At 39.2% G+C, this 210,197-nt stretch overlaps 8 protein-coding genes across 31 annotated transcripts; 3 read left to right on the forward strand and 5 right to left on the reverse strand.

Annotated features, from left to right (window-relative positions):
• Window positions 1-11,123: 11,123 nt before the first annotated feature.
• On the reverse strand, window positions 11,124-67,864 carry skia (v-ski avian sarcoma viral oncogene homolog a). Its single transcript, XM_079467942.1, has 8 exons — window positions 67,158-67,864; window positions 65,535-66,964; window positions 19,042-19,161; window positions 18,447-18,562; window positions 17,124-17,401; window positions 16,144-16,472; window positions 15,836-16,066; window positions 11,124-14,962 (listed from the first exon to the last, which is right to left on the reverse strand). The coding sequence occupies exons 2-8, from the start codon at window positions 66,444-66,446 to the stop codon at window positions 14,765-14,767; spliced, it is 2,184 nt and encodes a 727-aa protein (XP_079324068.1). The 5' UTR covers window positions 66,447-66,964; window positions 67,158-67,864; the 3' UTR covers window positions 11,124-14,764.
• Window positions 67,865-70,391: 2,527 nt separating this feature from the next.
• Window positions 70,392-80,886, forward strand: LOC306900755 (uncharacterized protein). Of its 2 annotated transcripts, none has more exons than XM_079468026.1 (4): window positions 70,392-70,673; window positions 71,474-71,621; window positions 73,347-74,188; window positions 78,391-80,886. In XM_079468026.1, the coding sequence occupies exons 1-4, from the start codon at window positions 70,543-70,545 to the stop codon at window positions 78,461-78,463; spliced, it is 1,194 nt and encodes a 397-aa protein (XP_079324152.1). In that variant the 5' UTR covers window positions 70,392-70,542; the 3' UTR covers window positions 78,464-80,886. The 2 variants fall into 2 exon arrangements, with proteins under 2 accessions (XP_079324152.1, XP_079324153.1); XM_079468027.1 differs by lacking the exon at window positions 78,391-80,886 and adding an exon at window positions 74,453-75,140 and having other exon boundaries at window positions 70,407-70,673.
• prkcz (protein kinase C, zeta) lies at window positions 79,753-149,186 on the reverse strand. 5 transcript variants are annotated; one of them, XM_079468018.1, is made up of 19 exons: window positions 148,561-149,164; window positions 140,779-140,900; window positions 140,546-140,635; window positions 140,347-140,397; window positions 111,499-111,584; window positions 105,328-105,459; window positions 103,958-104,054; window positions 103,511-103,569; window positions 102,365-102,553; window positions 98,764-98,775; window positions 98,367-98,464; window positions 98,140-98,226; window positions 95,754-95,889; window positions 95,576-95,663; window positions 95,366-95,485; window positions 94,014-94,093; window positions 92,651-92,740; window positions 88,110-88,225; window positions 79,753-81,797 (listed from the first exon to the last, which is right to left on the reverse strand). In XM_079468018.1, exons 1-19 carry the CDS (start codon window positions 148,629-148,631, stop codon window positions 81,710-81,712), a joined length of 1,812 nt encoding a protein of 603 aa, XP_079324144.1. In that variant the 5' UTR covers window positions 148,632-149,164; the 3' UTR covers window positions 79,753-81,709. The 5 variants fall into 5 exon arrangements, with proteins under 5 accessions (XP_079324144.1, XP_079324145.1, XP_079324147.1 ...); XM_079468019.1 differs by lacking the exon at window positions 98,764-98,775 and having other exon boundaries at window positions 148,561-149,186; XM_079468021.1 differs by lacking the exons at window positions 98,764-98,775; window positions 140,347-140,397; window positions 140,546-140,635; window positions 140,779-140,900; window positions 148,561-149,164 and adding an exon at window positions 137,340-137,742.
• On the forward strand, window positions 148,744-154,431 carry LOC306900754 (uncharacterized protein). Of its 5 annotated transcripts, none has more exons than XR_013787323.1 (9): window positions 149,471-149,645; window positions 150,648-150,683; window positions 150,768-151,085; window positions 151,182-151,493; window positions 152,248-152,562; window positions 152,727-152,876; window positions 152,961-153,036; window positions 153,522-153,851; window positions 153,930-154,431. XR_013787323.1 is itself a non-coding variant. In XM_079468023.1 (8 exons), exons 1-7 carry the CDS (start codon window positions 150,453-150,455, stop codon window positions 152,996-152,998), a joined length of 1,203 nt encoding a protein of 400 aa, XP_079324149.1. In that variant the 5' UTR covers window positions 148,744-150,452; the 3' UTR covers window positions 152,999-153,036; window positions 153,522-154,431. The 5 variants fall into 5 exon arrangements, 3 of the variants coding, with proteins under 3 accessions (XP_079324149.1, XP_079324151.1, XP_079324150.1); XR_013787324.1 differs by having other exon boundaries at window positions 149,557-150,486; XM_079468023.1 differs by having other exon boundaries at window positions 148,744-150,486; window positions 153,522-154,431.
• Window positions 154,013-156,959, reverse strand: LOC306900756 (uncharacterized protein). Of its 2 annotated transcripts, none has more exons than XM_079468029.1 (10): window positions 156,541-156,959; window positions 156,324-156,422; window positions 155,971-156,002; window positions 155,857-155,882; window positions 155,736-155,774; window positions 155,588-155,665; window positions 155,467-155,505; window positions 155,320-155,397; window positions 155,200-155,238; window positions 154,013-155,121 (listed from the first exon to the last, which is right to left on the reverse strand). In XM_079468029.1, exons 1-10 carry the CDS (start codon window positions 156,614-156,616, stop codon window positions 154,908-154,910), a joined length of 720 nt encoding a protein of 239 aa, XP_079324155.1. In that variant the 5' UTR covers window positions 156,617-156,959; the 3' UTR covers window positions 154,013-154,907. The 2 variants fall into 2 exon arrangements, with proteins under 2 accessions (XP_079324155.1, XP_079324154.1); XM_079468028.1 differs by having other exon boundaries at window positions 154,204-155,121; window positions 155,320-155,382; window positions 156,541-156,930.
• Window positions 156,960-158,978: 2,019 nt separating this feature from the next.
• Window positions 158,979-174,137, reverse strand: st6galnac5b (ST6 (alpha-N-acetyl-neuraminyl-2,3-beta-galactosyl-1,3)-N-acetylgalactosaminide alpha-2,6-sialyltransferase 5b). 7 transcript variants are annotated; one of them, XM_079467963.1, is made up of 7 exons: window positions 174,098-174,137; window positions 173,854-173,981; window positions 172,840-172,902; window positions 166,172-166,345; window positions 163,121-163,530; window positions 160,437-160,544; window positions 158,979-159,972 (listed from the first exon to the last, which is right to left on the reverse strand). In XM_079467963.1, exons 4-7 carry the CDS (start codon window positions 166,232-166,234, stop codon window positions 159,750-159,752), a joined length of 804 nt encoding a protein of 267 aa, XP_079324089.1. In that variant the 5' UTR covers window positions 166,235-166,345; window positions 172,840-172,902; window positions 173,854-173,981; window positions 174,098-174,137; the 3' UTR covers window positions 158,979-159,749. The 7 variants fall into 7 exon arrangements, with proteins under 7 accessions (XP_079324089.1, XP_079324091.1, XP_079324086.1 ...); XM_079467965.1 differs by lacking the exon at window positions 174,098-174,137 and adding an exon at window positions 173,042-173,148 and having other exon boundaries at window positions 159,221-159,972; window positions 173,854-173,974; XM_079467960.1 differs by lacking the exon at window positions 174,098-174,137 and adding an exon at window positions 170,530-170,654 and having other exon boundaries at window positions 159,221-159,972; window positions 173,854-173,968.
• slc44a5b (solute carrier family 44 member 5b) lies at window positions 171,382-194,408 on the forward strand. Of its 8 annotated transcripts, none has more exons than XM_079467953.1 (23): window positions 171,415-171,571; window positions 178,482-178,530; window positions 180,846-180,919; window positions 181,762-181,846; window positions 182,314-182,398; window positions 182,490-182,618; window positions 183,789-183,849; window positions 184,180-184,303; window positions 184,704-184,727; window positions 186,771-186,854; window positions 187,038-187,150; window positions 187,403-187,534; window positions 187,622-187,721; window positions 188,419-188,511; window positions 188,732-188,819; window positions 188,979-189,241; window positions 189,355-189,449; window positions 189,602-189,705; window positions 190,583-190,656; window positions 190,870-190,940; window positions 191,069-191,157; window positions 191,277-191,361; window positions 192,778-194,408. In XM_079467953.1, exons 1-23 carry the CDS (start codon window positions 171,538-171,540, stop codon window positions 192,918-192,920), a joined length of 2,199 nt encoding a protein of 732 aa, XP_079324079.1. In that variant the 5' UTR covers window positions 171,415-171,537; the 3' UTR covers window positions 192,921-194,408. The 8 variants fall into 8 exon arrangements, with proteins under 8 accessions (XP_079324082.1, XP_079324084.1, XP_079324079.1 ...); XM_079467952.1 differs by lacking the exon at window positions 171,415-171,571 and adding an exon at window positions 178,164-178,258; XM_079467955.1 differs by lacking the exons at window positions 171,415-171,571; window positions 192,778-194,408 and adding exons at window positions 178,164-178,258; window positions 191,658-192,664.
• Window positions 194,409-194,800: 392 nt separating this feature from the next.
• On the reverse strand, window positions 194,801-196,895 carry LOC306900830 (LIM/homeobox protein Lhx8; the record flags this gene model as incomplete). The annotated part of the gene is given in 9 exon segments (XM_079468143.1): window positions 194,801-194,871; window positions 195,019-195,202; window positions 195,413-195,508; window positions 195,592-195,667; window positions 195,669-195,677; window positions 195,954-196,181; window positions 196,265-196,386; window positions 196,552-196,692; window positions 196,830-196,895. Coding segments are annotated over 9 exon segments (993 nt in total).
• Window positions 196,896-210,197: the final 13,302 nt, after the last annotated feature.

The raw sequence follows: 210,197 nt of genomic DNA on the forward strand, positions 1-210,197 counted from the left end.
TTCACATTAATGTTGGATGAGTTTACGTCACTCCCGAGGTTTCATTTTGTGCCAATTCAACAGACACTGGACTGAAATGGTTACAGTCCATCTAAAAATTTGGGTAACACTTCAGTATAGGGATTTAATTCTCACTATTAACTAGTTGTTATAAGCAGGCCTATTATTTGCATATCGGCTGTTTATTAGTATTTATAAAGCACTTATTCTACATGACCATAATCTACATCCCTAATCCTACCCAACACCCAAACCTAACAACTACCTTAATAACTATTAATAAGCAACAAATTAAGAGTTTATTGGGGAAAACCTGTTGTTAATGGATTGTTAATAGCGAGAATTGCCCCCATACTGAAGTGTGACCAAAATTTGGAATGGTTTGGGATTTTTCCTGCGGCTGTATTCTCAATGTATGTGCTAAAACAGTCATGGTGCACAAAGCAATTTGCATAAGGAGAGGCAAGCTCAGGTTTTTACACTGTAAAAACTAGGTTACAACAGACGCAGGTAGAGCAATATTGCACACAATGGAGATTGTATATAGATCAATGTGGCAGAGCAATAGAAACCACATCAGTGCTGTTAATTGTACGTTTTGTCCAGGTCATTAGTAAATCAGATCATTTTTCAGAATCGTGGTTTAATTATTTGTATGATTTTATCGGGGGGCAGGGAAATTAAATGCCGCCATTGCACATATAGACAATATTTAGCTTTTTGCAAACACAATACATGCCTACCCCCACCCAAATACACACACTTCACGCCTGCAACAGAGACATTAATCACTAAGCTCTCACCCCAGGGTCCGCCTGACAATATAAATACACCCCACTGCATTAAAACTGCACAAAACCAAGATGAACCGGTACTGTGTGTGTACTTTGCTTCACATATTTTACAAGACTTCCATTGGGACATTTGAGGACGTCTTTAATTTAATTTTTTAAATGCTAAAAGTTCACGTAGGACGCGAAACCCTTCAATTTGCGCTGTGCTGGCCTGTGCAAAGTAGGCATAGTTTTCAAAACAGTGGGAGCCTTATACATTTTCTAAAGCAAAAGAGCTTTAGGCCTATATCAAAGTAGTGGAGGAGGCTAGAGAAGGGGGAACGCTGCCCGTGTCCATTTCACACGCATATTGCTTATACCTACAGCAAGCTACCTGACATATAACACACCTGACATGCCAACTTGAACTGACATGTCTCCATGACACAACGTTTCTCCCGATGTCCCTATTCAAGCGCAAATTTGTATTGTGTAGTTAAAAAAATATTACGACACACACAGTAGCTGTTCATCCATGTTGTTTTTTCCGCTTGGTTTCTATTGGCCGCGCGGGTAATCGTCATATTGAATTTACATGTTTTTTTTCTATCGCTTTTTCTCTCTTCGTTCTCGTCCTCTTTGTACGGTCTATTGTCTGATCTGTATAATATTGTAATTTTCAAAGATTTCTATTAATAAAAAATATATTTTGAATTTCGATTACTCTTATTTTCTGTTCTCTGCAATCTTGAACTTTGACCAAGGCGTGCACGCAAGCTTGGCCCGAGCCATTGAAATGCATGGGTTTAATAGCGCAGCGCATTCCACGTCCTATGTAAAAGCCGCATTAATTCGCAACCGCTGGCGACTGGATGGAGCGTGTCCAGTGACGCGACAATGTTGAGAAATCTTCAAATTAAAGAGCGAGTTTTGGAAGTGACAGCCAATAGGAAGATGGTAGAGCTGAAGTGATCCCTCTCCAGCTCATTTGGTAATGTAAAGATGGAGGAGAGACTGGTTTATTGTAAATAGCCTAACCAATGTGGGTCCTTTTCTTTTCAAAATTCATGTGCCCTCATAATCCTCAATTAAAATCTGAAATTGCAGTATGACTCTCATACAGCGAGAAATTGTCTACCTTTTGAATCAATGCCCACATGTTCATGTAGGAGTATGACATTGTTATCTATGTGCTTAACTTCCCATATTGAAACATCAAGTGTCCATTGAAAGAAGCAGAACAGCTCTCGTTGGTGATGGAGAGAATGTCTGTCTTTCCTTCTCTCTGTAAAGCAGTGGGACCTCCTCACAGCAGGAGACCTCCATAATTCTCTCTCATCCATTTTGCTTTCTGCCTGTCTGTCTCTCTCTGCCTCACTCTCACACGCATGAAGTCCCACAGGCACTTACAGTATATCCACTTGTGGGTGTAGTTGAATTTTGGGCATTTTGGAGTAGGTTTTAAAGTTCAAAGAGGTAGTTATTACCACGGTACTCCTCCACAGTACTACATGTCTGTGTGGGACGGACAGCCATGTCTTTAAAGACTCTGCATTGTGATTGGACGGTGTGTTCGATATGTCATCATTGTCACAGTTCTGGTTCCCACATCATCTTAGCATGACACAGGATAAATTGATCAAACATTGATTTAAGTGTGTGTTATTTTTTTGTAAATATGTGTATTTGTAAGAACACTAAAAAATTGCTAATAGATTGTCTGTGTTCACACATATCACCTCATCCAGGCGTGGATCAAATATGTCTCTCTGACATCTCGACGGCACAGAATGACTTAGTTTGAATTATTTATAAAGCGAGTCCTTCTAGACTGATTCATTCTTAAGATGGGATCAATTAATAGACATGTCTATTGATAAACAGACTTGGGGATAAACGACAATGCGTATTGGTCATCAATACTTGTCACTCATTGACTGTGAAGAAATGTATTAGCTTGTTAAAAACTCCCCATGATCCCGTACTTTATTGTGTTTTAAAACAGTCTATCATTCCTTACAAATCTGACATCATTTGACATACCTACCTGAAAGATAGGTAATAAAAATGCTTTATTGTGTTATAAATTCAGCAAATAGTTATTTTTCATTGCTGCAGTATAATACCCTGTAATCATAAGAAGTTATGGGTAACACTTTACATTAAGTTACCCTTTATGAAGCATTTATAAATGTATTAATGATTAATAAATAATTTATAAATGCAGTATAAAGCAGTTATAACTGCATGAGTAAAAAGGGGGATTCTAATGAAATACCTGCCAAATAGTGAGCAGGTATAAGAAAAACCAGTCCAGTCCAGTCTGACAGCTTATATTGCAAACATCATCAATATAATAATAAATCTTCTTTCGGGTCAAATAAATAAATACATTTCTTAGGCATTTATAGCATGCGACCTTAATGTAAAGTGTTACCAAGTTATCTTAACCTTTGTCCTTAGTTCTTGATAAACCTGTCAACCAAGTGTTCTGGAAACTGCATAAAGTCAATTAGTCAATTCCAGCCATCAGTAGCAGACAGTCAATGAGTCATCCAGCGGCACGCTGTCGGACATTTATCCTATTTATGAATCAATGCAGACGAATTTCCCAGAAAACTTGATAACAGATCTTATTTGTGTGTTTGAGAGACCCCGTCTATGTAACTGTGTGTGTTGTTTTTGTTGTACTGACAGTAATAAGGAACAAAACATGAGGCCTGAGTCAGTTTCTATGAAAGCAACCGAGGGCACAGACTGGCATTAGTAATGATTAGTGACACTCATCCACCCAGGAGCGGATCAGCAGGGCAGACGAGGAGAAAGAGAGAGAGACAGCCGGAGATACAGAGTGGACGACAGGCAGACAGCTATGCAATGTGTATATAACTTGTACTCAGGTTAATGATGCATCCTGTCAGTCTATTATCCAGTAGAAATCACACTTCCTGTCTGCAGATATACCTTACACGCACTGACCCGGGTGCCTGACTGGACGGTTATTTACAGGGTTACCGCGGATGTGACTTGTGACATTCTGTTTTTAGAAACTGGAAATAAACAAGATTGTGGAATAATGAATAGAAAGAACCTCATACTTTTGAGTGATTGACAGCTATGAGCAACCTGTCGGATTGTTTGTGGATGCCGCAGATGCCATCTGTGGTAATATATACAGAACACTTGTAGACCTAGATATATTATGATATGAATATAGTCTAGCGATATATATATATACACACTACTTTCCTTGTTGTTATGCTAATTAACACATTATGTGTCATTTTGTGTTAAATCAATAAAAGGTTGAGTTAAAAGTAACACAAAATATGTTGTCCGGGGAATAACACTTTTTCAAAAACACAGATTATGTTGATTTTAACAGAACTGTTTTAAGAGTATAGATAATTAGATATACAGCATGTGTTAAGTTTCATTTGTACCATACCGTTTCTTTATAAAAAAATGTGTGCATTTTATCGAAGTCCTTCCGAAGGTTGGCATGTCCAAATTTGCATGTTCACATTTTTTTCAGGAAAGGGAAGTAACTTTCTTTTAAATGAAAGAATGGAAAGAAATGCTTTTCTTAATTAGTTAATACGGTCTTGATAAAGTTGACCAGCATTTTTTTATACTTTTGAGATATTTGCAAAACCCAGTGACAAATAAAGCGTGACTAATAATAATGGTTTATGGCAATAAAAATGGAATCACAAAATAGAGATACAAGGATTCAGAAGGACAGCAGTGATTTGTATATAAACAAACCCCACACTGTTTTTCTATTTCTATTGTTTGCTATTTTCAGTTTTTATAGTATTAATGAAAAGAACTACTATTAAATGAAAATACAGTGTGATTGCATTTATAAGTCTTCGGGATTTTCCCAAAATAATATTTTGTCCCACATTAAATACCTTTAGTAACAAGTTACCAACCGAGAAAACAGATTGAGAAAACAAATGATGACAACTTTAGCACAGCTCACATTTTCTTCAATGAATGAAAAATCTCATTTTAATATCAACGTCGCAATCAAAATGTCAGTGGCTCATTAGATTAAATAAGTCTCGGAGAGGTTTGACATGAATGTATGGTTGGTGTATGTATACTGTATATGAGTGGATTACAGTTGTGTGCGTCGGCTGGGTGTTAATTGGTTATGGTTCTTTGCGTATTGGTGAGTGGGTTTAGCATTTGTGTTTGTGTGTTGGCAAGTGGGTGTAGGTCATGTGTGAGTGTGTGTGTGTGTGTGTGTGTGTGTGTGGGGGGGGGAGCAGGTTAGTGGGTTACAGTGTGTGTGTGTGTGTGTGTGTGTGTGTGTGTGTGTGGGTTGCTCTGTTAACATCCGCTCTCTTGGCAGGACTCCAGAACACTGGAGTCTGTGTGGTATTCTCTTCTGCTTTCTAAAATATCGATCACACCAACAGACATATAGAAATATAGACAGTTACCAAGATACAATTTTCTAACAAAAATACTGAAATCGCATGTCTGAATTGTAATATATTTTTACTATGCTAATGTATTTCTCCACTAACAAAAATGACAATGGTAATACCATGCTTTTTAAGTATACCTTGGAAGGCCATGTACAGTTAATGCAGTATCACACATCAGTATGGCAATTGTTGAATTCACAAGGCACACATTCTTTAGTGTCAGCTTTATTTTATTTTATAGGACTGGTAGATATTAGGTGTCAGTCCACAGGCTCATTAGTGGGTAACTCTGTCACTGTGTGTGAAGCAGGACATGGGGTTTCAGGCATCATGGAGAACCTCTTTTATTTCCTTAGTGTGTGTGAGAGAGAGCGAGACAAGCAGAGAAGAAACTCTTCGTTTGCGATACACACACACATTGCTCACTTTGATACATTTTTAATAAAGCTCTGCATTACATTCAGAGAACGAATTTTCCCTTCGATTCTTGTCCCCCCTAATTAATCATCGTGTTTTTTATACGTTGAGTGTCTCATCTATTTCTCTCTTTGTATCACCCGTTGAGAATTTGCAGCCCACATTTCTAACTCATAGAGCATGTGCATCCCACACATGGACGGGGAGAGAGAGAGAGAGAGAGAGAGAGAGAGAGAGAGAGAGAGAGAGAGAGAGAGAGAAAGAGAGAGTGAGCAGTGTGGTACGTCCCATGTGACGCATTGAACACCAGACAACAGGATCTTCCTTTTTAAAATCTAATTAAGAAACTTTTGTATCTAGGCTTGTGTGCATTGCTGATTAAAAACTATGCAAAAAAAGTGAAAACGGGCATGAATGTGGTTTGGCGATGCAATTTTTATTGTAATTGACATAATGTGTAATGCAGGTTGTGCAAGTCAGTATAAACTCTTAAATTCATTCAGAAATTCCTAAAAAAGCTTTTTTCTGCTAATCATACTATTTTGTACAATTCACTTCATACAAAGTCCTACGAAACAACTAATTTGTATCAATTCGTAAGATGTGAGTCACACAAAAATGTAAAATATAGAGGCAACGTCAGTCGTACTGAAATGTACTAATGAGATTATAAAATACAAATTCTTGTGAGATCATGCGTTTTTTGGTGCACTATTCCTTTAAATAAAGCTTTGTAAATCCTCCTCACACAAATACAGACATACAGACACACCACCCCATCTCAGTTCGTCTGACGCCCACGAGAACCCCCTCCTGCTGTGTCTTCCTCCTGTGAGCTCGGCTCTTGGTTTCTGAAGCCAGTGGGAGGCTCTTTCATCTCCATCTTACCAGCGGGCACTGCGGTGCCAGCCTGGCATAATCATCCTGGCTCTGACATTTTAGCATCTCTTTTAGCAGATCTGTTATTTCTTTCCACCTGATGTCTCACTGTCTAGCTCCATCTCCCCCGCTGGGTGAGAGCTGAATTATCAGCCTGTCTGTGCGGGGAAAACAAAAGAAACCTGCTCACTTTGTTGGACCACATATGTTTAAATGTGACCTGCATCTTCATCTTGCTCTCTGGTCTCGTTCAGCTGTGTTTGTTCTAGGTTGGCACTAAATTATGGTTAAATTATTCCTTTAAATAACAAACAATTTCAGGGACATTTTTGAAACATTTGGACTCACCTTCACTTTATATGTACATTTAGTAATTTAGCAGACACTTTATTCACAGCAACTTAAAAAGAGTTCATGGAGCAATAGGCGATATGTCATATAGGAGCAATAATACAATAGGTGCTAATACAAAGTTACTAGTTTCAACAAAAGCTAGACCACTACCTGTTGAGAGAAAGAGAGAGGGTTAGTGTACATAATTATTTTTTCATTTTTCTGTCAAGTATTCACAGAAGAGATGGGTTTTAAGTAGTATTTTAAGGTTGTGAGAGATGCGGTTAACAGGAGTTGTTAAGGAGAATGAGCAGGAAACCGATCTGATCCGGGCTTCAACCGGTAGCCAGCGGAGAAAGATGAATAATGCCTAATTATCTAATGTTGGGCATGATCACGTTATCTTTGCAATGTGATCATTGAAGGACAGTTGTTCATCAAATATGACTCCGATGTTCCTGGCTGTTTTGGAAGTGATTGTGATATTGCCAAGTTGGATGGTGAGATCGTGTTGCACCGTGGGGTGTGCCGGAAACACGAGTAGTTCTGTCTTGGCCAGGTTCAGCTGGAGGTGATACTCTTTCATCCAAGCTGAGATGTCTTCTAGGCAGGCTGTTATATGAGCTGCTACAGTGGCATCATCTGGGTGAAACGAGATGTAGATCTGGGTGTCATTAGCATAACAGTGATACGAGAAGCCGTGTGTGCGATTATGATGGGTCCTAAAGATGTCGTGTAGATGGAAAAAAGCAGTGGTCCAAGCACCGATCCCAGAGGGACCCCAGTGATCATGTGGTGAGCAGTGGTCACAAGCCCCTCCGTGAAACCCTGAAGGATCGGCCGGAGAGGTAGGATTTGAACCAGCAGAGAGGGGAGCCTGAGATTCCTAAAGATGACAGGGTTGCTAGTAGTATCTGGTGATTGACAGTATCAAACACTGCAGCTAGATAGGTCTAGAAGAATCAGGGCCGAGGATTTAGCTTCCGCCTCGGCTAGCCGCAGTGCTTCTGTGACCCTTACAGTGCAGTCTCAGTGGAGTGTTTTGTTTTGACAAAACCCACTGTAAGAAACATGGTACCTTATTTTATGCCCCTTTTTGATTGCTGTTTGTGTGTGATAAAATCCATCCATCGCTATTATAAACCAGCCTTCAAACCCTTTATCACTTAACCTTCTATCTTTATCGTGTGAAAGCTATAAGAAAGGCCACAGTATTGCAATATCTAATACACACAGACTCTCAGCTAACACATTCACACACTCACGACCACAGAGGACCTTTAAGGACTCTTAAACTGAGCTCAGAACAGCCGCACCCTGCATACTGTGGGATGCAACAGGAAAGAGAAATGAATGTTGAGGATTTAACCAACTGTGGGAAAGTTAGCTATGTTCTCTTAATTACTTTTTATTTTCTTCTGACTAAACATTTTTTTTGGATGGATTCTGTTATTTCTGTTATACTTAATATTCACATATTTGACTTATGTGTGTGATTTGTCAAAAGGTTGGAAAGTATTAGAATGAGACAAACCATCTTATACTTCAAAACAATTTTATAGTTCATGAAAAACCGTGGCTAAAACTTACAGATGTTAGTGCCATTGTTGTCCCACTTAAAATGATGTCACTTCTTGGAGCAGGTTATCATGAAGGAACTGGCTTTTGTTTGTTAAAAGCACATTGCAAATGGCTGACAGGATGGAGAATGATATTGAGGACACAAGGAAAAAAACTATAAATTGACTATAAACAGTTTTTCAAAGAAATAATTTTTGGTTAAAACATTATAAACATGAAAAACTTGCAGCATTATTTCTTAGGTACCAGCTTTCGTTAAATTTGTTTAGATCAGTATGTAGAGCATTATTTTAAAAACAAATGGATAATGTAGTAATTTTCTGTGGATGTTTATATTGTATGTACAAGTTGGGGCATAAACTATGGTGACATAAAGTGGCAACATTCAACTCTGTTTACCTCAATGTTGACTTTGTTATAAAAAGTTAAAACTGTAATACATTTCTGGGTCTATTCAATTCAAAATATATATGTACTGTATATATAATGGAAATATAAAAGTTTTCTGCACTTTAGGAAGGATTATTTTCAAATGCATATGTAACTGTCCTGCATCCTGACAGACCTCCATCTTGTCTCATACATCTCTCCCTGGTGACCAATCACATGCTTGAGGTCCTCAGAAACAGAAGCCGGAGTACCAGGGTAATCTCCATCCATGCATGGTGCTTGTGATGGAACCACTTGGATTTTTCCCTGTAATTTTCCAGCCGGCTAAATTATTAAAGAAGGTTGGCAAACAACGACGATAAAAACATTAGTCGAGATGCAGAGATGGCCAAGTTTAGAGCTGCTCCACCCGAACCACAAAATATGTATGTATAAACCAAATCTTTATTGATTTATTGGTATTACCACCAACAATACAATGTTCAATGGACTCAGAAATGGTGAATACTTGGCAGTGTAACATCTTTCGTGTAGAACAAGGCCACCATATATTTATGCATTTGGCTGATGGTTCATCCAAAGCAACTTAATTCAAGCTATGCGCTGTACACATTCCCAGGGAAACAATTTTGTGACTTAATCCTTGCTGTTGAGCTACAGGAACACAATAAAATCATCCATTAACTGTGGTCTGACTGCGTTATACAAAAAAATTAAACAGTTTGAAATTGTACACTGTTAAAACAAATAGTTAAATGGATGAAAATTCTTATATTATTCATTCACCCTTGTATCTCTCAAACCAGTATGACTTTCTTTCTTCTGCAGAACACAAAAGAAGATACTTTGAAGAATGTTGGGTAACAAAACAACATTGGACCCCATTAACTTCCATTGTAAGTACACTATCCTCTCTGAAAGAATCATATACAGGCTTTGAAGTGTTTTTCGGTGGGGTGAATTATCCCTTTAAAGCAATCGTTTTAGGGTGACACTGTCCCAGCGGGGTCTGGATCAACAGAAGATTGAACAATCCAACTCCACATCATTCCTCTGGGAGATTTAAAGAACTATGTTTCCCATGTACCATAATTCAGTTTGTCAGCCCAGACATCCAGTCACACACAGGGTCAACTGAAATCGACTGATGCTCGTCCCCTGAGGTTTTCTGATTCAATAACGGCATCACAGTTCAATGGCACACTATAACACTGTACTCCTCACAGCTGCTCTATAGCATTTGTCGTTCCAACAAGAAACATCTGTCTAGTCAAAACAGCATGCTGTTTGACTCCTCTTATTGTAAACAAAAAGGCCAGGGGTCTGATTACAGCTTAACAGAAACCGTATTAGCAAATATACATTAGCCGATTGAAATAAAACAATTGAAATATTTATATTGTGCAATACTGGTGTGGATTGAAAATAGATTGCCAACTTTAGCAGATAAAGTAAAAATCCAATTTGACAACTTTATATAGAATAAAAACTATGATAATATTTTACAAGACGTAAAGATCTCATCCCCCATTTACTGCCATGGTGGGGAAAATTAATACCATGGGAATCAAAGATCTGTTTGGTTACTGACATTCTTCCAAATATCTTGTAATACAGGTTTGGAAATGTATACAGGTTTGGAACGATCTGAGGTTGATTAAATGATGACAGAATGTTCATTTTGGAGTGAACTATTCCTTTAAAGGTAGATTTATCCTTGACTTATTGACCCTCCAGTGATCTGATTCATTACCTCTTGTGCATGGTTCTTTAAAGAGCTCGGGATATGCTACTATCAATAAAATCAAAACAAAAAAACTGAAAGAAAAGAGTACTCCAAATGGTTTTGTCTAAGCCACTTAAGAGTTTTTATTAGCAGCTAGGCCTTAACTGGAATTTGTAATCTGAAAAGAAACCTTACACTGTTAATGCACATGACATGCTATAAGGCATTCTGAAGAGTTTGTGAAACTCTAATCTTTGCTTTCATTAGGCAATAACTAATCCATTTATGCTTTTTTTGCATTAAAAACTGTTTAGCCTTATTAACGTAAAGGACATTATGTGTTTCATCGGTACACAATGTATCTTGAAACCGCGGCACTCATGCATTAAAATACTGCAACAAAGGCACCATCACATGCATACAAGCACACATTACCTAGATACATTATTTGCATATTGTTTTGTTTGTTTGCAATTGGAGCATTTATCGAGTTATTGTTCCCCGAACTCTCAGTAAGTCGCTTTGGACAAAAGCGTCTGCTAAATGTAAAGCACGATAGATGAAATGACAAAGCACGCAACATCTGGACAAACAACTTTATTTTTGATTATGGGTCTATACACTGTACATCCTGACATTGCAGTATATAAGCCGAACTACTTTCAATTCTAGTCTCATAGAGCTGTCTATCTTACATTATATAGTCCATGTGAAGAGGAACGAAAGTCTAAGAGGGAGAAATTGGCCAGATCAAACTGTATAAGCGGCATCAGTAGAAGAAAGCATACATTAATCTCTTACATAAAAATAATTTCAAGAGTTGCAAAGTTTGTAGTATATTGTTATAGCAGCAGTGAAGGGCTAAAAAGATATATATATATATTGGGATGGAAAAAATAACAGATTGTTAAAAGAATGATGTGGAAGTCTGATTCAACCAGAGTTTGTGTATTTGATGTTTAATCAACATAACTTTGATGACTGAAAAAGAAAGGCATTTACCATAAGGATTCTGTTGAACATTGATGTATTGTTCATTGTAAAAACAGGAGAATGTGGAATAAAGTACTACGTTTGTAATGGGAATATAACTTTTGAATTGTTTTAAAAACATAATTTTCGTTTTTAAAATTACAACGTAAAATTTAACAACTATTATGTAAGTTTCCTCATTCTGAAAAAGAAGCACAATATACATTTATGATACAATTTTGTAAAATAAAAAGAAACCAGCTATATACATTTGTGATTTTGTACTTTATCATCAGACTAGCTAATCCTGCTCATTTATCAATGATGCTATGTTGTTATTGCTGTATCGTAGCTTCTTTTGTTAGCAAAAATGGCTCTTTTAGAAAAAAATCTTTTTTGTATAATATCGGGAGCAAAGGAGCCTCTCGTGAACAATATCTCCCTTTTTCATAGAAAACTTTGAACAAAGTAAACTACACGTATCAATTCGTGTGTAAAAACAACTACAAAACAACCTCATCTGAAAGATTTTTTTACTTTTTTTGGTCTGTAAAAACGCACAGCTTCTCTGTTGTTTAAGACCCTGGGCTTTCTCTAGACCACTGTTTGCCAAAAAATGATAACAATATCATTTTAACAGCTCTTTTTTTATAACTATAGCAAAAGTAACCTTCTCTTAAATATATTTAGTTTATTCTTTAAAAACAGAGAAGAGTTTTATTGACATACGTTTAAAAGCTATCTTACTATAAGATTTTAATTCTTTCAGTGGCAATTGGAGCATTAAATTCTGCTATGCATTTATTTATTCATTTATATCTATAGAAGAAAACATCAAAGGAATACTGACAAACTGGCAAATAAGCTGCGGCTTGCCCTTAAGCAATGATAGTCAAGTTCATTCTGGCAAAATGGGGTGAACCCAGCGGTGCGAAAAAGCGCCCCATAGGGTTCGCCCCACGTGAGAGTGCAAATGGGCCGGCCTGCACGTAGCAGGCTTATGTAATAATTGTTCCTCCTCTGGAACCCCAAGGGCCCAAAAACAGGCACTTGAGGGTGTCCAGCATTGCATATGCACATAAGGTTTGTATTTAGCCCAAGAGTAATGCCGTTAAATGTGTACGTTTTGGATTTTTAAGAGCTCTTGAAGTGAAACTTATTGTTGAGAGGGTGTTGTTTTCCTTTGTGGTTAAAAAAGAGATTAAAATAGCTTTATGTTGCATAACACAATAAAAAATTACATATAGAGTTTTAATGCCCAATAATGAATATATGAATGGCAGACGTTTGTCTTTTTCTTTAAATTCCATGCATATGAAAGAAATTACATAAGCTTGCTATTGAAAGAAGGAACATAAAACGAGCAACAAAACATTCACATAATCTGAAAAAAAAACCGACTAAATGAAAGAGCCAAAACGTTACATACATTTTGATTGCATTGTACCCAATGTATATAAATCATGTATAAAATATATGTCTATCTCAGCTAATGTGTGAGCGCTTAAATTTTTTTTAAACCATCTAAACTTCGTTCATTCATCCATTCTCATCATGTTTGTACACAGTAATATGCTCTCTCTCACACCATGACACCCTTTAGCCAAGAGAAGCACCTGCATTGTTATTTAAACTCCCTTTACCAATGCTGATGTGTGTGTCTGACGCCCATACGTTCCGAACGGTTATAAATTTGATTCTGAACCGTTCAAAACACGCAGGAATCCAGAACAGTAACAATAACACTTTAGCAACGATTATACTCATATATCGATAACTATGATAAATGTTGAATTAAAGTCGGATCGGGTGGACGCTTCACATCCACGTTTCAGCAAGCAAGCAGGTAGAACCTTTATTCTTTTAAATTCTTGCGGTTTTATTTACAATAGTTTGTCTTAAACACATGATTACATTGCATTTATTAGAACTGCATATAATTAACAAAAACTTTTATTTTTATACTTAGGAATACTAAACTCTCTGAGATAAATGTGTGGGAGAGTGTGGGAGCGTAATGCGTTTAGACAGTTTTTTGTAATGACAAAGTGCGATTCATTATTGTAAAGTAAAAAAAAACAAAAGCGAAAAGGAAAACATTTTCATATTTACATATTATAATTTACTTAAAAAGAAAAATTTGTGGTTCTTGATCATATGACACCTCCAGCCCTAGAAGCCGAATCGTTTTTTGCTTTTATTTTCTTTCTAAAATGGCCGCCCACGGTTGTGAGCCGGGCCAAATCTCTGCACCTCTGCCCACGGAGAAGCACTGTACTGTATGTTCGTGTGAGCCGCAATGAGAACATAACCAAACCTTCACAAGTCTTACAGAACAGGTGCCACAAACCTCCACACAGACGCCAAACTCGAGTGCACTTAGGCGTCAACGCACACACTAGTCACATCAAACTTTTAAGTTTAGTCGTATGTGTGGTATGCACGTGGTGTACCTGTGCGGTCTCGTGTACAGCTCGTGGGGGAGCGTTTGTTTACCGTTTAATTGAAAGTGCTCGTGGGTTGATCGTAACACTCGAGTACAAATATCTCTCCCCATTCAACAGAGCTGAACTTCTCAACCTCAAGCTCTCCACAGCCCTTCAACACTCTCCTGCCCGGTATCTCTCTAGCATTGACAAGTGTGTGTGTGTGTGTGTGTGTGTGATTAACTATTTGTGTCCTTGTCTGACGATGGCTTCTTTTAACCAGCATGACATAAGAGAGATTCGTTCCTCTTTTTTGGAGCATGACAAAAGAGGGATCCATTTGAGGCTCTTGCAGACGAAGTCTCTGACATAGCTTATTACAAAGTGAATTTCATCGTACTTCCCCACAGAAATTAACACTATTTCGGGAGGGATAGCGAGTCTTTTTCTCCGACGTTGGGGCAGACAGCATGCTATAAAGGTCGTAAGAACTGCTGTGTAAAAACTGTCATCATCAATTTATCATAGAAAAGTCTTCATTTGAAAATGTGTTCAGTTTCAGGCACCGTTAGCTTTTGTGCTATTGGCTTTTTCCTTTTCCGAATCAACGTTTCCTTGTTATTTCTTGTTGGAAGTTTCAGTGCTCTCAAAGTCTAAATTCCCTCGACGGAAGTTCCAGGATAGCTCCGGTTTGCGTCAATTTTGCACTGGCGAGGAGCAGGTGGGGCAGGGTCACCCGCTCGCTAGTTAACATGATTGGGCGGTAGGTGCTGTCGATCAGGGCCGTGTTGATGCGGATTGGGTGGAGTCGCGAGTCAGAGACGATTAGTTTTTGGAGTCTTTGGCGAGGGGGGGTGCTGCCTCTGTGCCGTTCTTGCTGGGGCTTTTGGGCCAGAGTTGTTCTTGTAGCTCTTTGACCACTCTCTCCAGATGCTCCCGGGCCTCCCGCTCCTGCATCAGATCGGCTCTGAGCTGCTCTCGGTCTGCCTCGGCGTGCTGCAGCTTTACCTGCAGGTCCTCGATCTGAAAACATGAGGTTAACAAGGTGTGTAAGAGTCTATCCACATGTTTAGTGGTAGTGCATCTAACATTATCTAACATTAAAGCATGGCGGCCCCTTAATAATTGTTTTATCCTGTATGCTTTTGTTTTATTATATAGTGTATGTAGATATGTAGATATATGGATATATGTTTGATCTCCTAAATATCTTAAATGTATTTTTTGTAAAAACTTTTTCAGCTCTCTACCTTACATAACAAGCAGTCTGAAAGTCAGGAAGCTACAGTTTCATAGTAGCTTCCTTGACACACTCACAGACACTGCCAGACAAACATCTCAGTGCTGTTTCTCTCTTCTTGTTTAGTCTGAAGTACACGTCTCTGAAAGGAAGTAACCCAATTTCCTTCTGCGAAATGAAACGTATCTCACATCAGACTTGCAGGGACACACCCAGTCTGAGAGTTCAGCTGAATGTGTAAGGATGGGGTGTCTTGTTGCATGCATCTCAGCATTCAAACATAATACCTAATAAAGTACGCTTTATAATTCCTCAATTTGGTTATTCTTTTCTAGCCGGTTGCAAGAAACCTGTTCAGTTAAGAAAGCACTCAGGAATTATATGCTAATTCCAAACCTGTCTGACTTTTTTTGCAGAATACAAAATATTTTGAAGAACGTTGCTTACCAAACAACATTGGCCCCCATTGACTTCCACTGTATGGACGCTAAACCACATTTAACAAAATATCGTCTTTAGCGTTCCACAGAAGAAAGAGTCACATGCTAGTTTTAAATTACATGAGGGTGAATAAATGGTGAAAGCTTTTTGGTGAACCATGCCTAAACTAAACCTACAACCTTCCCAGCCCATCTAGAAAGTAGTCTTGAACTAACCTGTGCAGAATACTTGGCTCGCAGACGGCCAGCTTCACAGCCCTTGTCACACACTCGCATCTGTCTGGCCTGCTCCAGCTCTCTCTTCAGTCGTATTCGTGACTCGTTCGCCTCCCTCATCTTCCTCTCGCTCTCTGCACGCAGGCGCTCGATTTCCTTTCGCAGGTTTCTTTTGGCCTCGGTCGCCTCCCGTAGCTTCTCTTTCTTAGCGACGCGTAGAAACTCTAGCTCCTGTGGGGAAAACCAATGATCAGTTATTTATGCCACGCAATTAACATCTGTGGTTATGTTTGTGTGTGTGTTTGTACCTGTTGAAGGCTTCGTTTGGCCTGTAAGGCGGATCCTAGTTTCTCCTCCTGTTTCACCCTCATTTTCACGATCTCGTGCAGAAACTTTTCCTTTGACTCTTTTGAATCCAGACCGTGGTCTAACGCCTGCCTCAGCGTCTCGAGCTCAGACTCCAGGTTTGTCATTGCGTGTCCCTCTGCTGCCGATACCAGGGGGCCCTCAGGGGTCCCACCAGTTGGTGTCGGAACCGCTGGGATAGAGGTGCCGGGGCCGGAGGGAGAACTCAGGTCTTTAGCGGAACTCGAGGATGTGAAGGATGGAGATGAGAGAGATGAAAGTGATGATGTGACTGAAAAAAAACAAAGATTGAAAGTGGTTTAAATGTGTGAGGCCACATGCCTCATTGGTTCATAGTTCAATAGCAGTTGCATCAACATTTTCAGGCAAGTACAACAAAGAAAGTGCTTTAAATAAGCCATAAAGAATCGGGGACGACAGAAGTGTCATTGATTTTCTGACACATTCACATGAAAGCTTTTCGGGTTCTAATTCACCTCTCCAGAGCGCTCGCTCAAGGTTGACTGATAATGAACTGTGTGCACAATGAAGTGTGAAGGTATTTAAATCAACAACATAATCAGATGTTTCGGTTCCCTGATATGTAAATATTCAGAATTGTGACAAGGTTTAAACCCTTTCTACGGACAGAATCTGTGGTATTACAAATAAACAAATTGTGCTTGAACTAGAGGTAACATAATGAAAATCTACGAGATGCAAGGTTATTTTGGGGTAAAATTGCATATATTTATAAATCCACACAAGTTTACATAAAAATCTGTGTAAATCATTCTTTTAACAGTAGGACGAGGACTATAGAAGACTAATGGATTTCTTCATCTGCTGATGTAATTGCTACAAGCTTTACGTTGCTATGACAGGAATTAAGTTAATGATTTTGTCGTTAGTTTAATGTTTGTATGCAATGTGCTATACTCACATTCTTCACGGCTCTCCACTTCCACCTCCACGTCCGACTCTCTCTCCTCCTTAGAGGGTGGCATGGGCTTGCTGGCAGTGGCCGATGGGCAGGGTTGAGGGCTGGTTTGGGTCTCGTCCGTCAGCCTCCTCTTCCTGCTGCGGCTGGCACCTTCACTTTCCGCACCGTGAAGGTGCGAGGTGCTGGGGGCGGATGGAGACGCCTGCCCACCTTTCTGGAGGGGCGTCAGAGCTACGTTGGGGGCCACAGCGCTCTCCAGACTTTTGTAGTTGTAAAAGCTGTAGGAGGCACGGTGTGGTGAGTGAGCGGAACACGATATGGAATGATGACATTTCTTTTTCTGTGACAGTTCATGTATGATCCATAAACCAATAGATTTAAAGGAGCAGTTCGATTAAAAATCCAAACTCATTTTCTCGCCCTCATGTTATTCCAAAGTGGTAAATCTGTACATTGCTGGTTATATAAACCACGTTATATATGGTGCTTTTTACTGTTGTTTTGGAACTTAAGAAGTCCAGTCCCCATTCACTTTCATTTTAAAATCATTGCAAAAACAAGTGAGTAGAATATAAAGAATATATAACTATATGCAAGGTTGAAGATAAAAAAAGTGATGAAGTTTTGGAACAACATGAGTTGAGTAAATAATGACACAATTTTCATTGTCAAGTCAAATAAGCCTTCAGTTTTGGACTGCCTTACTACTGTGCTTGTGTAATGGTGTTAGCTAACATCCCTTGTCTTAAAGCATGGCGTTTTGGAAATTCCAAACCAAATGGCAGGTAGACATGGAAAAAAGCATCTCTTTAACGACAGTTTTGAGCAGAAATTTCACAGAAACCACAGATCGGAGCCTTGATGAGGTGACTCACTCGAACCCTCTCCAGTTATGATGGCATAGTTAAAACCACATATATCTAAGCAAGCAACAGCCTTGCATAATGCCTCTCTGTGCCGAAAACTCCAACCTTCTGCTGACTCGCCTAACCACAACCAAGCGTGACTAACAAGCTGGTTTTATGCACACATTCGCTTTCACACAAACATATACACACCCTTTCTTATGGTTTTTCTGCAATAGATCATTTGTACCTTACCTTTAGCAATTTGTAGCCGCTAAAGACAACATTTCTGAGATCTTACTGTGGTTTGGGTTATATGTTTTGGCTATGTTTATGGTTAGTTGGTCACTATTACAAAATAACCCCCCAGGAAGACCCTGATGGATACCCTGAAGATCTTTCTATTGTGATACTGAGCAGCTGTTTACCCAAACGTGGTATTTTGGATTGGTGTGAAATAATATTTTATGTTGTTTACCTATCGCGCAACATGTTTGCAGGTCTGCTGACTCCTTCCTTGTCATTAACGGAGATGTTCGGGGACCATGGCCTGAAAGCAGAGGGTCTCTGCCTGGGCTGGATGCCGTTGAGCCCCTGCAGAATGAGAGACAGTGAATAGATCTTTAAAGAAATAATACACGTATAAGCAGAGAATGCAATATGTGAGGCTTTCTGCACACAAAACATGTGAAACGTCTATATAATTTCATTGTATGAAATGTCTACAAAAAGTCGAATTGAACTGAGATAAAGACAAAGCCAGTTTGAATAATGGTACTGTGTCTTGTCTGAAATCGAAGCTGTGCTACCCTATTTCCAGGCGCTTTTCATTTTAGGAGCGAATTGATTTTTCAAAAGAACATCATCAGTTATTTTGGGTCAAGATCTTGTTTCACAAGAACCCGATTCTGCAGATAGAAAAAAGTTGCTTGGCTCCAAAAATCCTCATTGAAGAGGCCAAACGCCCAACTTTGCAAACAGCCTCGTGCATTGCTGATAAAAATATCAATATATAATCAAAGGAACTCTGTACGCTATAATCGCTTGTTTCATTTGAGAATACGCTTTGGTACCTTATTGGCTGATGCAGAGAGGGATCGTAGCCAATCGGGTTGCTTGTCTTTGTCTCCTGAGGGCGACTGTGCTGGTAAATCATCATGTTTGGTCTTCTTGGCAGGAATGGGATCAGACGCCTAGAGAGAGATGGGATGAAAGAGAGAAAAGGATGAGTATTACTTAGAATTGATAAAAGCATGAACTCACTGTTACACTTCATGTTTTTGTATTATACTTTAGCATAGGGTTCAGTACACATTGTGTCTCTTTGCTGTTTTACAGTCCTACGGCTCTTGATATATAGTACATTACAGTAATAGCAGGATCAATGAAAGCAGTCGGACAGATTAAATGAGTGTCGAGCCAGAGGGCGTCTATCACCTCAGACAGAGCCGTGAACCAGAGGAGACAGGTGCAAAGTGAATATGTCTGAGACTCAAACTGAATATTTGGCATAGTGAGTGATGTCGTGTATATGAGGAAGGCCTGCAACGGTACATGCATCCAAACCAAACAAATTGTACATGCAATGACATGAAAGATTCATATCTTGGCACGTGTGTAATCTAAATTACATGTTGAGTTACAGCGTTTGAGAATCTGAATAGAATTTGGGATTTTTTCTATTCAACCAATGGAAAGGTGGTTAATTAAAATAAAATGCAGGTGCCCTGACTGGCGCAGCAGGGGAGTCTGGGTAAAATGCTTCCAACTGAGTTGCACAGTTAGCCGATCATCAGATGAGAAATCTGGAACGTTCCATGCGACAGTCAGCTACTAAAGATTCAACATTTCTATTCCAGCCAATTCATATGTTTCTGCAGCTGAGAAAACAATTACTCTTAGGTCTCTGGGTGAAAAGAACATTCACGCAAAAGAACAGGCTGTGCATGAAATGGGCCCGCCGATGTTTGCATACATGAAAGATTGCATCACGTATGACCTCATAGACAGGCGATACGTTGGGCGTGGTGAAGTTTCAGCAACCAAGTGTGATTATCTGATCCCAAGTGCAGCCATTTGCCACGTGCCCAAATTTGTACATGAATCAGACGTTTGACATAATGAGGCCCTAATGTGCAGTGGAGGCGACTGTGGGGGTCAGCATCCCTTGTGCATCTCTTATTAAGCTCAGATGGAGAAAAATATTATTTTTGATTGCGTTTCTAGATCCGTCTGACATTTTCGTTGAGATTACAGTTCCCTATTTTTCCAAAGAACAGTTTTGTTTGTTGCGATTTTTTATGCTGTAACCATTACATGAAATGACTTTGTCACCCTGACCTGGATGAATTTCAGTTTCAAATGCAATTTCAAATTGACTTCAAGACCCCTCCGCCCATTTGCTTTCATTCGCAGTTCAAACTTTATGCTGTAAGCTTCAAACATTCTGCACATGCCCTCCTGTGCAGCATATACGTGCGATGGAAAGGATGCTAGAGACAGTCATCCGAAGCTCTCTAACACAAGCAGACAGGAAATCACACATCTAAATAAGACGCAGGACGCACGCGAGAGACGTCCTTAGATCTTTACTTAGAACTTAGAACCTAAAAAAATGCATACGAATACAGTCTCTATTTCTTTGGTCTTTCTGAGGTATAGACCTATATCTCACATCTTTTTCTCGTCATGCAATCTTTGGCATGGTTGGACAATGAATGTGGGGGTATTCAAGAAATGTACGAGACGACACACGCAACACTCACAAAAAAAGTGCACAGGACAGACAAGTTTCTGCAAAGCAATTTGGAACTGTAAGTGTCTAAGGAAGGGCGGGGCGGACTGTTGGCACACACACACACACACACTTAGGCTGCCTTGCACGTTGGTGTGAGAATGAAAGGTTTGTGTCGTGTTGCGTTAATTCGCTCTAGAGTTTTGTCGCTTGCTGAAAGGGACAATAAATGAAATGTGTTTCGAAGGGCTGAACACCCGCACGAACGCTTACTTCTTGCCACATTACACACAATTAACCTACTTAACAAGAGTTGCTAAATAGCCTTCTCTGTCTCTCCGACCTCTTAATGCCACCCCCTGTCTAGTCCTGTGTTTCCTGTGGCACAGATTCCAGGATTTCCCTCCTAAACAAGCAATCATGTTCCAAATCGCAAACACGATGACTGACAGAAACTTCCTGGTGTAACGCTAGCAATGTAAACATTGTCCTTAGGGTTCCAGGGTTGCAGACGTTTAAATAAAGCAGCTAGCTGCAAAAAGGCTATGTTTATTATAAAAATGTATAATGTTATGTATAATTATATTTATTTATCACAAATATATATAATACAATGTATATAATAAATGTATGCATAAGGAGAATTGACAAATGTGTAAATGTGTCCTATGCTGTGACATATATATGTCATACAAATTCAAATTTCTATATATAGTATATACAGTATATGTATTAAACTGTATATTTTCTATATATTTATGAAGTATCTTTAGTCTGTTTTATCGTCGTCATGTAACACAGGAACTTTTTTGCATCTATGCGACTTGCTGATTTGTCTCGTCCAAACCAAATTTCAAGTGAGAAATGTGTATTGAAAACACAGTTGTGTTGATTCTTCAACATATTCAAATCTAGTGCGCTCCTGTGTCTCAGTTGTTACAGCATTGTGTTAGAAATTCAAAGGTCATGGGGTTTGATCTCCGAGAAACACAAACATGCATTGCACACAGGTGAAACGTATACCTAGAATGCACTGTAAGCCACTTTGTATAAAGCGTCTGCCAAATGCATGAATGGAAATGAAGGGTGGGAAATGTGTTCCTAAAGAAAACATTTGCGTTGTTTCTTAAACATATTCAAATCGAGTTTTTGCAAACCTGGTGTCTGCCGTGCCGCGGCTGGTTCCTGTGGCGATACTTCTCCCGGCCTTTACAGACATGTTTGCTATTTAACCATGAGACAGGTTTAAGGACCTTGAGTACCCACACTAAGTTGAAGGCGAAAAGAGCAAACCAGTTTTTTGTTTGTGTGAGTCTCAAAATGTGTAAGCGATACTCCACCCTCTTTCTGACCTGAACATGGCCTCCCCCTTGAGCTAAGCTACAGGCCTCAGCCGGAAGGGAGGGACTTCCTGTAAAACTAGCAAAGCGCTGCTCTCTCTCTTTATCTCTCTCTATCTCTCCGTATGTCTCTTGCAGTCTTCAAATGGGCTATCATGTTTCTCACCAGGCAATGACCACAGAAACCTTCAGTCTGACAGGGCATGTATGAGTTTCCATACTACAGGTGTCAGACTGCACATGACTCACAATGTCACAACCGACATTAGTTCAGAGTGATTTTCACTAAATCAGCCATTTAACTTTCACTGTTTGGAAGCCTAGGCATGAATACTTTGTGCATTTTGAAGTACTGGCATAGAGATGTGCAAAATAAATTCATTTAATTAATTGGGGTTAATGCAGAATGCAAGGCTTTCGGGTTGTTTTTCATACGGATGGCCAAAATTGTCAATTTAAGGGTGCCATGCTTAAAAGGGGATTCAATTAAGTTGTCTTTTTAGAAATCCAGAGTGGAATTTTGGGAGGTGAAGGCGTAAAGTTGAAACTGTGAAATGAATGGTTCTCTCTCTCGCTCATGTGTCGAGGAGTGAGACGTGCACTCCGGGCGGGTACAGCTCATTAGGAATGTAGCGTCTGTACACCACCTCGCTAGACAAAACACCTCCCTAACTATGCCAACAAAGACGCACACACGCAATTACAGATGTTTAAGGCATTTTTCTCACTTTCCCAGACTATCAGATGTTCAGTCTTTCACATCGCGACTTTAGATTGCAATCACGCTTGGTTATCTCCAATCTGTTAACATGAAAAAGTATAACTTTATGTAACATGCTGAAATATATATACTGTGACGGCGACCTGTCCTTAGTGTTTGTATCACCTAAAAAAACAGTATGTCAACACATCGGAAATCAGAGCTATTTTTGGCCATCAGATTACAAACAGTCTATTGCTGTGCACACTTGGACAAAGGTCTCGGCGGAGGACCTAAGGTCTGTCATTACTGTCATTAGTCATTAGCGTCTGCGGTGTGTGTTGAGGTTGGGCTTCCAGGAAAGGTCTCGTGACATCAGACATAACAAAGCCGCACAACATTCACAGCACTCAAACGTACACCGCAATAAGGCAAAGCGATGGCGCTAAGTTAATACCCACTCCTACCAACGCAGACGCACGGTCCGGCACATGTACCCTCACGACCGCACATACAGGAAAACATCAAAAGTGAGACGTTCGGTGCAGCTGCATGCTTGCATATACAACGACGCACACACATAAACCTGGTGTTGTCTAAACTTGGTCACACCAAAAAGAAAGGATAGGGTTCCACTTCCTCTTCCAAATTTGCTTTGGCAACGGCTTGTGTGGGAACGGAGTAGATCCCGTTCCCCTCGGACACATAGGGCGCAAGTCCATAGTTCAGGAAAGATGGCACACGTCCTGCTTTTTCTACCATTGTCAACACGCAGCTCAGTGTAGTCAACGTTCCTGCAACGTTTCAATCTGCAGAACAAACGTTATTCAAAGTTTGAACCTGCCTGTGCAACCAATAAAAAGCGTTTTAGAAGTAAATGTCGGGGAAAAAATAAGAGAGGGAGGGAGATGTATATATAGATAAAGAATGACGGAGAGGGGGGAGAGAGAGAGCCCTCGGGCAAAAGGGAGGAAAGAGAGAAACCCAGAGAGAGAGATAAAACTATGACTCATTTACTCTCAAAGTTAAAAGCATCTAAGAGCAAGATAATCACATTTCAGTGTTTTTCGAAAGTTGTTGAAATCTCTTAGGCTGGACTCTAATGGACGCATATTGATCCTGGAGTATGTGTGTGTTCATAACTGTTGCTTTCTTTTACCATGTCTTACCTCATGTCTACCAATAGCCAGCATCTCTAATCTCTTGATCAAATCTGTTTTTGTCAATGGAGTGTAGGGACGCACGAGTTTAGAGATTAAATATTAGTTTGAAAGCAACACAAGAGAAATATTGTAATAACTGTTAAGCTATATTGTTCAGTTGTCTCCGTTGCTTTTAAAGAGTCACAATGATCACCAATTCAGAATTTTACATCCATCAAGTCATATGTGACAATTTTTGTTAATTTTATTTGAAACTATTAAGTTAAATGTCTGGATTATGTAAATATCGTCGTTATAATGACTTTTGGTTACCTTCCACACTAAACATCAGTATGGACATCACCCTTTTAACTTATATGCATACTGAAATTAAATAAGAGCATTGTTATTATGAATTATCATTATTATTATACGAATTATATATATTATATAAGCCAATCCTGTAGCTCAGTGGTTACAGGATGGCGCTAGCAACACCAAGGTCATGGATTCGATCCCAGGGGAATCCACATACTCAGATACAATGCATAGTACAATGCAATGTAAGTCGCTTTGGATAAAGGCGTCTACCAAATGCATAAATGTAAATGTAAGCTTTTCTTCAAGTGACACTGATCTTCTCTCAGCGCTCAGACGGCGATGGTTTTCTGGCTTTGCTAATGCCATTCGTTTCTAGCAGTTCAAATGCAGTGACAGTAAAGCGCCTCAGGAGAGAAGCCTCTTTCAGCCAGGACTCGTTTTTCCCTTCTGCCTTTTTTTCTAGTTTTAATGACTGCCTTTCAGCACTGTCAAAAGAGCCGCCACCACGAGCACTCTCATAAAAATATTCAGAGAGCCTCACTGAAAACTTCCAGCATTTATGACCTCATAAAGTCAACCGTGGTGAGATAGAAAAGTGTCCGAGAGATATTTCTCTCATTTTCACATGAAGGGGGGAATCGCAGAGAGATGAAATGACAGTCTGGGTGAGGGGCATGATCTGCCAGCCGGAGCTCATATAAATAAAGTATGTGTGTGTGTGTGTGTGTGTGTACGCATGTATGCGCTGTTTCCAGACAGATGGCCTGTAAGGGGGTCACGCACATATATTTTGGTACACAATCACTTGAGGGCAGTGGAACACTGTAAGGTATTTCAGGGGTCTCTTGTCTAACACACGTCTTTACATGTGACTATCTGAGAGAAGCGCCAAAACAAACACACAAAATAGGAAACATGCTCAAAGGCGTACATACAAATGTCCACACAAATATAGCAAAACCAGTCATTTGGTGCCTTGTGGAGACATAAGTGAAACAAAATTATGTTTATTTGGAAGTCCAAGAACTAGTTATGCTGGTTTGAATGTGTTGTTTGCACTCTCTTGCATTGTTACTTTATATTTATTTAATTATTTTGTCTTAAATTATTACATTGTCTGCTCTTCGAAAATCTGTCTTTTTTAGAGAGCTCTGAGACACAAAATCTTTTTTTAACTCTCATTTGTGATATGTCATTTCCTGTAAGCAGGAAGTCTAAAAAACACCACTTACAGTGACTGAGTGTCTCTCTGTCTGTTTGGTAATATTTCATTTTATCCCTTTTTGGAATTACTCCAAAATACTCGCACAAATTGAGAAATCAATGGGCCGTTTACTTCCAACTTGGGGGGTAAACAAAAAAATCAAATAAATGGCCCCATTCTTCCGGATTGTGGCCCGGAGAAACAATCGCGTTGTTAATAAAGACATTATTTCGGAAGGTTAGGTTAAAAATAGCGAAGACCTCCTGCATGCCGTATCCTCCCGGTATGCGTCGTCTAGTCGGAACACACTGGGACATGTTGGTCATTACCGGCTTAGAATCATGAAAGCATTCGGAAGTGTTGTGGAAACCTAGGACCGTTATGGAAAGTGGGAGACCGCTAGGGAACGGTGGAGACAATGCCTGGACCCTAACCCGAACCTGAGCGCCACACATACGGGATGCGGCACGGGGTGTGCGCAGGTTTTAATTAGCCCGGGCGCTCTTGTTCCACAGCGGCAGGAAGGAGAGACTGAAATAGAGAGCTACTATTAACAGCAGGCCTGATTATAGCAGCCATGAGCCGCCACACAACCAGCCCGCCCAGCAGTCTTTTGAACAGGGTCGGAAAAAGAAGAGCAGAAGAGTTTTCTGGTGGAAAGTACAGCTGTTAGAGAGAGAGAAGATGACCATTCCTCCTTAGCAGCTGCCATTTCCACTAAAATATTCTGTTCTTCACTTTCCATCGTTTCCCATAGCAACTGCAAAGCTGTATCTGAATAACAGAACAAAGACTTCTTTACTTCTCTATCTTCCTCCCTTCTTACTTGTTTCGCTGCTTTTAGTATAAAGCATAAAGATTCAGACGGGTCAAAGAAAGACCTTTAAAAGAATACGGTACACAAATTCTTTAGTCATTATTTAGTCACCCTTATGTTGTTTCCAAACCAAATGTACCAAAACTGGTTCATTAAAGTAGAAGCATTACATTCATTACACTCATTCCTTATTATGATTTAACTATGAACCCATGTTGTCGTAAAAGCATCGCAACCACTAATATACTAAATTCTTATTATAATAACTACAGTTTTACCATAATATTTGTAGTGAAACGTTGGTAATACCAATGATGACCGCTGTCAGAAAACATGGTTTCTACATTAGTCATGGTTTAAGGTTCTGTCTTCATTTATTCACCCTCAAGTTGTTCCAAATCTTTGTTCTGATGAACACAGAACGATGCTTAAAACCATACAGTTTCTGGCCACCATTGACTACCATAGTAGGAAAAAAAAAGATATTTTCAAGAATATAAGGGTGTCAATGGTGTCCGATGGTGTTTGGTTAAAAGCATTATTGCAAATATCTTTCTCTATGTTCATCAGAACAAAGAACAAATTACAGATTTGGAACAACGAGTGCGTAAATGATGTCAATATTGTTATTTTTAGGTGAACTGTCCCTTTAATGTTCATAATGCTTGTCATACAGAAACAGTTCTTAATAACGGTCGCCTGTCAAACTCCCAAAACACTATAAGATGAGTATGAATTTATATTATTTGTGAACTATTTTCCAAAACAACATGAGAGCTGTTAAATATAAACTGCTGTTATATGACAAGTACATTTTTACTTCGTGTGCTCTACAGAACAAATAGTAGCATGGGGATGAAAAATAATGACAGCGTCTGCCCGGGTGAACAGGGTGCCAGTGCTGGATTGAGGTCACATGGCGGTGTGAACGTGGGCCGCTGACCGGGAGGGGGCGGATGGCAATACCAGGTCAGGCTGATTTAGCATGTTATTGTCAGGTTCATTTACAGCATGGCTCCAGTCTCTGGCAAATTAATGGGAGACGGCCCCAGTCTAACACAATCACAGCTGACCCAGACACTGCTCCACTAATGTAACTGGCTCTGTCTCTCTCTCTCACATGTATCGTTGCATGCACACACACACATGCTTTTAGTGTCCATCTTTGTTAACATTTAGAACAACAGTGATACGACTGACTGGCAAAGCTAAATCCCAGTTAGCACCTTTCCAAAATTACAGTTTTAGTGGTTAGATGACTCCAAATGCCAAACTAACAGTCATGGCATGCTGTCCTCTGAAACAGACAGACAAATCCTCTGTAAAAGAGCCATGTAAAAGGGATTTCACAGCATGCCTTCGTATCATCAGGGTTTGCTGGTGACTGCTAGACAGCAGTCCACATACACAGCCTGTCCAGACAGAACGGATAAATAAAAGCTTCCCTATCTGAAAGGAAATAGATCATCATGGGAAATGGGGAAATGGATGTCCATAGACGTGAGGAAAAATGAAGGTCATTATTTCACAACGAAAAAAAAAAATTCCCTTGTTTTTTTAATGTTACGCAAGAAAAAACTGCATCTATTGTATAATCGGAAACACAAACTTTTGAAATTTGGACATGTACACATTTGGTATTAAGCCAATTGAGTGTTTAAAATTTTGCACTGCGTTGTTTTGGCATTCATGGAAATCGCAGTAAAATGTAAAACATCCCAGCAGAAAATGATCAGTGCAAAATTTCGTAAACATGTTCTATAAGCGCTCTTTTGTATAACACAATTTTGGCTGTATATAAATAATACAAATTTGGTTTCATGTTTTATTTTGTGAAGAGATTCAAATTTTAAATAATTTGTAAACTGTATATATAATATTATATAATAATAGATATTAAATGTATATTATATATAATATTATATTACATTTCGATTATACAAAGAATGCATTGCAAAAATGTATACGCAAAACGTAATTTAGTAAGAATATATAAGAAAATTATTTAATTATTGTATCTGAAAATCGTTCTAAAGATTTTTGCCAGCTGCCCTTCTGGCCCTCAGATACAGCACTTTTGCAAAGGTGTGTCTTTAGGTGTATTGGTGTGTGGAACAAATCATTAAGAATGTCTCTGCCCCGATCCAAATGAAGTCGTTAGCATTGATTCTATCTTTAAATTGACAGCTAGTAAGAAGAGCTGAAAGAAACCAGGCTGATCCAAACATACCCACCAGATGGTGGCTGCAAAGACTATGTGTGTCGCACCCAAGCGCTATATACGAGATTTCCTGGTGGCCCTACAGCCAAATCTCATCAGACACACATTGCATGTGTGTTGCTGGCTCGGCTCTTAATCCACGAGGAACGTTTTCCAGTGGTGACAGATGGGATTATAATCCACCCAAACAGACAGCCTTTTAAATGAGTATCCTAAAACCCTTACTAACACCCGTGGGACAGACGTCATAATGCAGACATTTGAAACTAGTTGGATGTTTCGTTTATTGGTAATCGAAAAAGGGGGAAGCGATCTTCTTTCTTATATAGAAATGTAATGTAGATGTAATGTATATTGGCTAGAAACACGGTATTCGTGCTGGCTGGCCTATGACTGCGATGAACCACTTTAGGGTCAGTTGTCAGGGAACCTTAACACCATATTCGCCAACAACGGTCATCTGAGCCATAGCAGCATTTCTGCTGACATCCACAGACAAACGCATACCGAAATACGCAGAGTGCCATAATATTAGCATCTCAAAGCAGGAGGTCTTACTTCTCCAAACAGAGGATTGAAAAGTGTGCCAGAAAGAGAGAAAGCGAGGGTGAAAGACTGGGAACGCTAGAAAGGGGGACATGGGAAAAAATGACTCTAATTTGCCCAAATGCCCGTCCTACTTCTGTCAAACAGCTTTAATTCCCGTCCTCTGCCAGTCAGCTAACTGCTGTCGCGTCATTCCGCACCCTTTTAGGGGCACGTTCTCGTACCGTTTTAATTGCCGGTACGAATGCGTCAGAGGGACGTCTGTGGCCTATGCCACATGAGCATTGCTTTTTTAAGGGTCCGGGTTGAGTTAAAAATAGTTCAAGTATTGTTAACCAGTGCAGGCCTTCTATATTCATTTAAACCAGTGGACCAATCAGAAAAAGCATACTAGTGTCTATGTGTTATTCATATAAAACCAGACAGAAACAGTTCAGCTGGAGAAATTCTTGTTCTGATGAAATGGAGTAATGGTGTTTTATGGATTCACTTTGTGCTGACAGTGTGACATGTAGCTGTTAACAGTGGTCAACACACACACACACACACACACACACACACACACACACACACATGGACGCTATAAGTGGACTGTGACTTTAACACACTCTGTCCTACACTGCTGAGTTCACACTTTGGCCCTCTTCAAACCGGCAATCAATTATCAGTCTAGCCGGAGCAAGGGCAGAACACACGAGACCTGGGTGGCTGTGTGTGAGTGAGTCTTGGCTGGTGTCCACTGCAGCTCGGGCAACTTTGCGAGTGTGTATATATGTGTGTGTGTGTCTGCACAAGTCATGGGGTTAAAGTCAAAACCAGCACCTGCTGCTCTTAAGCGCGCACATTAAGGCCTGCAACATGAGACAGGGCAGACTGCACAGGCTCATATGTGCAACACAAGACACACAGATTTGTTTTTCATGTTTCTAATAAATTAACTGGTGAGTTGCATTTAAAACTATGTAACTATTCAAATCTATAAGACTATATCCAACTATAAACCATAAGACATTGTATCACACAAGTTAGAACTAATGTCCCGCCATCGGCTTTTCCTGATTGGTCCATTGGTTTAAAACTGACAGTGATGTTCTCCATACGTAACCAAATAAAAATATATTTTTAGGATAACAAGTTTTCTTTCTGTTGAAGCTGTGTGACAAAATGTCTTGTTGGTCAGGCACCAACACGGCCGGATCCAAAACCTGTATAATAAAAACACAACATATGCTGGTCTTCTCAACAGGGATGGTGGAGCATATGCACCACTTTCCAATGCGACATCTCCGACAAGACCCTAAAAAAGGCCCAAAGATGTGAAAAGCCCAAATCCTCCATTTAAAGCACATGTACAACAATTGAAGAAATGGTCAGATAATGCAACGCTCTCGTGTTTAATGACTGTTCCGCAACAGGGCGTTTCACTGATGGCATCTCTTTAAAAACAGAGTGACCACAGAACTGATGGCATGACCGGGTGTTAACTGATTAACAGTAAAAACAGAAATAAAGTGGTAAAAGGAGAGGGGAAAGAACAACTGAGAGCTGTGAGATTGAGTGCAAAGGGCTGTAAAAAGGCAGGGCCTGTAAAAAAACCCATGGGTGAAGTTGGGGTCGAGTTATCTCTCTGTTTAGGTGGGTTCACTCGGAGGTGAGTGACCAGTCCTGAGTCGTAAACAGTCTGAAGTTTACAGCCATCATTCCGGTTGTTCTGCCTCCCCCTCCCGAATCAGGCTGAAGAAAACAAGGCCACTATAAACTCCATGCAGAGAGGGGGGCGAGCGCTCGCCAAAGCCAGGTCAGGGCAAAGCAGAGGGGGCATAGGGAGTTCAACTGCCCTGCACTCAGACTGCTTGGAGATCGTAAATGTCACGTTGTTTCCTCTTGGTTTCTCAAGATTATTTCAATCGAAACACTCGGAATGAAAAGAATATAGTTAAATATAAAATAAATACTTTTTTATGTTAACTATAAGCCATTTGTAGACTGGATTCACTCATAGCTCTGAACACTCCCGAACAGCATGCCAATGCATTAAAAGCGTCAAACCAATCAGTTGAGTTTGAGGCAGGACTGTTTGTTTTTTCAACCAATGGCAGATGGGGGAGTGTTCAGGAAACACTTTTTATTTATTTATTTACAATTCAGTTGGATGCTGCAGAGGCATACTTTAGCTTTAAATACTAAATAAATTGAACGAGCACTGGTTTAAAGAATTTTCTATCGGGAAAAAGAGAAAGAATAGTAGTTTAAGGAAAGAGATGTAAAGAAAAAAAAGAGCGTTAAGTGGTCCGGGGTCACGGAAGATCTTGATTCCATCTGGTCCATATCAAAACAAGCATGAAGGGTGAGGGATATAGAGTAATGTCCCTTTGTCTTTGATGAGTGGAGGTGTCAAAGAAATAACAGCAATGAAAAAAAAGAGGGGGGAGAGAGAGAGAAAAGAGCAAGAAAAGACAGGATGTTGTGGTTGGGAAAGAAAAAATAGGAAGGGAAAAAGCTTGGCACTTTCCTCGCTGGAGTTGGTCTTAATTAAAAAGGATTGGTTTTATGTGACTGCCGGAGGGGAAAGACAATTTACTGCAAACATGTTCAGACAGACTGAAAGAGAGAGTTAGAGAAAGAGAGAAAAAGGGAAAATATCTCGGTCTGGGTGGTTCTGTTTAATCTCACGTTTTTAGCTGGTTTTTGCAGACCCTGGATGAACATGTTTTCATGTAAGCAAATGTAAAGGCAGCCCACAAAACTGAAATCCAAAAGTTCACTTTTGCAGACGGAAGAAAATATATTATAACTTTAGGGATTTAGAAAAGCCACTAATGTTAAACTTATTCTTAGATGAGTCTGTAAGATTAAAGGTCCACTGTATGAAATTGAGTGGCATCTAGCGGTGAGGTTGAACCAACGGCTCACTCCACCCCTCCCTTTCGAAGCACTACGGTGGCTGAAACAGAACTAAGATGTTGTCACATTTTCGCTCTTTTGCCGAGCTTTCTGTAGACAGTTTGTCCGTTGTCCGTTCAGGTTAGAAACGACGTGATGAACTCCATGTAAGGGGACCCACGGTGTATGAAGATAGAAAAAGCTCATTCTAAGGTAATAAAAACATAACGCTTCATTATGCGAGGTCTTTATACACCTCTGAAGACATAGTTATGTATATTATATTGCAATTCTGTCAGTAGAAAAAATTACACACTGGACCTGTAAATAACCAAAAACGCACTAATATCACAATATAGTTGATCAATTTACCAAATGTATATATATATATATATATATATATATATACACACACACATATATATATATATAGTTCCTGAAAAACATGAATTTGCAAACAAGAAGTCTAGCATCGTTGCAAACTCAGCTACATTATGTAACCCTCAAGTTAAAAACAAAGACTCAAACCAGCCCACTCGCTCTATCCTCCTCGGGGTGTAAATCAGTCTGTCTTTAAATGCAAACCCACAACAAGCCGACAGTCACCATGACTAACAGAGACATCAGTGGATTATTATCACTCATGCGCATCATTTCGATTAAAGAAGCACCGTCTCACGTCAACTGCCCTTAATCATACCGGTTAAAACGCTGTCTAAGACAAACCCGAGCGGCGCAATAACACTCTATTGTGCCATAATTCTAGAAACACTCTCATGTTTCTTGCCAACCGTTCAGAGATCAGACAGGAAGATAGCTATTTCCTTTGTAAAAACAAGCTGTATGTATGTGTGTGTGTGTGTGTGTGTGTGTCAACAGCAATGGCAGAAAGTGCAATTCTGCTAAAGAATGTCTTAATGCAGGAAAGTCTGTCTGACACTATAACTGAACTGAAGCAGTGACCTTTTCTTAGCCCCGTCAGAAAACACTTTTAAGTTATTCATTCACCTCATACATCCTCCATTGATAAAACACCATTTCAAATTTACCATGGTTTAACTATAGTAACCATAGTTTACAAATGGTCATTTGTTCAAAAAGCAGGGGTACTAGCAAGGGATTTGGGGTTTTGGCGTTGTGTGAATAGTCCAGTCCACAGTTTATTGTCATTGGTCCAATTCTCCGCCCCATATATTATAAATATTATGAATTGAACAAAAAAAGTTCTGTGGCTGGTAGTGATTGTATTGTAAAGTGAGGCATATCCGTGTTCCTCATAAATTGAGAACTTGTGCGTTTAGATGTTATGTCATAGAGATTTTGCTGAACTCATAGCGATATGTTTCTCTAGAAACATTGAACAAAGAAACATCTAACAAAGATATCCATCTTGCCTCCAGACTAAACTATTTTAAACTTCCCACCACATACACACACACACACACACACGCACGCACTAGACTAAACTAGACTAAAGTAAAGCCAGAAATGGCAACGTTATCCGGGCTGTGATCTTAGTCCACTGACCGTAAACATAAGGGTCTAAATGCGCATAAGTGTATTTTGCAAGCAGTTCTCCCATGTGTCTGAGAAAATAAAATCCTGCCAAATCTAGTGCCACTGATGTTACTATAGCAATTCAAAACACACTGCAATCCAAATAGTTGAGTTTGTGTGTGTGTTTAAAGAGATTTGTGCCCTGTTTGCCGTAGCAGTCAGGGTTAGCAGTGCAGTAAAAGGGAGTGCCAGCTTCTGTGTGTGCATGCGTAGGTGTGAGAGCTTGTCTGGTGCACGCATGAGTGTGCATGTGTGTTTGTGTGCATACAAGCATGAATGTGTGTAAGCTTGTCTGGTGCACGCATGCATGCGTGTGAGCGCGTTTTGTTTGTGTGCACCTGCCTCTGAAGGTGGGCACATGTTGGCATTTCTCAGGGTCCCATGCAGGACCGCGCATACCTGAGCGCACCTGAGCCGACGATCTGATAGCGGACGTGCGAGTGCAGACACGAAGCTGAAAATTCCTTTCCCAAGTTCACAAACCCCGAGAGAAAAAAAGGGGACAGGCCTCTATGAGGCACTGAGGCGTCTCCGACTGTACATCTGTGTGTCTGCGTGTTTGTTTAATGTAAATCTGCCTTTCGACTGTCTTCAGCAGGCAGAACGAAAGCTTAGGCTCTGACTGAATGAGAAACAAAAACACAAAATCACCAACCCACCCACACGCACATTCATCCGAACCCACGGTGACATGCTCTCTCACCCTCCCCAAATCCCCCCTAAATTGAAAAACCTACACTAAAACTAATTTCCTACTCTAGGAGATGAGTGACTTGACACACACACCCGCACGTATACACACACTCGCCCTAAAGCACACAGTAATTATGAAAGTGCCTTGGGTTCTAGAACGTTGCTCTCTTTAAAAGTTGACCTTTGCCTCAGTTCAATCTGTCGAATAAAACGCAAAGCATCAATCATCCGTCTCTCAAAGCTCTATCGCTCCTTTTTTCTCTTTCCCTCGCTGCTAATGGGTCTCATCCCTCATTCATGACGACAGACAGGAGCGAGTTGTAACTCACCTCATAAAATAGACAGATAGCGCATCGAGAGAGCGGCAGTGGAGAGGGAAGAGAGGGAAAAAATAAGCTTTTCTATCTGTTTTCATTATTTTCTATTAGCATATTTTGGGGCCATGAAAAGAATGCGCGCGCGTTCGTGCCAAAGCGCGTTATTCATCACTCAGTACTGCAAGATACGCCGTCTGTCTCCACACCCTAAAAATTCTTGGATGTGAGGTTTTATTCCGACGTGCTTTTTCTTTCGCTCCCCTTCTCTCTCTGTTTCTTTCCTTCGTTCTTGTACGCTTCGGTGTCTGGCAGGGAGAGTGTTTTTCTCCATGGAAACCGACATAACAGTCTGTGTTAGCCAAACTCCAGCTCTGCAAACAGAACCAAATCGAATCTATCATCCATTCGTTCTGTTCCATGCTCTCTCCCTCTCTCTCTCTCTCCTTCAGCTCGGCCAGTTCTGAAGGATACAGTTTCAAACACAGACGTCATTCCCAAACTCCCGGGGATCGTTAATATTTGTAAGATGAGGTTGCGCAAAGACGAGAGCGCGTTCGAAATATAAGGAATATAAAGGATGAAATCATCGACGCCACGCGAGGGTGTAAATTCAGTTCAATCGTGTGGTTAACCTTCACGACTGCTAATACAATTTGGAGCTGGCATTCAACCAGAAAACTGGCTGTTCTGTTTCAAACTCCTTTAATGACAAAATCCCACAAAACCTGGATATTTGTCTCGGTTACATAAGCGTTTAACCCGCAGTTGGAAAAGATGACTAATGTTGAGAAGTAATGCGTTTCCAAAGGCTTTCCCAATGGAACATTATGAAACGCATTGTTCGTTAAGGAATCCATTTTTGAAGGACACAAATAAGGGAAAAAGCCCTCGTGTCAGCACTTTTGTCTTGAAACTTTCCCATACTTGCACCAGTCCACATGCATGAAGTATGTGTGCACACGTCTGCGTGCGTATTCTTTCATGCAGTATTCTTTTTAGCGGAGACATGCACACGAGTGTTTGTGGATAAGCAAGTATCCCAAGTTTATATCCTGGAAGGGGAAAGGTCATTCACCTGCACAGAGCTTAAAACACCAATACAGCCAATTGACCCATTGGTTTCTTTAAATGAACTGTCCACTTAAGATTGCTAACCACCATGAATAATGTTGCTTCCCCCCCACACATAATACTCTCTGTTTTGTCTGCGGTGATGTTAACAAGATTCCAGACCATTCAGGAACATTTTTAATGTTGAGCCAAATATAACGAAACAAATAAAGATGTTAGAAGCATCAGTATAGGACAAACCATCATATAAATTGCCTGCATTTCTCTCTCCTTAGTAATCTTTTTCTGATTCATAATTGCATATCCGAAAGACAAAATCACAACTTTGCACATGACAAAGAGGTTTACTGCAACAAATTCACGATCATGCATAAGGCATTCAAAAAAAGCTTTGCATAATTTTCCACATTGACTCAAGAGCGCGTTCCTTGGCTTGAGTCAGGCTTCCGCTTTTACATTTCCCCAGTCAGCCTGCGATGCAGTGTGTGCACAGTAAAAAAAAATAGCGGAAGACGGCAGCTGTCTCTCAGCGAAAAGAGAGAGATGCAGAGAAAGTTACGACAGAGCTGTGGGTGTGTTGATGAAGAGTAGGATGTACCAGCGTGAGTTGGCAAGACTTTGGATTTTCCACTAACAGGCCTCCCTCAAGGTTCCTCAGGCGCTTCCACACTCGGACTCTCTCTCGTACCCTCACTTTCTCTCTTCCTCTATGAGTGGGTCAGTGTTTGCGCTCTCTGAGCTGGGGAAGTGGGGCGGCTGGGAATGGGGCGTGTTTCCTGCTGTTCTCATCGCCTGTGTCTTGGCTCGCTGAGGCAAGAGTGTTTTCCACACCAGGAAAGAGACGGTGGAAAGGGAACAGAAGAGGTGGGGATGTTGAAGAAAAGAAAATAATAAACTAGAGCCCGAAATGGAAGGAAATCGGCATTGAGCTGGCGGATAGAAGGATGCCTTATGGGAGAGCTTATGTTTTTCTAGAATGCTGTATATGTAAACGGAAAGCATTGCGTTTGGTAATGTAACATTTTCCGTCCCATCTGTCCCTATTGAAATCTTTTTCAAATGAAGCATAACATCTCAATTCTATAATAAATGAAGGGGCGGGAAATGTGCGGAACTTTGTCAATGAGGGGTGTTGAATTCTGTGTGGTCCTTAAGTTGACATAATTCTCATCTCTCTCTCTCTCTCTCTCTCTCTCTCTCTCTCTCTCTCTCTCTCTCTCTCTCTCTCTCTGTCTCTCTCTCTTGCCTTCAGCAAACTTTATGTCTATTTCAAAGAGATTCAAAGCACATAAACATGCATTTTCACCTGCAGGGCTGCATTTAATAACCTTGTTCAGCAGGATGTTGGTGTATGTTGTAGATACATAAAAGTCTGCACAAGCTCATCCAATCTTCACACTGCTAATAATCGATATGTGTGGTCACCCAAAAGCTGCCAAACACCAATAAACTGCCACAAAAAAACAAAGCAATGCCCTGCATGACCACGTGCTTTCACTAGAAATGATGTTCCCTGGCGACATGCATCTTAATCTCTCAAGGCATTGGCTGATGCGTTCTCGTTCCAAAAGCACCGAACAGCAGTTGGGCAGCTGTGAACGTTTTAGAGGGGAAGATTTGCACCGGGTTTTAACTATAAACAATGAGCTCATTCTTTTGCATCTGCTCCCAATGACGCCGTTCATTCAGCTTAGATTCTTAAAAGCGAATCTACATTTTAAATGCTCTGTTTTGATATTAACACCTTCCCATTTTGTATCTCCACTAGAGTGACCTGCTGTAATCTTTTTCTCATTTTGTCGGTTTGTACTCATGTTCTCAGATCTGTTTTTCCATCCATTCTGTTACATCACATCAAATCTTCTCCTGGAAAACTGGCCTGAGAGTATCAGAAAGGAAAAAGAGGAAAACATCTATCAACACCCAATATGCCAGCGAGAGAAAACATCAAGCCATTTTGTCCGAGCCATTTCCTGTTTAAAGTAGAATGAGAAAGGATAAGAGCCAGTAAAGCTTTCCTGATGGGTTCTTTGCTCTTTAGCAACGTCACCTCTCTCGGTAAACAGCATTTCAATTAGCTTGGCCTTCGGTGCGAGGGGATGTTTTTGACTTGAATGCTTGAAACAGAGTGGCTTTGTGGCAACAGTTTCGATAAGGACAGTTTTTTCTATTGTTTTAGTTCTCACAGTTTGTAAAATGTAAATTAATGTGTGGGTGGGGGGGGCTTGTCAGATCAAGGTGATTTGCCAATTTATTTATATAGTAGACCCTATAAATCCAATGTATATTCAGCGTCAGAGTGAAAAGAATAACTACATCTGTGCTTTTCTCACTTTACATATGTGTGTTTGTGAAAATCTCCATGCCAGGGCAAGTGCAGGGGGTCACAATGTGTTGTGGTTGCGAAGAAGGGCAGCACTTACACGCATGTGTGTGTGAGAGAGAGCAAATGCCAGGCATGCGGTGGGGGGCTTGTGCATTTTGACTGCAGCGCGAGGACAGACAGATGAGCAGGTGGCGCTCAGGTGGGGGCGAGTGTGGGGTGTGTGCGATTGTGGGTAATGCCAGACTTCTCTGCCCTTTACGCTCCACATGCCTTCATACTGCACATGCTTCAAATGAGTATGCACCCCCCTCACCACCAGTAATTGTGTGTCTGTGTGCCGTTTCCTGTGAGTGTACAGCATGCGTGTATTGTGTGCTTGTGGTTAAAAGTCTGAGCTGGATCGAGGAGTAACATGCACCTAAAAAACTCAACTGAGATATAAACACCCCCTCATGCACACAAACACAAATATGTTTAGCGGTGAGAGGGTGAGTAAAAGTGAATCCTCATGTATGTCCTTACATGTTTGTTCATGCATTCAGAAACCTGTCAACAAAGTTAATTTGCCTCTGTAAACTCCCTGAATAAACAGCAAGCCAACAGGTCTAGTTTTCCCATGGCCAAGGTCTAACCCGATCTTCAAAGGTAAAAGTATAGGTGCATATTATTTGTAGGAAAGTGTTTTATATTGGCTGGGGTTTGGGTTCGCGTACAAAACAAAGAATCCGAGTGATTGTGTATTTTTGTGAGTGCGACAAAATATACAAAAATAAGTTTGAGGAAATGTAAATGTAACATATATTAGATCCATATTGGCTTGACATCAGCAAATTATAACCAAAAATCGACGTGTGGTTTATTTACAAACTCTTTCAAACTGTGTAAAACTGTCTATTTCTTGTCAAGTTTTATTTATGGAGGTTGCTGTGAAATTTGCAAGCAAGGTCACTGAAAAAAGAACATGGAATTAAGCCATCATTATCTCTCTCTCTCTCTCTCTCACACACACACACACACACGCAGGAACTCAATAAGTTTCTGCAGTCTAGCCAAAAGGCTACAGGCCCAGACTCCAGCTGTTCCATCTTCTCTTTTTCTCTCCCACCCTATTCTCTCTATCTCTCTTTCTCTGCAGAGTTTATGCATACTGCAGGCAAACCAGTTTCTCCTCTTAAAGTGACAGGCACAGTTTTTGGTCTCCATTGACTTCAGTTACGGCCACCACTAACCAGGAACACAGAGCCCTATTTTTCTCACCCTCTTTTTTTACTTGTTTCCCACCATCTCTTTAAACAGAAAGACTGGCTGGAGAAGATATAAGGCTGACAGGAGTTGGGCAGAAGAGTCAAAACGGATGCTATCACAGAAAGTCTTTTAAACGGCTTGATTCTTAAAGGTATAGTGTTTCCCCCCAGTTTAAATCCCTTTCTTCAAATTTATTTTCTGTTAAGACACTTGAATGACATGCACGATCAAAGCACCGTTGCATACATCACAGCTGCGACTTTGCTGTAAGTGGAAAAACTATAGGAGGCGTCTGCTGCAAACTGTCTTCACAGCTGAATCCGTGGTCTCGCTCTGCAGAAGAAGCAGACGACGCTCTTCGCTGCCAGACGCTAATGCGCGTCTCCGTCGAGGGCTGTGGTGAGACTGTCAGCATTAGTCCTTCCTGTCCTCTGCTCTGATCTACCTGCTCAGTATGCACGCTTGCATCTCTCCCTCGCTCGCTCTCTCTTTCACGGTTTTTTCCTGCTCGCTGAGTGAAAAGTGGTGCCTCGTGCCAGCCAGGAGAGGAAGCCATTAAAGTTTAATGAGAGCTGAGAGATACAGAAAACCCGCAAGGGTGTGCCTACTTCTCATACACACACATACACACAAACGCGTGCGCATACCCACTCCTCCACAAACTACCGTCAGCTCTTTTCTATTTCTTGACATTTCTCGCATCACAGCCACAACAGACGTCAGTACTCTGCACTAGCTGAATGGTGATGAAGGGAGAATAATATGAGATATAGCGAGTTTGTGTGGTGGTGCTGTTTAATAGATGTGTCGCTCTTGACCTACATGCGATGATGGTGATGATGGTGATGATGCACATGATGCAGCCCAACAAATAAGACATTTTAAGTCGGTTGGCTAAAGGAAACGTGGCCTTTTTAGATGTCTACCAAGTAGCATGTTCCATGATGGCCTTTTTTCAAAAAATCAGTATGGTTTCTATTTACAGCAACAATGTTTGTTTGTGTTTGTGGGTGTGGAATACAATAAACACAGCCAAACATAGACACCACCGTCTTCCCTTCATGAACCCTCCAGATCATAGTTTGCGACTACTTTTTAATTGAATGTTCATTGCCAGGTGACATGGCCTTATCATGGTTTGGTTTCCCCCCACAAAGAATAGATTTTAAAACCAAAACCAAGGAGGTGTTCTTCTCTGTAACTTTCTGATTAGATTGTGTGCATGTGCGTGTGTGTGTGTTGTACCAGGGTGGTAAACCGTCCCGGCCACCATCGAAGGGAATGTGGTGTGTGTCTCGGTCTATCTTAAAGCCACGCTGGCCTACATTGCAGTTTCACTACATGTTTGTGAGTTTGTGTGTTCGAGCATGTGCATGCACTGTGCAAGCCGCTACCACAAAACCATTTTACCCAGATCCTCCCTAGTTGAGATCTTAAACACCCACATGCATCTCCATATTTGCAACTTACCAGATTTGTTTAGATATTCTATATTGGTATATAAGACGACAAAAAATGGATGACACTTACCTATATATGGAAGCCGGCAGGTCCAGAGACATGAAAAAGAAGACAGAGAAACAGTTTATTAGTTAAGCACAGCACAGCACCCCACCAAACAAAACAAAAATTATAATTATGAGTGCATTTTATGGAAAGAAATCTCTGAAGTTCGAGGGAAGGAAGACAGCCCCAGGCCTGATACTGTTAAGCGCGTACGTTTTAGTTCGCAATAAAATAAAAAGAAAACAAATTCCACCCACACGAAACCACAAGGCAGCGTACCGCCAAACAAACACTCAGAAAACACACAGACGCGCAGAGCTCGTGAAAATGAAGACCTTTGCGAGTCCTTCTGCGTCTGTTTGCTGATCTCGCTCGATCTTTCTCTTTGTCTCTCTCTCCTTCTCTCTCTCTGTTTTCTTTAACCTCTGTATAAGTGGTGGAGGGGCGATGCAGTGCTGCTCATTAGAGGTAGTTATAGCAAAGAGAATTGAAGCTCGTAAAACCTCCCGTATGTTCCCTCAGAAAACCCAACAATTATTGCTTGCAGACGCGCACGTGTGTTTGAATCCGTTTACGAACAAAGGTTATTTTAACTTGCGTGAAGAATTTGACATTTCTTGAAAAGCAACTTGATGCTAATTTAATTTTACGTCACAATCTCGTTTCCATCATTTGGTCGGTTTACGCAAGAGTTTTTGGCCACACAAGTGATGCTCGGATATAAATAAACATGTTTTTACTAGATTTTCGAGCAGCCGTGCACTTTTTACTTGGTATAAAAGTAAAATGCTACGTTAAGGCTACGCTAATAAGCCAACGGTAACCTTGTGGCCTGAGAAACTCAAGTGGGACCTGTTTGCTTTACAAACACACATGCTCGCACACGCTAGCTTGTTCTGCTAATGAGGTGAAGCCGTAAGAAATCTGTTTGCTTTTCTCACCTCACCCCCTCATTACGTCCTTTTTCAGACACCCACAAATAATCATCATTCACCATTATTTAACAGCATGTTAAAAAAAAAGAGAGGAAGAGGAAGTGTGCTCGCCTGAAAGCTAGCCTCTGTCGTGTGACTTTTGGCAATGAGTCATTTTTTTGGAAAAGCCAAACTTAAGGTAATAGGCTAAGTTGCAAATTCGTTGTCTCCAAAAATGATTTGAATGTTAATTCAACTGGGTCACTGGAGAATTATAGCATATCAATTTGTATTTCACGTCTTTAAATAGGATGTTTGCTCCGGTAGACAGCAGGAAATAAAACACATTCTTTCGTTTAGGTATACAAAGCCGACGACGGATGACGTGCAGAAAGATCAGCTGAAATTGAAGGTGGATGAATCTCTTCAAAGACGGCACTTTCTCATGGAGATTAATCGCATAAGAAGATTGTCTTCATCTCTTTTTCAATACCGATGCTGTTAACAGGATTGCTTTGGCTAATGTTCCTTATTTAACATATCCCAGACTGACTGAAAAGTGGCACGTTTTCATCTGAAAGGGGATCATCCGGTGAGACAAAGCTTGAGAGATGATAGTTCTTGACTTCTTTTTTCTTTCTCTCCCCCTCTTTTGCTTGTGTTCTCTCTGTTTCTCAGCAGGCTAAGTCGCCCGCCAAGAGGCATTGGTGCTGGCAGGGGGGCTGCATGTTATTTTCTGTTCCTTTGTGTGTAAACTTGCCAAGTTTATCCCTTTTTTCCCTCTTAGGCCCTAGACCCCTACTGTATAAAATACAGAGCAATGTTCTTCACTGCCCGAATGCATGAGACGCTGTCAGTGGTCATGGGAGGGTCCGTTGAGTTTATCTGTCTTTAACCTTTAAACCCCACTTGTTCGCTGTGAACGCCCGGTCCAACTAGCACCCGTCTGAGAAAGTGAGCGCATTTCCTTTCTCACTACCTTATCAGCTAAAAGTCAGGTCTGAATCTAGTTCTGTATAAACCCAATGTTTAGAGGGTAGAAGGGAGACAAAAAATTAGGCAACGTGAACTGAGAATGGAAAGAGGAAGACCAGTTCGTAAAGACACGACACTTTCTCGTGAGGCATCTGTTGAAAGTGTCAACCAGAGTAATTCTCACTTGAACTGAGAATATTGAGCCTTTATGAAACATGTGACGCCTAAGAGTATGTTTCATTGGGGGTCAAACATTTGTAACTGTCAGGTTTGATAATAGCCTAAGATTTGAGCACAGCAGTGTTGTTGTGCTGCACGCAATGGCCTTTCGACCTTGAGATGATGACCGTACATTTAGTAAAAGAGAATAAAGGGTCACCTTTATAACCTCCCCGCATCCTATTAAGCCCAAAGGATATGTGGCTATGCCACTTTATAGTTGCCAGATGTTGTGCATGTTTAAGAGTGACCGCTTGACCCTGGTCACAAAAACCTGGTGTTTAGGACCTCAAAGCGAGAAGAAACTTATACAGTGACGAATGCTCTCCGAAAACGGCTACACGAAGACCATCGGAGAAACTACAGGCACAAAAGCACATTTTAGTTTCAATTTTTTTTTTGTTTACCTTTCAATTTAAAAATGTTCAGCCCTTCTTGTGAGACGATACCATCCGAGCAGTGCAGCTGAGACACAGAACTGTCTTTACGAGGTCGCGAACCCATGACCGATCCACGCAACGGCTCACACCATGGGTTTATAACCCTTCACACTGTAAAGTTTAGGAGGGGCAGTCTGGACTCCTTTTAAGAATAACAGCCAGGCACTTTAAGTGCTATCTTGAAAAGTGATCAGCAAAGACAAATCAGCTTAATGATGGCAAATGCAGCCTAATGAGCGCGGGTTTGCTAACAGCCCTTGGCCCAGGTCAGTCTCAGGTCAGGTTGAAACACAGGGCGTCCACTTTAGACCTTCCCACCTTACAGCGGTGTGAGTTAATGAAGCCATTTGGCTATTCTTAATAAACATACAGAGAAATTATGCATAAATATATATTATTTTTTATATTTATGTTATTATATTTTTAGTAATTAAAATGACATAATCGCATACGTTTATATTATTATTATTGTAAATAAGCTCTTTTTACGTAACCTGTCAAATTTTACCTGCATACTTGTCATTCCTTTGCACATTATGCAAATTTATTTTGCACTGTTTGACAATGCAAGCATTCAAGTATTTTTCATGCTCATAAAGCAAAAAAACATCATGACTGAAACTAAATGGAAGATTAAGTGGAGATAATGCAAATATATTCTAATAGCTTGAGAAGAATGAAGGAGAACCAGAAATTCTGAGATTGTCTTTAGAGATCAACTAGACAGATAAAGGACATAGTTTGTTTGAGGAAAGTGACTGTTTGAGGAAGGATTGACTGTTCAGTAAGGCTAATACCTTGTGGCTCAGATGTTGCGCTTTCAAAGCTTGCTGACCTTTTTTTCATTGTTTACTTTTGGTATTCTCAGATACTAATCTTCTCATTTGATTCCCAGAGAACACACATACTGATCAAATGTGTACCTTGAATGCATTGTAGGTAGCTTTGAATAATGACGTCTGCCAAATGCATAAATGTAAAGTTTAGAAATATAAAAAGTTAAATATGAAAAAAACTGATCTCTTCTAAACTTTATAGGAGACATATGTGACATTACTAAAGTCTATATTTTTCAAGGCAGGCGATTTTGAAAGTCTCTATTTGACCTCCATTTAATCCCATTTCTATCTAGAAGGAACAATTGACATACTGAAGAGCCTCACTTGTATTTCCCTTTCTAGGGTAAAGTGATATAAAAATACGGTGTGATAAAAAATAAATTGTGCAATCTGATAATTTGCCATGGCTTTTTACAAAAGCAGGGCATTATATAAAAACGTGGCTGTAAGCATTTTCACACTCCTGATATGGAGGACTGTTGGAGCGAATTTTAGATTGTTAAGAGCAGGAAAGGAAAGAGGTGGCCTCCATTTTGTTTTACAAGATCCTTTTTACAGCATGGTTTTATTCCGTACTCTAGTTCCATTACACATCTGGAGAACAGGGCTGAAACCACCCCCTCCATCTCTGTTCCTCTCATATTGACGTAACCCTCGTTCTCTGGGCTGATGAATAGCACATGAGGGTTTAGTTGATGGTGATTTGGGGGGTTGAATATGTAACTATTTTCCAAAAGGAAAGCCTACTATTAGGTCCATTTTGCTGTTTTCCATCATCCGGATTTCAATTAACGAACACTTTTGCATTGAAAACAAATGTTTCGAAAAAATGAAGTGGAAACCAGTTTTGTAACTAGAAATGAGAACATGCTGCAAGATTTTGCAAACGGTTACACTTTTCATTCAAGGAAAGGAACATTTGATCAGTATGTACGATCTCTGGGTATCAAAGCCACAATCTTTGCATTGATAAAACAATGATATACCATCTGAGATACAGGAATGTGAATGAACTTAATGAAATGAACTTAAAGAGAACTTGTCGTCATTTGTTATGTAAAACACGTACATGACTCGATTCTGTGGAACACAATAACATTTTGAGAAATGTCTACATACGCTGGAAGTCAAAGAGGGCCAATGTTGTTTGCTTACCAACATTCTTTTAAAATATCTTCTATGTTCTGCATACAAAAGCATGTCGTACAGGTTTGTAATGACATGAGCGTGAGTTAATGATGAAAAAATAAATGTTTGGTGACATTTTTTCTCTCCTGAACTAAATCAGTTCAAATAGGCAACAGCTAATATATAAGCTATCATGATTCGTAATCTGTAAAACTTTGATATTTCAACATTATACAAAGACTTAAATTTTAGCTGAATTTCCAGAAATATCTGCAGTCTCCAGTTCCAATTTCTGCAGTGTGAGAGACAGGGTCACATGCAGGGAGGCAATAAAGGCCGCTTTGTCCCCAAGCGAGAATCTCTCTACCTCAGCCATTATCACCAATTAGAGAGTCTGTCCTCATTTGTGTGGGGCGGCTCTTCCCCTCCTCTCCGCTCGCACGTAGACCCATGCACAGACACCTGCCTGAGGAAAGAAGCTTTTCCATCGCCAGGTCCTTACACGCGAGTCAGGGATTCGTGTTTGAAGGAAAGTGAGAAAGAAAGGAAGAGAGTTGAGGGGCGACTGATGGGCATTCATTCTTTGAGAGCTTTGAAGGGTGAGCTGGGGGTTTGTGACTAGGAGAAACTATTTCGGCCCTCAGATACTTCAGTAAGTATGAGTACATCCATTGTGATGCTCCACACCCTTCGCTTGCTTCAAGGTTTCCAAAATCTATGCAGCACAGGTGAGGTTTGGTCCTAACGTTGGAACATTTTTTGATAATTTCCTAAAAAAAAATAGATATAAATAATGAAATTTAAATATAACAATTTTAAATTACATCGTGTAGAGGTACATTAACAGTATTTCTAACCGAATATTAAAAAATGTTCAACATCTTTTTCATACTTTCTTCTAGGGCTGCTCGATTATGACACAAATCATAATACCGGTTATTTGGCTCAATATTGAGATTTAACACAATTACTCATTAAGCTTTAAAACAACATAGAAAATAAAAAAAACTTGCCTTTTAAACTCAGAATTTAACTGAAAATAAATGTAAAGAAATAGCACTGCTGATCCACTGTGAAGGAAAGGTGTGCGCTGTGGATTTATACTACAAGAAAAGAAAGGATCCTTGCTAAATGCAATGCGGCAAAATAATCGTCAATTATTTTGTTTTTATAATTGAAGAAGGTCAAAATTGACGATTCATTTTCAATTAATTGCACAGCCCGACTTTCTTCTGTCAACTGCTGTGCTCTTATTGGTTCCTCCGGTAAGATTAATATTGAGCCCAGATGCTGGAATCTCTCTTAAGTCAATCATTCGTTTCCCTGGAATGGACAGGCAGTCTATAATTTCGTAGCAAGTATTCCTGCTCTGTGAATTGTCTGAGGACGCCTCTCCATCTCACTGCCGGATCTTTGGATGCGTGTAACAGCTGGCTAATGCTATTAGTTTAGGATATTAAGGTGGGGGATGAAATCATTACACGCTAGTCAGATAAGCCTGCGTAATGAAACAGACAAACATCCTTCTGCAATGGGGCCAACATGGTTAACCCGTAGAACACAATTAGGGCTGTTCCACAACAAAATGTATTGATATTCTCGAACTGCACAATAAATCGTATTTTAATGGTGATTACGTTTGTTTCTATTGGATGATGGCGCACAATGGTCTGCGATATTGGTATAGTTAAGTTAAGGCCCGTTCAATAAAGTTAAAAATAATCATTCTAAATTTAAAAGAACAATGAAGTTCACATCAAAGCTATAACAATACAGAGGAATGTTCATTTTTATGAATGATAAAACATTGTGTTTGCACATTTTAAATGTGAAAAGATTTTTGTAATTAATGATCACGTTATGTTTTTGCCTTACTACAACATCAGCATTGCAAATAAGAGTACGTAAGACAATTAAAGTGAATAGTGTGCACTTTGCGGTTGATAAGTCTTTCGTGCCAAGACGAGGTGCTGATTACCTGTTGTCGATGATAATCTGAAAAGCGGCTTTAGAGACGCAGAGAACCGGCTGTTGTCCTGACCTGGAGAAAGGTCTCTCGGACGGGAGGTGATATCATTGTTCGGCCACAACTGAGATGGATTAGATAGGAGGATTGATGAAACCTATTGATTATGTAATCTTCTTCTTATTGTAATTTTAACTCTATTGGTTCAGTCTCTAGATCATGATGATCTGGTGTTTGCTATGTTAGCTCACGGTTGTGGAAAGGACATGTTCATGTGTGGACCAGGGCCGGATCCCAATTCACATACTTTCTAAATATTTCGTGAGATTGGATTAGAGCATCATAGTATTGCTAGTACTGCTCACAACAAGTTTTCTGAAGGTCTTAGTATATTTTGCAATTATGATTTAACCTTAATCTTGTTTTTATAACACTTACATTTATGCATTTGGTATACACTTTTGTTAATTTAAGGTATACATTTATGTGTATACAGTATTAAACCCACGACTGCTGTTTCAAACGCAAATGGATCTGCTGTATTGGTTTACAAAGGTATTTTCTAATCGTGATGTACTGTTCTACTATATATATATATATATATATATATACTTTCGTTTCCACCGTCTGAAGTGACTTATATAAAAATAGGCTCAGACTTCCTTAACAACCACTCCCACCACGCAAGCAGCCACACAGGCACAAACATCACCATGGGGGCCAAAGGTGCTTTGCTAGGGGAGCGATAAGCTAACTCTGACGGTGAGGGCCCCTCTCTGTAGCTGAAGAATCCGTTTCAGCCCTATCTCATTGTCAACAGAGGCCTCTCCTCTTCCCACTCCCACCCCATCATCTCTCATCCCCTCCTCTTCTCGGAAAACATCTTTTAATGGCTGATATGGAGAGCCACATGGTGAGTCTTTTACAACGCAGCTCGATGTCTGTACTAGGCATGTGCAAAGCTATATATTTTCAGAATGGGCTAGTTGAAGGGTTGTCTGTCTAGCCGAGCAGTTGTCAAAAGAGTGGCATTAGACATCGGTCAGAGATGTTCGTCTGAGTGTCATTTGGAGATAATGTTTGACGCCTTACAACAGCAAGTTTTCTAGAAGGTGAAAGTGGCTATAGTGTTGAGATGAAAAAAGGACCGTTTGAATAGAACTGGCCAAGTGACTTGGACAAAGTAGCAAGGAATATCTGAGAAATAAGGGTGAAAGAGCAAGTGAGAGAGAGCAAAAACATGAATGAATTCTGAGAAAGAGACTGGAGGGATTAGAAAACAGTGGCATTGAGTAATTAGGAGTGACAAGCCTGTGGTGGTGTGTCAGGCTTTGGAACAACAGGGCTGAGCTGAAAGTACTAAGAAAAAAAGATAAAGGTTTAGGGACCTGGGCTTTACTTATCCACCCATCAATGTTCCGTAAATAAGACAAAAGTAATTCTGAGGTTGCGAAGAGAGAGCAGCTTTTTAGAGGTGACCCATGATCAAAGGCAGCAGTGCATCTTCAAACCCTCCCGCTGTGGAGTAGCTGCCCCTCTCTTCATCTCTCTCTTCACCTCACTCTCAGATCCGTGTAATATCACCCGATCTGCCCGTGAAAATCACAGATTATATCAATCTAAAAAAAGTCCTGGATCTACTCTCTACGGGGCCACCCTGCTCTGGACAGTTCTTCTTCGAGAGAGAGGGAAGAGTAAACGCAGCCATGCGTAAAAGCATTACGCTAAACTAGGCACGGTTACTCTGCATGGCACTGCAGCGTCTGTCATGCGCACTGTAATGCAGTGTGATCCGTAATAGAGGGAGAGAGAGGGTTCGCCACACTTAACTGAATCAGGTCACAGACATGCAAGCACACAGATGCAGCTCAAACACTGACTTGACACTTTCACTCCTTTTTCCAGCACCTTTTCAGAAAATCATTTGACAATTGTGTACGCCAACTTTATGGTCTCTTCTCTAAAATAAAAATGATGTTATTAATGTTATAAGATTTTCAAAGAATGATTCTCGAAAGTATGGGTGTCTTTCACAAAGAACATGACATTTTAACCTAAAATAAAAATAATACATTTTATTGTGTATGAAGACATTCGTATATTGTGACTATTTCGAAAACAATTAAACAAGTATTGCTTTATTCATATTATTTTAATGAAAAGTTCGCATTTTTATTTTCATCTTTTTATTCACATAATTGTGTTTAGTTTGATATATATTTTTCTATTTGTTCTATTTTTATTTAATATAACCCTCCCTTGGGCAATTTTTGTATTTTTACATTTTTAAAATACTTAAATATTATATCTTTTTTTAATATAATCATGTCTTAAACATATAAACATGCCATCATCAGAACTGAATTGAGGAAAATTCTTTATTGCCGTGAAAATGTTTAAATGTAAAATAATATTTTTTTGTGGTTGATCGTATTTGTCCCAGATAGGTATCATTACATTCAGCTATGTGAGGGAATTTTCCCAAACTTTTTTCTTAAATCAAACATCATAAAGAAAATCATATCACCGCCACACTTCCACTCTAAAGAGAAAAAAATAAGACTGCTGTTTGGTGACTTTTATTACCCAGCCAGCTAGCTCAGATCTCAGCCCGATAAAATGCTAATACCCTGCTGAACTTTGGTCGGGATCCACTGCTTCACTTCTGTAATTAAAGAACCTGGATGCTATGAAATCTCACTCCTGCATGATGGACAGTTGACCCACGGCATTGGGATCGGCTTTCAAGGAATGACCGGCTAGCCATCTTGAGCTTGTGAGACCGTTACACACATGCGGTTTACATGTCTGCACGGCTACACGGCAGAACTGTAATGTTACCTTACAGGGTTACACATGCCTACGTAACCGCACGCCGTAATGGCCGGCGTCTTTTTTAGCATTGGAGTGTAGACGAAAGGTCAAAGGTGTACGGTCAATGGGTTCCATTTCAATTTCATATAAATACGCGATCCAGTGTCATATAGTTTTGCCATCATCTCATTGGGAAAATCCTAATTTCCGGTTTTTGAAAGGATGGCTGCAGCAAGGAAAACAAGCATTTGGGCAACCCCCCTCCGTAATGCAATTATTCTGCACATGAGCACAGCAGAACCATTTACCACTGCACGTCTGGAGCCGAGGAAGAGCTGCGTGCACCAGCCACGAAACCAGCCAGTCAAGCTCTTATTTAGCACAGGAAGTGCAGATTTGCTTAGCAACCATATTAACTCACCGCTCACTGAGGTATTTGGAATTATACCTCCTTGGTGACAGCCAGACGTGCATAGGCAGGCGTATTATACGCACACAAATGCATGCTTTCCTGATATTTGAACTCGCGGAGGAAATACCAGTCCGGAGACGATCTGTAGGAAATGGTTTTGGTGGGCCGCCACAAGCCGCTGTGCACACACTGGCACCCACCTGAGGGACTTTCCCTTCAGCAAATTCCTCTACGTCTCATTCATAAACCATATTTTTATTTACATTTACATAGCCAATCAAACCCAAAGCCGACTTCGTAGCTTACAGGCCGAGTCAATCTATGGGGTCTTTGACTGATAGTTTGACTCCGATAGATTGTTTCTATCACGGAAGCCAGAATAGATTAATAGTTAGACGTAAAGACGAGCCAACACCACTCAACAGAAGCTGAAGAGGCCGGCCGGTTTGTTATCGAAAACTAAATAAACATTTATCAGCGTGCATGCTCCGCTCGGCCCAATCGCTTCCCCGTCTACCCGTCTGGGCCCCAATTCAGGTTTCAAAGTTCAGCCGCACAATTTACTCGCCAAACAAATCCTGCACTCAGCTATTAAACACAATCGACTGTGATCACCCTCAGTCAATTTACTCACTCTTGAAGCTGTCAATCATGCACAATGAGCCGCTGCACAACTGGGGTTTGGTCGTTTGATGGTTTTCACACAATGATTTTTCAAGGCCCGTTACCTTTGTTTGAGACGATAGATTGCTAACACAGGCGTCGATATGAAACGAAACACTTTTACTGTTTTGTTTTTTGTACAGACGGGTCTTTTGAAATGAGCATATCCGCATAACTTTTACCGAATCTATTCTTTTCAAGTCGGCTAACGTTGGTAAAACGTTTCAACAACTGGCTCCCTAACAAATTCAACAGATCTTGCCTACTTAGGGCTTTGTGGATGGAGAATATTGTGCTTGTTGGTGCCGCTGTTGTTGTTTGGCAGCCCTTGTCTTTGCGATAGTACAAAGGAGCTTTGATTTGAGTGTGTGTTTGTTAGAGTCGTGTTGACATCTCTGTGTCTGTGTGTGTGTGTGCGCGCCCATGTGTGTGTCTCAGAGTGGTGCTGGCCTCGACTGAACGCTCAGCAGGTCGACTAGAACATGCTGGCTCTTTCCCTCAAAGCGGCCAACATTCTGTTCCAAATGAGTTCAGCTTGGGGAGAGCCTTCGCTCTGGGGCACAATCACAAAGCTTACTGTTACAGGCATAAAAGAGGGGAACGGGGGATGGGACCTGTGAACGGGGACAAGAGAGATCCATCCGGAATGAGAATAAGTGAGAGCGACAAAAAGGAAGCGACCGTTACATTTTTTCAAACGTAACATTGCTTTAAAAACCGGCAGTCGCGCATGTTACTGCGATGACAACAACATTTAAGATCCCCGTTTCAGATCACTGTGAAGTTCATCTAGAGCACGTCCGACAAACTGAATAGACCTTGGGTAAGTGGAGAGCCCCAGGAAGTGGAAGAACTGGCTGAGGCCCAGCTGGGGTGACTACACCCCGGCGGAGGAGAGATCTGGGCCTCCTCAGGAGACAGCTTGAGCAGCAGAAAAGAGACGGGTCCAATTTCATCTGATAAGCAAGCCGAGCTGGAACAGGGTCCCTGCACAAGGGACCCAGAGAGTGTGTTTTCTTTTGTCATCGCTGCCAAAAACTACACACTCAAGAATAGCCTGCTAGATTAAGATACTCTCCTTTTCCTCTCCGTCTCTTACTTGTCAAATGTCTTTTTTTACAATAATGTTAGTTATTCATGAACTTTAATGGAGCGAATGTTATCACATTAGGTAGCAAACTCTGCAAACTTGTTCTTTGATATTTAAGGAATGTTACGCTCAGCTGACATTTGTGGCAATGTCACTAACCAAAGAAAGCAGCTTTAACCTGAAATTGAGAGATACATTTTTTAGGAGCAAAAATGTGGTTACAGTACGACATTTACAATGGGAGTAAACTGCAGGGTTTAAAAACTGAAATGTCAATGTAAAGTTGCAGCATTTAACGCTGCAATTCATTTTAGGGTTAGAAATAAACAGAAATGTGTTATTGAGCAAGTGACTAAATGGTTTCCTTACCTTCCCTATAATTTGCAATTGTAAACTAGTAATAATAATGATTTTTAAACCCACCTAAAGATAAGAACGTGCATTTGTGTGTTTAAAACAGAGCTGGACGCAGAAGTTGTAGATTAAAACTTCAAACTTTTCTTATGATTATTTCTGCACAGTAAATTATACAACATTAAAGAACAGTTCCCCCAAAATCCAGTCTTCATTTACTCACCCACGAGATTTCAAATCTATAAACGTATTTGTTCTGGTGAATACAGAGAAAGATATTTGGAAGAATGCTTTCTAACGAAACAGTTCTTGGCCACCAATGACTACCATAGTATAAAACATTTCTTTGTAAATGTCCTTGTTCTGTTGAACACAAAAGAAGATATTTTGAAGAATGTTGGAAAGCAAACAGATCTGGGGCACAGATCTTTGACTTGCATTGTAATTTTTCGTACCATGAAAGCAAATGGTGGCCAAGAAGTGTTTTCTGTTTTCAACACTCTGTTCATCGGAGCAAAGAAATGTATGCAGATTTGGAACAACTCGGGGTGAGTCAATGAGAAAATAATTTATATTTTTTGCGTGAACTGTCCCTTTCAATAAAAAAACCCTTCAGTTTCAAAGTCAAGCACAAAACATGTCCGTTTAGATTATGAAATGATTACGAAATACAACCCGGTGACCTGCAAGAATCAGAAACCGTTCCCAAAGGCATCTAAACTTCAGTTCAATTGTCTATTCAGTATAATCAATTTAAATATATCTATCCAAGAATATTGGATACGGTAAATGGTGTCTTCATCCAGCCAGCTCGCCCCATCTTCCACCTTCCATATCGCCATCCAGTCCTCCATCCATCTCCTTACAGACGCTAATGGACACATTAGCCTGCGTTAGCTTCAAGCGTGCTTATTATGCAGCCTTGGCCTTATCAATTCACTTCTATCTCAATTAGCATCAGCTTCACGCCGTCTCTCCTCCGCCGCGAGGAACCGCATCGATCCACGACTCAATAGATCTCTTGAACGATTTAACACGGACCGGGCCGGCACGCAGCGGACATGTGTATTCAAAGTACGAGCGTACAGAAACACTTTACGTTTCATAATGACAGTCAATGCGATCAAGTTATGTAAGATATATTAAGGTCGATGCTGTTTAAGTGTAAGCGGTGTGGTGGACTGCAGATTGTCTTCAAAGCAAAAAAAATGAGCAAAGCCGCAATTTCATACATTTTGAAAAAGGCTTATTGTTTTTCTCAGAGTCTGATTAAAGTGCAAGGGCAATTTGTTTATCCACTCACGCCCTTGTTAAAGTCTGTGTGCGTGAGGGTGTATGGCCATGAGATCTATTGATTATTGCAGGAAGCACATTCTGATGTTACACCGGTCTTCCTGAATTTGATGCCATCTCCTTAGACATGTAATGTGAAGGCATTCTGACAGTGTGTATGTGTGTATTTCTACCGCCCCACGGACACAAAGACAAAACAGCAAAACCCCTGTCCTTCCTTAAAGACAAAACAGTTCTCGCTTACCCACAATAATGGGCTTCAGCAGTGTTTCTGAATACCACCACAGCCACAGAGCGGCCACATTCTCCATCTTATGAAACCGTTTTTCCACAGTTTAAACGTTTGCTCCATAACAAAATAAAGAATACATTATCTCTCCAAACCTATGGTGCAAGGATCTATTATTAAAAGAGAAAAAAAGTCTAGTCAAATTTACACAACACTGGAACTGAAGCAGAGGGGCTGTGTTAATATTTGGAAAAGCGTGTGTGCCAGATTCCGCCAATGCAAAAAGTATATTTAACTTAGTATTCAGTGTATTGTCTGGGCGTCAGTACGGAGGACCTCTAGCCCAATGTTGTTCATGCAGCCTCATGGCTTATCAACAACCCAGCCGCGAAATACAGTGAGAACCTTGACCCACTAAAGTGACGGATTGTTAGACGCCAAGGTAAAGAGATAATTAAACAGACCGATATTCCTAATGGTGAAATGAAGGTCAAAATAAAGAGACAAAGCGAGCGAAAAGCCAACGTGAGGCAAATGTAAATACTAGTAACCCGTAATTAGATACCTCTACCCGTCTAATACGTGTCAGACGTTCGACTCGGTCGAGACAGCCTTATAGAGAAGAAACAAAGAAGTATTGTCACATATAGGATGGCCCTTTAAAACCGGGCGGGCTAGTCGGAGGCTAACAGCGTACAATTATCTTCAATTTCCTCTTGAAAAAAAGACCTGACAGAGATTGTATTTGGCTTTCTCTCTGTTTCTATGTCTGTGTGAGCTCGCGTTTGCGTGTGAGCGTGTGTGATGGTCCTTTTCAGTGTGAGATTACATGCGTGGGCGTGCGAGGAGTGGCTTAGACAGTAAATCAATGGATTCCACTGTAGTGGTGGTGTAGGACGTCTACAAGTTAGCGCAGAGCTCGGGGGGAGCCATGTGGCTTTAACCTGAGCCTTTACCTTCCTTCACAGGCACACACACACAGATCTGGTTTCACACACACTTTGTTTTATTTAGCATGTCCGCTGTCAGCTCATTTGGAGGAGTGGTACTGGGTTGGAATAGTATTAATTGCGAGGGATCTATGACCCACAAGCGCTAACCTAAGGCACAGCACCGGCCTGGATGCTAATGGTATTAAATACCATTGTTTCCAACACTTTTAATTCAACTGGAGTAAGGTGAGAACATATACACATCCATGCTCCTTATGATGAACCAATTGGATTTTTCCAAACTCTTCCCTCCAACCAACGTTACGAATTTAGCTATTTGAACAATTTCTGTCCAAATGATGTATAGTGTATTTAAAGTATATATTTGATCGGTTTGTGGATTGTAAAACCCTTACATAACACAATGTCTAAACAGCTATTTGGCTTTTGGTAACATCATGATGTCAACAGAACGCACGCAGAATTAGACGCCGTTAATCATTCACAATGGTACTGGTAACCATAAAAAACAGTAAAGCATTAAATAAGTTATTGGGGTCAATTTAGTTTTTACATTTACCAAAAAAATCTATAAACTAGGGCTGTTAAACGATTAATCACGATTAATCACATCCAGGATAAAACTCTATGTTTACATAATATGTCTGTTTAATGTGCATATTAATTTTGTGTTCATAAAAACACACATACATGCATGTATTTAACCTTTATAAATATAATATAGACATTTATATATAGATTAAATTATTGGGTAAATATAAATATATACAAATAAATGTTAATATTTCCTACATATGTATACGTGTATGTGGGTTCATAAATACAAAATGAACATGCACAGTACACAGAAATATTATAAACAGACTTTAATTCTGGGTGTGATGAATCACGATTAATCGTTTGACAGCCATACAACTATATCATGTGTGCGTTCTGTCAAAGACCTGACAGACTTGAAGAGGTGGAGTTAACAAGTCCCAACATAATTAAATTCATTATTAACCTATTCAATTTAAATAGTAATTTTAGAAAAACGAAATCTATTATTTAAGACTCAATCATCCATTCAGTGCACCACGAGCAAAATCACCACCAACTTTTCGATTGAACGAATTACGAATTTGCAAAAGAAAAGTCGCTGGCAAATCCAAAATGTGACATCATTTGAAAACCACAACATGATTTAGGCTACTATGAGGGCCATCAGCTAGCGCGCCATTGTTAGCGTATGACAGCCGAGGCTTTGCTGGGAGAATGAGTGGGGGAAGGGTTCCGTTTAACAGAGACAGACATTCTTTTGTTACCTGTACAACAAAACCAAAATAGCCTCCAGGCTTAAGGCTGGAACCGATACACCAAGTCCCTTAATCAAAGAGCAAAATGACAAACTCTCTGTGTCACGCCTAGTGTGGCTTCTCCACTATAGCTGCAGGCCTAACAGACAGCCATCTTTAACTACACCAAGACTGAAAGTGAGAAGACGTGTTGTGTCTGGTGTGGCAGGGTTGGTCTATCTAAAACATCATCTTTCTTCATCAAGTCTTACTTTTTAGTCGGAACATAGCATGCTACAGCTAAAGTAGGCCTATGCTTGCAATTACCTCACCCCTGATAGAACACGTATGCTGTGAAGTCCTGAAAAGGTTTTGAGAACATATTGTCACTGTCATTCTAAAACTTTGGATCTCTAAATTTGCTGTTTTTCAGGAAACGGAAAAGCACTACTTTTCAAAGATTGAATACTGTGTTGCCAAAGCTGACAAGCACTTTTCAACACTTTTTATTGGTAAACCAATATAAGTTGACAAACAATAATGGTTTTTGTCAAAAAATATAGATCACAAAATGTGGTGATACGAGGTATAAGAAGCACAACAGGGATATGCTAATCTGTAATATGTAGGTAAGAACAGCATTGAACGAATGTTTAAGCAACGTTTGCAATTTATAAAGCTTATAATGCTTTTTTGCAGACATCTCTTAGATGCACGTGTGCATCAAATGGATGTGCTCGGCCAGATCTGGAGGACAAAAGAAAAGTAGAAATATACTAAAGTCCCACGGTTCCCAACGAAACATAAGAAAAGTCAGTGGACTGTGGTGCTTGTGAGGGCTACAGCTATGACAATAGACTCAGGCCTGGGCTTTGTTTCCTAGTCTTGGTTCCACGAGCCCCAGCTGATTCCCTTTAAACATCTGAAGGACAAAAGAAGGCCAGTGTAGCCTCAGGATGAGAGGTGGGACCCCGGCGTGCTCTCCATCACCCCGAACACAAAACCCCTCCTGTGACCAGGAGTGTCTCTCGACATTGGGTCTGCACCCTCTTTTTCTTCAATACTCGACTCTCTTGCGAGACACAAACACACACTCACACATGCACAAAAAGAGCCTCTCATTTGCCTCCCAACGCAGACGGGCAGAAGACATCAATGGCAGAGCCGTGTTGCGTTTCAGACCGCAGCTTTGTGGTTGTTAATTTAGAAAAGGGTGCGAGGGCATGCCTTTGTGTGCTGACACTGACTAACGTCCAGACAAACATGCACGCTCTCGCTCTCTGCCCCAGTTTTGTGGCATGTTATCTTAAAGGTTAACGTTGAAACAAGATTACTGTTTCTTCCTCGGTTTCCGCAAGCGGAATCTAAACGTAGATAATACAGGAGAAATGCTGCGTAGGTAAAATGGCCTGTTTGTGGTGATTGTGCGTGGATGTTTAGATTCAAAGACCAACCATTTTTGTAGGTGAGAGACAGACCGAGATAAGAGCGAGTAAATGCATTCACCTCTTTACGCCCATTCACACAGAATTGTACGATGCAAATCATCTATACCCTGCTGCCGGGCTGGTGCTGACAGTCATGATAGCAAACCCATCATCTGTTTCTCTTTTCCTCTTCCGTAGATGTAGCCAAGAGCCCAGACAGCAGCATGTTTCATGATATTTAGCTATTTCACTCGCGCAGACATAACTAGAGGACTTGAGTTACATTTTTTCAGCCGGGTACTGTAATAGTATGTCTGTCTATTCATTTCAACTTCAAATTACACATTATAAAGAAGGGCCCCTTTGTGCAGGGCATGCTTCAAAGAGCAGCAGTTATATAAGTCCGACAACCCAAACCAAATTATGGTGCATGCCAATGCCACATAAACCAATGCCACTGGCCCCAGACGAGGGCTTCATTTAGAACGGGGTGAGGAACGATGTTCGTTTTTTTGCGTGTCTATTTCTTCCTCTGAGACTCTACAAGTCTGACGTGCATGTAAACGATTGCATACCAACTCATGGGGCACTCGTGTGGGCAAAAAAGGTTATAAATTGCACAGAACAATATTTTCGGAAAATCTAATAATCTCTACAATCTTTAGGTTCAGGGGATAAAATAAACAGTTTGTACAGTATAAAAATCATTAGCATTTGGACTGACCCTACGGAGATAATAAACCAGACAATCTTCATAACATAAATCATTTTAATTATTAACATTAAAGCATATTTAAACATTAAATTAAACATTTATGTAGGTAATATATACATCTTGCAGATGCATCTCTGCTGTCTGCTACAAACCCTCCCTCAAGCTACAGCATGCAGATACAGTATATATATTGTTGCTACGGAGTAGTGTGAGTCCAAATATAACACATCATTTTTATTGTCATTCTGTTTAAGGAAGAGAGACTGTGTGTTTGTGTGGTTGTCACGCTGCCTCTGTCAGACAGACATCTGTCCAGTGAGAGCTGTACGGAGGCTCCTGATTGGTGAGTCTGTATGCATAAAGGGGTTTGATGAGAAGGGTCATGTGTCAGATTGCTTTTAGACATACACACGGTCAGCTAAAGGCTGACTCACACAAAGAGAATTGGGTTAAGCTGACACAGCAGCCAATCCTCATGCACGTGCACAAACACACACTCACACTTAAAAACACATATTTGCTTAGCAATTTTCAATCACACTGCCACTCAAAAGAACTGTGCCGTGAATAAAGGTGATCCTGTCCCGTGTATATTTTGTGTGCGAGTACTACATATCCACAGCGGTCAATTATACAGTTTAGCCTTTGTACAAAGTGACAATATTTGACCACAGCTTGACGTAATTGATAAACCAGATTAGATTTTATAAATTATATTTCATTAGTTCGCGAATGATGAGCTACAATGAATTAATATATTTTTTCACAAAAGTTTGGTTGCCTACGTCCATATGTCAGCAGAAGCCAAAAAACTGTGTTCTAATTTTATTTATCATCTATTTATGTTTATTTATTATTTTTGAGTTTAAATGTACGATGACTTAAGAAAACAATTATCACCTATATAAATCGATATGATACATCTAGTATCCATAAGTTCTATATAAATAAAGGAATAAAATATTATGCTCAGAAAGAAGACGACATGTCTTATGATTTGTTTTAAGCCAAAACTCCTCTAACAGTTCATTTATTGATTTATAGTATAATATACATCACAATAGGCGTCTACAGCAGCAGAATAAATTAAATGAATGAGTCTAAAGCAAAAAGCATACGATGTTCAAATCGACTGGCAGTTTCTTGGTTATCACTTCATTCATTCGTGCATTTATTTGCCTTTAAAACACACTTTTGTGCTTTGAAACTATGTGTTTTAAAACAAATGACCCGTCTTGACAGAACCGTGTCCTACGGCATAAAAACCTCTGCTCCATGTTTTCACTAAATCCGAAATTTACTTCACACCTTGTAACATATTAGCACGTCTCACATCGCCCATCACAGTATCCGAGGAAACGCGCACCCCCACACCCATCTATTTTCCCACCCCTCCTCCTTTTTCGTATGCCAGACATAGAAAAAGGTCCTTTTCTGTCTGCCAACCCCCATCACATCTTCCTCCACCTCCCCCTGCCGCCCCATCACGCAGGTATCTGAATGCTTTCCTAATGGCCAGCCAATACAAACACACACACAGACAGGGTTGACTGATGTGCGGGGGCTGGGTCCAAGGACTGTGAAAGGAGAGGATGCCCCGTGATGAACCTCTCTCTCTTTTATCTGTGTTTATCTCCATCTGACATTAATGAGATTTTAGCTACTGCAATCTGGGGGAGGGGAAGGCAGACTGGGAGGATTTGCTTTGTGCGTTTGTGACGGTGCAGATGTGATGTCACATCTTAGCCATGACTCAGGAAAACAGAGAAACGGAATAATGATAAAAACTCTTTAGCCATGTAAGAGATTCATACAGCCAAATAATATAAAAACGTATAATAGAAGTCTGAGGTTTCTAAATCAAAACATTTATTTGTTAGTTGTATTTCAGTAATTGTGAAGGCAGTGAAGGGGATCAGTTTACCTAAATGAAAACCCAATAATGCTTTATAAAGCGAATGCATTTTTTAATATTACAAAATGCCTCAAAAAAATGTCACAGACTCATTTTTCTGTGTCAAATTCAAATTGATGTCAGTAAAGTCTCTTTTTTAAAGGGATAGTTCATCCAAAAGTAAACGATTTACCCCCATGCTGTTCAAAACCTTTGTGTAGCAAAACATTTTATATTTTTAGAAATGTCCCATGACGGAAGTCAATGTGGGTCAATTTGTTCGGTTATCAACGTTCTTTAAAATATCTTCTTCTGTGTTCTGCAGAGGAAAGAAAGTCATACAGGTTTGGAACGACATGATGTAAAAAAATATATTTGAGTTGGTTACAATATATTAAATCAATTAAGCACAGTTTTAAGTCTTTGTAGATGGTACAGGGAATGTGGCGCCCCCCGCTAAGGTTGTTAAATGACGTCAAAACAGCGAATCTTAATAAACGCCATTTTGATTCGAAATTCAGCTGGTGAGGTGAAAAACTGATCAAATTCGCAAGAATGTGGCAAATAAGCCGAGCGTGAATCTTCACACCTGAACTGAAGCGTAAAAAAACCTAATGAATCGACTTGCATTTGCATTCTATTAGAGCCACGGAAGCCATTAGGCTTTCCAATTGTTCCCCTCTTATCTCTAAAACAAAGCTTCACATTTTCTCTTTGCCTAGTTAATCGCGGTTATGATCCATCAGTTCGGGCTTGTCAGTGACGGACCATTTGAAAAATCTTAATTAGCACCTAAAGGAAACTCGGCGCAACACTTTGAACGTTCAAAAAGTTGCAGTTTTATAACCATCTACATGTGAGGGACATTTATTAAGCACCAGTGAGAAAATGAGCTCTGTTATGAAAGAAACTGATTATCTTGTCTCTCCGAGTTTCACGTTGAGTAAAAACAGTTGGGTTTCTCGTCTGGCGCTTTTTGCGCAACAATAAAAATGACCCTCGCGGATATCCAAACAAAAGTCTGTTCATATCAGTAACCCACTGAACAACATAGAGTCCATTTCTCCGCCTCGCAGGTCTTCGACCTCACGACTCTAAGCTAAGCGTTTGACCTGTGAGGTCCTGAACAGCTGTTCAGCTCGGTTTTCTCAGACGGATCCTCTGGCTCACATCGCCAGCAGCTGCAGGACTATCCGTGCCTGCGGAGCCCCCCGCATTCTGAAGAGGAGGCCAAGCAATGCGCAAATGCAGCTCTGCGTGCTCCGGCCATTGATATGCATACCACGGGCCAGCTGCTGCTGAGCTGATCTGTCCGGTGTGTGTGGCTTAAGAGTGATATGGCTGGCAAAGAGATGGGACATACCTTATGTCCCCTAAGGGAACTGGCTTCCTCTCCCAAAGCTCTCGCACCCTCCACTAAATATCCCAGAGTTCTCTGAGGCGCTCCAAGGGGGGGATACCAGGCGCTCTCCAAAAGAAAAAATCCCTAGTAAGCCAAACCATAGGGAAGAACGAAACTAAACACGCAAGGTGTTTTTATAAAAGCTTTTTCAAGGGCGTGATTAAGACTGAATGATGTAGCTTTGTTGCCAAAAAGTGAACAATTAAGCGAGAAAATGGCTTCAAAGGCTGAGAGCGGTTAAATCCCCCTTTAATGACTGGATGATTAGAGAAGTTTACAACCCACTTCCAGCACCTGGAGGGAATTAAAGAATGCGAAATTAGAAACGAAAAAACACTTGATTGTGGAGCAGAGAGAGTCAACAGAGGGTAGAGATACCGAGCAGGTGTGTGCATACGCGTGTGTCTGTGCGTGCGCGACTGTGTCGGGGGCAGCCGCGCAGAGAATGCGAGAGGGCACGCTTCATTCATGCCCATTCATACTCGCGTTTGCATAATCAGCCAGTTCTCTCTGCTTAGGGAGTGGTGGTCCTGGAATGCGGCTGTCGCAACTCTCCCTTCCTGTCACTGAGCTGCGGTTTTCCTGCATTGGCGGCGAGAACGCGCCGTCTGCCAAAACTCTAAATAACCCCTGATAAAACGCCTACACATTTAAAAGGAAGCTTTGGGGGGGGAATCAAATGGCTGACTAAGAAGGAAGTGATCATGATATGGGCTTTCTTTTGGTTAGTGGTCGGAAAAATAGAAATGCAGAGTGTTTCATCCGTTCAATTTCTCAATTGTGTTGTGTTTGTGCTTATGGGATGTATTAATCTTTTTACTGGACTATTTTTGGAAACTATATTGTAAAATACTGTGGCCTTAAATACTGTGGCTATCAAAAATCTACTTAAAACCCATCTCTTCTGTGAATACTTGACAGCATATTAGAAAAAAAGGAACCCTCTCTCTTTCTCTAGACAGGGATTAAATTCAATATTAAAAAAAAACAATATTCCTGACAATCACTTCCAGACATTTTTATCAGCGTCAAAAATAATCACGATTGCTCATAAATCCAACTCCACACCCAAGCTTACACTTTGAACCTGTAAACTACAGTTCAGTAAACATCGAACCTTGTTTGCCAAGCGGTCAAACACGCAAACTCATCTGAACCCTCAGAACGAGGTTTGTAGCAGATTCGCCTCAAACTCCAAGCAGATTCCGATTTGTTATCATAAAATATTAAAAGTACGTACGTGTCAGACAGCTTGACAGAACATAATGGCTAGGTACAATTTTACAAATATAAATTCTGAGTGTGTGTATGACACACAGAAGTACAGAACATCCTGTCTTATTGCGTCTTCCGGCTGCAAGAACCAGACAGACGCGCACACTCACTTATGCACACATATATGTCGAGGGGGTTGAGTAACTACACAGTCTGTGACCTTCCCTTGTCAAGCAGCAAAGAAAGAGGAAGTTTCTTCACCCCACCCAGAGAAAGCGAGAGAACGAGAGAGACTGCCAGACTACTTCTCACAGATTTGGAAAGTCTCAGTTAAGCTCTGTCAGTAACTCAGCAAAAAAAAACTCAGCTATGTCATAATCGCACACACTACATTCAAACCAACGCATTCAAAGTCAACGCATTGCAGTGCTGCAGTCCCGATTCACCACTTCAGAGTTTCCTTCAATTGTTTGTGCCATTACTCCAGATGTGTTGTAATTCCTACAGCTTGCTAAAAATATATCTACAGTTTATGTAACTTTCACTTTAATGTGCCAAAATGACAATAGCTGAAAGACATAAATGACTGTAAAAGCAAACATCTTTGCAACTGCAATGCAACAAAATTAAAGCGATGACATAAAGTTGCACAGACTATTTTAGGCCTAAACTTAATTCTCATGTCTGACTAGCAAATGTTATCGTGTAGCTACGAAGAAGCCATTACGCAGCCATCAATATCAAATCACAGATTTTTCCTGGCAGTCTGGCGTATGTAAAAATACACCCCTCGCTAGATAGGGTATTCCATATCCTCCTTATGTATCGAGACGGTTTTCGAGTGCTCCCTCTTGTGAGGCAGGAAAGCTCTTCAGATGTATAAAAGCCTTCTGCGGGGGGTCTGATAATGTGATAATGCAGAGAGTTTCGGGACATTTTGGTCTCACTTGAGTTTGAGGGAACAGCTCGATGTTAACAAGGCAGCGTCGTTCACCATAAGGACACGTTCAAGCGCATGCAACACGCATCATCGGTTAACAGAGCAAAACGCAACCCAAAATAACAAATATGTGTAAACGTTCCTCCTCTTTCTAGGATGGAGAACAAACTTTGTTTTACATTCTCACCCTCATACAATTCATCTAGAGAAAGTCACTAGGTAAAGGAGTTTGTGTTTGGGGGTGGATAAGGGGTGATCGGAGAGAGAAAAAGAGAGAGATTGGAGGGAGGAGATGTTGGTGAATGCACCTCTTTGTTGGTTCATATTCCGTTTCGACCACAATACTCCAATCCCTGCATCATCAACTCCATTCAAGGGGAACAGTGCATGCAAATGACCAGGCCGGCCATTCATTGAGTGTGTGTGTGTGTGTGTATTGGGGGGGGTGATGGCACACCACAAAAAAAAGCTTTTCCTCTAATCCTCTACCTCACAAACAGGACCCTGTCTGCTGCAGAAGTCAAGCACTGGAGTCCCCAGAGCTCACCATGGCAAAACAACCGAAAGAAGAGCCGCCCGCCACATATGCGAGTAACCTGAGACTGGAGACAACCCAGAGCAGATAAACATAAAACGATCTGCCTGAGACTTCATCACTGGCTGGTTTGCGTTTGCATTATGCATCTGGCAGACGATTTTATCCGAAGCAACTTATACAGTGCATGTGTATATCAGTTTGTTGGTTACCCGGGAATCAACCCAAATCATGGGTGTCTAATGCCATGCTATAGTTGAGCTACAGAAACAAAAGTTTAGCTGACTGAACTAAACACTGAGTTTTAGTTTATATCACATAAAGTATACATAAATCTTTAAGCAGGGCAGAGCATACATTGTTAGAAAACATCTACTCTTTCCATAAATCCCTCAATGGCCCAGTCATTAAAAACGCATCTATTGTCAAGTACCTGCGATAACCAAACGACCAAGAATTTGCATAAAATGCCGATTTTGCCATGGGACAGTGGAAGTCACGCTGGGCTCGAGACAGGCAGATGAGTGAATGAGATGATACATACCAAACACTGAACCTAAAGCCTCAGGATAAAGCCTGCAAGCACCACTTTAATAGCTCTAAATGATTGTTTGTTTATGCAGTCAGGACTGTATCTACAGTGAAGGACAGAGGTCACGATACCTAACGTCCATTAGATAGGTTGTTCTGGCAATTCAATTCAGAACGTGAAACCCCAGACTCAGCCAGAAAACCTCTCTCTGAGATTTTGGTCCTGAAGTTAAATATTTCATACCATAAAATACCGGCTACTTTATCTCTGCGTCCGCCCACAGGGTCCACATCTCATCCCCCAGATATCAGGTTGTAACATTTAGATTGGGAAACCAATATCATGATAGTCTCTTGAGTCTGGGACTGGGTCACCAAATAAATGACACTCTTGGTCGTGTTCCAAGCAGGAGAGCTGACAGTACTTGGAACCGATGCAAAATTGAAGACAGGAAAATATCATTCCAATAGGGCTGGAGATGCAGACTTTGGGGTTTTGTGGCACGGCGGTTTAAAGTCTTGTAACTGAATGATTGTTGGTTGATCAACATTGTGCCCTAAAGCACGTAACCTCTGCAGCTTACTACATAGGGATATACCTTAAATAAGTCTACTGGCAAATAAACACTTTTTGCATCACGCAAGCACATTCATCTGACTAAGGTAAAAAAGTAACACATTTTCCCTTTGTTAGTACAGCTGATACAAAGTAGTGGCTCACCCGTGATGCTTTCCGCTTGTATTTATTGGCGAAGTCAAATTTCTCCTTAATGTCATCCAGGAACTGCTCCAGACGCACCTTCTCCTCTTTCCCCATGTAATCCGGGCTCAGGAGCACATACGCCCTCCAGTTGGCCGAGTCAAAGCCCCAATGGCAAGTCCTGTTCTCAAGCGATTTGTGACTGTGCACCACGAATTTATGGGTCGAGTACATGAGCCTGCAGTCCATGCACTGGACGCACGGCGCGTTAGGGCTCGTGTAGAGCTCCGGAACGAACAGACCCTTGCACTTTCCGAAACATTCGTGATAGACCTTGAAGCTCTTCTCGGTGAGCTCCAGCTCTATGGAGCCGTAGAGCTCTTTCTTGCAATGCGGCGGATACGTTCCCCCGTATATAAGCGCGTTGCACAGGCGCTCCGCGTCCGTTTTGGTGATGAGCCCGCAGGACGGAGCGGAGAACGGCAGGATGCCCATCACTTTCAGGATCTCCAGCTGGTCGGCGGTGCACCGGGAGCAGTAGATGTGCAGGTCATCGCACACCGAGTTGATCTGCTGGAGCGAGAAATCCCGCAGCACCGTGTTGAGGATCTGCGGCAGGCACAGGCGTTTCTCACCGCCGACCGCGAAGCACGATATGGTCTCGCCCTCCAGCACCGTCTCGCACCTCTCGGTGGAGCGGTCGGACGGGATGAAGAGCGGCCCCGGCATCACCGGAGGAGGCTGCATGGGGGGGAGGTGCAGCACGGGCTCCGGGACGTCTTTCCCGTCCTTTTTGAACAGCAGATCGTGTTGCCATCTGGCCGAGAAAGCGGCCGGTCCTCCGAGAGAGCTCATGGAGCTCAGGTGAAACTGTTTGAGAGTTTGTTGCAGTCCCGGGTGAGGCTGGAAACTCTGCCGCGTTATCGTTTCCATGTTTTACGCACCGTCTGACGATTAAAACTCAGAGTCCGCTCAGAAAAACAAGTTACAGATCCCCGTTCCTCGTCTCTATTTCCAAGTCTCTGGAAAAAAGCACAACAAATCGACATCAAATATCCAACAATCCAGAATAGTTTCTTTCCTAGTTAGACGAATGTTTCCAGCGGCGCGTCTTCTTCCCCTGCAGTTGGCTCTCTTCTGTCCATATCCACAGACAGACGCGGACGGAAAACTCAACTGTAACAGAAACAAAGCCCTCAAGTTGCCACAAAAGTATCCCGTGGGGGAGCCGGACTTCCCCACTCTAAATTCACGAGTGAAATACACAATCCACAAACTTTAAATCCTTATTTTTTCTGCGCGTAGAAATCGTGGCAACCGGACACGGCGCGTCGCCTCCACTCTGCCCCTGCAGTTCAATACGACTGAGTCAGTGAGCACAGACTCTCTCTCTCTCTCTCTCTCTCTCTCTCTCTCTCTCTCTCTCTCTCTCTCTCTCTCTCTCTCTCTCACTCACTCACTCACTCACTCAGTGTTTGTGTGTGTCTGGCTCAGTCATTGAATCCCAGCCAAGAATGTGACTTACTCCGCAGGCTGTGGCTCTTCCAACTCCCCACTGCTGTAGAGAGATTTGCTATAGCCTGGGAAGTCAAGCTTGCTTTACGTATTTTATTCCTCAAGTTACTTAGTAAATAGTTTAACGACAGCCTGAATGTTATAATTCGACTTAATTTACTAAACACTTTAATTATTATATTTGTAAATTATTCTATTTTGTCTACTTTATATTATAATATATTTGCACTATTTGGAGCAGATAAACTGCAAATACTTCGTTGCTAATGGCAATTTATTTAATGCCTTAATAATTAGGCACATACAATTATTTATCAACAATATTTTTAATTGTTATTTATTTATTTGAACATTATTTGGTCATTTGTAAAATGATAATGTCAGAGATGCGAAAACACGAAGAGAAGATGTTGCAGACAGGCAGGGCAGTTTGTTGAATTAGTGGGTTGATGGGTGGAGTCTAAAACAGACGCTCTAATTTAAACTGACTGCGGTCTGAGTTCATAAGCTTTGGTTTTCCTGAGGCCTAGACTGAGTTGAGCAGACTAAACTGAAAAGAAATGAAATTACATGATTAATAAACTCTTTAAACATGTTTCATAACATTTGAATGTTGTGATAATTATATTATAAGCACATCAAACAATTATAACATTATATCTTTTAACGTGCTATAATTATTACTCATCATGATTTCATTGTAATTTCGTTGTAATTTTCTGTAATAATATTAAGTGCCTCTGTGAAAACATCACAATGTATTTTCCCATACAGACAACAAATCCAGTTTCTGTGAGTAAACTTGTGACCTATTTAATAAACTTTCATATTTGTGGAAAGCTACGGGGTTCTTTATTCGTAAGGGCCCAACCTGTTCTTCTGATACTGCAGTGCATCGATTTAATGATAACATTTATATACCAAAATTCAAAATGATGCATGTGGTGATCTGTTAATAATCTGTTGCAGTAGCCCCCTCTAGCTCCAAGAGGATGTTACTGCAGTCGGGTTACTACAGGACAAATGGCCTTGATACATAGGTATCAATTTGACAGTTGCCAACATGTAGCAGCATGGGTGCTTTGTTCCGAAAAGGAATCAACATAGGAGTTCACATAGTTTAAAGATAAAATGAAAGATAAAGATGAACTTTTGGATATTAATGCAAAAAGAGGCCAATAAAATGTTGCTTATGTCTTGACATTTTGAATGGTTACAAAAGATTAGACGGCCTCAGATGTGTAAATTACAGTTATTACTTAATCCAGCTTGTATTTAATGTAGTGATTTTGACCATCCGCAAAAACTTAATCTTTGATCCAGTTTTACAGATTTGCTGGTAATGTGCTCCTTTGTTGCCTATTTTAGTTTGAAAACGTGTATTGAATCAAAGGTTTTGGACGAGTTCAGCGAGTTTGAGCAAAATATCATTTAGTCTGTGGTGTCTCTTTTGCACATATATGGAAATGTATTCAAATGGGTGGTGTGAATGAGTACAGCTGACCAAAAGTCTGATTTTTATCTTGTATTTGTTTATTTTCTGGTCTGATTTAAATGGCAAACATTACTCATCCCTGGTAATGAAATTCACTCAAAATTAAACAATAAACAAACGATAAACAAACAATTGTTCAATCTGTCTATTGTTTTATGCAGCTAAAAATTATTAGATTAGATATGTCTTGATTTCTGTTCTTGGGAAATCTTTATTAAGATAAAACAATTGTGCAAAAATATGAAATGTTTTATTATATCCTCAGATATAAATCTATTTTGTGACAATCTGCTATCTCCAAATAAAGCAAGTTTGCATAACCCAGTCCTCGTAAATGCAAAGGCATTCAAATTGGTTGTTATTTGTGTAGGCGTTAAAACATACCTGCAATAGTTACACGACAGAAGAGTCAATAACCAGTTTAAATTTAAGCTGTGATATTTTAAATACCAGAGGCATTATTAATGTTTGCTTTCATGCGCTATTAATAGCCTGGGATGAGCCCATATGACTGCTAATTCGTTTTGTTTAATCGACTTACTTTTGGAATAAAGCCAATTTGCTTGTTTTCTCTGAAAGAAGAATGAATGTTTAAAAATTAAACAAAGAGCCACGAACAATAAGAATTGACCTGGTAGGCTGTAATAAAAACGTTGTGTATCGCATTGATGTGTTGCCATGCAATTTTAGACACCAGTCTAAGTTACACCACACAGAATCAACATATATCTGGCAGAAGAAAAAAAACCCAAAGATAAGCGATGCAATACTGACATTTAAAAAGCACTTTATACTAAGCAGTGATAGATGCAGTCTCTCGTACCCAGCATAGGTTGTTCTTTTACTATACCGGCTGTCTGTGACCTTTTAGAGGAAGGTCAGACCTGCGGCTTAATCATTCTGGTGGGAGGCCGTGCCCACCCTCTCTCCGGAGAAGAGGCGACTCAAGCTCCTTTAGTTACACGGTGGAAACCTGGAAGGACTAAAGGTTCGGCTACAGATACACGCTGAGTTAGGCTCTAAACGCAGTGCAGCCTCAACTCATCTTGAGGAGGGTCTATTGAAGATGATACTTCTTTTCTTAACTTAGGAGTTGCTTAGCTCAAGCTGTTGAGAAGCATAACTATCAAAACTTTGCTTTGTTTAAAACGTTATTAAAGAAAAGTATGTGCTATTCGAACCATTCATACAGAATGTAAGGCTGTAAACCTGTAGACAAAATGAAATGTCTTCACCTGCACAATGGTGCTCTCTCCATCTCACACTTCTGCCTACAGGGCCTCGAGAACGCTTTTGGAAGCCCGGGCAGCGCCCGCTACTTTTACATTTTTCATCCCGCAACCATGACGACGGCTCACAACATTGCCTCACACAAGTCCTAATGACATAAGCGCTCTTTCCTGGACACAGTCTCCCGGCTCCATTCTTGAACAGACAGCCCAGTCTTACTCAATACTCATCTGCTATTGTACTTTCTCACTGTGTGGCTATGGAACCATCAGTGTCAGCACTGGAACGTTCTGGAATTCTCATCCAGAGGAGAGATGGTTCCAATTCTTGCCTCAGCCTCTCCACTGCTCAGGGCTTACTTGGGTACCTTGTATGGGTCATTTATTTCAGTGGTGGCCACCAGAAAATAGCTTCTAGTTTTTTCTTACCGTGTTCCTTCATAATGTAATCTGGTGTTAGTGTACAATGTTTTTCTTACATCACTTTCCAGCAACCTGCCAAAAAAAGAATATTTAGAATAAACCTTAATAAAGGCTTTTTGTGTTAACACAATGAAGTACGGTAAAGTTCAGACAAAATTGTTTTGAATATACGAACATCTTGTTGATTTAAAATCGAAATGTTTAACAACGTCACGTGCACTGCGCATTGTAGGCGCAGCTTTGACTCAAAAAACGTTTCGAACCAACGCGGAAGCAGTTTGAAGAAACTCCCGCGGACTGTTGTGCTTGTGTGGATAAGCCACGTGAACTTGTTATGGATGTTTGTGTTAACAACTGAACGACAACGATGTCAAAATTAAAACGAAAGAAACCAGCAGTTGAGAACTGTAGACCCGAGCAGCAGCCCGTTGTCATAAACACAAATGAGAGTTTCCGCAGGGTGCAGGAAAGTCACGGCAGGAAAACACGTACAGACAGGTACGTAAGACGTTTTCTGAAATTGTTTTGTAATAACACAGCAACCTTATACATTTACCATTAAGCATCATTTATTTTATATAGCTTTTAAACCAAGTAGTGAGTGTGTCCATAACTGAGCTGCAGCATAAAAACACTACAGTATTATTTACTATTGTAAACTAGGAACAAATGTAGTAAACTATAGTAATGATAATGAATACTAATATGGATAAAGTGGTGGATTAACTGTAGTAAATACTGAAATATACTATAGAAAGCTTCAAAAACATTGTAGGATCTTGGCATTTACACGTTACCATAGTAAAAACTATAGTATGTTTTACTGTTGGTCAGTTTTAGTATAAAAAAATGATATTTGAAAGAATCCCTGGCTATATTACAGACAAAAGTCTGCTTCCGACAAGCTGTAAGATATTTTAAATACTTGTTTACAGTCATTGTTATTTCATAGTTCGTCGATAACCGAGAATTCTTTAACATTGGAAGCCGATAACCGATGTATTGGCCGATATACAGTATCTTAATATTAATATTAAATTCACTAAGACTCAAACAAAAGGCATAAAGTGCACAACTGCGTTTTTTTAAAAACATTGACTGCAGAGAAATTGTTTATGATTTATCGGCTATAATATATCGGCCTAACCGATAACATTAAAAATGACCATATATCGGCCGATAATTTCCTGTGCATTCCTAATTACAATGTTTAAAAGCTTTACCATCCGATACAAATTTATATACACAAATGCAACATTAAATGTTATAATATTTTATTCCTGTGCTCTGTTGTCAAGCTCTCCTGGTGATGCTGTGCCATGGTGGGAGAGATCTGAATTAAATGATGTCGAGAGAATTTGGGCTCTTACTTTAACAGCCCTTTGCCCAACCCTGCAAACACATCAGGAGGAGTCTATTCCCCAGCTCCCCGCACCTTCATCCACAGTAAGTCACATGTAAATAATAACTAGATTGAAAAATGCATATTGAGTAATAGATGGGTTAACATGACTTAATTCATGTAGCGTGAGAAATCTGTGAGGGTTTAATTCCTTTTAAAATGGATTTTGGTTGGTGACGATCTAATGTCTTGCCAACCTCCAGAGCTATTTTCATGGCAAATTCCAAAATGTGCATGGAAATTGCATGTAAATAGACACTGTAAGGTCCACTGATGATGACCTCATACAGGAAGCAGCGGCGATGAAGCCAATGCACTAAACACTCAATTTCCATCAGGGATATAAAACCGGTAATAAATCATTGTCTTTGGAGAGTGGAGACAGAAGTGAACCCTCTAATTGTGAGACCCTGACGCTCACATTTTCCTTGTTTTCCGCTGTACATGCCATGGGAACATAAGGGTTGGTATGATTTTCCATGGACATGAGGATGGATGCACAAATTCTTCCTTTCTGTTATTCAGCACTGGCATAATGGATGTAGTCTGCACTAGAGTTCTAATTCATGGGAAACATGTTTATGTAATGATGGCGCTTTCCATGAATAGTGTCCAGTTACTTGGGAAAGCATAGATGAGGTACAAGTCACATGATTTTATTTGTGACTATTAAATATGTTCGATAAGGTAATGATCTGACATAAAATTTACTGTAATGTATTAACTTAATGATTTTGGATTGGTCCCACCTTAACCTTCTTCCAACAATTAAAATCACATAATAGTTGATAATCATTTACCAATGTATTTCATATTTTTTTATTTTAGTTTCAAGCCCATTCATGCAAAGCGCCAATATGCAAAACAATATAAAAGCAAGACAATTTGTTTACATGGTAACTAATTGTAACAATAATGTACCTCTACAGTACATACCTGTAGGTAATGGGGAACAATATGCAAAGGGAAGAAGAAAAATATTTATACTGTTGGTATTTTAAAACTGAGGGGTAACTATTTTATGAATGTATATTTTATGCTTTACAACAATCTTAGCGTGAACACACACTACATTTTTGTAATCACAATGTACCCATAAATAAGCTACTGTGGATATCAATTAAGTACGGGTTCTTAATTTATTATTATAGCAAACATGAAATAAGGGTTGTTATGTTTGCGCAGACGCAGACTGTCCGTCAACTGTAAATTTTGGAGTTTTGGAATAATTTTTCATTAAATTTAGGATTGTTGGTCACAAATAATTGAGTTATTATGAATTATTTTGATGAGTTTTAATGTGCAAAATCAATGTTGATCTTTTGGGACTACAATCAGGGTTTAGATTAGATGTTTATGCATAAACATTGTTTTTATTTTCCTTATTCTTACCCCTTTATTTCCCCAAATGTACAAATTGTACCGTAGAGGTACATTATTGTTTTACGCTGTAAATCCTGTTTAATTATGAGGTACATATATTTTAAAATAAGATGTAATGATGTAATGTTTTGTCTTTAAAATGTGGCTCAAGCTGCAGTTTGGCACCAGTTTTTTCACTGGCTCCTTGTCACATGTAAATTTGGGATTGATGTTATGATGTTTTCCATCATTACATCATACCTCCGTTTGGCTTTTCCTCCAAACCGCTGAGTGAACAAAGCTCCAACATTTAACAGGAGCTTCAAAAATATGATGTGTAAATGATGTTGCCAACACACGGATCTAATTTAGAAGTTTTGATTGTAAAGCGTGTTATTTTCTCTAAGCTTCTGCAGGGAGCTCCTGTGGAAAAAGTAAGTGACTGGAAGTGGGGCAGTCCAAATAAAGATAATGATGACCTTCCAGATCTGCCCGCTCCTTCTTACGTTCTTCACCCTCCTCCTGTGAATGACCCCACTTCATGCCCTCCAGCAGTAGAGGACACTGGGGAATCAACAGTACGTACCAATCAAGGGGAGGGCGCATCAGTGTGTGACCTGCAACCTACGGAGCATCAGCACGTAGAAGGTCACGCATCATTAGAAAAACAGAGCGACAGACTTGGCCCAGCAAGGAACGTCTCACAGTGTGGAGAAATCACAGAGGATCATGGGAACGCAGCAGACAAGATGTGCAGCTCATTAAAGAGACCCCCGAGCTACGAAGAGGGCGAGAGAATTCAACGGAATACTAAAACACCTTCTGTGCACAGATACGGACAGAACAGTTCAGTCCCAACAGGACGGCAGGGACAAGAAGGGGAGAGAGGTGTTTTGGGTACCCTGGAGGTGGCATCTGGAGCAGGAGGATCCAAATTAAGAGTGGGAACAACACAAGGAGCAGAAGGTTCTGGAACACAGCTGAAAATAATACCAGGATCCGGAGGCTCAACATCAGGACTTGGACCAAAATCAAGAGCAGGAGGATCTGGATCAGAGCTCGAAACGAAATCAGGAGCGGGAGGGTCTGGATCAGGGCTCAGAACAAAAACAGGAGTAGGAGGATCTGGATCAGGACATGGAAGAAAAACTGGGGAATCTATATTAAGCTTGGATATAAAACCAGGAGCAGAGGAATCTAAATCAGAACTGAATTGCTGCCCCATGTGTCTGATGGCATTTCCTGCAGGGTGAGATTGATTCTTTTTATTTATAAATCTTGGCTTGGTTTTAAAATTAAGCCGGGTCAAAATTTTCCCTGGGTCAAAAAAGCGAACAATCCACTTATGCACAGTTGATCGATTACACATTTGCAATAGTTGTATTCCCCACATGTTTACATATAATAAACTCGAGCCAGTTATTTAATTTATTTACCTAAATATGGAAAAGAAACCCTCTTGTATAAAATCTGTTTCGTTGTTAAAATTAAAACTTGTTTGCTTTCACATCAGTGGATGACTTCAATCAAGATGAAAAGAAAAACAAAATCTGTTAAAGAAACTTGCATGTTAGAAACTAGAAGCTTTTCATTAAAATGCTCTTGAGATACATAAAAACACTCTTCCTACAGCGCGGTCAAAACTATTTGAGGGGGTATATGCATACGGGTCGATGACGTACTTCCACTAAAATCTCAACCAGGCTGTTACATCCGGCGCCACAGGGAACATTGGTGTTTCGCTTCATGATGCACATAGGATTATGAGCAACAACGAGTCTAATTATTCAAACACTTCGCCATACGTCGACAACCAGAAAGGAGAAGCGCTTCAGGCTATCCGTTTCAAGGAACATCAACAAATATGAAAAAAAGCAAAGTGAACTTTTGCTCTTACTAGAGGCATGATCACAGAGGCACTTAACAACGCTCACCCGTCGTGCTGTCGGTTCGCCTGAAATGTGAAAGTTTTCTTTCTAAACACATAAACAACATTTTGACACTTTGGACCTTTAACATGGGAGTGCAGAATAGGAAATGACAATAAAGTCATATTGGGGGAAAACAATTCATGGAATATGATTACATTTGTACTTCAGACAGGCCAAACGCTTGCTTGGGAAAAATTGAATGAAATGAAAATAAAATGTACATTTATATGTTGCTTTTGGATACAGCACAAAATAAAGATTTAAGAAGTTTGTCGTTTTTAAGAGCCCAGATAAAGATTTCCCATTACAATCCAACACATATAGACCCTTTGCGAGAACACTAACTCTGTGTGAATGCTGGAAAAGAATCTGCTCTCATTGAAAGGCAGATGCATGTTCCAGAACATCAGAGGCCAGAAGACTGACATCATATTTGGCACAGGAGACGTTTAGCTGTCTCTTTAGGTAAAGCCAGAACATACACACTCATACAACCTCCCCTGGCAAAACAGTCATTTTCAGGAAACCTTTGGACTGGGAGGTTCGATGAAGTGATTGTGGACAGGATTGTGCTTTCTATCCCGATTCGAACGTCCAAACTAAAATAAGTCATGTTTTGGAAAAAACATTTATTTAGCCTTAATGAGATGGATTTGAGTGCTAGCGCCTCGGGTGCTTACGGAGCACTTGGAGATGGATATTGCATCCATGGTTATGTAACTCGTTCATGAATATGAGCTCATATCTGCAGATGTAGAGCAGAGGACACAATTCAGATGGCATCAATATTCGTCCGATTGTTTGTTTCATAAAGGGGTTCTTAGATTTTCGACAAACATAGCAACGCTAAGCAGCTGTTAAAATGTACTGCTTCTTATACGATTTGTAGAGCATTTTCCAATTTTTGTGTGATGCGTGCAGTTAGGATTTAAGATATTTTATTAGGAGACTCATCTATTTGTACTTTTAGAAGCAAATCAGGTTGAAAACGCTGTAAGCCTTAAAAATGCATTTTCCCTTTATGTGCAATATAGACATAATGTATCAACCCGTTTATCAGTGATTTATAGGTGTCGTGCTACCCATGTTGTCATCTTTTATTTTCAACAGTCCCAAAACATTGTTTGTGAACTTTTCTGCCCGTGAACTTTAGTCTACTGCTCAGAAAGAGGAAACACTGTGTCGAAACGCAGCCGACTCCAAGGGTTCTTATGCAGAGAAGGAAGAAAAACTCAAAGAAGGACAGTTATTCATCGAAATCGGTCAAAAAGTCACCAGATTCTTGCGAGGCCCGGAACGCAGCACCCTCGGTGCGGTGGGCAGCGCTGAACGTACTAGAACAAGGCAGACTTTGTTGAGCGAGCAGGACTGGCGTGCTCCGCTGCCCGCTCTCTGCCCGCCGTGTGTACATTGGCCAGACTGCACAGCACAGCTGAACACAGGCAGTCCCACGAGAGAGACACAATGAAAACTCTTGTCTAGGGAGAAATAGATAAAGACTGAGATATGGAACGCGGTGGAGAGTGTGTTTACGAGGGCGGAGATGTGAGCGAAGGCCAAAGACTTGTGATGAGTTGGAAATCCTGATGGAGAGAATAAGAACTGGTGGGTTGGCATGTGTAGATACACAGAACGGTTTTGAGGTTTGATGCTGGGTTGGAAAAGGGATTAGAAAGGAAAGGAAGGAGGCTTTAAGGGAAAGGTAATACAAACAAATGAATGCGAGTGGAAACCAGCAGAGGTTTAGGGGGAGGAAGGATCTGTATTTCTGATTCGTACTGTAAACATTCCCCAGAATGCACATGTGTGTGCAGTACACATTGACACATCAGTATACTTCTAGATTTTTTTGTTAACACCTCAATAAGGTTGTATTTGTTAACATTAGCATGAGCTAGCATGAACAATATATTTTAACATAATTTATTAATATTAGTTCATGTTAAGTTTAGCATTTAAGTCTAACACATTGTGGAAAGCAAAAGTTGTAGCTGTTAACATTTGTTAATGTACAATGATGTGAATGTACTATTGTTAGTTGGGTCACAGTTTACTACAGTTACCGTTAGTTCATGTTAGCTAAGCCATTTGCTAATATAAACAAACGCAACTGTATTGTTACCAAGTACAGTATCTCACAGAAGTTTGTACACCCCTCACATTTTAGTCAATATTTTATTATATCTTTTCATGTGACAACACTGAAGAAATGACACTTTGCTACAAGGTAAAGCAGTAAGTGAACAGCTTGTATAACAGTGTAAATTTGCTGTCCCCTCAAAATAACTCCACACACAGCCATTAATGTCTAAACCGCCGGCAACAAAAGTGCAAATGTCCAAATTGGGCCCAAAGTGTCAATATTTTGTGTGGCCACCATTGTGGTTCACCAATGTTAATATGACGCAAAATTGTATGAATTTGATTGAGGTTGAGGTTTTAGCTAGTGCACCTTGAAGTTGACATCAAATTGACTTCTTTTTAATACATGCTGGTTGTAATATGCATAATTTGTTGGTGCAAATTATTGCAAAGGAAAAAATATCGTCCTTTAAGTCTGAGCAATATGGTATATGCTTACGGGGCGATCATGCACTTCTGCTTAAATCTCAGCCAGCTAAGCCACTTCCCATGTCAATCGATAACGCTCTGTTTAGTAAGAAAACTTCAGCAAACTGAGAGCACTTTGGCTGGGCATGGCTATGTGTCTTTGTGATCATGCCTAGAGTAAGTACAGAAGTTATTTTTCATATTTGTAGCTTAAAACGGAGAGCCTGAAGCGCATTTGATATAGTGTTTGGACAATTTGACCCACTTCGAGACCGTAATCCCATGTGCATCTTGTAGAGACCAAGTGAAAAACGTCATTGCTACCTATGGACGCTACGTGCGCCGGATATAACAGAGCCTGCTGAGATTTACATCAGAAATACATCATCGCTCCTTGTGGATATAGCCCATTCACTCTTAATTTGCCGCCTTGGTTAACTTTTCAACCCATTTCGGCTCCCTGGTTTCATTGTGGTACGTAAAAGACTACGGAAATAAATGGGTTATGAGAGTCAGCTCACTTGACTTTAAGGAGGTAGAATTTTTGGACACCAATAAATTCTTGCGAAGCAATACCAGGAAGTTGGCTTTCTTGTAAACTATTTAGAAACCACTTTTCTCTACATTCCAAAAGCTGTCAACACGCGTCCAAAATGTATTTTGAAAGAAAGTGAGGGTCCAATAACTTTTCCTTTAAAACAAGTCATTGTGCAAGAGAGAAATTGTATTGCTTTAGCAAACTGTGAAGGTTTTTAAACCATGTTACTGGAAAAGACATGTTTTTTACGTCACACACTAACACTTTATGGACTAGTTACCTGCTGACTGATAAATGGGCAAATTTTCACCAACCCCTGAATGTATTGTGACAGAACAATAGCAGTTTCTTTCTCTGCTTGTTTTACATAGTTGCTGTGTGTGTGCGTGATATCGCGTTTAATTCTTAAAAAGCTTCTCTGGTCTTTTTCAGGTTCTCCCAAATGGAATGCGATGGACATCTTGCACAGTGTTTATCAGAGATGCATGAAGATATCGTCTGGTGAAGACATAAACCAGTTTCCTGTTTCTTCTGTATTTGCTTTCCAGCGTGTGCTTGCAAAGCATTTGGACCTTTCAGATGTTCTGCATATGATTATCTCAACACATTTATTTCCTTTCTGAAACTGGATTGCAAAAGAAAAACGCAATAAAGACAAACTGACGTGTTCTCAAGATCACGACATTGTTTTTCTTACTCTTTTCTCCCACACCCAGAAATCATGAGACCCAAATCTAAACTCATCGCAATGAACGTTAACAGGTTTACAGTTGTGTTATGTTAACCGAAGACGACTTTTCCCTTTCTTCCACTCAGCCCATTGAAAGTCCACTATAGCTTTCATTTAATAATTGATAGTAGAAAAGTTCCCCTTCAGCACATCGACAAGTGTGTCATTTGCTTTGGACTCAACGTAAGAACTTAAGAATAGCTTGAAGCAGCTTTTGTGTTTGGCAGTTTAATAATGAATCTTTCTCGGTTAAAAACTGTAGCTAGGAATGCTTGCAGGGACAAGAGCTTGTGTTTTATTGACCAGCGCTTGGGACACTGAATTCAGATCATCTATCATAATGGTGCAGAAAAAGATTTATTTCTTTTTTTGTTTGTTTTAAAGGTTAAATTACAAATATTTACAGAGAATTATGCTAGGTGCATTTGCGTTAAAAAAAAACACAAACAGATCTGAATCGGTGGATAATCGTGAGTCTGTTTTACATGGAATCTGTACATTAGCTCAGGCTGGTGGAGAATTCAGTCGTTGGTTTATTACTCTTGGTCCTTGGTACCCATTCTCATAAAGATGCAAATATAATCAGTTTTTAAATAAACGTTAAATAATATCGAGTGGCATTTTCCTCTAGTGATGAAGGACCACATTTACATTACAAACCTGACAGTTCATTAAGAAGCAGAACTTAACATTCTCGGCATGTGCCGTCACAAAATGTTCATAAAAATCTTGTGCCTTTTTGTACCATAATTTCATTAGAGAGCTGAAAACATGGTAGGGTAAATTGAGCGTCATTCTCTGCCTTGTTATCTCTAATGTTTGTCGGGCTGTTATCTCCCGGCCCGTTCTTTGTTCTTAGCCTGTCTGTTAATCTGGCTACTGTCTGACACAAAGAAACTAATTAATCTTTTAAAAACACAGCAGTTCCTCATACAGGTCTGATTTCATCAAAGCGTTCGCGTCGAAGAGCGCCGTTCTTTCTCCTAAAAAAAAGAAAAGAGAGGAAAACCTAGTGGTTGTTAAAACAATACCTTATCACTGCGAGGGATTAATCAGTCAAGCTATCCTGCCATTGGTTGTTTTTATTTCTTAAAGGGAAATGACATGTTATGATGATAAATATAAAGATGTTTTCCGTGTGGCCTGGTATTGAAATATAGATGCTTTTGTTCCCTGCTGGAGAAGATGTGTGGAGTACATGGCTGTGTTTAGAATAACACGCTTACTACCTTTACTATCAGTGCAGTTTGTAAACCGTACACAAATATTTTATGCAAATGTTTTTTGGCTGTATTGCACGGCATACGTTACCTTACTTTCTGCGATCATCCAGAAAGTCAATCACAGCTATTATCTTTTTGACTTCTCGGATCAATTGACCACTAATTCGATAAAATAGTTTCCAACAGATTGTGTTGCGATTTTACTTACTATTAAAAAAACAGTCCGAGTACGTGTTTGGTAGGTAGTGGGCTATTGTACTATTCCAAACAAAGCCTGTGTAACCAAACGGTGTAAAGGTTTTAACATTCTGTGCTAGCTGTGTGTTCCTATATAGTGTTGTAATGGGTTGAATTTAAAGGGATAGTTTACCCTAAATTAAAATGAAGTCATTATTTACTCGCTATCCATGTGAAGAACAAACAACACAAACTTCCGTTGTATGGACACAAAACCACATTTCTCTAAATATCTACATTTGTGTTCTACTGATTGTGACCGACGTGAGGATGATTAAACAATGACAGACATTTTATTTTCGGGCGAACTTTCCCTTTAACTGAACATCCGATTGTGTCTATGAAGTCCTTTCCACCGTTGCCTTAATTCTGGTCATGTGAGATTCTGTTGCATCACAGCTGCACAATTTTACCACCACAATGCCGACGACGTCATATACAACGAATGTCTTTCAACATCTCAACAGCATTGACAAATCACATGATTATTATTGTCATGGTTACAACCGAAAAGCATTTGTGTGATTTTGGTCAAATTAAAAAAACGTTCTAAAAGTTCTGTTCCTCTAATTCTCATTTGGCTTATCTGTAGTGGCGGCATTCCAGACCAAAGTGTAAGATGTGAAATCAGGTGTTGCTCCACTTCACGTACAAATTCTGTTTCGTCTGTATGATTTGTTTGGGACGATTTCATTGCTGGAGAAATAAAACGTACTAATAAACTGGCCAAAGTTACTCAAAGTCTTGGCTCTTTCGTATGATTTAACCATTGAACCACATGTCTGTTACATAATTTGGACGTTTTTATCAAAGAAAAAACTCTTGTGTGGTCAATGAAAAAGCCCACCTGCAGCCTACATTCCCATTGGATGATGCACTAGAAATCAAACTGGGATTAAAAGTGGACCCGGGTAAATTTAAGATAATCGAGGCACTTCTTCATAAAACACAATTTGGCTCCCATTTACTCTGTAAAATCAACACGGGGGATTAAAAGCATTGTTGTTCGAAGCACAGCTACCCACTGTGGATGGATCCGTCACGGTTGTGAATTAAAATGTGACACTTTGCATCGTAAAAGGCATCATAAATTCTTCGTTTGGCTACCTACACTATAATACAAGTCTGAACGTTACCTTTTAAAATAATACATTCTTGTTTTGCTTGAGGTGCACCTCACACAAGATTAAAGAGAATCAAAAAGTCGAACAGAAAATAAAAGTGCACAATAAGTTAGAACCGTCACGTTCGGCTGGGGGGGGTGGGTGGGAAATGTAGTCTCTGATGGACGCAGGCACACGATGATGGAGCACACACACGAATGTGGGCATCGAAATCAAAGAGGATGCCGAGAAGCAGGAAGACAAACAGCTGAAGTTTGGGGAACTGTGTGTAGTTTCTCCATTTGTTCGTACTTGCAGTGCGACCCTGAAACAATTCAGGGACTTAGTCAACAGTTTGAAAGAAAAAATGGCCGTCCTATTGTCTCGAACACATAGTCTGAGGTAAACTCAGCTGTAGTCTTGAAGCCGCACATCTTCCAGAATGATCAGTTCCTCCCTCATACGGTTTCCTCGGTGGAGAGCAGCAGTGGATTAATGTACTCGAATCCCTCAAACTCTGACTGGTCTATCCTCTTTATCACATCCCTGCGGAAAGAGAACAAATATTATTAACGTACAGAGAGAGTTACAATTCAACCGTGTCAAATCTCCTGCACGGTGTCTTGGCCTCAGGTGGACTATTCATCTGAACATATTGTACACAAACACTGCGAGATCTGGCTGAAATCACCGGTTCTGCAACTGCCCTGCAATTTCCAAGAGTAACAATACAAAGGCCGATACAACAAACATTTATGAGAAATCTCTCAAACGTTTCTATTAAAGTCTGCATTCAATTATTGAAGATTTCAAAATTGACTTAATATGAATTTGGGAAAATTTGATGAGAAATGTTTCTTTTACCTACAGTCTACAATCTACAGCTCCACACTCTTGTGATGTATTTTACAAATTTCACTTTATCCATCCATCCATTTTCTTCCGCTTTATCCGGGGCCGGGTCGCGGGGGCAGCAGTCTAAGTAGAGATGCCCAGACATCTCTCACCCTAGACACTTCCTCTAGCTCTTCCGGGGGGACACCGAGGCGTTCCCAGGCCAGCCGGGAGACATAGTCCCACCAGCGTGTCCTAGGTCTTTCCCGGGGTCTCCTCCCGGTCTAATTTCACTTTATTATAAGGTGAATAGAATAATATAAGTTTCTGTCTGGCCATTTGTGTCAAAATTGAGTTATATACATATTCTTATTCTGTGACAACTTAAGTCGTGTGATGCATTTTGGGGCTTTTTCCTTTAGAAGACTTAAGAGTTTAGACTAAAACCAAAAGCTTCTCCCCATAAAGTCAAATCGAATGCAACATCTTTAATGCTTCATATATCATTTCTTTCTGTCTTTATTTCTTGGACTTGGCTGTTTTTTACAGGAGGAGAGTGTTATTTAACACCCCAAAATGCATGTCTTAAACCCTGCACTGCTCTTATTAGATTGCATTGATCATTATGGGAACAGAAATTTCCTCTCCCATCGCCGTTTTTTTCGAATTGCGAAGTCTCCTATTTCTCACTTGACTTGTCTTTTTGTTTTTACACTCCAACACAGATCCATCAACAGATGACCTGAGGCGGCCAGTGTAGTTTAAGTTGGCGTGCACATTAATGCAACATTGCGCAGGCGGCCCAATAACAACAGCATCAACAAAAACCCTTTCCCTTCTGCATCAAAAGGCCAGTTAACCACAAATGGTCTGCTTCAGAAATTCAACATGTCTTTTTTCTATTGTTTTAACCGCAATAATCTTTTAAATGTCATCAGAAATGTCAGCGGTCTCCTTGCAATCGCAGACCTCTCACTTTCCGGCCTATTCCTCACAGAACCCCAGGAATGCAATGATGTATATTATCAGTCTGTTGAGGATATCTCAACACTCCACCTCCTCTATGTTGTAATACCAAAACCATTTAAAACTCGTTCATCACGTTCTGTCAAACACGGTCCACAGAGGACAATTCTCCCCTCCAACAAGCTCTATTAGAACCGATAGTTCACCAGAACGCTGGTTTAACGCTGGATTCTGTTTGTCCTGCGTCTGTTTGAGTAAAGTCTCCAGAGTGCCACTCGACTGTGCGCGCGTGTGCACAGCGCCGAAATGCCTCCAGCGAGAGAGAACCTAAAATAACATGAATGACACCTCTATAACATCAGACTCGTGTTTCAAAGAGAGCGCAGGGAGGAGAGAGACGTGAGGGGCAACAGAGGAAGTAACGGAGAGGGGGACATTTTGGGCGCTGACCAAAATAAACAAGCATCTTTAGTGCAGAAATGTTTTGTTGAAGAATTACCAGATGCAGGTAAAAAAACTTAAGCACACATCATATAGGGAACATTACTTGTATTTACATATTTTTTATGAATAAACTACTAATAGTCAGACCAAAAAAAAGAGGAAAAGTTACAACAATGGACGGCCATTAGGAATTCAACTTTCCTTTACAAGCTCGTCGTGTGAGTCGCGACTCTATCCACATCAGACTCCAGTTCTTCCTTTTCCGCCGCGCTCTGAGACGCATCCCACTTTGGATGCACTTTCCTTTAATCCAAAAGACTAAATCTCTAAGAAGGAAGGATTTCGCCCCCCATCCTACTCTTTTATTTCGTCTGCCAGATTCGTCAAACAAAAAAGGCTTCCATCACTTCCTCCCACCATCCCCCTTCCTCTATCGCGTGGGACGTCAGGCTCTTCCAGAGCTCGCTCTGCTTTTGAAGTGTCTGGCTGCTTGGTTCCTTTGAAGCCTGGTTGGGAAACCTCTTATTGAACCAAGAACCCGTCGTGGCTCTACAGATTACTGTCTGTCAGTGCGTCAGACCGCGGCCCACTCGCGTTCTGCTAATTATGAGCGACGGGTTTACCCACAAATTGACTTCAGTTGGCATGTAGACAGATTGTGTACACGACTGTTAGGTCTGACTTTGAAATGAGGAAAAAAATGTGACGCAAGGCGCATACTGGTCTATCGAAATGTGCCGGGAGAAGATAATTACAATCGGGCATTTGGCAGACGCTTTTATCAAAACCAACTTCAATTCAAAGTATGTTATATGAGTGTTCGTTCACTGGGAATTGAACAAACTTTGAGCTGCTTACATGAACACTCTACCAGCTAACCAATCGGATCAGGGCGTAAATGTAGTCATGGTATTGCAGGAATACATTCTACGTAGCAAATCATGTCCAAAATCAACGATTTTTTAAGGGACACGCGACAGCTGAAAAGACATGAGGTCAGGTTCAAAGTCTACTCCTGATACAAGAATTGATTTATTTGTATTGTTTCTATATGTTAATCAATTCATATGTTTTCTTATGTTTGTTGTCTTGCAACGTTATAGTAGTTGACGTTTTATAGGGTGCGTCTCAATCAGCTCCCTTGGTGGGTAGTCAAGGCTCTAACCAGAGAGTCGGCCATTTTAAGGGCTGTTTTTAATCACAGAATCGTTCTGGTTCACCTAAAAATTTGCACAATCCATTGCAAAAACTAGGGAGAATCAATAGCTGTGTCCCAGTTTGCCTACTTATGCCAAGCCCTAAAAGTATGTATTGTTGTGTTACTGTTATGTGTGTAGCAAAACCGTATGCATATCCCTGCATTTAAGCATTCATGCATCTATATTTTGTTATGTAATGTTTACAGTATAATTACTTTAGTTTTTTTAGAGAAAAATCACTTTTCATTAATGCAGTTTTGCGTCACATAGATCTACACTTCACATTTCCACCGAAAGTAAGCATACACATTTATACAAATTTTAATGTTTAAGGGAGGATAGTATGCATATTCGGGCACAGGGAATGTTCACTATGATCCCTTACGGAAATGTGAAACACAACAGAAACTTATGTTATAAAAGATTACATTTTTTTACAAAAATATTAGTAAATGTTGAAGTTAACATGAACTAACATTAATACTTGCTTGAAGAACTATTGCATAGCGTTAACAAATACCACCTTAATGTAAAGTGTCACCAAAAACAAATTTGCAAAAACAGATTTGCGAAATTTCCAAAAATCATATTTACTTTCCATCCATCCATCCATCCATTTTCTTCCGCTTATCCGGGGCCGGGTCGCGGGGGCAGCAGTCTAAGCAGAGATGCCCAGACATCCCTCACCCTAGACACTTCCTCTAGCTCTTCCGGGGGGACACCGAGGCGTTCCCAGGCCAGCCGGGAGACATAGTCCCACCAGCGTGTCCTAGGTCTTCCCCGGGGTCTCCTCCCGGTCTGACGGGCCTGGAATACCTTCCGAGGAAGGTGTCCGGTAGGCATCCGGAACAGATGCCCAAGCCACCTCAGCTGACCCCTCTCGATGTGGAGGAGCAGCGGCTCTACTCCGAGCTCCTCCCGGGTGACCGAGCTTCTCACCCTATCTCTAAGGGATCGCCCAGCCACCCTGCGGAGGAAGCTCATTTCGGCCATCTGTATCCGGGATCTTGTCCTTTCGGTCATGACCCAAAGCTCATGGCCATAGGTGAGAGTAGGAATGTAGATTGAGCGGTAAATTGAGAGCTTCGCCTTGCAGCTCAGCTCTTTCTTCACCACGACAGACCGGTACATCGACCGCATTACTGCAGAAGCTGCACTGATCCGTCTGTCAATCTCCCGTTCCATCCTTCCCTCACTCGTGAACAAGACCCCGAGATACTTAAACTCCTCCACTTGAGGCAGGAACTCTCCACCAACCTGAAGTGGGCAAGCCACCCTTATTTACTTTCCAATTCATATCAATTAATTATGATCAATTAATTGGATTCCAATTAATGTCAATCAAACTGCGGTTGGGTTGTTTTGATTAGGTCATTATAACTCCAAAAATACTGCTAACTAACACAATAAAACATGATAACAATAAAAGTATTTTTTTTGTGAAAAAAGTCTGTTTTTGCATGTAAACTCTTCATGCACAATAACTGAGACATTGGAAACAACAACAGTAAGTATTCATTTAGCTTCTGGAACATTAGCAAACTGGAAACCTAAACAAAACATGTTATTTGATATGTTTGTGTCTATCTAAAGTGTATTTTATACATAACTGCCGATTAACGATTTTTGGCTTCCTATATCAAACATCTTCACTTGGCTCGATTTTACTTGTCTAGTATGTGACCTATTTAGTCTCTTTCCCACACTTTCATTTCTGGAGTTGCAGTTAATGTAAATTGAAAACAGGAATACTCTTAAGCATCCCGAGGAACGGCTGTCTCCCTAAATCAAGATCAGAACAACAAATTCAACCAGATACAAAAGTCATTGTGAGCTCTAGTGTCCTTCTCCGGAGAAATACACCTCGGCAGAACAATGCATCTCAAAGGCCGCCGTGATTGGAAAATGACAGGAATGTTTGAAGACTCTCTTCAGAGCGACCGAACTGCATTCAGGCATGCCGTGCGTCCCCCTCCAACCCCTAATCCACGTCCTCATACTTCCATTAGCTATCAAATGAATGAGCATTTTTTTGCGCCGCGTTGACTTACTTTTCTCTCATTTTTAGCGCCGGCTTTAATCACCTTCTCACTATTCACAAGGACGGAGTTTACGAACGAGTGACTGAAAAAAAGACTTCAAACGCCTAAAAGAATTCACTTCACGCTGATTAAAGCCAGTTTCCATCTGAATCTGCGGTTTTCAATCGGGTTTAAGGGCCGGCCTTTGTGCTTCCTTTCAATGCGGCTCTTTTCAGCGCACCTCATACTGTAAAGCAATCAGAAACTCCAGAGGGGACGTTTCCATATGACATCATCACCTCCTGACCATAGCCTCCAGATGGAGAAACCATTTCACTTCATCTTCCTCTCGCTTCTGAAGGGGAATCTTGGACATAAACCTCACCGTTCTGACCAGCGGACTCGAGTTTAGTGGAAATCCCCTTTATGAAACGCTCGCGCAGGCGTGTCACTTTGAAGTCGTTAAATTATTACATAATCCCTCATAAGATGGATTCTGCAGAAGTGACGACTGACTGTAATTTCCATTGAAACATTTGGAAGATGTTACGGTGTGTAAGGAGATGCTAGTAGTTTGTCTTTTCGTAATTCAAATCTGGGAACCGCTTTCGTCAAATTTATGGGTTTACCGATTGAACAGGCTTTTGGAAAATAGGAAGTGATTGCTCGGTCACAAATTATGGATCTTTTGGAAAACGTCATGTTGAAAAACAGGAACACTGTAGACGCCAAAATCTGAGACCACTGAGACTACGGGTTTAAAAATCAATCAAGCAATAATATAGCAGTGCAAAGGTTGTGGGTTTGATTCTCTGGGAAGACGAATAGTGATGAAAAAGACCTGTAAGTCGCATTGGATGAAAGCGTTTGCCAAGTGCGTAAATGTAAATGCCAATGCCATGTTCTACCAGTTAAGCAACATGAACACTTAAAGGGATAGTTCACCTCAAATCTAAAATTCATCATTTACTTCCACTCTTTTCATTTCAAACCTGTTTAACTCATGCACGACACAAAAGAAGAGATTTTGAAGAATGTTGGTAACCAAACAAGGCGGTGCCCATGGACTTGCATTGGTTTCAAGTGAATGGGTACCACCGTTGTTCGGTTTCCTCAAAATATCTTCTTTTGTGTTTTGTAGAAGAAAGAAAGTCATAATGGTGAGTAAATCATAGCAGAATTTTCATTTATAGGTGAACTGTCCCTTTAAACTTTTGGAGTCCATGCAAGCTCGAACACATGCTGTCTTAGGAATTCTGAAATTCATTCCAATTGAACTTTTCACTCGAGTTGTTCCGCTACGATAATTTTGTCATTAAAAATTGCCTCAATTCGAAAAGACTTTTGGACCAGTTCGACCAGGCACAACATTTGTAACATATTAAAATACTCACTCATCGTCTGGCGTTAGTTGTACGGGCTCATTGGTGAACTGCGTGTCGAAGTTTTCTAAACCGTAGTCGTCTGTGATCTGAGGTTTGAACGGCGGCGTCATCTGCTTTTGTTCCAGCTGTAAGAGAAATATGAGAAAATGAATAACTGTTAGCACAATCCAGTCCAACATCACAAATGCAATACTGGCGATCACCTGCTATTTATGAAGCTGTATAAGAAAAGTGATTTTAACACTTTTAGACAAAAACATTTATACTGCCTCACATTTTTTAGTGTTGTTCTCTCAAGGTCAATCATAAATACTAATCCATTACTTCCTGAATAAAAACACTTAAACTAAAATACTTTTTTAAACTGAAAGAGGGAGCGTAGCACTTGTGTGAGAGACAAGTCTTTGTGAATTCTAAAGTGTTTTAATAAAAGAAAATAAGATGGATGGGTCAAGAAGAGCAGGCTGAAAGAAAGACGTATTGTGGATTGATGTTCTTAGACGTACAGGTTCAGTAGGCGCAGAGCCATTGAGAGACAGAGTTGCGTCAACTCCGTTGACTCCAATGGAAGAGTTTTTTTCACAACAATGGTGGTTGTTGGAGGCTCTCATTAGTTCCGGAAGTTAGTAGTAATGCATGGAGCTGCGGCTTGACAAGCCAATTGAGGTAAACATTTAACGAATAATAAAATGAAAGAAATAAAGCATTTAAAGAGAAAACATAACTTCCTAGAACAAGGACTCCATGAATCATGTGACGTGCAGGTTTTTTTTACTTCTGTTGTCGCGACCCTCTCTCTCGACAGCTCTGAGTAGGCTTCAACGCTATGGGTCAGGTAAGGTTTGTTTTCATGTTTTGGACTCTTGACTGATTCTCTGTTTTGAGGACATGAACCCGCTGTGTTCCACTTCACGCTGATCGCACAAACTTGAACAGATGGCCGCTCTTCTCTTCTTTCACTATATTCTCACTCTCTCTCTCTTTAGATTGTTAATTCATGACTTCAGTGTCGGTCTGCCAGATAGAAAAAGCTACTAGATGTTAACATTATCTTATGATTATGCTAGTGAGGCTTGCCTGGGCAGAACTCACCGGCATGACACGTGGGCATTGCCAGGTGGTTTTTGTCTATCATTTAAAGGGATAGTTCACCCACACATTTAAATTCAGTCATCATTTACTCACCCTCTTGTCATTTCAAACCTGTATGACAACAAACTAAGATATTTTGAAGAAGGCTGGTAACCGAACAGCAGTGGCACCCATTGACGTGTATTGTGTGAACACAAAGAAAAGTCAGGGTGCCAGTTAACAACATTCTTCAATTATTATGACCTAATTATTATTATTTACACGGAAGTAGAAAAGAAGAAAAAACTTTAAACTCTCTTTCTCTCTAATGCAAACTTTTGTTGTCAGAGGAAACAAGTTTTAGCTGTCATGAATACATTCAGACAACAGCAGTGGCACATCTCTCTGAGACAGTGACAGAAAAAAGGAAAGATGTTCCTTTTTATTTTCCAGTCCATTTCAGAAGGATAGACTGAGTTTTAATAGAGGAAACGTTCTTGCCTAAACGGTGGTTCTGATTTACAGAACTGTTGATAAAAAACAGGAAACATGGAAACAAATGACAAGACTTTCTTTGATGGCGTATTTAACATAGCTTAAAATGTTTTTGTAATATATGAATATAAATAATCAAATATAACCGTGTCATAAACTTAAACTTTTCATATAAAGGTGTATGCTTAAATGTCTGAAATTCTAAAATATCGTTTTGCAAACGTAACTATTTGTTTCATTACAAAAAACATTACAAAAGAGCAACCAAGAAGATCTCAGAATAGATGGGAACCTTTTTAATATGGTTTAAAAGCATCTGCAAATTCTACACAGAAGGTGAAAAATGACATTTTAAAGGGATAGTGCACCCAAAAATGAAGTTTTGTCATGAATTACTCGCTCTCTGTATACTTTTCTATGTTTGGTTGAACACACATTGAAAGAAAGCTTGTAACCAAACAGTTCTTGGACCCCATTGACAACCATAGTACCATAGCATTCTTTCAAATATCTTTCTCTGTGTTCGTCAGAAAAAAGAAATGTGTACAGATTTGGAACAACTCGAAAGCGAGTTAATGATGAGGAATTTTTTCTTTTTGGGTGAACTATCTCTTCAATAAAAAAATAAATACTTTTTTCCGTCAGACGTGTAGATGCTAGAGAACCTTATTTAACCTATTAAATACCAATGTAATTGAATCTGTTGTTTTAAAATACATATTTACATGCAGATTTTTCAGGGTAATACACAAAGAAAATGAAGACATTATTGCACCTGAGCATTCACTATCTATATGCTCACGCTTTCATGCAATATCAATGCATTTCTTTAGTTTCAGAGAGACCGCGTCTAATTCTAACAGGATATGCCAAACTGTAAAACATTCTGCTCTGGCTTCAGATATAAACTTCCTGTCCAGCCTCCTCTGCTAAATCTGTGTTGAATGCTGTCGTCACTGAGACTGACGAGAGTCCACCCTGCAGACAAGTGTGAGGAGGATTCTGAATATTTACACCATCTTCACCAACGTTCGGTCCCTCTCCCACTGTCATTCATCCCTTTCCACACTGTTACCACCTCCCTTTACTCATTTGTCTCTCTTTTTTTTCTCACTCTCTCCCACTTAGTCTCTCACTGTCTAAACTCATCTGCCTCTCTTCATTCAAGTCTTTTTCGCTCTTTTTTTCCTCTCTTCTGCAATCTGCCTCACACTGTCATCATAAGCCTTACTCAACTCTCTCTCCCACTCTCTTCTGGCCCCGCATCAGTCTCTCGCTGTTTAAATCACGAGGCCCTAAAGAACAGTAAAACATCTCTCATTCCATTCACTGACTCTTTATTCTCTTATTTCTACATTATTCTTTTCTGCTGTAACCTTGGTTAAAAAGTCACAATGCTCGCTGTAAACATTTCCCTTGTACTGTACATGGACGAGTTATCAAGAGAATATTTGTTTTGGACCTAACAGCGTTTTGTTGTATAAAGGTCACGTAAAGAATGTGAAAACTGCACGTCATTCAAGGAAATTTGGTCAAATCATGCAAAAACTGTAAAAAAATCATTTAATTCTTTGTGTTCGTTGTGTAAAATGTCTGCTTTAACAATTCATACGTTCGTAGGGCCAAACGCAATGAGCAAACCCTCAAATATATGTTTTCCGTATTTGTGGCATGTTAACATTTAATAACGGTGAAAGATGAATGTTCACAGACCGGCGCCAGACTCACATATACAATCAATCATTAAAATAAATATTTCGGTAATGGCAACCGAAAAGCTTAAAGAAATCACAGAGCAAATGCGTCTTTTAAAAGAAGCAAATAAGCTAAACAAACTTGAAATGTCAGCGTTGATTTCGACACGGCAACAGTCCAGACAGGCGATGTGCTTCAGCTGAACGTCACATTAATGCGTTCATTCATTCATGAGCAAACGTGAAGCGTAAACTCGTTCATTAAAGAAGCCTGTGGTTTGATTCTGTTAGTGTGTGTGTGTGTGCGCGTCCGCGTGTCCAAACTCATCCGTTAAGCTTGCAAAGTGGCGGAAAATCCAAGCAATTAAAGCATTACACATTAGTGACAGGACTCCAGAGCGCGTAATTTCATTTCCGTGTTGGCGACGTCCTGAGTGCTCCTTGAGAAAACACGACCGGCGAACATTAAATCACAATTACAGCTCATAAAATGAGACAGAGAGCGGCTCTATGGCATCTTCGGCGTCTGTGAAGCAAGTCTGAGATGGCGTTTTGAGACAGAATATCAACTTGAAAAACCAAAAAGACTCGATTTATTTAAAGGGAATAAACAAGATTATTTGTAAATTTGTCATTTTACGTTGTACAGTCAAATTTTAATTCTAAATCAAACTATAAATTACAGTAAACATAAAATGCACAAGAGATGTGCAAAGTGAATTAACATTAAACTCTATCATTTATTCTCTTTCACTTCTACCTATTCGTATTTTCTAACCTCTCTTCATCTCAAGTCGTCTTCCTATACTGTACATACTAATTCATCCATTGCACACACGCAGCGTTTTCTCCAGCTCGTGAATATTGTATGTATCTCTGACTTTAATGTTTCAGCATTGTGCGCATCAGCGATACCAGACCAATTACCATCCTCCCTTCAACCTTGTGGCGTTTCAGCAAAAGCTGAATCTCATTTGATATTCTCTTTAATTTTGTCTGCTGGGTTTGCTGTAGATGCAAGCACCCACCTGTCTGACCACTCACTGCAACCTTAAATAAATACGCACATTTAAGCATTAACGGATATGTCCGTAATGCGCTGATAATTTTGCCTTTTTACAGTGTACATCTAAAGTGAAGTTCACGCACAACTCCCATCGCAGCTTAAAAGTAAAGTGACTTGCCAATCTTAAACGATGTAGTAAAACATACAAAAAAAATCCAGGACTAACATGTAACACACGTGGGAAATTTCCTCTATAAAAAAGGAACAAAGCCGCATATGCTTACCTGGTCCCAGTCTATACTCCTAAAGAACGTATGAGACTTGATATCTGTGAATCCGGTCTGAACCTGGCAACCCAGCCTCTCTTTCGGGTCCTGAACAGAAAATGTGTGTCAATAGCAAATCTACCAAATCTCAGATGTAAAACGTAGAATAACTTTTGTGATGTTTACCCAAACTACTTTTATTATTTGGCAACTGTCATTATCATCGGTTATTCTTTTACCGGTTAAATGAGGGTCCAGGGGTTTGTCAGGGGCTGCTGTTCCACACTCCTTTAATCCAAGTGAATCCGGAACAACTAAGCTGACTGATAACAGTCTCTTATTGAGGTTGAGAAACCCCAGCGCCAATAAACATCATTTGTCATGTATATTAAAGGAAGACCCTTTATTATTCATAGATTAAATTAGACCAGCACACAGACACGCAAATGGGGTTTTCCTGTAGCTTACTTGGAAGAGAATTGCATTGTGGGTTCGATTCTCAGGGGATACGCATACTGATAAAATGCAAGTAAAGGCGTCTGACATATGCATGAACAAGTGTACTTCACCCGAGAATGAAAAACAGTCTTAATGACTTATTTGCTAAAAATAGGATGGTAACTAGCTCACATTTGTCAAAGGAACCATTGACTTCCATAGTAGGAAAAATGACAACGGTAGTCCAAAGTACAGCAGAACTGTTTGCTTTCCTACATTCTTCAAAATATCTTCTTTCGTGTTCAACAGAACAAAGACATTTTTCCTACTATGGTTGTCAAAGGTGGCCAAGAACTGTTTGGTTACAAGCACACTTCAAAATATCTTTATCTTTGATCATCAGAACTAAGAAATTGATAGAGATTTGAAACAACTCGAACGTGAGTAAATAATAAATAATTTTCATTTTTGGATGAACTGTTCCTTTAACATATCATAGCCTAGCCATAACCTAGCCTCCACTAACAGCAAAACTCACAGTGTTGTTTCCATGGTAACTGTAACTTCTCCGATTGGTCTTATTTTGCATTGGGATTTTACAAGGAATTTGGTTGTAAAGAAGTTAAAATCATATAAACCCAGAGGTCAGTGTAACACAATAGAAATCCTCGGAGCTCACGGTCGATATCTATTAAAAAGCCTTTGCCATTATTTTACATTCATGCATTTGGCAGATGCCTTTATCCAACTTACACTGAATTCAAGGTGTACATTTTATCACTTCATTTCATTTCGTGGGAATCAAACCTTGATCTTGCCATTGCCATGTTATACAGGCCAATCTACAAGAATACTATTCTACACATTTTAACCAAAAATGTCACTACACAGTGACGGTAAACGGTTAAAATTGCATTTGTATGACAAACCTTCTCCTTCTCACCTTGTTCAAAAAACCTTTCAGCACACTCGCCGCCTTAACAGACAATGACCTCGGAATCCTTATCGGCTTCTCCAAAATGACTGAAACACGAAAACACAAAGAAGAGAAAAGAGTATGAGTCACTTACGCTGAATACAGCAGTCGTGACGTGCAGCGGTGTGAGACAGACATGCTTGAACCCACACACGCACACATTAATCTCTAACACATACCCACACACACACCATACAGCCGCCTGAATAAACCCTTCAATATTCAATCAAAGACTAAAGAGATTTTCCCTCCACCATGTTTACTTCTATAAATTCATATAATTTTGTCTCGCAGTTAAGTGGATTTAAAACATCTCACAAAACATGAAACGGAGCAAATGTTTCTTTTCAATATGTCCAATATTTGCTTTTCAATCCCAGCGTTTTTAGGATTTGCGTGTCTTGGGCAGGCATCCAGAAGAAAAGCCTGTTAAATTTCATCTCTCTCTCTCTTTTTTCTTCAGAAAAACAGAGCAAAGACGGGCGTTTATCTTTCCTCTCTAAATGCCACGTCCCCTGTATGTTTTCTTTTCCAAATGAAAAACTAAAGGGATTTAGGATTCGCCGGGGCTCTGCCCTGCTGCTGTGACGCGGTTTGGACGCCGGCCCAAAAGAGGCTAAGTGTTGGCTCGCCGGTGGCAGCATCTGCCCTGTTTCTGGGTGGGCGGCGAATCGATGGCGGGGGCGGCCGGGGGGAAGTTGGACCGGGACGGCGCTGCAGCATATGGACGGACTGAGGTTGTGATGGAGGTAACAGAGTTCCGGTTTTACAGAGATCCAGATTCATGTTGCGTGTGTGTGTGTGTGTGAACGAGAGGGATCCAGAAGCACGCTGACCTCGCTGCCGGAGGGCTAAAAAACAGACAGAGAAGCAGATGACCATGCAGTCTCTGTCCTGGAGATGGAAGGGAAGTAGGGAACAGGGGGATTAAAGAATGTCTAATAAGGGAATGACAAAAATGGATTAAGGTGCCAGGAACGTCTCACTAGTGTATAATTAGATACAGATTCCTCTCAAGTTTATTGACTGATTTAGGAATCAGAAGCATCAACAGATTCATGTACGAACACACATTTAGTACATGAACAGCTATTATTTTTCGCTTTTTTGCTAGTGAATCTATAGAAAGTGTTTACGGCCTGAATGAAACGATATATTAAAAAGATAAGGTTGTATTTGTTGCAATGCATAGTTAATAAACAATGAACTAACATGAACAATTTACATTAAATGCATAAAATGTGAATGGTTAGATTATAGCTGTCTGGAGAATGTAAAATATGAGTGTTGTTTCGGCTGTTACGGTCCAATGATTTTACCCTGGAAGAGATATTCCTCTGTGTTCATGTCGGGATTGTCGGTGATGATATCGAAGGGGGATCGGCCTGCCATCATTTCAAACATGAGTACGCCCAGAGCCCACCAGTCTACACTGAACCCTGACAGAGACGAATGAAGAAAAACTGATTTATTTTTGTGCACAAAACAATTCCTTTGAAATGTGATTATACAACACAAGGCCTTCCTACCGTAATCCTCCCCTCTTAGGATTTCTGGGGCGATGTAGTTGGGCGTCCCACAGAAAGTGCTGGTGGTGTCACCTGGTCTGATTCCCTCCTACGATGATGGAAAAATGACTTCATGTGACTTACATTGTGGCTATAAGGAGATATTGTAAATATAGAATGTCATGTTAGTCGGTTGTACCTTGCACATGCCATAGTCTGTAAGTTTGATATGGCCATCTTGGTCCAACAGTACATTGTCCAGTTTTAAATCCCGGTAAATGATGCCCTTCTCATGCAGAAAATTAAGAGCGATGCAAATTTCAGCAGCATAAAATCTGCAGGCAAAAGTCAAAAAAGAAAACGCAAGACTCGTGACCAATAAACATAGAGGTATGAGATAAAAAAGGACGTAATGATAACAGCCATGGTTACCACACTCACTGTACATTATTAGGGTCAGAATCCAACATCATCATTTCTTCTGATTTTAATGTTTTAAAGGGACAGTTCACCCAAACATTCTGTCATCATTTACTCTCCCTCAAGTTTTTCCAAATCTGTATAGATGTATTTGTTCTGATGAACTAAAAGAATTCGTACAAAAATGTGCTTTACACATTTCTTTGTTCTGTTGATCACAAAAGAAGATTTTTAAGAATGCAGGAAAGCAAACTGGGGAACTTTTGACTTGTCATTTTTCCCCCTAAGATAGTCAATGGTGGCCAAGAACTGTTTGGTAACAAGTGTTCAACCAAACAAAGAAACTTACACTGGTTTGGAACAACAAGAGAGTACATCATTACAGAATTTTCATTTTTGGGTGCACTGTCCCTTTAAGCAAGCTTCCAATGAACCCATTTGGAAACCTAAAAATGAAAAACCTATCCATCTGAACGACAAGGGAACAGTGTGAAGTTTGAGTTTCAAACACAAAGATAAAAGAGAGAAAGGTGTTCAAAGTAGCAAAAATCTGTCATGACATTTCCATCCGGATTTGCAACGTGGCGCTCCGGCGATTGTTTCACGTCGACTCGCAGCAAGGGCTCGTGGGACCTTTAGAAGCGGCTCATGAATATTTAGGCTCATTAGCTGTAATTAGCTTGTTGATTTGCATATGAGTGGTGTGCTGGGCGCATATTGATGGACCGGTTGGGGGTGCGCTTGATTCACCTAATTAGCTCATGTTTGATCTCAGTTATCAGACGTGTGAAAGTGGCATTACACCGCTTCTCTGATCACTTGCTGTAACAGGATTCACTGAGGAATCCTTACGCTTATATAGACTTGTTCACTCGAACTGCAGCGTATGACTACTGCATTCAAACCACGTGTATAGAGCTGAACTGTGTTTAAGTCAATACCTGAAGAGTTCATTTGCAAAAGCCGATCTACCTTTTTAATATTTCTCCAAAATCATGTTTTTTTTATTGTGAATTACAATTAATATCAATCAAACTGCAGTTAGGTTTTCTGATTAAGTAATAATAATAGTTCAAAGCTAAATTACACAATAAAAACATGTGTTTTTGCAAGTTAACTGTTCATTTATAGAAGAAATCAAGTATGCAAGTACACTTTATTACACTACATAACACTTGTTTATTTTCATCGGTGTAAATAAAGATGTTCGTGTAACTCAACCGGTAGAGCTTTAACTAAGGTTAGGCAAACTTTGTGGGAATAATACACATATAGGAATAAACCGAAAGTCGCTGTGTGGTATAAAAGTTTGAAATCCTTAAACGTAACAAGTAAATGCAAAATAAATCAAAAGCTCATTTAAATGTTATATATATATATATATATATATATATATATATATGCATATTCTATATTTACTATATCATGCATATATAAATATATACATAATTTCCTATATATAACAAGAAAAACTAAACACAAACTAAATAAAAACAATGTACCTATAAACTAATATAAATAAATAAAAGCTGATTTAAAATATTAGAAAAGACTAAAACAACTAAGCTTTTAGTAACATTCAACAGTAGTGTCATCCGTTATTTAATAAGGTGACAGAATATGTTAATTTAGCGAATTAAAATATAATTCCGATATATATGACACATGTTACGTTCAAAAATATTAGCAGAGTTGAGATGGGTCTCCTCACTCATCTATACAGATCTACAGTATGTCATGATTCAAACACACATTTTTTCATGCATGTACTGTACAGTACTCGTGGCCATGTCTCAACCAATCCAGAAACACTTTACAGTAAGGTGCTATTCGTGCATTAGCTTACATGAACTAACAATGAACAATACTTCTACAGCATTTATTATTATTAACTCATGTTCATTTTTGCATTTAATAATACATCATTAAAATCAAACGTTGTCCCTGTTAACATTAGTTAATGCACCATGAACTAACATGAATAACTGTATCGACGGGAACTAACATTAACAAGGATTAATAAATGCTGAATACATAATTGTTCATTGTTAGCGAATGCATTTACTAATTCTAACTAATAGCACGTTGTTGTAAAGTGTTACCACCAAACCTAAACACTCATTAATGGTGATGTTCATGAGCGTGGCTAAAAGTAGATGACATACCGAGCATGTTCCTCGGGAAGCTTCCGCTGCCTCTGCATATGAAACATGAGATCTCCTCCATTCACATACTCGATCACTAAAAACAACCTGAACAGAGGAGAAGACATTTGTTAACCAAATACTGGTTTGTGATTGTTCACCGATACGAGACATTCTGACTATTAAATAACTGCGCTTTATATTGTGCACGGGTTCACATTTCAAGGCAAAACATTTTCATATCTCACCGACTCTCGGTTTGAAAACAGGAGTGAAGTCCCACTAAGAACGGATTGGTTGATGCTTGTTCAAACACATGCTTCTCTGTCTGGACCCAGTCAATGTCCTAGACCAGAAAACACAGAGAGAGAGAGAGAGAGGTTTGAATTATGATGAAAAATTAAGTGAAAAAAGAAATCACACAAATACGTTTAACTGTCTTCTAAGAACTAGAGGAGAAGACATGACGCCTCTATCAGGGACTATTGCTGCAAATAAAAACACGTGCTTGTAAAAACAAGCCCGACATGTGTTTTCTGAGAAGAAACTGACCTACTGACTGTTTAACAGAGGAAAACATTTGGCACTATGCATGCTGCGTCAAATCTCTGAATAAAACAATCATGTTTTAAATAAGAAAAGCACCTTTCTCTTCTTCTTTTAAAGATATGTACAGTGCAGAAAGGAAAGACAAAGAGAAACAGACATGTAAATAAATATAGAACAAGATCACAATGTATAGAAATCATGGTTTTAGACAAGCCACCTCCTTATTATTGATTGTTTCTTTTTGTACTTTACAAACTGAAGAATACCAAAATTGAAGAATAGCAACCGTCTAGTGAGCAAAACATTTATAGCGAACTCAAAAGATCACGAGAAATAAATTCAGTGACACGTGATAAATATTTGACTAATAGTTTATATTTAACAACTATATAGCTTTATTATCATGTCTGGACAGAATGAGGCATTGTTATTATTACGAATTTTCCGTTCTGTGAGGACGGCACCCTGTTGTTTATAAAGTCAAGCAAGTGACCTCTCAACACTTTATGACATGAGGGAACATGTACACAAAGCTCAAGGAACTCAATGGAAGTTCTGTTACCCAACGACTACAGCTGAAAAATGACAATGAACTTTTGCTAGGAGGCTAAAGGACGACTGGGAGGTCTGAACTAAACTGTGTTGCCAGATCTAACAAAAACAAGCAATCCGCTGTGGCTGTGTTTAAATTAGACAGTGTATGTAAAAGGATTTACACTTGCTACACAAACAATGGAAATACTAAACTGACTGTTTTTACTAAGTAAAACCGCTTATACAATCGTAAAATGGCTTATAATAAGTGGATTTGGCAACACTGGCCCTGGCCCAAACACACACAGTCTGCTTTCTAAAATCAGCACAATTTAATTTCCTGCTGTTGGATACGGGTGGAAAGCAGTCAAGACATGAAGAGAGACAGATGCTGATATGCTTTTTATTATTTCTCTGAAGACTCTTCATCTGTCTTGTTATCCCTTTCGTACAAACATAATACCACTAGAGTAAATACATTTTTGCTGTATTTCAAAATAAAACAATTTATTACTTATGTTTACAAATTCATAAGTAATAATATCGAACTTGGATTGAATGTATACATTTTATCACTACATATGTTCCATCATTGGTCAATACAGTATTCTAGCAATGTTATAAAAATAACTATGATGCAAAGTACCATTTCTTTGTTGATATCGCTGTGCAAAATCATCATATATACAAATCATATAGCTGGTGAATTGACTAAACAAAATACTCACGATCAATAACAATATTTACTCAACTCAAGCATATCAAACTGCAATAGAATGCATGAATTGAAGCCATCTAAATGAGCCTTGAAACTCCTTTGATGAGTTTCATGTGATCGTAATGAGTGTGAATAGTGCCGGGAGAACATAAACGAAGTATATTACGCAGTGAGTAAATGAGAACACTTTCCAAAGCAATGCTGCTTTCCTGGAAACCATTATCCTCTCAGTTAGTGCCTATTCAGAGGTCAACTGCATCTCTTTGTCATTCTGAAAAGACCTTTGCTCTGCGTACAGGTCTTCGTGAACTTCATTCATGTGCATTAGCTGGCAGTCGTGCATGGCTTTGTGTTCCTGCGCGAGCCAAGTTTACACAAACACAAAAGCTTTGACTGTACAGAGTTTACACTGCGCTGAAAAGGCGTACAGTTTGGTTTGTCTTTACACTAGATCAGGTTTCATTTTAGAGAGACAGAATGATAGAGAGAGCTCAAGAAACATTAGATTAGTTCATGTATTTGCTAAATACAAAGTACCACTTTATTTCAATCCAAATCCTGCTCACGTTCACTAAAACTTGCACAATCCAATTGTTCAGATCATTAAAGGGATAGTTCACCCAAAACTCTCTTGTCTTTTCAAACCTGTATACATTTCATTGTTCAACTGAACTTTAGGGTGGTCTTTAGCCACCCTAAAGTTCGAGCTTAGCCCCCCTAAAAAAGTTGGATTAATTATATAATTTGTACAAGAATTTGAGATCGCTTTATAGTCCTCTTTAAAACTCTTATTATGAAAACGGCGTTATTCAGCGCATTCTTCAGTTCATAGAGTGACTATAAATATATATATATATATATATATATCCTCATTGGGGCTGAGCCCCCCAAATTGAAAAGCTTGAATCGACCCTGGTTCTGAGGCACCATTGTCTTTCTACTATGGCAGTCAATGGTGTCCCAGGACGGTTTGGTTTCCTTCATTATTCTAAATTTCTTTTGTGTTCAAGTGGAACAAATATATGAATACAAATTTGAAACAACATGAAGGTGAGAATTAGATGACAGAATATTCATTTTTGGGGTAAACTATCTCTTTAAATAAGCTGAAAGAGAGCTATGTAATTTAAATAACATCTTTGGAATAAAAGCTAAATGTAGAATGCACATTATTCACAAAGCTAAGCTTTAGATGCCTGACACACTTAATGTTCGCTATTACTGGTTCGCAGTAGAGAAGCGATGCCGTAGAAGTCTGCGGCAGTCTGCAGTGTCTTCTTAGCTCAGAACCCTGTTTACGACATCAGAGCTTGTTATAGAAGAACTTTACGCCTCAAATTCGCATTTAATTCTTAAAGTTCCCACCACGGTGGTCCTGGCAGCACTGTTAGAGAATGAGGCTCATCTCATGTTCTTTAGGAAGCAGAGAGGGGAGCTGCACACCAGCCTGAGTCAAGAGATTATCTCTGAGACAGGGAGCCCCGTGCCTTTCCACAGTCATTTAAAACATTATGCTATTTACAATATACAACATAAGCACATTTGTTCTAACTCGGAGATTCAGAAAACGGCTAAAGAAGATACAAAACATATTCAACTTCAACGCAAGTGGGTGGTTTAAGATGAGAGCTGATGACAAAAAGGTTGTAGGTTTCAACCCCCAATAAACTTCGCCACTGTGCTAGAGCGAAATAGTGTTGCTTTTGATAAAAGTATCAGCTTTCAGGTCTTAGTACAACTCCTTAAACCAGCTTAAACAAGTTGGTCTGCTGGTTTTTGTTGGTTTAAGATGAAACAGCTGTTTTTCCAGGTAGGCGTATCATTTGGTGATTTGTTTAGTGTTCCATTGGCTGTTGTCTTTCTTAAAGGGATAGTTCACCCATCATTTCCTCATCATCATGTCATTTTAAAGTATTGTCAACAATGTGGGTAAACAAACTACATTGGTCCCCATTGACTTACGTTGTATGGACACAAAACGACATGTCCATAGAAAGTGTTCCATGCAAGTTTGAAATGATATGGGGATGTATAAGTGATGGCAGATTTAAATTTCTGTGTGAACTATCCCTTTAAGTTTCATCCTTAGGAATCATGAATAGATAAGCATTCATGTGATATTATTTAATTTCACTCCTATAAATGTTCTAAAAAATCAAGAAACTAGCAAAACAATCAGACCAAAACTGATCTGATCTGATCTGACAGCCAGCCATGAGAGGATTTTCTGTGGCTAACAATTTGAAACAAGCGCAATTCAACAGCACCACCTGCTGGAGGTATTTAAAATCAACAGAAAGATATTTAAAGCATGTTTGGGCTGCAACAGCACGGATGTAATGTTCTTGAGAAATTACGCACAAATGTTTATATTTAAAGTATAATTGAATGGACATCGGAGCAGCCCTGCCTTTAATAATCGTCACCATGGCAACAGTCTGTTACCTCATCGTCATGGACCAGCTCTTTCTTCACCACCTTCATGGCATAAATCTGTTCGTTCTTCTTCAGTCTGACCAGTAGTACTTTAGCGTAACTGCCCCTCCCAATAACACGGATCAGGTCAAAGTCTCCCAAGCCGAGAACCTGAGAGATCTGAATCCCCTCGAGACCATCTACCACCGCCTTAAGATCCTATAGACACACACACAAACAGAGAAGAACCCTCGGGTGAACATCTCACATATAGTGAGGCTACATCATGAAAAGCAAAAACATCATAAACTATATTCCTGCTAATGGTGGGTTCTGTATCTTTCTTAATAAAAGCACACAAAACGAATAAAAAGAAAATTTACATTTGTTTATATTAAACAAAGACCGTACAAAACGAATAATCACAGCACAAAAAATGAATAAGAAATAAAAAAAATAAAAAATGATGTTAGATACGGAAGTTGCCTATATTAACAAAACAAGTAATCACGGCACACGTTGAGCAACAAGTAAGGGAAGTAAGGAAAACGAAACGAATAACGTATGTGTTAAACGAATAAGAAAAGAATACGAAATGATTATGTTTAATAAATGGTTTTAAAGCACCGGCTTTTGAAAATTGGAAGAAAAAGAAACTTAACCGGCTCTCGATGACAGTGCTTATTCTGCTACATGTTCTTTGCCAGAAAAGCCTCCGCCATCGCATTGTCAGTCAGCACTGACCCCAGATGATGAATAAAATCGGACTTTTGTTGCTGATCTTTGCCGTGACACTTTTTCTGTTTATGCTGAATGCAGCAGCCGCGCAACTGTAGTTTGGTCTTTGAACAAACGAACCGATTTATGACTATAAAAATTAAAAATGACGGCGGACAAGTGATGTAATCGGTAGGCGGGTAGACACAGACTATCGCAACAATCGCTGCTCAAGAAGAGCACAACCTAAGCCTGGTTTCAGCTTGTTCAAGCCTAGCTGACAAAGCAGAGAAAAAAACAGGTCCGAGCAAACCAGCAGGGATGGTTATGGATTTTTGATTTAAAATGTTCTAAAATTGTATTGAGGTCCAAATCTATTTCAACAAACACAATCCACTACAGACACAGTGTGAGTGGGACACATCTGACTGTAATGATGAGTCATGATCTGTTTCTTACCTCTGCATCATCTTCAGCTTTCTCTACTTTTCGGTTGTGCGCTAAAAAAGGGACTGGAACTGACAAAGAGAGAGAGAGAGAGAGAGAGAGAGAGAGAGAACAGGTTATTAAGAATAGACCACATAAACAATTTGTATGATCCAAAAGCTACAAATCAAAGTATCTTTGTATCATTAGCTATTAGCATCAGCGAACAGAATTTAAAGACCTGTTAAACACTACCCATCTACCATTGTTAGGCCAAACAGGTCTTTCAGCCAATGTTACTATGCCATCAGATCCCAGCAGGGGGAGACACAGACCGGATTAGATTGGCCTCTTCCCTTTAACTGGGTCGACTTGACACTACCCACACCTGATGTACTACAGAGTCTGTCTGCAGTCACCAGTGCCCTCTGATAGACAGAGGAGAGAATGACCCCAATACCCGCACAAAAAGCGACCTACTTGAGTCCGTTTCTTCAGGGTCCTCAGGGGGGAGCTCCACTTCCTCGCCACTTTTATCATCGTCTACCAACGGCTCCTGTGATGGCATGACTGGATCCTGCAGAACAACAGAGACACAAACAGAAAGATGCAGCGAAGGACATCCGAAGCTGTTCTCTTACTGTATATGCACTACATTCACATCAAAAGTTATTTTGCAGTCGAAGTGTGTACTCTTAACTCAAGTGAGTATCTAAACTCAAGCACAGTATGTGTTTAATTCATCCAGTGTTAAAATCTACTTTCCACCTCTGAAACAACGTTCATTATTAGCACAGGCAGGTAAGAAACAGTGTTAACCAACATCTCAGCCCTATTTTGATCCAAATTTTAGTGGCTCCGTCCTACATTATTGCCAACTCGATATTAAGTTCCAATATAATACAACTTTGATTTACAAAGGCAGTTTTAGTAATGCCGCTAAATGTTTGAAACCTAGCCAATACATTGTTGCGTTGTTTAATTCTAGTTTGTTTTTTACTTTTAAAATCACAACAAAAGCGATTAAAGGGACAGTTCACACAAAAATAACAATTCTGTCATTATTTACTCACTTTCGAGTTGTTCCAAATCCGTATACATTTCTTTGCTTGGTTGAACACAGAGAAAGATATTTGGACGAATGCTTGTAACAGTTGTTGGCCACCATTAACAACCAGAGAAGGAAAAATGACAAAGGTAGTAAAAAAGTGCCCCAGAACTCTTTGCTTTCCTTCATTCTTTCAAATATTTTATTTTGGGTTCAATAGAAAAAAACGATTATAAAGTAATTTTACATGGAAGATTCAATGGTGGCCAAGAACTGTTTGGTTACAAGCATTCTTCAAAATATTTTTCTCTGTGTTCATAAGAAGAAAGAAATGTGTACAGATTTGGACTCGAAGGTGAGTAAATGATGACAGAATTTTCATTTTTGTGTGAACGATCCCTGAAATAAGCAAAGAATTACATTTCATGATTAGTATCAAAACCTTTCACCTTTCTAAACACCAAAATGACATGATGTATTTCCTGGTTGTGATTTCATCATTGTGTGAATTGTCTTTGTTACAGAATCAAGTCGGATCAATACTGACACAGACAGCATTATCATCTCACAAATTCCAGAAGGTCGATCATCAACACACTGCAACAGACTTTAACAACAGGACTATGAGGGTCAAGTTTTACAGAAGTCCCACATGGATTCAGAACGTTTTATTTCGATCAACCGTCACAGGCTTCAACAGCCAAGATTTCAAAAAATGTCAGGAAGAATTTATCAAAGAAATTATTTTTTTATGTGTCTGGTAGTGAGTGTATAAAAAGAAGGTGTTAAACAGTTGACTCACCATATGCCTATGACAGGTCAGAGGGACAAGCTTGTGACAGCGTTTATGGACCAGTAGCTTGCAGTTGATACACTTGTACCCCTGACGCCCCAGTCCCCATATCCTCTCACTACAGTGGCCACAGTACGCTTTCTGACAGAGAGAGAGAGAGAGAGAGAGATGTAATTTTTGAAGTCAAGACAGTCAAACGTTTAAGCAGTCAAAACACTTTAATAGGTAAGTTAACTGTCCAAACAAAGAAGAAAATGCATGTACAGCTACCACAAAAACCAAAAGAACAGAATAGCAGGCAAGTAAAAATGCATTTAAGTATTTATAGTATTTTAACACATGAAGAAACACGCTCACAACTACAGTAGAACATGTGACTATTGTTTTACGAATGTGTGACCGAAAAACAATAAATAATACAGTCGAAACTAGAAAGTATCCTCTGAAACATTGATAGAGCACAGAAGGACATGTTCAATGCCATAAATGATCAATGTTCACATTAGAAATGATGTGTGATATGTACTTCATCACGAGCACACAATACATCATCGCATGATCCCTGCATAACTGTTGATTCACTTTAAGTTTGTGTTGTGTACCTGCATGTAGGCGATGCGATAAAGCGATGCCAATGACCAACGAACTTTGCGTTCACATCTAGGGCGATGGGACCGAACAGTTATTTCGGACAGTTAGTTTGGTTTCCAACACTCCACAACATAGCGGCACTTTCGTCTATGAATGTACTGCAAATGCTCTAAAGAACGCTGAAGACGAACAGAAATGAGACAGCTCTCTGCTTGGAGCACGTCTTGTCAGAAAACAAAAGCACACACCAAAGAATACATCATTAATAGCGTTTCACTTCCGTGATTTGGTACGAATGAATTCATATCAGCAGCGAAGCGTACTGGAGTTCACATGAACCGCACCCCAGACCTCCCTTTTTAAGCGGACTTGGGTACAGTAAGCAGGTGCGCGCCCGGGTTCGGAAGACAGTGTTCACATCACCCAAAAGAACCGAACTCTGACGTTTATCGAACCTGGGTGCGCACCAAAAGTGCTAGTGTGAAACCGCCCTTAAAACAATAACCAAGAAATATACACAAATAAAGAGACATTTTAGTAGTATAATACATTTCCTTGTTTACAACCCAAGTGTCTGACTCTTCCGTCTTTATGCTGGAGAGTTTGCAGGCAATTTCCAGAGTTTTGGACGGGTCGTTTCATCGCAGGGCGACTGGGGCGTTGGTATGGATGCTTATTTAGTTATCAATATAGTTATTGTTCTTGGTGTAAACTGGCGATTTGTCTGTGATGATGTGAGAAGATTTCTCTCTTATCTATCTAGTCCTCAGGACTTGCAAGTGACCTAAATTCGCCTCCTGCTTCCATCAGGTGCTCAGTTTATGTAACTGAGGTTAAATGCTTATAAATCGGACTAGAAAGTAGGTCAAAACACACAATAATAAAAAATATCTTATGCTCTCTTTCTTTAGTGCTCACATAATATTGTTCATAATTATTCTTTCTTGCTCATCCCAACTAAATTGAATTCTTTTACACTATATAAGAGAAACCATTGGTTTCGGCACTCTTTTTAAAAAGCATCAACTCGTCCGTTCACAGCCGAGGATTAACTTTCAACCGGACCAATTGTCTGCAGAATGCCGGAATCTGTGTGGAAAGGTTAAGCCATGGTTAAAAATGTCCGGATCCACGAATTAAAGTATAAAGCAAAACTTGTGCAGCATGAAAGGAATAGGAGCAGAGGAAATAAGGAGCAGAGGAAAGCGCAGAAAGAGAGAGAGAGAGAGAGAGAGACAGGGGATCAAACGTTTGTCAAAAAATTCACATTTCTGTCTGTTCTGAATAGGGGGAATAAAACATTCATATTCAAAGCCATTCATTTCTTTCAGCAGTTTTCAAACACACACACACACATATACGCCCAGGCCATAAGTGGAACACTGATGATAATTATAAGGACCTGAAGCTATTCAAAGCGACATCATCTGTGAATCTCTAAAGAGAGGCAGAGCTCATCACTAACAGAGACACATCCGCAGTCCCATCAGCCCAAAAACGGATGCGCACGTGTGTTTTTAACCAAACATATCCCTCACAGAATGTTTTTGGCTTTTACATTTTCAAATGACCATTTGTATTTTTAAAGGGATAGTGCCCCAAAAAATGAAAATTCTGTCATGAATTACCATCTAGTCTGTGTAAATATCCTTGTTTGGTTGAACACAGAGAAAGATATTTGGACAAATGCTTGAAACCAAACAGTTCTTGGCCACCATTGACTACCATAGTAGGAAAAATGACAATGGTAGTCAAAAGTGCCCCAGAACTGCTTGCTGTCCTACATTCTTCAAAATATCCTCATACTGTATGTGTTCATCAGAAAAGAGAAAATATTAAGTGATTTTTCCAACTGTGTTAGTAAGGACTGTGTACGATGAACCGATAATATTATGCACAGCTTGTGAGTGAAGTACGGTAAAATGCTAGTGCATCCGAAAGCCAGAGGGCGCTCTTGTGCAGAAACTCAGGAAATGCCTATGGACATATTTTTTGATGGGTGTTGCTTTTTTAAATGCACGTTATAAGCGATTCAAACTTGCACTGCTTTTAGATCGAGCAGCATTTCCTACTGATCAAAGAACCGAGCTTCACGGAGGCTACGCATTAAAAAAGAATCAATGCCTTGCATAATCGCAGCCAGCTCGATTTCAGTAGGATTTAGTAGTAATCGCGATTAATCGTGCACAGGCCAAGTCATGGTGGAAAAGAACGGTTTGGTTACAATCATTCATCCAAATATCTTTGTTTATACAGATTTGGAACAACTTGAAGATGAGTAAATGAGTTCATGTTTGGGTAAACCATCTTGCTCTTTGGGAAATCAAACAGTTCAGTACATATTTACACATAGTGTTTTGTTCAAACAAGTTACACAAGCATTGTTTCTTGTTAGAAATGTGAAAAGGAAAACCAAACGATCAATCGCAACAATTGGCATGCAGAATAAAAGTTTGTGTTTACATAATATGTGTCGGTGTACAAACACATACATGCATATATTTAAGAAAATGATAGAATATAACAATAAATAAACATTTATATATCATTTTATTTGTTGATAAATATATATAAAACATGTACATATTAACTTAATATTTATGTGTGTGTGTGTGTCTGTGTTTATAAATACCAAATGAATATGCAAAGAGCAGACATATATCACGTAAACAAACTTTTATTCTGGATGCGATTAATCATGATTAATCATTTGACAGCCCTGTGAATTTCAAGCATTAGAGAAAGCGGAAAAATGGTCATCTTATACCAAATGACATGTTTGGCATAAGAATTTATATTATAAGTGTTCTTTGTGGTTAAATAATAATATATAGTAGAAATAAATTGTTGCTATTGGTGACTAGAGGAGTAAAGACCTCTGTTGAGCTTTTGTTATCTGTAACAACACTGTTGAAAAAGCAGGTCAGTCGGCTAAGAGAAGATAAACACAAGTTTGTTTTATTATCGATCGTGTCCTGTGAAGAGCCATGATGAGTGATGTGCCTGGAAGTGATCTCACCGCATTACCACAGAAACACACACACACACACTATTAAAACAGCTTTACTTTATGATAATTTAGAGTTTGCGAATATCCAAATCCACCACTTAATGTAAGTTACTTGAAACGACTTATAGGTTATGAAAGACAACGCTAAATACAGACTGTAGACAAGGTCACTGTTTTGTAGTCTGATCTCCTCTTTAAAACATCCGTCTGCAATCTAATATCTATACAAAAATAAACAGTCCAGTCACTAAAGATGAACGTCTGAACTTATAATGTCCCGGGGCCTGTTCTCGTATCACAGGTGCCAGATCAGCTCTTTAATTTCGCCCCAAAGCTCAGGTGGTCTGTTTGATCCACCACACCTGCTACCTCCATCATCACCACCACCACCACGACAGATGCCACTTTCACTATTTATGACATCATAAATTAATCTCTGTGAACTGCTGACTTAAATGTGAGGAAAATCTCCTCTTTCTGAAACACAACGCGGATCTCCAGAGCGTTTCTCTTATCGAGGAGCCAAAAACAACACACGCAAGCCAAAATAATCTGAGTAAAGAGTTCACATTTTTGTCATTCCAGCGTGTTACGGGAAGATAAACTTCTAGAGGCTTTGAAATGCAACTGCATTGTTTGAGAGATGATTGTAAAACATGCAAAAATAAACACAAAGAGTCAGACATCAGACGGTAAAAATATGATTTCTCGATTTCTACAATCTAACTTACAGTAATAGTACAAAGCGGTGTTATTTCAGGGCAGTACAATATATTTTACACAATTACTAACTGAATATCATGGACTCTTTTTCAAAATATACGTTCATCTGGTTGTGACACTGATGAGAGAGAGAGAGACAGAGAGAGTAAAGGATAAATAAAGGATTGTATTTATTAAACACAGTCCGGCAAGTATACTTTTCCAAATACAATCATAATTTTAGCCGCCCCATTTATTCTCTGCTAATGATGCAGAAATGACACACTGTACCTTTAAACAGTTACCATTAGCCTGGTGAAATGCGCTTTACGATGGACTCAAATGCACGTCTGGGTTAAGTAGAGATTTGTCCTATCAGCAGCCTGGCATGAACAATAGTCCATTTCAATGTGCCGTATCTGCTCCAAAAACGCCTCTCTGAGGTCAGATTCACATGTCAGAGTGTGACTTCATACGATTCTGACATTTACAGTTAGCTCATAACTCATATTCTACACATTAATGACCTCACTGAAGAAGAGAAATTTACACCCATTAACATGACTCACCTGCTGTGCCGAATGAGATGTTTTAGGGCATCGAGCCACAGCGCTGTGCTCATCACATCTCCTTTTCTAAGCCTCATTCTGTCTCCGGGTTTCTCATTCATCTTTTATCTTTTATATCTATTTCTATAAAATGTACTGAAACCTTTTCAAAGAAAGAATTTGCCAAAAAATACCCCAGGTGCATAACAATGTCCGTCTTTGAATAATCCCTTTATGTCTAAAATTAAAAATTAGAACCATTTTTCCATATGAAATATGTATGGATACTTATACAGTTCATCTAAACTTATGTCATCGTCGAATTATACAGTTGAAAAATGTCCATTCTGTTATCATTTACTCACTTTCTTGTCATTTCAAACCTGTATGACTTACTTTCTTCAGCAAAACACAAAAGAAGATATTTTGAAAAATGCTGTTAACTGGTCCCCATTCACTTGCGTTGTGGTTTTGTGTCCATACAAATGAAGTAATGAAGGGGGCCGGTGCTGTTCGGTTTCCAACGTTCTTCAAAATATCTTATTTTGTGTTCTGCTGAAGAAAGAAAATCACACAGGTTTGAAATGACTGGATTGTGAGTAAATGATGACAGAATTTTCATATTTTGGGCAAAACTATCACTTTAAGGATGAACCATGAAAGCTCCCAGAACCTTAAATTGAGTTATTTCAACCCATAAAAATGGACAAACCCAACACTTAGGTTATAAATGAACCGTCGCTGGGTTGTTTCAACCCAAATGCTGGCTTGTTTTAACCTTTGTTGGGTCAAATATAAACATACGTCAAATATAAATCATATATTCTCTGGTTTAGTTTGATCCAACAGTTGGGTTTGTCCATTTTTATGGGTTGTCCAAATGCGGTCCTAGGGTTGGAACTTGAGTTCCAACGACACTACAAAATGTTCATTTTTCTTTACTATGCAGCCGTATATAAGCTTTTCCAACATGAGTGTTTATGTACAATTTGATTCTGTATGTTCCTTGGGGTTACCATACTACAATTCCTCACCATAACAGATACTTCAACACAAATATTCAGTATTTACAGCAACAAATACTCATTGTAAAAGTTACTGTCTTGTCAATTATGTCTGCCAAACCAAGAGCTAACCTTTCTCTTTCATAAATGTACAATATTTACAAATGCAAAAGAAAACATTCCCTCACAGGACTGTTGCATTAGATCACAAAATAAGACAATCACACCCAAACAAAGCAAAGAAACCAATGTGCGCAAAGTAAGCAAAAATTCTGAATGAAGTTTCTTTTAAAGCTATAGAAGACTATAGAGGACATCAACTTACCCTGTTAAAGCGTTTGGCCTGGAAAAGGTGCCCGTTCACCCGGTACAGCTTCCTCCATCGTCTAGCCCCGCGGCGATAGATCGATTCTAGGAGAGAGAGGAAACGGTTGTATAGGAGCAGCATGAAGATTCGAGGAATGAAAAATCTATCCACGGAACAAAAAAGAAGCTGGACTGAGGTGTGGCTGGTTTTGACCCCCCAGTGAAACTGCACTGATTTCAACTACAAATGGATGAAAACAAAACTCTAAGCCATAGGAGAAAGCCATCAATAATCCGTTTGCCTCTCTCTCTCACAGTCTTTCCATCTGACCCACCCTCCTCCTCTTACTCTTACTCTCTCTAGCATCAGTGATCCTGCAGTCTCTCACTCTTTTGTTATTCCCTACAGCATCGCTTTGTTAACGTCATGTCTCTTGTGAAAAGTGCCAAGCTTGTATTAGAACACAGAGTGATTTGAATACTTTGATCGTTCAGTTTTTAAATCTGTCCTTATCTAGTACATTTCAAAAATCCGTCTCCTCACCATGACCACAAACTGTGACCTTTGAGGCTGTACCCACACACCTGACTGAACAAAGCACTCGCTTTTATGCATTTCTGCCTAAATGCTTTAATTCAAAGTGACTCACGTTCAAGGACATTACGTTCGCTGGGTCCATACTGTCCTCACAAGACCCGCAGACACTTTTTTTTGTTATTGTGCTCTTGTGATCTACAGTAATGGTAGACATTCATTATTTCTGTGTGTAGGAAAGAGGATCAGAATCGCTGGGTTTGCTGTTGTTTCATGTTTCTGCCCTTAACTGCAGCTCAGTTACGTAAAAGCGCTAAATATTGAAACGCTTGAACCTTTCAAGTGTTGTCCGCTAATGAGCGGGAGGCGGATTCAAAGGCCTGAGACGTTTGCGTATGAGGGAGAGATGCAAGCAAAATTCACAACTGGGAAAATAAAGGTCTACACCGAGCCTAAAGTAATAACCGCAATTCTGGCATAAAATAAAGCATAACTACGATACAACATCTTTGAAGTGTGCAATACACCAAATACAGGCATAATTCAGCACACATCATTCCAAACTCCATCAGACAGAAAACAGCGAAGCACAACTTGCATCACAATCATTTATTACACTTTTTCTTGATTCCTACCACACAATTCACAATTTTCTCACAACTATAAACACATTCTCAGAACAATACACCAACTTGTCCAAAAGCGACACGAAAACGTCCTCACAAGGTTTAACTGTGATCTCATTCAGAAAACACATAATATAATGAACCTTCAGTGTCAGGATGTAAACTCAAGTAGCACACATTTATCCATCAGTTAACATTCAGTAGCAAAACAGATGATCTCAGGATTATATCAATAGGAGCAGAGGTCATTTTGCATGTAAGAATCATCTAGGGCTTTATACTACTTACTGTAAACATACAGTATAATTACAGTACACACGTTATATGAGAGAAATGTCACTATTCTGTATACAGTAAACTGAAGCACGTGCACACCCTCAAATTTGTGATTGTCAAGTGTAATTGTAGCATTTTTATATGTTCTGTATTTTTGCAGAACTCAGAGATGACAACTTACACAACATCTTTTGTCAGAAGACCAAGACATTGCTATAGTATCCTGTAATGAAACTGGGCCAAATATTCTGTATTGTGTTGCATACCCATTATATATTGTTATTTTTACTTTTCTTGTCTTGTCTACTTCATCTACATTAATCTAAGACTACTTACGAACATTGGTGTATTAACTTTGTTTTCCCAAAGCACATTTTTGCATTTTGCTCTTTCTGCACACTTTTATGTTGCATACTGTAATAGACACTGAGATGTCAAACTATATTCTTGAATCCCAACAAGAGATTTTAGTAACAGTGTTTTGAATTGATCTCACCAGTGTCCAAGACTATGTTGTAGTGTGAGTGTTTCTGAGGGCTTGTGTGTCATGTTTTGGGGAAAAGTTGAAAGCTGAAAAAGCTTTTTCAGCATGTTTGAATGGTTTTGAGTGGAGCGCTTCATTTTGACCCAAACATAGGATGCTGAGGGAATTGGGTGAGACGTTATGGAGTTTTGAGAAAAGGAGCCTTCATTTCAAGAAATGTGTTTAAGCAATCGAATTATAATATCATTTTTAGGAATTTTGAGTAAAAATACATTCAGCAAGTGAAAAGCGACCTGTTTGTCAGTTATGGTGACCCATACCCGAAATGTGACCGCTGCATTTAACCCATCCAGAGAGTAGCGAACACACACGCAGCAAATCGTGAACACACGCACACCCGGGGAGCAAGTAGGAGTAAGGTGCCTTTCTCAAGGGCACCTCAGGAGTTACCCGCCGGCCCTGATAATCAAACCGGCAACCTTCTGGTCACGAGTCCGCCTGTCATAAAAGCATAAATTTTTATCAATAGACCTTGGGAAACACACCCACAACCTTCGCGCTGCTAACACAACATCGATTGAGCTCGAATATAAACATATTTTAGGGCTAACTTAAAAAAAAGTGAAGTTGAATGAGCTCAATAGGTTACTTGTTTTTTTAAGTTATCTCTTTAGCTATACAATGGGCCAGATGAGATCAATACACTCAAGCTCTGCTACCTTCTGCCAACTAACTAAATACTTCATAATGTTTTTCTCTTACAACCAAAGACAGAACAACAAAGGCTTACATGACAGCGCTGCACAGACTCTGAATCGGTTCTGCATGTAGTATCGTAATCATCCAGATGGGGACTGGGATTCAGCAGCTGCTCTGGGGCCTGTTGCTCATCATGTACATGTCGGAATCAAAGACTGAAATATTGGCTCAGGTACAGTCACACAAAAGTTAGTAATTTTGAGTGACAATGATGCATTGACGTGACTATGTAAAAAAACACTATAAGGACATATATGGTTGTTTACTAGAAGGGAGTGTCCAAATACTTGCGTCCATATAGTGTACCTCAACACTGCTTGACAGTTTGGGACCGAGTGAATTGAAACAAATCAGTCTGGTAGAGGGTGCGGCAAGGCACCAATTCAATTTTCCACCGTTGCCATGGCGACACACACTCTCTCCCATGCCATGCGTGCCAGATGCCCGCAGCTCTGGTGGAAGACAGCTTCAGGCGTGCGTGTGATCACACACACAGATGAGAACGAACATCCATCCATCCATCAACATCAAAACACAAACCGGCCTGCCAAATGTTGTGGAACAAATGCAACAGTGACATTATGAACAAGTGGTGGAGGAACAGTTTATTTGCATATAAACCAGCGGTGATGTAAAACCGTATTTTTATTGTTTAATTAAAAAGCTTTATATCAACAATATACAAGATCAATGTAACATCCAAAAGAATAAGAAAAATACAATCTAAAGCACTATTTGTAAAATTAGAAACTAGTAATGCATGTTGCTAGCAACTGCAGATAAAAAGCATCCACCAAATTAAATATATATATTTAAAAAGCTGTAAGGCTTTTGTCTCATGCCTTCATGTCATCTCAATCTGAAAGTGTTTTATCTTGCAAAGCTTTCACGTAACACAGACAACATCAAATAATCTTATAAATCCATCACTGCAAAGTGACTTCTGTTCTGTCTTTTTACAGGCTGTTCTTTCATGTAGCCTGAAGGCTTTAAAAAAACTAAATAAGCCAATTTATAAGAAAGAAAAATCACAAATATTTGTAATAATCTAATTAAAACAGAAACTTGCTTCGGTCTCCTGTGTGAGATCTGTGAGATTTCTTAGAAGAAATACAGAGACAGTCTCTATTTTGCGAGTTTCAGAAGAGATTTCATCAAACCGGCAAACTAAAGTCAACATTATTGAAGGATTCAATATGAACCAACATTTCTCATCAAACTGCCCTAAATACACATAATCTGACCTAACTTAATTTCACAGCTCCATGCTTTTAATAGAATTGAACAAGTCTTTCATTAGTTTTAATTTCAGGAAACTTCAGACACTTAAATGAAACACAACTGAGAACTTCGTCAAATCTGAGCAATGAAAGAGCAACCTTTGTAGAAGGTCAGAATTGTTCCGTTGGGAAAAAACCCTGAAACTATTAATAGACTAAGTTCTGCAAACCTGCTTCTGGACAGGAAGTTTTATGACAAATTAGAAAATAAACAGCTTTCCTCTTCCAGGGACTGATTCTAAATCTGTCTAAACAGCATATTCATTACAGACTAATACAAATCTAAACTCTTTTCTCACTAGCTGATCTGTTTGTTGTTTTTGTCGGTTCTTTCATTGCCATGAACAATGATGTGATGAACAACAGATGACGTTAATGTCACACAGTTACCCAACACATGTGCCTGATCCATTGATCCATGTGTGCGTCTGAGAAACAGTGGCGCTCATTAAAAAGACGAAGCGCTGGTCGCTAGCACTGTCATCGCTGAGATCTATCTCTAATCTTATTAACTTCACCCCTACAGAGAGACCTAGAGAAATCACACCGTGCTGTTGCCATAGTTACCCTGCACTTTTTTTGTCTGTTTTTCCAACGTGTGACTACATAGAGCAGGAGAGAGTCCTTAATGTCCAAGAACAACTCGTGCTGTGGGACGTCACATCACACGATCATTTAAGCTACACATACGGCGTGAGCTCGGCTGGAATAGCATGGCACTAACAAGGCCAACATCATGGATTCAAATCCCAGGGAACACAAAAACTAGTACACCTTAAATGGAAAGACCCTTCAAATGAAAGCTGGTAAACTGTCTTGCTGAAACCTGCGGGACATCGGTAGGCAATGTGTTCATCCTGAATACAGATCCACCACGCAGATGGAGCCAGGTGAACAGGCCAAATGTCCAACAGTGTCCAAGACCAACAGTTGTGGTCCAAAAAAATCCCAGTGATTAAAGGTCCAGTGTGTAATTTTTTGGAGGATCTACTGACAGAATTGCAATATAATATACATAACTACGTGTTCAGAGGTGTTCAGACATTACATAATGAAGCGTTATGTTTTTATTACCTTATAGACTTAGCTTTTTCTATCCCCTTACATGGGATACGCCATGTTGTTTCTACAGTAGCCCTAAAAGGACAAACCGCTCTACAGAGCGCATTTCATAAATAGCTTATGTCATTCAGCAAAGAAGGGAAAACGTGACGACATCTTAGCCCTGTGAGAGCCGCCATAGTGCTACGAAAAGGAGTGTTGGGGTAAGACGTTGGTTGCAATTCGCGACCTCACCCCTAGATGCTGCTTACCTCTCCACATTGCTCCTTTAAAGTCAATTTATAGTCATGCTCTACATTAATTCCAAACTTTTCACTTTCCAGACGTAAAATGCCTTTCAATGTTGGTTAAATTATTATGGACACATTCGTCATTTCCTTCAGCACTCAACGATTCAGACAATATGGTAATGAAGACAACTACGGTGCTCTTTCGCACTCAACAGCGTGAATATGCATTCTCAGTCCGTGCCGTCCTTAATCGGTCTCATGTTCTCATTAAGTGCACTTTACTGGCAACACCAACTGTTCATCCAGTGAGTGCACGCTCAAGATCTTCCACCCGTCATTATAAATCTGCCCTTGCTCTAGTGGATGGAGGACATCTAGCCAGCTGAGGGTACACACAGGACAGCAATAGAGGCATTTTTCACTCTGAATGAACACGGCAGTGATCACATGACACGAGTCATCACAAGTTTGCCGTTATCACCATCGTGACCACACATACTGTACACACACACATTTCATACTGTTAAGAAGAGCTGGAATCATGAAAGCATTTAAATGTACGCATTTGGCGAACGCTTTCGTCAAAAGTGACTTACAGTACAGTGCATTTAAGAAAAACTTAAGAGAGCGTTCCAAATTTTCACGTAATCTGTATTTCTAGCTGTATCGTGGTCATTCCACTCCAGTGTCTTTTGAATTTACGACAAAATCAAACCTCAGGAGGGACAAAGTCATCCAACAGCAATGTGAAAGACCGACAGCATGACAAAACACATGAAAGCTGTGATAAAACCTTTTTCTAAATACATGTAGAAATATTACTGTTGCGTTGCTTAAAAGTCAATATGAACTCATTTATAACAGTTTTCATGTTCTGCGAATAAATGCAAATAGAAACCAGAGTAGTAGACATACTGTAAGTAGTTCACAGAATGAAACAAATATGATCATTTTACCAAAACACACCTATAAATAGTAAATCTTGAAAAACAAAATATAATTTGGAAATGGCCACGCCAACGCTCTAAATGAGCAACAGGAACATACAACCATACCAGCCTGCGAAACATAAAAAATACTTTGAGCACCTATAGCACTAATGACAGTAATGCATCAGAAGGCTTTCCAACCAGCTCGTTTTACTTGATGAAATACGAGACAAATGTGCCATTAATGGTCGGCTAAGTTAAAAAGAATTGATGTAGCTCCAGCAAGACTGAAGTTATCCTGGCTGCGATCCAGATCTCTGACCTTAAATTGAACAATGGCTTTGGAGCCGGAGAGTCTACACTGTGTTTCACTGAAATATCTCCTGCTAGCTATGAAAGAATCTGAGAACGTTTATACTTCAACTAGATATTAAGGCTCAATGTACATTCTCATTTAAACAATGCTGTATAAAAGAACTGTATTTACACTGCATACAAATCTGGTTAACTTTTGTTATCTTCACCATTCCAACTAGGGTGGTACTTCAATCTTAAATGAAAGTCATTGGGAATCAGTGTTGTTTGGTTACCGACATTCTTTAAAGTATTATCTTGTGTGTTCCTTAATGACATTAGGGTGAGTAAAACCTTAAACATACCAACAACATGACACACTATGACAATATCAGTTAACCAATTTGCATTGGATTAAACCATTAGCAATACAACCAGAGGGGGGAAACACACCTGTCCTATTCTCCCTTACAACCGTAGAACAAAAACAATAATAAACTTCACTGAATAATCACAGACAACAGTCAACATTAACATCAATCCTCGCTCTCCATACCTCCGGCCACAGTCTGACAGCACACCAGCGTTGCATCTGTCCACATTCTTCCTCCACCCCCAGTCAGAGGAAGCACGCCGAGCGAACACAACGGCACAAGAGTTATCGTGTTCTGGAAAGATGCGGAGAAGCCCGCCATGGAGGCACAAACTGACCCCAGAAAGCTAAAACTCGGGCTCAACACTCCTCTTTAAGGGTCTTTGTCTAATGAGCGATTAAAGGCCAGCCGCGAGGAGAGAGCGTCCAGTTAAAATGGGCTTGACTCACTTCCACACATTGTTGGCTGGGCTGGCAGGAAAATGATAAAGGGGCTTTCCTTTGCTGTGCTGAGGGTGTGTGGGATCAAAGGAGGCAGTGGGATTTGAGCTAAACTGACGGCCAGGACAGAAGCTCAAGGCTGGAACGCAGCAGGAACCAAACATTTCTGTCTTTACTGTATAAGGCATCCTTGAATTCTGGCCCCAAAACATCAACTTTTCTGTTCTTTGACACTTTGGATTAAAGACTTCAGAAGAGAGACTTAAAGGGATAGTTAACCCACAAATAACAATCATCATTTATTCACACGTATGTTGTTTAAAACCTGAAAACTCTGTCTTACGTGGAACACAAAAGCAGATATTTTAAGAAATGTTTCGTTGTTTTTCGTCCATATATTGGAAGTCAATGGGGACAAATGTTGAAGCAACATACTTCAAAATATCTTCATTTGTTTTGTTCACGGGAGTTTGGAATGACATTAGCAAATGATGAAAGCATTTTTCTTTTTGGGTGAACTATCACTTTAAGAATAGGTTGTTCATAGAGCATCTCTGTGTAAATGTGCCGTTCTCGCATATAGCAAGAATCACAATATAAATCACTAACAAAGATTCGGTCATTAGGAACATGTGAAAACAGTTACACCCACCACTTAAGAGTGTTTCCTGAACCAAAGATCATGACCTCAGATGACCTTTTCTTGACTTTTCGTGCACATAACTACAATAATTTAAGCAGGCATATCATGAAAAACAGGACTTTCCTTGTTCCTTTAAAAATGTATGTATGAAACGCGGTTATAAAATTTAACCTGTATGACTTTCGTTCTTCTGCAGAAAACAAAAGAAGATATTTTGGAAAATGTTGGCAACAAAAAGCTGTCGGTCTTTGCATTGGTTTTGTGTCCATACAATAGAAGTCAATGGGAACCAACGGTTTTTGGTTACCAACATTTTTCAAAATATCTCCTTTTGGGTTTTGCAGAAGAAAATCACACAGGTTTAAAATGACGATAGGGAAAGTAAATGATGAAATTTTGAAAGAACTATTCCTTTGAATTACAAGGGGGAATGCAAATTTATTAGCTGGGTGTAAAATAACATAAAAACTTAATTTTCCTTTACAAAATATGTTATTTCATGGTTTTCCTGGCGCCTCAGCTGCCGAATATTACTGATTTTTATATGATTTTTTAAGTGTAGACATCAACGTAGATAAGAATCAAACTTAAAGAAAGAGTACTAAAACTATGTGATCAATAATAAAAACAATTGAATGGCAAAAAATGCTGAGAAAATGTATATCTTAACCTAATCTTATTTTAAAGTTACTATGGATAAAAGCATCTACCAAATGCATAAATAAATATGATTATATAAATAAAATGGTCATGTGACACACCATTTTTGCTGAATAAAACCTTATATCTAACATTATAATCATCATAATGGAGATTTTTTATAATGGATCAAATAAGCCACTTCAAAAAATTTTTTTATATTTGTGGAGGACATCATCCTTCGAGAAACTTGACAGCCGGCTGGAGATGCTCATTTCAGCAGCAGACATAAATACTCTTTGTTAATTGATAGGGAGAAGCTTGCAAGGCAAGACAACCAACATTATTGTCGGTCACATTATGAAGTTTCTTATTAAACAGAAAGTTGATTTAACAGCTTTGCCATAATCCTAAAGATTAGACAAAATTGTATTACTTTGGGATTTAGCAGGCGGCACAAGACTCCCTATTTATCCCTAACACACAAACACATAAGCTTCTTCCTTGACTGCTACCTCACTCCCAGTGATGTAATTCCTCCGATGCGCTGTTGCGTGGGAGGGGACTATCTGTACAATTCGCATGGAACGTGTGGGTTCAAACACACACACTCATACACGGCCTCAATGTTGACACTCAATGAGTCAAACCTTAAAGAACACTGTGACAACCAACACCTACATAACATATTTACATAAACATAAAACAGAGCAGCTCATTTGACTTTCAGAAGGCCCGTTCGTACCAAGAACGATTATTGTAACTACAAAAATAAATATTGAGAGCCAATGAAAAACCATTAAGATGAAACATTGCATGAATGTAAAATCTTAATCTTTTGTAAACAATATTTAACATCGATGTACAGTGTGAAACGTACTATTTATATGAGAAGCCTATAAATGACAAGAATGTCTACTCCTAAGTTATAAATAGCACCTGCCTCATTCGTTGCTGAAAGACTGTAGAATAAACCAAACGCCATTGGCTATTTACAAAACTGTCCTGCTCATACTTCCTGTTTCAAAAGGAAATAAGTCAACACAGGAAAGAGACCTGACCTCATAAAACCCTTTAATGGAGTCTTTAAGCCTCAGGCTGATGGTAACGTGTACTGAATCATATACCGACTCTACAGCGGTCACAGACTGAATGAGAATGAATCACAGGTTTTTCAAGCTATTTAAATGTTTCTGCAAAGCCTCAAGGCGCAAGAACACACAGACCTTCATATACTGTATCTCCTTTCCACTGTCATCCTTTGATCTTTTCTGACACATTATGTTATTCTGTACATGGTTTTGTGTCTCAGCTGCAGTCTGACATATTCAGGCCACACAGTCTTTAGCCGTCAGAAATGAAGTTACAGTAGATCAAGCAACACTGCATCATAACATCCCTCCTTATATTTCACCTTATGGGGAAATGATTCTCGGGAGTCACTGAACGCCTTTTAAACTTCTGCGTTGATGGAAAACCCCAAAAAGTAGAATAAACTTGAGACACTGACATCAGAGCGGCAGTCTTGGCTTTAGGCTCATCTGATCCATCTGAAATGAAGCGGGTGCTGAACTCTTCAGCGGGGCACTCGCGGGTATCTCTTTCATTTCCATCATCTCCTTCATTGACTTGTAACTCTTCTCTCGTATTCTCTTCTGTTCCGGAGTAAACAAATACTCATCATCACCAATGATATTCTCCTCCTCGGGATGTTTTTTTAAATGAAAATGTTTCGGAGCTTTAAAGGTTTAGACTGTCACAGTGCTCCCGAGTGCCTCAGTCATCGTAAAAAGGAACGACGCTAGAAACGGGGAGGCGCCTTTGGTTAGAAAGGAGACTGTGTAGTAGCCTAGTAGTATTACATAACATGCACTGTAAAAATGATGTCATGCTACACAAGTCCTAGTCCAGGCTCTTGTCCTGGACTATTGCAATGCGCTACTGGCTGGACTTCCAGCTTGCACAACCAAACCTCTATAGATGATCCAGAATGCAGTGGCAAGAGTGGTCTTCAATGAACTGAAGAGAGCACACGTCACTCCTCTCTTCATTAAGTTACATTGGCGTTTCTTTAAAGGTCCAATCTGTAAATGTGTTAAAGGTCCAATGTGACCTTACATAATAAAGCGTTATGTTTTTATTACATTAGAATGAAGTATTTCTATCTACAAACTTGAATGGAATCTGTTCAAGTTGTTTCTATAGTAGCCCTAAATGGACAAACTGATCTACAGAACGCATTTCGTAAATACGTTATCTATACAAAGAAGCGAAAACGTGACGACATCTTAGTGCTGTGTCCGCCACCATAGTGCTTCGAAAGGGAGGGGTGGAGGGAGCCGTTGGTTACAATCCGCAACCTCACCCCTAGATGCCACTAAATGTCATACACTGTACTAAATTACAAAAATGGCAACGCAGAGGCAAAACTCACGGAATGCTGTTTTAAACACAATTTACTATCATCGAACACAGACCTAGTAATGGCTTAGCAACCACCTAGACCACCCTACCAAGTCCATAGCAATACTTAAAGAGACATCCTGATCCATTAGCATCCATATAGAAGTAACATGGCAACCACCTGAGTATTGTGGCAGCACCTACCGCTCACATTTTTAGAAAATGTTGAAACAACAGCACCATGAGGATGGCGCATGGATCACTTTTCAGGTATCAAGCCAGACTTAACCTATACGATTGAGGACATTTCACTATACACGCACTAACAAATGTTCAGCACCATTTTGCACCGGTACAGCAAGACTGGACAGCGCTCAGAGCCCTAAAGAACTATTATTGAGCTGTGCACTTAAAATAGACACCAAATCCATAAATAGACAATTTAATCCAAAGGAATTGTTGAACCCTCCGCAGGATGCAAATGGGGAAGCGCATTATAAAACGAGCCAAACATCAATAGAGTTCTCAGTCAATAAAGACTTTGAGATAAACTCAAACTGACAATTGTAAACACCTACTGATGTCCCAATAAATGGAGAAAAGCAATATGTTCAATACGTTAAATCTATTCTTTCAACCTGATATTACAAAGATGTGATATTCCAGTCACGCACAAACTGTCCTGGTTAAATCCGGTTACGTAAGCGAGAGCAAAACGTGAGCTAATTTAAAAACTACATCTGCAATGAGGACACTTACAAAAATAAACAATGAGAGAAAAATGAAGTGAAACGAAAAACCAAACTGTTTGTGTTCGGTGTTGAGAGCATGCCCAAAAATAACCTACATGGAAAACGTACCAAATCTGAAAGCTTGTGTTTTCTGTTCTGGTTTTTAGCTGATCAAACTCATTATGTTTCTAAAAAAGCCGGACCACCTGAAGCAGCGAGCATGGACCTCCTAGAAATCAAAAGCCATGTTTATAAACACAGCTATAATCTTTGAGGTTAAAGCAAACACATTTTTCAATTTTTTATCTCTTTAGGTGGACCTTTTTAAGGTGGCATCACAACGGCACTGCAACTTCCCAAAATACCAAGGAACAAAATCCAGAAATGATCCATTATATTACAAAACCACGAGACCATACAATCATGCATTGTTAAATAAATAACAGCGTGATACTTTTTTAAATTTCCCTATACTCGTCTAATTTCCCTTTCCATCCATCTATCTTTCCTTCTTCCGATCTCTCTACATTCTATGTTCGATGAACAATGGTACCTTTCACTCGCAGATAAAACAGCAGTGTTAGTAGCATCCCTATACGGGATGGTGGTGCCTGGATCCACTTCACCGTCTCTCATCCATCCTCCCTGCTGGAGCTCAGCCTGTGTCTCTGGTCCCCACTGACTCGCTCCCGCTCAGCAGCAAACCAGCACACACACTATCTGCATTCACATTCGAAACACACTACATGCTCTGCCAAGCCCTGCTGGTTGTTAAAGGGATTTTGGGGTTGTTCCCAGTTGCAGTGTATAATCTCTTCTCTCTCTCTTCTCTTTTTAATGTCCTCACGAGGACCCCTGCAGGTTGATGCCCTCACTTGTAGATGCTTGTAATGACATGCAACTGTCACAAGAGGGTGCCGCTGACTCTTTCGACAGTATTGGCCTGATTCTTTGGTATCTATGTGGGGAATGTATGCTATTATTAAACATGCAGCAGAGAAAGACAGAAAAGAAAATCTTGCAGGTATTTTAGAAGCACGGCGGGTTAAGTGATTGACAGCTAGTTTAAGTGGCTGTTCTTTGGGAGAGGATCAAAAATGTTTAAAGATACAGTTTACCCCATAAAAAAATACAGTCATCATTTATTCTCAAATCAATTGAAAATGACTCTTTGCTCTGTGAAACACAAAACATACTTTGAGAAACGTCTCTGCGGTTTTGTGCATACAATGGAAGTCAATAGGGGCCAAAGTTGTTTGCTTACCAACGTTCTTCAGAATATGTTCTTTTGTGTTCTGCGGATGAAAGACAGTCATACGGGTTTGGATTGACATGAGAGTGAGTAAATGATAAAAAAACATTTTGGGGTGAACCATCCCTTTATCACTAACTAAAGCTAACAGTTATCCAAGAACTATCCTTAATCCAATAAAATATAACTTGGCTGGTCTTAACTGTATTCCTTCGGTCATACTGGTGTTCATGCTGGTTTTCAAAAGTGACCAAAAGCCTGAAAACCAGCAGACAGACCTGAGACCAGCTAAAATCATTTAAGCGTATATGAACAGTTGATGAGATAACCAAAAAGAGAACAAAAAATGGTTCTTCTCTGGCATTTTTGTGAAGAACCTTTTAAGCACCTTTATTATTTAAGAGGTTACACATACTTCGGTTTTAGTTCTTATTCTATTCTTCTCGTCTCTTTAAGATCATTTATAATGTACAGTGTATCTTGTGTTGTCTCACGTAGCACCTTGATCCTGTAAAGAACGTTTTGTTTTGTTTAAAATAAAACACTCTGACTGAATCCTGTACAAACACGTAAACTTGAGATCGGGGTAAAACGTAAATGAAACCATACATCCTAGCAGACCTCCTCGTCTATCTTTGGACTTGCTGATGTTGCAATACTTGAGAGGTTGTGAAAAAATTTCTCAAATACCACAAGACAGAGAATCTCTGCTTCTCTCTCTCTCTCTCTTTATCAGAGCCAAGACCAGCCCAGAAGCCTTGTCTTATCTGAGGACTTTCACCCTGACGTCTGCTCTAGCTCAGTCATACAACAGCCAGGCGCTTACCAAGGGGTTCATGATGTTCTGACAGTGTAAAAAAATCAAACCTCGATACACATACTGTACATTAGGCCTCAATTCACAGCAGTCCTGTTCCGTTTATGTGCCTGACACAGGAACAAACTCGCTGGTCTGGCTTTGCTGTGTGTGTGTTTTCATGTAAATAAAGTGGGTTAATGGAAGACCATGACATGGACAGACAGCAGCTATGGGTTTGTACGACTAATGGTTTTCCATTACAGCCCAGCGGTGCATCACCAAAACTGCATGTGTTTGTGTGCGGGGAGTGGATTTGTCATCGAACAGATGTGTAACAGCATCGGCTATCACTCCAACAATGTCCGACGGTTAAAACATGCATTTGGGCGATTCAAAGCATTTTCTCCTGTTTGAAATGGGGCCAGAGAGCAGATACAACCATGCATCATAAATAATGAAGTATTCAAGCACACAAACTATTAAAATGACCACCTCGGCGTAAAATTCAGGCTTTCAGAGCACGTGTGCTTTAAAAATGAATCTCATCATTCAACTGCATGAAATCCTCGTGATCTAAATGCCACAGAAATATGAATCATCAACTCTTAACATCTGTAACAAAATCGAAACCTTTTCAAATTAAAACTTAAACTAAATTGCATATTACGAAGTAAACGAAACAGTGCTTTTGGTAATCAGCAAAAGTCAAGTCATCCTTATATAGTTCTTTAAACAAAACACATTGTTTCAAAGCGGAAAAATTATCTATTACTGAAACCGCATTTAAAGGGACAGTTCACGCAAATAAAAATTGTAATTTACATCATTTATTTCCTCTCATGTTATCTCCCCCCATGAAAGAAGAAGGAAGAAAATGCTTTATGAATTTATTTGTTCTGCTGGAAACAAAAGAAGACATTTTGAAAGCAAACAGTTCTGGTGCACTTTTGACCACCATTGTCATTTTTCCTACTCTGGTAGTCAAAGTTGGCCAAAAACTACTTGGTTACAACATTCTTCCAAATATCTTTCTCTGTGTTCGTCAGAACAAAGAAATATATACAGATTTGGAACAACTTGAGGGTGAGAAAATAACAGAATTTGTATATTTGGGTGAACTGTCCCTTTAAGGGTTTAAAACAACACTTTAACCAGAATCTCTTGGTTTGCCAGCGCAATAAAAAAATGTATCTGTCAAAACACTTGTCATTGTTATGATGTCAATGTCTTCGTTCTCTTCGGTCTAATTCTGACCACATGCTGAATCCTGATACCGCAATAACTCTGAGCAGCTTGTCTGATGTATTTATCAAACACATGTGTCTGCCAAATCCAATCACGATGCTTGACAAATGCCTCATGCTTGTGAAATTGAAGCTGATTGGACCACATGAAAATGAAAAAGAGAACTGCATGACAGGATGACATCACTCACATAAAAGAATAAAACCCTTATGTAGTTTTGTGGCTTTTAGGCTTTTTATACCATGCCTGTTAGCTTTAGAGTCATCCTTTTATACTCTGACACAATTCCTTTGTAGCATTTAAAGTCTATGTTTTCATTATTACGAGTATAATTCAAGTACGAAAAACAATAAAACTTTGTTTTAAACTTTCCAGATTAAAGCAGAAATCTGTAACCTATTTTGTTATGGTATGTATGTTATGGTTAAGGTATGTCAGGGCATGATTTTGCAGGATTGACATCATTTGACTTCAACCCACCTTAAGGCGAGTACAGTATGTATTCTGCAATTTAACGGTTTAAACAGATATGGCAATATAGAGATGGATTGCAGATTTAGGTCTGTATCTAATGCTGCATGAAATGTGCAGTCTTTTTGATTAATATTCATAAGGGCATATAAGAAAAACATTATGACCCCCATATGGTTTGATGCAGATAAACAGATGGTGTCTCGCAATTGTAAACTGCACATTTGCACAAAATCGCTCGCAAGATGGAAAAAAATATTCTCCTTTTTTTATTTGGGAGTTCTTCCAAATGAAAAGGGAGAAGGAAGTCACGTAAAAAGCTTTTGAAAAGACATCCTTCATGAAACAACAACAGAGCCACTAGGATAACAACCACTGGGTTTAAAATATGTCTACGATACATCTATTTAACACAACTGACTGAGGACGTTTATATTTTTGCGAGTCAAAACCATCAACGCATACGATGGCGAGACCTTTGCCCTGAATCGACTAGGAAGCAAGTAAAGTCGAGAGGTCTATCATGTAGAATATTGTGCCGAGATCTAAAAAGGGGGTCTACTTATGTATTACAAATAATTTGTAAACTGTCTTGAAATTGTTGTGTCATAAAAGACATGTGGAGTCATTCACAAAGTTTTCCAGTGGTCCAGGTCATGTAAACAGACGAACAGAGCGTTGGTCAGATGTGCCATCTGTGGATCAATGCTTACGTAACGGAGAGTAAAGCTCTGAGAAGCAGACAAAAACAGGAGGAATAAAATGTGCGCTGATGTCATCGAGCATGGACCGGCATTACTTTCTGATTTAAACAACTGGCAGTATCACAACATCATAAGCTATGAGAAGGATTAAAATGCAGTGTTATATTAAGGAGGACGGGGGAGGAACAATCGTGTAAGTGTTTTGAAATAAAATGTGAAGGAACACATCATAATAGATTATATACAAACCACACTAACCGGAGAATCACCGAAGAGAGAAAGTATAATCACAAAAGCTGATGTCATTCATCCCTCGCAGTTATCCTACAGAGATTACAGCCACTTGAATTCTTATATTTTAATATTAAACTGCCTACATGAATCCAAAGTGAAATCTATTTATATTAATAATGCTGGAAGCTAACATGTCGATCTTTAAAAAGCGTTTAAAATAACTAACTATTGATTTTTGTTGATAAATTCCTCTATTCTTCATCTCAGTCAAACCTGATAGTTAAACAAACAGAAAACCTATCCAGGGTATGCGTTTATATTTACAGTAAATACTGTAATTGTATTCGGACTACAGATAGAGCATTCTCTACGCTGAATAAACAATGCATTCTGTCACGATTGGAGACGTCATCATATAAGACACGGGAAAAATCACTTCCTGCCTGGGAACAGGCTTTTGTGTCTCTGTGCATTAAAGGTTTTTGTAAAACATTGAGATTTCTATAGTAACCCCAAAATGATTTTGACAGCTAAGCACTTTAACCAAAACATTTGAAATATAAAAAACAGGAGGTTTTACAGCTGACTCTTTAAACATAGTCAGCAAAATTAAAAGATTGTAAGCTTGGGTCATTTGTAGGCGATGTTCACGGTTGAGGCTGAAAGTAAAGGCCTGTTCACACCAAAAATGATCAAAATAAAGATGAATTTATAATGATAACAATATGAGCGTCCACACCAAAGTATGATTACATTTCTAAGTAGTTTCTCATAGTTTTTTATTACATGGAGTCAAGGTTTCTGCTCAAATTTCATTGTAAATTAAGTTTAGTTATTCTATTGTAGTTTGTGTTTTAATCTATTCTGTTTCTTTATCACAGGACTGCAAACACTCCTGTGATTAACATTGCAAACAGTCATCAGTCTTTTTGTTTGTTTGTGCATTATGACTGAGAGCTGCTGAATATGGATGAACGCTGGTGGTGTGAAGATCTTAAAGCGCTGATAAATGCGCCGTCTGCTCTGCAGGAGAACTCTACATATTTATACACACTGATTATGACAAAATAATAACTGAGACTCGACTCGCCGCCGAAGAGCTCATCTCCTGTTACTAAACTTCACATGAAAACACTCTCTCAAATCGACTGTTCACTTATTTCTTCTCTCTCCTAATCACAGCTGTGACAGCAGTTTGTCTTTTAATACACTCGAAAAAGTTTAACAATGATTTTACGGTGAAACACTTACACTCAAAAATGTTTGTACATTTTCAAAGCTATAAAATCTATTAACAATAGGCTACTATTTGTGAATGAAATACTTACAAATAATTATTATCTTCATTAAATATACTTTAGTTTAATTTTTAGGAAAAAAACTGTTGGATTTTTTTAACAATTTACACTGAAAAAAAAACACTTTTAATTTTAAAAGATTTTATCAGGTCACTGTACAGTAGCTGTTTATTTTTGTGATATTTACTAAGCCACTGAATCGTTTTCAGATCAAATGAATTTGACTATTTTAACCTAAAACTTAAACTTAAAAACCAGCTGTCAAACATTTTGTGTGAAACTGCAAAAAACATATTTAAATGCTTCTCTGCATTTTAAAGACAAAAGGATCTGTTAACAGGGTTCCAAATATTGCAAACCTGATATCAAATGAATGCAAAAGAAAACAGCTCATGCAGTCTTTACATGCGCTTATTTCACAAATCATTACACAAATAATAATCATTAGACATTCCTTATTTTGTACCTGAAACATGAAATATGACATATTCTGCAATCACATGCATTCTATTAAAGAGAGAGAGACTACCCAGCCGTCCCTTTCACCATCCCTTATCTTCTCCTCTGAGCATCAGAGACTTCTTGGGACTGACATCTGGCTCCTTCATGCATGATGACAAACAAGGAGCTCAGTCAGCAGACAGCCAATTAGAAGCCTCCATACAGTCGCACAAACGCCAATAGACAAATCCCTCCTCCATTTTCTCTACTTTCACCCAGAGTCCACTGAGCCTCTTATTTTGCCCACTTAAGTCCCTCTGGGTCAGTTTACCAACACAAGGCTTTGTCTGAAAATTCTTACAGCCTTAACTGAATATCAAAATCCTCTGCGAGCAAAGAAAGTCTGTATAGGACAACATGTAGCGAAGGACAGCGTAGAGGAACTAATAGATACAGAATTATAACTGTGACAAGCTGTTTTTCTATTGTGGTGCAAATTATTGTATTATTATCACCATTATCCTTCTAGTCTATAGCTGAACAAACAACAATAACAGTCTTTTTTATTTGAATATGAGATTTCAGAATTGTGAAAGAAATCCAATAAACGAAGGTCAGTGGAAGGCCAATATGGGATGAAATCACGCATGCTCCAAAAACAGGTCAGCAGGTCTTTCTGGATAGATCAGTGTTAAATAATGAATGAAAGAATGGATAAGAAGAAAAAATGAATAAGAAGCAAAATCCCCTAAGGTTGAGCTGTCTCCATCTGGAATCCTATTGGCTGGGATGTACCAGAGGGACAAAAATCATTGGCTGGGATGTCAATGATGTGTGTTGCCAGTGGTTAGAGGAAACAGCCTACTTCTACAAAACAAACCAAGATACAATACAGCATCATTCATTTAAAGCTTTGTTTCTGAACATATTCCCTTGGAATTAAACTACTACTGTACTACTACAACAAATACCAACTGTATGTCAAATGAGTAAAAACAGAAAAACTGTCAGATTAAAAGGGAAATTGCCTTTTGATAGATCCGTGGCTCATAACAGGTTTTTTATAGACTTACATTTCATATGCAAAATTGTGTCCCAAAAAGAAAAGAGACAGATGTTGATACTATCCACTTCCAGAACATTATCCAAATAAACATAATAGCCACGTTTTGACATTTGGCCACATCATCACAATTCAGTATCCAAATATTACAAGACAAATAAAAGATTTGACTACTTGCAAACATCTTACATATCATTATACAAAAATCATTATAGAACCAAACCTAATGTGAGTGCTGTGAGCCACAGGCAGATAAAGAAAGGTTAGTGAAGATGCGTTAAACCTCACAGCTGAGCGCCAGCGAGAGCGAGATGTGGGTGGAAAGTCACCTCTCTCGTTCTCTCCCCGGTGGGTGGACGAGAAAGCCGTTGCAGAACATTCAATGATTTTCAAATCTGTCATAATACCCTTACCTGCAACACGACCACATACACCTTGAGATGCTTATCCTGACCTCACAAACATCTCAAGAAACAAGAACGTAAAGGACCTTGTAAAGAGACTTAATGGATCCCCCTAAAAAGTCTCCAAAATGACTAAAACTAGCTCTTAAAGGATATATTTAGAGCATCTTATATCATAAACGCCTCAAAATTCTGCTTAGGCATGACAGCACAGCTCTCAGCTTATGCTTAACCAACACACAGAGAGATTTGTGGCATCCTTTAATAGGTGAATCAAAAGGCCTGGCACCAGGGGATCCAAGCCAAGCGTATTCACTGAAATGATTTAAATTATGTCTACAGATGGAGTTCGGTAGCTTTTTATCCTCTTTCACACACATACACACAAAGACACACGTTGCTTCACCAAGTGCTGACTCAAACAGCTGAATTGAGCCACAAATAATCTTTAATATGGAAGACAATGATGTCCCAAAACTGTCATTTTTCCAAATATCTTTCTTTGTGATCAACTAAAATAAATGTATACAGATTTGGAACAACTTGAGGGTGAGTAAATGACGACAGAATTTACATTTTCGGGTGAACTGTTCCTTTAAGCAATATCTCTTCCACACATAATGAATATCTGGGGTGTTTTGGGCTACTTTTGATGGCATTTTTTATTTGAAGGGACAGCTCACCCAAAATTGAAAGTTTGTTCACCCTCAGGTCATTGCAAACTAGACTTTCTTTCTTGGAACAAAAAATAAGATATTTAAAATGTATGTCATTGCGGACTAGTGTTGTTTGGGCACTAATGTTCTTTAAAATATCTCAACTTGTGTTCTCCACATGAAAGAAATTCATTCAGGTTTGGATCGACATGAGGGTTTTGGGGTGAAATATCCCTATGAAACCCTCAGCATCATAAGAATAGGCTAAAATCCACCGAACATTAATGAACAAAGAGCCAAAAGAATAAAAAACTAAAATCACTTTTAGAAACGCCATTTCTAAAAAATATACAGTATAGCAAATATATATATAGTGCACATCAATCAACACCTGGTGTCTCTCGCCCTGACAGCCATCTGCTCAGCCTGTGAAACAGTAAGGAAGGGGAAGACATAAAAAGAAAGAAAGTGAGGAAAGAGATGATGTGAGAAAAGAGTGAGAACTGCAGACCCTGTGAGCGAGGCTGAACGGCACGTATCTTGTGTTAGCATCTCTCATAATGAAATCAAACCACAAAAGACATTTGATCAAACGCAGACTTGCAAAAAAAACTTTGATATAACGTGTCCTGCTACAAATGTTTAACATCAGTCACAACTGTCGGAACCAACCATGCATTTAATAACAATGTAAGCTATTTTAAATAGACCTAAAGGCAACTTGAAAGACATTTAGCATTTTAAATGTTTAGACAAGGGAAAACTGTAAATTTGATGATTGCTCCATTAAAAAACCACTCTGATATGATCATCATAAATTGGTTTCATTTCTGGGTGGGGATCTTTGGTAGCCGTCATTTGCTGGAAAAACAACCCTCTTGTTCGCCTGGATCTAAGGGATAACGGATCTTAGACATTATTGTTAATATCGTTGTCAATATGGATATTTCTATTAAAGAAATGCATCGATTCGCTTCGGAAGACCTTTGTTAAGACCACGGAGCCATGTCGAGCAGTTCTTTCATCGATGGATGCACTTTTTGGAGCTTCGAAAAGTCAACACCCATTGACTCCCATTCTACCGCTTGGAAGTAAAATGATACGTGGTATTATAACTCCGACTGCATTATTCTTCAAGAAGAAAACCAGATTCAGCTAGGATGCCTTCAGGGTGAGTAAAACATGGGGAAATGTTGATTTCCCTGTGAAATATCCTTTTAACAGCAAGGTGTATATTCATCAGAAAGGTACCATTTCACAACAAAAACACAAATATTACTTTTATTTTATTACACATGAAGATTTTCTATTGCTTTTGCTATCAACATGTGTAATAGTGCTTAAAAACAATCTCTATTTAACAGGTAAACAACATTTGAATAACTAACCTAAACAGATTGCCATTGACTTACTGCTTTAATATAGCATGTAAAATACCAATTTATGATGTAAGATATGGAAGTAAAATGCTATAACGACTCTTCTAGGGTAAGTGGGGGCAAACTGTTTTTGAAGGACTGATGTTATATAATGACATGAGAGTGAAAAGACAGTCCTTGGCTTCTCTGACAGTAGATAAAGAGGTCTGGGATGGTCATTGTGTGGACAGAACACAGCACTGGCAAACACTTAAGACTCCGACAAACATTGTTCTGGACCACAAAAGAGGGAGAGCGATAAAGCGTGAGGATAGACAGAGGACATGAGGAGACGGGAGAAATGAGAGTGGTTCTGAAGGCATTAATGCGTGTCTTCATGTCTATTTTAAGGCGTCTGATCAGCTAGGCCCAGCGGCACGCCTGGTTCCTGATCCACATTTGAGTTCTTTAGCGTGCAAGTTAAACCTCATGCTTGATAAAGCAAATTAATTTACACTTAACAATTAGCAATTTATTTATACAAAGCAGTTTCCTGTCTGGTGGTTCGGTTCATCCACAATAAAATTGTCTTTAAAGATGCAATCCGTAACCTTTGACTCTCTACTGCCATCTCTGTTTAAAACAAAAACTGCAGGTTACTTTATGTACGTGTCTTAACATGGGTTCATGTGTAACGGTACGCGTATTCATACTGAACCGCCACGAGCTGTCACAGGGAAGATTCCAAATGAAGTCATCATTCCTATGCCCTACTCCCTTCAGAGGGCAGAGCCCTCGGAATTTAGACTTTGGAGTGAACAGGGAATTTAAAGGCCATTATGTAGACTTTGGAATGCAAAGCTGGCATGTTCCTGTGACAACGAAGCGTTGTGTCCGTCAGCAGATGTCGCCGTTTTAATGGCAAAACCTAACTGTTTGCAAATACAAATACATCATATATTTTAAACGGTTAATAAAATATGCTATATAATATATACTGTAACTACTTATATATATGAAACTTTAAAAAATATATAAAATGTAGTGTTGGACAGGCGAATGGTCTCACAATTTACAAATAGCAAATTTTATAACACTGGCCTAGTGGTTATTGGATATTTTACTGCAAAAAGGTTTCAAACTGTAAAACCCCTTTCATTTTAATTGAAAGACTACATGGAATAAATCAACTTTCCAAATATAATTGGTCACAGCACAGGACAATTGAAATGAACACGATAACGACACATTAAACAACTCACTAGTTGATCAATATTGAACATCCAGCGTATCTATAGATGCTTCTCTCTGCGGAGGACGTCTGATAAAATCTAACCTTGCTTTCTGGAGGAGTGGAAAGGAGGAGGAAAGAACAGCAGCACATATAATGAACGGAAGAGAATGACCGGCGTGGGAGAAGGAGAGAGAGAAAACAGTGGAGGAAGAGAAGCATGAAAGATCATGAGCGGAGGAGAGGAGGGGGCCAGTCAAACGCTGAGATGTTTGAAAGCTGATGGACGGAGAGAACGAGGGAGAGAAAGACGGAACAGCAAAAACGACGAAGTCAATGAGTAAGGAAGAATGACAAATGTGGGAGGCAGAGATCTTCATCGTTTACATTCTGCATTTTGCAGCCATCTGTCTTTCCTGAGACGGTCCACCATATCTATTACATCATGACAACCATTGCCATGACGATAAACCTGCCCGGCAACAGCGAACATAACAAGCTCGAGTTTTTTCACACCTAATCCCTAAAATAGCCAGAATACATGCAGCAGAGTAAGCCAAAGAGAAAACCCTTCACAGTTGTCATCTGTAAAACCAAAGGAGAAGGTGATGGATAACTGCAGGATTTATCATTGAATCAAATGAGCGCTGCCGACGCATCACTCGTATTCGTCAGACATCACATGCAGTGACAGCAAAGCAACCAGAAATTTGGTCATCTTCCCATCGACTTCCATTACATTTCTCAAAATATCTTCTTTTGTGCTCCACGGAAGAGAGAGTCCCATACATGTTAGGAATGACACAAGGGTGAATAGATAATGAAAAAATATATATTTATGGGTGAATTATGACTTCGCAAACCCGAATCCCCTTACACAATGAAGAAAAACGGCACCATTATACATAATAGACACTTTTAAACTTATGCTTGCTTTTTCTTTTTAAGTTTTAATTTAGCTAGGGTACCGAATGAGCCATCAAAACTGCCTCCACCAGCACTGAGATCTTAGCAAAAATTATCTCCATATTAGCAGAATAATCTCTCCACTATTGGACCACCAGACATGCCTTGGAAGCACGTATCACCCTTCTGACAAAACCAGCTTACACCAGCATGAATTTCCACGCTAGCTCACACTAGCTTATAATGATGTACACTATACTGTTCTAGCTTAGAAAAGCAAAGATATTGTGAATAATGCCTTTTTTATTGTATTTAGTGAAGGAGAACTGAACAAGCAGTCAATCACTAGACAAAGAAAACACTTGAAGGGATAGTTCACCCAAACATTTGACTTTCACAAAAGATATTTTAAAGATCGTTGGTAACCAAACAATGGCGGTACCCATGGACACAAAACCAAAGGAAGTCAATGGGTACCGCAATTGTTTGGTCACAAACATTCTTCAAAATAACGTATTTTGTGTTTTGCAGAAAAAGAAAGTCAAACAGTTTTAAAATTACAAGAGGGTGAGTAAATCAAGATGGATTTTTGGGTGAACTAACCCTTTAAGTAACATTAGATGTTTGACAATTGGAAGGTGGAACCGTTTAAAGCAAATACATTGCAGATAGACACACACCGTCATTTCAAATAGCGCAAATGTTCATATCAGCTTAACCTGACAAAACATATTCCATCAAACCGTCTAGTAATACCAAAATAATCTTTAATGATGACTGCATCAAACTATAAGGGCTATCCTGAGCATTCGCGAGCGTGCTGCAGTGGCCATTTTTAGATTTATCACCAATCAATACTGGAACAGGTGGATCATATGACAGCCCAACACAGACACTGCAGCTAAAAACAGCAACATAGTCGGAAACCGAGCAGCGTTTGGGCACAAATGACTTAAAACCACTGTTCTGAAACACTCCCGGCTACTTCATTGGCCTTCCCCGTCTGAAAGATCAATGACAAAAGACCCAGCGACTACATGCGTCGTGGAAACACATCACACAAACCAAACAGGAATCAATGAGGCATAGATCCCAGTGGACCTGCCACGCATCTGACGCCAGGTCAAACCCAACCACATTGGTAAGACAACGGACCGAAGAAGAGAGATTCTCGCCGGTGGCACGCAACTACAAGGTTCCAGGAAGGAGGAGCACAATACTCCTTTGTTATTTTTCCAAGAACGTCAGAAACAACTAATCTGCAGGAGCCTTCAACGTGACTCCTTGTGGCTTTAGATCATCCGCTGACACTTGCACATACCGAGCGCTCGTCCCCCATCCGACGCGGACCCTCCTGTTTGGGTGCATCGCGGCCCGAGAGGCGTTGACATCTCGCTAATTATGTCAGTCAGACTTAAATAATGCATAGGCATCTATTTTAACCAGCCTCATATGAGAACGCCAAAAAAGAGGCAGGCCAGAATGCTTCACAACGACATAAACATCCCAATTCACAGTCGGCAGTCAAAACTGCACATTTCCTTTCATTAGGGTCACAGAATAATCCTTCTAGGCGATTCCACAGCTTCTCTCTCAACACATCTCTCAATCTGAGAAGAAAACACAATGAAATATCACAATAGCCTGATGCCATTCACATACCGTCTGACTTTGGATGCATTGGGAGAAAAATCACATGAAGAGTGAGTGCGCGGAATGGCTTCTTCTTTGTGTGTTGAATGTGATGTTAAATTAAAGGAAATCTAAATCACACACAAATTCACTCGCACGCATCTAAGTTACAAACGCTGCCGCACTCACGAGCAGCTTCAGCGCCTTGAGTATGGAAAGCAAGGTGGGCCATTGAATCACTGCAGGTGAGACGATAAAAACGGAAATGAAAAAGACCAGTAGGTTCCGTGCATAGGATTTCTTAACAGCACGAAAATCGAACACACACATGGATGCATGCATGCACACACACATGCATGCACAAAGGCTGGACACACTGCGGTCACCGCGCACGCTAGCTCAATGTCATTCACATCCTCACGGAAAGACAGAAATGGAAGAGATGTGGAAATGCAGCTCACCGGTTACGTCCCGTTTTCTGCTCGATTCAGCACATTTTCCTGGCAGCCTCCACGACGCACCGGCTACATCCCCTCCTCCCGTGCACTCTCCTCTTTTCGTTCACTCTCCCTCTTCCTTGCTTTTTTTCAATTATATCTCCTCCCTCCCTGCTGTTCTGTCGCTCTCTTCGTGCGGCTGTCTGCCTCCCCGACGGATGGATGGAGGGATGCTTCGATCAGGAACGGGAGGTTCGGTCTGGAAGCTTAATTGAGATGGGCGGCACAAACAAAAGGAGGGAGTTCCCGCCACACAGACTGATATTTCGCTACGGTGCCTGGCTGTGCTCTGCTCTCATCGCCTCTCTCTATTATTCCTCTCCCTCACCCTGTTTCTCTCTCTCTCTTATCGCTCTCGCTCGCTCTCATCCCTTGGTCTGGGTGTAGCTGTGTCCCTTGAGAGCCGGTGGCAAACAGCTGAGGGGATGGGTGGAAAACATGGAGTGGATTGCAGAAGCTTCAGGGTGGATGAAGAAAGAGCTCAGTGTATGGTGAATGGGGAGGAGGTTACTTTGGAGAGGATGAGAAATGGGGGCTGGTATGTCGGGTAATGGCAAGGGTTGTTTGCTAAGTAGCGGTCATTACGATAATAACAAGCCCATACGCTTTAGCACCAGAATCCTTCATCGTCATTTGTGATACAGAAAGGAATGACACATTAAATCACACAGAATCTTAAAGAGAGCTGTGCTATTACTTACGAATTCCTTAGCAACCAAACCAATGCCCTGGCTACCACTCTTAACAGATATTTACAACATGGCCCTTTTAAAAAATAAACCATCCAACCAAAAATGAAAATTGTCATATTATTCAATACTGCAAATCTTATTGGTTCTTGCGTGTTTGATGACAAGTCATGAGACACACAAGAAGCAATGAGATTTCAATGTACAGATTTATGTACACTGTCCAGTCAGCATACACACACATACTGAACACAGCAAAGGAGAATACTAACACGGCTTTAACAAACTACCGTGAAACAGATTGAGAAAAAATCTGTTGTTATTATTTAGGCAGATTGGATCTTAATAGAAGCTTATAATTCCTTGTCATACAACCTGTACGCGAACATCTCCGGGTTACGGAGCTTTTGTGCACAACATGAATATCTGTCCTTGCATACCAATGAACTCCGACCAAACAGTGGGCCGCTGAGCCCGAGGCCTTAAGACTGTCAAATGGTTAAAGAGTTACTCTCATTACCTGTTCAACTAGGCACATCACAACTGCTGCCATGCACAACAAAGGTGAAAAATGACAGAAGTGAGACAGAAAGACATTTTGCAATTCAATCTACGCTTATATTATAACTGAGGATATACCGTACACTTTGATTGTTTTAAATAATAATCGCTATATAACAGGTGTTCAAGCTATCGAACATTTAAAGTCTTTGACAATTATAATCATTCATTACAATTGTTTTTTTTCACTGAAACTACAGATACATTAAGAAATATGAAAATTCTTTAAATAACTAGTAACATTCAGTGACCTTAACACAAAAGACTGTCTTAACAGAAAAGCGGAGATATGAGGATGATGTCATCTTGCTGTGTAGATGCAACAAATCTGGAATGGCTTTAATAAAACTCAATAAACACAAAAAACACAAACAGTGAGTGCAGATCAAGGATGGTGGATGTAAAATGCTGCGGATCGCCCTTGTTTTCGAAGGATTTACAATAATTGCGGTTATCTGAAATAATTGCGATTATGTCAAATTAAATTACGATGAGACGATTATTTACGATTTGCGACAGCCCAAATAAAAGTATATAAAAACAAAGAAATGTACATTTATCTATATATAGCACAAAGCTGCAGGCACAATACATTATGTAACATTGCAATGAATCTTTAAATTCTATTTTACTCAAAATCGCTTAAGCATATAAGGACAGCTCCTAATATACACAAGCACACAAGTCTGTGCCACTGTCTGGAAGGAGTGCAATTTCATACCACTTTTAGCAAGGGCAGTCATGTACAAGAAACTGACTCAGCAGTTCAGCTCTGTCTGGCCCTCGAGACTGCACATTAACACAGAATTACTGTGCAGTTACCTGCCCCAATGAGAGACACAATATTTTTCACCAGTACTGCTATAAAAATCAACGTGAATCCAATTTTTTTTAAGTAATAGCCAAACTGTGACCCTGCATTCACACGGGGCATTAGTGTCAACGCTTGACGGAGGGCGTGTCTGAAGCGTGGCCGACGCGTTCGCCTGCGTTGCCCTTCAAAAGTTGGAAATTTTACAAATCTGCCTCAAGCGACACCAGTGATGCTACGCCGACGGACTCACAATTCAGTTCGGCAATGCATGACAGCACACATTCAAAGTAAATGAGAAGCATTGACGCTGACTCCCCGTGTGAGTGTACCGTAATGAATATGGAAAGATTTGGCCATGTTGTTGAGCTGTTCAAACGAAGCATAGAAACCCAAACCGATGTAATGTATCCAAACCGGTATGACTTTCTTTCTCTGCAGAACACAAACAATATTTTAAATAACTTGGCCAACCATATTACATTAGCCCCCATTGGCGTCCATCGTACGGACACATAAACACAAAGACATTTCTCAACGCATCTTCTTTTGTGTTTCACAGACGAAAAAGGTACAAGTGCATTTTTGACAGGACTGCCAAAGAACAGGAACAACCATAGAGAAGAACCATTTGTGCTATGACATGCTTGAATGACATCAAGGATAACCAAGAACTAAAATATTGAACGAGGGTGGACGACTGACCTGAGACATAAAAATTATTAGAAAGCCAAAGCAACGGCCCGGCAACACCAATACTGTGTTATTCTTGCAGTAATGTTCGCTTTACAGAAAATCTTTATTGTATACATATTTTCTGAATTGAATCACTGTAGCAAACAGAATGATGTCATTAAACCAGACCAGGACTCATAATGATCACATGCCATGAACTGTGATGAAAACTTACTATCTTCTCCTGGGCACGGCATACCTGGCCTTTCAGGAATGCTAGGGAACACTGAGCGAGAAAGAGAGAGAGAGATTAGTGTGAGTCAGTCCAGGGGTTTAATCTATTTATAGACAGGGATGCATGAGGACAGCAGACTTGTATTAAATGATTTAGCCACTCAGTGTAAAAATGACAATTTGAATGTTGTGATAGATACCATGTAGGAGGAGTCCAGACCTCTGGTTCCGGCTATAGATGCGGAATGCTTCTTCCAGCTCCATCTGAGAGGAGATGGTACATGGGTCCCCTTAAGCAAAATGAAATGATGTAAACAGCCACTCAACCCAATCGGAACCAACAGTCTTAAAGTCTTCAAATCTTGGCAACACTTATTAAGTTTGCATTATCACCAGCCCTGATTGTGAGACAAAGTTCAGAGGTCATACAAACCTTCATCATCAATCCATTTGAGCGTTATTGGCAGCTCTCTGCGGACCCCGCACATCACTCTCACCTCCTCACACAGCTCATTATACGTCATTGCTGAGTCCAGGTCAGAGATCCGCATGTCCCTATAGAAACACATAGACATTTAATACAGAAATCATAATTTTTTACAAATTGGAGAGCTGTTCTCATCCACTTCAGCATTTCAAGATTATTTTGGTTGCATTATATTAAATATCAATAATCAATCAATAAGTATTTTGATTGATTAAAGTGCATGTCCAGTGTATTTAGCTTCATCTAGCATTGAGGTTGTGAATTGCATCCAACGGCTCACTCAACCACTCCCTTTCGAAGCACAACAGTGGCTGACACAGCGCTAAGATGTCGTCACGTTTTGACTTCTTTGCCGAAGGAGATAACATATTTATGAAATGTGTTTTGTAGAGCAGTTTGTCCATTTAGGGCAGGGGTCAGTAACCTTTGCGACCAAAAGACCCATTTTGGATTGTATTTAGAATAGATGTTAGCAATTTATACATTTTTGTCCCTGGCAATAAATGGGAGTGTTGCAATAGGGGAGTAGTGTCGCGGTGTTGCGATCGCTTCTTTAGTTAGACTTCAGCTTTTTTCTGTGAACTTTTGTTTTTGATGCATTTGGAGACCAGCCACAAGAGACCGCCTACTTTCCACCATGGACATCATGTGTGAACATTATAAGAAGCACGCTAACCAGACAGGATTTTAACTATGCTGAAGACATAAAAGTTTGATTAAAAATCGAAAAACGTTCCAAGCAGAATGTTTTCTCACCAATCCATTTCTAACACACGCATACAGTGTTCGGCGACATCTCACATCTGAAACAAACCGCTGCTCTATATAGATATTTTTTTCTGTCAACTCCGGTCGCGCTGATATGTACATTGCATGCACTTATTTAGTCTATTCTAATGAAATATCTGAAAAAGCTAATACTGGGTGTGTGTATGGCTGGGTAAATGTGTATGCTTTTTCAGATATTTCTTGAAGAAATCAGGACAGAAGTAGTCAAAAGTGAACAAAATATACTGATTACAGCCCCAGGTGTAAACGGGTATGTGCCTCTTTCGTCCACTTGTGATACGATCAACCAAAAAACACATCTTAATACCAGGCATAAAAAGGGTCTTATAAAGACCGCAGGGAGCCGCAGCAGGGGGGCAGAAGAGCCACGGGTTGCCGACCCCTGGCTTAGGGCTACTGTAGAAACAACATGGTCAATTTCGTGCAAGGGGACCCCCGGTGTGTGGAGCTCATTCTAGGATAAGGTCTTTATACACCTCTGAAGACATAGTTATGTATATAATATTGTATTTCTGTCACCAGATCCTACTAAGTTAAACATTGGACCGCTGGACTTTAATATATTGCATGTGTCAGAGTACATTTGCTCTATGCGTTTTTATTTACAAACAATAAATCTTCAATAGTCTTTTCATTAAACATTTGCATAAATGCCTTCTGCATTTCTAAACAAACCATGTCTCAGTCACATGAGCTCTAGATGTGGCTTTAAAAGAAAGAAGCCAAAGCCAAACAAGCCACATCTGTCTGTATACACAAGAGACTTTTCTTTCAACCCCTAGTACACAGCTGCCTGGTCTGGTGGTCCCTGCCCCACTTTCACACTACATACTGGAAGAAACAAGCTCAGTTTCAGGGTACAACAGAGTGCATAGTGCTTCCTAAACAATATTACAGAGAAATGATTAAATTACCTTAAAATGCTCTCTTCTGCATTGGCACTAATGTTTGTGTTTTTACATAATCTCATAGCTTTCTTCAGAGCTTAATTGCTATTTCCAAGTCTTAAAGGGATAGTTCACCCAAAAATGAAAAGTCTGACATCATTTTCGACTTTTTTTCTGACACAGAACATAAAAGATATTCTGAAGAATGTTGCCAACCAAACAGTATTTGCACCAACTGACTTGTGAAACTGGTTTTGTGTCCATGCAATAAAAGTTAATGGGTGTTGATGACCAACTTTCTTCTAAATATCTTTTGTGTTCTGTGGAAGAAAGTCATACAGGTTTGAAATGACTGTCACGGTTAGGGACAGAACCCAAGCGCAGGTGACGTGAGATACAAACAAAACTTTATTTAAACAAAAGACCCACGATGGGGAAAACAAACAAAAACCAAGACACAAATGAAAACTAAAACTTCCCACAAGGGGGACAAAACAAATGAAGTCCTTTGAATAATAATCCAACAAAACCCACAAACTTTGAACAGGAACAAGATAATCCACAAACAGGAAGAATCCAACAAGGTTAGGTTACTATGAACAGAAATGATAATGGCAATGAAGCGACGAGGGACACTGGGACTAGATAAAGGGAAACACTAACGAGGTCTGATCACACAGGGAGAGTGGCGGCAGGTGACATGAATGAAACACTAAAGGCAAGCTAACAGGAGGATTGCACGAGGCAGGTGAGGGGAATGAAACACTAAGGGAAAGATGGACCAGGGCCGGTGACAAGACTAACACTAATGGGCCGTTAACAGGAAAACAAGGGGGCGGGAGAGAGAGCATGGCGTGACAAACCAAAACAATGCTCTTTCTCCACACAAAACACATGGGACTGACATGATCCTGCCACATGACTCGAAAACCAAGACAAGGAGAGGCAGGATCATGACTATGACAAGAGGCTGAGTAAATAATGACTTTGATTTTTGGATGAACCATCACTTTAAAGATGTTATTCAAAAAATCTGCTTCTCTGAAACGTTTGTTTTATTAGACTTGTCAGTTCTTCAATTCATTTTAAGCATATATACACTGCTATGTATATATTTTTATATAAAAGCTGCACACCAAATACAGAATAATAAGTAAATTTGCTGCTATAATTCAAGTACGACTTACTACTTACTTACTTCTACGTATTAAATACATTTAGTTTTTGTTAAAATATCAAGTAAATGTTACTTAAAGTATACAAAAGAATTACGCTGACCAAAATCATGTGTCTAACTCAAACTTCACGGATCACTTACTTTCATATTGAAATATACTATTTTTTTTACAACATAGATGGTCAAGTAAGAACAGACTGGAGGTCTCTGTGCTGGCATTAGCACAGTTACTGCTCAATAAATGAAATAATACACTTCATGAATATTTTGCCTCCCTTGGACTAGGCACAAGCACCGCTCTTCTGAACAACGGTACCAACTTAAAAAACCTAAATTAAAAAAAAATTTTCTCTCTCTTCAAATCCTCAAAGATAAATCGACACAAAACACTTTTTTTACTGAAAAAAAACTTATAATGACATCTTGAAAATGAATTTCTCAGTCAGACACAAAGCATGCTGGGAACTACAGATCAACAGACATAGTAGTTATATCTACAAAAATTATTTATGTAGTCTCACAAAATAAATAAGTAAACTTAATTGGACCAATTTAAATGGGTTTAACATTATTACAATTTAGTTGGATTTTCTTAAAAATTATACAAAATGATTTTAACTTTTTTTGTTACACCAGGAACATAATTATATGAAGTATATTTTAATCATTTCTTTTCATTAAATCTACTAAAGCACAAAATAGTTTTTTTCTGCGTAAAAGCGGACAGGTGAAGACAATTGTGAAGCATGACAATCCCATATATTATGCATGTCTGTTTACTGCTGAGAAGATTCTGTAGCAGCTTGGCCCTCAGCAGGGAAACCATCATCATGAATCCATCATCTGCCATCCAGCCCTCATGCCACCCAGCCCTCGTGCCCCCCCCATCCTCAACACCCACATGGCCTAGGGTGAAAAGATCTCCCACCACACGACTCTAGACTCTGATAAGCAGATAAATGTTAGGAGTCCCTTACGCAGTTGCTGGTTAGACTTGATGAAAGCGCAGAGGGAGGCAGAAAGATTAAATTCCAGAGCAAGCCATGTGAAACATTTCTGATTAACTGTAATAAGTGCTAACCATCCCCGAGGACGTCAGCAGTTAAATAAAGTCATTTCAGAGGTGTTAATTTCTCACTCCATATTAAAGCAGAGAACGATGGTACAGTATGAAAAGACAGACAACCAAAAGCTTGTTATTAATACTAAAGAAAAGCACATTTCTGATTCTCTTTAAAGTGATTATTGGTTTACCCCAAAATGAAAATGATGTCGTCGATCACTCAACTTCTTGTCATTTCAAACCTGTTGGACTTTCTTTCTTCTGCAGAACACAAAAGAAAAAAATATTTTAAAGAATGCCATAAGCGTACGGGTGCCGGAGCGGTTCGGTACAAACTTTCTTAAAAATATCTTCTTTTGTATTCTGCGAAAGAAAAAAGTAATTCAGGTTTGAATGAGATGAGGGTGAGTTAATGATGACCTAATTTTCATTTTTGGGTGAAATATCCCTTTACGCTGGATTTGGAAGTCATCACACATGCATTTGGCATCTGACACAGCATCACCATCACAACTCAAACATGTGACAAAGGTGTGACCCAGAAGAACACACGGTGAAATCACAAGACAAAGTAAGAAACTCTGAAAACAGTGAGATGACATTGAGCAAAAATTCATCAGCACTAAAAGACCTCATAAGAAATGATGTCAGCAGTATTACAAAAGTGCACTCACTGATTTTAAAGAGACAGTCCACCCAAAATCTAAACATTCTGCTATGAATTACTCATCCACATTATCCCATCCCCATATGACCTTTTTATAGCAGCAAGCCAGAGTTATCATAAGAATGATATCATATAGAGGATTGGCTCTGATGTATTTTTTTATAAAACAGTTTCTAGAATCCTGATGAACTCCAGACCGCTCCATTCGAGAAAAACGTCATTTCACAATAATAGACACGTGTGACCTGCCTTATTTCTGTCATGTACTAGAAACAACCCAAGTCACTTTGAATGAGCCGACCACTCGTGAATCTTGAACAATTTGGGATAGCAGATGTACTTCACATGTGCAGGATGAATCATAAGGCACACACCCTGCTGTAAACGCACGTTTCTAATTGAGATGCCAGACCGAACTATAAAAACAACCTGGAATGGTAGAAAAAGACCCTGAAAACTCTTACAAAAGGAATGAAGCTCTCGGTCACCAATCCTAGCTCTAATATTCAATTCAATTCAATTTGTCAATTAAATTTGAATTATATAGCGCTTTTCACAATGTGCATTGTTCCAAAGCAGGTTTACAGGGGAAAATAAGAAAAACCGGAAAACACAAGAGGTAAAACACATTGCATGGTGTTAATATAACAAGTTAAATTATTCTAGTAAATAATATCTAATGTCAGCAGTCTCCCGGTGGTTTATTTAGCATATTTCCATTAAGTGAATGCTTGGCTGAAAAGATGTGTCTTTAATCTAGATTTAAATTGGGCGAGTGTGTCTGATCCTCGAATAGCGTCGGGAAGGCTATTCCAGAGTTTAGGTGCTACGTATGAGAAAGCTCGACCCCCTTTGGTGGATTTTATTATTCTAGGTGTTATCAAAAGTCCTGAGTTTTGAGATCTTGGTGAGCGTGATGGCTTGTAGTGTGATAAAAGCTCTGTTGGCTAGGTAGGAGCTAAATTGTTGACTCGAATTGTATCACAAACAAAAATCAGAAGACTCAACTGCTGCCGCAAAGTCAGGAATTTTGTGTGTGGTAAACAGCTTGCTACGCCTTTAATGCTTCCCCGGCATGAAAACAACTTTTGGTTTTTGTCTGTTAAAAAATGTAAAGTGCTGCTAAACCAACGTTGACTATCAAGCAATTTCCTTCTTTGTGATGAGCTATATACAACCACACCATCTCTCTTTTGATTGCTCAACACAGAATACTTGGACTGAAACCCTAAGGTCTGAGCTCAAAACAGCTCCCGGAATCTCCACCAAATAAAGAGCTATTATTGAGGCTTATGACTGGTTGCTAGGCAACTGCCTGCTCAGATCGTCAGCCAGATACCCAGATCCTTCCCGCTTGGTGCTAACGTCCTCCAAAATATTTTTAGAAGTAGAAATCGCCAAAGCTTTCAAAACGCTCAGAAGGACACGCTCAGAAGGACGACACAAATTCGGAGGGCCCCTTTAAAAAAGAGAGGGAATTCACACTTCCAGAGACAATGAGGAACTAGATCTGTGCTCAACTTCCCATGTACATTCACCTGCACTACGTCAGGTGACCGTGCTGTCGATTCAAAGGTCAATCTAAACCCTTTTAGTGTGATTGACATAACCTTGAAAGATGAAAAAATGCAGATATTAAAGCAGTCCAAGAAAAAGCTATGTTGTCCATTAACCCGTCCTTCTATCAACATAACACTTGAGCAATTTACAACATCAACACATGTACAAAACCATCCCAAAGGAGGAATGTTAATAAGATAAGAGTGAAGAATCCATGTTCCTTATTCTTTAAAAAACGTAAACGAAAGCCATAATCATTTTAACACAATGAGGGTCTAAAAGTTAAACAACACATCTCAAATAATAGAACATTTTGTAATTTTCACACAAACACAAATGGCACCATTTCAAACCTCCCGGTTTCTTTTATTTCAATCCATTTTCTTAGTTATTTTCAGACAAATAAAGGCATCATGAAGAAATATGGTGTTTTGCGCAGGGAATCCAATTTTAATATCCACAGACTTTCATGACGTGCTCCGAATTCTTTTTTATATATGAGAAAACAGAATCAGGATAGATTACAGAATTTTTATTTTTAGTCAACCCGTGCCTTTGCGGTGGCACACATTAAGGTTTGGATCAGAAGATGAAATCATTCACTTTGTTGACTAAAGGCAAGTGATGGTTTCTATCCATCTCTCCTGACCAGATTGAATGTGTAATTCATGCTACTTCATAACAAAAAGTCCAGAAAACATCACTTCATTTACTACTGTTGAAGGAATGTATGACGACAGAGGCCAATTGGGGGTCAAAACCAGTCCTACCAATTCAAGAGATCAGTCTTTACCCATTTAAGCTGCTTTAAAACCCGCCTAAATGTAACTCTTAATACATTTTCAACCACCTAAGAACCGTGTTTAGGTGATTGACCCTTTATGATTGTTATTTTTCGTGGGCACAGTAAATCATGCACCACAGCAAAGACATTTCTATCCCATAAAACCCGAGACCTCTAGAAAACTGGAATTTTATCCGCAACAAATCAAACTAAAACCAAAACTAAATACTACTGTATCCAATAGAATCATATGTAAAGACTTAAACTGTCCTTTAGTTTTCTTTTATAAACTAATACAAGTTCCAGTATATGTAAAGACTTAAACTTTCCTATAGTTTTCTTTTATAAACTAATAAAAGCTCCAATATATGTTAACACTTAAACTCCCTGTTGTTTTATTTTATAAACTAATAAAAGTTCTCATAAAAGTAAAGACTAGAAAAATATTAGGCTGCTACCATTAGTTTTTACACAACCTGCTCTGCAACAATATTTCAGATATACGAATAACAGTTTTTCGTATTTTTTGCTTGTTTCTTTCTATTAGTAATTGATGAATCGACGATTAACTTTTATTAGAGGGAACTAAACATTTGGAAACAAGAACCAAAATACACTCGGGAGACATAAAAAGTTTAAAATGTCAAAACGCTTGCCCTCTGCTGGAATGACACAAATATATTTCGCTTGACATAGAAAAGTTACTGAGCGGACGGCACCTACGCCCTTTAAAGCCAAAACACTGCAGGCCAACTTTAAACCAAAAGCGCACCTTCACCTGCGCAAGTTCACAACACTCACCCAGCGTAATGCGCCTTTATTTTCACATAGTCCGAGTGCACATCCATCACCGATCCGTTGCTCACAGGCATTATGAACTCCAAAAGTCTACAAACACTCTCGCGGGCAGAAAAACATACAACGAGAGTTCATTAAAACGCGATATTGCCACCGGACGCAAAGCGGCATGATTCCGATAGAACTGTATAGTACTGGCTTCGCGTCCTCGCTCCTCTCAACGTCACGTCACCGCGGAGGATTGTCTTTTGCTCACTGAAACGATCCATTTCCAAACGTGTTATTCAGCCTCTTTCCGGTGAGATGAGTTTTACGGTTGGGGTGCCTTTGCTATGGTTTCTCTTAGGGGCGGAGAGATCAACGGTGAAGTATGGATACTTCCAGGTCTGGATTGTCCTCGGATTCCACCTGTTGTTCACTTGCGCTTCCGTGGGACATTTCGTGTCAAATACATATATTTCAAAGTACACGTAACCTCACGATAGAATAGCGACAGGTCGGTGCGTTTCGCGCATAAATTGTTTTAGTCGTACCGGCATATTGTAGATTACGTGTACGCAGGTGGATAACGGTTTGCACGGCGGTGGACGTCCAGCCTGTTCCTCTCTCGCGACAGACCGATTGCTTATCCAATTAAAAAGAACTAGGCCGCCGACAGAGAGGGCTGTGCTCGGAATTACATTCGTATTTGGACATAATATTAATTCGCCAGTTTTGTCAAATTATATGTATTAACTTGTACGTGTAAAGTATCTTTTAATTTGCCTTTTGTTTATTTTAACTGTAACAAAAAATTTGAACTGAAAGCGCACAACTAAGACGTGTTTATAATGATTAATTCATAAAGGCCGTTGTATTTGTAAATTCCATATAAAAAGCGATCATTTAAACACCGTACCCCAAAGCAAGATTCGTGCATTTTGATCATTAACTAATGTGGCGTAAAGGAATTGTGAACTTCCTGTTTGGTAATGCTAACTTGATCCGCTAGGTGTCATCGCAGGATTTATGCGCAGAAAAAGACTGTCGAAAAGGGTGGCGATGTCCGTAATCTTCACACATGCTGCTGGAAGATAATTTAGCGTGTGGTATGGACAAAACGTTATTTTAATACCCGTGCAATGGTGAAAAGACTTAAATAGAATAACTAGTAAATTAATTCAAATTAAAAATAGGATTGAACAGTAGCAAGGATATTTCTAAACGCCCTCGCGACACGTATGTATGTATGTATGTGAATATTTAATTTTGTACTTTTACCAAATAAGATCATATATTTTACAATTTTATAAAATACAAGTCCTCGAGCCAATCAACGTGGTTGAATGTTTATTGTGCGCAAGTGTTGCGCAACTCGACGGCAACGTCACGGGTCTGCCACAGGAGTAGAGACATGAAAACATCCAAATTCACCTCATCTGCCTCATCGTGACATTGTTTGGGGAAATGCCGCAACCGAAAGGAACTCTAATTAAAAAAACGTTACCGAATACATATCTATGTGCTTAGCTGTTGTAAACCTTTATTTTATCACGCTTTGCGAGAAACTCCTCACTAAAGGCTAGCGTTAGCACAGTAGCCGTCCCACAGGTAGATTCTATATCTGAATTGGTTCGCGATATTATTCAGCGTTACGTCTTTTCAGTATGGCATATGATCAATAATATGTTTGTTAATCACCTGCCAATGAATAGAGACCTTGAAGATATTCAGAAGCGCTAGTTAGCCAGCTAGGAAACTGAAGTGCTATGCAGCAACTTGTTCCTTCTCCACGAACGGACCGAGACTTTAAATCAAACATCAGCTTTGGGGCTACTTGCATCGACATTAAGTCCTTTAGTTAGTCAATAAATGAGCTAAAAGCCCTTGTACCTGCGTTACATGGGAAATCTACAATGTCGAGGTTTCTCCTGGGCCTGGTAATGCTCGGTTAGTACAATTCATTGAACATTTAGAACGAAAGTGTGACACGATGTGTAAACAACTTTATGCTTGAACTTAGATTGTTTGTTTCATAAACTTTAAGAGTCGAGCTTAAACGCGTTTTGTCTGGTTATGTGCTTATTGCAACTTTCTCGTTTTTGAAACAGGATGTAATGTTGCTGTTGAGGATGTTCATGCATTTGGTGAGTACGATGTCATCTTCTGAGATGCCAATCGATAAACATCTTATATGGATTAGATACATTTTTTCCCCAATATTTTCACAGATGAAGCCATCACCAGACTTTGGAACGACAGACCAGGAGAAAGGTGTTCTGGAAGAGTGGAGATACGACAGGTGCATCAGTGGGGTACCGTGTGCCAGCGGGGTTGGGATCTCGAAGACGCTGCGGTTGTTTGCAGAGAGCTCAACTGTGGTTTTGTGTTGGATGTTCCGAATGGCGCTCGTTTCGGACGGCCCAGCGGAGAGGTGTTGTGGAGGGATATGAAATGTTCGGGCGATGAGTTTGCCCTCGACCTTTGTGAACGCAACCTCAATGAGGGAATGTGTACACACGATGAAGATGCTGGAGTGGAGTGCACGGGTAAAATTAAAATAAACGTATTGAAAGATTTGAAAAGTTTTGGATGCTTTTTATTATGTGTTGAAAATATGTAGTCAAATTTGTTTCTTTATCAAGGTAAACTTCCTGCACCTACCCTGTCTATTCACTCGCGGTTCTATGTCTATTCGGCCGGAGAGGCTGTTCACTTTAAATGCACTGCCCCATACTGGCAGTCTGTCATTGACTTTCATCTGTACAAAAGAGGTGTGAGCACTCCACTGGTGACCCAGCGAGCTGACCCCAGGCAGCTGACCGTGGATTTGACCCTGTCGGACCTGGAAATCTCTCACCAGGGCAGCTACAGTTGTCTGTACAGGATTCACAGCAAAGTGGGGAACTCCCCCTCAGGAAATTCTCCGCATAGCAACTTGATCAACATCACAGTCTGTAAGTAATCGTGTTTGCCTCCACAGGACAAAAGATTCTAAGCCATAAATGTAAACGTCTTGATGATCTGTGATATCTAGACTAGTGATGCACCGAAACGAAATCGTGGGTTGAAACACTAAAAGCTTTTTTACCTTTCATCTAAACCCTGAAGTTTTAGAATTATTCTGGAATATTATTATATACATAACAGTAGTCAAGTTATAGGCAAACTAGGCAGCTCTTGCTAATACAAGAAGTTTATATATGGTGCACGATCATTTAAATGAAAACAACACGCAGAACACGGAGGGGGTCTGTTCATGTAAACGGGCTTAAAATGACCTGCAGTGATATCACTACTTACGTTAGATACACCATCACTTACTGACCGATCATTCTGCTAATCGTTCACATATTAAGAGTTTGCGGTGTTTAAAGTTCGGCTTTAACACATGCACGAGTCAATGCGCATGATCTCCGATAATAAAGAAACAAGAAACCGGCCACGCACAGTCGTGTATCACACTTGCGTGTCATTTTCTGTCTGCTGGTTTTGAGCTGTTCTTGTTATATTTGTTAGTTTCAACCTTTGTTGTGGTGCGCTTACATGATCATCCTTTGATAACACCTAGAGTGAAAGCGAGCGCCAGCACTGAAGGGACACGTGCAGGCACTGGATATTTTGGCTTTTATTTCGGCCGAAACCAATAATGCCATTTCTGAAACTTCGATGGATCACTTATCTAGACTAACCTTTATTTTCTGTCTTCAGTGGAGATTCACACTCCTCAAATCTGGTACAACACCTCTCCTGAAGCACGGCCAGGCTGGGTCATCCGGGGACAAAGTTTCAATGTCACCTGCTTCACTCAACCTCAGTACCCGGGAGGTTCCTTTCAGCTGCGCCTGATCAGACCCAATGGGACTGTGCGGCACTCTTTGCCAGCCCTCACTCCCACTGTCACTTTCACCTTCTCTAATGCCCAGTCCAGTAATGAAGGTTACTACTGTTGTTTATACAAGGTCCAGACTGGAGAGCGGACATTTATCTCGAGAGAAAGTCAGCCTTTACCCATCTCCATACGAGGTAAGGCATACAGGACTCAAGTGTTTCCTCAATTTTTCTGTATTGTCGTGGTTTCATCCTGTGTGGATATTAAATTCTAAAGATCTAAGATTATTTTGTTTGAGGGTATTAATTATAACTTAATATTAACCTAATGCAAGCTTTATGTTTCATGGCAATCTCAGAAGTGGATCCGGTGATGAGCCCAGTGGTTATCAGTTTAGTGGTTTCTGGTCTGACCTTTGTGGTAGCAACATGTGCCATTCTGATTTTTGCCAAAGTGTACTGCAAGAAAGTGAGAAAACCCACTGAACTGGAACGAGAGAGCAGGACTTGTAAGTAATGTCATGATTTAAAAAATATTCAGGCATCGGAATGAAATGTTTTATTCACGGAACAGTTGTGTTTTGTAATTACAGGTGTTGACAACACATACATAGCCTTGACAATCCAGTGATGGAAATGTTAAAAGAAAGCTAGTGCGAGTTTGTTCAGGTGAGGCATTTAAGATAGCATTGATATAATTATGGTAGAGTCACAAGTAAAAATACATTTTGGTTGCCAAAATCTGGCATTCTGCGTAACTGCCCATCATAAAATCTGGTTGAAAATGTTGTTCAAATTCCTGCTTCACGCTGCTGTATATTAAACATTGAATGATTCAATATTGGCTATGAATTTGACTTCCACAACTGTTTTAGAATTTACATACATTACGCATTTGGCTGACAGTTTTATTTAAAAAGATACTTTAGCCAAAAATTTTAAATTTATTATTTTCTTCCCCTCATGTCATTCCAAAGTCAGCGTTTCTCAATATATCTGTTTTGTATTCCACAGAAGAGTCATATACATATTTTCAATGACACGAGGTTGTAACATTCACTGAATTTGTCTAGAACAACTGATCTGGGTTTAATTTGCTTTATTTGACAAAGACATAGCTGTATTCTAATTGGTTGTATGCTTTCCTGTTTCAGCAAACCGAGGCGTCTCTAAACTGGTCTGACTGAAGTTGATGTTTTAATGACCTGTACCAACCAAAAGGCCACAGAAATCATTTCCTTCAATTTGTAACTTTCTTTTGGTTGCAGTGGTATCAGGATTGTCATTGGTTGACGTTTTTTCTTTTTGAAAAAAAGATATGGGAGAATTTTTGCCATAAGTAAATGCTGACATCATGAGACATGAAATAGAGGTGACACTACAGAACAACACTAGCTGTTGCACTAACATAGTTAAAAAGGGCTTTTGGTTCTTGGAGGTACTTTATGTCCAACCTCTCCCGAGGTCTTCCCATATTGTTGCAGGTAAAGACTCGAAAACTGTGAAATGTGTTCTCTCTCTGAGAGCCAATATAATTTGAATATTATTTTTTTCTACTACAGTTGTGTTTAAAGACCCGGTGTAAACATTGTTTGGTTAATCACAGCTGGGAAAAGGGACAGAAAACCCTATGAACAAACTTCATCACAGCACGTCACTTAGACAGGTCTATTTTAATTGTCTTGTTTGTTACTTTTTGGGTTTTGATATGAAAATTTTCTCTCTGAACTCTATTACCAGATCTGGATGCTTAAACTCTTTTTCACTGTGAACTAGAGACATGTACTGAACAAAGAAACAGGAACACTACTCGCACTCCATTTGTTTAGTTTTGTTGATTTAAGCCAGTTTATCTTCCTTTATTTACTGTAATAGTGTGCCCATAAAAATGATGTTTTAAAGAGCAAAATTCCCAAAAAGTAACATGAAACACTGCTGGTGAATACTGTTACATCCAAGTTGTGCAATTTGTAGAAATAATGGTTGTTCTTTTGTTGTATGTTTTTGGTACGTGTAAGGCTATTTGTAGTCTTTTATTTTACCATTAAAAAAATCAATTTTGGCAAATGCCTTATGTGATTTCAAAGACAACTGCAAAGAAACAGAAGTGGTTTTCAGATTAAGTTATATCCAGATTTGTCATGACATTCAATGTGACTTAAGGCTATCCAAACAAAAGTCAGACACTCGAATATTAGAAAAAAAACCTATTGTACAACCCATGAACATCAATTCTACATAAAGTGTGACTTTAATACTAATTTAAAGGTTAGCAGGTTTTAGCAGTCAGAAAAACAAGCAATGGAATATGCAAAACTATACTGTAGCTTGACCTAGAAACAGATAATCAGAAATTAAATGTCATAAAAATACTTCAACAGGTGCATCCTGTAACACGCACTTCCCTGAAATTCACAAAGGAGTTAAAGAACATACAATGCATGTTAAATAAGCATTGTATGCTGCCAGTTGTTAAAAAAGCACCCAACATATTGAATCTGTTGTAACATTTAGTTGATAAGATGACAAAATAAAAGTCGCTATGTCAGTCTTTCGATGGGATCTGCAGATTCCATGTTTATAAAAACCAAGTACAGAAGTCCAGACACAATTAAAAAGACTAATATCTGTAACCAAACTGGAACCAGACGTGTTGAACCGTTCTCTGGTGGTTCTTTGCTTTGAGACTCTGGGGGCAAGTTTCTGGACAGTGGCAGGTTGCGATATGATGCCTGTGATCTATATATAGGAGGCCTTAAAAACAGATTCACTGTTTTAATTATATATCACACATTCAGTCTAAATCAGTATACACTAACAAAGACAACTTACTCATCCGTGTAGCCCCCATATCTATAACCAGACTGTGCTCTGGTGAACCGTAAAAAAATGCTGTTAGTTAACTATTTCATAATCAGAATTTAGACAACTATAAATTTCATAATCACTTACCTGTCGCTTACTAAATCATAATGTGAGTTTTTGGACTGTGTCATGTTGCGATATTCCTGTGACCTATATATAGGAAGCCTTCAAAAATGAAATTACAGCGTTTAGTTCATTGACACTTATTTTAGTCAATAGAAAAAGACGACTTACTCATCCGTGTAGCCCCCATATCTATAACCAGGCTGTGCTCTGGTGAACCGTAAAAAAAAACTGTTAGTTTAACTATTTCATAATCAGAATTTAGACAACTATAAGTTTCATAATCACTTACCTGTCGCTTACTAAATCATAATGTGAGTTTTTGGACTGTGTCATGTTGCGATATTCCTGTGTCCTATATATAGGAAGCCTTCAAAAATACAATAACAGCATTTAGTTTATTGACACTTATTTTAATACACTAGAAAAATATGACTTACTCATCCGTGTATTCCCCCCATCTATGATCAGGCAGTGTTCTGATGAAACGAAAAACCCTGCTTTTAGTTTCACAACTTTAGCATAGCAATTTTAAACACTGTGAATTTTAGAATCACCTACCTGTTGCTTACTAAATCATACTGTGCCTGAAAGGAACAAACGCACAGTTAACATGCCAATAAGAATACACATAAAGTTTAATAGAGATACGTAGGTGATCTTGATTTTACTTACTGGTCTGTCACGATGAACGTAGGTGACCTCCTCTATAAAGCAAGGATACAAGCACGTCTTTTATTTTTCATATAGGTTATCTTAAAGCTTCAGAAGACAGACTGCAAGATTATTTCTAATCTTAGAGGTCTAAAATATAAATCACAAAAGCCAGTCCCTATGAATGTTTTAATGAAACGTATTGCCCTATTGTAAAAGCATGAAATCAAATCAAGTTAGGATGGATGTAGACCAAGATAGCTGATCTCTATGAGGCCACAGTTAAAATAAAATAAGAAATACATGATCATAGTGTCATGTGCCATTACAAATCTAAAGCTGAACATGTAAAACGATGTTCTTTATATACTTACCTGCATCTTCTCTATAATTTGTCCTGTCAGACTGGGGTTTTTTTCTCTGTTTAGCCATGGCTTCTCTAAGCTTCTTCTCATAAAGGGCTCTCGTGGAGTCTGTTGATTTTTCATATTTATTAAACGCGAAAATATCTAATTCACCTTAAAACTAGAAACAACCCATTCACACCCGAACTGGCTAAAATAACAATAATAGACATTTCACGGCTCTTACCGACCACGGGACCATGTTTTATTCCGTAATCATCCAGTAGCCATCGGATCTCGTCCATCGATTTACCGCTTAACATCGTCTTGACTGACACTCGGAGAAAATGACGGAATTGAAATGCTAGTAGATGCTTCTCGTTTTTGATAAAAGTGAAAATAGAACCGAGCCAAGAAAACGATGCGAGGACGTGAAATATGTGCTGTAGCAAAACACGTACGTTAAATTGACTGACGTGTGTGTCGAGGCATAGTTACACTGTTAACAATAATTAGATCGAGTTAAACATGCAGTACGCGTGACGTCTGCAAAACACAACAAGAAAATATCAGCTGTTGTTACATGATCGCACCAAATCCACATCCGACTAACTTGTAAACAATATGACGCGCTTCCGCAAAGCGACCAATCGGGGACCGATGTTCATGAGGCGGTGAGCGAAATCATTATTCTATAAAAAATGAGTCTCCGTACAAAACCAACATTTTAAAAATCACTTATTTAAAATAAAACAACATTTAAATAAAATATTAATAATAATAACTTAATTTTTTTTCTGGCAGCTAATGTTAACAATGTGACTACAATCATGCCGTACTTCTTATTATTGTGGCATTGATAATAATGATAATAATAATAACAACAAACTTAATACATTATTTTAGAAACATAAAATACGTTAAACTGGCACCCTTTATTAACTAATGGATTAACTAATCTACTGCTCTGTAACCTATAAACTGCATTAACTCATCTTCTGGACTGCAAACTATTTACTGCATTAAATCGTATTAACTGCATTATATCGTTATTGCACCGTAACTTTAATAACTGCATTAACTTCAACTACTGCATTAACTCACCTATTGCACTGCAACTTTAATAGCCAATGTCAATCATCTATGCATACCTAAGTCACTTGCACTATTTTAGTCTAAATTATTATCTGTTCATAGCCACCTGTACATTAATGTTCATAGTATATAGCCATCTGTATATATTGTTCATAGTATATACCTACTGTCATATTTTCATAGAACATTCCTACTGCAAAATATTTTTATAGTCCATGCCCACTGTATTATATTCTCTCATATTGTATTCTGTATTTATTCTAACTGTATATCCTGCACTTGCTAACTGCACTTCTGGTTAGACCTAAACTACATTTCGTTACACTGTACTTGTATATGTGTAATGACAATAAAGTTGAATCTAATCTAATCTTTATTAGACATTGCACAAAGGTTTTGTAAATGCATGTGTATTTGTAAAAAATAAAGGAATGTGTGCTCACAACAACACTACTAGGAGACACGTATGGCCACAAGGGGACACAAATATCGATCTTTCAGTTTATCAATTCACTTCTTGTCTGGTAAGGGACTAGGATTGGGAAAAGGTTTAAAAGTATCATATTTTTATTGCTTATTTGGTTGAATTTGTGTTATTTAAGTGTTCTCTGCTAAAAAGAAAGCAATAGAAACCGTCAGTCATTCTAATGGATGTGATGGAAAATGTATTGGTTTTAAAGAAAGCTGTAATGGTTTCTACGGGTCTACTGATAATGCAGAATCTGTCTTTCTTTTCTTTTGTGTGTAATGGTAGTACCGCATTCACATGCCATGAATCAAAGAGCGCTGAAGTTAAATTCAATTTGTAAATGCACAAAGTAAAACACTATGATCTAAGGCATCACCTTACAGGGTTATTTCATATAGACCCCCTGCCTGATGCATCGAGGTCATCCGTAATCACAGTGATGCCTCGGGTGACTGATTGCAAGAGCATCCAGCAGAGCTGACTGAAAGCTTCATTTACAGATGCTGTGTTCTTCAAATCCCTCCAATTTCCTTACACTCCCCGAGGCACAGTCATTGTTGTGCCAAACACATTCGTCGGTCACTGCGGATAAGAAGAAGTCATATCATGATATCCCATTAGACCTGTGCGGCTACTATGAGCCTTAGAATGTCACACTATTAGCATTCCACATTTGCCCCAACCTCCAGCTGTAGAGGTAAAATGAACAAAGTCGCAGGCAGCAAGTCAATACGCTCTTTCGCCCAACCTTCGAATGAAGAGCCGAGCAGAATTTCAAAAACCCAAGGCTGCGCTCTCAATCTGAAGGTCATGCTGTCATGATCAAAGTTGCCCTCTTTTGGTCAGATGTTGTTGGGAGAACGAGAAAGACTTTGCACCTTATGCCGTGTTTTGAATTACAAAGATTATATAAAATGTGTCTGTTCAGAAATATGTCATTCAACGTTTTATGTGACAAAAATTATTATGCGCAAAATTCCACAAACTCTCTTCTTGTCATGTTTTGTCATACAGGGCTCTTGAGTTTTTTGTATCAGGGGATTAGAAATGTAATTGATGTAACATCGTAACATATTGCTACATTCATTTTGAGTATCATAGATTAAGAGGAAAGTTTTTTTAAGAAAGATTGTTTTAAAAAGATACATAATGACTTGAAAAATTGAATTATAGGAATATTAAAATGGTCTCCAATGCAATCTATCTATTTTTTAAAGAGAGAAAATTGATGCAAATAAAATGAATCAACAATACATCATTATGCCTTCAAATGATGTACTCCAAAGTACTTATATATACTGCTTTGTTTAAGAACTGAATGTATTCTCAAAGGAGACGGACAAACGCACGCACACACAAAAATCCAATGAACGCATACGTTTAAGTGTCATTTGGTTCGGTTTGGATGTACTCTTACAAGAAATCAGTATAACATTTTGTGCTTGACACTCTAAGTGGCAAAAATAAGTGAAGCTGTATGCATAACTGAATAAAATTACATGTGTGGAACAATGTGACCCAGACTGCAAATGTAAGATGACTAAAATTGTAACTTTGCTTTCTGAATTATGAACCATTGTGATCATAAATCAATGACTCCTCAAAACTGCTGTTAATAAAAACAGTTTTAGATTTAGATTTTTAGATTATATATTGTTTAATCTGTACTGGGACTCGAATATTCATTACAAATAGTGTTTTTTGCCAAAAATGTAGCTAGTCGAAGCATTATAAAATAGTCCTTGACATTTTAAACAGCAATGAGCATTATCATTAACTTCCTTCGGTCTACGAGTCAACTACATTTATTCTTAAAGAGACAAAACACAACCTAAACAGTAGTACAGGTAACTTGCTATGCTTATTGTTCCAGAGTCTGAACAGGATGAACCTCAGGTGAATGTGCGGTTCTGTGCGAGAGCCGTCGGTCTCCAGTCTGGCTGATAGAAGTGTATGTTAAACATTCGTGCCCACTTGGCGAAAACACGTTTCTCTGTGATAAAGCGGTGGTGGCTACCGTGGCGGCCCTGCTCGTGGGAGAGGTACATGGTGCATTCATCTGGCCCAGCAGGTTCATAGTAATGATACGGCACTGAAGGTTTGGCGTTGGAGGACCTGTGAAGATCAGTCACAGCAATAGGTCAATGACAATAAAAATGAGTTTCAGTAATTTCATTTAAATTACAAACCTCCTGGACGGTTAAACATTATTTATTTTACAAGGATAGTTCTCCCAGAAATTATAATTCTGTCATTATTTATTCATGTCATTCCCAACTTACACAACTTTCTTTTTGGGTGTAACACAAAAGAAGATATTTTAGGAACGTCTCGGTGGTGGAGGTCAGTGGGGTCTAATGTTGTTTGGTTACCAACGTTCTTCAAATATCTTCCTTTGTCTTATGCAGAATAAAGAAAGTCCCTTCAAGCCCAATACAAATACAATTACTTAATTGAAACGTAAATCATTTAAATAAATGTTATCATTTTATTCCTAAAAAGGGCATTTTGTAATTGCTTTTTCAAGATCCAGACATAAACAAATCTTGATATGTTGAAGATTGAGGAGAGAGTCTCACTTGCAGAAATCCGGATCAATCATGCCATAGACGTTGATCCTATCACATATCTCCATAGCGATTGCCATGGTGAACCACCCTGTGCTCAGCCAAGAATTAGATCTTCTCCTAAATATCCAAGTGAGAAAGGGCATCCTAGTGAGGATAATTTATGCAACTGTGATGTTCAATTGTTATTGTTCCCAAATTTGTTAAAGGGATACTTCCCCCAAAAATGGAAATCTGTCTTAATTTACTCTCCCTCAGCTGGTTCCAAAACTGTATAAATTACTTTGTTCTGCTGAACACAAAGAAAGATATTTGGAAGAACGTAAGTAACTAAACAGATCTTATACCCCATCAACCGGGTTTATATCCAAAGTTGCAAATTTAGCTTATGTACAAAATTGAAATACCGCATAATACATTTGCGAATAAGCACCGTTTCCATCCAACTAGTCAACTGTCACTTCCTAATAAACGGCCACAAAATGTCAGAAAGAAAAGTAAGAGAAGCCACTGAATATAATAATTTTCATATATAATAATACTTTCGCAAGCAAACGATTTCGAAACACAATAAATGCAATGCTTTTGTGGATGCCTGCTGTTTGGGAAACAACAGTCGTGACAGTTCTAAGAGGCAATAACAGAAATACTTTGCTCAGGGATTCAAGAATGACCATAACAACATTTCTAATGCTGTGTAACAAGATCGGCACTCCGGTTAGTCCCCTTACGCCGTCTCATAGTGCAGTTACGTGACTTTTTGGAGGAATTTATTCGGCAAATGCGTTTCCATCTCCCATTGTTCACATTAACCCTTTTTGGCAAAAATGAAACTACTTTTTTTCTGAATAATGGTTTTTCATTAGATATTTGGTGTTTCCATCACAGGTTTCTGATTTGAAATTTCAAAATGCGAATAAAACCAGAGTGATGGAAACCCAGCTATTGACACCCATAGTATTTCCCCTACTATGGCAGAAAATGGGGTAGAGATGTTACAGTCTGGCTACTGACTTTCTTTCAAATATCTTTCTTTGTGTATAGCAGAACAAAGGAATATACAGGTAAGGTGTACCATAAAAACTTGAGGATGAGTAATATAGAATTTTCATTTTTTGGGTGAACTTTCTGGCTATGCTAACAATGTTAGACAAATTGATAATTTGTAATTGTTATTATTTCCCTTGTTCCTTTGTAGAACAAACCCACATGTTCAATCATAGTGGCAACAGGAATAAATAGGATTGCCAAACAAAGCCTCAATGTCTTCCTTCACTCTTGATTCTCTGACCGGAATCTGGTTCATACTCAACCAGTTAAATTCTTAGAGTAGTATAGTTCATACTTAACAACACCAATGCTGTATCCTTGGAAATATGTTTAGAAAAATGGGTAGACACTAGTAAAGAGCAGGAGATAAAGGTCAATAAAAAAAATCAAGACTTGAGTTTAAGAGCATGCATGCATTTTCCTGCGGTTTGTGTCTGACTGGGTAATATCTAGCTGGCAACCTTCTCCATCTGGGACCGAGTCCTGTATGCTGAAGCATCAGCCAAGGTGTTTAATGCAAGAGCGAATCAGTGCGAACCCTTAATCTGCACTGATGCCAAGCAGAGTGCCCTGTGGACCAGCAAAACCAAACAGGCTCTGGTTGTCTGTGCATTAGTTAAAGGAATAGTTCACCCCAAAAACTCCAATTTGCTGTTTATCCAGGAGCGCAATTTCAATCTCTAAACAAGTGTTTCATTTTTGTTTTAAAACAGTATATAACATCTTGCCTTACACAGCTCTTAGAAACTTTGTGGAGGTTAGAATCATTATTAATATCCTTCTCACTGGATTTACTTTTTAAAGGTTCCTAGTTGTTTTATTTAAGTATCAAGGAATAGTTCACATTTAAAATAAAAATTCTGTCATTATTTAAAAACACTCTTGTCATTTCAAACCTGTTTGACTTTCTTTCTTCTGCAGAACACAAAAAATATATTATGAAAATTTTGGTAACAGAAAACCATTGGTCCCCATTGACTTCCATTGGTTTTGTGTCCATACGATAGAAGTCAATGGGGACCAATGGTTTTTGGTGACCAACATTCAACATTCTTTCGTGTTTTGCAGAAGAAAGATACTCACTCAACCGGGTGAGTATGATGACTTAAATGACAAGTGTAAGTAAATGATGACAAAATGTACATTTTGAAAGTGAACTGTTATTTGAAACGGACACAAATTGACAATTGTTGGCATATTGTTAGCAAAAGTACAGTACAGAATCCGAAGATCTTTGTGGACTTTGGGTGATGCTGAGCCACTAAAGGAAGACGCCGCCCCTTTCTTCCCACAGATCCCAAGAGGAGCACCTGCAGTCACAGGGACTCCGCCCCTTACCTGGATCCAACCCCCCATCACTCCATGACCCCTCACTGAACCTCTTCTCATCTTGAGGACAACCCATCCACTTTTATTTGGACATTAACCTCCCTTTGGATACTTTAATCCTCTTCTTGAACGTATTATTTTCTATATAAATAAACGCATCTGTGAAGCCAGGTGCCGTATCCAGTGTGTCTGTCTTCAAAATCCTGTCACATCTTACTTTATGGAAACCATTCCATGTAAACTTTCAATCCTAGCTCAAGTTCATAAAAATGACCAATTCAACATTAATTACATTAATAATAAATGATTAACCTTACCTATCTTTTCCTGTTTCCTTCTTAAAGAGCTCATCGAAATGCAGCATCTGGACGCGTGATATGATGTACACTTGTAGTTCTGGCATCATCTGCTTCATCAGACGCAGGTTGTTGTACACCAGTCCTTTACCGTCTCCCCGCATGTAGTTTCCAGGCCCCCAAAAGATAAAGAACGTTTCCAGGCTGGAGTTGAGTAGCTCTTGGCGGTTTCGCAGCACACGTTGCATGCTGGAATGCGCAACCACGCGCAGACTCGTCCGCTGCCCCACATCGTGCTCGTAGCATCGTGTTGGGGCGTCGTTCATACGGATAACACACTCCGTGTTGTCAATCTCCGCACCTCGATTGCTTCCAGTCATGTGACCAGAGCTGGTCACTAAGGCACAACATTTGCAATGCAACCTAAGAGGCTGAGATTGAAGACAATGAATGTTTGAAAATGTATATTTGTACAGTGTGTCAATAGTCATTAGAAGCATGGTTAGCGAAGCATGCAAATTGCAGTTAGTGCTGTTGAATTAATGTTTTGTATATGGGCTGGGAATGAATGATTCAGATCACATGATCCAGTAATGAGATCACTGGAAAAAGAACACCGAATGAGCATTAAAGATCAAAGTGTGTTGCCCACAAAGACTCCTTTCAGCATAATAAGGTCCTTAGGAACCAACAGGTGAGAAAAGCTTCAAGGCAAAGCATTGTATACGGCAAAAAGCTCAACCCGCATGAATGTAAACTAAGTTTAAGAATACAGATATCTAACATTACTCTTACAGCCTATAGATAAAGTTTAAATGGATCTATCGTATTATGAATCTAATGATCAACTAAGTCTTAATGCAAAGAGAAAAAGAAAGGCTGTTTTGAAATATTTACTAAATCAACTATACACATGGTCCAACGTGTAATTTTTGTTGGATCTTCTTCTATATTCTTCTGAATCTTATCCTAGACAACAGTTTACTGCAGGTATCACTCCTTCCAATAAAAGCTCAATTGGATTTGGTCTGTGATAAACAGGGACGTTTCCATGGAGATAATTGCTTGATGGAGTGCACACAGATCAGGTCCACCATCCACATTTATAATTCTCTTATTAACATCCTCCTTTTAAAGATATCTCCAGTCTTTAACAGCAATCTATCTTCAAAATGCAAGATCATATTCTGAAACAGACCCATCTGACCTTTTGAGAAACATTGAAATATGATTCACACCATTTATTTTATAAAGTGTGCTTATGGTATTTAAACCTTTGAATGAGTGTGTGAAGGCTTTGGAGGTCACACTGTGTTAAAAAACAGCATTAGCCAAAGAAATCTGAAATAAACACTGCCACATAATACATGATTTATATCAAATTTGAAAAAGGATCTGACCCTTACTGGGGTGTGTACTAATGTATTCAAAACAAAGACAAGGTCTTTGAACTGATTGTATTGATGGTGAAAAAATACATATTGTTACAACTTAAGATGAGCCTCTAAATACTTATATAGCTTATATGTTAATGATTTTATATGAATGCCTGACTTTAATACCCCATCACTGACTGACATTTCAACGTGACTCTGTGTATTGGGTGTAGTCAAGGATATCTCTGAATTACTTAAGCCATTCTGAACCGTCAAAAAATCTGTAAAACTGTCAGAGGAATCCGTTTTTCACATCAGACAGATAGATTGCTATTTTTTAGGACGAAATAGAAATATGGGTAAAGCATTTTCTTCCAATGACACTCATGAACCTGATATTAAGTTTTTGATGAATGTCACAACCATTTAGCTACATTCATCTTCTGCAAAGGCAGTTCATTTCCACTAATAGAAGAAAATCGTCCACATTTGACTGTTACAAAATTACTTCCACTTTGCATCTGTCAAATCTGTCATACGCTACTAGACTTTTGCTCAGATTTTGCCCAGAATTTCAGCTTGTTGCAGAAAGTCTGTGCCGGTCTGCAGATTTGATAAGTGTGTTTCTATATGAATTCTGATCAAAAGTCTGCATGTGTATGATGTCTAGTTTAAAAATAATCTGTTTCCGGAGCTGTTATTAGCTTGGATAAGACTCCTCTTGGTCTAATGAGAGCTAGTGGACTTGAGGGACGTTGAGAGAGGTATACATTTTGCACTAAAATAATAAGAATAAATTCATAATAAGGCTCAGTAAATCTATTTATACATAGCAGAATGTACTCGTTCATACAATGAAAATAAATAGTGACCACTGTAGGATTCCAAGTAAATATTGATTTTCTGCTCAGTGCATTTTTACACAAAAGTATCAACAGGCTTCAAAAATTGTGAAAGCTTTTATGTTTTTTTTTTAGCTTTAAAGCTCTAGTCCCCATCCACTTTCGTTATAATGACGTTAGCAGTGTAACATCTCAAAACGGGAAATGATGTCCTGGGCCGACAGAATTTATATTTTTGGATGGACTGTCACATCATCCATGTTAACTATCAATGGAGTTATAGTGATGTTAGGTATTGTGTGTATAAACTGTCTCAAATACACTAAGGTATATAAAACTACTAGAAAGGAAACAACATTTCTGCAGATCAATCGAAAGCCATAGATTGTGACTGGAGAGTGGCAGATTTACATCCTGGTGGTTTCAGCATTTTCACTTTATCTGATCGTGAACGAAAGAAATGATAGCATCGCTGGTTTGTGTTAAGTTTCTCCACCTGATTTATCATTCGAAACTGTGGATACGATGCCAGAGAATAACAAGACCGATACATATGACAGAAACAGTCTTCCGAATATCCTGCATTAAATATCAAATGAAGGCACAACTGATAAAACAATTGGAGAATATTTGTTGATTATTAGGTGAAAACTGCATCAGAAGATGTTGATAGAAATCGAAGGATACACTACATACTATGGTTAGTTACTCTTCACATTAATGTTGTTCAAACAAGGATGTTTAAAGACATTTTGATGATGATCATAAACTATACAATCTAGTTATGTTGAACTTGCCACACTTGTCTTAAGAAACTGGCTGAATGGCATTTTATTCAGCGAAAAAGATCTCACCTTATGATCAATGAGACTGCTGTAACCTTTTAAGTAGGATGTGTGCTGTGGTACATCTCCCATCCGTCCATTGGAATTATTCAGATTTTCTGTTGTGTTGGTAGAAGTGCTATTGTACAGGAGCAATAAGCTCAAACACACACCAACAACACCAAACAATATGATCTTGTGACGCTGAAACGAGAGGAACAAACACCGTCGAAAGATCTTTAAGGTTTCAAATGAAAGTCCCTAAAACCATTTATATTCATCGTTCAAAAAAGCTTTCGTTTCATTCTGGTCTAGCATGCATACAACTTCAACTCCCAATAAATGTGCAGTTGGAAATATGAGCGTCTCCAAAAATAATGTAATACTATTTATTGTATATACTGTTCATACTATTTAGAAATTGTTTATTGTTTTGTAAACAGTTTAATCAGTGTAACTAAACTCCCATGTACAATCTTAACATGCTCTTTTTTTATTTAGACTATGCCAACATATCATGCTTACATTGTAACGTACAGCTACTGTAGGAACTTATTACCGAATACTAGCCTTTAACTCGGACTAAATTAAAAACACATGTAATAAAGTAAGAGAGGGTTTAAATGCGATACCGGTGGCGCCTTCATACTGAGAAGCGTGTCATTCGTGTCGTGGACAGAGCAGGTGTCGCGGTTGCGCGCATCCCTCCGTCCAGGCGCGTCTGTCTGCACACACGCGCATCTTTCCACTGAATCTGAACTGCTCAATCAAATCTACAGTCACAAGGACTGCCGAGAGCTCGCGTGGTCTTAAAGAACGACGAGTCTCAACCCTCCACCGTATCAGGGTTTCAGTGCAGTTATTCGATTCTTTACGGTCCACCTGAACTCAGAAACATTTTATAGCACTTCTTGGGAAAATTTGTTTTTAATATAGTACTACATTTTGTTTATAGTTGTATGTTCTTGAGGCAAAATATACTATTTATACTAAATATTACTAAATGAGATGCGTGGTGCTATGATCTTTCTCTTTTGCAGCATTTTTTGCAGCATTTTATCCCTCCTTATTAATAAAATCATTAGCACTTTCATATGCACAATGTCGGCTATTCTTTTCGCTTTTTTATTTGAACTAATCATAATCTATAAAAATATGGACATTTTGGGATTAAACAGAACCAAAGGCAGGACAAGATATGTGATTTTCATAAACTGTGTGCGCAGACGCTATAATCTGGGGATGTGTGTTTCTGGTGCATGTGCTTTCGAACACTGCCTCTGCAATTTATTAAAGTACATTCATTGATGAGGAATACTGGTCTGCAATACATCAAGCTCAAACTCAGTTTCCTTCGGTCTGCTGCGAGATGCCACTTAAGAAACCATCATAATCCATCAGTCATTTATTATATAGACACAGTGACTGACGCTATTACTCAATATATTTAATTTTATCAGGGTTTGTGAACACTCTCTCTCTCTCTCTCTCTCTCTCTCACTCTCTCTCTCCCTCTTGCTGGAAAATTAAAACACTGTGATGTTCCATTTCCTGCAAAGTATTCATTTAAGTAAAAAATATGTTTAAATGTAAAGAAAACATTATATTTAGACATCTACTCTTAGACGTTATGATATAACTGACAGTGCTTCGATCAATAAATCCACCATGCACATAAATATGCTTCATTTTTGTAATCTCACAGTATTTCTTAAGTACTATTACCCTAAAATCTCATGGATAAGGCAGAACAGCTGTTTAAGTGAGAATAAGAGATTGGCTATATGAAAAGACAGCAGGTCTAAACAGCCAGCATATATGCCCTTGTTATAAAAGATACCCTCTCCCCGTCTAAAAATGTGATGGACCGTGCAAGAGCTCCACACGGGACCAGAGATTTGCTGGAAGCAGTAATTTTGTCTGGAATTGCAGGGAAATGGAAATATTTTTATATTTTCACATCACGCTGCATTTCATACAATGTGTAGCCACTACATTTTTCAAATCTGATACGCACCCTTTACTTTTTACAATATATAACCATTAACCTCTGACATCTGTTTTTAATAAACATTTAAAGGAACATGGCTTTTGAAAATACATTAAGAAGCTAAAGTGATAGTTCACCCAAAAATGAAAATTCTTTCATCATTTACTGACTCTTTCATCATTTAAAACCTTTATGACTTTCTTTCTTCCGCAGAACACAAAAGAAGTCTAAATATATTTTTGGAGAACTGCTGAAGATGTTTTAAATGACAAGAGGGTGAGTAAATTATTACAGAAGATTTATTTTTGGGTCAACTATCATTTTTAATATATATAACATTGACTTGTATATTCAATGTTTTCTTGCACATGTGCACAATGTTAATAGTTCCTCTCAAAGTGATATAAAGCTCCCGGCAGCCTTTCAGGAGACAATGTCAACACAAATATTCATGCAAAAGCTATATTAAAAGACTGAGGCAGGTGGAGTCAACCAAAACTCAAACCAAAAGTGCTTGGCCTTTTGCATGAACAGATGAGCTGTCGTTCTGTGAAGCAGTGGTGGTCAGAAAGAGGACCAGGGGACACACTTTGTGAATGTTAATGTATTCATTGCAGGTGTCTCAAGAAGGAAACTCTCTGTCTCACGAGTAGACAAACCCCAAAACTAATTTATCTAAGGGAGAAAAGAGCAACAGCAGATTATTTACATCCTGATGGGCAGTCGATAGCTTCTGAGAAAAATGTTTAGCTCAAATTTCAGTACTCTCAGTTCATATTAGACATAAAGATTGAACGAAAGGAACATCCTGATGAACCATTATTAAATTACTTTATGAGAAAACTGATTATGAAATAAGAGAAGACATTTACCTTTCCAGGTAAATATCGATGCCATGCGCTGTATCATCATTAAGTAGGCACGAAAAAGCTATTTTTATTTCCCAAAGCTCATGCATTCAGTTGATAACGAAAGATAAATAAACCGAAGTATTTAAAATGTATTAAAGTTCTTTTTTGTCTTTAATTTCCTCCCCCTTTAATGTTATTTTACACCTGCATGACTTTTTCTTTTAGTTTATTAATCAAACTAATTCAGAGATCTGATAATAATACTCTCCAGGGTTTTATGTGCCAAAATAAACAAAACTTGTATTTGTCTGGGTTTCGCTGTATGGCTTCAGTCTGCAGGTCAGTTAATGTATTGCGACTTAGATATTGCATCTTATTTTGGGTCCGGCTGTCATCTGAAAATCTGTGCCTGCAGCACCACTTATATCACAAGCACATTCAGCCCATCGGGTTGCCATTTATTGTTAGAGTTTGCAGTTTTGCCTGTTTTTTCTGCATTATTCTTTATATTTTGAGGAATAAGCAAAAAAGTGCATCTTTAGAACATCTTTAATATGGACCTAATTCATATATTTTTTATGTAAACAATATGTCAAAAAGCATCTACGTTTATATTGTCTCGAACATATATATAAATGCATTCAAAATTAGGAATCTGTGACCAAAACCATCATTGCATGAAGTCTTAAATAGTAAATTCAGTCCCAGGATGCCCAAAACCATAATATATGTATAAAAATATGAAAGAACCCGGGAAAGCACTACACAAACCTTGCACAAAGAAACATCACTGGTTCTACCACTGGAAGTATGTTGTGGTGGATTAGTTGGCGTAAATCGAAAAGGAGGAAGCCACGCCCCGTCTAATAGTTCCCACCCCTTTTGGGAGTAATCCAGGACATTTGCATCTCGACAAAATGTGGTGCATTCATTGTCTAATCATTCTAAAACATTTATAACAAATTTGAAAATCCAAATAGGTGTAAATACAACGAAGTGATCCTCCAAATGGGAAGACATCTCTTACAACACATTACTGCCATCACCTGGTGACTTGCAAAAACGTGTCTAAATGAAATTAACCTTGATTATAACAAACTACTCAAAAATATTTGTATGACGGTACCAATGGTAAATTCTAAGTCACTGTGGTTTTACTACAAATAACATAGTTAAACTACTTACTGTGGTAAAACCACGTTTAAGGGGTGGTACATTAGGAGACCAACTATATTATTGAAGGAGATTTAGTGTCAATCACTCCATCATTCCAAACACAAACTAACGATCAACCAAAGTTCAGAAAGGAGGTTTAGTGAAAACTACATAAACCCTGAAACGAAAGATACTCTGGGTTTACCGTTTCAGAATGCGATGTATGTCAAACCCGAGAAAGCGGGATAACTCGATCAAGCCCGTTTCTTAAAGAGAGGTGACTTATATTCAGAGTCAGTAACCATAGTAACTAACTCTGTGAACCTGGGGCCTGTACCATGAAGCTGGTTTAGGTGGCTAGCCAGCTATGTTTCAGTTTAGTTTGTGCAAACCTGGGTTTTAGGTACCATGAGAGTAGCTCGGCTTTATTCGGTGTTCGTCGCCATGGTATCTTATGCTGCTCCGGGGCAGGTTATGTTCTGGATTCGAGATCTCAGACTGAAGTTTGACCAATCAGCTGTGAGCACAGAAACATATAGATGACGTAACTGACTCACAGTGCGTGTTAGAATGGCTAGTTATTTTTTATACGGTTTAATCAAATAAAAATACTAATATCAAAATATAAAAATATGTATTACAAATATAAAATCAAATATTGTTTACTATATAGGTAAAATCTGATTTTACAGATTTGCTGGCTTTCCCTTACACTCACATGAAATTCAATTTACTTACTTATATTCCACTTTTATTGTATCACATGTATTTGCATTGCATTTTTTACATTCTTGTCGGTGGTGCAGAACATCTAGGAACACTGTCAGTTTCACTGTATTAGGACATTTTTCTTTGTCCTGAACAGTAGTTTTTATTAAGACTACCCTGAGTTTGTTCAGCTACATTCATGGTACAGGCCCCTGGATTCATATTTTGGCAATACTGGCATTTGCTAAAGGGTAAAAAAAGCCATTTTAAAACATTAAGTAAGGGTTGACAATCTTAACTAAATGTTTCACCAAGATACTCACATGCTTCTTTAAAAAGATAATTTAAATTTTTTTTTAAGATCGTTTAATTGTTTACAAGTCTTCCCGTGCACGATTGCGTGGTTCCTGTTCTTCGACAAGCCCGCCTTCAACGGCTTGATTGGCTAGCAGGCGCTCATGGTCGTCAGCGATTGGCTACTCGATACGTCACTCACGCGACGGACCGCCTTTCCGTGTTCCCACTATCACGCCGCTGATGGCGCTGTAAACACAGTGACGCTTGATTGCGTGGCCCAGCAAATCCGTGGTCTCTTTTATATGCGGACGGTCAGAGAGACGCTACTGACGTCCGCAGCTTCATATGCAACCACATAAACAAAAGACACGCGAGAACCGCTCGTCGGAGCTGCAATGGCGAAGAAAAGTGCGAGCCCTTCATACTACGGTAAGCGAGCTGGCGACTGCGTTAAATTAAGTTTTACGGTAAGACAAAGCGAACCGTGTTTGTACGACTTCATGTCAACATCATTTGTTCTTAGAGAGGAGAACACGTCGGAAATAACCGTAAACAACAAAGATGTTTGCTGCGCAGGCTTTTCCATCTGGAGAGGGCTTTGTGCGTTTTGTGCTCTTATGTCCTCTTATGTCCTCGTATAACGGTACATTGACAGTATACAACCAGCCTACCTGTACAGAACTTTTCATACGAGAAAGAACCGTGGCTTTGCCACCTTAACCACAGTAAAGCCGTATTTGTTGTTGTACAATTGTTAATTTTCCTAAGGGTTACACTAACTCTTTGCTGCTTTGCTTTTGGTCATTGTCGAGAACATTGTGTGTCCGTCGACACAAAAGCAAAGCAACAGACTTCCTTCACATTCCACCAGTCATCTGAGACCTTTAACAATCCTTCACTCCCCTCCACGAGCTCACACTCACAGCCCACTTAGCCATTTAACACTACTGCACTAAATAGTTCTTCTGATGCAATCTGGCTAATTATATCACATACCACTACGCCAAAGGCATACATCTGCTACTCCTACGCACCCGAAACCATTCAGCATCTGAAATAGAGTTGGAGTTATGTTTTGCTATAACGCATCTGAAACTCTAATTTTGCAGCCTTGACGTTTACCGTGGCAGTGCTGTTGGGGTGGGAAGAACGTGATTTTCTTTGTCACGTAAATAGTGCAGGGAGCATCTGTTTCTCTGTCTCGCTCGGCAGGGTCGCGCTCTTTGGTCTTTGCTACATCTATTGTTGAGTTCCCACGAGCCACCTGTCAATCGCAAGCCTTTTCCGAGTCAATGGAAAGCTTCTTAGATTGTGGAAGGAAGCCATCAGACGTGATGTTGAAGCATATGGGTGTTCAAGGTAACTTGCGTGGGTTTAGCAGGAATTGTTTTTAGTATATCAAGGTGACATCTGGAAAAAGGAAAACTGTCGTGCGACTTTTATCACGTTACTGCTCATGCTTCTTATAAAGGTTTTCTTCTCGTTACACAATAAGATGATTTATTGTTCCGTAATTCCAGTAGGATTGATATGTACTGACATTTCAATATTGCAACAAGGCCTGTTTTCCGGTTTAGTCATGGGACGTTTGATATATATACCGTATACCAGGCACAGAATTTGGTTATAGACTCTTTGAGAGATGAAAAACATGTAGGCAAAAGCTTTTTTTTACTCCAAGAAATTACACACCTTACCTTTACATTTAGGCAGGACGTGTGCTTTTACACAAATGCCAGACTGCGGGATAAAAGTATCACCTGTGGAATGACAGAAAGTTGTGTTAGTTTGGCTAATGGAAACCATCACTGGTCCTGTATAAAATGCTTGTTTTACACGCAAACATGATGGTTAGTTGCTAAAGAGCGAATCACATCTTGAAGTCATGTTCACACTCACGTTGACAATATCTGGTGTCCAAGGATATAGCTGGTGTCCTTGAAAACGCAAGCAGTTGTATTCTGACGCATAGGGATGGTTATACAGGCAGCTTTTTTGCGCTTATACTTTGTTGGCATTCAGTGAGATCAAGGCCACAGATAATACTGAATTAAATGACCTAGTGTACCAAAACGACTTAAACAGTAAATCAACTATGGTAACCTTTCTGGTTTTATGATCGTATTGTATGCATGAAGTGATTCATGACATGATTTTCTTTTTTGGGTGGACTATCCCTTTAATACTTTAGGTGCTACGGATTGGAGTTTCTGTACTTATGAGGCATTTTGCATCACAAACAAACAGATGTGACTTTCAGCTTCTCTCACTCTTATATAATGGTGTCATAATTGCCATTAATTAAGGTATATTGATATTAAATTGTGTTAGGCGATGGTGTTATTATCACACAATAAATTAGCACAGGAGAAACAGCCGTCTGCTGGCATTAACGCTTCTCATTTGAGGAATGGCTTTAGTGGATGAGTAAAAACACCTAGTTAATTAAAAATAATAATGAAGCGGCAATTAATGTTACATTTAGTCAATTCCAGGTTTCTTTTTACATTATACTTTAGTAGGTTTGCATTCCCAACATGTTTATCATTTGACTTGTTTACTACAGAAGCGTTTGTAAATTAGATTTACAGTCAAAACTTTACACAGATTATTGTTTGCATTTTTCTGCGGCAGTCCGCTTTTATAAACCACTGGCTTGAGTCACCCAAAACACAAATCTAAAGTGTGTGAGAAGGAATATGCCGCCCTACCAATCTGCTCTGTCTTTCACTCCGTCGCCTGTCCATCTGTCCCAGTCTGTTCTCATATCTGTCTTGCGGTCTAGAGTCCGTCAATCTGTGTTCTGTCGCTGATCATATCACCACTAAAAACACAAGAACTGGAGTCATAGAACACAGAAACATCAAATATTTATCTTTACATGCAGGTCACACACTCCTGTCCTGCAAAATCCTAACGGACAGCTCAAATACTGAATGAATATTATACTTTTACCGTTGTGAAATTGGGATTAGCTAAGGAGACAGGTTTCAACGCTGATCTTTTTTTAAATAACTGAAGTTATTTTTAGGGATTGCAGCTTAAACAGAAGTTTGTCATTTTTTTTAACCAACAGCCTCCTTAAAGGGACAGTTCACCCAAAAATAAGAGTTCTGTCATATCGTGTATGACATATCGCTTATTGCTCCCCGAACTCTTTGTAAGTCGATTTGGATAAAAGCGTCTGCTAAATGTAAATGTAATTGTCATCATTTACCCACCCCCAAGTTCTTGCAAATCTGTTTACATTTCTTTTTTTGTAATTGTGTGTAAAGGTGTTAAAATAGTCTTTAAATGCTGCCTGTCTATACTGTATATTTTAATGCAGGTGATGGCAGATTTGGTTCTGCTTATTTAAAAAGAGGCAGAGAAGCTTTGTTATTGACTGCTTAAACTCTGAATATACCACACCAAATTTGTATTCTGAATTCATTTGAACCAACAGAAAAGGTGCATGTCAAAACCATATTAACATAGTATATATACTATATGAAAGAGTAAACATTTTATTGCCTATAGAGTGTAAAGCAAAAAGAAAGGGGTCGTGTAAATATGTTATTATGTTGATTATAGTTTGTAGTAATGACATTTGTCCGCATGTTCACAACACGTAAAGATAACTTAAAATAAAACTTAACAAGATGGTTTGCATATCGATTGTTCTCGCTTTGAACGGATTGGAAATGATCCAGCGGTGTCTCAAGTAATAGACTGATAAATTACGTTCCCTAAACTTCACTTGGGATAGATTAGTTTTAAACGTCTCAAATATCACATTGTTCGTCCTCAGGCTCACTAAAATCTGTTACAGCAAAAAGGGCATCATAGTAATGCTCCCATAATGTGTTTGTGAATTTGTCAATAACGAACGCTGAAATCTGCAGAATTCCATTGAATATTTTTAGTCGGAAATGCGACCGTTTTAGTCGCAGTCTGGAGCCCTGGGTAGTCAAAAGTGTCCCAGAACCATTTGATTTCCCACATTTCTCAAAATATCTTCTTTTGTGTTCAACAGAACAAAGACATTTACAAAGCAATTTTCCTAGTATGGTAGTCAAGTAAGTTACTTTCAGCCATTTAAGTTGGGGGAACAATTGCGATACAGTGTTTTAGCGATGTCCTGTCTCTGTTTTCTGTGACTTCATCTCACAGGGTGGGAACTTCAGGTCCCATTAAGGGGAAAAAGTAGCCACACAATGTTTCCATTAGACCAATCCCACACTTGTTTGCTACCCAGCCTGTTCCTTATGGACACGCAGATAAAGAGGCTTGTGTTAAACAGCACGGGCTGCGAGACACTGCTCTCACTGTGTGAACTCATGTGTGTGCACATTGACGTCCGAAATTTCCACACGTTCAAAAATAAATACAACCTCACCTTATCTCAATCACATTTACACACTGCCTCTGATATTTTCGTCCATCCGAAAAAAATTCGAACAGGCTTCGATTTTCTGCGTTTTTCGCATCCGTAGAAAACCTTTTGAGAGGCGTTTGGACAATTTAGAGACACCATACAAACGAGCATTGAATACGAAAAACCGCATACGAAAATTTGGGACTCTATGTGCAAAGACCTTTAGATGAAATCAACAAGCTAGGTGGAAGGAGTGACCGCAGTGATGTAGGGCTAGAGAGGGAGGTGAGAGATCAAGAGAAATCCCTGAACAGTTCAGGGAAGGAAACACTGTGTTTACATCCATCTAAAGCCAAACACTTTCCGACATATTTAGCTTGTTTTTCTGAAGGAAGAATAGTTTCATTCTGTGCCAGCTCATTGTAATGCATTTATCTCAAGAGACGCAAAACTGAATAAATCTCTTGTTAGTTTGGGGAAATGTGATTCCAGTGAGCTGACTCTAAAGTGCTTTTGTCTGGAACTCAGCGGGACATGTTTTTTGGAAGATTTTAATAAGACATGAGGGGAAAACAACTTTTTATGACACGACAGACATGTCGAGGTAGTGTTTTTTTCTTCAAACTTAAAAATGGACTAAAGAAGTCAGTCTCCGTATGCACTTGCAATGACATCTCATTGGTGGCTGAAATGATGCAAATTAAAAATGACAGTGTTTAATGTAGGCCTACATTTATTTCAGGCCAAATCAGCGCAAATGCTAAAAAGGCATTTAGCAATGTGGCTTTGTTTTGAGACATGAACTGGGATGCTCAGACTAGTGTCTATGAAGAGGCAGTTTGTGCTTGTGATCATTGAGTTCACCCTGGACGAATTGACAACAGCTGTTAGTTGGCTGTGATTCAAATGATGCGATTACGACTCACAGACTGACGAACCTCTCGGTCTCTGTTAAATGTCAGACAGATGATAAACAGGATGAAGAAATGGGAATAGGATGTGGATCTGTTGATTTACTTATGGAATGGATAGACCAGCTAAAGACAAGCTGTATTATTAATAACAAGCGGCTCTGCTTTATACTTGTGACTATATTTATAAGCATTAGAAAATGATACTCAATAATAATGAATAATTAGAAAAATGGCCTTCTTCGGATAATTACAAGATACAATCTTTCTCTAAATTGAGCTTTACCCATTTCTTTGAAAGTTATGTTAGTGTCTCGTAGCGCCAGCTATCATTGAGTATGGGAAAGGGGTACAAAGTAAACTCAGGATGCTCAGATTGATGAGAATAAATGCTGAGGCTGCTACAGCAATGCTGACGTTGTTTTTTCCATAATGCCTTAGGGCATTTTCCAAATGTCCTGACCTTTTTGCCCACATCCACATGGCTACACAGTGTCTTATCAATGCTGGTAACTCTCTCTCTGTCCCCCTGTCTATTTCTCTAATTCTCTCCCCTGGTATGTACCTGGCTGCCTGTCCTGCTAAGAAAATCTGTTTTCTTATAGACTACTTTGGATGATGTCAACAACGCTGGTCCATACGAATTTCCTGTTTCACAAACGTTCGAACAAATTACAATCAACAGAACATTTATAACTGAATCGATATGTTAAACGAATATATTTAAGATGTGATTATGTATGTAAGACTTCAAAATAAAAATGAAACTGGATGTGGACCAGTGTTTACATCTTGCAAAGTGGTCTATAGATTAACTGTCAATATATTAAATAATTGTATATATATTTTAATTGAAAAAATATAGAATAACAAATTTTTCTGGTGTTGTTGTCAGTAGTTTAGTCAGTCATAAAGAAATAACATTTCTTAATCGAATAAGCCTGTTTCCTATTATTTTGTTTATATTATATTTATTTGGCTTTTCCACTCGTATAAAAATTTAAATATTAGCAAGAGATTAATTCAAAATAATCATTGGCCGCATACCCATGTTAGAGTATACACTGTTTCCTCCTATGACATCATCAGCATCTCGAGTACTAATGTGCTCTTACATCATCTTTTAGTGTAACAAAGAGTTGCAGCCAGATCCTTCAAAACAGACAAGAAATGCAAGCCACCTGGGCACACATCATATCTGACAGTCCAGTCTGATCACACAGATATCATGCGTCTTGTGTTTAGCTGTCAAAGCATGCCTCTGTCAGGAATGTACCTCATGAGCATGTTACCAAAACATCAGGCTGTATATCCCCTGGGGACAGATGTTTAGCAGCTCCTGTGCCGTTTCACATGTCAGAGACGCACAAGCACCACTTTCAGTCTGCGTGTGCATCGGGCACAAGGCTTGGGGCAGGTGGTCACCATGCTGTCATCTCCGTGTGTTTGCCATGTCAGTGTAAGCCGCCCGTCTGAGCTGCGAGACGCCAGAGCTGCTTTCTTTGTGAGACAGAAACGAGACCACGAGGGAAGAAAAGTGGGTGGACGGAACCTGACGAGAAAGTGAGAATGAGGAGATGAGGCAAGAGAAGAGATAAAAAGCCGGGAGCGAGATAAGAAGCAGATGGGAGGGTGACGCAGATGCCCACCAGCCTGATTTCCCCTCCACCTCCTCTCGCAAGCTCGGCTTTGTGTGTAATGATTAACCGACCCGAGAAGAGCGACACCACAACAGCTTTCATAGGAAGTGACACACGAATGCCACATTATATATACACACACTGTCTTCATTAAGAGAATAGCAAATCATGACCGGACCAAAAGGAGGATACTACAAGGCTGAATTGGGTAGGAACTTATAGCAAATACTTTGAGAGAAATCAGACGCATTTTAAACTGGCAGCAGGTACGTTCTCTGATCAGTCTCTTTGTTTGCCTGTGCTTTGCTAGGGACTGCGCCGTAAGATTTGGTTTAAATTCAAATTTTTGCATTGTTTAGATTTGGTTTAAATTTAGCGTCTAGCTTTCAATTGTCTCTTAACAATTGTGTGTCTTTGTTTTTGTCTTGCAGGGGAGCCACACAAGTTTGACCCCGCATTCAGAGGACCCGTTCACAATAGGTACAGCATCACCTGTTCTTTTTAATAGAGCTTAAAAACAAAACAGATATTTCTACCTAAAACACACACGCATCATTACCTGACTGTCTTTTTAATGTCCTGTTGTATGGTAGCGTGTACATTGCATACATCTTTTTGTGTGCTTAACTTCAGCTGGGTCAAAACACTGGAGCCTGTCCTTGCGTCCTAATTTGCATGTGTCTGTCAACAATAAAAATATTGACTTCATTTATGGACCTGCCGCTCCGTTGGCCTGTTTCTCGTTCCAATCCATCAGGGGTTAGATCGACAGGGATATCAGATAGCACAGCCCGCACGCACAGAACAGAGGAATCAATAACATGTCTCTGTTTGCTTTAACATTCACTGTTTAAAGTGGACTGTTTATGAGATGTTATTAATGGACAAAATGCTATGGGTTTATATGTATTTTTGTTGGTTGGAGTAGAACAACAGATAGTTGGCTGGTTGTTCAGGCGTCTTTGTTTGCTGAACCGTGCTGTGTTTGCTGTGATCATGTACAATTCAAGCCTTGCCACAGATGACCTAGTTGCATGATGTTTATTCTTTGTACTTAGCATCTTGGCTTATGAAGACCCATGACTTAAACAGGGACAGAGTGTTGGGTTGTACATTTTAAAATGTCTTCACAGCACAAGATCAGAATTTTATTTTGCAGATGAATAGAATAATCTTTTCCTTTCATGTAATAAATGTGAGGGCAATCCTAGGCTAGACAATATATTAATAAGAGTGTCCTGAAAGCATCCTCCTCAAAACACCTGCCTCCATTATCAGCTCAGTCGTGTCCCTCAGGGTGAAGAATCATATTATAGTTATGAAAGCCAGAGGCCATGAGAATCCATCTCTGTGAATGCATCTCACTTTAACAAGTTTCAGTGCAATGGTGCGTGACTAAAGGTGATGTGAAAGGGAATCGTGAAGGAAGAGATAGGCAGCTCATGCTGGCAGAAAGCTGGAATCTGACAGCAAAGAGAGATGGAAAGAGTAGAGGCTGAAAGATGGAGAGAAACAGCACAGGTGCAGATAAAAAAATATACTTTATTAAAAAGTCACTCTGAGTTACCTTGTTGAGGAGTCTGTAATGGTTGTGATTCAGCCTGAAACTTTGTGTGTTGGTTCCTCTGGTTGACCCCGAGAGGTAAACATTACTGCACATGTGTGCGTTCATGGACTGCCCTTAACTTCCGGTACACATTTGCAAACAATAGAGTGCCTGTGGATTATTTCTGCTAACAAACAGAGAAGAACCGTAAGTAGCCCTAAAGGGACAGGGCGTGTTTCATGAATACGCTATATCTCCTTCGGCAAAGAAGCGAAAACATGATGACATCTTAGCTCTGTGTCAGCTGCCGTAGTGCTTTGAAAGGAAGGGGTGGAGTGAGCCGTTGGTTGCAATTCGCAACCTTATTGCTAGATACATACTTTTAACTTCTGGTAGACTTCCGCAAAGAAACAATACCTGTTGAGTAGTTTTAATGTAATTTAATACAATTAATATACAATAAAATATTAACATAAGTGAATATAAATTAAATCTAAAACAAATTGTTTTATTATAATCAAAAACAAGATTGGAAGTTGTCTTCGGGCCGGGCGCATGCGTCAAATGAAATCGCCTTTATACTACTGGCGAAGGGTTTCTCATTTTTATTCATTGCTGTTTTTTCTATTTATTTTCACATTTTAGAATAATAGGAAATTCATCAAAACTACAGAACAGCGCCAATGTCCCTTTACAAATGTACAAAAACTATATTAGCATATTCAGTGTAGTGAACCTATGATTAGATATTGTAAAAATGTTATCTTGGTATCACCTTTCGATAATTTTTAAACATGGGTAAGGGAGTTCCCATGAAATGTGGGATTTTAAAGTCTCTTTTGTGTTTGGTTCAAGTTTTCTATGTAAAATTTTTTATAAAATCTTAGTTTTTCTAGTGAAAGAAATTAATATGCAGCCATATAGTATAGATAATATAGCATTAGAATATACCAAGACCCTTTAAAAACACACATACCTAGAGCTCTAAACTTCTTCAAATGCTTTTACAGCATTTCAAAGACATGTTTAATACACACAATTATAATAAATACAAAATTACCCACAATTCTTAACATGCTCATGAACCGAGAATGCACTGTTACAATCACAGCAATCTAATTCAAGAGCTTTGAGAATTCTTTTAATTTTTTACACGATTAACTCATTCCAAAACCATGACATTACGAATGAAAGTAATGTTTTATAATTATTCATTCGGCACTCTCATCTTCTCACATTTCTTCTGCAGGGGCTGCACAGACGTCCTCTGCTGCGTAATCTTCGTCATCGTCATCCTCGGATACATCGCTCTGGGAACAGTGGGTGAGTTACACTCATTAACGTACTTTTCGGCACCAAGGCTTGCGTAATCCATCTCATGAATCCAGCTCTGTTATACAGCCGACTGGAGACAGTGGGGGGACGACAGTCATAAACAGTCGCCGTAATGCAGAGTCACTATCTTCATTGAACTTCTTGAAAAAAGCAAGAGGATCTCATTCATTCACCCTGACATTTGATTGGTTACATAATTTATGGTTTTAAATCTGAAGCCTGTGGTTAAGACAGTCAGAGACTCATTCACTGGAGCTGTTTCTGGGAGACTCGCAGCTTGCCAGGCTGTAGGCTCTGTCTATTCTAGTAACAACCTGTGGTTGTTAGAAATGCGTAGGCTCTTTTTGACTATTGGTCTGTGTAGTGTAAGGCTCTCACTGTTTGTTAAAGTCCTCTTTTTTTCTTGAGCTGATCGTTAAAGCTGATCGCTTTGACGTCTTATTGGTCTATTTTGGACTAAAATATGTTAATGCAATTGCCTCTGTCCCCGTTCACACGGTATTAACAACTGTCTTAAATGCTATTTCTGTTTCCACTTTAAAAGTAGATTTTGTCGGATTGCCTCTAATCAGATTGTGTATGTTATTTCATCACTTAACCTAAGAGCAATTTAATCTTTGAGCAGAATCGTTCTCTATAGAGCTGCAGTTTGTTCACAGTTCACCCAAGTCACAGACATTCAGTTACTTTTACAGAGAACCTCATATGGTCTAAATGAGAAATGAGAAGTTGAATTTCATTTTGAGTTTTTATCTGTCACCGTAGGTTCAGTGTTTCCCTAAAAACTGTGGTATTGAGGTAACGTGACTTTTTTGGTTTGTGCCTTTAAGCCTGGATGCACGGGGACCCCCGAAAAGTGGTCTACCCAACAGATAGCTATGGAGAGTTCTGCGGACAGCAGGGCAATCCCAATGCGTGAGTTTGAGAGAGATAATGATATTTAAATGAGTGCTGTCATATCAATATTTAGTGATTTTATATGTATATTTACGTAAATGTGTACGTATGTGTGTGTTTATGTAGAGAACTATATATATATATATATATATATATATATATATATATATATATGGAGAGTTTGGTTCCAAAATGAGAGCGCTAATTTTAATAAAACAAATTTCTTTTTTTAAATCATGTTTTTTTTATTGTGCATTCCAGTTGATATCAATCAAACTGCAGTTGGTCCTAAATGATAGTCCTGTGTATGTTTGTGCATTTATACGTTAATCGTGATAACTGTATTTCAATGGTGCTGTCAAATCGATTAAATACATAAATTATGTAGAATCTTTAAAGACTGAGCTGTTGAAAGGTCATTTGTGGTCATTGTGTAATTCACTGTGATTATTTTAAGCATCATATCGATCTTTTTCTCCACACAGAAATAAAACCATATTATTCTACTTCAATATTTTACAATGTGCCAACCCTGCAGTCCTCATTAACCTCCAGTGCCCTACAACTCAGGTACCCCAAACCCCACCCAAGCTGAAAAGCACTGCATTTCTTTGTGATTTTATTTTTGTGGTTAATGGATTTTTTTTCTCTGTTGCTGCAGTTGTGCGTGTCCAAGTGCCCGGACAGATTCGCTACATACATAGACATGCAATACAGCTATAGACGCAATAAGAGCTACTGGGAATATTACAAGCAATTTTGCAAGGCAGGCTTTAATAATCCTGATAAGGTATGGCATTTGATTGGTTTTACAAAACATATTTTGGATGTATTGGGAGGGTTTTGGTACAGTTAGTGGCAATGACATCACACTTCACCTTCAAAGATTAAAGGGGTCATATTGGATGGCTAAAACGAACATTGTATCTGATGTAATACAGTGTGTTTATGAGAGAAAAATACATTAGTTTTCACATACGTGCATTACTGTTGCTCCTCTGTGCCCTGCCGTACTGAAACGCCTCGATTTTTATCAAAGCTCATCGTTGTGAAAAGCGCTGTGTGCGGTGGCAGCAACAACAACAACACTACAGCGAGAATAGACACGCCTTCTTTCTTTGCGTATACATTGTGGGAGGTGTTTTTCAATGCTTCTAACAAAGTGATGTAGAAATGTGGGGGTGTGTTTATACAAGGCGTTTAGGCAGGTTCAGATGAGCCTCCGCTTTTAAATAAAACATCTCTTTTGGTTTGAGACTTAAATTTGTGTAAAATTTTGTGTCTAACATATGCATGAACAACTTGTAACACAAAAGATACAGGACAACACGAAATCGCGTCATATGACTCCTTTAAATACTCTTTCTTGGAAATGTTTGCTTCTATGGAAATCTGTTATTTGTCAGTTAAAGGGATAGTTCACCCAAAAATTTTACTTCTGTCCTCATTTAATAATTTCAAACCTGTTAGACTTTATTTTTTCTGCAGGACACAAAAGAACAATGTTGGTAACCGTACGATGGGCGTACCCATTAACTTTTATTATACGTCACAAAACCAATGCAAGCATTGCCATTGCTCGGTTACCAACATTCTTCAAAATATCTTCTGTGTTCTGGAGAAGAAACAAAATGAAACCGGTATGAAATGACAAGAGTGTGAGTAAATGATGACAGAATTTTCCCTTTAAGACCCATTCTTTGCAAGCTAGCAGATCACACGTTTATGCACATGTGTGATGCTAGCACGCACCCACATTTAGTCATTAAATCATGTGTCAATGCGCGAAAGTATCAACGTATACCGTAAATGGTCTGAATCTACCGAGTCACAGAAGCACACACTGTATGGTGATGCTCTATGAGCCAGGCCTGACTGATATACTGTACCATGCAGATTAAACCAGATGCTGTATGAGGGGTTTTGTTATTAAATATTTAGTCCTTGTCTTGTTTGACAGCCTGTTGATCAGGTGCTCAGGGATGAAGACTGTCCCTCCATGATCGTGCCAAGCAGACCATGTAAGTTTTTTGACCAAGTTAAATCATTTCTAAGCCTCGTTGGTCATCTCTCATATAAGGCTTAGAAGAGGAACATGCCACAAATACCTGCCCTGTCAACGCTGAGAAAGTCAATGTGACCTTAACTTTTCTGAAAGGCGCAGAATGAATAAAACTCACGTATTGCTGCAGCTTATCACCTATGAGGAATTTAGACCTTGACAAGGGCAGAGATGCACACAAAATGACCCCAGAAACTTTGTAAAAGCGAATGTCGACATTTGATTTGATTTTACTTTTGCTTCATTTTTTTTTGCTGTCTGGTTCTCAAGTATTTTCATATTCTGTTAGTTCTCCAGAGGTGCTTTCCTGATTTCATCACTAGAAACGGGACATTAACTGTCGCCAACAAAACAAGTTTCAAAGATGGAAACGGAAAAACAAGAAGCGTTGCTGATCTAAGAGATGCGGCAAAGTAAGTCCTGTGTTTTGTTTCTCACCTAGTAGTCACCTAGCACTTCTGTCCAGTGCTGCTTGAAGTCAAATCCAAACAAATCTGTCTTGAATTCTGTATTGCGTTCTTGCACTCTTAATTCTGATTGGTCAACGACACAATTCATCAATTAAATATTTTATATATTAAAAATGACCAGTTTTTTCATTAGTAGCCATAATGATGACTGTTACTTTTGACCATATGTTCTTCTGTTGATTATCCTTATGATGCATAGTGAATAAAGTAAGATTTTAACGTGAATCATTATTTAATATAATATTGCTGCTTATATTCAAATATCTGCAGTTGGTAAGTTAGATACAGTGGTGAAGAAACTATTTCCAACCTTCGTTCTTTAATATGCTGTCTCTCTATTTAGGCAAGAGGGGACAGTTTTATCTGGGTATGACATTTGGTCTTACAAAGGTCAGAGAGTGTCTGGCCTTTTCAGACGTGTGGAATAGTCAAGCTACGCATGTTTGCATGGGTTTGCTGCTCCTATAATAGCACTAATTTGAATGCTTTTGGTGAGAGCCCACGCTAAAAACCTGTGCGTATAAAACCACGAATGGCAATAACTGACAACTTTTGGGTTTAGGTCCGGTTATTTTTCCATTACAAAAACAGACACAATGCTGTTGTCCTCAAATGGCTTCTGAAAGTAACTCTTCACCTGATTGCAGAAAGTCAAGGTCTTTTCACCCTTTTTGTTTTTGTAACGCGCTCAAAGCTTCTTTTTTGTAGCAAGGTTACCGCCATGCAGCAAGATACTAAAACGCCTACTGTTTGTTTCAGTCTTATCTCGGCTTATCTAAAACTAACCTCCCTCGCAGCACATTCTGCGCATGCAGAAAAGTGTGTCAGAACCAAAACATCTGCGTAAACGCAAACGTCTGGACCACATCAAAGCCAAGGATGAAATCCGACTGCCTTTCGGACATCACTGTGCTTAAATTAGCATAAGGCCAAATAAAGGGAGTCATTTACCTCCTTTAAAGGGAAAGTTCACCCAAAATGAAACTTCTGTCATCATGTACTCGCCCTCAGACTGTTTCAAACCTGTAGAACAAAGAAATGTATAAATGCTACAGGTATGGAACAATCTGAGGGCAAGTAAATGAAAGTTTTAGGGTGAAGTATCCCTTTAAGTAGGTTTTTAAGAATTTGTATTCTTTGTATATTCATCCTCATGTAGCTTAAACCTGTATAGGGCTCTTTCTTCTGTGGAACAAAAAAGAAGATATTTAGAGAAGCGTCTCAATAGTTTTGGTGTCCAGCGTTGTTTGGTTATCAACGTTCTTCATAATATCGTCTTTATACAGGTTTAGAATGACACGAGGGTGAGTAAATGAGTAAAAGATAAAGGAATTTTCAAGTGAACTTGTTCTTCATAAAAGTTTTAACCAGATTGATTGTGTTTCTCAACGAGAGCTGGAACAGAGCCTAATGGTTTCTATGCTGTAGAGACATTTTATCAGGTTTCATGATGAGCACATCATTTTGAGCTACCCAAGAGTCACTTCTACTTTAACTTAACTAAATATATATTTTACTAATGCTAAGATCTATACTACCCTACAAAGTGCAATAACTACACCTTTGGTCAAAATTAAGATATGGTTTGAAATGGGCTTCGTAACATCTGTTCTGTCTTTCGACCAGCCTCCTGGTTCAATTTTGTCCCGTTTCAGAGAAACAAGGGTGTCAAAATTGCAGCAACTGGTTGCAATGACAGGCTGGTGTAAAAACTTTGAAGGCAGTTTCAGTTTTTGTGTAGTTACTGCACTTTGTAAACCCATTGTTTTTCATGAATGGAGGATAACAGATCAAAGTTGATGTTCTTGCATCTGTGTGAACATCCACCTGACCCGCTATAGATCCCTAATAACCAGCTGTGGTGAGTGTTAGTGCTTTAGTTTTAAAGGTCCAGTGTAATACATTTGCGGCATCTAGTGGTGAGGTTACAAATTAAACCAACGGCTCACTCCACCCCTTTCTTTCGAAGCACTACGCCGGCTCTCACTGGACAATGATGGCATCGCGTTTTTGCTTCTTTGCTGAAGGATATAACACATTTACGAAACACGCCCTGTAGAGCAGTTTGTCCATTTAGGGCTACTGTAGAAACAACATGGAGATTTCCATGTAAGGGGACCCGCAGTGTATGTAGATAGAAATAGCTCATTCTAAGGTAGTAAAAGCTTCATTATGTAAGGTCTTTGTATACCTCTAAACACATAATTATGTATATTATATTGCATTTCGGTCAATAGATCCTTCAAACAATTACACACTGGACCTTTAAAGGATTTTATTGCATATGGCACGTTTATGAGAGACATTGAGTTCAGCCACCGTGGTTGAATAAACTCCTCATAAACTGCTCTGTATGGTCAGTAATGCATCTTTATGTATTATCTCTGACTGTTTGATTGCTCTTTCACAGTGGGATAACCAGCCTGCTGGATGCCAAGGAGGTGGGCACCAAGATCTTTGAGGATTATGCCAGCTCGTGGTTTTGGATCCTAATGTAGGTGTAATTCTTACTAAATCTGTTAGCATTAGTGTTTGACTTTAAAACTCTTTGTAGCTCTGTGTTTTTAACACATTGTTCCACTAACTAAGGACTTGTGCTTAATTTTATACACATATATTCGTGTATATATTTATAACGTGTTTAGTTCATATATTATGTAATTCTGGGTGTTTTCAGAGGTCTGGTGATAAGCATGCTGGTCAGTCTCCTGTTTATTCTGCTGTTGAGGTTCACAGCTGGCGTTCTTTTCTGGTTGGTCATCTTTGGGGTCATCGCTGCAGTTGGATATGGTCGGTGACATTCAGAACAAAACTCTATTATATATTAAATATAATATTAATCGTAACATCTCTCTTAAACGCCCTGAATGTTTGTCAAGCTTTGTAGGGCTTTCATAAACGTTCTCTGTTACTATTGTTTCACCATAGCTCAGTCGTCCCTGCATATTAAGCATTTTAACAATTGAAAATGAACAGTTCAAATGAAACTGTTAAACAATCTTCTATTGTGATTGTTTCATGTTTGCTTTCTGTCTTTCACAGGAATATGGCATTGTTACTGGGAATACAGTTCACTGAGGGGAAAGCCGGACTCTGATGTCACCATCTCAGACATTGGATTTCAGACTGACTTTAGGGTTTACCTGCAGCTGAGTCAAACATGGCTGATATTCAGTGAGGTTTTATTTCTCATAATATGAGCAGTGCAGCTGTGCTGTTCGCTTTGATGGAAATGGCTGACAGATTGATATTTCCCCACAGTGATCTCATTGGCTGTTATTGAGGGCGTCATCATCTTAGTGCTGATATTTCTGCGCAACAGAGTTCGTATTGCAATCGCTCTTCTGAAGGAGGGGAGCAAGTAAGTTTCTTTGTTTCGCTCACTCGCCCGACTATTCTAATGCTCGGTCTATCGTTCTTTCTTTCTTACTTTCCTTTAATTGTCTTTCTTTCGCCTGCTCGTTCATTAGTATATTCATTCGCTCAGTCGTTCGTTCATTCGCTCGCTCCCTCGTTCTTTCTTTTTTACTTTAGGTTTTTTTTCTTTCATCCATTGAGACGTTCCTACTTTTGTATTTTCTTCCCCTCGTTTGTTCATTAGTTTGTGCTGTTCTTTCTTCTTTCTTTCGCCTGCTCATTCATTAGTATATTAATTCGCTCAATCGTTCGTTCGCTCGCTCCCTCGTTCTTTCTTTTTTTTTTCTTTCTTTTGTATTTTCTTCCGCTCGTTCGTTCATTAGTTTGTGCTGTTCTTTCTTTTGCTTGCTCATTCATTTGTCTGTTCTGATCTTTCTTTCTTTTGCTTGCTCATTCATACCTTTGTTAATTCGCTTACTCGTTCTTTCTTTTGATTTTTGTTCTTTTTTTCTGTTGTTTGTTCTTTCTTAGTGTTTCATAGGCTTTCTTTCTTTCTTTCTTTCTTTCTTTCTTTCTTAGTCTTTCTATATTTTTTCTTTCTATCTGTCTTTTTAAAACAGCAGTGCATGAGAATGCAAAGAAAAGTAGAATTCCAGCAACAAAACAGTCAAATGTTTATTTTCTGTCTTTCTTTGCTGCAGGGCGATTGGTTGCATTATGTCAACACTGTTTTATCCCATCATCACCTTCCTCCTGTTGGCTCTCTGTATTGCATACTGGGCTGTTACAGCTGTGTATCCAAATATCAATGTAACTTGCATACTGGACTGGGTTTATGCTTCTGGGTGTTTATGCTCTTGCATTGTTATTTTTTTAATAATTTGTTTTACCTAGTATTCTTTCCTCTCCCAATTTATGAATATGCCGAGTTGCTGCTAGCGGCTCAGAAATCACATACTGTATCTTTTAAGAGTTGGCTACAGATGTTGTGTCCTTAACCACAGCTTAATTCAGGTTTCTGGCATCTTCCGTTGATGCAGTGTACAAAGTAATGTCAACACTACCCGGCTGCAAGTATACCAACCTCACATGTGACCCAAAGGTAAACATTACCACTACTGGAACTTAGCATCTGGATTTATCTAAGATACAGAAATAAACTGATTTTACTTGTCACTAAAGAATTGTGAAATGTGAATTATCTTAGTACTGTAAAGACTTTGAACCTTGAATCTGACTGTGTGTCTCTACAATGTTTCAGACTTTCGGACAATCAAACGTGACCAAGCTGTGTCCGGGCTCCCATTGTACATTTGCATTTTACGGCGGGGAGAGTTGGTACCATCGATACATTTTTGCATTTCAGCTCTGTAATTTATTTGTCTTCCTCTGGCTGGCCAATTTCACCATCGCCCTGGGCCAGTGCACCCTGGCCGGGGCCTTTGCCTCTTACTACTGGGCCCTGAGGAAGCCAGCAGACATCCCACCCTTCCCCCTGGCTTCATCCTTTGGCAGAGCTTTAAAGTATGTTGCCTTCAGTGGGTAGACTGTGGATTCCTAATGTGTAACACATGGTTTGAGACCACTAGATCTGAAATTAAATATTGACTCTCAAATCTAAATATTGATTGTTCCAGGTATCACACTGGCTCCATTGCATTTGGAGCTTTGATCTTGTCCGTCGTGCAGTTCATCCGGATCATTCTGGAGTATCTCGACCACAAGCTGAAAGGTATAAATCTACATTAGTATGCAGTGTTTGACAGTCAATATATGGCGTTTGGCGATGTTTACGCATTGGCTGGTTCGGTCCCCTGTCATTATTACTGAAGTACAATGCATATTTCTTTCGGTTTGTTGTCATGTTTATACATCTTGTCGCAGGTGCTCACAACACGTTTGCGCGCTTCCTTCTGTGCTGCCTCAAATGCTGTTTCTGGTGCCTTGAGCACTTCATCAAGTTCATGAACAGGAACGCTTACATTATGGTGAGGCAAATGTAAATTTCATAACAATACTGATGCCGTTGGTTAAAGGGATACTTGACTGCCAAATCAAGATTTCCCCATGTTTTTCTCACCCTCAAGGCATCCTAACTGAATCTGGTTTTCTTCTTGAAGAATAATGCAGTCGGATTTATAATACCAAGTATCATTTTACTTCCAAGTGGTAGAATGGGAGTGAATGGGTGTTGACTTTTCGAAGCTCCAAAAAAACAAGCCTCAGGTTCACATGCATTCGAGAGATGACGGAAGCTAGACATCAACGTTAATAGCGCTGTCAATATGGATATTTCTCTTAAACAAACACATTGTTTTGCTTCAGACGACCTTAGTTAAGACAACGTAGCTGCGTCAAGCAGTTTTTTAATCGATGGATGCACTTTTTGGAGCTTCGAAAAGTCAACACCCATTCACTCCTATTCTACCGCTTAGAAGTAAATTGATACGTGGTATTATAACTCCGACTACATTATTCTTCAAGAAGAAAACCATATTCAGTTAGGATGCATTGAGGGTGAGTAAAACATGGGGAAATTTTGATTTGCTAGTAAAGTATCATATTAAATATGGTTGAAGGGATAGTTCATGTATCAAGTATGACGTACTTTCTTTATGAGAAAATATGTTTTGAAGAATATTGGTAACCAAATAATGGCCCAACACAAAACCACTGTGACATTTCACAAAATATCATCTTTTGTGTTCTACAGAAATTAAGTCATACAGTATATAGGTTTTGAACAACATGAGGATGAATAAATGATGACAGACATTTTATTTTCGGGTGAACCATCACATACATTTTTAAAAAGGCACAATGTAAGTGTTTTGAAGTTGTTTGTTTCTTGATTCACATCCTCAGATGGCGGTTTATGGGAAGAATTTCTGCGTCTCAGCGCGTGATGCTTTCTTTCTGTTAATGAGGAATGTTATGAGGTGCGGTAAGACTCTGCACGGATTAAATATTTATAATGCTTGAGTCATTGTGAAAGTACAAAGCTGTCTGTCACATACGAAGGAAATCTTCAGTCACAGTAACATTTCCAGGATGTTTTTGTGTGTTAGTGTTGCTATAAAAGTTTTGTTCACCTTGTTATTATGTTATGTCGCTATTTACAGTATGTTTTTGTTTTGTATGGTTTTCTCTAGAGTTGCTGTTCTGGACAAGGTGACAGATTTTCTGTTGTTCTTGGGCAAACTGCTGATCTCAGGGAGTGTAGGCAAGTCACCTGTTTGGTCTATGTTATATTACTTGCCATATTTGAAAATATTTAGGGACCTGTGTGACCAGACTGGCGCATACTATTGCAAAAGATGTTCTTACATTGTTGTAAATATGTTCTCGCAGGGGCCCTTGCCTTCTTTTTCTTCACCCGCAGAATACCTGTAATCCAGGAAAGGGTGCCGTCATTAAATTACTATTGGGTCCCTCTGCTGGTGAGTGAAAGAATTAGTCTTTGCTTTGTTGTTTAAATTGTATTCATTGAGTAATAGTTTTCAGACCCCCTCTGTTTTTTTAAGGGTATAATTATCTTTATCTCATTGTATGTTCACAGACTGTGATATTTGGATCCTATATGATTGCACATGGATTCTTCAACGTTTATGCAATGTGTGTGGATACATTGTTCCTCTGCTTCTGTAAGTACACTTTTCTACATGCAGTATACAATATTCTCATGCTGGTTATGTGTTTGACCATCATCAATGCTAAATACCAGTTATATGTTTAATATACAGACTTTCACCTGTAATATATACTCGCTGGTCTTTCTTATCTCGTCCTCCTTTTAAATATCTGTTTTCTCTCTGATTATAATTCAGATCTCTCCTCGTCTTAACCTACTCACTAACTCTCTTTCTCTTTACTCCCTTGCTGTCTTTCCTCCTTTATCTATCATTCTTTGATCCGTCTGATTTGACGGGACGTCCTCCAGGTGAAGATCTTGAAAGGAACGATGGCAGTCCTTCCAAACCATATTACATGCCTCCAGGACTGCACAGGATACTTAAAAAAGAGGACGGTGCAGGCAAAAAGTACGCAGTGTCCTGAAACTAGATCTTAGCGGGAAGCATACTGTAGTACCGAAGCGCACTGCATCTGTCCTGCAGCAGTGCAGAGCCTTCTGGGATACGGAATCATGAGCCAATAGCATTTATAGAAGTGATCTCCTCTCCCTGGAACTGTCTGCCGACGCTGGCTGGCTCTCGCCTACTTGCTGTACTTTTTCCATACTTCTCTTCTGTTTCTTTCTGCTGGAGTCACGTCTATCATTGCCTTACCTATTGTTTGTCTTTGAAGAGATATGGACAGAATTAAGGATTGCTAAAGCTGTTATAACCAATAATGACCGTAATGCAAAGGGTTTTAGGATGATTTTTCTCTCTGTTATGATCTGCTTCACCCTATTTTGTATACAAAACTTGATTTAATGGAATCAGTCTAATGCAGTACATTGATATGCATTTGGTTTTTACTCCACATGCATTTAATGTAATAAGATAATATCGCTTTTTAGGTTATCAGAATAAGTTACATTGTAAATTCTATTGTAACCATTTGATAGATTCTGTGAATTTTAAGATGTTTTAAGGGCAATATTTAGTACATGTGCCTAGATTTACAAAGAAGTTTGGTACTCTTCATTTGGTTCTTTGCAATCTATTAAATCCATTTAAAGTCAAATTCACAAGGAACTTAAAAGCCATTTTTTTATTTTTGTATGCTCTGTCAGGTTTAGTACGAGTTAAAAGTTTTTTAACGGGTGATGTTTTGTATAACTGAAAATGTGTTTTTTCCCCATTAGAATAAAGCTGAATTAAATACTGTAAATGTTTTTTTTTTGAATATGCAATATGTTGTATTATAGGTTATATGTCAGTATGGTTTATTACATTCTGTATGCAAAGCAAATTAGAAATATACACTTAAAGTTTTACATTCATGGTAACTTTCTGTGTAGTTTTCTTTATGAACAATTCCCAGGCTTCTCTTCTGGTGCAAAACTCACAACAATGATTGGTCGGCATTAACCGTGCTTGTGCTCCTGTCCTCAGTGAGTGATCTGGAGAAGAACGACGGCTCAGCGTCACGTCCTTATTACATGGGCAACAGCTTGCGGGCCATCCTCAACAAGAAGAACCGCAGGAGGCCAGAGGAGAAAATCAGAGGTGGAAAGAGAGACCGAAAAAGGCATTGACTTTAAAGGCTGGTAACTTCAGACAAAGCAGTATTTTAAGGCCAAATGTACAAATGTGAGGGTTTCAGTTATGGTGACCGGTCATACATAAGCAAGCACGCACACACAGACACACACAGCTCTGTGGCTTAATTATTCACAAATTTGAGTGAATGTTTGTGTCTTCTGGGACCAAATAAGAGTGTCATACAGTCTGCTAGGTGACCAGCGGTGTATGCAGACAGAAATAGCTCATTCTAAGTTATAAAAACAAAACGCTTCATTATGTAAGGTCTTTATACGCCTCTGACGACATAGTTATTATATTGTATTTATGTTAATAGATCCTCCTTAATGTTAACCGCTAGATCTTTAACACATTTTTCAATGTTTAAATATATTCAGCAGATTTTTCCCTAAGAAATGAGTGCAGAAAGCCTCAAATAAAAAGGTCTACAGATTCTGTTTACAAATTAGAAGCTTTTCTTACAACTATACAGTGTTGTATAAACGTGGGTGTCATATCGCGAGTTTGTTGCATGACTTTTAGATGCTTTTAATGATCTATTTGATGAAGATAATTTACTCCTTTTTACTTCCTCGCCGCCGTTTAGAGAGAGGGAGTCATTTTCTGTTCTATATATGAATATCGCTTGCGTTCACACCCCTGTAGGGTGAAACTTCCACTTCTCTCATATTGAGAAAATGACAGGCGACTCGATAAATCGCCATTCACTAAATGAATTATGCCTAACTTGTTTTGAGTTATCATTGCAGTTCGAGTGACTTAACACGCAGCTCACAACTCTTAAATATAACCACATGTTGATATGAGCACTTTTCTGCTGTGCAGAGCGTATCATCGTATTTATTCCTTCATAATTTTATTTGTGTTTGTTATACATCCATTTATCTCAGAGTTTCTTGTCAGATCGAGTGTTCTTGATCAGTGAGATTACAACCCTCACTTTAGAGTCTGCCTTCATTGCTCACACTTGAATATTTTTATTATTAAGTGTTACTAACTATTGGTAGTGATTTAGAATTATTTTTGCTCATATATACATGTAGATTAAATGAAGACATTTGCGAGCAATTTTTTTGATAATGTTTGAATTACTTTTTTATGCAAATGATGCAAAAATATTTTATTTAAATTGTTTCTTTTTTATAGTTTGAAAGGAATATTTGAATGAAAATGCATTCTTAACCAGTTCAGTGTTGTTTAAACAACGTTTCAATGTACTCTTGTAAAAACATGTGCTGGAATGTTATTCAGCCAAACTATATCTTTAGTAGTCCAAGTTTAAGCGCCGAGTCTCTAAAGGTGTCATAAAAAAATCTTCCTTTTCTCAAACCATTTTGTAACCCTTTAATTATCTTTGTAATTTACTGTGTGCCAATCATTTATTTTTTGTGAACTTAAGCCATTTTGCAGTGCATAAGGTTCTATAATGTAATCTGAGCGCATGCGACAATAAGTTTCATAAATAAAGAGTTTGTGATGCAACAACAGTTTATATTTATTTATGCCACATGGAATCGGAACTTAAAATAATAAATAAGCAGTTGTCTTTAAACATACATTATTAATAAAAAAATATTTTACCAGACATTCTGTTGATAACATTCTTGCATTGAATTGAGTGCAACAATTTATGCAGTTTTACACAACCCAACACTAAAATTCTGCTTGTGCTGTATTGATAACAATCCTTGTATTGAAGGTACCCCGGCAAACCAAATGTTTTCAGTTATGGTGTCACAGATGTTTTTTTGCCAACAATTGTATTGTAGAATATGCACTTTAGAAGAATAAAAAAATCATGTCTTGAGAGAATGAAAATAGGAGAGCCAGAGAAAGAGAGGGAGGGAGGGAGGGCAAGTGATTGAAGTTTTAGCTACTGCTGATGGGTAGATGTTAATTGGTGGGACAGTAAAGGCTGATAGTGCAGAGATGATGGTGTGTGCACTGGAAACAGAAGACATAAAGGCACATTAAGAAAGGCACAAATTCTCATCAATATTATTTACCCTGCATAATTCCTAGTGCACTGACATTTCTTTTGGATACTCACTAAAAAGAATGTTTCTGTTAATTGTTGGTGTATTTTCTTACTGTCAATGCAGGAGTGTAGCGCTGTAAATCGAGGTATGCTGGGGACCCCATGAATTGTGTAATTCAGGTGGGTGGGCTCGGAGATGTTCCCCGGCTGCGGAGCAGACAGACCCCTGTTAGGAGGTGCTGAATGTTGTGGAGGGATGTGCTTCTTATGTCGGGCCCGACAGTTCTGAAACCAGACCTGCCAAGAGTGAAAATGCATTATTATATAAAACGTACAGTTTTTGTTAAATGCCCTTAGGATCATAACTCCAGCATGTACAAAAATTCACTTTATACTTTAACATGACGTATTTCATTATTGCACAAAAAATATGAAGCACGTTCATGACCCCTGTAATGCATGGTATGTGTAAATCTCAATTCATACTATATTAAAACTATGCCTAACCTGAATTACGCGGCGACTGAGTCCAGTTAGTTCCGCCAGTTTCTGAAGCGTCTGTGCGTCTGGATTATTGTCCTGGGCAAATTGATTCTGCATGATCTGCAAGGCAAAAAAATAGATATAAATGTCACATCTTAAATCTCATTTGGCTTTAAATTCTTAAAAACGCATTACACATTTACCTCCAGCTGATCTGAGGTGAAACTGGTGCGCGCTCTTTTGGATGGTTTTTGGTTCATGTCGTATTCATCGGGGCAAAATGTTTTCCCTGGAAATGTTTTTACAGATTAAATATTTTTTTTTATCAAATCACCTCATTGCATAAATATTGCAGAATATTTACCATAATCCACACCATAATCTGATTTGTTCACCCCGAATAGGTGTTTTCCTTTTTTATATCAATCTGGAATACACCAGTATAACTAGCAATAAAATGAAATGTTTAACTGTGGATTTTACAACTGCTAGACTTTTTAACAATACAAATACTGTAAATCAATGCGTTAAAGTCTGTCCCATTTGCGCTTTACGCACTCAGCACTTCTCACCTTTTGCAACGGCCCCTTTAACTTTGTCCAGCACGCTGTCGTAATGCGCTCTGCACAACACTTTTTGACCCACCAGAGCAAACTCCTCGCCCGTGGACAGCTGCCTCTTGCAGGTGAAGCAGGAGAAACACGCCAGGTGGTAAACGTTTCCCCTTGCCCTGCGCACCCAGTCCGTGGACCGAACCGTCTCCCCACAACACGAGCACAACCTCCGATATCTCCTGTCAACCACGATTAGGTTTGGTATAAACAAACACATTGATGCATTTTTACTTTCATACGTTTCTCTTGTTATCAGAAGTACCTGAAGTAATCTAGTTTGCAGAAGACTTCTTTTCCTCTGATGTAGCAGCTCGCGTGCGCGCTCAGGGTCGTTTGGCACACGGTGCATGACAGGCATTGCGCATGCCAGCACAGTTCATTTACCTACATGGAACCAACAATGTTTAGGTTAGAAGCTGCTAAAACATTTCATGCTTGACTTGACTATTATACAGTATGGGTTCCTATATGCCCGAACATGCATTTGGCCAATGTCATGTGTAATGTACAGTAATGTTGAATTCTTTCAAAGGAAAAGGCAGTTCTCACCTTGAGGAGATACCGGTCTAAGATGTCTTCTTTGCACCTTGCGCAAACTGCTTTGCCTTGGACAGCATCAGATGTCATGGTTTGAGGTAAAGCAGATTGAGAATTCAGATCAGGTCGGTCGTTCCTAACTTCTGGTGATCTCTGTGGAAAATGAAGTGATCGAACATTTATCCATATAACAGGTTTGACCTTTTTATCAGTGCGCTTTGGAAATGCACGCCCTCTCAAGCTCTTCTAACATTCATGGGCTATTGAGTTACAGTACAAATAATATTTACCATGTAAATCCCCCGTGCAACTTCACTTCCCTTGCTGGTAAAATCCTCACTGTGGTTTTTGGACATGGCATTGACTACCTTTAGACGTAAGCATTCTAGTCATTATTAAAACAACCAGGCCTAATGGTTGCCCCGTGTAGTATATTATGTACTTGAAATCCGCATTAGGGATTCGGAAACGGTTCACACAATAATGTCTCACCCCAAACGTATCAATTTCGTCTGCCAGTCATAACCTCTGAAGAGTCAGAGGAAGAAGAGAATTGATTTATTTAATAACGGCAATTAAAATGCCACGTTTAGCGCAAACGCCTAACCATCGCGAACCAAAGGTGAAGGGTCTCATTAAACTCTTCACGCTTAATTGTCGCTATTTCTTGACGTGTCCTTTTCTTCTTTTGGTAATTTAGGGAAATGTTGAAAACACAGATTCGTGAGAGCCATGCCCTAAACTATTACTTTGGGGGGGGGGTAAAAATCAATTAATCATTACCATGATCGTTTTTATTCTTCTTTATTTACGTATTCGGTGTAGTTTTTGTCATGTTGAACAATAAGATAATTCCGGGAATTTAAAACGAGCCATCATTTTTGTTCAAATACCAGCCTATGTTTCAGACAGCTGCAGTTGTCTGCAGAATAGACCATGTAGTCGAGTGTAACAAGTGTGTAGCCTATTCCAAAATAAAACAAAATAAATACATTTAAATGCAATTTGTAAAAAATAATGCTTAACTGTATGAAAACGCACAACGAATATTCAAATGTTAAAACAAAATACCAAATGTTCAAAAGAAACGATCAAATGCTCTTTGTAAAATCCAACACTCTTAATTAAATGAAAAAAATGGTAGAAGAATCATTGCCTAAGATTAGTGTATGAATGCTTTCTTGGATGTTATTACAATAAGGGCATATTGGGGAATTCAAGGGAATAAACGATGATTGAAAGAACTGTTGCATTGTTTATTATTTAGTTTTTATATATAAAATAGTTATTGCTTGATTAGTGCTATAAAAGTTTAAAATATATTATAATAAATGCAAATGGCCTTTCATTTAGGATGAATCCATTGACTGGTATGGCCCCTTTAATGATTGCATCTTAAATCCATTTGTGCTATAAAGTGAAATAAAGAGGTTCTTTGATAAGGGAGCTTTGTTGTACTGGAAAAGATATGGCACTATACATAATAAGTTGAATTTTGTCCATACAGGTGGCAGGATAAACATTTAACCCTTTCATGCATTCATTTCTGCTATTTTATTACATTAAGGCCTATATTATGAATTGATTGTTTTCCGCTGTATGTATGTAAAAAGGTTAATCCATAATTTGAGTGTTTTAGTGTCTTGTGGTGAGAAATTGTGTTATTGATGCAAAGGGCATCAGTTTAATGCTCAAGTGTAGTTTGAAGTGTCAGCCTCTTTGAATAAAAGTATCAAAGCAAGTAAGCTTTTGTAAGCAAATTGAAATGTGCGTGCTGTACCGAACTGAGCAGCTCTTTTTCTTTTTGTAGTGGACAAGAGCAACGTCCATCAACAAGACTGCGAGTTTCCAGCATGCTTTGGTTTGAAGCGTGTTGTAGTTGTGGATGTTGATGACGGGATCACAGATAACTCGGTCTGTCCAATCAGAACGCTGTGGAGAAAATGCCCTAATCAGCCAGTGATTGCCTTCTCTAGAATTACAGCATAAAGACACCGATTGCACTGACTGCCGCCCCCCAGAATCCCCCCGATCCACACTATTCCTGTACCCGACTGACCCTGCAGCTATATCCCCTCCAGGACAAAACATTCCATATAAAAATGATGATTTTAGTCAAATGTGCTGCTAAAACGGCGATGTTTCGTGTTTTACATTTACATTTGGCAGACGCTTTTATCCAAAGCGACTTTATCCTATACATGCAATCCCCTGGGATCGAACCCACAACTTGCGTTGTTAACGCAATGCTCTTACCACTGAGCTAAAGCAAAGCTTTTATATAAAGTTTCACATAATTGAATAAATGTAGGCCTACTTATTAACATCTATTTCAAGACAAAGCAAAAATAGCACGTATCATCTCATCATGCTAAAGGGTTGGTCTGTATGCTCAGATTTCATATTTTGCATAGGAACGATGTAGAAAGTCAGAAAATGACACAGAACTCATTTTATGTGCAACATACTGGTTTAATGTAGGCCTACCTCACTGTACGCCGTGACTGCTGATGATGCTACCGTATATACGAGCCTTTAAATATATTTTCCTTTTATTTCGCAATATATGCTCTACCTTTTAAATATAAGAAAAATACAGACAGAATGAATCTTTATAATTGCGCAATTTGCTTATGAAGACCTGTTGGAAAACACTAGGGGACGCTGCTGTACAACTTTAGGCCTAAAATACTGCAGACAAACTCATTTGCCCCACTTGTTTCCCCCACTTATACATCATCGACAAGAACTATTGCAAAACCAACACTGGGTTTGCCCCAATGCAAATTAATTCATTTGTAATGTAGTAAATAGTAAAAGTGGGACTGACTAACTTACCACTTTTACAATTAAATTATTGAAGTTATGGTTACAATTTGGAGACTACCAAAGTTTCACTACCCAATATCATGGTTTAATCTACCAGGGAAAATGTGTGGTTACTATGATCTCACCATAATTACTAAACTAATGTAAAGCTACGGTTGATTTTTCTATTTTTCTATTTTAAATGAACGTTCATTTAATTCAACCCAATTCCAGACGACACAGCCCCAAATGACACATATGTATATATTTGAGCAACAGGGGGAGCCGTCCGAATACAACTTTTAATATATAAACGCCTGTGACGATAAACGCCGAGACTTGTGAGCGAAGTCACGTGACTCACCATAGCAACGCTTGCTGTCATCAGTTCTGCCCGAGGAGCCGGGCAGGCAGATGCGGGCACAGTTTTAATGTCCTCTGGTATAAAGAAAACTGCTTGATACTATTCACCTCTCGGCGACAACATGACTCATCTCAACCCGGGGTGAGTAACTCAACTAGACCCGAGTAAAATGTTATTGTACAAAATGTTGGCAATTCAATGAAAAAGTGTCTTGCGAGAGGTCATATAAACATTCTTTTACGTATTTGCATCAACACGTCCGCGTGCAACACGTGAAATGATGATTTCACCAATTTAATAAAATAACAATGTGCTAAAGTGGAGATGACAACAAAAACAGTAAGTTATCAACATCTCTGAAATGTGAGGGCTTTATTATCCATCCATTGCTTAACTTGTTGGGTTTAGCCTATGTTGAATCTATGACCCCACAATTTCATAAATCATGTTATTCGTTGTATTGTTTAGACTTTCATAAGAACACAATTTCATTTATAAATATTATTTTTGACATTGCTAAACAGACACAGGGGGGCATGGGTTAAGTGTGCTATCCATCCACACTCCATACCAATAGAAACCAGACACCGGTAACGCTATCTACTTGGCCTGAGGATTGGTGTACAGCTTCTCTTGTCTTCTTTACAAACGCTGGGGGAAATCAAATCTGTATCGGAAAAAGCCAGGCGGACAAACAGTCCTGCATTTCCAGTACTACACTTGACACAGATGTAGTGTGCTCACCACTGATGGCCTTAAGGATCAGTCAATCATTCCATCAGCCTGCTCGCCCTTCTATAATGACATATACGGACGGTTTAATGGACCTTGTAGCTGGCCTGTCTTTACTGGAATTGTCGATACTGATTTATTGGCAACTGATCAAACTGTGTGTCTGTTTCTAGTCTTATTGCAGCGTACAATAGTTTAACGGACAGACATCTGACTGGATACTTCAACAATGTGAGAATACGGAGACATCTTCAAAAAGTCGGGCTGGTATGTGTGTATTTAGACACGTCAAACAATGCAGGGTTATATTATAGGGTTCACCCGAAATGAAATCCTTCAAAACCCGTATAGGACTACAGGTGGAATAGAAAAAGAAGGTTTTTTGAAAAATGTCTTAGTAGTTCTGTGACCATTCTATGGAAGTCATAGTCAACTCAAAGTTGTGCAAAAAATCTTTAAAAATATCTTCTCTCACGATCTCCCAAAGAAAGAAAGCTATACAAGTTTGAAATGGCATGAGAGTGAGAAAATTATGAAATGATAAAAAAATTTGGGTGAAGTATCTATGTAAACATATGAATTCAATGAATGGAAGAAATTCAGGATGAAACTGAAGCTTCACTGTGAGAAGGTTCCAAACTAAAAGAAAGATCTCATAATATTGCATAGAATTAATGTTATAAGCATTGTCATAATGATCCTGCAATTCAATTTTGCAACCTGGTAAAAAGATGAAAGGAAAGCGGTTTAGTCATGTGACAAGATCAGCGCATCAGTCGTTAAATGCAGGTGCTTGTGTGCTTCAGATCAGCCGGAGTGGACGGATTGTTCCGGATAAGGAGTACAAACACAAACTGATCCAGAGAGCACATCAGAGACATGTCAGAGAGTGTCTGGCTCAGGCCATCTTCCATAAGGTGCTAGACATGGAGGTGCGCTCATTACACAGGCTAGCAATGCCACGTCTTAGTTCGATTTTGGGGAATTTGTGTAGTGCTAAAATGTACAGTATACCTTAAATGCACACAAATGTAAATTGTAAAGTCTACTGGAGCTTTATCAATGTTATTATAGTAGAAACTTTGTGTGGTGTCTAAGGGTAAAGATATGGTATTACCTGGTATTAATAATTTTCTCCTAAATAAAAGCTAAAAATAATAAACATGCAAAGGGCAAACCCCGAATTGCTATCTGACATTTCTTTAATATGTACAAAACGTTATTTAAACAAATAGTGGAGTCAAAGTTTATTTTCAGAGTGCATTTTACAATTTGCATTGTATCAAAACAGCAGTACAGGAAGACAACAAAAAACAAAACACTTGTTAAACAAACAGAATGAAAGAAGATACAGCCCTAAAAAGTAATACGAAATAGAGAAAGTAAAGTAAATCAAATACATACACATATACAGACACATATTCATGCTGTATATACGGGTACGTATTACGTCATATTATTATGACAAATGACATGGTGTTTTGTCAAGTCTTACAAAAGATGAGCTAGATATGCATGAGCTAAGATACATTAACAAAGTCAGTAGAAATGTGCAATAATATCATGGGTTTTACATTAGCATTATTGGAGCCAACTATTTAAATATATATTATATGTTACATTTCTGTTTTTAGCGTCTTCATCGATCGGATATCAAAAGAAAACTGGAAGAATTTGCACGGAGGGATCAAATTCAAAAAATGAAGGTAACTTTTATTTCAACTTTAACCCACCTGGCCTAAGTGAAGTAGTAATATTTTATATATACTGTATATATAAATATATTTGTGTAATGCATTAGACTGAACGCTCCAGGAGATGTGATGAGGAACCAATGCTCATGTTGTCACCTCGGCCGCCCACGAGGCCAAAGATCTCTCACACCCGGCATTCTGGACCTGAGGGGGAGAATTCTGAGTCAACAGAATCTGTAAGTGGCCTGTGTGATAAAGTACATAATGCATTTCATTCAGTTAACAAAAACAGCCTCTTTTCTTAGGTATGTTTTAGTGGGACAGACTCATTTAACCTACCTGCCTATATTTAAATAAATAATTCACACGAGAAACACAGCATGTCCCACGATGCAGTTCATCAATCTTGAATCATCATTGTCATTAGCGTTTAGACTAGAGATGTAAATCTGTCTGTAATATTCTGGTTTGTTATATTTAATCTGTAGATAGATAATTCAAATCAGCCTATTTAAAATACAATGTTTGTTTGTTAATGGCTTACACGATAGCCAAATTCCTCCCGGCCCAACACGGCTCCAGGGAATACCCAGAGACCCGTCCGACTCAAGCCGTTGAACAGCAACAGTGCCACGGCCTCTCTGAGGAGAACCTCCCCTCGATACAGACTGCGGGAGCAGGACTCCTCCAATGACACTGATCAGCCCCTCAATCATATGGTGAGACCATCCTGAGACCACCCGTTTCTCCTGAACAACACTGACATATTTACAGTATATTCTACCTATATCATTTTTAGAAATGGAGCAAACTCAGTATGTACTGTATGTAATTGCAAGATTGGGTTTTCTAGCTGGACAGAGACTCCATGAGACACCCCACCACGACAGCTTTCTCCAGTACCATCTCGCCCTACCGTCTTCCTGTTATAAACAACTACGTGACCCCCGTGCCTCCCCTCACGAAGAAGAAAGACAGAGGAACAAGAGCGAATGGTACACACAGAGGTCGAAAGTTTAGACCCACAACAGCACCAACAGAGGTTCGCATCATTGTTTTTCAAAGTGTAGGAACATATTGTTTGAAAACAGACACTGAAATCTGATTGGATGAGACACATTGTACTGTATATATAAACAGAGGTATTGCTTTATTAAGGACTGTGTGAAATACAAGCACACGCATGTATTCTGTTGTGCCTCTGTTAGCCGCCCTCCACTCTGCAGAGAACGTCCGCCCAGAGTATGGTGTCAGTAAGAATGGTGTATTTTGGGAAGAGTGTCCACCTGTCTCATGACCTGATGGACCTCAGGGATGAGGTGAAGGTCTTCCAGCAGCACTGTGGAGGAGAGAATCTCTGTGTCTTCAAAGGGAAGCTAAGAGAAGGAGGTTAGTGTCAGCTGTCTGTGAACTGTGGAAAAAAAGCTTTTTTTTTGCATAGTTTGTACTTTTTTATACTCTCACTTAGAAACGTTCCAGCTTGTGTCGAGACGCCATCAGGGATTTCCCTTTAGTCTTACATTCTTCCTGAACGGCCTGCAAGTGGAGCGGCTCAGCTCATGCTGCGAGTTCAAACACAGGAAAGGCTCTCGTCTCGGGGGCAGACATGGACACTTTGGTTTTTGCAGTGTGGAGGGAGCGGCGTCTCCATGTTACAAGTAGGCCCAAAGACATTCCATATCACTAATGATCTTTTTATGTTTAAAACTATTTGATTCCATATTAGCCAACGGAGATGCGTTATGATTTTGTGTGGTTTCATTCTTCAGGTGTATTATTGCCATGGGTTTGGACAAAAAACCCACGCCTCCTGTAAAAAGAGTCAAAGAAGAGCCTGCCGCCTCTAAATCCCCTGATGAAAAGGAGACCACAGATGTAGATGAGGACATAGAGACACATTCTCAAACAGAGCCTCGCGCATCCCAGGAAATGGAAACAGATCACAATGGCGTAACCGCAGAACAGAAAAAGCACAAAGATGGTAAGTTTCCTGATAAAAAAAGATTTGTAATCGCTGCACCTGCAGAGATCTTTGGTGTAGAAGATATAATAAGACTCCTTGTGACGCCATGCTTGTTTAAAAATACAGCCACAGAGAATTTGTTTTTACTAGGTAAGTGTTTAGGTAAAATGATCATGTTTGTTTTATTCGGTGAACCGCTAACACATTTCTCCCAAATTTCAAATAAAAATATTGTTTCTATTTGCATTTATTTGTATAAAATGAAACCGGTCAAAATAACAGAAAAGATGCTCTGCAATTTGAAGAGCTCAAATACTGCTAAGAAAACAAGTTCATATTCAGGTTTAACGGTAATATTTGTATTTAGAATTTTTTTTTTCTTTTCAAATGTCATAACCTTGATTTTTATCAGTTTTATGTGTCTTGTCATGCTGTCGGTCGTTCTTATTACTGTTAGATGACTTTGTGTCAATCCTGAGGTTTGATTTTGTTAAAATCCGACAAACACTTGACTGGAATGACCACAAAACATCTAGAAATGCTGATTACATTTGGAACGGACTCTTTTTTTCACGGCTGTACATTGCATTATTCATTATTCTTAACTCAAATTTCAGCAGTTGTACTTTTTAAGATCTTATTTCTGTAGCTTGACTGGTAGAACACGGCAAAAACATGCCAATTTCATTGATTTTCAGATGAAACACTTACAGTAAACAAATAAAATGTACAGGACAGGTGTCTTGCACCTTTACTTGCACATGTTTATTCAATATATTTACGCTGCTATGCTCTCATATAGACTACGAAGAAGACTTTGAGGCAGATGATGAAGGGCCAGTCGAAGATGCTGAAGATGCAGTGGAAAAGCCATCTTCTTTTGCCAATGATGAAGTGAAAGAAACAGAATGCAGAGATGTACGTGACCAACCTGAATATAACAAAGAATCTGACAGTGAAGTTGAGGATGCCAGTACATCTAGTTAGTATTTGTTTTCTAGTCACTCCGTAAACATCTTTTACCATCTTAACTTAGATTTTCCAGCAGATTCATTTACTGGACACCTGTCTTATGCCTTCAGAAGTTCAAAGGTCACCGTCTGTCTCATCTGGCCGAACGTCCAGTTTGTCTAGCAGAGACAGTGACAACAGTGAAAGGGAAATCGAGGACGACACCAAAAAAGTCACCACAGCTGTTCTAGAACAGAGCTTCTACGCTCAACCGGAAGAAGACCTCGCCACAAAGATGGAGGAATCCAGCTCTGTTACGTTGCCTCAAGCTGCAGAGGACGACTCTGAAACACAGGACGTTCTGCTGGAGAAGAGCGAATTAGAAATGTCCGAAGATATAGAGAAGAACGAGCGCACTGAAGGTGAGGAAGTCGCGGAGCCCAAATCTGACGATAGTCCACAAGAACCTGAATCTGAGAGAGGTGCGTATCTGCATGTCCTGTTTGCCTGCTGTGACTAGACCGTGACGGCTTTTACAACATCAGAACTGGAAAACCTGTTTCGTGTTCCACACAAATAAACAGTGTGGCAATGCTTTAAACAACTTTTGTATAAATATAATATTTACTGTAAGAGTTTGTTTACTTACTGGACCTCTTAAACTGAGAAGATAGCTCAAATGGAAACCCACTGTAGTTATTCTGACAGTTCTGATCGCGTTAAAAGCAGAACATGTGTTACGTATTATTGTTTGTTGTTTGTTTAACGCTGGGTGGTCTTTTAAACATGTATTGATTGGCATTGGGCTTTATTTGGTTTGTGTTTGCAGTGTGGAAATTACATGTGTTTGTGATTGCATGTGTTCAGGCATGTGATTTGTGTTGCAATATGCACACTGCGCAGTATAAACCGACCTGTCGGAATGTTAACATTAAGTCAATCAGGTTTAGATCTGATTATTATACTCAAATTACATTTTGAGTCGCTGAAACACAAACACATCACATGGTTTGTTTGATTTACAAATTGATGCGAATTCAAGCAATCTGTGATTCAGTGCCGTTGTGCTGTACTGTGACACTGTATTTAAATCCTTCAAAAAGTGAACAATTTTTATGAGTGATTGCAGTATTCGCTTAATTGGTAATCTTTTATATAACACGATTGTGTGTCATCTGTGCGTTTCCATGTGTATTCCTTTCAGTGACGGTTATTATTTTTTCGGGCACCTGTCCAGTCCCCTGCATGCTGTGCTCGTAATCCAAGTGTTAGCTGTGTTTGTGGTAATAAATCTTTAAGCAGTTCTTTGATTTGCACTTTTATTTGTGTATTTCATTTCTTCTACAATTAATGATGTTTTAAAGGAATAGTTCACCAGAAAATAAAACTTTAATTTATATGTAACCTGCAGTAATCTTTTTTTAAAGGTTTATCTTTACCGTTTTGCCTTTATTTGTATAGTTCAGTGAGAGAGAGGACAGGAAGAGAAGTGGGAGAGAGAAGGGGGTGAGATCAGGAAAGGACCATGAGACGGGAATCAAACCCGGGGTGCCGGATGCACAACCATGCCGTGTGTCGGAGCACTGCCCACGAGGCTGTCAGCTCTGACATAAACAAATCATTTCATTTGACATTTCATAGGCCTATGGGATTCACAAATGCTGAAGCTCACGCAAGCACGTACATCTATCATTAAAGTAAACTTTGGCGGGTAAATAAATGTCGTCTAAAGCTAAATTTTATTTTTGTAAGAGAAAGTCATTCATATTTTGAAGTGTATTTTACAATACTGAAACCAAATCAAGCAAATCTGATTCATTGTTACGTCTTGTGACAAAATATATAAAACATAGTATATGACAACTAGTCACGAGACATTTATCTGAAAAAAGGAAGTCATGTACATCTGAGACGAGTCACATATTTGTACATTTTAATGTTGGCGTGAACTATTCCTTTTATTTCTTCTGTCACCTGCCTTCTCATTGTCCCTGACTATACTAAATGAAATGGACTTCATATGTCTCATTCCCGGCGGTGACAAGCAGCCACGTCAATACAGGAGAAATTGACTGAGGCCATTTTGAAGGAATCTCAATGTAGTTCAGAGCCGGAACTTAGCGATACAAGCACAGAGGAAGATGAAGGGGCCTCGGTAAAGACCCAACAAGATAGCCAAGGTAACGTTTTCAGTGGCTACATGGTGACAAAACAAACTTATTTCATTTGGTAAACTGTGACAAACCTTGCTTAAATTTTCTATAAAATGTACCAAGTAGAGACACATTTCTCACCAAGTTTCTGTATTGCTCAGACAACAACGAGAAAAACGTTTGTGTTTGTAATCTGTAAATAAATGATTAGCATTTAATAGCTTCGAATGATCCCTTTTACAGCAGCAGAAATGGAAAGTGACGCATGTTTCACGCCACCACAACCACCAAACACTCAGGAAGATATTCAAGAGGGAAATAAAACCAACACACAGGAGGCTGCGTGTGAGGAGACGTCCCATGGTGATGTTGAAATGCGACAGCCTGAGACACAGGAGACAAACACACAAATGCCTCGTGCCCAAAAAGACGAGGAAGAAGAAAAACAGAAAAAGGAGATGACTGCTAGCTTAGACGAAAATCAGGAGATAGAGGAACATGACAGAACGAATGAAATTGAACAACAAGAAGAACAGATGAATGTTAATATTGCGACTGAGGTTTATATCAACAGTGACAGCCAGGACATACAATATGAAGTCAAGGATGCGGCTAAAGAAGAAGAACCCCAAACACATGATCAAATCCTAAACACGGAAAATACAGGTCACGAAGATAAGCCAGCAATAGAGAGTGAGCTTCCAGAGGTGTCCGAAGAGCCTGCGATAGAGAAAGAGGGTTCGGTATCTCATATTGAGAATGATAAAGAAACAGGTGCCACTGATACTGAGAGGAAAGCAGATGACGCAGATCATAGTAATGAACGGCCAAACCGAGATGAAAGAGACGACGTAACAGATGAGGCTGGTGATGAAGGGTCAACTGGAGAAAAGATCCAGGACACAGATGGCGTGATGGATGATGCCGGTTCTGTTATCAAGCAGGAAGGTGAAGAAAAGTCTAGTGAGGAGAAATATGATGGAGCAGAGGAAGATGCGGAGAAGGAAGACGAAGACGAGGTGACAGTGGAGGTCGTTGCAGAAAAGCTGGAAGGTAAAGATGAGAGTCCGGGAGATGCTGGGAAAGCTTTTGAAGGTGAGGAAGAAAACAAGGGTGTGGAAGATTTAAAAGCCGAATATAAGGATGAAGACAAAATAGAGAGAGATGATAGAGAGGAGTCTGGTGAGGTTGAGCTTCAAGAAAATAAGGAGGATCAAGATATGAAGGCAGAGGATACAGAAAATGATAATGATGTAGAGAGAGAAAAAGTAGATGTTCATGAGGGACAGAATGAAAGTGAAGATGGAGAACAGGGTAGAAATGAGATTTCAGAAGAAGAAGAAAGGCCCAAGAGTGGTGAGATTCTAGAAGAAACTGAGAAAGTAAATGATGAAATGATAGAAAACAGAGAACAGGAGGTAAATGAAAATGAGGTGGAGGAAGGAAACAGAGATGAGATGGCTGAGCGAGAAGGTGAGAGTGTAACAGAAAACTTAAAATATGAGGAAGATAAATCAAAAAAAGGAGAAGATATAAATGAGATTTGTGAGAATTTAGAAGAGAAGGATGAAAAAAAGGAGGTCATTTCAGATGAAAACGTAACAGAAAAACCAGAAGACAACGTTTCTGAAAACCAAAATGAAGAATCGGTTTTACCGGAAGAACAAAATGAAATAGGTTCCAGGGCACCAGAAGATACGGAGCTCAAAGAAGAGGTGGATGAATCTCTTCCTTCTGGCAAGAATAATGACTTGTCCAGTGACGTAGATGCTGAAAATGGAGAGACAGAGAATGCCAGACAAGATAGTGTTGAGAAGCAAGAGGAAGAAGAGATGCAAGACAAACTAGAGGGTGATACAACTGCTGGTCTGGCTCAAGATGTTACAGATGATAGTGACGCAAAGCAAGAGATTAATGAAGATGTGAGAGAAGATGTTGAAGTTCAATCAGAGAAAGTGGTGGATGATAAATCTGTGACAGAAGAGGCTGATAAAGAATCCGAAACCTCTGCAAAAACATTCATAGAAAATATAGTCCCTGAGGAAATGGAGACGACCAACAAGATTCCAGAAGGTGATGACACAACAGAGGAACATGATGATGTTGAGAAAGAACCAAAAGATGCTGACACGAGAAGCAGAGATGCTCCTGAAGGGAAGGACAGTGAACCAGGGGAACTTTTGGAGAATTCTGCTAATGAAGAAGAAGATAGATCCGTGTCGCATTCTGTCAAATCTCAGCCTGTGGAGAACGTGTTCAAAAATGAAGAGAAGAGCCTGAGCATTGATTCAGAAGAGCCAGCCATTCGTCCAGCAGTTTTAGATAAAGCAGCTGGGGTTGATCTTGTGAGTAACTGGATTAACATTCACCAAGCCTCCAGATACTTTCAGACATTTATTGAACCTGACGATGAAATCAAAGAGAGCTCCATCTCAGATGAAACTGAGAAGGAACTTTACGGTGAAGTCTTAGATGCGACGGATATGCAAAGTACTGATGAAATTGCAACACCAGTACAGAGTGATCTCAATGAGAACACAGGGCATGATACTGTAGTCGGAAGTTTTATAACAGAGAAGAAACCTGAGGACTTAGAGGATAACATAACGCAAGAGGAAAAATTGAAGGAGGGTGGAGATAACAAAGGTCCTTTGGTCACTAAGTGGTCAAGACAGAGTCATGATGATGGTGAGATTGACAGACGAGAAGATTCCTCATTAAACAATGCCGTAATGGTGCAAGATCTTGCTTCTGAGTTGAGTCCAAACTCTCAAGAAGAATCAGAACAAAAGCAACAAACTACTACTGAAGAAATTCCACAGTTGTCCTCTGTATCTCAAACGGAGGAAACAATCGACAAAGAGATCCTGGACACTTCGGAACACAATGTGAAATCTGAGCATGAGTACATTGAACCGCAGAGTCCGGCAATAACAGTCATTACAGACCTCACCATAGTCAATAAATCTGAAAATGGGAGTCAAGATGATACC

Source organism: Barbatula barbatula (genome assembly GCF_947034865.1).
Source record: "Barbatula barbatula genome assembly, chromosome: 11".
NCBI lineage: Eukaryota > Metazoa > Chordata > Actinopteri > Cypriniformes > Nemacheilidae > Barbatula > Barbatula barbatula.

What these genes read in the sequence shown, in the direction of transcription:
- prkcz (XM_079468018.1), bottom strand. Translation starts at nt 148,631, where the DNA reads ATGCCTGTGAGCAACGGATCGGTGATGGATGTGCACTCGGACTATGTG. An exon ending in GCCGTGCCCAGGAGAAGATA is followed by an intron (nt 111,585 to 140,346) that starts GTAAGTTTTCAT and finishes TCTCTCTCCTAG; the next exon opens with AATCGATCTATCGCCGCGGG. An exon ending in AAGCTGAAGATGATGCAGAG is followed by an intron (nt 102,554 to 103,510) that starts GTAAGAAACAGA and finishes GTGTGTCTATAG; the next exon opens with GATCTTAAGGCGGTGGTAGA.
- LOC306900756 (XM_079468029.1), bottom strand. Translation starts at nt 156,616, where the DNA reads ATGTTAAGCGGTAAATCGATGGACGAGATCCGATGGCTACTGGATGAT. An exon ending in TATGATTTAGTAAGCGACAG is followed by an intron (nt 155,506 to 155,587) that starts GTAAGTGATTAT and finishes ACGGTTCACCAG; the next exon opens with AGCACAGCCTGGTTATAGAT. An exon ending in TATGGGGGCTACACGGATGA is followed by an intron (nt 155,398 to 155,466) that starts GTAAGTCGTCTT and finishes TCATTTTTGAAG; the next exon opens with GCTTCCTATATATAGGTCAC.
- skia (XM_079467942.1), bottom strand. Translation starts at nt 66,446, where the DNA reads ATGGAAACGATAACGCGGCAGAGTTTCCAGCCTCACCCGGGACTGCAA. An exon ending in ACAAGCGGAAAGCATCACGG is followed by an intron (nt 19,162 to 65,534) that starts GTGAGCCACTAC and finishes ATCTCTCTCTAG; the next exon opens with GCGTCTGATCCCATTCCTGC. An exon ending in TCTCTGCATCAGCCAATAAG is followed by an intron (nt 18,563 to 19,041) that starts GTACCAAAGCGT and finishes CTCATTCTGCAG; the next exon opens with GGGCTCAACGGCATCCAGCC.
- st6galnac5b (XM_079467960.1), bottom strand. An exon ending in GCAGTCTCATTGATCATAAG is followed by an intron (nt 163,531 to 166,171) that starts GTGAGATCTTTT and finishes CTTCAATCTCAG; the next exon opens with CCTCTTAGGTTGCATTGCAA. An exon ending in ATTGATCCGGATTTCTGCAA is followed by an intron (nt 159,973 to 160,436) that starts GTGAGACTCTCT and finishes TGATCTTCACAG; the next exon opens with GTCCTCCAACGCCAAACCTT.
- LOC306900754 (XM_079468023.1), top strand. Translation starts at nt 150,453, where the DNA reads ATGTCGAGGTTTCTCCTGGGCCTGGTAATGCTCG. An exon ending in CCTGGGCCTGGTAATGCTCG is followed by an intron (nt 150,487 to 150,647) that starts GTTAGTACAATT and finishes TTTTTGAAACAG; the next exon opens with GATGTAATGTTGCTGTTGAG. An exon ending in CTTGATCAACATCACAGTCT is followed by an intron (nt 151,494 to 152,247) that starts GTAAGTAATCGT and finishes TTCTGTCTTCAG; the next exon opens with TGGAGATTCACACTCCTCAA.
- slc44a5b (XM_079467952.1), top strand. Translation starts at nt 178,219, where the DNA reads ATGACCGGACCAAAAGGAGGATACTACAAGGCTGAATTGG. An exon ending in TCAAACATGGCTGATATTCA is followed by an intron (nt 187,535 to 187,621) that starts GTGAGGTTTTAT and finishes ATTTCCCCACAG; the next exon opens with TGATCTCATTGGCTGTTATT. An exon ending in TCTCGACCACAAGCTGAAAG is followed by an intron (nt 189,450 to 189,601) that starts GTATAAATCTAC and finishes ATCTTGTCGCAG; the next exon opens with GTGCTCACAACACGTTTGCG.
- LOC306900755 (XM_079468026.1), top strand. Translation starts at nt 70,543, where the DNA reads ATGTCAAAATTAAAACGAAAGAAACCAGCAGTTGAGAACTGTAGACCC. An exon ending in AGGAAAACACGTACAGACAG is followed by an intron (nt 70,674 to 71,473) that starts GTACGTAAGACG and finishes TCTGTTGTCAAG; the next exon opens with CTCTCCTGGTGATGCTGTGC. An exon ending in CTGATGGCATTTCCTGCAGG is followed by an intron (nt 74,189 to 78,390) that starts GTGAGATTGATT and finishes GGTCTTTTTCAG; the next exon opens with GTTCTCCCAAATGGAATGCG.